This window comes from Plectropomus leopardus, chromosome 15, assembly GCF_008729295.1.
Source record: "Plectropomus leopardus isolate mb chromosome 15, YSFRI_Pleo_2.0, whole genome shotgun sequence".
In the NCBI taxonomy this organism is placed as follows: Eukaryota; Metazoa; Chordata; class Actinopteri; order Perciformes; family Serranidae; genus Plectropomus; species Plectropomus leopardus.
Genome location: NC_056477.1, coordinates 1,798,403 through 2,086,760, shown reverse-complemented (window position 1 = coordinate 2,086,760; position 288,358 = coordinate 1,798,403). Strand labels below are relative to the sequence as shown.

Genomic DNA, 288,358 nt, shown 5'->3' with positions numbered 1-288,358 from the left:
GCCTCTTTAGCAGAACTTTAAATGTCCCTGTGAACAGTGTTTGCATGATATAAAGTTTTCTAAAAATGTTCACATTCTCTATCACAGTACATTTTTGTTAAAATTTATATTTATATATTAAGAAATTCTGCTTGTTCTCTATGTGTATAGATCATCAACATCCAGCAGACACTTCTAGCGGCAGCAGCAGCAGCTTCTTCTATAATATCTGAGAAAGTTTGTTAGTTTTATAACTTTTGTGGCTGCTAATACTGAAGAGCGATAAGCCGCTTCATCATCTGCCTCACTGTGCCACAAGTGCTGGAACTGGACAAATCAAAACCGTTTGACTTTGTGCAGATAAACAGAGAAGACACAAATGTACTGTTGTTGACCTTATAATCTGAGGTCAAAGCATTAAATCCTCTGTGCCACGTCTCACTTTGCGAGCAGCACGCGGCTTCTTCAGCTCGTATTTGAAAAGTACTTTTTAATCATGTTCATAAAACCATGAATCTGTATCATCCATTTTAGGATGTTGATGGAAGGGTTGAAACCAGTCAGAACATGGCAGGAAAAAAATATTTTTTTCTTGGCCAGTGTTGATGTTATTCATCTTCAAACACTTTGCTGTGTGTAAAAATTGACAGTGAACTACTTGTGTTTGGTGGCACTGAGTGCAGCCTCTTAATTTTCTTTGACTCTAATTGCATCTGCATTTCTGTATCCGAGAAACTTAAGCAAACTCTCAGATTAAAAACAAAAGGATTGCTGCTTTTGCAGCTGTTAAACCTGTATGAATAAGACAAAGAGAAATTGCACAATTCTTAAAGCATCTGCAAAGGGTAAAATGCACCCCTAACTCCAATCACATTGCATCTGCTGCTTTCTTTGCTCTTTTTCTTCTTTTTTAAATTTCTGTCATTGTTCTGCCTGCTGTGTTGTTGACACAAAGGCAACAGTGATGGTAAACTTTGCCGTGCAGATAACTGCAACCATATACGAAAAAAAGACATATTGCACTCAGCTGCAAAACTTTATGGGTATTTTTGTGCTGATATATCATGAGCACAATATATTTTTCATATAATATATTTTGAGATGAGACAGATAGCTATTGCAAGTGATGAACCTTACGTGGTGCAAACTATTCTTTGTGAATTCACTCATTTAAATCACTCCTCAACCTACTTTTATTTATTTTTTTCTTTTATGTATCTTATTTATTCATTTATTACAGTAAAACTCTTTGTTGAGTTTCTGTCCATCTTTATCTATTGCAGTTTTTATTAGGTCAGGATATTTTTCTTTTCCCTTTTTTTTGAATATGTTTTTAAAGTTTTTATTTTGATTGTTTATACCAGCTTGTTCCCAACCAGTTCAGTGTTCAGTCACGAGGTCCAGATGTCTCTTTAATCATTATTTCAGGTTCCACACATTAGATAAATTAGCACATATTCAATTAAATTTTTTAATTAAAAAAACCTTGCTTTTAATATAACATATTAAAAGCATTTAGAAAAATATGGCGCTTCAGAATAAAAGCTCTGTGCTGGAATTTCACTTTACTTCAAAACAAAATGTGTTTTTTACAAACTCGATGCATTTATTAGTGACTTGTGGTTCATCTGAAATGGAGGCACAACCCACTTTTGGACCTCTGCCTACCAGTTTGGGAACCACTGGGGTACACTTCTTTTTTTATCTCTTTATGTAAAACCACTGTGTCATTTTGTATTTAAATCTTTGTAGAAATAAAGATTATTATTATTATTATCACTTTGATGTCATCTGTTGGCTTTGTTTTGGACTCTCTGTGTGAGATTTGGGTATGCAGAGTCGAGATGCGCGTCTGTGCTCTGTTGTCTGTTGTTTCTTTCTCTCTAAATGAATAAACAATTGGTTTAAGATGCATCTTGCACCAATAATCACTCTCTACCATTTCTAAACACCTCCAGCCAGCTAAACAACATTTGATTGAGCACATTATGAATGCACTTGGAGAGGCAGTCTACTGACATGAAATAGAAAACAGTATTCTCTTTCACCCTTCACTCCCCCGTTTCCTTTTCATTCTGCCTCTCCTCTTGATCTGCACAGCAGTCCAAACAGACAAACAAATATTGACATTTGTACATTTTACTCAGCCAGCTCATCTGGAACTGATTTATAGCTGAACTGAATTAGTGAGTGCAGTATATACGGAGCTGATGTGCTATTTGTTATCTTGGCTCAGATCTTGTCACTCCCCCGCAAGCTAACACTTAAAGCCGAGCACAGTGGGAGAGCAGAGGGTGACAATAACAAACTTCCAACCCCCACAGGGACATTTTCACACTGGGTTCATTTGTTTGAGTCTAAACCTGAGGCTTATTGCTAACCTTATTTTATTCATTTTCTAAAGTTATTTATATATTTAAGGTCTGTTCTGATGTATAATATCTACCTCTGTTAAACACACAGTCTGTATGTTTTGCTGGGTCTCTCAGTTTAAACTATAACAGAAGATGGACTTTGATAATGTGTCGATGCAGTGTGGCTGTGATAATGAGAGTTGCTGTCTTCATTGTTCAAAAATAATATAGAAACGATTCTTAATGTCCGTAAATGATCAGCATTGTTGATGAAAACCAATCTGACGTGACTTGGACAGAATCCATGCTCTCGAATTAAAGTCATACTCACTTTACGTTTAGTCAAGTTTCTGTAATGTGAGCTCGCTCTCATTCAAAACTCATACGGATGGAAGCTGCAGCAGCGTCAGTCTGAATTCTTGCAGGTAACAATGTCATATAAGGAGCTTTAGAGTCCCTGTAGTGAAGATGAGAGTGGGGGTGGATAATACCAACATACCTTGGACTTTCTCTAAGCCTAACCATGTTCATTTGTTACCTAAAACAAATCACTGCATTGCACAGGAAATAAATGTAAATATGGTACAGACCAAACAACAATATTTGAGGAGTTGGGATAAGAATGTGTTGTCATATAACAATAACATTACATTGCTAATCTGCTATTAGCAACTACCCATTACACTTTTCAGCTACTTTAGGTAACATTATGTGGCAAAATCAAGCTCTGTGCTGTTTAAAGTGGTCAAAACATGTCAAAACAGTCACTCAAACAAACTAACTGATAAAGAAAGCAGGTACCATTTTCTAAGAACTAGTTAGTATTTCAGGTAACTGCTTTGAAGAAACATATATAATGGCCTTAATGGCAAAACATATTTAAGTTACATTAAAAAAAAAAAATCAATATCAGTTGAAGTATATGCTTTAGTTAGAACTGACTTGCCATTGTTATTAGTTTTTGTTTACAGTGTTGTGTTTTTCCTTGTTTCATGTATTCATCCATTTAGTTTATGTAATGTTTTACTTTGAAAATCAAGCTCCTCATGTGTCTTGTGCTACTTCCTGCCTTTTGCACCTGTTCTCTTGCACACCTGTCCTCAGTCAGTCTCGTTAGTCCTGCTCTGTCCCCATTCTTCCCTGCACACCTGCTCTGTATTAGTCTTATTTGCTCCATCTCCATGTTTCCTACCACACCTTTGTTGTAATCCAATCCCTGTGTGTGTCCTTTTGCTTGTGTCCTCCTTCTCCACCTGTGTCTTGTTCTACTGATTAGTCCCTGATTAGTGTATAAACACCAGTGTCTTTCTCTTTGTCCTCTGTCCTTTGTCTATGGTCGTTTTCACTGTTTGTCCTTGCCATATCTCCTTGCTTAGTCTCTTGTATTGTATTTTGCATTTTGTTTGAACATTGGGAATTAACTTTATCCCAAATGTTTCCAACAAATACCCAACAAAATATATACAATTTATCGACATTTTAATGTGGACATGTTGCACATTGTATCTTTAAAGGGTCAGTTCATCCAAATAGTGAGTGAAAAACTGTAAAAAACTTGAAGCTACTTTCCACAGATTTTGGGGGCATTTTAGGGGGAGAGAAGAATGCTTAAAACAAATAACATTTTATGACATTTTAAAGTTGATACTGCATAACAAAAAAAAAAAGTTGCCTTTGTAGACATCCTCTTCAACACGTCTCTCTCCTTCCTTTTTATTTTCTTTCTTATATGTCTTTACCCTTACTTTTCCTGTCTCTCTCCTCCTCTGTGTCCAATATTTTCCGCTTTATCTGCATCTTCTCTACTCTAGACAGTGTTTTGGGACTACAGACATTGTGGTGTCATTCAGGAATAACACAGTTTGTCTCTCAGTATAATTGTTGTTTCTTTAAAGTAACAATTCATTAGACTTGCATAAAGATTTCGTAATGCGTCCTTGAGGAATCTCGGGAGGGTTAACACTTGAAAAGTTGGCGTTGTGCGCCTGATGTAACTTGAGTGAAGACTTACAAGACGAAGCTGATGCAGCACGGCATGTCTGACAGTTGAGACTTTCCAAAAAAAATGTATGCAGACATCAGAGGCGGAGAAAAACAGATAATAATTGCAGATTCTTTAGTAACAGAATGAGAGAAAGTCATTGCTCCTATAGTTTTCTGTTACATTTTTTTAAGAATATGCTGGGACGGAGGTTTTAAGCAGAGATTGAGGGTGTAGTTACCCTTTAAAGCTGGAAAATCCGTTCATTTGAACCACCAAAATGAGCTGTCAGAGGTGCTCACTAAGCTCCCAAAAGCGCCTACAGACAAAGCAACAATTATCGTCGCCAAGAGTGGAGTCGCCATGGATACGAGTCTCTTACCGGCCATGCAGTTCACATTACTCCACTGGGTAATTTACACTTCAAACTTCTGTCTTAGAAACGGAGCAATTCTTGACTTTTTGAAACTTTTAAGCATGCAAGCTACAGTAGTTTTCTCAGGTGAAGGGCCATTATAATCTCCTTTCCACCAAACGTCTCTGAGGACTGAGGTTGTTGTAGCTACTTCAGTCAGCAGGGAGTCTGAGGGGCATCTCAGCATTGCTGTGTCAAGAAAAACTGAATTTCTTAATTCCTTGCATGTGTTTTTATTCCAACAAAACACTTTTACACAATATGTTTACATGCACATAAAGCAGGTTTCTGAAAAATATGAGTTTATGCAGGAAATGAAACCTGGTGTAGCCCAGATAGCCAGCAAAGAAGTAATAAGGTTTATTCTCTGGAGTTTTGAGGCATTGTTTCATTTTGAGTGTAGCACACCTTATGGTGAGGGAACAGCTCTTCCAGTATCCTAATTTTACAAATACTTCAATGATTGCTGGAAGAAAGCTGCTAGAGACAAATTTGTGTTTCCAGCTCAAGTCAGACTTTAAGTAAGTACATACAACAGAGAGTTTTATCTGCTGGCATCAAATATCAGTACAACAGAAACATGTTTATTTCTCACATCAAGTGGATGTTATGAAAATACGGGTTGACGATACTTGAAATGTTTCTGGAGGTAGAATTTCATATTGTGTGGATGTCAACATTATAAGGTGTTGCAGATGTTGGGTTTTGTTCCCCATACCTCACAACCGAGCCTGAACACACTAAGTTAGCCGCACGTGTACAGTATTCCTTTAGCGCTGTGTAGCCAAATGCAGGGTAACATACACAGCAAGTACCAGGCCATGCACTTCAGTGTAAATGAGCAGCCTAATGCAAAATATTGATTAAGTGATTTTTGTAGGGAGATGTGGATATACTCTTGGTATTGTTTTGCTAATTGTTCATACTCATTTAAACAAACATAAACAATAATTTGTGACCAGTGCATTGAGTTATTAGTTTGAGACACAAATATGTGCATACAAGTCAAAAATTACCTCTGATACTTGCTATTGCACAGCGATGAGGTGGGAATCTACGATTAGGCAAAATTCAGGACTCCACTATCTAATTCTAGTAATAAATCCACGGCTGCACCTCCTACTAACCATCAGCGAGCCAGGCAACAAGATGGCACCTGCTTGTCTGAAGATTAGAGTCATAGTTTTGTCAGAATGAGAGTAACAGGGACTGTGGGAGCATCATGACTCACAACGCTCACGTTCTTTATTTTTAAACCTCTAGAGCAGTAGTGGGTTTAATTTCCAGGCACTGTGACAGTTCAAATGCGAAACTGAGCTGATTGGAAGAGTTTTAGAGAGCAATTGAAATCCTAGTACAGTGTATTAGACTTATTCATTCAGAGGGACTCTACAGTATATTATCCAGTAAAGTAGATGGAACACAAGAGGCTATTGGGTTGAGAAATGTTGCTGGTATGACAGAACACATTTTGCAGAATTACTCCCCTGATGTGCAGGTTTGTAAGGAATCAATGAGGGATGGTGAGCTGAAATGTTTCAAAACTCCTAAATGGGGTCCATTTATTCCAGCCACTTTTATTTGGTGCTTGAACAGTATGACGCCTTTGCATGAGAAGGCAAATTTCATCGCCATCCTCCCTCTGTGAGTTTTGTATGGATTTTTTTTTTTTCAATAAATACTGTGGCCCTGACATCTCCGTCGGAGGTCCTGGATGATATAAAAGAGTGAGAGGAAGTTAGATAAGAGGTGTTTTCTCTAGTCAAAAGTATGAAAATGAAAATGGACTACAGCGCCCATTTATCAACGCTGGAATCTCTGCATTGTCTCATTGACCGGTGGAATCAGAAATACACAAACATACAAAAAGACACACCGGGCATATGAGGATGCAGGCCCCGAGATATCATTCAAGAGTTTTGAAAGATGTACTTGGATTCTTCTTGTACTTACACTCACCATGACAGGAACAATTTAAAACCTTGTGGGCGTGGTGGTATCCTTGCTTGACTTGACACTTGGAAATAAAGATAGAAAACAGGGGAAAGACTAAAGTGAATTTTAGCTGCTAAAACACTGGGCAGAAAATCCTAGAGGGAAAGCGCCTATGCTTGACTTGCTGCATCTGTGACCTTCGACTCGCCATCTGCTGACACCTCCAATGACACAATAGTTCTCTGAGGAACCGGTCACACAGACTGTGGCCTCTTTCATGTTTTAACTTGAGTTTTTATGAATTGCATGTGTATTTATATACATAATGAAAATCTGTTAGAAAACAAAAAAAATGAAACAGATACATTTAAATTAGGCATTTATGCAAAAATGCATCAATGCAGAACATGTCTATTTTTAGCCAACATAGATTTCCCACCAATCTGAATTTTTTTGCACATTTTTTAACATAGTAACTACTTTACTTGGGGAAGTAACTGACTCCCAATCTATTTCCTAGCAGAGAACCATGGCCTTAGACTTGGAGGTGCTGACTCTAAACCCAGCAGCCTCACACTTGGCTGAAAACCGCCCCAGTGCATGCTGGAGGTCACGGTGTGATGAAGCTAACAGAACCACATCATCTGCAAAGAAAAGAGATGCAATTCTGAGCCCTCCAAACCAAACACTCTCATTTAGCCTGCTCTGTGAGATCCTGTCCATGAATAACACAAACAGAGTATCAAGAGACAACCCCTTTGAAGATCAACAACATCTGAGGACATGTTTGACTTTATGCCATATATGCAGACAGTGCTCTTTCTCTGGCTATACAAGGACTGGATGGCTCATTGCAAAAGCCCCGGCACCACATACTCCAGTACTGGATGGGGAAACTCCCATGATTCCTCCAGACCTGCAAGGGTGAAGAGCTAGTCCCCTGTTCCAAGGCCAGGATGCAGTCTGCATAGCTCGATAACAGCTTGTAGCTTCCTTTCCAGTAACCTGGAATAAACTTTTTCCAGAGGAGGCATGAACTTTGCACAGCATAATAGTTTTCTGCCTGTAGGAGGCTTTGCAGCTTCATGATAACAGCTAAAGTGGCAATAACTCAGTGATCATGAGTCTGACTCTGCAGAAATTGCATTGACTCAGAGATTTACTATCTGGAGGATATGCAGTGAGTATTCTCCAAAAAGCATGCTGCATTTCATTCAGATCAAAAAACATTTTATATAAGGCTCTCCACACAGCCTGCTTTATTGCTGCTTTTTCATAAGCTTTGCATTAACTATGTATATTAATACAGTAAATAGAGGTATTTATTTGCTGAATTTTCTACTTTATTTTGGCACAGCTAAGCAGAGTTTGGCTTTAATTTTATTTACTCCACATGACACTTGTTTTATTCCTTAATAAAAAGGAAAAAATAAAACTACACCTTGATTATGATATGTTGTCCCTTCAAAAAGCTTTTTAGATAACTGAGAATAAATAGATTTTTAGTTGAGCAAACAGATTTTGTATCTGCTCCCCTCCAGTTCAACCACAAACACAAGTCATTTCTCCTGTTTTATAGGCTTTTATTATACAAACATGCGGTTACATGTGTCAATCATGCCCTGAGAGCTATAAACACACAAAATCACACGATAAAATGATCAATTCAATTCAGAAAATTCATAACAAATGGCACAAGCTCATGAGAATAAACAATCTGCTCAACATAAAGGGAGAAACTCTGTATCTCAGTGACCATGTTAACTTTAAGAAGAGAACATAAACGGCATTGAGCGTCTTTAAAACTCATTATTTTATTATCACAATTCATCTTCTGCAGCAATGCGACTGCTCAGCCTCCATTACCTTGCAGGTAAGGAGTTTGGCTCTAAAGGAAGGGGACCAGAATTTTTCAGTTCCAGAGACTTATAGTTTCATAATTCACCTTAAACTGTATTAACATTAATTAACAAAAGACACAAAACACTATTTAGTTCAACTCAAATATTAATAATGAAATTAAAGATGTAACTGCTACTTATGGCAGCTACAGGCTTCAAGATGTAAACATGAATACATTATCATTTTACCGCTAACTTCCAAGAATGTCATTTTATACAGGCCATAGCTGTATGATAGATGTAAAAAAATATATAATGATCCTTTCTGTGCATGATGGTTTCATTAATTCACTGTTACCAGGCAATTTATATACTTTAAAAGATGTCTCTAGAAGCTGGGACAGTAGAGAAAATCACCTTTGATGTTCCTCGGCAAGAAACCGTAGATTCGCTTCATATGAGGCTGTTTAAGCAGCTTGAAGAGGAGAAGTGAGCAAGGTCATTATCCAGACTCTTTCTTCAGGCAGACATTTTCTCATACTGTCGGAAACCAAGGTCTTGTTCAGTGAGAGCACAGTGTCTGAGACAAAAGTGAAGGTGTTGAGTGGAAACTGGCAGGCCCGAGAAAAGATTAGGGGCAGCAAAAGCCAAAGGTTGAATTGAGAATGAGTAGAAAGAAATGTGCGGAAGTGGTGCAGACAGGGAAAGAGTGAGGACGGAGCAATGGGCTGACATTGAAAGAAGAAAAGCTCTTGCTCTCCCTCTCCCGATTCTTTTTGCAGATATATTAAGAACTTTTTTTTCTTTTAAGTGCACATAATTTCACTCAGCACCTGCAAAATATTTATGGGCATGTGGTAATGAGGATTGGTAGAGGGTAGAGTTAAGGAATGGGGAGTGCATTTACTGTGTGGAATATTAAAAAAAAGCAGTGAGGAGAGATTAAATTGAAGTGACATGTGGAGAAATAGAGAAAGAGCGACGGTAATGAGAAACGAGAGCGTACTGTTTCCATAGAGGACAATGACTGTTTGATCACAGCAGCAGAAAATTGTTTCAAGGACAATAAAACAGCACTCAGACCACTACTGTGGTTAAGTCTATTCAAAATGTGTTTAGAGCAATGAGAGACAGATATAATCACTTTCATGTAAGCAATAACCCCTGTCATTTTCATATAGGTTATGTCAGTTCTGGCATTCTCAAGTTCTGATTTTTATATACGCCACTAAAAAAAGGACAAAAAAAGTTTACAATGCAGCTGTTGCTTTACTTTTTGGGGAAGGTTTTGTTGAGGAATAATGAACACCACAGCCACGACAGCTAAGCAAGAAAAATATTCAATAACACTAAAAAATAAAAAAATAACATAAAATAAAATACTAATACACCTTATTATCTAAATCTTCATGAGGACCCAATTTCATAAAAACAGATGTTGAATCTATCAAATCGTCACACCTGAGGAGTTCGTTGGCAACTTACTGAAAAATCTTTAGTAAAACTAATGTGCTATGACTGGCAAAATTAAATCTCTTTTAAAAACTAAATAGACCTTTTATGCCGCAGACACTTTGACTTGTCGAAGCAGTAAAAGCACAGGTGTGACTAATGACATTAATGATGGCTCAAATCCATCTAAGTGTTCCACTAAGCTGTGAGCAACGCAGAATACGAAGGCACCAGAACTGGCACACATACATGGATGCAATTATGATTTTACAGTATGACAGTGTGTCAGAATGTCTTCATGAAAACGGCCTATAAACACAGTCGACTGAGTTACAGCTTCACGCTGCTCCTCTGGCAAAAAACTTCTTTTATTCTTCTGTTCTTTGGATGAGATTCAGTGATGAGTGAAAAAAAAAGGTTTCTTTGATCTCCATGAAGTCTACCTTCTCATTTCTTATCCTACACTATTGTTACCAAACTGCAAATACACTTTTTTTTTTACCCAACTGACATTTTTGACTGATCTCAGGAAAAACACAGGTGTAATAAATGGCATCAGCTATGGCTCTATTCCATTTAAGTCAGTTTGTTATATAGCAGCAAATCACCAATTTGTCTCTTGACAAGTGGTGCAACTCTGCGTCTTGAGCTCAAAAGTTAAAAATATTTTAACATTTATGTGCGCCTAAAAACTGCCAGAAAAACATGCTGCAGCGGGAGAAGAGCGCCCGACAGGAGCGCTGTACCGCAGGGAAACAATGGTATTGTTGGCAACGCCAATACAGTGCACTTACATTTGTGTCTTTTAATAAAGAGTCACCATTCTCTAGACAAAAATTTAACATATCAGCCATTGAAATGAGTAAGAATATGAAATAGCAAAGAAAAAAGATTTTCAAACATGAAACCTGGATACCTCTGATTTGTCCATAACATTTTGTAAAAGAGAAGATAGCAACTGCTGTAATGGGAGAAAGTACGTCTCTTTCTCTGCAGACCTCATTTGGTACACATTACAGTATGCTAAAATGCACCAGAGGGAGATTTTTATGGAAATTACTCTGCAGAAATCTTTTAAGTATTACCTTCAAGTATGAAGTGCTTCTTGTTTCTGACATTTGAAACACAGAAATCTAATTTAAAATGTCAATTCACTTCAGCATTTTTTTTTAAATCTTAAAGACTTGTCTAGGGACTCCAGTAAATGTTTTTGTCTGCTATCTTAACAGATATTTGTATACTTGTTTTCCAAATTGTATTTTTCCCCTAATTTCATTACTGTATACTGTGTGCAATTCTACATAATCATAACAGTAATGGTAATTAACAGCTACCACATAAACTTCACACTCTGAAGGACAATTTGTATTTTTCAAGACGTTCTAAGTGGAGGATTTGGAAAAGTAAAGTAGAAGATTGATATTTGTACAATGTGTTGTTAATTATGTTTAATGTTTGGCTTTTGTGTTTTATTTCTACCTGAAAACCAGAATTTGCTACTTTTTTGTGGCTTTTATTGACTCATTTTAGTTTGAAACTTGAGGGAAAAAGTCAATCTTACCACCCATCACATTTTTTACTTGAGTCGAATCAAACAGACCACAACTTTGTCATTGTTTCAAGATTTACCAACAGCCTTGTTCCAATATAAAAACCATGAAAACTTCTAACAAAGAGACAAACAAAAGAAGAAAAGACCCGATCCTTCTTTTCTCTCACTTTATCTGTCACTCACACTCGTTCTCATCTCTTTGTTGGCCTGCAGAAAGCAATAACATTTCTATGTGTGTGTGCAATGTGCATCTGTGTGTAAGTGTGTGTTCATCCCACACAGTGTGTCAAAATTTTGAAGGTGGAGGGGGGGGCATTGTGACAAGTCTTAGTTTTTAACAGCATGCAGTCAGTGAGACAGTCAGCAGGATGCGACTGTGTCAAGTTTGGGGCACGTGAGCACACTACTCACTCTTCTGCTGTCTATGCTGTTACTTTTTCTAGAGCCCCACAAAACAGCTCTCATTATGAGGGGAAAACCTCCAGAGTAAGGATGTTTCAGATGTTTTTTTTAGAAAGACATGAGTAATACATCTACCTTGTACCTTTTTTTTGTTGGCCCTTACATTTAGCAACTTACCTTTGAGTGAGGGATTTGGTTCAGTGCCAGAAACCTTGCCGCTCTTTATATTATGTTATTACCAGCAGCATTTCTACCGTCCAGCGGCGTATCATACAGCCGTGACAAATTTGGCTGCATTATCAACTGACACCGCACATGTACAGGTCACACTGCCGTGCCAGGTGCTGTCCTGCTGACCAATGACATATCATAACACCACAAATGGTTTGGTTTGGCCACGTTACTAACTGACTCCGCCCGGCAGCATATCACGCTGCACAAAGAGACGACCGGCATCCAAATCTTCTTCTTCATGCCAAAAAAACACTTTGGATTGAGAACAGGCTCCACACAGACTAACTCTAACATGAAGGGAAAACGTTTTGATGGTCCTTACTTTGAAAAACACTTCTTTTTGAGTTTGAAGGGTTTGGTTAACGGTGGGGCTGGGTCTGTTAGTAGGATCACAACACGTATTTGATGAATAAATAAATGCTCTCTGGTCAGTTTCTGTTGATTTAAATGGATGTATATTATAACAAAGTTGGTATAAGCAGACTCAACTCACCCGGCAAAGTACAGAAAAGGGTCCACTGCTGCTGGCTGCTCAAAAATTATTGACTTGTTCAGTATCTTTCTTGTAAGTTTCCTCTCAAATAATGTCAATAAAAGTTGTCTCAATTCCAGCGAGAGACTCTGTGGGGAAACATTCAGGATGGAGGGATGATGAAATGAAAGAAGCAAGGTGTGATAGAAGAAAGAGAAGGAGGAATAAAAGAGGAAAGAGATAGAGTCATGTAGAGGGTACACAGAGCCAGCTGGTGACACACAGCAGTGACTCGAGCCTAATCTTAATTAAGATCTTCCTCCCCTCGCTCTTGCTTCCTTTCTTTTCTGCCCCCTCACTGGCTCTGTCGTTGTCTGTTCAGGTGTGTCTTTAGTATGTTGAGTAGGTAGAGATGCAGAGCAGGAGATATCATCAGACAATCTATGGAGAGAGCAATGAATGTGAGACGTGATTGCATGTACGCAAGCAGCAACCTCCAGGGCCAAAATCAAAAATGGAGCCAATGCAGAAGTGTAAAAAACTGTGGTCCCCACAGACCCCCTTGTTGAAATACCTGACTTTTCAGCAGAAGTAAACATGTTCATAGCCTTGTTCAAAAAATGGTTTTGGTCGCTGTCGCTAATTTTGACATTCATGACAACTCAACAAGTTTCTCTCCCATGCTGTCACATACCGCCACTTTGTCAGCAAACTTTGTGGTCTATATATTGCACTCTATGTGTCCTCTTGCCTTTGCTATTGACATTCTGGGAAGCCACAACCAACAATGAATGTCAACTTCAGACTCCCAGGTGAAAGTTCAGGGTTTTTTGGACGCATCCACAGCCCCTCCTGCCATCCCTAAAGGCACCTCCCAGCCGCGACAGGCTCCATCTGGTCTTATCAATCGGCGGTGTATCATAACATTGCCAAAAGCTCGATCTGGCCACATTACAAACTGACACCACCTGGCAGCGTATCATACTGCCGTAAAATTTGGCTATGGAGTCTGTATGTTTCGCCAAAATCACTGACAAAGCGGCAGTATGTGTTGACTTTGAAATGAGAACTAGCTGGACAAATGTACAGGAGATTATTTTTTAATATAACTCACCCATTTACATCATATTAAGGCTCAACACTATGCATATTTAAGAACAGGTTGCTTGAGTGACGGTTTGTCAGCGATGTGTTGCTACGAGTGAGTCAGACTCGCCCCTTGTTCCTCCAAAGCTCCACCCTCAGGCCCAAGTATGGTCACCTCTGGCTCCAAAAAAAAACAAGATGGCGATGACCAAAATAGCAAAATCTAGGCTTCAAAACAGCAGTCGACAAACCAACAGGTGATGTCATAGTAGCTACATCCATTATTTAAACAGTCTATAGTTGTAGCATGCAATACATTTAAAGCTTATTCTAGGTGCTCAAAGACTCATTTTCACACTTTACAATTTTGTTTTATTTCTTTTGACTTTTCTTCTCACTTTCTCCATCATAGAGCTTTTATCAGGTCCCAGAATTCAGCCACCAGACAGTTCAAGACCCACACTGGTCCAGGGCGCGTGTCTGAATCTGAGCATCATCTAAAAGTCAGTTATGAACGAGAGAAAAGAGATTTCAAGTCTGAACTCTTATCCTTATTTGCACATATTATGCATCAGCTACGTTGCGCAATGCATTCCAGTTTAATAAACCCAAAGCTGCTCTTTGTAACTGACAGTGTCAGCAGCCTGCGAGTAGGCAGGTTTTCACCTCCACGGGCTGAGCCGTCCATTTGTCCACATGAATCACAGAACTGCCCAATCAAGCCTTGTGAAATAACAAAATATCAGCCAAAGCCAGACTGGACCATTGAGGTACACCTGGGGCCCAGCAGGCACTCAGGCAGAAAGGACAAACCCGTGGGTGTGTCCCAGCTCAGTGATTCAATTTGTACCAGGATGTGGCCCACAAGGGTTGATCTTTCAGGGATCTTGTTCCTCCTCCACCTCAGATGTTGATCTAGCTTCCCAAAGACAAACATAATTTCGGGTGTATTCACGTGGATTAATCAATTTCCACAATCAAATACATTTATATAATAGGCTTAAAGGCTGAAAGTAAAGACTATTTCCATAACTGAATTATTTAACCAAATAACTGTCTAAACATTAAACATCTATAAGATAACAGAACAAGTGTGTATTCCAAATTCCCAAAGCCCAAGCTGACATCTTCAAATTGTGCATTCGGTCTGATACAGACTCAAAGTACATGAAAAACTGATGAATATTCACATTTGAGAAGCTTTTGTCATGGGTTTCTCTTAACCCTTTACAGTTTGGCTAGATTTCCTTGATAAACATGGAAAGAAGGCAATGAGCAGCTTAAAAAGAAATTGCCCTAAAAATAGCAATAAAATAATAAAAAGTTGAGAAAATGACCTGAATTTGAAAAAATATAAATAATAACAAACATATGTCTTATTTGTAGCCCATTTGTAACGTATAATTTAAAATGCTTATTTACTGATATTTTCCCCTGTTTTTGATATTTTATTTTCTGTTGATTTTTTCTTCTTTTTTTATATTTCATGCCAAGTCGCTCATTACGTTTTTTTCCCCATGTTTATGATAAAAATCAAGCCTAAACTTAATTTAGCAATTACATATTAAGTAAACATAAATTAAGATGCATGGTTATATCTACTTGCATTTTACAAGGTTAACAGTTTCCTAGATTTTTTTTTCAAGTAAAATAAAAAAATTCAGATTTACATGATGTTACCTAGCATATTCTGTGTTGTTAATAACAATATGATGTCTGCAAAGTACAAATAGATCTAACAGGATGTAAATATTTCTGACGTCCTGTATATTTCATAGACTCTTTTGTCACCGCCTCCTGCTGCTGCCTGATCTCACCCCAACGCCAGGCGCAGTTCATCTCAAACGAGCCTGCTGCTAGCAGTTGAACCTCTAGCTCTCCCACTGATTAGCTTATAGAAATCACCTGTGTGGACACCATAAAAACCAAGACACCTCTCCTGACTTTGCAAGTCTCCCTCTTGCTTGTCACCAGAATGGTCATTTTCTTTGGTTTTGCTTTGGCCAAGTTAGGTTGCATTTAATGTTGTCTTTTCTTTCTGACCCAACTAGCAGTGAACATTCACACAACACAACATTGGCCAATGTTACCTACAAGTTGCAATAATGTTTTACAGAAAATATTTCAATCTAATGTTCAAAGAGCCTTTTAAGGAAGTTTATCATTGCAAATAATGTCCCGATGAAGTTACGTGCTTTAACTGCAACATCCTGAGGATGTTTTGGTGATGTTGAGGGGTGACAGATTCTAAAATGTTCTTTTATAAAACATTCAAAGCAACATTAAGAACATGTTTTTGAGGACTGTAATTAGACCATTTTTTATTAAAGTGTAATGTAATATTTTAAGCCACAAAAAAAGTTTTAAAAACATCAATAACACATTACACTGGTTGCATTGTACCATTAAAAATCACTGTCTGCGGATCCATTACATACACTAATGGGTCAATTTGATCCTTGACTGGAAAATATTAACCCTATTCATGAGTTGCAGAGGATCACCTGAATGCTTCATGTATCGGTTGATTAGTGCACTGTGATGTGGGACACTGAGGGCTGCATAGAAAGGACAGGCTCCAATTCTAAAATAAATTTTGAAGGAGCCTTTGAAATGGGACAGGCCCCATCCTTTGTGGTGGTGCACTCAGCCAAGAAATGCAGACTTCCAAGGCTCCAGCCCCTGAATTAGGACACAATGTCCATCTCATCTCTCCTCCCTGTTTTCTGTCGCTTGCATGTGATATTCTGACTTATTTATTTTCTTTGTTCCTTATTTTCTTCTCAATTTTCACCCAAATTTTCTCTGCATTGCCCTCAGTCCCCTTTGTCATCCCACCACCATCACATCTCCCATGTTTTTCTCTTCTTCTTTCCATCCCAACTCTCCACTGCCTGTCACCATATTAGACATCCACACTAACTCCCCAGACTTCTCAGCCCACAACCTGACAGTAAATAGAAAATGACTCACATGGATATCAATCCTCCTCTATGAGCACAGAGCCCGAGCTGCTTTCGTCTATACAATTATACTGTTGAAAGCCTTCACGCTGACAAATTGCTTAAGGAGCAAAGAGGAAAAGAAGAAGAAAATCCAATTAAGTGTAATGTGAGAGAGGGAGGAGAAAAGGTGTTGCGCAAATTTGCTCCACAGACGGCATGTATTTGTTTAAATATCCGAGTGTTTCCCATAACTGTCACAGTGTGTTTGGTGATCTCCGGAAGCACAGAACAGACTCAGGACAACCGAGGAGGCTGACAGCCTAATCTTAGGCCACTATAAATAAACTGGCAATGGTAGTCCATTGATCCTGCTACACCTTATATTGACTGCTGGTGTCTGACCAGCAAACACAGTTGCTCAGAGATGGCAGTGGAGATGTCAGTGGTGGGTTTCAACAATACACCAACGGCCACATGCCGCTTATTGGCATCCAGTCAGAGTGCACTTAATGAGCTGAGAGCCACTGTGAGACAAAAAACACCATGGGCTAAGAGCAGTTCAACTCTAATTACAATTATTTTGCCATCTCTCTAAACAGCACTTGTAAATGTTGTTACATTGTATGTATTAAAAAAAGTATGGATGACATTTGGGACCAATATCAGAACTACAAAAGTCTAGGTTATCTCACAGCATCCCAATTCCCCGGACGTCATGCAAGCAATGATGCACTGATTATCCTATGAAAGATGATGAAAGTTTGTTAAAAGTTACAGATGTGATGCCCCAACCCATGCAAGAACATATACAAAGCACATGGTTAGGTTTAAAAACAAACAGCATGATTTGGTGCTACATTCATACAAGAGGTGAACAGAGAGCTCACGGGCAAAAGACCCGGTTTTGTTAGACCCATTCACCCCCCCCCCAATACACTGCGTAACTGTTTACCAAAGAGAACTCAAATTCACTCAAAGCATTTTGCTAGAACAAAAATAAAATAGTTCACAGTAGCTGACGCTATACAAAAACTTACCTCAGACAGACTGACAGATGCTCATATAACCTTCAGCACTTTTTGGTTTCATTGATTTACTGAATGAATGACAATTGAGAAGAAATCAAAAGACTGTTCAATTCAGTTGCATTCGTTTTACAGATGGGGTTCAAATCAAACACAACTGAGTATAAAGCCACTGAACAGGTGCTGTTGATAAGAAAGACAGCGGGTCACCACAGTGGAGCCAAAAACCTTAACCTAAAGCTGAACTCTGAGTGTGGCAAAGCTAAATGAGTGCGTGGTTTTTCTACCTGATTGTCTTTTACTCACCACCACCAGCTTGCTTTTTCTATTGCTTTCCTTTACAAGACTTAAGGACAACCCACCGCTTCACAATCAGCAGCATGCAGAAGTTGACCACCAGCAGCTTCACAGCGTGACTACTCCATCTATCTCTCGCCCCTCTACTACAGTTTTATTCTGTCTCTTGTTGGCCCTGTTCCAGCATCCACCCAAAAGGTTTCACAGACTTTGGCACACATTTCCAACATGTCCATGAGGGCTGCCCCACTGTGAAATCTGCATACAAACATACTTTGTGCCCTTTCTGAAACTTTCTGTGAGTCTACAGGGGGATTACCAACCTCAGAGGCTGGAAAATGAAGCAAATGCAGAAGAGCCCAAAACTGCAGTTTATCAAACAGCCACTTGAGGCTGGCTCCAAAGCAGAGTGAATCACCATAGACCAACATGTTCTCATTCCAAGTCGTCACTTTGTAGTGGACTTCTATGTCTACATATTAGACTCTAGGAGATGTCAGCATGAGCATGTGGGAAGATGCTTCACATGGTTTTGTTTAGCAAAAGCACATAGCAACCAATGCTGGGACATCAACAGAAGCACATGGTGGAACGGATGGTTCAGATTTGGGGGAAAAAGGGCACATGGCGAGATGTAGAAAAAAAACAAATCCGATGGAAAGTTAACACTGGACTCCTGCATGAAAGTCCAAGGTTTGTTCACGCTCCTTATATTACATTGTTTCAGGCAGCGTGTTGACCTGACGCCATCCAGTGGCATATCATACGGATGTGAAAGGTTCCATCCAGCTGCATTCACAACTGATGCCTCCCATCTGTGCATCAGCAGGTGCAGTCCACCCATTTGCCAGCATATAATAACACTGTGTCTGGCTCTGTCCAGCTGCATTCTCATTGATGCCTAGCTGTATATCATGCAGATCTGAAAGGTGGTTTTGGGGGTCAGGATCTTATGCCAAAAGTATAGCAAAAGTGGCTGTATTTGACAGCTAAGTAATGAGAATGGGCTGGTAATAAAACACTCGTGGCTTTAAAACAGCAGTCCACAAACCAGTGGTGACATCATGGGATCTGCGTCTATTATTTGTACAGGCTATGGGATTTACTAACAAGTTACAGCATCTGAATGTTAAAAATGTTTTGACCTCACCTGTTGTGCCTGCTGAATTTGCACAAGTGCAAAGCAATGAGCAACAGCCTGCAGTGTGGATTTACCCATTGAGGACGAGTTCGCTTATCACTGCTGCTGTACGGAAACTTGCCTGCAAAATGTAAACACCAACAGGCTATCTTTTTAACCCAACGTGCATTTATTTATTTATTATATTTATGTGTTGATCCACTGGGTTTTTAAAGGCTGGCCAAAGCCTGAGGGTCGCAGAATATCTAAAAAGCCTGTCATTCAGCTGAAGTTAAAGTTGACAAGAAATGGACAAAACTGAGGATGAAATATTTTTAATGCAGTCTGGTGCCCCCAAACCAATTTTGCATCATCTGTCTGGGGATTCTTTGGTGTTTCTGCTTAGATTTTTGGTGGAACTGTTTGTGCTTTACAATTTCAAGTTTCAACTCAGTATTTTACTTCATAAACAAAACACTTTGCACCCCTGGCGAGCTGATCAGCTGCTTGAACAAAATAATACGAGTAGGTTGCATACATGTCTAACATACTGTATACAACCCAATGCTTTAACAGCCCTTAAATGTTTAAAGAGGTATTTCACTGCTGAAAGGTGGCCTTTTAGTAAAACTAGTGTCTATGCAGTAGAAAGATGCAAATACTTTTGAAATTGATGCTACATGTCCAGAAAAAAACAGCTGACTTTTACTCATGTAGTAGAAAACCTACAACTACCAGAATGCACTGTGCTGCACCAGACCAATAAATGCTCCCGAACTTGTACTTGTGAGACAAAGATGGCCAGCTGGCAAGTAATGATCTCCGTTTTACAGTTAAACAGTACGCTTAAACATGTTTCTGAAAAAATTTGAGCAAAGAAATATGCAACTCAGTAACATAATCTTGGTTTATGTTTGAAAAGAGCTGCTTAGTTTCACCGTTTGATCTACATTTTTTTCCCCTTTTTTCAGATTCACTGTGCAGAAAGCTGTATGGTGCCCACTTCCTGTCACAAGCTCTCACTATTACAGTTTAACAGGGCATGAAAATAAAAAAAAGCAAGAAAAAGGCTGTGCAGTAACATAATCTTGATTTATATTCATTTTTTTTAATGTAAGTGGATTTTGGTTTCAGTTTGACAGAAGAAGAGGGGCAAGTGTGTCTCTTGTTGGACTGTTATCTGTGGCCACATTGTTGGCAGGTAATACAAAAATGCAGAAGTACAGCCTGTAGTTTGAACAAAAGCCTGGTGAAATTCTGGTGGTTGACGTGCTTTGCATCAATTTGCAAAACATTTTTTTGATGGAATGCTGGTAGAAAATAGGTGAAGTATCCCTTTAAGTGTGCTCCACCTGTTGCTTCAATGCTCACTTGGGTTTTCGAATGACATAACACCATAAATAGTCAACTGATATAATGGAGGAGTGAGGAGCAACACATGCTCATAAATTATTGTCTTTTTATGCAAAGTGGCATTAAAATAATAAAGATTTAAATTCAAGTCTGTCCAGCACGTTACTGTGTGATAAAAACGATCCAAACTCCGACTTGGATTGGTACATTTCCGCAGACTGCCACTGCCAAGTGTTGTTAATCCATCTGTGATTATTCCTACATGTAAGATAAATGTCCACATAAATGACTCACAAAACGGAGTGGTCTGCAGCCTTCACTGAGCTTAAATTTAGATTGTAGAATACAACAGTTTATCCTGAGGTAACAGCTATTGTGATAATCTTCTTGGCAAGTGCAACCTTGAGATGCCTGTTTTTCTATCTATGATGGAACAAGCAGTAGGCCTGGATAAACATTGCATGTATTGTGGTGGCACATATTGTGTCCTGTATCTCTATCCTGCTTTTGAATATAAATCTATATAATGAAAGATACTCATCACTGCATTCTGATGTAAACTTCCAGTCCATCACAAAGTTAATTTCTAAATCAGTTTGCAGACAGAAGCGTAATGAAGCCTTTTAAATACTGGGTACTAATCTTTTAAGAAAAATCACCTTGTGTGTGATAGACCCCCTGTGATGCTGAGCAGTGCTGTGATAAGTGATGCTTGGGGCTACAGCTCAGGCTGAGAGCCAAGTATGCACACACACACACTTTCACACACTTTCACACACTTTCACAAACACACACACACACACACACACACACACACACACACACACACACACACACAGATCTAAGGACATTTACACCTCCTTATTCATGGTATTTGTGTCTCTGTTGCCTGACAGGTCACCAGCCACCATTTCAAAATGTGGCACAATATAAAAGCGTGTATCTGCATGGACACATTGCATGTCAATAAAAGTTCAGAAAGACATTGGACTCTCATGTCTGACCAGCTAATTCTCATTCCCAAGTCATCAAATACTGCTTCTTTTTCAGTGATTTTGGCATCACACACTGATGCCGTGTAGCTCTACAATTACATGGGAAGCAAAGACCAGACTCCAGGGTATCAAGGGTAACAGTCTGGGGTTTGTTTGACCCATCCAGCAGCCCTTTGACCTGCTCTATAGGGACCATCATGCTCCTTATATTAGGTTATTTACAGCAGTGTATCATATAGCCACAACAGGCTCTGTCCAACCACATTATTAACTGATGCCAGCCGTCTGCGGATCATACTGCTGCACAGGGCCAACCAGCAGTGAATCACGATATTGCAACCCATGTGCTGCAACAACTAATATGTAATATAAAAAGCAAGAAAGTCCATGTAGGGAGCAGGTCAGAGTGGATTGGTCAAACAAGCACAGGACTCTCACCCAGGAAATGACTGTGTGTGACCCACATGAGCCAAAAGTCAACATAATTTTAACCCAATCCATATTTTTTTTCTTCAACCTTATTAAATGGTTTTGTTGCTGAAATCTATGTTTTCTTCAACAAGTAGACTTTTATTTTGAAAAGGCACTCTATGCATGTAACAAGCATCCAAAGTCGATGCTAGTGGGCTACCTGACCATTATAGTTTTAAGCTCAGCATTAGTGATCAGGCTGCTGTATTTGATAGCTTGATCAGTGTTGTTTAGGTGCTGTGGGAACTAATTCCAGATCTTTCTTCAGAACAGTGACGTAATTTGTGATTTGTTTCTATGTCATTTTGCCACTTGTGCTGTTTATTGCTGACACGTCTTCAAATTTGTTGCTGCAGCTGGTGAAAATGGGTTCAGCTGCTATCTGCAAACCAGCTGTTTGAAAGGCTCATTCCCTGTGTTTGCCGTTTCCATATAAAAGCTTTATATCGCTAAGAGTCGGGTTCACTTTGGGGCAAGCTGCTCCACAATTTCAGTGTGCTCTTTTCTCCTGTAGCAGTGGATATCTTTGTTGCTCTGCAGGTCAAGCTTTTCTCCGGGCATACAAAGTGCAGGATGCTTCTATGCCTTTAACATTAGTGTATCGTGTAGATATTGGTAATATTCAAACAAATGCATATGGACAAAATGTACAAACAAGGACACAAATACCTGCTCATGTGTACACAAATAGACTTTGGGAAATAATATGTGCTCTGCTGATTCTCTCTCTTTCTCTCTCACACACGAACACATTCACACACAAACACAAAGACACTCATAAATGTCTCCTCTCTTCTGGAGCTGTAGATAAGACGGCGAGGTGTGATCAGTGAAACGCTTGCTGTTGGACACCATTAAGCCAAGGTCTTATCGCACCGCCAAAAAAATCCTTGTGGGTGACGTCCTGTGGCTTTCTCTCTCTCTGCAACTTTCTTTCTTTCTTTCTTGTCACTATCTCCTATGTTCTCTCATCTTGAATTTGGGCTTGTTTTAATGTCTCTGTCATCTCTACTGTATCACTGATATGGCCTAGCAAAGACATGCCGTGGCTGCCTGTGGATATGAATTTTGAATTGAATAAAATTTTAATATTTCTGTTCAGTGTAACCACTGGGTTGTACTGCCTTGGTTTTGTTCTGAGTACTCGCATTTCTTCTGTTTTCAATAACATAACTTACCGTCAAATAGGATCTCAACAGTCTTGATCCTGTAGATCAGATTTGACAGCTCTCTAGATTCCATTTTGTACTTACAATCTTCCAGGAATCAGTTCATTGGAGCAGAGTTTTATCTTGCATCTATTTCACTTGCAAGTGCTAAAAATTGAATACAAATCCAAAACTAGAATAAAATTGAGAAGCCTGTAAAACAGTAAACTAAATCAAACATCAGTTCCTCCTGCAGTTTGCGGTCACATTTTTTAAAGCACAACAAAGTAGACTGTATTCATGCCACAATTTAAAAGTTTGTTTGTAGTAAATTTATGACATTTATTAGCCCATTAGGTATTTTCTGGTAAAATAGCATCATTGCTATGGTTACTTGCAGTTTGCACACAGATTTTTGTCATGTTTGTGTCATGTTGTACACACATTTCACTGTGCATGAGGTAGTAGAGTACTAGAGAGCAAAGTACCGAGGCAGCCATCCGCGGCGCCATCTTGGATCTATTATTACTAATTATAACCACAACGGATATTTAAGATAACACATGGCTTCTCATTCATTTTAGTGAAAGTTTCTTGCAGAGTGCACAAGCCAAAAAATATCAGGCCAAATGACAACCTCCCTGCACATATAAATGTCATGAAACAATCTACTCATACAACATGTTAAACAGTTTTTGAGCTTCAAATGGCAAAAAATATGTTGAACACTAAGAGAATAATTTAATAGCCCAACTTCCTGAGGATTTCATAGCTATTCCAATTCTCCCCATTGTGTCCACTGTGAATACAGCACTAAAACTTATAGTATTTCTCTGACCTTGTTTTCGTTTGAGATGTCCTGATATACAATTCTAAACAACACCTGACGCTGCTTTCTGTGGTCATGACACAATGTGGTCAAAACTCAGAAAAACTCAGGAGCAGTAAAGAAAAGTTTTCTTTGATCCCACGAGAGAGGGAGAGAGAGAGAGAGATTTTAGTCATCGTATTTTCTTAAAGCTGCAACTTTGTAAACAATTATATTGCGAAGGGAAACACTAACACACATCAAATCTATTATCAAAATCACCATAAAATCTATAATGTTTTAGATCTAGCGTAAACCCATTTATAGTAACCTTATTAAGACCTAATGAGATATATTGCCCCCATTAGCAGATTGTAAAACATAAACAACATAAATAAGCAGAAGTAAGTATAAATGGCAGCAGCGGCGTTTGGCCCTCACGAGCAGACCGTCTTTGTTTCACTCCCATGAACACAGCATATTATTGTGGCTGGCCGCTAATTAGACACTGTTAATACTCTCATTCATCACTATCAGAGCCGCTCGCCACATAGCCCATTACACCAAGGGTCGGTGTGTGCGTGTGTGTGTGTGTGTGGGGGGGTTTGTTCATATATGTCTGCAAAAAGCAAGATGAGGTTAATGACCCTTGTTAGTACACAGCTCATTTGTACCAGTATGGTTTACGCACCTTTCTCCAGACTGTGCACACACACACACACAAACTTCTACCAGTTAGAAATTATTATTCAAATGCTGAAACAAGACTGAATAAAACATGAGAGGTAGCTTATGTAATGTCTTTAGCTGTGATGCAGCAGACCAAAGTCAGCCCTTGATTACACTTCAAGGTTGTGCTGAAATACGCCCACTGGGCTGCGTTTGATATGACAATATAGAGAAGAGAGCAGGGTGAGATATTGATGGGAGAACAGTTGAGAGAAGTGAGGTGGAAAGCTACGCAGCTGATGATACACCCAAACGGCGAGCGGCAAGATTGGATGTGACCGAGGACTCAAAAGCGTCGACAGCTCTGGGGCAAGTAGATTGGAGGACTGTGCGAGTCTCTTCTCCAGATTTTTCATCATGAAGTCCAATTAGAGTTTCCACTCGGCTGAAGAGGTAGGCAAGGTAGGACCGGCAAAATATTTCACGTCAAAATTGATGTCATAACCAATTGGCTGAGGGCGGCTTTCATTTTCATTTAAGGGTCCAGTGGGCTTGTAACTAAAAAGGTCACCACTTGTAATCCCCAGCCGCTGCTGGAAAACTCAGAGTTACAGTGAATGAGTAATGATCTCTTCAGCCCTTTGGAAACTATTGCAAAGCTGCACGGAGAAAAGTGTTAACATTAATGCTGCGACAGAGTGGTAACAAGATACAAGATGTAGAAAGCAGCTGCAAGGTGGGAATAAGCTACAAGCACTGCTGACACAAGAGTGATGCTCTGGGAACTTTTTTTCTGTGTGGCAGTCCTCACAGTGACAATATGGATCATTTATTCAAAGTTTAAAATGACCCTTTCATGCTTATATTTATACCTGGAAGCATCCATCTTACAATTAAGAAAATAATGCTTGCCCTGCCCAATGAAAAGCCTGTTAGCCCGTTCTCATTGTTAACTCGTCAAATACGTCTGCTCTGTCAGTGCTATCGGGTACGATAGTATGGTCATACGAGTATGACGCTGTAAGCCACCTTTTGCATACAACTGGAGCACGGCTGGACAGCGTCATATGAGAATTCAGCCCGACAGAACCAGTGGTGTTGTTATTATATGCTGGCTGACAACTGGACGGCACCAGGTGCAACCAAATGCAGCTTTAATGTTTAGGCAACAAAAGCACATGCTGGCATGGATGGATAGGTTTAGGCAAAAGTGCACATGTTTAGGTCTAGAAAAAATACATAATTCCTTATATTACGTTGATACCAGCAGTGTTTCAACCTGATGCCATCCAGCGGCGTGTCATATGGACGCAACACGCTCCATCCGACTGCATTTTCAACTTAAACTGGACGCAAATCATGCTGCCACAGCATGTGCTGTTTGGCTATGAACGGTTCTGTCAAATCCCCATAGACACCCATGTTAAAATGCCCAACTTCACAGCAGAATTGAATGTTTAAAGCCTGGTAAAATAAAAAAAATAAAAAAAATAAAAAATTTGGTCTCTATAGATAATCACCACTTATGTCTCCAAGGGTTGATTTTTTTTATAGCTCCAGTGTTTACATTTCATTTAAGGCTCAAAGTTAGGCATATTTCAGAGTGTGGGCCTCTTTTGTTACATTCTGTTAGTGAGGCGTCGCTGCAGACAGCCTGTAATGCATCTGCTTAAAGCACTTTGATCAGTTCATTTAAAGAGAATATTGTTAGAAGGATATCGACAAATTGACCAAAGCAGCTCAATGACCAAATCAAGTATAATTCCAAGATGACGAATGATCGCAGTGACATATGGATTGCTCGGTTAGTTCAAAGGCACTAATGTATTGATTTTCTCACAGCTACATTACCTGTGAGCTGCTCTCGATTTGGCAGCTTTAATTATATTTTGATACTTTCAATGCATTTATTATCCTGAGAGTAGAGAAGATTTGGGGAGAGGTTACCTTATTTTCTGGAGGTAATAGTTGAGTAACAGTGTGTAATGGTCACACTCCTGTATTAACCTGTATATCTACTGATTAACCTGCAGGTCCATGTCCCTCCAGGATTTAATGTGACTGTTTTTGTGACCGAGACCTGAAATTATTTTTAAGAGGCTTCTCTTTTCCTTTTTTCCCCCCCTTCAGACTTGTACTGTAATTGTACCAATTTTCTAAACTAGAAAATAAAATGGGTTTTACATTAAAGTTAATGAAAATAATGTGCTTTCTTTCCAAAGCTGTCTCCCATTTTTTATGTTTTTAAAATGTTTATGCCAACCAAATATTATGGATAATGAGAAAGCATAACTAAAGGAAAACACACACACACACACACACACACAATTCTGCTTATTTAGACTTACTTTTTTGTATCTCCAGTCAGGTGGGAAATATGTAACTTGTTTTTTGTAAAAAAAAATACACAAGAATAAAAACTTTCCTATAACTTTTGAACTTTTGAAGATAGATGAATGAAAAATGTCACTTGGCTGTCGTGTCAAACCTTCTCACCAGTGTTTTTGTGAGAGAAAAGTTTTAGTTGTTATTTGTGTGCCACTCAGCACAGCTTTATCACCTTTTTAAAGACAGGCATTTTCATTTTGTCTTTTGTGACCATGATGAAACCGTTGTGCAGTGAGTGGGGTTCAGGGTCGTGTTACTCTGTTGCATCTTCCTCCCAGTAGTTTCAGTCGTGAATATTAATAGATTTTTATGCCTCCGCGCCCCTAATAGCCGTGACCAGAGGCGTTATGTAAAATATCCATGCTGTCTTCCCATTCTTGCCAATGGAACATCTCAGGGATGCCTTGAGGGAATTTCCTCGAATGTGGCACAAACGTCCACTTAGACTCTAAAATAATTGGGTTTCGGTGGTCAAGGTCAAAGCTCAGAATGACCTCTCAAACATGTTTTTGGCCATGAAACAAAAAATAGTACACTAAATATGATGAAATTTCACACAAAACAAATGATGACATTTTATATTCAAAAGGTCAAGTTCACTGTGACATCACATTGTTCCACCAAAACATTTTGGCCTTTCTCAACATCATAACGCAATTATAACTAGATCTGCTGGTTGAAAATATGTGTGAAGCACCCGTGTTTCACCAAAAAATAGAATTTAGTAGTAGTACCAAAAAAAACCAACATTTACATTAGAGGACCGCATCAGAATTGGGAGTGAGTGGTCAGAAAAACTAAAATGTAATTTTGCTTCTTATTATCAACAGGTATGCATATCTTTAATAATACCACTGTCAAATAATGTGTTTTCCCTCCTTAAATCTATTGATGATCATCTATTGTGTGGACATATGTGGTCAGTGTGTTTGCAGGTGCACTCAGGAGCTGACACACACCCTTTGAGAACGGGTGAGAAGAGATAACACACACTGCAGGAGCGGCACTAATGGTCAGAAATCCAGTGGGAGCAGGCAGGAGCGTGATTCAGAAAACAGAACCATGCAAAGCTCTTTTTTTTTAAATGAAATAGATTATCATTATCTTGTATCCTGGAAATGTAATTTTCTTCATTGTAGCTTTCTGATGCTTAAATTCAAAATTTCATGCATCATCTTCCTGTGAGTCCTATATTTAATTTAAAGAAATCTGAAAGCAGAGTTCATTTTTTTTAAGAAGGAAATGCTCGAGTGCACAATGTTAAAGAAAAGGAAGAAAAAAAAGAAACACAGATTGAACTGCTGGTGGATCTGACAGGGTTTAGAAGTAAAGCCACTCTAAAGAAATGTGTCATAATTACATGATGGTGATAATATGGAATCTAATAAAATTGCACAATTTTATAGACCCCAGTTATTGCACAAAGAAAGGTAATTTCTTCCTCAGAAAAGCCGTTTGTACTAAGCACAATACAATGGTGAATTTCTTTATAAAAAGACCACCAGTAAAAAAGTGAAAGTATTGCTGAACATTGTGGTTGAAACTAAATAATGACCCAAATGAGGGTCGTTAACCCTTCTGTCATCCTTCAACTAGTTCAAAGCTGCAGAATTGACCAAATGAACCCACTCTCTTCACATTCGGATGACATCAGTTGCCAAGTTTCACTGTTCAAACCTCCTGCTCACATTTATTTCCATCAGAGCTCAGCAGAATGCAGTCCATCACATCTCCCGTGTGTGTGTGTGTGTGTGTGTGTGTGTGTGTGTGTGTGTTCACAGGAGAGGGAGAAATGGGGGTAATGGCCCTTGCTAATGCACTACTTGTTTGTAACAGTGTGTGTTATTCACCACCCATGCTTGACTGCTGCCACTGCCAGACTAGCATACACACAAACACACACATACACACACACCGGTCAGAAAAACTTTGATCACACAATTATTGATAGGGTCAGTGGAGCTTAATTTTAGAGAGGCAAGAAAGTCTGTGGATTGAGTCTTTTTCTCTTAAAACAACCTTTTACCTAAATCTGGTTTCAGGGTTAGATCTCATGTAGGCGACTGTCTAACAATTACCAATCCAGTCACCAGAAAAAAAAATGTTGGCATTGTACATTTTTAAACCACCAATAGTACTTCTGCATGTTCATATCTACCTAACGTTTAACTGACACAGTACATGAATGGAATTTTTCATCAGGAGGTGGAGGGGATGGTGGATGGTGGATGGTGTAACACCTCAGCGAGACACCCGACAAGCTGTAGACCGCTAAGCCAATGTTGCAGACCAGCAAATCACAAAACTGGGGGCTTTTTAGCATCCAAACATGGGTGTCTTTGAGCGACTTTTCCACTGTTTTTCTGGTGGGGATAGTGCAACAAAAAGTGGATGTTCTTTACTTTTTTAACTAAGACATCGCTGTTTTTCCAGAGTTTTTTTGTACGCAATTGTAGGTTATTCTTACACAGCCACTGCTATATTTCCTGCAGTTTTTAGCCCCAAGATGTGGGTGTTTTTTAGGGACCCATGATTGGGTTTTTTTAAGCAGAGGCAGTGCCACAAAAAGGCATTGTTTTTTATCCAGACATCAATGTGTTTCCTGTTGCTCTACTAGCACTCAGTGTGTGTTGTTTTTTTTTTTTTTTTATCTAGACATCATTGCTTTTTCAGCTGAAATGTGCCGACAAAATCAAGTATTTTAAGCCAAAATACTATTTAGGTCTAACCAAGCATAGTTTTGTGCCTAAAATGAACCACAAGATGACAAAAATGGTTTTGAAATGTAGTTTCAATGTGTCCACTACATTATAACATTCAAATGTAACATAACTGTGTTTGCAAAAACGGAGTGTCAGTTTTTCTGCCGATTAGTTCGCAATTACTGCGATTATCTGCAATTATTAGATATCTAATAATCCTACATAAATCTGCTGTTCTTGCTAGATGAAAAGTAAAGAGGATCACCAAAGGTATCAGGTTGCATCCTAGGGGACCACTTACTCGATACAAAATATGTGGCAATATTTGGATGTTTGGAAACTTAAGATGCTTTGACTACCATGACACTAGGATGTTGCATTAATAAACTGTAGCTAAAGCCTGTGAGATAAGGGTGTGCAGCATTTGGTACCAAACACCATTCGTTTTTGGCTGGCACCCGCTTCATGCAGACAGGCTACATCTATGTTATGTTTCCAGTACAGGAGATAATCCTTGTGAGTTGGTGGGTAAATTTGAGTGGAGCACAGACTTTGTTTACCCCTCACAAATGAGCCACACAAAGCAGATGGAAAACCCCCGCTGTAAATACACCTAAAGTCTCAACAAACCAACTGTATATGACCAAAATCTTTGACCAAAGTTTAGTGCATGTTTCTCAAACTACTGCCAAAGTGTCTTTCACTGCTGCTCAGATCTGCATTAACTGAGCAACTCATCATACTGAGATTAAACACCTCACAGAGCTGTAAGTCTAAATCAGGCTTTAACATACATGTTTAACTGACATGTGGATAAGTGGCTTCCTGTGAGATTTATATATAATGTGATGATTATGCAAAGACGCACCTCTTGCGTGTAACAGCTATGGATTATAACTTTAGACCTTAAGTACATACATTGTCTCACTTCATCACCTGTAATAGAGCTCCGATTGGTACAGGATGACAACTTGTTGAAAATGCCAAATGCACCAAATTGTAGGGCAATTTAATCCCTCTGCACATTTGAACTATCAAGTAATATCCTGCCATTTATGTTTTTAAGATTTCAAGGGCTGAACAAATGAGATAGTGCTGCTGGGCTGAACAGAAAGTGACGAGAAATAATTCAAATATACCAAAAGGACCTTGAACACGGAGCTGTGGGCTGGATGGTGATTTGTAGAGCTTGATTGCCAGCTGACATCTCTTCCATATTACTCCAGGTAACATGTGACCTTCGTGTCCTGACGGCCTTTGTTACACGACCCAGACAGTCTCTGAGGTAATGTGTTGGGCCTCTGGCTTTCTCTGCCAGGTGAAGGTCTTTATGAGAACTGGCCAGATATGATGGTATAAAAACAATCAAGGGCCATTTCCATTTCTGATATTTTTCATTATTAGTTATTAAAAATAGAGCAGCAAGTCTTGGTGCCAAATGAAACAGAAGGACTTTACCATTTAGTTTTGGAGTTTACTAAATCGATGCCCCCGGCTCCCAGACGTTAATGTCACACCAACCTTGCTATGGTGTTTTGTCAATAACACCTGATGTTCTTTTTTTTAATCAATTTTGCATTATATTCCAAAACCTATTCTGTGAAAATACAGAGGTCTGCAGGGGTGAGATTTAGCTTTTTCTCCTGTTCTTACAGTGCACATTAAATGAACCTAGAACCCTGGATATCCATTACTGACATGCATCACATATTCTTATATAACAAGACATATTTCCAAATGACCTTTCCATAGAATAAACAGCATGTTTATGTATTATATACAATATGTAGACGCAAGATGACATTTTGTGGTCCGGAGCTTCAGCAACGCACTGTGTGCAGTAGACAGATGGCAACATACTTTTGTTTTGTAAGCATTTCAGAGGACCTTTATACAATATTCAGAGCATTTTAGCAACAAACAACTTTTTGTTGACAAAGATATAGTGGAGTAATGGCATCCTGAGCAGAGGTTACGCTCATGGATGGCTTTACATTATGGCCATCACTCAAATTTGCAAAGGTCAACCAGGAAGAGAATCTAAATGACTTCAAAGAGACACAAAAAGACCACAAAGAGATGCAAAGGAACTACAACAGGACACATAATGACTACAAAGAGATACATAACAACTCAAAAAGACACAAATATACCTCAGAGATGCAAAGGAACAACAAAGAAACAGAAAATGAATACAAAGAGTCACAAAATGACTAAAAAAGAGATGTTAAGGACCACTAACAGACACAAAAAAACTACAAAGTGATACAAAAATGACCCAAAAGCATACAAATATGCCTTAAGAGAAAAAACATTACTTCAAAAAGATGCAACATGACGGCTCAACATGTTCTCATTCCAAGTCATCACATAATGCCTCTTTGTCAGTGACTTTCCAGGATACTGCAATCATGCCAGGATGTCAACAAATGCACATGGTTAGGATTAGGCAACAGAAACCTGTGGTTAGGTTCAGAAAAAACATAATGTTTTGGCTCTAAATTCATACAGGCAGTGAACTCCAGGCTCCCTGATGAATGTCGTGGGTTTGTTGGACCCATCCTACACTATTCCCAGCTGGCCTATACAAACCTTCCAAGTTCTTATAATGCGTCGCTACCGGCAACATTTCAGCAGTGTATAATTTGGCTTGACAGGTTCAGCCTTGCCACCTGATATACTCATACCACCACAAAAGCTGTCTTATAGCAAGACTATGTTATACGAAAATCACTGACAATACAGCAGTATTGGACGTTTTTAAAATGAGAATGGGTCTGCCAGCCCTACTATGATGGATCCTCTTCTAAATATGTTCTTAACATTTACATCTTCCCCAAAGAATCCCCAACACTTTAAAATAGCTTTGCAGTATGTCATCTGTTGGCAAACAATGTAATATCAGAGTCTTAAACATGTTACATTATTGAGAAAAAAATCAGGCTGTTAGGTTAAAAAAAATGTTTTCCCAGTGCAGTTTCTGGCTTGGGTAAAGAAGGACCTGCAGTATTTGTCAAATGGTAATCCCTGAGTTCATCCTGCCTCCACATTCATTCTGTCAGCCTCTGAAGAGGTTACCATGGAGACAGTAGAGAAAAGGGGGGGTGGAGGGGTGGGGGTCCTCCTGACACTGAGCAGAACTTGGTAATTGGCAGATTATCAGAAGACAGAGGTTACAGAAGCCCTTACAGAAGGTTCACGGCCGCACCATCACAAACAGCACACACTCACACTCATTACCCAGCACACCATCCCTCTATTTGGAGGGGGAGGAAAACAACAAAGGGAGGAAGATCTACAATAAATGTGCTAAATACTGTGAGGAGAAAATAGCTGGTCGTCAGCCTCTCAGCCATTCTCCCATAATAGCTTAACTGGACGGGGGCTGCAGATTGTTCGGGGACACATCCTGACAGGCAGCGGAGACAGTGACACTGTGAGGAGCTCTGACAGACTGAGGAGGCAGGATTGCTTTCCAAAGCTACTCTACAGGAAAGAGATGGGTGTCACTGTAGGTCAGAGATAAAATGTAATACATGGATGTCTAGCTGCTGCCTTTTTACTTGATAACTTGCTTTCTGTGTCTCTCCCTTTGAATCAAGAATGGAGATTTGCCAGAATGGTAAAATTCTCTAATCCCTGGATTTATACTGTATTCAATTTTGAGTGCATTTAACAGGTCATGTCTGACTAATGATATTCTGATATGTTATTGATCCCAATAGGATCTCCTTTGGTAGCTACCTCCCAGTTTAATTCAGGATCAGCTGCAGAGCAGCGCAGCAGGAGCAAATACTGAGTCACTGCCCTGCACTAATCCATTTTATGAAGGTGGATTCTTACTGGCACAGAAGCAAGAACCCTGCAAGCATCTTTCTCACTCCTGCTGTGTCTGATCTGTAGTTTTCCATCGTCAGAACAGGATGATATGATTTCAGTTATTCAGTAGATGTTGTTTGTTCATATTTTGCTTGTAACACTGATTGTAGATTGAATGCATAATTGCATAAGTAATTGTTCTGTGTTATTGACACCGTTGAGAGTGCAGCCCTCCTCCTATACATATGACAGGTGACATACCAAACCATTTGGCTATTCCACCATGATATCACAAGTTAAAATTATAGTTGAGTGGCATTGTTTTCCCCACTATTGCAACACGAACACTCAACCCCACCTAACTAGCATTGTTTGATTGCTACGTGGAAAAAGGGTGCAGGATGATCCAGTCTGTTCTCATTCCAAAGCTGTCAAATACTGCCACTTTTTCAGTGCTTTCAGTGTTAAGATCTAAACGGCAAAGCCATCTTTTGCATGTGCATGATATGCCGCTGGAGATCGTCATCTGAGAACATGGCCAGAACATGGTGTGATTATATTCTGCTGGATGGTTGGACAATACCTACCATGTCCACATGATCTGCAAATAGGCGGTGCACTTAAGAATGTGGCTGGATGGAACTGCTTGCGCCTGCATGATACACCATTGGATGCCATAAATGATGTGATAAAAATAATATGAATGCCCCTATAGGGCAGGTGGGGGTGGGGGTCGATGGATCTAACCCCGGACTTTCATGCTGGAGTCCAGGGATCACTTCCAATCTAAATGTGACGTTTTTTTCCTACACCTTCCCATGTGCCCCTTTTGCCTTATCCTAACCATCCATTTGTTGATGTCCTGGTGTCGGTTGCCATGTGCTTTTGTATCCTAAACATAACCACGTGCAGGGCAATCCCACCATGTGCCTGTGTTGATAAAACGTTAGTACCATCGTGGAATGTCAATAGCAGGCACAGAAGGATACTTAGAGCTTAATATGTAGATGTGAAAGTCTCAAGCAAAGTGTCAATATGTGATGACTTGGGATGAGAACATGTTGGTATCCCACAGGCGCAGTTGCAGAAGCATAACGCCCTCCCTCCAGTTCCCCATGCATTTAACACTGTGGGTTCAGTTAGCATTGTTAGCTGCTAACCACCAATCAGCAGACTTCATGTTGAGTGCTATGTGACCACTTCTGAATTATAGATGCCCTTTTGAGATTGTGTAGAGCTTCTTAGGAAATTATTGATCATTTTTTGCTACAGCATGTCAACCTTTGTTTAATGTCTCATTCCATCCAGGCTGTGATTGGCCAGTTCATGAAAGGTGACACTGAAGAGCACATCAGCTTTATAAAAATATTCAAGAGAAGTCCCCCAATATAGCTAAATATCCAGCTAGACAAACCCAAATCTCTCTTATCTCATCCTTATTCACTTCTGTCTAACCGCTTCAGCTGCAGAGCCTTGACTAACAGTTGAACTGGTATTGCTGGGCTCACTGGGTTGTACTCTCTGCTCTCTCCTTACTGCTGCCAGTGCTGACTCACCAGGCTGTGGGGATTTACTGGCAACAGCGCCAAATGAATAATTAGTTCTTTTAAAACATTTGGCCGCATCAGCCTCAAGGGACTTCAATCTCTTATCTCTCAGCTTTTCAGCACTACCTTGATGTTTCTTTTTTCTCTGCATTTGTCCATCTTGCTCCACTCCATGAGTTCTCCAAATGTCACCTCTTAGGAGAGATGGGGATGGGGGTAGGGTCCAAAAAGACTCAACCAAAAATAATTGGCTGGGAGAGAGAGGCTGACAGATGTATTACCCAACCACACTGGGCCAACAGCCCACTCGCCTGAGCCCCTCAGCCACACACCACTTGGTTATTTTTATATGTATATTTTGAGTTGCATCAGCCCATTTGTCAAGCGGCCTACTGGGAAAACTCATGGTGCTCCAGATGGCCAGTTTGACTATGGTGTCCATTTCCTGCTTCTAATGGGTAATGAGCTAAACTGGCAGCAGAGGGAGCAGAGATGTGTAATTCTGTCCTTAAATATTCCCCCATCAAACACTGACCATACTGTTGGAATCAGTGTGATTGCTCTTACCAGGGATTGCCCAATGTCTACCCATGAATATCCATGAATTATAGATTCATAAGTGCTCATAACTTCATCAAATGTACACCCTTACCTCACTGTGAGTTTTAACTCAGTTCATACATTTATATGATGTCAGAAAAAATCAAATTAACCCGCTATAACCCGAAAGTCAAATAGCATAAATCGAGAAGAACGGCGAAGAAATCAAAAGAAGGATAAGGTAAGACAAAGGTAAAAAAGAAAGTAAAGGGCAGAGCATGTATAAAATGTACAGTGCCGAAAAGTTCCCCATGTTTTCACCGTTCCACATGCAACCCATTTGCTGCTTGCTAACTTGTTTGGTATGTGACATAATAGGTCAACGAGCAGAAGGTCCAATAGCAACTAGCTAAAAGGGGACATAGCTCCACCTGCCGTAGTGGATTCAGACGTTTACCTCCGTCAATAAATCGATTCTCTCCCAGTGCAAGTTGATGGGACAAAGACAGTAGACCAGTCACCTAAATGGCCCAATCAAGCTAGAAACTGTATCTTGATTTAACTGTGCATGTAACTGTATGGACTGACTTTAACTATGGTTTTATGGACAACAAACATGGACTGATAGTTATTAATATATATAAGATTTTGCTTCTTTCTTTTTTTTCCATTTTACACCTAAATAAAGTTTTGCTCACAAATCTCACAGCATTGGTGAAGTCTCAACCGTCAGAAAGGTTCCCAGCTACTGAGTGCAGTGAGGGATTTTTGAAAAGATTTTCCCACACTGGTGCATCACTTTAAACTGGCCTCAAGAACTCTCCAGACACAAATACAAAGGTCTGTTAAAGTCCTTATAATCTACCAAACTCTGGGTTTGTAGAAGATTTTGCTTTGATAAAAGATGTCCTTTGAGAGTTTAGGAGCTTGTCTCTGCAAGGACTCCACAAGAGATGCAACTCTGTTTGTTGAACATGGAAAGTAGAAACCAGCAATCAAGTTACTGGCAGAAATAAAGGCTTAAGCGGGAAAGTTATTTAGAAAGAGTTGCGAAGTGTGATTAATCCAGGCTGGTCCAAGGCACACAGCTGATGGTGCCAGGGTTAGACAGACACCGCAAAGTTTTAGGATTCAGCTGGGGTCTACCTCACCGAACACTCGCCTGAGAGTAATCCAGATGCTAAAACTGCTGGACCAGCACTTTTGGCCAGATGACAGAGGGGCCTTGAATTGAAAACCTCACCAAATCACTGGGTTTGCCCACCTGTGAGGGCACACGGGAGAACACTTCAGGGATCGGAAAGGTGCCTCAGAGGGCAAAAAGTTTGGATTGCAGTGCACACTTATCTCTCAACGTCAGCTGAATGTAAACAGTCAATTTAATGTCAGTGATGGCCAGAAGAGATTACAGCAGGGCACTAACCTGCAGACATATTGCCATAGGTGCATGATATAATTTATTTATTAGGCTTGAGCCAGATACTTGGATGAAACAAGTATGGATAACGTACTTTTTAAGAGTAAAATTTTTTCGAAACTTGTGATGAAGGAAATTTTTTTTAAGCCAGTTTGCGTTCTTTCTCTCTCCTTTTGTTCTTTTCATTTGTCTTTTTTCTTTTTTTTTTGATCCCTGATTTTTCTGATCAAAGGCATGTTTTTTTACTTTAAGGTGTGAGAGGGACCATAGAGGGCTTCCACTATTATTATACAAAATTATTTAGAAATTGAAAAGTGCAAATAAAACCAAACTTTCCATCACACGCTTCCCAAGGGTTCCCTTACAATGGGCCCCTTGAAAATCCAATCCAATCCAATCCACCCCCCAATACAACACCCCTGCTAATGGCTGATGTTTGTCTATTCTGTTTTACTATACAACAATGACCTCCCTAATTGTCATGGTATTTTGAACACTGCCACTCAATATATGGTCATGCAGTGCACCATAAACCTGTAAATAATGTGAGTAAAACAACAAGCCTAGAGTTCAAGCGGTTAACTTCTGCTGTTGGTTTCATTTCTATTATGATTAAAATTGTATAGTGATATGACCATATGTGTTATTGGTGGACTCAATGAGTGTCCAAGCCACACAGCCATTAGGAGTGATAATATTACCCAGGTACTCAATGAGCTCCAAAGCACTGCAGCTACATTTGCTAACAACTTAACAATAAGTACTATGTGTGTAATGGTCGGCCTCTCCACCCTGTGATTTTGTTAAATGGGCTACGATACATTTCTCCAAATGTGTACTCTGTCGTGCTCTGCCAAACAAGCTGCTGGTTTTATCTACATGCACTCACTGCCATTCCTCTGCAATTGCAAAAAAACAAAAAAGCTAGCAGACATGGACGCAGGTGCACGTACACACACAGTGTTCGACTTCATAATCACAAGTGTAGACAATCAACATAAAAAGGAGATTATGTTCGGCGCTGAGAGTGGGTGGGAGTCACACACTCATGCAGATGGCATCATTTTCTGTCCATTGCAGCAGTTGCTTTGAAACGGCTAACGGGGGGGGGGGGGTTAGGCTGCTACACTCTGCGTTCAAAGGGAGCCGTCGTCGGCTGGGTGCCCCCAAGCCAACAGCACATCTCATGACAGGATAATGAGAGTTTAACATCAAGGCTGTTATTAATTTACTATTAACATCAGAAGTGTGTTGATGTTACTATCACGCGGAGAAAGCGGGGTGTACTTTCAGAGAGCGATGATGGTGTGTTTGGATTTCAAGGTCTTAGGAGGCATTAGATAACACTCAGTTCATTCAAGGGCGCAAATGCATGTTTGTTCACATCGATGAGTGCACGCCGGATAAAAAGACAGACACACAAATCTGAAAATCTCTAACATACAGAGCACAGTTTGGACTTCCATTTGGTCTTTTTCCCTCTCCAGTGGTTCAGACAGCGCAGCAGAGAGCAGGGGTCAGCTTTTATGGATGTGAGATAATTGAAAACGATAAATATGGCCTTTCAAAGCAAAGAAAATAAACTCAGCCCTTCACTAGATTTAATGTTCAGCCAAGCGGCAACATTGGCACAGAGTCAATGGAAGGGACAGCCAAAAACACACCTGAGTGTGTGTGTGTGCATGCAAGCTCTCTCACACACTGACACATGCACAAACGTACACAGGCTCATAGAACGGATAACAGCCCCTTCAAGGGTCATGTCTGTCTTTAGGAAGACATTCACCACATCCTTGTTAAAAAAGACAGTTCTGAAGATTACACAAGACTCAACACACTGGGGAGGAGAAAAACAGTCCGACCTTAAATATCTATTCTCAAATCCAATCTGTGTACAGCATGTTTGTAAAAACAAATGTTTTTTATTTTATTATTTCTCTGTTTCACTCTTTTGCATTTTGTAAATAGGTACAGACAGCCAGAAGCAGTTCCTGCTAAACAATATGCTGAAGAACTGAACCTTGGAAAATATATCATAGAATGTTGGATATAATCCTAAAAGTTTAATACAGGTCTATTAGTGTTTTTGTGTTTGTGGGTTTTTTTTTATATCATTACCACTTAGAGTATTACTGCTTGGAGCCAGACTAAAGCTCAGAGCTGACAGAGACTGTGTGAAGAAATGAACATGTTTTGTTGTTGTTGTTGTTGTTGTTTTTGCAAAATGCAATTAAACTAGACTAGATCTAGAACTAGATTATAATCACGCAATTCATCAGAAAATAACATGATGGAAACACAGAAGGACTGGAAGCATTTTAATCACTTATAGGTTGACATACAGAAAGAAAGAGTGCCAATCAAATATGACATATTTTACATATTACCTCTATAAAATACCATATTGATGAAACATGTTCAGCATGCACTCTGTGGATTCATAGTGCATGTCCAAAATAAGAAGACATTCCCAAAAGAGAACATACAACACAAATGTTGCAGGTGGCAGAAATGGCTTTAAGAAACAAAAAGAATGTCTGGATGTTAAACAGGATGGCTTTAAAAGTTACTAAATACTTCTGTACATGTTTTTGGAAAACAATTTGTGCGTCACCACCATTCAACAGCATCTGTTTCTGTCTGTGCTAAATAGTTTAATAAGGAATCATCAAACAGTGAGGATGCCACCAGAGAGTCTCCCTTTAGAACACCATGCAAAAACACATGAGAGAAAACCTCAGGCAGACCCTCAAGTCTGGGTGAGCTGGAGGGACTACATCTCCCATCTGGTCTGGGAGCACCTTCCTTGTTCCTGCACCTGGAGGAAACAGCAGGAGAAACGGACATCTGGGGATGTTTGCTTACCCAGCTGTGACTGCGGACCTGAACCTGCAGGAAGACAGATGGATGGATGGGTGGAAAACAAAGAAGTTAAAGCTTTTTGTCACGATTTCAGAACAAATTCTTGTTGAAAAACTTTTTTTCTATCAATCCCAATTAACTTTACATTTTGGCCTCTAAAAGTGGGCTGATTCCCACAGGAACGTTAGATTGTAAACAATCTATCCAGCTTTTGAGTCTTCAGTTACAAGTCTTATGGGACTCATCAAACATCCTCATGCAAGGTGGTTTGGAAAAAGGGTTTCATCGGGATAATTTTATTCGATCAACCATTAAAATCTGGAAGACATTATACCACATCTAAAATTTCTTCCTCCTGCTGCCTTGATATTCTCCCAACAGACTTTTTCAAAAATATTTCAAATTGCATGGCCTCAGATCTTTTACAAATTGTAAACAGGTTTTTTTCTAGCAGGTGTCCTCCCACAGGCCCTGAAAACGACAGTGATCAAGCCACTCTTAAAAAAGATCAATCTAGTCATGTCGCTAATTAACATTAAGCCTTTTTCAAACTTTCCAATTTTAAGTAAAACTGTTGAAAAACCTGAACCAGAATTTTTGAAGTTTTGAAGCCAGGAGGAATGATAAAAAATTGGCACTCAGCATCAGTCTGCAGTATTGAATATTATGGACCAAGCCAGAAATATTGATGTAGCTGTGTAGTCACCTTAAAAATAGATCAATTAAAGGACTTGTGTCCCAACAGAATTTGGAAAAATCTGCATTTATTTTCAGTAGACTTCACCACTATAAAGGTGTCTTTACAGGTCTCCTGAAAAAATTAGGCAGGATTTTTAAAAAGCTGCTTTTCAAGTCCTCACTAAGATATAGAAAGTGGTTCACATCACTCCAGTCCCGACGTCTTATCCTGGCTCCCTGTCCATAAGAGAAAAACTTTTTAAATACTACTGTTGTTTTATAAAGCACTGAATGATTTGGGCCAAAATACATGTTGGATCTTCTGCTGCATTCTGCGCTCTCATCTCGCTCTCAGGAAGTCTGGGACTCCTCTGCTTTGTGTCCGCAGAGTAAAATAAACATAAATAAGTAGTGCTCTGTTATGCACCACATATCTGAAACAAGCTCTGAAAACTGTAGGTCCGCCGCAGATCTTCATTCTTTTAAATCAAGGCTGAATTTTGCAATTTTCCGAACTATTACTGGATCTTTTTGAATTGTTCAGAGATGGAAAATCATACTTTGATTGAAGTCAGCCTGACTCATACACTGTGTTCAAAAGATTCATGCTCCAACAGGATGTGTTTACCCAGCAGCTGCCTAATGTTCTTCTCAAAGAAGATGTGATGTGCAGCTTTTTGAAGAAAAGAGACACATTCACACCTGTACACACGTCTAGATCAGGACGTGCTGACTTTTATTCTATTATCACTCAAAAAAGTAATTTAATAGTAACACCACCTACTGTACTCGGAAAATAGATTTTTTTTATGTTTAGTTTAAACAGTCTGAGTGACAAACAAGACTGTGTCATGTGTTAGATCAACTCATCGGAAAGGTTTTCTGACACCTAAACTATATGAATGATCCTGATTCTGAGGGGGTTATGTTTTCGGTTCTGTTTGTCAGCAGGTTTCTGGAAAAATTACTGGCCAAATTTTCGTGAAACTTGGTGAAGGAAATTTTGGAGCAGATCTTTATCACCGGGCAGACACACAAATGTTTTTATTTTACTTTTGTTAAACTTGCTACAGACAACATTCGAGGTCTGGGCTAAGATTGCTTGCACATGGCTCTCACCTCAAAACTTACAAGCAAATATGGCAATGGCTGACAGAAGTGGCATGGGCTATTAGCACACTGCTAACAATGCAAACAGTGCCTACAGATCTAGCCATTATGAGAGCGTAATCACACTAGACTAACACCAGTGCTAACAAGCATCTGCAGCCAGCCTGGCTACCAAGACGAAGAACACAGAAGCTCAGACTACAACATGAAGAAGAAGTGTGACTTCATTCTCTGCTTAGGATGCCATTACTCTACAATGTTTTTAAATAGCAAATAGTACTTTGCTGTTATATTAGTGTTCTGAATGTCAGCTATTGCAACTTTGGAATTGCAAGAAAGGGCATTTGTCCTTGGCGGAGGTCTGTGCTATCTAAGTGCCCTTCTAGTTAACCAATGAATTCATAATTTAATAGACTTGGAATTTAATTTAAATGAATGCTAATCATGTGGTGATAAGAAAAAAGTAACCTGGGCTGAAGAAATTTGCAACTCGTCACTAAGCATTTAACTGTGACTTCACTCATCAGCCAAAGGGTTAAAAGACTAGTTATGTGTCAAATCTGACAGTTGACATTTGTCATAATCTCAAAATTAAAGATACTGTGTGTATGTGTTTGTGTGTGTGTGTGTGTGTGTGTGTGTGTGTGTTCTGTTATATGACAGAACAGAGATATTTTTGTCTCCTCACCTCTTCGTCTTTCCTGTCACTTCTCTTATTGCTGGTGTCAAAACAAAGGTCAGCACTCTCTAATTCTGCAATGTGACAGGTCGTGAAGAGGTGAAGCGTGATGCCCGCAGACTCTAGAGGGATGTGACACCAGTGCTCTTTCCGTTCTTTATCCATTTTGTGTTTTTAGGTACAGCTACCTTGTGATATAAGGAAATACAATAAAGAGTTGCTTAAGTTCTTTTTATTAGAAATGTTGGACCAAAAATGTACATCTTACCCAGAAGCATGCACAGCCAAAATCCCAATAATTAAAAGAAATAAAATTAAAATAAAAAAATTCTCATTCCGAAACAAAAGGTTGCAACAGGTGGCAATAATGATAACATTAATTTAAAAAAAGAAAATAAATCCTTAATGATTGATAGTTGTTGTTTTTTGGCTCTAAGAAAGACAACTGTCAATCATAAATTAAGTAATTTTAATGGCCCCACAGTGCAGTGTGACATACTTCTCCTGCTCTCAGTTTCTCTTCCTCTAGCTGGTTGTTTGTGCACCATTCAGCATCCCTCTGCTGCCCCTGTCAGAGCAATTCCCCACAGGAGCACAGGAAAGTCATCTGCACCGTGCCTCGCAGGCACAGCCAGGTTGGCTGCCTCATAAATTTACCACACACACTCCCTTTGTTATGCATTGCTGTCCCCAAGGGAAGCGAACTGTGTATGGTGTATAGCGAGGAGAGCCCAACATCTTCTCACATATGAAGAAATACAGCACTTCTAAAAAAGCTTTCTTTCGGCTGAGCAGTTTAAAATCTAAGTCTGGTCATGAGGATCAGAGCTTTAAGTGTGATTAGCTGTGAAATACGTTTCTCCAGAGTGCATCTGTGCAGCTGGTAGTGTTCGTTTAAAGGTAAAACATAGATCAGAGCATGTTTTTTGGATGTTTAAATGGTCAAGTGAATGTCTCTCTTAAAGAATATGTAAGCATGCATGCACTCGCTCCCATGCATATACAGTCATGAAATATAATTTTCATGCATTAAAATATACTTTGATTTCATGTTAAGGGTGATAGAGCTGACAGAAGTAAAACTTGTTGTGAAATGACATTTTACATGCACACAAGTCCCAGCTCTGTCTTGGCCCCGCCCCGCCCCAGGTGCAGCAGGGACACACCTGCACTAAATCACCTCTGATTGAGAACCGCTGATCCTATAAGTTGCAGTTCACACAAAGCCAAGCTACCAGTCTTGTCTCTCCTGCTCTTTAAGGAAATTTCCTGGTCAGTATACGTGGAGAACCAAACTGTGCTGCCTCAGCTGCTCCTCAACAGCTGATCACTTTGAACCTATTATATTATATAAAAAGCTGCAGTCTCCTATACCTGCAACCTCAGTCTTAGTGTCTCTTTCTGCAACTCTTCCGGTCATCTGAATGTGACTGACAGTCAGTATTGCACACATCCTCCTCATCCTATCCAGTTACACACCAGAAGTCCACTAGTCTTGTTCAGTACATTTTGAATTTGCACATTATTTTGCAGCAGATATTTGAAACTTTACATTTCTCAGCAACACTGTGGGGAAGGTGTGGTCAGACTGAGTAACAAAAAGCACTTGGTTTTCGTGAGGAAAAAGATCATGGTTTGGCTTCAAATACCCATGTTTGGTGACACTTTAAAGTCTTAGTGAAAAACACCCAGGTTCAGTGTCACAAACACTGCTGGAAATGGCACAAAGGGTTGCCAAAAAACAACTGGTGGTGGTGTTTCGTTGGTCTGTCGGGGGTCTGCTCTGCAGCTTGGCAACTGTCTCACCTAGCTGGCACGCCATCCAACATCCTTTCCACCTGCCAAGGACAAGGTCATCTCAGATATTATGTCACTTTAAAACCACTGATATGCTAGATATAAAAAATGTAAATACATTGTGGTTTACAAAAAGGTACAATGCAAATTGCATATTTATGATTCTTCTTTAGCAATTATGAAAAATTATCCACATTGTTTCCTCATGTACCAACATTAAATACAAGAGCGAAAGTTTTGGAACTTACCACAGCTACAGTGCAACCTCCCTGAGGTCGTGTTCCTATAGTCCTCTTAAAAATTTGAAAAGTTTGAAAGTTTAAATGAGCATATTCTGAAACTTTGGAATTTAGGACTGTCTATATTGCTAACCCTCAGAGACATCTTGGCCTTTTTCATTCAGTGTGGTGTACCGAGGCTCTCTGGTGGTCCATGAAAGCTGGTTGTCACATCTTGCTACAATATTAACAAAGAAAGAGGAAAAAAAATAAAAAGGAACAGGAGAAGTTGTTGGGTATTAAAAAAAAAAAATCAGCCATGAAGAAACTCTTTAATAATTGCCCTTGGATTAAGGATTTTTCAGGATTTGCCAAAATCTACAAAGAAATAACATTTATTCATGTATTTATGCATTTCATTTATATTTTTTAATGTATAAAGTCAATTTTCTATGAGCCATACAAGGACTAAAGGACAAGAACTATCCTACTAAAATGATTTATTTGTATTGTAACTGACAGAAAATGCCTTAAATTCCCCAATACATGCATGTACAATATATGATGTACAACCTGACTTTACATATTTACACACAACACTAAACTTCAAACATATACATGTTGTTGATGTAAAATCTCTTGAACGTTAGACCAAATAAGATCTGACTATACAATAATAAAGCAGTGCCAACACAGCATGCCATCAAATAAAAAGGATTTCACCCAGCATAGCAAATACAGCTCCATTCCACTTGCAGGTTCCCTTTGTAGTGAAAATGTTCTCGCCTGAAGCCACAGCCGTGTTTGGGAGGCATGAGACCAGTTAATCACCTATGATTGGTGAGACGGTTCACTTGTGTAAAGGGAGCGCTTGATTTGATGCACTGGAACAGGCATGCCAAATGCAAAACATCAGCATCTAACTTGATCAAGCTTAATTGATTCTGAAAGGCAAAACCAGAGTTGCAATTAACGCATGATTAATTGTGCAGCGCGGAAACTCCACAACACGGATTTGGCAAAGAGCAGGTACTGAAGAATGTAATCCAACAGGTACAGCAGAGTAGACACAGGGGAGATGAGTCTGACTCGTTTCATGTGTCTTCACGGCAGCAATGGTTAGTTATTGGAACCGTATTTAGGATTAAACATATAATGCATGGACTGAATTTGTGTGTATGTGCTCAGCCCATCATGCTGAGATGTACTTGTTTTTTGGGTTTCGACTAAAACACGATTTCACACTTTAATGTTCACAAAAACTTTTTTTCTTCATGTTCTGTGCTGAAACCCCTGTATTCACCACCTGTCTAAGAGGGCACATTTGAGCACTTGTCTCTTTAAGCTCCTCATTCTGAAAAATCTCGCTCTGCTCTGATTGGTTAGTGTTTCTGGGTCTACCGAATCTTGGCATTTCTGCACTCATAGATGAATTAAGAGATCTGGATATAGCATTGACTGTGGGGTTTCATTTATTCCTAGCAGAATTCCTCCATTTTTTTTAAAAAAATGGCCACAATGAATATGAGCATCTAACAGTATATATATGAAAGGACATAAGAAAGAGGAAAATAGGTCCTTATATACCCTACCATCCCTATATTAGAACAGCATCTTCATGATTCCTCATCCACCACCTCTAGGTAAACCAGCAGAGTTCCAGTATGCAGGTTTGTAAGCGCCAGTTCTGAACAGCTCATTAGATATTCACACAAAGTTCAATTCTTAGAGCTGAGCACAGACCTGAGGAGGATCCCAGTGGACGAAGATTAGTTCAGAATGGACGACTCCCCTCACCCATCCCACCTGCGATGCAGACGGTGAAGAAGCAGCTCAGCGGCTCCTCGACACCACTGCTAATACATCCTCCTTACAAAGAGGCAGAATAGCCATCTGGACATTAAGAGGAAATATGATCTTATTATATCATTTTAAACTATGAGGCAATACTCAGCTACCTAAACCGGTTATTATACACTTGCGGCATATAATAAGAGCTGGATCAAATTATCCATACTTGCAAGGATGTAAAAAAAAAAAAAGAGTCACTAACTATTAGGAGAAGTCTTAATGAAAAAACAGCATAAAACAAAGAAAAACGTTACAACATCGTAACCTGCACAGGCAGAGCCCTCCACTGGAGTCTATGGGTAATATGCTCTTTCAATCACACGCATGCACCTTACTAAAACTTGCATCACTGTAGCCAGCTGATCAGAACAGGCCTTCCAGAATACAAGTTGAGCACAGGGTACATATAGGAGCTGTATGATGGTGCAGCCAATCAAATACTGTCACTTTTGCAGAGATTTCGACATAAGATCTGGATGCCAAAAGCTACCCCAAAGAGCACGGAAACATTCACGTGTGTCCCCACCAGAGGGGAGTCAGGGTCAACACTGCTGACTTATACCCGGTCCTTTTCACCTCTCCAGGGAGCACTAGCCCTAAAAAGGCATCCGACATGTCCTGAGGTGATTTTGTAAAATTGTTATTGGGTTTTTTGTATTTTTATTTGAAGGATCAATAGTGGCAATTTGCTCCTTGTGATGTTAACAGGTGAACATTTAAGATATACTTTCATCTTTCTTTGTGGAAATCAAGCTGCCGATTTAACATGGTTTTCATTTTCTAATCATTCAGACTAGACTGCAGAATATGTTATGTTAATGCGAAATATGATTTTTTTAATAATACCGTGGTTTAATATCAGGAGGCTTCCAAATGCTGAGAGATGAAACATTACACTTGCTGGAAGATTACTTTTAATAACATTAACTCAAGTTTAGTTGATGAAAACTTGCAAGACCATGGTGTAACCCAGGTTACTAGGCCTTATTAACAGTCCAGTTCACCAGTTGATTAATTAGACCAATAAATTAATAAATTCATATTTTTTTCCTGTGACAGATAAGTTACAGTCTTGCATAAAATGAAAAAAAAAATCATAAACATGTTAATAAATAGATTGAAAAGATCAACACACACAACTTCATTTATTTGTTTTTAAAAGAGTATTTTATTTCATTTTAAGTGTGGTGAATGTGCCTTTCTGAAAGTGTAAAAGATTCGGGTGACATGAGGAGATCGCGTGATAGTGTTAACCAATCAGACGCCACCAGGGCGTACGTGCCTGCGTGCTTCAGGCAGCGGTGTGTGCTAACTTCCTGCTGTGGACTATGCCGATTTTTGTCTGAGAGGGCCAGATATTTTGAGTCTAAGTCACTTTTGTTGTCAGAGCAGAGAGTGGAGCCTCCCCTTGTTGCCGTGGGTAGATGAGCGGACCGTGTGTTTCACAACAGAAGCGGAGGAGAAGGTGAGTTGTGTTGATTAGCATTCGGCGCTAACTCCAGTCATTAGCCACATCCATTGCTAAATTTTAGAGGTTACACATTACAGTACTCCCATGTCCCTGTCTCTTAAAAAGCGGGATCCTGTGTATTGTGACCTGTGCCTGGAGTGTGTGTGTGTGTATATGAACTGTGAGCCTCTGGTGAGTAACTTTTACTGAAGTTAGTCTGATAAATTGAGTGAAATGTGCTGCTTCTGCTAATGTTAATATGGATCAATGAGGCGTTATTTCCATGAATGTGGTGGTTGAAAAAATGTTTTATATTGCAGTGTTTTGTTTACATTTGCCCTCATTCTGTGTTTTTTTGAGTGAGCGGCAGTAGGAAAAAAAGATAAAAGAGGGAAAGAAATGTTCAGCTGTTTTGCTTCACGTTAATACTGAGAAATGTATTCAGTTCATTGAATTTACAGTAAAAAGTGGTTAAAGTAATTATTGCTGTGTTACAAAGTATATGCACAAAATTGTGTGTTTATATGTATTTATTTAAATTTAAACATATATTTTGTTTATGGGAACAACACAGTAACCCTGTTTGTGGCCTTTATAGGCCGGGTCTTTTTCTTTCCGTATCTTCTTCTGTTGGGGATTCTTCCTGTGTCCGTAAAGGTAGAACGGGACCTCAGTATTTGTGGCGAGCCACCCCAAAAAACAGAGACTGGAATTTACACAGGGACTGTGATTTATTTAAGAAAAAAGGACTGATTTATTGAGGACTGTGGTTGATACTTCATGTCTGAAGAGCTGAAAAGCTAAAAATTGTTTTTTTATTTTATTTATTTATTTATTTATTTATTTTGAATCGCCAAGATTATTTGAAATACCAACATGACTGAAAAATGAAAGAACAGCTGTATGTGTTCATATTGCATGCATCCCTTATCTTAACCAGCTATATCCAACTTTGAGATAAATAACTAAATGAACAGGAAAATGAATTCATTCTACATTATTACATTATTCATCTTTGTCCCATTTGCCACAAATTGGCTCTTCAGAGATGTTTGCGATGTTTTGCTGTAGGCGAGTGTTGTATGCATGAGCTGGGTTTAAGAAACACACTGATGTTAAATATGCAGCAGACAAGGCTCGTTCAGATACATAAAAACATAAGTGTGGATTTTAGTTTATTGCACACAGTCCGTGTTCGCCATCTGTTTTCTCTATGCCATGATGGTTGCCTTTGCCTCAGGCTAGATGCCGCGGTGAAGAAGGAAGCTCATCAAGATGACTGACAGTGTAATAGGGAGAGAGCTCGGTCTGATGTGCAGGAGGTGGCAGGACAAGTAAACAAATTGCCTCAAAGTCAAAAGCTTTCATGATTAGATTTTATTAATCTGTGCAGAGAAAGTCTGTATTTCTACAGCCTCTCCTCAGGTAGAAGAAAATACAAGGTCTCTGAGCTAGAAATGTGGCCAAAAGTATATGGACAACAACATATTTAGACACTCAAAATTCATAATTATCAAACGTGCCATTCTGATATCATTTGTTTTATTATGCCTGTCTTCCATGTTTCGATATTATGCTCTCGGTATCCTTCTGCATCTGCCAGTTTGTGTGTTCATGTGCAACTTTTGAGTCGAGATGCAGGCAACATGAGGCAATGCAGCAGAAGCTTCCAGCATCCCTAGTTTTTTTTAGGCTGGCTTTGTGTGTCTGGGTCTTTACAGTCAGCTTCCCAGTTCATCCCTGTGCAGGCCAGCCAAGTTCTTTCACATTAAACCGGGGATACATTTTCATTTTGGACTTGGTTTTGTGCATGGGGAAATTAGCATGATGAAACGGGACCTTCTCCAAACTTTTAGCACAAAATTGGCAGCCCACTACTGTCTGTGATATCATTGTATGCTATATAATTAAGAACTCCTTTAATTGAAATTAAAAGGTTTGGCCCAAACAATAAAAACCAACCCTAGAGAAGAGAGCCCAAACTTGAGGTATAGTGACACATACATTTGGCAAGATAATTGGGACTTGAGCCCATATCCTCACTTTGAACAGCACTATGCTACATCACTGCCAAAAGTTATAAAACCTAAGAAGCACATTTCATACAATCTATAACTATGCATTAGCAGGAAAATGAGGAGGTGTTTGAACACACAGGAGCCTCTGCCTCACGGTGTGGAGGATAATTTTCCCCCTTCCATCCATCAATGTTGATCATAGAGCCGCTCGTAATATTGGTTCATTTTTCAACAAATCCCAAAGGTAAGGAAGGATGGGAAAAGTGAAGGAAAGTGGGTGTAGAAAAAAAATCCAATCCTCTGCTAAATGAATGTAGTTGTCCCCATATTGTATTTCTAAAAGTGCATTTTAATAACTCAAGCACTGAATAATTAGATTAGGTAACAGTTCGATTAAAACATTCACATGGTTGGAAGAAGCTCAACTTCCCCGATAACAAACAATAAATAAATGAGAAAGAATAAGATTTCTTAAACTAATGCATTTAGTCTCCCCTGCTATGATAGAAACAAATGAATATCTGAGAGATAGAAAGCATCCAGAGATCTTTATGCATTACGTAATCCTGCTGATGTACAGTAAGAGCTCCAGGAGAGCACACATCAGCTTACACTCCTCTTTGCAGTGTCAGGCTCACCAGCCGCCTGCTGAAGATCCTGCAGCTTTGGGTTTCACCTGAATGATCAATGAGTGCTTTGAGTCGAGGAAGATGTCAGCCTGCTGCACTGAAAGCCAATATACTCTTTCCCACAGCTGTGAATTAACGGATAATACAAGGTTTGACCTGTAAGATGTCGCCGTCAAAAACCTCGCAGCTCGCTACTTTAAAACCAAACATCCTTTCTCTGTTTTCTTAAAAGGTACGTTAAAAGGTCCCTGCCAGATTTGACAAGAAAAGTCTCTAAAATGTCTCTTTACAAATTGAATTCAGGAGTGTTACCATGCCAGCAGCACTGCTCTAAAGAAGGCAATGTCTATTGGATGGATTGCCATGTAATTGGTTACAGTCATGCATGTTCTTTGGGTTAGGCACCCTGGTGACTTTTAGGTCCCCTGAACCACCAACAAGCCAAAATTTCCACTTTTTTGTGAAAATACTGGCAAATGCTGCCACTTTTGCAGTGCTTTAGGCATAACATCCTGATGCCAAAACCCACCTTTTCTGTCTAAATGACAGCCAGGTGGCACCCGCTGCAGCAGCATGATATGCTGACAATTGGTGTCCGATTGGAAAACTACAGGTGACATAATCTAAGGAATACAAAGATTCCTGGACTTTCACATAGGAGTCCGGTGTTTGCTTTCCATCTGAATGTGACTGTTTTGCATAAAACCATCTATGCCATCATGAGCTTTTGATGACATCCCGGCATTGGTTGCCTTGTATTGCCTGAACACAACCGTGCAGCGCAATTTTGTACATTTGTTGACATCACAGTAGCGGCATCCTGGAACGTCAACAGCAGACGCAGAAAGACGTGGATGATGACTGCAAAGCAACATTATGCGACGACCACTGGTACCAACAGCAATCCATTTTGCTCTAAGTTAAATATCCTATTTTAGCATGCTAACATGCTTAACTAAGATCTTGTTATTGTCATTGTTAGCATGTTAGCATACTTACATTAGCACTAAGCTTCATGCACAGCAGTGCCCAAGTACAACCACACAGAGCATGTTTGATCTTTTAAAAGACAACTCAACACACTGTATCATATCTGTGAGTTTACCACAGCTTGCTGAACATTAATATCTTTGCAAAGGTAGTGTTTACTGCCTGCCTATTGCAATGAATTGTATTATATTTTACAAGTGCTCACGCTGTCGTATCTGCAGCTTCTTGTGTCAGGTAATGCAGCAAAAAGCCTGTACAATCTCCTGCTTTCTGTTTGCTTGTCACGGTTATTCCCTCTGTAAAATTTCCACTTTCATGAAAAGGTGATTTTTTTTTTTCTGGCTCAGGCCCTGGAGTGCTACATAAAAGCTTGGTTTAGAAAACATCTTCCTGCCTGCCATGTGACACAGCGGTGATGCCCACTGCCCCGGGCCTGAAAGTGAGACAGAAAACTGCAAAAAAATGGGGTTGAACTTTTCCCCAGAGGGCAGGATGACCGCAGAAATGACAGCTGAAGGGTTTTTTGTTTTTTTTTTTACCAACATCCACAACAGGAGCTCATGACTCTGCACATATTTGGTGTAAATGTGAGTTTTAAGTTTCTTTGTGTCTTTGTGTGTGTCTGTCAGTAACACAGACCGCTACAGCTCAGATCATTCTTCCTCTTTTTGGGAATGTGAACAGCCAGTGTTCAGGTATTCAGAGCATTAGGTAACTGTCACAAGCCTGCTCAAATGTTATTCATCCTCATGCATTTCAGAGCAGTGGTTTACTCTATTTGGCCATAGCTGGGTGTTCATCACCCAGGAACCAGAAGAATCTGCAAGCTCATGTTTTTATCTGCTCTGGCAGATGTGTCTGGTCCCCCTCCTGTTCAGACAGATTCCAGCTGGTCTGACCGAGATCAGGTCGATCATAAACAAGTATCTAATGTGTTCGGTTTGATACAATTAATGACAACTTGCAGAGACTTCACACTTTACACAAAAAGCATCATGTCATTATTTTTGGCTCCTCACACTGGGGACACAGGCAGGGGCGTTTCGTTTCGATGATTTGAGGACATGCAGACATAGATCTCTGAAGGGGGTCTAAAGGGATCCTCATACAGGAATTTTTTTGATGAACAAGTTTATTTTAATGCTTTTTCATGCACTCTGGCATCTTATTTACTTTTAGAAACCCTAACACCCTAACCCTAAACCATTTTGATTCAAAAACCTACGTAGTTACAGCACATTCTCATTCCAAAGTCATCAAATAACTGTGTCCACTCTGTCAGTGATTTTGGCGTAACTAACGCGGAATCGGCGGTTTGCGGCAGTATGATATGCCACCGGGCTGCATCAGGTTGTAACACAGCTGGATGGAACCTTTAACTTTGTTATGATTCACTGCCGGTCGGTTGGACGGCCGTATGAAATGTCACATGGCATCAGGTTGAAATGTTGCTGTTAACAAAGTAATATAAAGAGTGTGAGGGTCCCTACAGGGTTAATGGGAACAGTGGTGGATGGCTCCAACTAAGCCCATGTAGAGCCAAACCATGATGTTTTTTTCCCCAACCTAATCACTGGATTTGTTGACCTTCCAGCGTTGGTTGCTGTGTGTTTTTGTTACCTAAACCACCGTATCCTTTTACTGACCTTCTGGTGTTAGTTGCCGGATCCCAAAACATCAACAACGGACACAAGAAGATACCTAGAGCATAATATGAAGACATGGCAGTCCACTGACAATATGTTACGACTTGAGATTAAAACATGTTGCATATTAGAATATGTTACAACTGCTATCATAAAAATATTACTGACTAAAGTTGAAAAAAAGTTTGCTATATCACTTTATGTAAACTTATATAAATAGTTGTGTAAATAGTTAGAGAGAGAGATCTGGGGATATTCTAAAAACTTTCAGGGCTGAGGCCTTGGACAAAGTGAGGGGAAACAACAATTATGTAAGATCCAATTATAATTTTAGAATAAGGTCGCTGGAGAGATGAATGAGGGGGCTGGGGTAGAAAAAAAATGAGCAAAAAGGGCTGTATGTAACTCTGAAGAAAAAAATAGTTGATCGTTAAGTCTCAGCATCGCTTTTGGTTGGTGATTCAGTTCAACCGCTGACTGAAAGCTTCACTACTTGACAATGTGGGAATGAACTCAACAATTATCTATCTTTCTCCAGAGACATGTGAATGTAAATTTATGCACATTTATAATGCATATATGATTACCTTTGTGAAAAGCTTTGGATGTGTTATGCAATGTGAACGCAATATTTCAGTTGCCTAATTTTCATATGTAAAGTCTGTTCCATAATGAATACAAAGAAAAGAAAAAAAAGATTAACTAATTAAAATGTCGTCACATAAAAAAAAAAAAAAGAAACTGAAAATGAACTGAGGTTCCAGATTAAAACTGTAATTTGCGTTTGGTCCGGTGATGCCAGACTGGGGCGTCTACAGCCACACTTTTGTTTTTTTTTCTCAAGACAAGAATCAGTATTAATTTAATTTGAATAAAACTCCATCTGTGATCTTCGTTCAAAATCTGCTTAGAGGCACCCTTCAACTGCAGGATATCAAAGCCGGCTTATCCCAGAACAGACTCGGCATGACAGAAAATCAGAATCCTGGCTCGGCTGGCATCTTCTCATTGATGTTTGCACAGCATGAAATGGTTAATGACCCACGATTCTGGCACTGATGATCACCCCAATGGTCAAATTGCTGCTGATTGAAATGCCAGTAATGTCTAAATGTTTTATCTTTGCTGGAGACACGAGCTTTGGAGAACTCTTTAATGTCAGAATGCAGGCATCTCAATTATGAGCCTGCCCACTGCCATAAATGACAAATAAAACCAGCCTCCTCCTTGGTTATTTGCGCAATGTACTCCCAGTAACAACATGATCTCATGATCTATTTCAGCAACTGTCCACAAGAAGAGAAGAAAATAATACCTATCTATATTAATATTTAGTTCATTGGAAACTCTCTAATGGAGTTTTTGGTTTTAAAACATATGAAGAGGGAGCCAACCTCCATTACAAAGTGGCATCTGGTAGATAAAGTGATTTCTATTCAGGAAGAATGCTCAAAGGAATGCTCGACTAAAGAGCTGTTTCAGGTATCAAACCCTCACCACAGGACTGAAAGGTGGCGCTGAAATGGTTGTAGTTTGCATTGTCTTCACAAGACGATATAAAATTGTCATTAAGATAAAAAAATAGTTTGGTTATCAATGTGCACATTTTTGCAAGTGTTTCACCTCTTGGCCTCTTTCATGCTCACAACAATTGAAATTGATTACTTTTTTAAAGATGTTTGTCTCAGCTAAAAGCTAAATACAAGTGACCTGACACGAGCAGTTGTGTGTGTGTGTGTGTGTGTGTGTGTGTGTTTGTGTGTTAGAGACCTGTGTAAATGTTCTGTGCCATTAATGTGCTAACGGCGACATTGATGGAACGCTCACATGGCATTGATATTGATCCCTTAAGCTCTGTAACCCGCTTATGATGAATGAGTCAGCGGCTAATGGATGGCCTGTCTTTATACTGTCTGCCACAGGTAGACCTATCTGCATGCAATTAGCATGTCGATGGCACCGCAGTGATGCCGCTGCTGCGTGGGGCGCGGGCACTGGACGGAGATGACAGAGCGAGAGAGAAGGAGCAGATTCGGCTCTGCATTATTCAGGATGATCGTGGATGCTGGCAGGGGAGCAGTGTTACCCTGGCACTGTGTGGCTGATGGGATGCCAAGGCGGCTCTCGACACATCATTTCAGCTCTAGTGTGCCATGGGAAGTAAAAGCATGTAGAAGTAAGTGAGGCAGCACCCACACCTTTATATGGTGCCCGAGGTAATTTTCTGGAGTCCGTCCCTCATCTGCTGTGGTGATGCATTTGCATGAGATAACATCTGTCAACCTGATGCATTGCTGTAGATCCCAGTGATAAGATGGATAGTGAGAATATAAGTAAGCAAGCATCATTCAGGTGGTTGACTGAGCTTAAAACAGGCGGCTGAGACTGATTTACTATGGGTAATCTGAGGCAAACAGAACCACTCAAATATTAAAGCTCCAACAAACAGAATATATCATCAAAACAACATTGAGTCACATAAACAGCTCAGGTCCCAAGGTTTTTGGTTTTTCACCCACTACCTGTGGTATTTAGCAGTACAGATTATTTTGTTTTAATGAGCTGCAATTCTGAGAAAATCATGTTTGAGATGCCAGTTTTGAATTGAATATTGCTTGCAGTGCTCAAAGTTCTGCAAAAAATAAATTCATTTAACCCTTAAACCCTGAAACCTGAGCAAATCGGATTGATTTCTCTCACAAACACTGGGAAGAAGGGGGTGAGCAAAATGGCCTTAACATTATCAAGAAAGTACTAAAAGGTTATGAGAAAATCAGCAAAAAGTAGACAAATTAAAAAAAAAAAAAAAAAAAAAAAAAACACGATACTGGACATCATCATCAGGTTGAAAGGCTGCCGGTAACGAGGTAAAGAGCATGAAGGCAGGCAGTGGATGGATCAAACAAACCCCGGACTTTCAGGCAGTGGTCCGCTGTTTGCTTCCCATCTGAATATGATGGGTTTGTTTGTTTGTTTTTTGTTGTTTTTTCTACACTTTACCATGTACCTCTTTTGTCTAATCCTAACCATCCATGCCAGCATGTGCATTTGTTGACATGTTGCTGTTGGTTGCCATGTGCTTTTATTGCCAAACATAACAATGTGCAATGTCATCCCACCATGTGCTGTTGTTGACATCATGGTAGCCACATCTTGGAAAGTCAACAGCAGAAGCAAAGGGATACATTGACGAACTGGGGTGAGAGCATGTTGACTTCACACACCAACTCATAATGTCTTAAGCCTGGTTTTCACTTTGCAATTTTGGGCTGTCCCAGGCTAAAGATCACCATCGTGAAAGACAAGTGGTGATATCTTTGGTGGTGACTTTAAAACTGTGGCATACGTTGCACAGTTAGAGAGGTTTAAGGATGAGTCTTGTCACTGATCAAAGACAGCCTGGGATAAAATTCTGATAGTGTCAGAAATTTGGGATTACCATCTCACCGTGTGAATGCTGTTATGACCTAAATCTACTAACCAACCAACAGAAATGCAGCATAAAATGATGCACTCATCAGTGCCACACTGCCAAATGCTAGTAGATGCTAATACTAACGTGAAGCTCACTTTGCAAAATTGGCTGGTCAAGTTGGCCTCTTTTCCCCAGCCACGACCGCATCCACATTCTCCTCCTCCTTTTCTTCAGACTTTTCCGACACGCATAAATGCCACTATAGCAAGGGCCCCACGGCATAGATTGATGACACGCACTGACAATATTTTGTTCATACGTATAATAATAATAATAATGATGATGATGATAATAACTTTAAATAGCACCTTTAAAAAAATAGAGTTTACAAAGTGCTTTGATAAACAAAGCAATGATGGCAACTCAACAATGAAAAGATAAACAGCCCTACTACTGAACACTGAAAATTAGATGAAATTAGGATAGACTTAGGGTAAAATGAATCATCGTACAGTCTACATACGTCACACTTGATGTTGTACCAGTTTATTAAGATCCATGTCGCAGAGTGTAGCTGCTTTAACATATAAGATTGCTAAAATCTCTGTCTGTAGGAGGCTTTAATCACTGAGCAAAAAACCAAAAGGCCAACACAAACTTACTAACACAAAACTCTTGTTTGGATAAATGTTTGATAGACTTGCAAAAAAAAAAAAAAGAAAAAAAGCTGCAAAGCAAAGTACATACCTATAGCCCAACAAACTGTAGTCCCCTAAGTGTGGTTGTCAGGGGGTCCTTATGGGTCACATAGGCCTTTTGAATTATTCATCAAAGACTTTGAAACAAACCGTATAGAATGCATCAGTTCACTTAGCAGCTGCCAAGTTGGCAACAACGCGAGGAGGAAGGAGAGCCAGCATTAGAGAGAGAGAGAGAGAGAGAGAGAAGACTGAGGCGTCATGGAAAGAGTAAAAAAATAAAGTAAGAGAGCCCACAAAGAGTGCAGAGTCAAGGCTATTATTGAATTTGATTATCTCTCAGTCGGGCAGGCTTTTGAGATGCATTGTCACTGATTTTCCATCGAACACCCCAGCTGATACACAGAGCAGCGAGGAAGGTTGGAGAAAATGGAAACGCTTTGTGTGTGTGTTTGTGTAGGGCAGAGGTTGTGTGTGTGGGTGCAGTGGATGTGATGTAGAGTGGATGAAGAGGAGGTCTCCCATTGAGAAACCTCCACCTCTTTTTTTTCTCTTTCCATTTTTCTACATGCCCAGACAAGCATCAATATAACGACAAATCAAGACTTTCTCCATGCAGCGTCTTTAATCAAAGGGGAAGAAAAGAGGGGCCGTTTCACTACACGACTGCAATCAATGGACGCGCGGCCCTTAATGAGCTGCAGGCTGACAGAGGCACTCGGATGTGTGCATACACACACAGAGCTTCACCGAAACACACACAAACACACCATTTTGAGCTGTAATAAGCCTCATCTGCATGTAAATCAGAGCTTTTTAGCGCTGAGATGAGATGCAGCACAGGAATAAGCTGCTCTCTTACACCATCACCTTGGTCTGAATGGCCACACACAACACAATTACAACACAAAATTTATGTTAACCGGTGTCACACAAAAAAAAAGTAGAAAGAGACAGAGGAAACACCATGCAATTACACGCGACAGCCTCTCTCTGTCTGGTCCCACATGCTCTGCTGCTCCCAGCTCCATGCAGCCGCAGCCAAGTTCACATTTTGTGGAAGCTACATTGTCAAAACATAGCCAGATAAAGGGCACATATTGTGTTGGCAGTTACAAATGCATGCATATTAGCATCATTATGTGGCTACTTTGATCAAATTATGGGTTATGTAAAAGCCTTGTGTATCATGGCATCCGAACTTGAAATACTATCCAAATCCCAGCTTTGCAGTGAATCATTTTAAAGGACTTATTACAGACTCTGAAATTCGTTGACTGAGCCTTTTGTGTCTGGAGTGAAAAGAGGGAATGAATGGCAGGACTAAAATATCATCAAAGACAGCCTGCAGGAATAGAAGAACTTAATCTTTGTCTCAGTTCACTGCATAATGCAAACTGTGATGCACTTGCTTGACAACATCCCCAAATCTGTGAAAACAATTGTGTTTTGGTTGCACATCCTTTGGCACCACAAGTGACAATTAATGAATAAAGCTTAAGTTCGGCATTTGATCTCCTCATAAGTGACAAAGCAAAAGAAAGATTACCTTAACGGCACAGTGCTTAAAGGGAAACTTTGGTATCTTTCAACATGGCCTCTATTATCCTATGTTTTGGGTTTTTTTCCCATCTAGTAAGCTTTTGAGGTGCTGGTAAGCAGTTTTTTGTCAACTGCCGACAGACCCAGGATAGCTCTTTCCCCTTGGTTCCCATCTTGATGGCTGCTGGTTGTAGCATCACGTTGGGTGGAGTTGTATTGATGTTGTCATTGAACTCTTGGAAGGAAAACAAACCACCCAAAGGTGTTTTTACATCTCAAAGGCCCTATCAACAGGATGACATCTGTGCTATCATTTTTGGAAAATGAATCGCTTTTATGATCTAATAACACCACTAAGGTTTGGTTTACAGAAAGATCATGGTTTGTATCCTGTCACGGTCCAGTCTTCTTCACATCGTTCTTTCACTGATTGATCAATGTGATGTCTCCGTTAATGAGCCGATGTGGGATTCTCCAGGCTCATTGACAACAAATCGAATGATTTATTCAACTGAAATCACATATGAGCAAGCAGGAAATGGCACTGACATGGTATTAAATGTTTTCTCTGCATATACTGAGGTAGTTTATGAGATTAACTAAAACTTTACTAATGCATTCAGATATTCGAATGAAGGCAGACGGCCAAATTAATCTTTAACACCGTGTACTTTGATTCCATCTAAGCGGAAGAGAAAGGGACAGGCTTGTGTTGCAGGTGTCGGTACCTGGATAGGACGAATGCCTCTCTTCTCTTTGTTGGAGCTCCGCACTGACAGCTTACCAACTAATCATGCCAGAGGGAAATCTCCCTGTTCCAATATGCAAATAGTCTCAATGTGACACATGAAAACTCAGCTCAGAATAGCAATTACACCGATCTTCTGCTGATGGCTTTCCAGTGTGAAGAGGTTTAATGAAAAAAAGAAAAAGAAAAACACCAAATTATATGAACCCAAACAATTAAACAGGACATCCAGCTCTTGTGGCAGATAATCATGTGGAATTTTTCAATTACTTTAATTACCTTAATTTATTAATGTAGCACTTTTCAAAATCTGGAAAAACAAAGGGCTTCACTAGAATAGCAGAGAATACATGCAGAAGAGAAGGAACTGACAGGATGCTTGAAAGAACAAATGAAATAAAGATAAGCATTTAGGAAAATGCCTACAGTGAAATTCGTTACCGCTAGCCCGCTGTCAACCCAAGCACATGGAGGGATTAAGCTACACGTGGTTTTCTTAAGGCATCAAAAGCATGTTGCAACCAACACTAGGACACCAGCAAAATCTCATGCTGGCATGGATGGTTAGGTTTAGGGGAAAAAGGCACATGCTAAGATGTAGATCTTATCTTTGGCACAGGGATTTCACACTGAAAGCACCGTAAAAGCACCGGTATTAAACGACTTAGGAATGAGAAACGGGCTGTGCTCATACGTGCAGTATGTCCCCAGCTAGCAGAACATTCCCACAACACTGGGGAACGTCAAAATGTTTCAACGAAAGTTGAAATAACATTTTCAAGAAAATATTTTAATCTAATGTTCAAACAGTACAGAACATTTTAAGGATGTTTATCATTTGAAGTACTGTTCCTATAAGGTTAGATGTTAACTAAGATGTAATGTTTTAATTGTAACACTCTGGGGATGGAAGAAGAACATTTTGGAAACTAAAAGAAAACATTACCAAAACCTCGCATTGTACCATTCTCAGAATGATTTTAGAACCAAAGATTGCTAGTTGGGTCCTCAGCATAAGGAGGAATCTGGACAATGTACCATTTGTAAAAACTGCTTTGTGCTTTTCTTTGCAAGGTGTTGCTGTGAGCAAACATACAGATGTTTTCAGAGAAAGAAAGGCATTGGTACGTTTGTTTGAAGGCTGGAAAGCATAAAGCAATGAATTAAGCAGAAACATTTAGGATGTGTCCTCAGCGCCTTAATTTATGTGTGTGAACACTCCAATAGGGAGTCAAAACAACTGAATGTTTCTAGACGGCTGAAATGCTCATCAATAATATGACTAACACACTAGTCTGCATGTTTTCTGCTTAGTGATGCATAATCACATGAACATTATCAGAGTGTGTCACTCACATGAGTTCAACCTCATTTGCATCATATTAAAGCTTTTTTGACAAACAGGCATGTAAACATCGCCAGTGTAAATGCATCAAATGCCAGGAAAGTGTCTTACAATAGAGGGCAAACAGTACAGTGTATTCTTGAAACAATCCTGTCTGCAGAAAAGTATTTTAAGCAAAAAGCAGTAGCAGGACAGATAAGGGAGTATTTTAATGTCAGCCTCCATTATGCCCAGTGAGCCTTAAAAGCTACCGGATAGATGGAAAGTGAAGAGAACTGGTAGAGAAATAGTGTTTGGCCAGCTGCCCGATCACCTGAGGGACAGCAAACAACAGGAGAGCTACAGGGGGATCAGAGGAAGAGCGTGAGGGATCAAGCGTAGAATAGACTGTCATGTAAACCCTCTTATTTACACAGATAGCCTTGATAGCCTATTTTGTGCTGCATTATACCAGAATTCAGGTAGCAATCCATAATAAATGTGTTCCAGTTCAAGATTGTACTTCAGCGACTTGGATGTTTTTGACCGTCGTTACACAGCTTCTGAGGAATGCGAGACAGGTGCTGCAGTCAACTGAACTCACCACGAATGTTCAAACAGAAAGACATGAAAGGCTTAGGAACAATGTTAAAGAAATACTGAGCATCAGATTCACCTTCCCTGTAGGTTTGACAGGTGGCTTTGAAAAGTTTGTAGCTTTCCTTTTTCAGAGAACAACAGCTGGTAAGCTTTGGTTTAAATAGTTATTTACGATGAATTTCAGTGGTGTGAAGATATGTGTCAATATCTATGGAAAAGTCTTGTAAATGTCTTGAAAAGGTACAGGTTTATTGATAAAGTTAAAGGGACAGTTAAATTACTTTCTGCAAGTCATTATTTTGATAGTCCCTTTCCTTTTTTGATCCTATAGGACTTTTGTTTTGAAGCCTTCTACTGGCAGAAACAGGATATTACAGCAAAAAAGGGTTGAATGCAGACAAGAACAGAAGAACTGGACGCGTTAGATGAGCACATGCTCAGACAAAAGTGATGGTGTTGTAATTATATGTTAGTGACTAGCGTGATGCACTATGGGGTTGGAGATGTGGCCCTGAAATAATCTGATAAAATGTCAGGGTATTGCAATAGTGATACTCTTGATGATATGACAAAATACTGAAAAAAAGAATACATTTCAGGACACACGACCATAACAAAACAAGCATTGTAGTTATATAAATCTGCATAAACATAACAGTTTGATTGATGTTCATTTTAAACATGTTTTTTTGACCTGGTGCCATGATTGTAATCAATTTTCGCTGAATTGTTGTCCAAACTTTAAAAGCCATATTTCAGAATTAGTGTGAAGTTTTCCTTTTAAGTACAATGAGTTGTTCTGGTATTGCTTAGTTGAAATAAGCAAGTCATTCAACCAAAAACCAAAGAAATTTGCAGGAAAGAAGGGGGAATTGTTCATGCTGTCTTGTTAAAAATCGAAATGAATGAACTAACAGCTCGTTCTGAAGCCACTTTGTATTTGCATGTTCCTCCATCCCCTGTCAACATTAAGCATGCAGTTAAACACAACATAGCAGGATACTGGAGTTCTGTTTGTCATTTATTCTACATTTAAAAGCTCTTCAACCAATTTCCTCACACAGATGGCACAGCAAATGCGATCAGGGATACCAGCACAATTGTCTCTATCACTCTGCAGCCATTTGTAACCCATATCAGCAATATTCTTGGCAAACAGAAAACACTCAACCAAAGCAGGGGCTTATTGCATCCTCTTAAAATTCAATAGCTGGTATGAAATTGAATATTCTTAAGAGTCAGATGAACACTTCAGTGCAGAGCTGATGAGCACATTCACCCGCTTTTTTGTTTGGTGACTGGAATTACCATTTGTAGAGTAAGAAAATCTATCATTAGCGCATTAGTGCGAGTGGAAATCAAATATTTATGTCACTTGGAAAGGGTTGTATAGGTGAATGTGGTGCACATTTGGATTACAGCAATTAAAAATGAAGGGGTAATTATTCATCTCATATCTTTTGTTTTTCTGCCACCTGCATGCTCTCGCGGCCGTCGTCAGCGAGCAGCCTGGAAACATTTCCCCGCGGCTTTTACATTGCTTATTTCCCGATAACCGCGCAGAGGCTTTTCAAAATGAGCCATTGATCACAGAGGTGGAAGAGAAAGTATTATAGATCAGGCTGCTCATTTGAATATGAATGAAGTGTCAGATCAATGAGTGACCCTGCAGCATGCCTTCACACATGAGTCAACAAAACCAATGCGGGGGATGAAAATGTGAAATGTTCTGTGTTGAAAGAATCAGCATTCCTTTTTTAAAATGGTGAAAACAAACATACATTCACACACACACACACACGCATTTTGATGACTTTCTCGCTTTTGTGCTATTGTATTTTTGTTCCAAAGTGGACAGGGAGTTCAGAGACTCTTTTCACGTCTGCTTCTTTTCTCTCCTTTCATGTCTTCATGTCCTTCTCAGCAGTAGTTGAAGGTTGCTTTTTTGTTTTCAGTACAAGTTTTAAAATTATTGGCTGTGGGCAAAGCACAACAGTCGTGAAGTGTTTGTAAAGTTTTGGTAGAATCTGCTTTTATTTGATAAAACCATAGACGGTGTGGAATAATGGACCCAGCTACCATCAAAAGTGGCTTGTTAAAAACTTCTGTTTTTAAAGCCTATAGTTTTGCATTTCGGCCGTCTTTTTTCTTTTTGGAACGATGACCATATTTGGATGACAACATGGAGCCACAGAGGAGTGAAGGCTGACCCCTTTTCCACCAAAACCAGCATGTGGATACATTTTTTGGCGTAAGATCGCAACACAAACAGCCTCATTTCGAGTCTGCATGAAACACTGCTGGATTGCGTCAGTTGAGAACGTGGCCAGACAAAACGTTCTCAATCCAAACTCTTCAAGTACGTCTGTCAGTGCTTTGGTGTTCAAGCGTGACACCAAAAGCCGCATTCTGCATGTTATCATGGCATCAGAAGAGAATATGCTCGCACAGAACCAGTGGCATCATGGTTATAGGCTGGTGGACGGCTAGACAGCATGTCAACATGTAACGCACACTTGCAGCATCACTTGAGAACATGGTTGGACAAAATCAGATGTGTGCGTACAAAACACTGAAGGACAATGTCAGGTAACGACACTGTCGGTAGAAACATAATATGGTTGTGAAAGTGCACTTATAGAGCAGGCGAGAGGGGAGTTTGATGGGTCCCCCAATAACTGACTTTTGTGCGGACGTTCGGAGTTGTCTGGATGTATGTGGAGGTTTTCTAGATCTTATCATGTGTCTCTTTGCCTGAAACTAACTATCAGTGACTTTGTTGCCTAATCCTGACCATCGTGAAAGTGTTTGCTGGTTACCATGTGCTGTTTAGTAAACATAAAGATCATGCTGCTTCTTGTTCATGTGCATTTATTGACATCACAGTAACGGCATCCTGCAGCGTAATCAGCTGACACAAAAGGAGTCTTTAAAATGTCATATATCAATACAGAAGATCAGCAGCACCATGTGAGAAGTTGGGATGTGAATGTGGCCAGACAGACCCACATACCATGCATGATTCGCACACAAATGCCGTCGGCTGAGAATCCGGACAGATGGAACCTGTCGCGTTCACGTGACACTCGGCAGGATGGTGTCTGGTTGGAATTCAGCCAGTAACAACGTAATATAAGGAGCACGAGGGAGCCAATGGGGAAGACAAAAGGGGCGTTGGATGGGTCCAACAAACCCTGGACTTTCATGTGGGAGTCCAGTATTTGCTTTCTGTCTTAATGTCATGTTTTTTCTACATTTGCCTCTTTTACATAAACCTAACCACCCGTGTCTTTGTCGTGTTATTCCACCATTCGTTGACACCATGGTAGTAGCATCCTAGAACATCGACTGCAGAAGGATATCTAGGGCTAATATGTAGACACCAAAAGACTACATACAGAGCAGCAACATGCGACAACTTGGGATGAGAGCATGTTGGCGTTGACTGTATTGGAGTCAGCCTCAAGTGGACACTAGAAAAACTGCAGTTCTTGTCACTTCTAGATTAGCTTCATTTTTCAGGCTTGGAGGCTGTTGCTTGGTTTAATCTGCGTCACTCCACTTCAACCACATCCTCCGCAGATTCTCTGAGAAAACCCATCAGTCAATCAGATTAGTATTATTACTATTTTACCTCCAATATCCACAGTGTCTATCAGGGTTAACAGAGACAACAAAGAAATAACACTTACATTCATAAATTGTAACCATTAAGAATATCCAAACCACCTGATATGCACATCTCAGAAACGTGGGAGAGAAGCTGTAGGTGTGATTATCCTGCTGTGTGATGACAGAGTGACTCACTGTCTACACCCGATAATAAACCAGAGGAATATCTTATCAAAATGATGCAAACTTACATCCAGCAAGCATCAAAACAGAAAATGTGCCGCCTCATTAAAATGACAGTAACAACAGACAAACAAAACTGACTCTAAAAACAAACCTACAACCAATTACTGACACATAAAAATGCCCAAAAAGGATGTTTTCAGTACAGTGTTGGGCTTTTAAACAAGTTTATTGGAAACAGTTTGTTCTAAATAGATTTCTGCCTGTATGATAGTGGGAACATCGCTGCAGTGTCCTAGAATGTCCTTTTTCTGACACCAAAACTAGCTCAATATTTCAAATTCATATCTTAGGTTTGAAAGGCGACAGAAATCCAGAACATATTGCTGATGTTGCTGTTTGGAACAAAGATATCTTTCATTAAAATCAAGTTTTAAACCAAAGCTTTTGTGCACAATGTAGAATATGCACATTCAAAGTTTCTCCAGCCTTTTAAAGCATCAGTAAAGTTTCGTCGAATTCACTTGTGCGACAGTGAACAAAACAGAAGATGAGCTCATTTCTCCTCCATCATAGATCACTGTCCCCGTGTGAAATTGCCTAAAATGTTAGAAGGCATTTCTTTGTGAGAAAATGTCATCTTGAATTTGTTCTCTGTCGCTGAAAATGTTCTTGTAACTACATTTCAGCAGCTGAAAGAAAAAAGATATTATCATGTCATCGCTTGTTTTTTTTCTTCTAGAAAATGACATATTTGTTGCAACGTTAGCCGCATAAAGTAAGAAATATCTGGGTTTCTTTTTTTGTCTGATAAAGGAGGTGAACTTTGTGAGACTTCATGGGATTCACAATAAAAGTCAGATCGTGTCATTTAGAGGGGACAAAGATAAGCACAAATGTTTTACTGCTGCAGAAGCTTTTTGTGCCATAACGGCTGGTGATCACCCCGTCTTTCTGTCTTTTGATGTATCTGATAGAAATCCATATGGCATACCCCTCGCCCTGTTCTTGATAATGAGCACGGGCTGCACAAGGATGCAGACGCCTTAAAGCAGTTCAGATAACAGCCAAAAAAATCTGTTATTTTTCCATCCTCCTCTGTGACGTTTTCCTCTGTGAAATGTAATTCTGTGAAAGCGCAGTGGCTCATGTCCACCACCTGACGATATTACCTTGTCTGCATCACACATTGACATGTTCCACTCAGCCTCCAGCACAGACGTAGTAAGTGATAGTGGACTGTTTCACTGACTGAGCCCCTACAGACTTGTGCTCTGCAGAATTCTCCTTAGTCCACACCGACTTTGTCTTTACAGCTGTCATGAACTAATTTCATGCTTGGCGTGGCTCTTTCTCTCAGCCTCCTGCTTGTGGGTACAATGCTGTGGAAATACAGCCAGGAAACAGAGTGTCTGATCATCTGATGCTGCTGAACCAGATGTTCCTGTAAAGTGTAGTTGTGCAATATAAAGGCATTGTGTCGAGATGTCTTTACATGGTTCCAACTTGCTTACAAATCTGCTTGATTGGCTGCACCTGCGTAATGTGTAACAGGTGTAATGAGCAATGACGATTTTTAAAATGCAATTTTAAAGGGATTAATTAATAGTAAGAACTTGCATAAATAATTATTTGATAGCAAAACCAAGGCAAGAACAGGCCTCAATAACCACCACAATAACATATAATTAATGGCTCAGTTTAATTGAATGATGTATTATACTTGAGTCTTTAGTTTTTAAAAAATATCATTTCAATTGAGTAATCAAATACTATCTGAAGCCAAAACTCTTATATGTATAGCAAACTGATAATCACAAAAACAGGGTAGTCTGGGGAGCTCCTCATGACTGCTAACATTAGTTCAGTTAATTGGCATTACAGTCTCAAGGGAAAGCCATCTGTCTCCTCACACATCAGTCCACAGCAGTTTTCCCAAAGTGCGTGCTACGAGGACTGAATTTATAAAAAAAAAAAAACTAATATGGATTTTAAGAGTTTTGGAACATCCCTGCCCTTCATTAGGAGGTTGAGGCACAAAATCGGGCTCCTGAATGCATAATTTGTCTTTTAGCCTATCTGTATTGTTAATGTAAATAACACTCATTAATTAAAAATGATTGATGATGATAATTTTTTATGTGTGATTGAAATAATTAATAGTTGTCTTCTTTATTGTTATTCAGCTCCCACATAACTCTGTTGGTGAGACAAGCATTCGTGTGACGTTGGAAGGTCGTAGTTTCCAAGTTGGAAAGTCGTTCTTCCAACTTCGTGATGTTCATGTGCTTTGTGGTCCTCATGTGGGATGTGCTACAGAGGTGGGTTGCATTTTAATGCTAAGAGAGGCTGTTTCCAGTTTATTCATATTTTCATATATTATCTTATTTTTTATATATTTTATATATGACATATTATATTTTTAGGTCACTCTTCATGGACAGCAGTTAACATTAATACCAGATATCAAAAAATGATATTTAACATTTGAATTAATTTGTTTCTTACCATGGACCAAACATTGACTTTTGCCCGCCATGTTTACGTATTTATGACGTCAACTCAGCAACCCGTGTTATAAAATAACGTTGATTTCAATGTTGCAGTTGTTTTTCAAATGTTTTCCAGTAGATTGCAGCAGATGTCCTTTGCAATTTAATCAGGAAAGTTATATGGACATCCACATAAGCTTATTGTCCTCGTCAACAGATGGCAGTGCATTTTCAAACCTTGCATTTGCTTCAGAGATGATTAACAGCAGATTAAAAAAAGGTCTTACAACTTTTTTATATTACAGCAGTTAATCATTCACACAGAGTTTCCAGCTGTCAGAGAACTCCTCACTTTGTGGGAAATGCAGCTAAATGAAGTGGTTTAAGTTATCTCACGTCCTACTGAAAGACATTTCACACGAGTTTTTTAAAAAATGCATCAGTTAATTTAGTGCGCAAAGACTAAGCACACCATGAGTGATGGTGTGATATCAGTCGTGGCAGCGAACCAAAAGCTGGAGAAGAGAGGCCACGAGTCTCATTTAAAGGAAGGAGCTAAACTGAAATCGACTGTGAAGCTGATGGGACCCATTAGAAGAAGTTTTCAAAGGCCTTTCCAAGTTAGTGAGGTGGTTAGTAGCCTAACGTCACATTTGATTCTACATGGTTGATTAAGAAGAAAATCTTAAATCAGTATTACTGTGAAGGGTTAAATTATCAACACAAGGCCTTTGTTCAAAATGTGCACTTTTACTTCAGATATGCAGGAACACTTCTGGTTTCCAAGCTGCTTTCAGTTGTCACCTCAGTCTTTGTCAGTTGCCTGAACTTGGGGCCAAGGGTTTTGTCAAAGGGACTCATTCAACCCGGGCGAAAGAGACAAAAAAGCATTCAAGCATTCAAAATCTTTCGCTTAAATAATAATAAAGTAATATAAAGTACTGGCACACAGTAACAGTATTCCAGTTACAGTTAACCTTTGTTTGAATATGTTAGTTACAATTTTCTACAATATTGCAAAAAAATAGAAATAAAACAAACAAAATAAAACAGCAATAAAGCAGTGTTCAAGCCTTCAGCATTTTTAGTTCAGTATAAAGTACAATAACAACAAGAATACCTTTATTGGTGTTTGTTTCAGTAACAATACTGAAATTGAAAACAAAATAAAACAATAAGAGCATCAGCTAAAGCCTTTATAAGGCTAGTCTAGAGGGTCTCTACACCACAGTCTATTTTCCTTTACAGGATTTCACATTACAGCAACTGTATTCTGCGCTTTTGGTGATTTCTGGCAAACCGATCAACAAATAAGTCAAGATTCAAAGCCTTTGCCCTCCTAGATTCAATGCTCAGTACACCCAGACTGCTTAATCTCTCATTGTTCATTGGTGGGTATGTTCAGTGTCACAGAGGCAGACGCTGTAGTTACACCCGTTGCGTCGCTTTTATTGCAGGAGGCCAGCATGCTTTATAGAACAACAAGTTCCCGTCCCAACGTGACACATGCACAGGCAAACACTTCCATCTGGCCGGGTGACGCTGCCCATACACGTTTTCTGTGGTCGGCTGGCTGCTGTCTGAGTGTGTTCTCACCTGACCTCACCCAGCCGCTTTCTGGTTGGACGTAGGAGGTCGTTTTTGGCGTCACACTTGTACGTCGAAAACACAGACAAAGCAGACATATTTGGCGAGTTTGGACGGGCTGTCTGTAAGCACACAATGGGGTGGAATAATGCCTGCGTCTTTTGGTCCTGTGTAAATGCAAAGTGGTATAAAGAAGTTAAAGTATCAAAAAGGATTTAAAATCCTTGTTTCAGCAGAGCTAAAATTATACTTAGTCATGGTGTTTTGCTTTTGAGATTCTTTTTTTTTCTGACTATGAGATTAATTCACTGTTGGTAATGTTTACTGCACAGGTAATTTTTTTTCATTTTAAGGCTTGGTTAGACACCAGTTAAAACGCCACTTAGCTGTATTACTGTATATATAAACACAGCCTTGAATAAGAGAATAAATCCATATACAAAAAACCCCACTGAGGTTTCAGGACAGACTCTCAGAGCAGAAAGTCCTTCGACACTTAGCTCCTCTGACTCAAACCTCTTTTCCAAAGCTGTTTTTCTGTCAAAGGTATTGCAGTCCGTTTATCCTCATTCGCTCTCTCCCTCACCGCTAGTTGCTGCCAAGGCCAACTATTTGCGGCAACCCTGCCTGGTGGGGCGGTGGTGATGGCGTGGATTGACCGCTGTAGGGCAGAGAGGTGGGGGGTCAAGGTTGGAGCAGTGCCGTGATGGGACTCCGGTGAGGGAGATGTGTAGCCCCGCGGACACGCACTACATGAAATGTTTATACCGATGGCAGCCTGGAGTGATGGATAGAGAAAGAGAGAGGTGGAGTGAGGAGGCAGCGGGGGGGAATATATAATGGGAGGAGCGAGGGAGGAGGGGGGTAGATGGACAGAGATGGAGAGAGAGAAAGGCAGAGGTCAATAGCCTTCGAGGCAGCAGATACAGTAGATGCAGCTGCTTCTGTGCCACATGTGTAAACAGTGTGAGGATGGATACCAAATTGAAAGCACAAACGAATAGGAGAAATCTGCATCAAGACAAAAAAAGATATCAAAAAGTAGTATTTTATAGTCCGATGGGCTAAAAGCACCGTTGCAGTGGTTTGTAATGCTTTAGCACATTTACTACAAACTGTGTTTCACATCACATCACAACAACAATGACCATCTGCAAACCAAATATGGAAAGTGAGTTTTCCACTGTCAACTGTATTCACTTTATTTCTGTTGAATGTGAAAATCAATCACCAGTTGTGAAACTTGCTTGAGATGTGTAATCCATCACATCCAGTTTGCATACATTATTGTCAAAGATATGAAGCTCAGCGTCAGTTTAGTTAGGAAGACTTTCTTTGGGATTTATTCAAGCGAGCAAAACTTTATTCTTATTGCACATTTTGTTTCAGGTGAAAGCACAATGTGCTGCACAAGTTGCAGCCACAAAACAAACCCATCAGCTGAGCATAAAAGCGAATCTAACCCATAAAAAATTACAATAAAAACTCATAAAATAATAACTAAGATGAAGAATAAACCAACTAAATACATAAAGACTTGAGTTAGAACTAATAAAAAATATTAAAATTACATTTGAAAAATAGCACTAAATGAAGACCATTAAAGAGGATAATACATATGAATTAAAATGAATAAATGAAAGAACTAAAAAAAAGACAAATAGACCAGTGAAAGATGAATTAAACCAACAAAACTGCTCCAAACATGCCCTGCAGTAACCCCTTTCCCTCCAGTCCCAGTCACCTGACCTCCCCCTCCCACCTGTTCTCCTCCTCACCTGTTTCCACTTTCCCTCATCAGCCCTGCAGCTGCGTGACTTTCCCCGTCCACTCGCTCACTCACCCACCTGCTACACATCTCCCCTAAATTAGCCGAGTTTACTTAAACTGCTTCATTTCCTCGTGTCACTGCCAGTTTGTCAAAGCTGCGCTGCCGTTTCATGCTTCTCTCTGCATTTCGGTTCTTCAGTTGTTTCCTTTCACACAACTGTGACATTTATTTAGATTTTATCAGCAAAAGTAGAACTTGAACAAAACTCAAAAATCATACTTCAGCTTTATTATCCTAAATTTGATCAACAGCAGGCATCAAGACACAAAAGCACAGCATCAGAAATACATACAGAAACACAGAAATCCCCCAGATCACGTGAAAACAATGATACAAACATTGCAATAAAAATGCAAGCAATGATAAATATGTACACTGTGTGGGAGCTTGATGCAACAAGTTTAACCCTTTGAAACCTGAGCAAACAAAAACATAGGAAGAAGGTGACAAGCAACATAAAAAGAAATTACCCAAAAATTACCATGAAAATTAGTTGAAAACAAATAAGTAAAAGGTTACAAAAAATTACCTGAAAATAATTATTTAACAGTAAAAAAAAAAGGAAAAAAAAGCAGACAAAAAATTAACTTAAGAAAGTGCTAGAAAAAATCAAATATCTATTTCTAAGACTTAAAAATGTACTTTTCTGAATATTTTCTCTATTGCATTTTGCAGAACATTTCTTACCAAGTTGCTCATGATTTTTTTTTTGTTTCCCATGTTTTCAAAAGAAATTTACAGACTTATTTCCCCGGGTTTCAAACATGTAAATGCTGAACACAGCACAAGAAAACTGATGTTGATCTCGGCGTTAATAGTTAAAGAGACTATGGCTGCATAAAACAGTCGGACCAAATTTCATGATCTACATGTGAATATAATAAAATAAATGTGAAGCACAGATGAGTTGTGAGGGAGATACTTGAAAGCACCTTGGTGTGCTCCTCCATTCACTGCAGTCCATGTAAAATTAAAGGAACCTGCACCTTCTTGAAGCCTTTCTTGTGGTTTAATGCCCTAACAGACTAATGCACAGGCTGCTTTTCCCCTCTGACGCCACTTTTGATCTGTCTGATGCTTTTGTCAACATGGATGGAGTATCAGACTTGTTTCTTCACACTTTCTAAGGGGTTACTGAGGGATACCAAGAGGAGGCAGTCATATTGACTCTCCCAAAACCACAGAAAACGCTCACAGATAAAAACATTCAGCACATTTTAAATTCGTAGCTAAGCAGCGCTGGAAAGAACACTGAAATATTTAACTCAAAGAGAAGTAAAGTTACTTTTGTCAGCAGCATGCTTTGTACTGCCAACATCAAACTTTTATCTTTCATAGCCAGAGGGCGGACTTTGAAAACAATATTAAGCTCTGAGGGCCATTCAGATGTTTCCCATAGGTAGTCGATACTCGGCTGCAAGGTTTAGTGTGTTTAGATGTTCACACTGTTTGGGGGAGAAGTTTGCAGACGAGACTGAAAAATCCAGAGGTTAAACCCAGGAGATAAAGTGTGTGCACAGTAATTAACCCACAGAAATGGTAGTGGCAACCTGAGTGGTCTCTCAGCATGAAACTTAATAACAGCTTGAGTTTTTGTCCAAATACCTGCCAGGAATATTAATACAGAGAAAAGTGGCTAGACCTTCAAAAACAGTCTGTTCCAGCCCAAATAAAAGTTACATTTTCCACTATTTACTTCAATTATTTACTGGTTGGATATCTTATTGAAATAAAAAAGTATGTCTCAAGTCTTGATAGTTAAAAAAGCATTTTTAATGTTGTTTCTGGTATATTCCCTTTTTGGAGTGGGGTATTACAGGTACTTCTAGTATTACTCTGGAGTACTACAAGGGGTATGCAAGATTTTTGTTTAAATGTTAATTTAAAAAAAAACGAAATCAGTCAATTCCTAAAGTAAATTTACTATAATAAGTCCAATGAAAAATGTAAATAAATTCAACTAATCTCATTTTATATTTATATTTTCAGTGCAGTCATTAACTGCTGTAAACTGTTGCAACATATGCAGTCACATTCATGTTGACATTAGTCCACCATCACTGGGAAATTAATTTCGATACTGAATACCAAGTGAAAATAAAAATAAAAAGAGAGAAAGAGCAAAAGCAAAAAGAAGAAAAAGTACACAAGAACAGAATTTTAAAATCCTCTTAGTATCAGGAAGAATATGATTGAACATGCTGAAAACAGAAATATTTCAAAGCGGGAACATAATTTTAAAAGCGTCAAGTAAGCTGCTTGATCCAACTCCTGCCAGGAGATTAGAAAATAATACCAGAAAACTGAAACTGAATCTGCCAAGTAGAATCCAGCCTTTTTTTATTTACACCTGTGCTTTTCCTTCTGTGTGAGGTCTTCTCATAGGTGTTTTTTCTTTTAGTGCTAATGACTGAAATATTTCACAGGCTTTTTTTGTTGCTGCATAAATTGCCTTAAAAACAGCAGCTCTGTTGGCTCTTTTTTGCAGTGAAGTAAATGAAATTTGCAAAAGTTTCAGTCAGAATAAAACAGTTTTGTTTTTTTTTGTTTTTTTTGTGATTCATACTACACTAATGTCATCACTAATAATGCATATTTAATTTATCTCACTGTTTCAGCTCATTCAATGAAACGTGGCGCTTTTTTTTGTGGTGAACTGTCTGTTGTCCAGACATTTCAGTGATCCTCTAAGTGTGCTTTGCATCAGAAAAGTTTGTTCTGGAAAGTTTGTTTAAAAATCGCTGGTGTTTGTGTTCAACTACAATGTTGCACAAAGTGTAAAACAGTTTACACCCACTTCTGTGCAAGACACCAGGGAATTTCTAGTGGTAAATCTAACATGGGAAAAAGGGGGGGGATACTTTTGTTTTTATTTTTGTTTTGTTTTTTAATCCTAGTAGTGTGTGGTGTTTTTTTTAAAGAATTGATAAACTTTCTATAATTGTCCAAAAGAGGTTATTAGTGGCCATTTGAGAAAAAGGCATCAAAATCGATTAAGTTACCACCATCAAATTTGGTTTGTCTCAGCAGAACAGGTAACACCATGTTATCAGCCTATTTATTTATCTGTGTTCTTTTCAGATTCAGTTGCAGCTGATATTCATTTTCTCTTCTATCTCTGGACAGAGTTTCGACTATGAAGGATGCAATAAATGTAAACACTCAAAATAAAATAGAGAAAAAAATAAAGATAAAAAAATATGTATTTAAAAATCCTTGTAGAGTGTGATATTTGGTAAGAGAACTGATAAACTCACTATAATGGATGTCCAACAGGGTTTGTTAATGGGCACTGAATAAAAAAGGCCACATAACATCTAAATGGATTCAGTGTGTCTCCGCAGAAAAGGTAACACAACATTATTGGCCTAATTAAATAACCCCACACACTGCAGAGATCATTTTGACATAACCTGCATTTATTATTTCAGCCCTTAACATGTTTTATTAAAAGCGCTTCTGTCGGTGTACAAATGTTGATACCGTACGATAACTGTTTTTGAAGTGTTTGTTTTTGAATGGCCTTTAGGGACCTTCCATTAGACTTCTATTTTGAAAAGTACTCTCAGCGCTTCCTTCACCTGTAGCACTAAACCTCACAGCAAAGCTCAGGAAGAGACACATTAATGCTGACCTTCTCAACCCTTCCCTCTCAACTTCATATTTCATGGTGAATTTGGTTTTCCCGTTTCATTTTTCTATTTCCGAAAGCAAAGAGAAAAAAATACAGTAAACAGAGTCTGCCTTCTCTGGTGTGGAGAGCAAGAAGACAGCGTCACTCCGATGGCTAAAAGCTCTTTTCTTTAAAGTAAAGCTGAGAGTTGAGAAGAGCCAAAACTGACTGAAGTAAAGGGAGAAGCAGTATCGCACGCGTGGATCCACTTCTTTTAGTTCCATCTGAGGCCACTTACTACTCAAAATTTCTTTTTTCCCAGCAACATCTTCCAGCTCCTCTTGCTAAATCATCTCGAAACTCATCACATCAGTGACTTGTATACCTGCTATAAGAGCGTTTGGTGCATGTTCCCAGATTCCCTTGGGGGACGCCAATGGCTGATATCAACAAATGCATTTATACTAGTGGATACAGTGCAGCCGTCACCCCTGCTGACAATTTGTCACAGTGACCAACTACAGAGCTGCAACTGAACAATTATGTGCGGCCCACAAAGCATTCTCTACTTACATTACATTATAAATAATAAATGTGTGAAAAAACACAAAATCTGGCATGAGAACCCTCGGGGGGGAGGAGCTGGAAAATGCTGCTGGTGAGAGGGATGTTTTTAATGCCAGCAGCCCCTTTGACCCAGCCCAAGACAAACCAGCTCATTGTCATTCCAAGTTCGCCAAATACTGACCCTTTTGTGGAGCCCATCAGCATGTGATGCCAACAACGAAGGCACCCTTCGTCATTTCTCTACGATGCACAGAGATTTGAACTAACTCCAATGCCATTCCATCAGCAAAATGATGCTCAGACCAACTGAAGTGATAAAAAGAGTAAGAAAGTAAAGGTATGACACCAATAACCATGTCTCATGTGAAAACAAAATTCAGTGCCATTTTACTGAAATGTTACACAAAGGTAGGGAGCTACACTGGAGCTGGGGGGACATATTCAGCCCCTCCAGCTGTCAGTTGGAATCGAACAGGGAAACAAAAATTCATAACTGTAAAGCAAGAAAACAGCTATAAAACAGCTGTAAAACTGATAAAAATGGCACAACAGAGTCAATTATTGCTCTTTGTATGACTTTTTAAACCACTGAGATGTAATATTTGTACAACTAAGGGTGGCCTAATCTCAGTGGAAAGTTTCAGGGATAAATCAGTCCAATTACATTCCAAAGTCAACAAATACTGCTTTGTCATTTCAGTGTAAAATACAGACGCATAAGGCCACCGAAGTGTTGTGATACGCCACCATTCGGTCAGACAGCACCTGTTGTGGCAGTATGTTATGCTGCTGGACAGTGTCAGGCGTTTCTGGCATAATCCCACCATGTGCTTTTGTTGACATCCTGGCATTTGGTTGAAGCATCCCAGAACCACAAAAGCAAACAGAGGAGGATACCTCGAGGGTTATATGTGATGTGATAATCCGTAGTCAATATGCGACAGCTTGGGATGAAAACGTGTTGGATGAGTCAGTGGTTTCAGAAAAAAAAGACATGAATGCACACGTGCAATGAGCCACAAAACACTGAGAAAAAGGAAAAGATGGTATTTTTTTACCGTATGTGCTGGATGAGCAATGTACCCAAAATGGACGGCATCTTGGAACAAAGTAGTTTCAATAATGCAGATGTTTAGGTGTCCTCATCAAGTGCCCAGTCCACCGAAATTGACTCTCTTTGACACAAAGAAGTTGTGTTTTCAGGTTTTCAGGACTTTTGGCTTGTCACCTTGTCACTCAAGACAGATTTAAAGACATTTAACATCACTCATGGTCAGACAGCTGCTGTCATCAACATCGTGGGCAAATATTTGGGGATAATGAGTAGGCACACATTGCAGATGGGAGAAAAAGGGGTGGAAGATGTGCATGTCTCTTTCACTGCAGCAAATTTTCATCCTTTGGAAGGGGCTTGAAGGAACTAATCATCACTCTTTTTTTATTGTTTTTCAGGATTTTTGGGGGGGATTTTGCTTTTATTGGACAATATGGAGGCAGATGGGAAAAAGACACATTTACAACTAAGTGTGTGTCATACATCATGTGACCACCAGCCACATAAAAACAAACATGTGTCATCTCACCCTTTGAGCTCTGACTACGCTCTGCAAGTTAATTCAGAAAACCAAAAGCTTAAAACTGCCCCATTAAAAGACGTAACATCGACTTTGTGTGTTGTGAGATCACTGCCTCTGAAATTCACCTTCATGTGTTGAGCCTGTTGAGACCGAGCTGTAAGGCCTTTCACTTCAAAAGGTCGTGAGCAGCATGAAATAAAGTAATTACAACAACATAATTGTGTTTATACAGGAGTCAGAACAAAGACCTCTTAAAGAGAATGTAGCCGAGTGTGTACATTTTGCTCGTAAGTGAAACATTCATTACGCCTGATCAAAGTACATCCAGCGGGGGAAAGAGTGGGAGGAGAGACGAAAGCATGATGCAAGAGCCGCATTTCATTTGCTTTAAGGGACGACAGCAAAGAAAAACGCAGCCTGCAGCCTCAGTGCCCCGTCCTAATGTCGTCATCATCATCACGGTGAGGGAGTCAGAACAGAACAACAGAGGGAAAGAGAGTTTACCACAGGAAAAGTATTTTTCATTCAGTGTACACTAAGGGATCTGTGACGAAGGCAGAAACAGAGGAACATGAGTTTGAGTGTTCCAGTGAGATAAATCCGACAGCCCGCAGCATCATTTGCATTATAGTCGAGTTTGGTCTCCGAAGTTTAAAAGGTGTTTTTTAACACTGACAGCAATTTGTTATGTTGTTTAGTATATAATTATATAATATATAACATATATATTTTTTTTTTTTGACGTCAAGTCCTCATGATGAAGACCCAGCCATATTTGCTTTCTTTATTATGTTAAATCGATGCACTTTTATCAAATCAGGCCCCAAAGCAGTGATCACAGCGTAAAAAAATCTTACTTCGAACTCATCACATGCCACTGCTCGTTCAGTGGACTTTTGACGTCCACACATGATTTGGCTGGGTACCCTGGGTTCATTTGTTGTTAACATCATGGGATGGCATGTCAATTTCCGCCTGTTAAATGCAAACACATTTTCATCCCAACTTGTCACATTGTGCCGCTCTACCTAATTTCTTTTAGGTGTCATTCTGCATCACTGTTTACACTTTGGGATGCTGCGACCGGGATGTCAACAAATCCACATGGTGGGATGAAGCTGCACAGTCCTCATGATTAGGATTAGGCAACAAAGCCACGGGTGGTTAGATTGAGGCAAAACGCAAGTGGTAAAGTTTAGGAAATAAAGAGAGAGCGGACTCCAGACTCCCACACACGACTGGTTCTGTCCGACTGTAGTCTTACGTGACGCTGCCCATGCATGCTGCTTGTGAATACGCCTTCTCTGTAATTGCTGATTTTGTGGACTGCTGTTGTTAGCACAAAAGCCATGTTAGCTCCTACATTTTATGTTTAAAACCTGCATTTTTTTATCCATCAGTTTCTATCAGCTTTCCTCTTCCTGCTTTTCACAAACGTGTTTTTTTGTGGGACTGAAAAGGTGTCTGATTTTCAGGTTTTAAGCCATTTACATAAAAAGGTATTAGAAATACTTTGTGACTCGTCACCCCATGTAACGATGAAAGTGAACATGTCTGCATAGAAACTTTAAATCTTAACATCAAGTGTGAGTGTGAGACTTTGCGAGTGTGTTGTCACGCTTGTGCTTAAAATAACCCAGGTGCAATTAATGTGTTCAGCAAGCTTGTTGAATGCAAAACAGTCTGCTGTGTGTGTGTGTGTGTGTGTAGTTTATTAACAGATATGAAGCTCTTCACACGCTGCTGAAACGCTGCTGCCTGTCTCATTAGAGCAACTTTTACAGTGTGAATGTTTTGCTTGTGTGCGTTTTTCTAGTTTTATGTGTGTTAGTTTGTCTCCTGGAGTGTTTGTCGAGGAGTGTGTGCATCTTTATTGGAGCTGAAAAACGTTCCAAATGCAAATCTGCGTGGAAACGGCGCCAATTGCTATAAAAACGCCAACATTTTCAACCCCCATTATTCATCTTCTCTTTATTTCTCTCCTCTGTCGATGAATGACTGCAACCCGTTTCATCTGTTCTGTAGGAGTCCTGGCAGGAGGGAGGGATGAAAAAGAGGAAAGCAAGAAAAGGGCATGCAGTGAGCCAACCACGGCCTGGAAAAGAGGGATGCTGGAGATGTTCAATTAAGCTTCCTTTTTTTTCCCGGGCACCCGGTGGTTCGTTAATCTGGTGGAGATAAATATTATACCGCATTAGCTTCATTTATCCTGCAAAATCAATTCTCTCTTCCCCCTCCTTTTCCCCGTTTCTCACTCACTTCTCTTTCACTTATTCAAGCTCACAGAGAAAAAGTGCCAGAGAAAATAAATTGCTGCCTTTATAATAAGTGGTCCTAATGCAGATGAATAGTGCTGGTTCTCAGAGCCGCGAAGCCTCTCACCCGTCTGCCACCTTCTTTCATTTAGCTCCATAATAAACAGCAAGCACAACTGGAAGCAAACTCCCAGTGCTTCAGTCTTTTACTCAAATTTTTTAGGATTTTTTTTTTTTTCACGGCTGCCTGGAGCCCAGTCCAGCCCCCACTGTAGAGCTGATAAGAAATAGTCTGTATTTTTGGTGATACACAAAAATAACTAAATTAATGCTAATTACAGAGCAAAACGAATTGACTCATTTTCTGTGGCTGTGGAGGAGCTTTGAGAAATCTGACAAATGAATCACGAGGCATCATTTGACTGATCTCAAGTCCAGTTTACAGTTTGAGCATTATGCATTTACCAGACAGGGAGGGGAATTATTTCTCAATGTCCTATGTGAGTCTGCAGCTTCATAGGAGTGCAATACTAAATTTTTGCTGCACTAAATATTAAGAATCCAAATACAGTCTATATGCCTGTGTCTAAAAAACATTAACTTGGTTTACTTTTATTCTGTCACAGCAATTCATACATTGCAAAACTTTAAACAATACAAAACAATTGCAGATAGCATGGAATGAAGTTTGAGTATGGGATGTGGACATGCAATGATAAAAATGAAATAATAAAAGCTATGTCACACAATATATAAAAAAACTGTAGAAAGTAAGAGCAACGGTAACTTCATGAATTATTTAAATCTTCTGAGGTTCGACCGAACAGAAACTTCGTAGGCTGACAAATGAAGCCAATGGGACCTTGCCAAAAACTGCAGTTCATTGAATGACCTGTATAGTTGTATAGTTGTGCATATTTAAGTGCAGGGCTGCTACATTCTGTCATTCAGATCCACCCTCCCTCCTCCACAGCGTGTGGCGAGGTGCCACAAGACGTAGTTGTCGAGTAGTGTATGAAATAAAAGCTAATGAAATGGACTACATGTGATTTAAATGCATGCGTAAATTTCACGTCACTTTGGGGGGGCTGCACAAAGGCTTCTTAGGGCAGCCGTTGGCCCAGGGGCCACATTTTCAACAACTATGACCTAAGTGCTTTTCTGCACAGCAAACATAACAAACGCTGTTTTGTTTTTGTAGCTCAAAGGCTTGCTTTACTTAAATGATTAAAATTAGTAGATACATTTGAAAAAAATGTTCTTGCCTGCCTCTGGTTGTGGCGAAGAAAAGGGGAAAAACTAAAAAAGAAAAATATCAGCTTTTCAGCTTTTCTCTTCACAAACAGTGCCATTTTTCTGAATAGTCCACATCCACAGAACTCACTGTCTGTAGTCTCCAGTGGAGCTTCTTTCCACTGAAGAAATAAAAACTGTTGACAGTCTACTTTGTAGAAAACACCCCATCATCCAAACTCATTAGACGAGACCTCCCCCTCCTCACAAATCCCAATTTAACCCCTGGTTTCAGCTACACTTTCAGGTCATTGTTTTGGTTTTCTGGCCCATTACTTTGCGTTCACTCAGTGCTCTTATCTGTGTTCCCAGCAGCAGCAGGCAGCTTGTTTCAGCGCTACAAACCCAATACGCTACCTGTCCAGCATCAAACAGCAGACAGACACACTCAGCAACTAGCTGGTGAAGAAAGTGGAGCATTTAGGCACTAATGAGCAAGAGATTTCCCTCAGGAGTCAGGAAGAGACCGAGAATAGAGCTAAAAAGAGTAAAAAGTGGACTCCAAATGAATCCTAATGTTTCTCCATTTCTGCTCGATGTCTAAATAAGCACTGTTTTGTGAAAAACTGTCATATCAAAGGAGATACACTGGTGTTGTGTTTACTGAATTAAAGTACATTTCTGCCCCTCTTTCAATCTTTGAATAAAGCTGAAACTACCTGTGTTTTTCCACAGAATATAGACGAGAGCTGGTCAAAGGCAAAGTGTAAAAGGCAAAGCTCAAAGAAGTTTTGGTCAAAAAGAAACCCAAAAAAGCTTGAATAAAGTGCTTTATATATGGATCCACAGTCCTTCACAAAGGCACACGTGTTGCATACGATCACAGACTGTGTACATAATGCAGAACACCTCTGATGGCCGGTTCAATATCCACGGAGTGAAAGTGAGGTGAGACGAGGGTGAGAAGATGATGCATTCAGAGAGAAATATAAAGCCGCGCTCACACTTTTGGAAAAGGTGGAAACACACCCCGTGTATTTCTCCCCACATTTGCATGAAGCACTTGTTTCTACACAGTGGAAAAGTAAGAGTCTGGAGTGTTTGTGTGTGTTGATGTCTTCTAGTGACAAAACAGATTCATGCTTGGGTGAAGAGTCAAGACCGCACAACGCACAAACACTAAAAAGAAAAAAAAGGGGGGGGGGGGGATTAAAATGTCTCACATTTTCAAGCTATTTTATCAAGATCTGAGCACTTGAAGATTCAAAAGCTTGTCCACTTCAAAAAAAAACATCCACACCTAGCTCGCTGCATTAGGTTGGGATGTGACAAATGGCGATTTTCTTCATCTCAAATAGATTTTACTCAGTTTGGCTTTTGCACACCTAAATTTTATGAAATTTCGCCACTGGAAATCTTTTGATAAAACTAGGCTGTCGATGCAGTAAATAACCAAATACTTTGAAATAGTGGCACATGGCCAGAGCAAACAGCCCGTTCTCTTTCCAAAGTCATAAAATCATGGCACTTGTGTAGTGATATCGCCATAAGATCCCAACGCCAAAAGCTGCCTTTTACAGAAAAAAAGAAAGAAAAAAATACATCATAAAACCACTCAATGTCTATATACCACTTTCTGAAGAAATGCAAACATCAGATGACCCCAACGTGCTACGTTCTTTTAAAAAAAACATCACTAGCAGCATGTTTTTATCCTTGTTGTAGCCTGAAGCTCCAAGTTTGGGAGCCACGTTCACGTATGCACACTTGCGCAGGACCAACAATAGCTTGCAATATCTGCACGCCTGAATTTTCATTTTTGGGCGTTTTGCATTTAAATACAGAAAATTACAAGACAGTCTGTTCCTTTACAATCTAATCTGTGCTTAGTCATTTATTAATAGTGTTCTCTAAGCAGCTAAACAGCAAGTGTAAGCTGTGAATTGTTGCACACCTGCATGCTAACACACACACACACACACACACACACACACACACACACACAGGAAATAATTATGTTTTTCACAGCTCACAAAGAAGTCTGTTCCAAGGCTGAGTGTAGGTCAAAACGACATTGCGAGCACATCGAGATGGAACAGAAACTGTAGCTGCACATCATGAATAACCCTCAAGGATTCAGGCGCCCCACCTCTCCTCTGCACCTTTGCCTACTTTTCCACTTCTATTTCAGTTCTTCTCTCCCTCCTTCAGTCACTTCTCCATCCTGTTTGCCTTCATCTTCTCTCTTTCTTTATCTTTTCCATTACACCTCTGTTTCTGTTCCCTCTCTCTAATGTACCTCTCCACCATTCCTCAACCACTTCTTAGCCTCTCTTTCCACCTTTTCACCCATTTCTCATTATCTTTCCTCCTCTCGTCCCCCCGCTTCATTTCTTTACTTCTTTCCTTCTCTCCTTACCGACACTCCTGCTCTCCTCTTATCTTTCCCTCTGTTTACCTGTTCTGCTCTTTTCTCTCAGTGGCGGCTGCACTCTGACTAATTACCCTTGTCAACACAACTTTCCATTATTGACAATCAGGCTCTGGCGAACCTTCAGTTGCTTCTGGCTACAATTCTCTCCTCCATTTGCTGGTGAGGGTCATCTGTACACATTACAGTTAAATCTATGCAGGTAGTTTCTGCTTTTGGGGTCATTTGCTCCAGAAATGTGTCCTTGTTTGTGCAAGGTTAAAGATGAGAAGGAGTTTTGCATAAAGCATGGTGAGCATTACCAAAACGGAGAGCATGCAAAAGAGAAATTTTACATTTTTTTATTATGACTACTCCTTGTTTCAACACAAAGCTTTGACATCGAATGAACTCATCTGCTGCAGGTTTTGTTGGATCAGTTGTAACTGTGGCCCCTGTTTGTACCTCTCAGATATTATCATTACATTCACGTCACATAGCGAAGCATCTCTTTCTCTGAAAGAGAAAATCCAATCTTTAAAGATCGAGGTCGTTTAACAACTCTGATCACAGTCTGAAAGAGACTCTTCCAGACACTTGTGTCCATCTGGATCCAAAAAACATGACATCCACTTAACAATAAAAATACTATCCCATGTGTCCAGTCTAGTTTTTGATTTTTAAAAGGTGACAAACATGAAATTATTATACATTTCCAAAAAAATGTAGCATGATACATGACTTTTTTTCGCGTTATATCCTAACCTGCAGCACTTTAGCGGGACACAATGCAGCGGCGTATCATATGGCCGCGACCGTTTCGGCCCGTGTGGTAATCTATCATCACACTGCAAAAGTTGGATGGTTGAATCAGTGTCTTCCGCTGAAATAACTGACAAAGCGCCGGTATTTGATGACTTCAGAACGAGGATGGGCTGGTACATAAAACTTCCACAAAAGCTGCCTCTGTGCATCTACGTCAGAGTCCGTGATCATTGAAGAAAATGGCTGTATATGATTGGTTGGGACTGAGAACAAGCTGGATATACATCGATTGAGACAAAATTTGCAAACAGGTTTAAATCTTTTTTCTTTTTTTTATCATAGTTGACAGAATATTTTTGATCCAGATGGACTGATGCATCCATGATTCTCTGTGAACACCTTCACACCTGTTGTGCTGGAAGTTAAAAGTTTGTAGGTTTTCCAGGTTGTTTGTCTTTCAGAGGAACAGATGCTGAGTTATGTGATTTCAATATAATGAAGTTAGGTGCAGACGTGCGACACCACATTTGTTTTTCATTGTATTTTTTTCTGTCCGGTGCTTAAATTGACTACCGAATAATTTGCCAAGATGTGGATGCCAAGTTAGTTTGTAGCTATTAATACCAGATTACTGTTTGGCATCTGACGACTGCAACCAGCCGCGTCCCGACGACCGCTTAGAGGAGAACAGATTTTCATTATCAGGACATAATTCAATTATAAGGTTGATTAAATTAACTTTGTTGTCTCATCCACTGTTCATACTGCACATACAGTATGTACGTGTGCAACATGAAATCAAAAGTACCCCCCCCCCCAAAAAAAAAACAAAGACCAAAAAGAGAATGGGAGAACAGAAGGAAAGTTTGACATTTGGAGAGGCGTAAATAATGATGAAAGGAGTGCTGGCTTTGATGTCTGCGGACCTCGAGAGACATCCACAAGAGGCGTTTATAATTTTCACTATTTTAAGCTATTCTGGGGAGACAACTCAGGTGAAGAGGGTAAAGTTCTGAACTAAGAGATACCATCATGAAACTTTCCCGGTTGATTACATTATTTTTTGTATTACAAGATTTCTGAAATGTTATCTTTAAATATACATATGAGGCATTATGTGATGAAATATGCTCTAATTTGCAGAATTTCCAGAACAAAAACCCGAACAAAGTTCTGTTCCATTTTGTTTTCATATTTGGGTCAAAGGTTTTTAATGAGGGAATTTTTTATATCTCTTTTCATTACTCCATAAATGAGAATAATAAACTGTTATATAAATCAGGCTATGACTGATATTTCAACAAACCACTCTCCTTTGGAAAAAATTAAAATTGAAAAGTCGGTGTGGAGAGTTTTGGCTCAGAGTATGAGAAAAAACGTATTTGGAGGAAACTTCCTTTAAAAAAGACTACAAGACCAGATTTTAATATCACCATTAAATTTACCCATCTGATTACGGACATTAACATATATACATATATACAAATGAGGATTTCTCAAATAAAATATGTGCTGATTTGCATACATTTCCAAAATAAACACTGGATAAAGCCACGTTCACTTTGTTCTTTTACAGGGCCAATTTTGGGCCAATCACTTTTTATCACACCATGATTCAGAAAATACTTTCAACAGCCATTAAAAAAATAATAATATTTTATTACATTCTATTATTTACATTCATAATTATGATGATATATGAACAAAAAAAGCATTAAAAAAATCAGAATATGGATAGGAATACAAATTGGAGGTTTGGTGTAATAAAGTCTCACTGAGGTTGATATTTTATTATTTATTTATTTTATTTTTTATTATTTTTAGCGGGAAGTATTTCCTGAGGCTTGGATATTCTCCAAAAGGTATCAGAAAACACCTATTCTAGTCTATCAAAATGCACTTAAACTTGAGTCAAAGCTTCATCCTGCAGGTAGTCCTGCACGCTGCCTCGGCTTACGTATAGAATCCATCTCTAAGTGTCTGTGCGGGGGGGTAACACCGGAGAGAGAACCAGCAGACCCTGGATCTGCACTCTCCATTAACATACTCAGCAGCTGTGAAAGGGCACACGCTCAGGCCGCCTGGAGATTTATCAGAATGTCACCGTACACCACATTAGCCCTGACACCACACACACACACACACACTTTAGTCGTCACGACACCAGCGACCCTGGTGAAGCCAGGGTCAAACTGATATGTCAGAAGCAGTCATCTCATTCCAACATGTCACACAGGTCGCCCTTAAGTGCCCGTGTGTGTGTTTGCGCGACTTCCCGTGCAAGTTATGCGAATCTTTGCGTTTAAAGTGTGTCTGCGTGTGCATGTTCTCATTTACATAACTGTCCAGACTTTGTTTTTCTACCCTGAGCTGATGTTTGCTTGAGTGAAAGACAAATAGAGGTCTAGCAGCACCTGCGTTTCCACTCTGAAAGCAACCTTCAGCACATCAAAGACGTCTGGCTTGTGCTCTGCAGCCTTCTTAAATCATTAAACACTCTCTTTAATCTCACACACAAACACACACACACACACACACACACACACACACACACACCTTTGGCTGCATCAGTGATATCTTCTGTATCAGGGCCGCGATCAAAAATGAAAGCATGTCAGAGAGATGCTGCAACATCCTCTTAAGACGCTTTAATTTCGACTTCACATTTAAGGATCACAAACAGCAACCTTTAAATGTTTTACATTAACACGGTGACAGATATGGCTTTTTGCATTAGTTTCATTGAGATTAAAGGCAAAAAAATAGCACAGAATACACACTTTTGATTGTATTCAATGCTTTTGTTTTGCTTTGACACGTTAAACCTTACGTGTCAGAGCATTAATGAGGGTGATACACACAGTGCAGGACAGCCGAGTGTGTCTGCAGGCGCCTTACAAATCAGCCCTAATTGCAGAGAGTGTTTTTCCCACAGGACTTAGAGGCTTTTTGTTTGTTTTATTCTGTTGATGTGATAAATGAGGCTGCTGTGGATCAAGAAAAACCTTTCAAATTTGGACTGCTCCTTAAAACGGCTTCATTTCATGTTTTTCACTTTAATGCAGCTGTCCGGATGCACTGCGAGATCTAGATTTTGACTCAAACATACAGAGTGAACATGCCTTCAGCAGCCGCTCCACTGAGCGCAGCTCCTCCGCTCACAGAGACACCATAAGATTGTAAATTTGCAGAACTCCTGGGTCATTAAGTCTGTGAATTAAAAATAAGAACAAGATTTGAACATATGTTTAAGAAAGTGTGGTGCAAAGTGAGCTCGACTGAGATGCTGCAGCCCGAGAGGCGGCTAAGTGGTGCTCTGTGTAAGTGCTCTGTATTAAACCTGTGTTAGTATGCACTCAGCACGTTCACACGCTGACACGTGCTGACCGGTGCAAGCTGTACGTAACGACCCGCAGCTGCTATACACTAATGCAAAGGACGCATACACACACTAGAAATATATTTCTCTTTTTTTTAGCACAATTTATTTTTAAGTATTTTTGTTTTTTAAGTATTTTTGTTTTCATCGTATCAGGTTCATTACTTTATCAAGAAACACATTAAAATATAACAAAAATTATTTTTCAATATTTTTGTTATATTTTATAACTTTACGTTTTTCATAATAACAGGTTTATTATGTTTTCTTCATGAAACACAATATTGCAGAGATCAGCAACCTTATTAATATGAAATTTTAAATTTCTTGTTAACCCTTTAAAACCTGAACCAATGGGCTTGAAAAAACACATGGAAAGAAGGCAAAATCGGACAAAAGAAACTGGATTGGACAAAAAAAAAAGATTTTAAAAAAGAAAAAAGAAAAGAAAGAAAAGCATGAAATTACCTGGCAAGGGTGCTAAATTTAAAAAAAAAAAATTTTTAAATGTGAATATACTCACACACACAACGTGTTCAGTTATCATCGGTACTAGGCGTGGACATTTTGGCTATCTGTGAACAAAATGTATTTCTCGAGATAAATATCAGTATCTCAAGAAATATATTCTGTTTTCTCTAATGAAGTAAGTATCTTCTTTTCTAACAAATAATTAAATCAACTAAATAAAACAGCTGATACCACTGTGATTCATGGCATCTTTATTTTCTGCACTCTCCTCCTGCTCCGAGCTTTATTTCCAGCTCCTCCTTTACTTCTGCTCTCCGTTTATTCAGAAACATCTCCCTCATCATCTCTTCACTCGGCTCTTCCTGCCTTCCATGAACACAAATCAATTGTTGGATGCTGCACTTATTTTTAGATGCCTTTCTTTGATCCCGAAACAACTTGATCTTGTGTTTCAGGGCAGATTGTACTGAGTGTCTCCGTCTTTCACCTGCTGGCTGTGTGCCGTGTTCATGTCACGTCAGTATGAGAGTGAAAAACAGCTTGTTAAAAGAGCTGTAACAGGTCGCTGCCAGTGTCAGCCCTGGAATCACATGACTGGAGATGTTATATATGTAGCAGTTTGTTAACAAGTTGCACCAGATTTAAATGAGCTAAAGGCTAAAGTTCTCTTTAAATGAGCTTCATTTGTTCGATTTGTGTGGATTTTTATTTTCATGGTGGAAAATTCTGCATTTCATGCTGTCAGGTGGGAAATATTATAGCTGTTTAATATATTCTCATCCCAACTCGTCAAATATTGCTGCTTGGTCAGTGCCGTTCATTTCTACATATGATGAGCCAGTTATCCTCCTGCGTATGTTGCTGATGTTTCGGAACAGCGTGTTCAATGCTGTTTTCAAAATATGCATAGTGTAAGAAATGTAGTGTTTCTGTGCATTAGAAGAGGTATTTCAATGATAAAGCAACAAAAGCAACAAAAATCGCTTGATTATCATTAGAAAAAATCATGTTTTGGCTTCAAAATACCCACTTATGGTGGTATAATCATAACAGGAAATGCAGTAAAGGGTCATTGAAACACACTCATGTTTGGTCCCTAAAAAGCAACTGAAATGCATGTTGTGTTGTTTAATGCTCTGCAGACGTCCCACCTAGTGTCACGTCATCCAACATTTTCTCCCGGTGACTGGACTGCTCAAGCCAAAGAGCCTTAACAAATCTGAAGTGGTTTCTACTGATTTGATTGTTTTAAAGTTATTTCCATGTCCATTTATGGTGAACTGTGAGTGAGGAAATGAGGCAGGTACTTGTGTGCCCAGTGCCACAGATTTATAAAACAAAAACCACACAGCTTTATAAATGTGATGAAAAGAATGTGTATGCATCTGTGCATGCACACAGTTTTAGTCATGAATCTAAACAGAGTCTTACGCATGGACTCTCTTCAGGCAAGGCTTTGTGTCAGGGCTGAGAAATTAGGTGTAACATTTTTTAATGGAGACAAATTTACTCAAGACAAATGCACTTTAGAATCTGTTCTGAATACTCCGACTGAAAGCATCGTCTGGTTTGTGATTCTGTGCACGGATATGAAGTGATGGACACGGTTGTGCAGCCCTGTGAAACAGAAAAACACTGAGCCTAAAGGTGTCATTCATAACTGCCCCGTACCTCCCACATGACTGTGGAGGAGAGAACAGCTGAGATATCTATGGATCATACCATGACAAATCCGCCAGCAGCCCACGCTGCTGTTGCCGTACCGACACTGTTGGCAGTGTGTACGCTCTGAGATTGATGAGTTCAGGCTAAACTGATCCATGGAGCTGACACAACGCGCGCTGACATAAAGCAGAGTCCTTTCACACCATCCAGCTCACTTAGCGTGAAATAGCATTCACTCTCATCTGTGCTGGGACAAATCATGTAGAGAAAATCTTTGCTTCACAGATACCAGCTTCATAGATAATAAGCATGACATTTCCCTGACAGCAATTAGTGCTTCCCTCATGTCAGAGCAGAGATTAATCTCGCCATTATTCTCTAGTTTCTACCACCGTCAAATAAACCTCTATTTGACTCCAAATAATCATGTCTCACTGTATACATCTCAATTTCACAGGTGTTCTGCTGAGTGTAAAGTCTGATATTTCTGCAGAATATCCAACAAAACTGTGATACAAGCACAGACGCTGCAGTCGTTTCCTGCATGATAATGAAGCATAAAGTATTAAGCAACATGTAAATCTTTTAATGATTCTTCTTTCTTTTTTTAAAATCTGCTTCAAATTGGCTTCATTCGAATATGCCGCTGATTTCTTTTGTGAGAGAACGGTTGATTAATCTGATTGGGATGTTTTGCAATTGTGTATATGATTTATTCCTTTCAGCTTTTAACAAAATACAGAAATCTGATGCTATTGTAACAATCAGTTTTTCAAATCTGAGCAACACATTTACTTCCAGCCTGTTGGACTGAGTGAAAGACCTGCACTCTCTAAAAAAAAACTGCATTAGCATATTATTTGAGACAGAATACATTTTTGAATTATGTTGGCTTCTTAGGGCACTGTTAGGAGCAATGGATTTAAATGTTGTATAGTACCATTAAATATATAATTTTGGCTGTGGTTCTGTTTCTGTTATCAAGGATGTCTGGATTACCCTGCTTATTGTGCCACCATCCCGACCCAAACCTCTAAGAAAAAAGGAAACAGACTTTCAGTGAGAAATGATTAATACCGTATGCCAGCCTACGCTTTATCTTCCCGTAAGGAAAAATCTGCTCAGGTTCAGATCTGGTAGGTAAAGAGAGATTGTCTGAAAATGTGAAACAGTGTTTTTTAGATGGAAGTCGGTGAAAAGTTTTGTTGATCAGACATCACTGTTGGCTCATAAAGATTGTACAGGATCCTCTGGAGTCTTACGGACCAATGCTGCACCCACATCCCGACATACAGACTGTAAATACAGCACGAAGAAACTTCATCAACCTCCATATTATATTTATGAGTGGAGATATCGGTCACTTATTACAGCTCAGCTGGTCTCACTCCGAAATTGTCAAATACTCCCGTTTGTTGAGAGATTTCGGCATCAGACATCAATGCAAAAAGCCATCTTTTGTGGTGGTACGATACGCCAACACGGTCTCATTTCAACTCGTCACATTGTGCTGTTCAGTCAGTGACCTTCTGTTTATTAGGGATGAGACTGGTTACCGATATTTGGAACCAATATGCATTTTCAATAAAAATAACTCCAACACAAAAACTTTGTTTAAATGCCTTTAGCAAATGTTTAATCAAAACCAAAACTTACAAAATCATATACAGAAAGTTCCCTGCAACTTTTTTCTTTAATAAAGTTCAGTGAAAATTGAAATGAAAAACGAATAAGTGAAAATAGCTCCCTGAGGCTTTACAAAGTAAAGGTTTCTCCCATCCTGACGCTTGCTTTGCATGTATTGCAGATCGCCTTTCCTGGTGTTGGTTGAGTGTATTATGTTCACTTTTCCATTCATTAATTTTATCAGTAATCATTAAAATAAATTGCCAATACAGCCAGATCTCTACAATGAGGGTAAATAAGGAATTAGGGGCATTTTTTAAAATTTAAAACCATGAAGAACAAGCAGGCTAAATGATCTCTGTCTATATGTAATGCCATCCTGTTTCAGCACCACGGACAGCGCTGCACCATCACTCAACCTTTAACACAGTCACAGGCATACGTAATCGTTTCGCCATCTAACAGCAAAAATGTTCACTTGCTTGTGAGGCTTACAGTAATAAGATGCCAAAAATATGTAGACACCAAAATAACATGACAGCATACATCGCATTAATTTTATTATCGCCAACCTCCAGAGTAATACAGACACAAGGGGAGAATAACAATGAAAATTCCTTACAGTGACAGAGCGCTGTGCTTTGTATCTGGCCTGAATGGCAAATGTCAGCAACTTCTTTTGAAATAAGGTTAAATGCATCATACGCTATGCAGTCTCCTTCTTTAAGCTTTAACCCAAAGAAACTGCAGCTATAGTGCTGATGTAAACCCGTGCTGCACTTTGCCCCTGTACGTGTGTGCATTATGCTCTGCACCGTATCACTGTGTGAGCAAAGAGCAAATTTCTTAGGGCAGCTGTTCTGTGTGAGGTTTTGTATGTGATGGTGTGTAGCTTTCAAAATCATGCATGATGTAAATTTGGCAACGTCTGCCTTTAATAATCCTGCTCTTCAGCACTGACTCTTGTGGTTTTGCCATCAGTCAACACAGAAAACTCAAATTGTCTTATTTTACATTCTGTTTGTGTGCAGATTAAATAAACAGGATGCAACGTGTACTGAGCTTTAGAGGTACTTGCTGGTGTATTTTTGATAAGTATGTCCTGTATGCTAATGGCCTCCAGCTCCACACTTAACACACAGCACTCACAAACAAACATGAGAGTGGTATTGATCTGCTCATCTCGCTCTTGGACTGAAAAACGATTAAGTGCATAGTTCAAAACTTTTTTTCTTTAATTTGTACTAACAAGGACATTCTAAATAAATGAAGCCCATGAATACAAAACACTGATAGAGAGTAGACTGTGACCCCTTGTACACGGCATGAATTAAAATGCCCTGCACACTCTGCATTTTAATTAAAAAGCTCTGCAACAGATAGGACTTTGGGGAAAGTATTTTAATGACTCATGGCCAACTGCCCCAGGGCCCAAGACCTCCAGAGTTCCTGCAAGATCCATGTTCACGGGGTGTTAAGTTGCTTGTGGTAATGTAATTAAATGCAGATTTAATTTGGAATATACGTCATAATAACACCTAAAATTATGAGTGATTAACAGTCGGCATTATTACCTGCAGTGTATTTTAATCTGTATTGTAGATCAGGGTTTGCACTGTCATGAAAAACCTGGAAAGTAATCAAATTTGCAAAAGCAATTTCCAGGCCTGGAAAAGTTAAAAATATATCCTGAAAAGTGTTGAGAAAGTCATAAAAAACACAAGTTTGGAAGGCATGTTTTAAATAAATATTTTATTCATAACCAAAAATGTTTCTTTTAAAACTGCCAACAAGAAATCATCAAAATTATTTATTGCACACAAAAAATGTTTTTAAGACAAATATTTATTTAAAATATTTTTTTTAATTTCATACCAAAATTTAAAAATATAATATATGTAAAAAAAGAAATTTAAGAAAAACATGCAGTGTAGAGGAATGACTTCTTAATAAAATAAATCAATAAAATAAGCTTAAAAATTAATAGAAAATAAAGCCACTTAAAGTTGTATCCCCTCACCTATGCCAAAATTAAAAATAAACTCCCTCTCCAGTGGTTAAAAAATGATTTGACATTCCCCTTTTTGCACCTCCTCTCTAATAAATAATGAGCAGACCCTTAGTTATATTTAAATCTTCAGTTCTAATCCTTTTCTGAATTCATTACTTTTAAAATAATATATATTTTTAAAAAGCCTTCACATAGTTTTTAATAAGAACCGATAAAGAGTGTCCACGATTGTTTCAGAGAATGTATGGTCTCAAAGTCATGGAAATATATTGGTAAAAATGTGCATAAATCCTAGTAAAGGTGCATTCAAGAGCAAAAGAGCTGCAGGTTCAGTCTGCTGTTGGTTGTGCTTGTTGAAAACTTGAGGGTGGCAGGTTAAGGCGCCGTTGGCGTATTGATCCTGCCGAGCAGCGACTTTAAGAAGTGAAAGGTAGGCCATTCCTCACTTCAAAGTTTTCCTGTACAGCAGTGAGCTTAACAAGGTAGGATTCTGTTAGCGGCTCTGAAGAGACGAACAAAGGCAGAGCGAGACCTGGAAAATGTGTATTTCAACAGGTTATGAACCTGTGAACGTGCTGCCTGAGCGGGAGTAATGCGAGTATCGGCACCTATACTGTGGATGAGGAAAATTATTCCGCGTCTCTGTGGGTTGTTGCTGCTGGGCATCGGTTGAAAGGAGTTGCTCATGCCTCTGCAAAAGGGTTCGAGATCCAAGCACTTTGAAATGCGTCAAATGGCCCCGGGCTACTGGACATCGGGGGGTGTTTGATTTGTCTCGGTTAGGATATCGACCACCGGGTTGGGTCAACGCAGCAACACAAGCGCTGCCTTTCATCCATCTTCCAACCTACCGCGCCCCCACTCCTCCGCTGCAGAAATGTAAAGAGTAAAAAAAAAACAGAATAAATATGCTTTTGTGGAGAAGGTTAGCAAAACTGTTCCACATGCAACAGACTAGACCAAAGACCAGGTGAAAAACCTGAGGGGTTATCCCGGATTCAGTTTGGAATCACAAATGAGAAACTTCACCAAACTGTTATCAAATATCAAAAATGTTATCAAATTAGAAATATTGCAAAGGTTAAAGTGTTTCTCTCTCAGGTTGACACAGGAAAAACAAATCCATGCCTTCATAACGTCTAGGCTTGACTACAGTAATGCCTACTTGTTTGGTCTGCCTAAAAAAGCTTCCTGCTGCCTACAACTTGTTCAGAACAGCAGCCAGAATACTAACAAAGACCAGACAGAACACAGAAAATTCCTGTTTTTACATCATAGCATTGGCTTCCTCTCAGTTTTAAAATGGATTTTAAGATCCTCTTGTTAGTTTCTAAATCATTGAATCTCTCAGACATGCCTTAGATATGTACCTTCAGATTCTCTACACCAGGCCTGCTGAGCGACCCAAGGATTCCTACAAAAACCCATGGAGAACCAGTAGGCGGGTTTCGTTTGGATTTGCCCAAAACTTAAGCAATATTTTCAAAATGACGAATGTGAATGTTATGCAACTTCTCCTCTGGCGATACCATTGGATGTTCAAAACATCAGCAGCTTTTTTTCCTTTTGCAGCCACTTCCCTAGCCGCCCAAGGCCACGTAGGCGTGTTATGGAGCCCCTTATATGTGGGAGCGGCCGTGTATGAGGGATTTCTGGAAGATGATAGTCCACAATTTCACAGAGAAATTGTGGATTCAAAACTTCCAGATGATCAGCTCAACTTTTGAAGAGTTATGCGATGCAGTAACACCTCCTCTAACAGACCCAAAGGGGCTAGTTCAACACTCTTTGTACCATGTGACCTATAGAAGCCAAAAAAAGTGTTTCCATTGTAGTTTTGCAAAATATGACTTTTTCAAATCACCTGCAATACCACCTCATGAGAGTGAATGCTTTTGCGATAAGTGGGATTTTTTTGCGAAACCGACATGTTCCCATTAGGCTTATTTTATTTTTGTAATTTAAATTTTTGAAACCCGCCTCGTGTTTTTAGCCACCGCGGCCCAAGTCTATGCCACCTCGAAACAAAGAAGCCACAAAGTTTATTTCGACTGCAGCTTGCAGCACACTGTGATTTATGTGAGATGGAGAACTGTTTTCATCTTTTTTACTCATCTACTGCGTTACTCTCTGTGCAAAATCTATATCAGATAAGCTACCTTTTTATTTTCAAATGTGCTTGGTGTGAGGGGGTAGCTTCTGTTGGCTTAGCTCTCTGTCTTGTTTTGCTTAATTTCTTTGCCTCTATAGTCATACACAGCTAACACGACTGCTCTACCTTTTATACAGAATGTCAAGGTGGCATAATGGTGCATTTTTTCAGCTTTGAACAGGCAGTGCAAAAGTGGCTCCTTTTTTGCAGGGGGCAGGGATTTGGTTTTGTTAAACCTCTGCTTAAGAAACCACACTGTGATCCAGGGTCTTTGAATAATAGACCGGTCGCTTTTCAAAAGTTAAAGAAAAAGTCGTGTCTCAGCAACTTTGCAACTGTGGTGGAGTTTAATTTTATCTTTTTGCAGCTTCTGTGTGGTGGCAGAGACAGAACAGAACTCACACCAACTGGATTCAGCCAAAAGAAGTGAAATAAGTGTTTGTTAGTCCATATTGTTCACAATGCTGTTGTTACAAGTGGTATTTTGTCAACTTGCCAGACGAGCCGTCAAGTTGGCATTTAATTTGCCAACATGTGTGCCAAGCTGAGATAGTGCGCACACCAGCACTGCTGCAGTCACATTTTGGAAAACACTCAAACATTTGCTGTAGGTGAAAAAAATACATAACTAAAATACTAAAATAAAATGCTCGTAGACATGCTGTCGGGGGCACAGGTCTGCTGCCACACTTCTCTCTCCAAAATTGCAGGGAAAGAGATGTTGAACACCGAAGTGGAGTCAAATAAAACTGACCCACCATTTTACTCTTGACTGTAGTTTTTTTTTTGTTTTTTTTTTTTTTGCAATAAGAGTTGTTCATGAACTTTCCCCTTAAACACCTCAGTATTTTGCAGCCTAATTTTTTTGCCAATACCTGTCGCAAGGGGGGTAAAACCTGCACCAAAGGAGAAAAGGATAACATATGATGGAACGTATGGATGGGGAAATGGGGGACGGGGTAATCCTGTTAGCCAGCTAATCGCCATGGATATAAGGTCCACAGACGCCGTATGTTAGACACAGGAATCTGCACCCTCAGCATCACCACCGAGTGTGTTTGTGTGTGTGTGTGTGTGTGTGTGTGTGTGTGTGTGTGTGTGTGTGTGTGTGTGTGTGTGTGTGTGTGTGTGTGTGTGGGGAGGGAGGGGTCTGGATATCCATTACCCATTATCATCCGGGGCTCTTGGGGATTACTGTGGATAAAGTGAGAAAGAGGGAGAGAAAGGGAGAGAATAGGGACTTAGTTTTATATCCTGCAGCTTTTTGCTCTGCTGTCCAGCTCCCCACAAAATCATTTGGCTGGCGGCAGGCTCAGAAGGCAAGAGTGCTGTAGGAGACATTGCACCCAAAAAAAAAAAAAAAAAAAACAGTAATTGAAAACCTAATTTAAAATGCTTAATAAGTCTGCAGTATGCTTGCAGTCAGAAAAGCTATATATGTGTTCTGCATCTTATCCAGTCTGTCAAATTGCAACTGCGAGAAGTTTCTGCTGTTATGATATTTGTCAGCACTTGTGGAAATACTGTATTTTAATTTTCAATATTTTTCATAAAGCACAGTAACAACTGTCTTTTTTTGTGTAGCATAGGTCTTTTTTGCTGATCTGTTAACAGTGGGAAAAACATGCATCAGCATAACTTTTTTCAAGTTTAGGTGTCCTATACTACATAAAACTGTCATTATAACACTGGAGCTTTTCTGTATGTTTTGCTGCTTTCAGGTGTTTTTCACACAGTTACCAATATGCACAGTGTTGGTTTGTGGTTTGAGTATTATCCCGAGTGAAGCCTGGACACAAGCAAGCACTTACTGGTAGCCATATTTAGAGTTCAGACTGAAAGTATTTCTTCAGTGACATGTATGTTTGATTCCTCTCTACCACAAGAGAAACCAGTCTGAGCTCAAACCATTGGGCCTTTCTTACTGTAAAGAATAAAGAAGATAAATAATTTAAAACTTAAAAAAAAATACATGGGCACAACTTAACAAGAAATTACCCCAAAATTAGCAACTGATAAACTATTTTTTACACAATTACACAAAAATTTGCAAAAAAAAAAAAAGAAAAGGTAAGTAAAAAAAAACAAAACAAACAAGGACATGACCTGGAAAAAAGTGCAAAAATATTCATTTAAAAAATATATATTACATATTCTGTAATATATTTTGAATACAATTATATATAATTTTAATGATAATAAATATAATTTCTTGACATTTTTACCTTTTTTTTTGGAAAGTTATGTTTTTTCTATCCCTCTCCTTTTTTAACGATAATGTTTTCTTGTCACCTTTTACGAATTTCTTGCAATTTGGTCTTTGCCTTTTCCCATATTTTTTTAAGAGACTTAAAACTTATTTTCTCAGATTCAAAGGTTTAAAGGCTTGTGAAAGGCATCTGAATGCAGCACAAGAAAAACTATGATATCTCCGCCTGTCTCAGAATGTCCACTCGGCTCTCATTCTCGCCATATAACTAACACTCATTTAAGTCATTTTTCATTGGTGTTACAGGTGAAAGGCAGGTTTGACTTTTTTTTGTGCCTGTTTCGTGTTTTTTGTGCTTTCCCAGGTGCCACCCTCCCCTCCTCCTCACCATGCAGAGAGTTGTGCACACTTGTGCCTAATCTGCTGATTAGCAGCATGCAGTATATAAGGACTGAAGGAGAACGCTGTCAGAGCCAGTGTGTCAGTGTGGGTGCTGTGTGTCTGACTGCAGACTGAAGAAACTAGTTGTAGTGTGCTGGTGTCTGTGACCTTTCACGCCTGTGTGGAGGGATTGTGGTTGACTCTTGGTTAACTTTTAGGCCTGGAACACTCTGAATAGTAGTAGAGTAGTGTTTGACAACAGCCATGCCAAACTGCAGCGGGTTGCATGCTGACGGTGTTTACACTGGCAGCATTGCTGCTGCAACATTTTCTGCAGGGCTGCCTGCTTTGAGAACATTATTTCCACACATAAACAAAGATTCCACACAATCAAGAAGTCATGCAACTCCTGCATTGTTAAAAAACATGTTCGTCAAATATCTGAAGGAAAGTTTGAGTAAAACAGATAAATTTGTATTCTTCATCTCTGTGACAGATAAAGACATTAAAGTTGTAGTGAAAGGTGACCATAAAGAGTCCATATAATCATCAAAGCACCATTTCCACTTGTCTATTTTTGCTGACAACTGTGCGCCACAACATTTTGTCATTTTCACTTTTAGGCAACTTCTGGGTTCCTCCATTGGAATGAAAAACAAAACAAACAAAAATCTTTTCCTTTTTTTGCTAATGATTACTGAGAAAATTATAATATATTAATGTGGTTGGAACATAATTGGGTCATGAGCAGGTTAATTTAGTCATTTAATTGCAAATGTCAGCATGCTAACATGCTAACAAAGATAATGAACATAATGAATATTCTATCAGAAAAAAAAATCTTAACAAGATGCACACAGCTAAACAGTTATCTATTTTTCAATGCATGGTGTAATTAAGGACTTTTGGTTTTGCATATCCATTAAGGACAGATAGTACATATGGTGCAGTCAAGCAGGAACAAAAGGGTTCAGCACTTTACTCAAGGACACGCTAACGCAAATTAATACCTGCTGTGACCTGACAGTTCACCTCACCAGTCTAATGGTGACAACGCAGTTTGTTTTATCGGAAATAACACTATCTGTTCTGTTTTAAAAACCTGTCCGCATCATCATTCCTCAGACACAGTCCTCAGTGAGTGACGTCCTGCATCTGTTCCAGCTGGACACATCAAGGACACACACACAGCGGACAGTGACTCTTAAACAGTGTTTACATCAGACCTTAGGTTATTTCAAAAATGGGAATACCATTTGAATAAATGAATAAAGTTGCAGACTGCTCTTCTGCACGGCAGTACAGTACATGCACATAAACAAAATTGCATTCATATTTAATGTGTTTGAGCTGCTGCCGTGTGCTCAGCGTATCATATTGCTGTTTTCGGGGCTTTTAGCAAGTCAAAATAGAGAGTGAACTCAAAAAATGTCTTGACCTTCTGAGCTGCAAAGGAGCTGCAAAGGTAATGCAGTGAAATGGTTAAAGTCGTAGAAACTACAAAAATGATAATTTCTTGCACATAAAAAAGTGACTGGAAAAGTGTCACGGGTCATTTGAGTTCCCAGCATGTGGCCTGAGGTTTCTGGAGCATAACTGAGCCATCAATTGGTTTTCCTTGTGTTTTAGTTTTGAATCAAGGCAGCAAAGGAACCCATCTGTCGTGCATCTGTAATGGCTTACAATTATGCATTATGAAGTGAATTATTACCGCATATAAGCTTGTTCCACGTCTCCTGGTTGTCTCACAAATTGCCTGACCTGTTGTGCATTCACAATCCTGGTTTTGTTTCATGAAAAATCTGGACTGGATTGGCAGGACAAGAGACAGACAAACAGAGAAGAGGGGTGTCAGTCAATATAGCCGACAGAACATTGTCAACAAAAATGCATCAGAACTCCTCCATCTAAACTTAGCTAGACATTAAGCCCAGCACTATTGAAATGTAGATTTTAAATGTATCCGGGGCATAAAAGAGAGCAGGAGGAGAGCCGGCATCAGGGCGAGGCTGAAATGACTTGGTCCGAAAGCTGTTTCTCTTCCAAACCTTCTTCTGGCTAATGTCCGGTCGCAGCAGAATAAAGTGGATGAGATGCGATTGAGGCTCCCTCAATAACGGGATCTCAGAGACTGCTCTGCACACATCTTCACAGAGAAAGCTTAGACGAGCTGAAAAATTCTCCATATGAACGAAACAAAGCCATATTGATGTCTATTCAGAAATGAATGGAAAGGCCACAGAATTTTTGAAACCCAAAACGTATCAGCGGTTTCAATCTTGTAGCAGTTAGATGTCACATGTTCTTGGGTGAGACTGCAAGTTAAATTTAGAGAACCCTCTAAAATGCCGACAGACAAGGCTGTAAGCCACAGGAAAGAGTGTGAAAATAACAGCGGTGTATCCCTGCGAAGCTTAAATGTGGGTTTTGATTGGCCTGTTCTGACTAAGAATGTGAAGCTGAGCAGAGGAGACAAAGACACCTGTAAGTGCAGGTAGGATGGAGAGCTGGACTGTAAAAATAGTCTTTAAGTAGCTTCACTTTGCAGATAATCTACTGTCTTCCAGCTCCTCTCCCTCCACCTTCCTCTCACCTCCACTTGGGCCTTTTCTTTCTGTGTGCCCTCGTATCTTTCAGCAGAAATTACTCATCCGCAAGCCACCTACATTGAGAAAAGAAGCGAGTTATGAAATTATTGTCTTCTTTTGATAGCACTGCTCATCCGGAGTTTCTCCTCACAATAAAGACTCCCCGGCGTTTTCATTGATTGAGCCAGGTTGAGGTAGTTCATCTGACAGCCATTTTTAATTGCCTTTTTTCAATCCTCGTTCGACTATCGCCAATTTCCCTTTAATTATGATATACTAACTGCTAACTTTGACTGCCCCGAGAGAAGAGGGAGGTATAAAAATTACACGAGATTGCTGCAGAAAATCGAACTGACTCACTTCCCCGTCTTGTGTAAGATGGCGCCATCAATAACATTAGCTGTGAGACAGGCGAGGGACGGCGAAGCCAATTGGTGGGAAGATGTGATGAGCTGAAGTTACTGTTAGACTGCCAGTCAGTGGGGAACTGGGTCGTCCTCTTCATTACAGAGACTTGAGTTATGTTTAACATTATAATTTAGCGTCTTAAATAAAGATAAATGGTCGGCGCCATACTGAAGAGAGAAAAAAAACACAAGATAGAAGAGAGGTGGTGAAATAAATACATGATACCCTTCAAAAAAAACATGAGGACAAAGCAGCTTTTGTTTGAGTTTAAAGATCCACAGCTCTGCTGATCTGCTTTATCAAGACTTTGAGGTTATAATTTGATTGTGTTTGATTGACAGCGGCCCATAATGACAGATATTATAAGCAGAGTTGTGGACTGAAGTGACGTGACTTTGACACGAGTCAGACTGAGTCACAACTTTAATGACTTTTAATTGGACTAAAGACCTGCCACTGGAGCTGGACTGTAGCGATGCATTGTGACTTCACTTGGACTTGACGACAGCAGAGGAGGACTTGCACACAGAGAAAAAAAAAAAGAATCAGACTGAGGTCTGTATTTCATAAATCTGTATTTCTCATGTCGCAGTGCTGCACAGACAGTGAAAAAATGTGCAAAAGTGCAAACGTTTCAGTACACATGTAGATTACTCTATTTATTTATTTATTCTTTTTAATGGTCTCTCTGCATCAGTTGCCCCATTTCCAGTTTGTGTTCCACCATTCAATAACATTACACCAGCATTTGCTTGAGACTGTGTTTCTGAGTGTACAGTGCAGCCTGCAATCAATCAATCAATCAATCAGATTTATTTATAAAGCACTTTTAAAACAACCAGAGCCGACCAAGGTGCTGTACAAAGGAGGCATGATGGGTGCGATGGGCGTGGCGTTTACAAGCGTCCGCCTCTAACATGACACAAAACACATGCATCAGCAGCACTGATAAACAATAACAAAATCATAAAACAACAATCACAATTGTTTCCCTTGACAGCATGGCAGCTGATCTCGTCCTCTGTTCGGAGAGTAAGGAGCTCCTGAATCTAATCCTCCTGAATCCATTTTTTTTTAAGACTTCTTTAAATTAGCTGCTGTGCTAACAGCTGCTATTCAAATCTCCCACAGTGGGCTGCGCGAATAAACATGTCATCAAACGTCACACTCCAGCCCATAGTCTCAAAGACGTGACCATGGGTGGCACGAGTCTCTGTTGCTACTTCCTGTCCTGGCTCACAGGCGAGACCACTCTGTCCCCCCTTTCCTCAACTGGATGTTTCATACAGACCAAGAGGAGGCATAACGGCGTGATATTTCCATCTTGAACAGCTCTGTAAATAATAATACCAATAATAATAATAATAATAGTAATACTAATAACTTTATTTGTATAGCACTTATCGAAAAAAAAGTTACAGTGCTTCAGAAACTGCATACAAATAAAACAAAGAAATATTCAGTTACAATAAAAAATAAGAAATAAATAAATAAATAAATAAATAAATACAATAAAAATCACCAATAAAAATAGCAAAAGTGCAGACAAGAGGTGAAAAGACAAAAAGATACAAGCCCCTAAACCTCTGCGCCGTGAATCCACATCGCCTGTCCTGCATTCTCACAAAATGTGAAACGGCAGCCTGTTGTTTCATGGTAGCAACATTAAACATTATCTGTACCGTTTGTGCAAACTGGTGCCGACACAGTGCAGATCAAAGCAGGAGGTAACAGACGGAGAGGGTGACCTGATGGTGATTAACAACATTATATTGTGTGGGATGTCTGTGCACCAATCATCAGGTGTTGATATCAAAACGTTTGTCAAAGCTAAACATACATTATTTCATATCAGTTAGCTCTAACTCATCATTGAGACGCAGAAACTCGCCGACAAAATAAATCACATCTTCCACAGCGTGCCGCCTGATCTCAGAGGACACTCTGGGATATTATATAGGATTTCATCCAGCGTCTTTAATGCACCTTTAAATTGGCTCATTTGCAGTATTTTGTTTCTAAAGTGGCTTATTTAACAAATTACATTTCCTCCTGCCTAAGAAATAATTAAGTGTGAAATTTGATATTATATCACTGTTAGGAGGACGGGAGAGATTCACTCTATAATACAGAGAGATGAAAAGTCTGAAATAACTTTTGTTCACCATAAGTCACATAAGCACATACCTGCTGCTCATTATTTGGGCTCCAAAGGTTTCACAGTCACATATGGACTGTGCTTAACCCTTTAAAACCTGCGCAAATTGGGTCTATTTCTTTCAAACACATAGGAAGAAGGCAATAAGCAATGAAACAGGGAACAACTTGAAAGTTGCATTTTTTTTAACATGGAAATGACCTGGAAAAAGTGCTTAGAGTAATTTAAATATGCCTATGTAATTATGAGAAATGTAAATATAGGTTTTCCCTTAAAAATCATTTACAATTTGTGAAAAAATGTTATCAAGTTGCTCATTGCCTCTTTCCCTTTTTTTAAGAAATTACGCTAATTTCCTCAGGGATCCATGATTTAAATACTTTTGAAAGGCATCTAGAGAAATGGGAAAAGCTCACTGACTATGTTTGCATTCACAGCACATTACATTTTTTTTTTATTTTGAGTGTTTATTATTCTTATTATTATTATATTATCATTTTAACATTTATGTTCTTTCTTTTTTTGAAAATGCTATATTTAGAATTAGTCTCAATTAAGAATATCCAACAGAGTATTCACATATCTCATTTTGGAATATTGAAAGATGAGTGTGCATGTAAACATACTCACCGTTCCATCAGTGGTGTCAGGCGGGCTAAACAAACCTGCAGAGCCACAATAAACCCTCAGCAGATCGTCCGTGCCGAGCATCTCCTCTCGAGTGCATGATCATAAATGCGTGCGAATACCATTTATCCAGCTCTCCACATCTGAAGTAGCGTTTACACAGACTCACTGGGGTATTTGTGCAGACTTTACATGGGCTCGATGCTTTTCGATACTCTCCGCCAGGACATGCAACAAGTCCTCAAACCTGAAGGACTAAATAGGTTTGTAGCATCTTCCAAAACAACCAGTCAGTAATTTGGTGACCGCTCTGACCTCTGAGGTTATAGATTGAAGCTGGAAGTCTGAAGGCAACGATTGAAGCCATGGCTAAAAGAAAATTGTATTGATAGTTGCCCCGAGATAAGATGTAAACAGCAGTTTCAATGTCAGACAGGTATTTTGTAACCTGATATCAAGATATTAACCTTTTGAACTCTGCAAAAGAAATGGTCTACCAGCGTCTACATTGGTATTTTTGCTCATTATGATGTAATTTCTTCAAGTATCTTCAAATGCCTCATTACTCTAAAAGGCTATGTGAGTCGATAAGTTGGGCAATTTTTTTCATTGGATCTGGCAATATTAAGACACAAAACATATTGAGGACTTTTCATGTAGAAACATATATTTCTTAACACTCTAGAAATACTATGTGCATTGTTTAGTTATATGTTCATTTTTAAGAACAGAGTACAAAGGCGTGATAGATTCATCTATCACTCCTCTCATGCCACCATGTATTTTTGCACCGCAGGTAACATGGCATAATGACGTCATTATGAGCATATGGAATAATGAAATGGAAGACAGATTTCTTAGCTTTCTGCTGCCAAATAAATGAATGTTCCTCCTATCTTGGTTTTTGCTTAAGATCAATATGTACAAGATTATGCAAACAATGATCTCTGGCAGCTGTCCACAGGCAAATTCCTGAGCATATTGCAGTGAAATACCACGTTTGCATCGCACATAAGGTGCAATGACTTAAAAGGAATAAATGCTCCAGGTATTATGATTTTTTATTGTAAGTTAATATATACAGAATTATGCAACAGTGATCTCCAAGGGCCATAGTAAACGGTTTGAGCTCAAAGTGTTGGCCATCACCGCCCAAAATCACTACAAAAGTTACACTATTTTGATGACTTTGGAATGGAAAAAGTGGGCTGAAAATGCTGGCATAATTGTGACGAAATTTGACGGCGCAGAAAGTAAGGTGATGTAAGGTAACGCTGTGGTGATGGGGGAGACAGATGCCTTACCTTTCTGCTGCAAAAAGAAGAAATGCTCCAACTGTTATTGTTCCTATTTCAAATCTATTTAAACAGAACCATGCAAACAACGACAGCTGCAGGTCTGTTTTTATAGGGTCAAAGCACTTACAACCAGTGCTTTTGCACTGCTGAGCCCTTTCTGATATCACCTTTACACCAGCACAGAGATTAACCCATTCATAAATGTCTGAGGAGAAAGCAGAGGCAGTGTAGGGGCTAACATGCCAGCTGTATGTTAACCTGAACCTTCTCTCTCAAGCAGCAGACTGGACGGTGATGGCCGACACTTTGAGCTCAAACCGTCTATCCCACACTGCCATCTGTGGGTCAAATACTGAACACCATCCCTAAAAAAGAAAACACCCAAAGACTGCACTTACATAAGTGATCCATAAACCAGTAGTGTGAGCGGCTGCCTTACAATAAGCAAGCTGAGATGATGCTCAGCTGTGGGATCCCAGCGGGGAGGCGATGCCAGCTCGACCCACTGCGCTGATTTACATGTGACCCACATCAGCGCACCAGTTCCGAGCCTCCGACGGATCGAGGAGGAGTGAAACGGATGGAGAGAAAAAAGAGACACAGAGGCTGCCATTTTATGCATCCTCCACTCGCTTTTCAGCCTCCAAACAAGCACACGCACGTACAGTAATTCAGCCTCTCTCTGATGCAGTGAACCCAATCCCATCTGTTCAAGGAGAATACATTCTGGCAGAGGGAATTTATTCTGCAGCCAAGATTTATTTACTGGAAACAACTTTGGGTTTTCTTTCTTTGCAGTCTGTCTCTTTCCTCTCCCTCGTTCCCTCGCTCCCTCCCTCCCTCCTGCTGTTTTTTCGCCTCCCGCTGTGTGTGCTGTCCCGCAGGTCTCTGCACCGGCTCGGACAGGTCGATAGCCGCTAATGAAAGGCGCCTTTATGAAGGTGTCAGCTGCTTTCCCTCAGCGGAGCGAGCAGCTCTAATTTGAAGTAATGGTTATTGGCTGAGCCATTGATTTATTGAGCTGGTGATTAGTGCACTGTATCAGCACCCGCGGAGGAGGGGAGGGAGGCGCAGAGGGTGGGAGGGAGAGAAAAGTGCAAAAGATGGCAGGCAGGAGGAGGGGAGGATGTGGGGAGGTGTGTCTGATGTGGGTGGGTGGTAACGTGGGAGATGGAGGGAAGATGCAGCCTGTTTCTATGAGACAGAAAGACCTCATGCTGCGTCAGTGTCAGTCCTTATCATCAGTGTCCTGTTTCTGCTCTCCTGATCCAGCTTCTGTGTCATAATGAAATACAATTAGAAGAATCTTATGTCTGCTCTGCAAGGCTTCTCAGTCGAGCAGGGGTAAAAAAGAAAAATAAATAAATAAATCAGAAATGCATGTGAAAGCTGATTTAACAGCACTGGGGATTAGCCAGCTTGCGTTTTATATCAATTAATTAACCCCTGGAAACCTAGGCAGTTTGGCTTGATTTATTTAAAAATAAATAAATAAATAAATCAAAACATGGGAAGAAGGCAATAAGCAACTAACTAATCAAAATAAGCAAAAAATGAATGAATACTACAAGAAAATTTGTGGAAAATTAGCCAAAAAGCAAACAAACAAACAAATAAAAACAAAAAAAGGGTGTAAGCAAATAAATAAATACATAGATAAATAACAAAATAGACGACACGACCTGGAAAAGCTATCTAAAAATTGTTATAATTTTGTAAAATAATTTAAACTAATTCAATTATGATCATTGTAAATAAATCCTAGCTTTTTTTTTTCTAATTTAAAATTTAAAAACATGAATTTCAGGCTTCTCTCCTTGACAGTGAACCGGAGAACAAAACTCTGTCTTTGGATTTGACTCGTGTTTGATTGATGAGCATCATTAATTTTTCCTTCCTGTCAAAATTTCTCCATCTTGTGCTTTACGTGTTGTTGCAGCCAAAATAAATCCTGCTAACCTGCCCGGATACCACTGTGTTGTTTATTTTCCCTCATGAATCAAGGCGAGTCAGTTTTATTTACATTGCCCAAGTTAAATCACCTCAAATCTGCTTAGCTTTACAATCTGTACAACACGATGTCCTTATTTTTAGACTTTAGGAAGAGCAACAGAGCTTTTCCAGGACATGCAACAGAAACATCAGTTATACTCTCCTTGTTCCAGGGAATTAAGTGCATATTGGATGATTCCACACCTCAAGAATAACGCCCGCATGAGGTGGTAATTCAGACAATTTGAAAAAGCCATATTTCACAAAACTGCAATGGAAACACTTTTTTGTCTTTTCTAGGTCACATGGTGCTATGGCTATGTGCTTGTCAGTAGGAACTGGCTCCCTCATGATGCAGCAGGAGCTACAAGAGCTGTTATTGCATCACATAACTCTGAGAAAGTTGAGCAGATCATCCGGAAGATTTGAATCCACAATTCCTCTATGAAATCGTGGACTATCAGCTCCCAGAAATCCCTCATACGTGGCCGCTCCCACAAAAAAGGGGCTCGCCTTTTTCATTATCGCTCACATAACACACCGCCATGGATCAGAAATAATGACAGCTGTTGTGGTGGCTGCAATAGAAATAAACCTGCTGATGTATTCAAAATCCATCACCACACAGTCATCTCGCATTTGTTTTATCATCATTTCAAAAATTTCGCTTAAGTTTTGGGCAAATCTGTAATGGAAACCTGCCCAATGGAGGGACGTAAAGCAGAAGTATCCTGCAGATAATCGGTCATAAATATCATAATTTGGTCATCAATATCTGAGTCTCTTGCTGTTCCTTGAATTTGTTTTGGTGTCAGCTGGACCTTCTCGTCGTCTCTCCAGTTAGATATTTTTATTGGATTGTTTGTGTAAATTAATTGTGCTGTATTAATTGTTTGTGTTATCAGTTATTCATTTGGGGCTAGGTGCATGATAAAGATATCATCAATACTCAATTCTCAGGACAATGACCTGCTTTATTAACACACCAGCTCAATCGGACATTAATGTGCCAGCACCCTGTTAAAGAATCCATGTAATGTCCGATTGAATCAGGCATTTGTGTTCTTGCGTAGAGCTTCTGTGTGTAATTTGCATAAAGCGTCTTGCCGAAATGTGTAAGTTCAGAGCTGCAGTGCATGTGTGAAAGGGGCTAAATATAGCATTTACACAGACAAAAGTGCTAAAAGTGGATGAAAGTAAATTGGAGACAAAACTCCACTATGAACAAAAACTGGATAAAGAGAAAAGGAGATTTCCTGTTCAATCCAGAGAAAAAGATGAGTGAGAAAGAAAAGCGAAGGTCGAGGGACAGACGGTGCTCCACCTCAGAGGAACTCCAGCACTGAAAAAAATTCATTTAAAGCTCTGCTCCACATTTTTTCTCTATTCTGTAACAACACGCCCTAAAAAGGCTCTTCAACCACCCAAGGGGCCCAACATCACCGTTTAAGAACAAGTGGTTTATTCCGTGTCCACACTAATGTAATAACGTTTTTAAAATCGTTATTTTTCTCACAGTTTTCTCCTTCAGTGCACATTGTATTTCCAACCGCACACAAATGCTCTTGTGATACTGCTCTCAACGGTGGATCCATTGGAAAATTGCATTCTGATATTGCAGCATCGGTGGGGGAAATAAATTCATGAGCGGATTACCAAATGTCTCTTCTGGCTCAAACCCAGGAGTGTCAGGGGGCCCCTGAGTCAGAGCCTTTTGTGCAAAGTGGCTGTTTCAGATTCCACTATACAGAGTAATGGGGCAAAAGCCCCTCTGAAAAACTAGAGGATTAGCCTAAACTTCAGGAGATAACCACTTTCCCACAAGCAATTCCCGAAAGCGCTTTTGACTGAAATCGTAACATTTGTTGGAATAACCATTGTTCCTTTCAATGGCGGTTTGGACACATTTGTAATAAAGTCGTGTGGCTGGGACCAAAGCTCCAGAGCTGCACTTAGAAGAACAGTTTGTCATTAATTATTGAAGTCCTCCCGATCACAGCTCCAAAGGAACAAGGAAGTAATGATACAGCTGGGAGGACAAGTTTCAAGCAAATAAACGGTTTTACAGACTTACTAGGACTACAGTCGGCACTGAATATGAATTTAGAGATAAAAATCAACCATAACTGCATATTTAATACATTTTAAGCATGTTTACATGCACAATAAAATTCCCCTAATCTGGTTGTTCTTATCTGTACGTCCACTGTTGCAGGTGAGAGGTTGGTGAGCCTTTTTACCTGACGTAAAATAACACTGCAACGTATTCTCTCTGGCTGCAGAACGAACCAGTTAGATCTCACCTGATGTTGTCCAGCAGTGTTTCATTTGCATTGTTTAACACATACCAGTCCACATTACGATGCCCACCAGTGGGAGTGTTTATCGGTCTGGTTTGGCGTGCTGCATACCTATAGCTGCAGGTTTTCTACCTCTTAAGGAAAAGCGTCCTTTTTCTCCATTTTCTCTGGTCCTGTCGCACCAATTTGAAAAGTATTTGCATCTTTCTGCTGCAGAGGCAGCCTAGTTTTATGTGACAACCCGCTTTACATCAGGAACAATCTTGTGCAAAAATGGCACAATTTCGTTTACATCAGAGGACTCATGGAGCTTCACAGTCTAGTGCTGGCAAAAAACTGATCCAACAAAACTTTTGCAAATGTTTTTTTTTTTGAGTTCAGTATAAATTTGGTTCCAGGAAGCCTCTAACACTGACAAAAGCTCTCACCTTTACCTGCCTACACAGCTTTTATACAAACCAAACGAGCTGCAAGTGATCAAAGCTGAAGCATTACAATCTGCAACAATGTTACAAACTAACTAATAACGCCCTTAACCCTAAAAAAAACAAGAAAGAAAAAACCCAAAAATTAGAGAATAAGCACAAAAAACAGGAGGCAAAAAGAAAAGTGCACAAAAAAGGTAATTTTCAGATCATTTCCCTGTCATCTTCTACTTTTTTTCTTTTTTTTTTTACGCTATCTGCGGGACATGTCTTGAGAAGTTGCTCTTAATGTTGATTCCTGTGTTTTTGAAAGATATCAAACCAATTTTCTCAGGTTTCAGGGGTTTATATGTGGCACTGCACACGAAAACTGATGTGGATTCAGGTGTTAAAGGGTTAAAAAAAAAAACTTTAGCATGACATTTTACAAAGTCAGATTTTGTTATTCTCCATCTTGTCATCCACCCACTTCAGCAGTGGATCTGCAGCTGTCGAGATCAAAATCTGCAGGCCTCTGCATGTTGTGTTGAGCTGATGCTGCAATCCCACCATGAGGAACAAACTCCCGGAAAATATTACAGCACAAACTCAAAGAAAAACTGCAGCAAAACAACCTAATGGCACCTGTTTCAGCCACTATTCCAGCCTTCTGCTCTGTGTGAGCCTCCGAGGAGCCATAACAGCTCATATCAAATTGAATAAGGACGAGAAGTGACATTTTCCATCACCGAGCCGTTGTGATGTCTCGAGCTTTAGATGGGCCGAGAGGGAGACTGAGGCCGGGCCGCAGATAGGGGTCACGCTTTCATTAAAGAGGCTAATGGCGTACAGAGACAAGGAGCTGATATTAGCCACAGGGAAACCTATTAAGAGCGGGCTGGAGACAGTCGTGATGAGGACCTGATTACAAAATCAGTGAAAGGAAAATGACTTGGCAGATAAGGAGAAGAGGAGCTCAGAAGCTGTAAAAAGACTGAAGCAGAGCACGCACAGGTCGGGCGGCTGAGAGAGGGACGCTCTGATGGTGAGATAAGAACAAAAATGAACTAATGTGAAATTGGGGTTGCTTTTTTTAATTTAAGATTACACTTACGAAAAAGAAATCAGCTGACTATTTTTGCGTCACACTTTTTAATGTTATTTTTTTCTTTCGTTCTCCAAAATAAGTCCCAGGTTGCTCCACCTGAGGAGGAGGAGGGGCCTCTTCTGGTGGAGCTTGTCTTACCTCTCTATTGATTTCAGCTCAGTTTAAAGCCGGTACAAGCTTTAAGAAATATCAAACCTTGTTACTGCCTCCTCTAGAGGACATTGTCACCTCCCGTTGCCTCTGCAGAGCTAATAAAATCACCAGAGACTCCTCCCACCCCGGTCACAAACTGTTCACTCTCCTGCCCTCTGGTAGGAGATACACGAGTCTGAAATCACACACAAACAGACAGAAAAACAGTTTCTACCCGTGGGCCATCAGGCTGATGAATCTCAACTCACGCTAGCCCAACCCCATGTGATACAGTCTATTCTTTTAAAAATATTTATACGAATCTATGACTGAGTGTGTCTGCTGGTCACATATTTTATAAGTGCTTTTTTGATTGCATGTCCTCTATTCTATTCTATTCTATTCTATTCTATTCTACATGACTTTCCAGCACTGTTGTCACGCTGATGTTGTGGAGCGCCTGAGATCAGATCGGAGGTGTATTGATTCCAACATTATTCCAGCTGAAGAGATTAAATGTTTGTATAACAGTCAAGCACACGCAGGTCCAGCTGTGTGTCTGTCAGATTCTCTCTGCCGTCTCTCAAATGATATTAATGTCTGTGCGGTCGGAGAATCACATTCCAGTCTGTGTGTGTGTGTGTGTGTGTGTGTGTGTGTGTGTGTGTGTGTGTGTTTTATTGTGTGCACATCTGTGACACAGAGAATCTGTTTGTGTTTGTTTTGCAGCAGGCTGATGTGGAAAGCTTCCAGTTTTCCTCTCTATCTGTCTGTCTGTCTGTCTGTCTGTCTGCCCGTGGGGCCCTGGGGCCAGTAAATATGTTAGGCCATCTGGCCATCTGCCTGTCTGTCTGGACAGATGGTCCACCTGAGGGCCAGTCGCAGGCTGTCCACTGGATCTGCAACATGATTCAATGATAGGACTCAATGCCATTTATTTCCAGTTAAACAGAAATTCCTCTATTCTGTTATCAGCCGAAAATCAAAGCATTTAAAACTGATATTAAACTTAAATAACCACACTGACAACAAAGTTCTCTTCAGTTTTTATAAATCACCTTCAGCTTTGTGCAATTCACTTAATAATATTGTCTTTCCGACTGTTATTCCCAAAATAAATCCTTTAAAAATTTGTCAATTTTCCTCGGATTTGCAATTATGCTGCCTTCATGTGCTCCTTAGAAATGAAACGTATTTACGAGTTACGAGTACATAAAAGGCCTTTTGTCTGATAACTGGCTGCTGACGGCAAATACTGTATCATTAAAACCTAAAGAAATATCACGTCTAACATTTCTGCTAATAACATACAAATGTAACATATTTGTGGTTTGCAGAAACATGCGATGCCAGCTTTTTTTTCACTGACTGAGTTGTACTTTTACACAGTTTTACTCAAACTTTTTTAAATGGCGCATATTATTTTAATAGTGAGCCGAATATCAGCTATTCAAACGTGACACGTAAAAGTCCTGAACCTGCCGGAGAAGCTCTGCTGCCACGCGCTCAGCGAGTCGAGCTGTGCAGAACAAAACGATGCATAAAACAAGCAGCTCTGAAGTGAAACACACCTTTAACACTGGAGTGGAGGCTGTTTAGCAGCACCCATCACAACGTTCTGCACCATTTCACTGCAACAACCTTTCAGCTGCAAACAGTTCACTCTTAATTGCAAACAATTTAAAAAGACTTTACGTCATTTATGTTGAGCTATCATCAGAGCTGCAGAGCCGACAGTGAGCTGCTGGCTCGCAGAGAGACAGCCCAAAAACAGGATGGGAAGCAAAATGTCGACACTGAAATAAACTTTTAATTTGTAACCGTGTTTCGCCTGAGGTCAAATAATGTCCCTTCTCCAGCCCGTCATTTCCAGTTTGCATAATGAGTTGTTGAAATTCATACAAATACAATTTTAAATCATTTGTCAGTTTTAAGAATAAATCTAAAATTAACAAAACCTCCCAAACATTTCAGTGCTGTGTATCAGTGCTGTCCAAATTGCTGCAGTCTCAGTGCTTTCAAGAAGATAAAGAATAATTTAAATAATTGTTCAGTTTCATGCTGAATAAATGCACAGGGAGACTCCTTCACAAACGTGTCCCGTGAGGTAATAAAACTGTCTCACATGAGGAGCATCTAGTGCCATAAAGTGGTAAATGACTCTGACAGCGGCTCGTGATTTATGTTTCATGTCATCAAACCTCTCATGCTCATCTCACCGTTTCTCTAAGAAGTCCAATAAAGCAGTGAAGCTGTAAAAAATAATCTGAAAACTGTCCTGGAACTTTTGTTTTGCCACTTTTCCTCTCAAGTTCTCAACTGGGACGCACTTGTAGTCAAACTGAAGGAAAAACGTCTACAAAAATGGGCAAGATATTCTCTCAGTTACACCAAAATAACTATCTCAGCCTGCTCCGCAGTCACTTTACTTTTGTCATGGACACAATTGGAGCTTGTTATCAAAGAGATAGACATAATAGTTCTGAAAAGAATAATTAATTAGGACAAATTGTCCCACCCCAAATATGTATGTTCATCCAGCAATCTATTTTCAGCTAATAATTAGTAAGTGACTGACGCAGCCTGATGCATGAGTCAGGAACGCTCACTCACAAAGCCACGTTTGCTCCGCTGGTTGTGCACTGAAAAGCAGCAGTGAGGAAAGATGAAGAAGAAACAAATTAAATACCATTTTTGAAATAAATTAAATGCATTGTGTGTTGTAACTTAATGCAAGATTAAGGAAAAACTCACAGCTTTCATTTTACATTATATTTTATTTTTTTACATGCTCTTATTTATGAGTTTGATTAAGCAAGAAATATGTTTAAAAAAAAAGTTGCAAGAAAATGACTTAAAAATAATTTTTAAAAAAATTTATTTATTTATTTATTTACCAAAAACGAGAAAATTAACTCAATGTGTCTTTTTTTCTTTTGCTGGAACAATTATAAATATATAATTAAACGAATTATAAATATGGTTTTTGGCAATATTTATTTAATTTTTTCATCATATCTAATATCCCAGCCACCAACAATTTTCAATTTTCATTTTTTTTTTTTTTTTTTGGAGTTGCTTGTTGTAATTGATTTCAGAGCTTTAAAAAAAAAAGTAATGTCAATACAGGTGTTAAACGCTTAAACCAGCAAGTTTCCAACCAAACTGAAAGTCACACATTTCCATGACAAAATTCGGTTTTGTGCCCCTTGAACTTGATGACAGCTGCTGTTGCTTGCAGACAAACATTCAATCAATTAGTCAAAAAGCTTCAGGAGGTGCAATCATCTGCGCTTGAGCTCACATGCTGCTGATTTGCTCGTGTCACACATTCACTCTGCACTGGTTATAATAAGCACGACACAACATGCCCTTTAGGGCACTAACAGAGCGCTGCACATGACACACACATACCGCAGTGATTGGCAGGAGACTTGTGAACGTGTGTGATGAAACCAAACGCAGCTGCAACTGTCTGTTCAAAAAATCTGGTGTGTGGAGAAAAAAAACAGAGCACCTTAAAATGTGTAATCCTTTGAAACCTGAATCCACATCATTTGTCTTGTGATATACGCAAATTGGTTTCATTTATTTTCCACAAAAATGAAACAAGTTGTTAACATATAATGTCCTGCCTATTAGAAAAATATATGAAGTAATATGAAATGACCTGAAAATCAGCTTTAAAAAAGGAGAGAGAGAATCACTGGAATTTTTTTTAAACTAGGGGAAAAAACACTATGCCCTATTTTTGACTCATTTTTTGGCTAATTTCTGGTAATTTTCTTGTAATTTCTTTCTAATTTTTTGAAAATTATTGGGCCTTTTCTTGTTAATTTGTGCTTTGCTCTCTTTGCATGTTTTTGATAGCACTGGTTTTCAAAGGGTTAAAATACATTTTTTTGTATTGGTTATGGTTTGTTATAACCTTTTTACCCAGAAGAGGTTAAGTGAGGATGAATGCTTGTTTTAGCAGCACTGCACATCACATTCCTGTGGTTTAACAGCTGTGAGCTGCTCACTTCACTCCCACTTTTCTGTCAGCTTAGAGGAAAAATTAGGGCTCGACTTCCACAGCTAGAGGCACCTCCTTCATACCTGCTCAGGGACACAGGCTCCTTTTTGCTCCCCCGTCTGATTTTTTAAAGTATTGATTTGTGTGTTAAAACAATAAAAGGAAAAACAGAAAACAGACACGGGGCTGAGACTGTGGCATTTGCAGTGGACAGGGTTGAGTACAGAGAAAAACAACCACAACTGTGACATTTATAAATAATGAAGGAAGGAGCACCTCTCTGATGTGTTTAGTGAAGCATCTGCTTAGGTGCTGTGGTGTTAAACACAGACACACACACAAACTTCACCTGTCGCTCACACACTCACACAGAGCAGGTTTTGAGGCAAATAACACCTGACGACTAAGTCGGCCGTCTTTCGCTGCTCTGCACATTCAGCGTGGAGACTAAACGTTGGAGTGTGTGTCGCCCTCTGGTGCTCTGACTCATATGCTAATGCTGCTGCGCTACGATAGAGGAAAGTTTGAGGGCAGGAAGGTAAAAATAGCTGATGACCCGAGAGACACTTTATGAAATGATTAAGGTGGAAAAAAGGATCTGTGCTCATAAACTAATACTCTTGTCAATCACCTGGAAATTACATTTTTTTAAACTAATAATCACAAGAAATCCTACATTTGATAGGTCACCTTCTCATCCCAAGTTAGCACGTATTGCCGCTTTGCAGTGGATTTCTGCGTCTACATATTACGCTCTATATATCCTTCTGTGTCTGCTGTTTACACTCCAGGACGTACACGGTGGGATAATGCTGCACGTGGTTAAGTCGAGGCAACAAAAGCACATGGAAACCATCGCTGAGATGTCAACAAAAACACATGCTGGCACAGATGGTTAAGATTAGGCAAAAGAGGCACATGTCAATGTCAATGTCAATGTCAGCTTTATTTATATAGCACATTTAAAAACAGCCAGTGGCCAACCAAAGTGCTTTATGTGCTCACATGGTGAGGTGTAGAAATAAAAACATCACAGTAAGACAGGAAGCAAATACCAGACTCCCACACGACAGTCTGGGGTTTGTTGGATCCATCCACTGACTCTTAACGGTCAGGCTCCTTATATTATATCATTACTGGCAGCGTTTCAACCTCACGCCGTCCTGTGGCGTATCATGCAGACGCGACAGGTTTCGTCCAGCCGCGCTCTCTCAGAAACTCAACAAGGTCTCACGTCCAGCCTGCCAAACACGGCAGCTTGGTCAGTCGCCCTTTGCTTCGAACTATGACGCTCCTGGTATCCGACACGCATCAATTTTGAACGCTTAGGAATGACATGTCAGTGTTTGCCTGTTACATGCATAGTGACCTTTCAAAATAAACTTAAGTTTGGGCAACAACACTACTTTTAAATAAAAATATTATGGTTTGGGATAAAATAAATAGCTCGCTTTTGTTACATGTATTGTTTGTTTTATTTGAAGTTGTCTTTGTCAATGAATTCAAGTCTTTAAGCTTTTCCTTTTTTTTCTGGAGTGAATAGTGACACTTCAGCAAACCAGTTTGCACTGTGGACATTGCTTACCACTGAGGGCCAAAAAAGGTCCAGAGTCCAAAATAGAGACAGCTAATTCTCTTTATAAGTAATGTTTAACTCGATGTTGAAGATTTGAATAGATGTTACACGAGGAGTGAATCCATTGAAAGAAATTGGAAAGAAAGGCATTTTTAAGTGCTCATGTAACTGGGCCTTTAGAGACACTGTAGGGATTCTAATCTCTCTTTTATCACATTTCTTTTGCATAAACCAACTCCACATAATTATAACCCAGTTTTCTAAAGCACTAAATAAGTCACTGATGCTTCATTATACAGTATTCTAACCAACCCCACCTTTGCACCTTCCCGCAATGATCCCCAGAGGTAACATGCTCAAATCTTATCAGCTGTAATCTATGATTCGTGAAAGTTATGAAACCAAGTTTAAAGAAAGTAAAAGGAATATGTTCTGGCAATTGATCAAACAATTAATACTGTGGAAAATTAAATGTGTATAATATCCCACATGCATGTTGGAAAACGGTTCACAGCTTCATTAAGGTTGTAGGAAATGGTGGAAAAACAATGTGGCTGAAACATGGGAATCATATCGGTGAAGTGCACAGCAAAGACAGTCATGATTTATTCATGTTCTGTACTAAAACATGCAAATTTAATGTCTCATCCCGATGTAAACAGTTGCGTCCTCGTTTTTATATGGTAAGTCTTGTGACCTTATTATATTGTCTCTCATTCAATTAAAATGTTACAATCGTTCAAGGCGTTCATGTTGCTCATCCCTGCAGGCACCACAACACGGGGTTATATGAGCACTTTATATGTGCCATAAAGCTTTTTTCTTTTTTGTTGTTGTCTTCATAAAAATTAGAGCATTTACAATCCAAAATGAGGCTTTATGAATAAATCAATACATAATGCATTAATGATAAGTGCTCTGAAGACTTACGGTTCAGTCATTTTTAAAGACATTTCCTCATAAATTGGTTCAATTTCAGGTTTATATTTCAGGTTTATAATCACCTGTGTTTGAGAGAGATTGTCTTGTGAATGTCAGACAGTGGAGTCACTGCAAAATTGATATATTAGTATGAATATATCATTTTGGAATGAATCCCTTTTTATATCTTTTTTCCACAATAGTCTGAAAATGAAGTGAAATGAGAAATAGGAATAAATTTGCTGCAGGGCCGGCTGCAGTGGAAATGGAGATGAGTGTGTTTGACTGCATCCCCACACACACTATACTTGACTTTATATATTGCTCCTTTTTTCTGATCTTTAACTGCAATGTCACATACACACACAAAAAATGCCCGAAAGATTTGTAATTGTCTGGATCAGACGTTAAAGATATCAGAAATACTTTTATTGTGCCGCAGGGGGAAATTGTGGTCCATTACAGTTACACTGATGCCAGCATATTATATATATAGTAGCAAGAATAAATAAGTACCAGCAAAAGTATGTAAAATATAAAATAAAAAATAGAAATGCAGTAATAGTGAACTTTTTTTTAAATGAAATAAAATATATATGTAAATAATAAAGAATAAAATAAAATATAAATGTAAAGAATACAGTAATAGACAATGAGCACTAATATGTGAATATTTAAATTAGAGATAACGTGCTGAGGGTGTAAAATATTAAATTTTGCCCCATGATGCAATGCAATGAATAAGAATAACAATAAAAAATACATACAATATGTGTCACATGATCATTATATACATTCAAGAGTGGGAAGAATATTGAACGTTTGAATTACTGCACAGAGGATTGCTGTAGCTGAAATATTGCACTAAATATCGCAGTTAAGACATAGATATTAAGAATTATGCAACTAAAAAACCCCTTTGCACATTTGTAGTATAATTAATAAATTATGGAATTTTAATTGTAGATGTGCGTATTAAGTCCAAGTGCCGGTCTATTAACTCCTATCTATTGTCAGACTCTCTGGGGGAGGAGTTACTTCCTGTGGTGCATCTCGTGGGGGTGAGTCTGGCAGTGAATGTGCTCCTGAGACTGACCACAAACCACAGAGCCGGTGGGAGACATTGTCCAAAAAAATGCATCATCACAACTGATGTGAAAAGCAAACTCTCTTTTCAGCTGCTGTCTGTGTCGCTGCCCATCAGCTCATTTTGAGTGCGAGAGGAAACTTAACTAGATCCACTATCTCAACACGGGCACTTTTATGAGCCTCAGTTCGCCTCATTCAAATAGCGTTCATTTACAGTCACATAAAGGGGGGAAATTAAACCAATAACTCACACTCAGACAGACTGCATGCACATCTCATATGGAAAACACACACAAATGCATACACCAAAGCACTTTACACACACTCCTTTTCTGCCAGCACACGTAACATTAAAATTCAACCTTCAAAGTCTTCATACAGACTGAGTTTTCTTCCTGGAATAACCAAATGTTTTGTCGAGCCAAACTCCCCAACAAGGGAGGGTCCCACAGCTGGGACCAGAAAGAATCCTAAAGCTGCTTTTGGAGCGCTAATCTGAAAAGCCTTTTATCGTCCCAGGGCCCATTAGCAGCATCAGTGTCTCTGAGAAACAGCAAATGACTGAGTGAGCGAGCGACAAACACAGCTGAGGGGAAAAGGTTGCCAGCTGCTTTTTTTCTGTTTCTTTTTAATGTTTTTACACATTAAAAGATGTTTGGTGGCACTGTATACGATTTGGCGTCTCTGGGTCTCAGGTGGTTAAAGTCCCACTTATCTGACAGAATACAGTGTCTCAAATTATGACACCACATTAAACATTTTGATGTGAAGTATTGAGTACCGCAGGGAACTTTTCTTGGCCCTCTACTTTTCTCTATTTATACTTCACCTCTTGGCCAAATTATATGCTATAATAGCATTAATTTCCACCGCTACGCTGATGACACTCAGCTGTACGCGCCCGCAAGTCGATGATTATTCCCATATTATTAAATCAGAGCTCTGCTTGTCTGCTGTGAAAACTTAATTCCCTCCTCCTAAATTAAGATAAAAGTGATTTACTGCTCCACTTTGATGAAGTAACAATAGACGAGTTTCCATTAACCCTCAAATTGCACAAACTGAGATTGTGAATATAAAATAATCCTAATGGAAACAGGTCAAATTCAGGGGGAAAAAAGCAAAGTTTTTATGCTTGCATTAGATAATATTTCAGGTTATTCGAAAAAGCCATTTTTCACAAAACTGCATTAGATTTTTTAAAAATAAACGCCAATTTCTGGGTAAAGTAATACTGCCATTCTTGGCACAATCCCGGCTGGAAATGCAGTCATGTCTTAAAGAATTGCTTTTCATGGCACTATCCCAGTAGGAAACATGTTGTATCTCAGTAAAAAAATAAAAACTATTCTTAAAAAAAATCCTGGTTGGAAAAGCAGCGGTGTCTTGGTAAATAAAGGAGCCATCTTTCTTTGCACAATCCTAACTGTAAACTTAGTGATGTCTCTAAGATGCAACCACTTTGTGGCATTTTCTGGCGAAAGCACTGACAGAGCGGACGTATTTGATGGGTTCGTTGTGAGAACCGGCTGGTTTGTGTCTCCTGTCTCGTGTGCTTTAGCTGTGCCTCTTGAGCCTTTGTAGTCTGTCCTTGTTCCAGGTCTCCCGGTGGAACGAAAGTCCTGTGGCTCGGGTTCTAAGTGTTTGGCGACACCTGAAGTTGTCATTTTCCTGTTGCTTGGTGTGAAAGATAAACTTCCAGCTGAGATCCTACAGGCCGTTTTGGAAACTCTCCAGCAGGCTGTGCCAAACATCCCCAGCAGGAGCCAGCTTGGACCGTCTGCATTTGTCATCCACTTCAGTAAAGAGTCATGTGAAATCCAGTCCACAAAAAGCAGAAGAAAATGTGTTTTTTTTCCCCCCCTGGGAGCTGGAACCCTTAAAGTCCTCTTTCCTGGCCAGTTTTAAAAAGAAGCAAAGCTTTTTCATCAAACATGAGCATTTTAAACTGTTTTATAGTCCTTGTCTCTGTGCTTTGATGTGTTATCTACAGTATGCCTCCTCTTAGATTTACATCTCTTTGAAAATGTCTTATTTGTGTTACATTAATGCCAAAAACTAATTCCTATCAAAATCGTAAATGTAATTGTATATATTTTTTTGATGTTTCCAAGAATATTAAGATATCAAGGCAATCACTTCATCACAGGCTTAATCTTAATCTCTCAAAGTTAGCCCGTGTATCCAACAAAGAAAACCATCATTGTGCACTTAGTAAAGAACATTTTGATGCTTATTCATCCTTTCAAAACAAACAAGTCATTAAAAGCAAAACTTCTTTTTAGTAAATACTCTATCGATCGCTAACAAAGCCTCCTCGCACCATTTTAAAAAAAGCTTTCATGCTGGTGGTTTTGTTCTTAAAAGAAAGGAGAAAAAAATAAACTGGCAGATGTTTTTTGGCCTCCTGTCAGCTTTTGGCAGCAGTTCTGAACCTTTAAACACATGAACAATGAACTCTTGCTCTTTGTGTGCCCTTCTGTCATGAAGCTACAGAGCGTATCCCCAAAACATAGATCCATTCTGGATGATGCACCGGGCTTTATTTTATGTTGTATGAGTGCTGTTTCAAGTCTTCTGCACATGGCAAACAGCCAGGAGGCCAAACAAGTACAATGCTCACATGCACCAGTCTTGCAATGGAAAACTACTTTTTTTTGTCTTTTGTTTGTTTTTTACTTGCATGAATCACACTGAGATCTCATTGTGTGTCTGCAAAACCAATGCTAATGTTTTCCAATAAGCTATTCCTACAACAGGAGGACACCTAGAGCTACTAGATTAAATGCAGATGGATTTGCTTTTTGATTATTAAAATGATAAAATCATCAGGGTGATGAGAACTACCTTCAGTTACAGAAACCATATTTGGGGAAAATTTATTTGGCGTGTACCTTGAGTTTTTAGTTTGGCCTATGTCCCATTTTCCAAAATACTGCAGCCAAACACCAGGAGGTGATGGACATTGAAATGTTACACTTTGAGAGAACTGTCATGTCGTCCATCTTTATATACAGTCAATGATCAGTACTGATAATGGCCGCTGGTGCACAAAAGTTTTGTATGAACATAAGTTGTAGATGAAGGATAATCAACAGGTGAGCAGCCTCTTTTAAAGATCAGGTAACAGCCAAAATACACACAGTCACTAACAAGTTTGTGCATCGGCAGTCATTAGCATACTAACAGCCAATTAGGTGGTAACCTTTGATAGTAGTTTAAGCTGGGAAAGAAAACAGGAGGCGAGCAAAGAGACAGGAAACAAGGTTCAGGGCGGTAAATATACTAAGTGGCAGGCAAAAAGCAATAAAAACAGAAAGGTAAAGATTAAAATAATTTTGTAATGTGCAAAAAAAGCTAACCAATGAGCTGTAGAGGCACGAAGACACGAGGTAAACTCGCAGGACTGCTGGTGTTCGGGAAGGCAGGAAGTGTGTAAGAGGACAGGTGGTAAACAAGAGCTGGGTAAAGCCGGCAGGGAAACAGGTGTTCGGGGACAGCATCGTCGTTTTTTATTCACATTTGCATCTTATAAATATTTGATAAAATAATAGTTTCCTCCATCTGGTGTGTGTTCTGGGGCCGTTGCTTCGGTACGAGGATGTTCTCCTCATTCCTGTAGGTGATGAGCAATCTGCATGTTAATTTGACCGACTGGCGAGCTGGATGACTAAGTGTCGGTTTAAATCCTTCGTCCCCCCGTTGAGAAGGCAGAGTGACGTCGCTCTTTCATTCAACATGTTCTTTGCCTGTTCGTTAAACGCCGCCTCTGTGACATTCGACTAATTTGTGTTCGCGAAACAATGGAGACAAAAAAGGGGGTGGGAGAAGACTTATGAGTGGAGCTGTCAGTCACACTTTTCATACAATATCCTCATCCCACCAGCAGACATTTCTGTCACTATAATAGTGTGTTAATTAGCGTTCGCGGTTCCTCGAGACAGGGAGAAGAAAGCGTCTTTTTTGGTGGCCTCCTGCTGCGCTTCAAATGTCTGATATGGCTCAGCTGGAGTTATCAGGCCCACTTTTAACTGCCCTGTTCCCTGCTCGTCTCTTCCTACCCATCACTTTGATTCTTGTTTAGACAGAAAAGCCTTTCTCAACTGACAAGATCAGTTTGGTTGTATCCTTACAAGCTCCGAGCTGAATATCCGTGTTAAACCTCTGCTTCCGAAGGCATTTGCGCATTAATCTTACAAAATCTCTCACAGGCCTGGGTGCTGCACCTCTTAAAGGATCTGCAACCGTCACGGCTCTTCTGTGTTAAGAAAATAAATCAGCCTCGTGATAAAAGTAAAGGGGTAATTAAAATGAGCTAATAGACGTTATTAGCTATTCATCAGCTGCAATTGCGCTCAAACTTTCCCTGGAGGCGAAGTGATCCTCCCAAACAGGAAAAGTCTTTGAAACAGGTAGCGCAGCGTCTTCCTGAATACCAATTAGCTCGGCTTTCTGAGGCTCATCCATGTGAATCATTTGACAACAGAGTAGCAGTTTTCCACGGCTGGCTAATTCGGCACAATGCCTCGAAGGGAGGTAGACAAGGAGCGCCGTGGGGAGAATGTCACGAGTATTTGAGAAAGGTTAGACAGAGAGGAGAGCTTGTTGCTATCACACACGCCATTCATCATCATTTTCATGCCGCACAGTCACAGAGGGCTTCTGTGGGTGTGTGTCTGGCTCCGTATTGATGTGTGCAGTGCAGGTATCAGGGTAGATTGGCTCTGTGAATGCATTGTGACTTTGTGTGCTTTGAGACTGTCCTCTCCAGAGAACCACTGCATGAAATTTTAATGCTGAGACTTTCTGAATCTAATAGACTAGATATACTCGACTTTCACACCGCAGGCCAAATTTTCTAATTCACAATAAAAATAAAGAGATTCACACTGGGAATTATTCTTGTACTTTTAGTGTATATAAGGTGCCAGAGTGCATAATGAAGCAAAATAGAGCTTGGTTATAAAAAATAACCCCCCATAAGAGGTCTTAGTTAAGCCCCTAATGTCCTAAAATCCTAAAAATATCATAAAATCCTGGAGCGGTCCCGGTCCTAGAAGTGTCGTAAATCCTAGAAATGTCCTAAAATCTGAAAACATCCTAAAATTCCCTAAAATCCAAGAAATATTCGAAATCCCAGAAATGTCATAATATCACAGAAATGTCCAAAAATCCTAGAAAAAAAAATCATAATTTCTAGAAATGTCTTACAATCATTGAAATGTTTTAAGATCCTAGAAGTGTCCTACAATCTGAGAAACATCCTAAAATCCAAGACAAATCCTAAAATTCAAGACATGTCCTAAATCCCTAGAAATGTCCTGAAGTCCTTGAAACGTCCTAAAATCAGAGAAATATCCTACCATCTGAGAAATGTCCTAAAAATGTCCCAAAATCCTAGGAACATGTTTGAAGCTCCTGCAATTGCCCCCAAAGCAAAGCAAGTTGAGTATCTCAAAAAACATTTGATGGTGATATAAAGAGGAGAGAGTATAAAATCTGCTTTTATTCAGCTCAGTAATGTGATACAGAAACAGCAGTGTTGAAGTGTGCTCTGTGGATGTTTATGTTAAAAAAATCAAATCATTTTGTCTCAATACACTAAGCAGTTGCCTTGAAGTTAAAACCCTTCTGGAGTGACCTTGTCTGGCTGATGGAAACAAACATGCACATATTCTTTGGGAATACACCATTAATTTAAGTACGGGGACTTGTGTACATATAACATTTAACAGCCTAATGTGGCCCATATGTTGGTGAATTAATAACTGCTGCTGCCAACAGAGAAGCACTTGGGGTCAGTTAATTTTAACTCCAAAGGCCAGGAGCTGCAGCGTGCACTGTCATGCATTTGGGAACAATGTGGAGCCCATTTGGACGCCACTGGGATCCCAGTCTTACACTGATACAGGTGCCACATGTTTGGGTACGTTTTGAGACTACCCCACGAAAAACGAGGGGATTAGTCATTTCAGCAGACACTCCATAACGCCATATGTTCACGGCCGAGTGCCAAAGCCCTCTAGTGGTGGCAGTAATTAAGACTCTTTCCTTTCGGGAGCAAAGGAGGAAGCAGTGTGACTTTGCTGCAGAGTGGTGCAGGAATGAGTCCTAAAACCTGGAAATGACTTAAGCAATCCCGGTTCCCTCAACTTAAAGTCTTTTTGATTTTTGTTTTGGTTTGACACTTGGTAAAAGGTCTGTGGTTTCTTGGAGGTGATAGTCCACGATTTCACTGAGGAATTGTGGATTCAAAACTTCCGAGTGATTGGCTCAACTTTTGAAGAGTTATTTGATGCAATAACACCTTTCGTAGCGCCTGCTGCATCATGAGGGAGCCAGCTCTTACCGAAAAAAAAGCCCATAGCCATAACTACGACTCTTTGTCGTACATCAGGTGACCTAAAAAAGCAAGAAAAGTGTTTCCATTGCAGTTTTGCAAAGAGGTTTATTGGAAATCTGCCTATTGATATCATGCCAAGGGGCGAGACAAAGTGAGAGTATTCGATGCCCTTTGATTGAGACTAGGCCGATTAAAAAACGATATGACAGCAATTCTTGTTTTTCCAGCACCTTTTTCCTCCTTTCCAAAACGCCTACATTTTATTACAAGTGACATCACTTGAGGCACGTTATTAGACTTCACACAACTCCTTCTGGAGCCACAAAAGGCTTTATGCAACTTTAACATATGCAGTAGCAGCACTCCTCGAGACATGTAAACATACTTTGAAATGTAAAATCGGTGAAGCTCCCCTTTAACCACAGCGGTGTGAGATCAGTAAAACTGTTTTTTTCTTTTGAAACTATGACAAAAACGTACAGCCAGCGATCACAGAGGAAGTCAACAGACGGCGTCTTGTACTTTTATATTCCATGTCAGAGGTTTTCACATCATGACTTCATGCTGAAAAAATAACTGTAAGCATGATGTGATGGTTTCACACTGATGCAAACAAACAGCAGGCATCTCTAATCCTCTGAACCAATGCAACACGCCGAACATTATAGATGTAAGCTCTAATTAATTCATTATTGTTTGTTTTCCACTCATTAATTTAATATAATCATCCAATCAACAGCGGATTCTGTATGCCGCATGGATTTAATAGATAACATATCATTAACACATTAAAGAAAAAACTTGCTTTCTGTTATATATTTGAGCACATGAGAGGACTAAAAGGCAGTGAAGTGTGTGTGAGCAGACGCACTGCTGAGATAATGACAACTTTCGAGGTCCATTTGGAGGACTAATCTTTGTTCCTCAAATCAAACATAAAAAAGGCAATTCTCTGTGTTAATGAGCTCGATCACTCTTCCTAAAAGTCTCAATAATTCATCCGCTGCCAGATCGTCACACATCCATAATGAATAACATCCACAGTGAATTATTTACACAGTCATCCTTCGCGCCACAACTTACTGACTGACACTGAGTCACCCAGTGTGTCTGTTTTGTTATTCATTTATATGTGTGTGTGGATTTCATGATGCGTTAAGAAGTAGTGGCTTTCTGTGTGAAGACGAGCTGCACAAAAGCTACAGTTAGTGTGTGCTACCAGCTCCCCCATCTGCACAAAGCAGGGACATACAGAGTGCAAAAAATATGTACTTTTAGACACAACAATAACTTGTAAAAATATTTTTGTGTCAGTTTCAAATGGAAATGGACACAAAAGCTGATAATATCTGCCTCTGCAGTTCCAAAGTTCACGTTGCACCGGGGGTTAGAAATGGAAGATTGTGAAATGTGGGCAATCCAGTGACTCCAATCTTGGCTGCAAATAACAATATTGGCCAATTCTGTAAACTTTGCTCCTGCAGACAGAGTCAATAATCCACCTGGCCCCACTTTTTGTGTTCACTTCTGGGTTTTTACGAGTGTAATTCAGTGGCCATGGCATTACAGGGAGCACTTATCTGTTTTTGCTCACTAGCAGGTAATCTCAGGGTGTTAAATGTTGTCTGAAATGTAGAAATTAATGAAAGAGTGCATTTAATGTGTATGTGGTTAAAATCATTCATGCAAAGGTAAAATGTTGTTTTTTTTTAAGTTTGTTTGTGTGTGTTTGCAGTCTTGTCCTCCTCTGCAGCTCAAGATGACACCTTACCTCCGAAATGTGACTTGCAAAAAACTCTATTAAATCATCTCAAGGTAAACTATTAACCCTTTTGAAACATGAGCAAGTTAGTTTGATTTCTTTTTAAATTAAAAAAAAACATTGAAAGAGGGCAACAAGAAATGACCCAAAAATGTGCAAGAAATTTGTAAAATGTTACAGGAAAACTACCTATATTTGGCAACAAAAAAGTTTTATAAAAAAGAAAAAATAAACAGGAAATGATAAAATAAAATGAATGTAATAGCTATATATTTACAATTATTATTATTTATTTACAATTAAAATAATCTTAATATTTCTCCTTAGTAATTCTATAATGATCGTCTCTCTCTCCCTGTTTTTAAAAGCTGATTTTCAGATCACCTTGTACTATTTTTGGCAGTTTTGGGAAATTTGATTCCAAGTTGTTAAATCCCTTTTTCACCATGTTTTGAAAGAAATCAAAACAATTTGTTCTGATATTTTGAAGCTGTCAGAGGAAGAAAACAAGCGTTATGTCTAAAATGAACCAACAGGAGGCGGAAGAGTGTGGAGAAGACCTGCCGTCCGAATGGAGCACAGAGGCGACGGCTAAAGTGCTGCTGACCATGAAGAATCTGACTGAAACGCTGCACAAACACCAGCTGAAAGGTAGAAGAGCGAGACAGAGACGTGTGTGTGTTTTCACTGGGTGACCAGTTAGACTAGACTGTGATTAGATTATGATAAAATACAATAGGAGACAAGATGAGATGGGATAAAATTAAGATTAAGATTACGATACGATACGATACGATACGATACGATACGATACGATACGATACGATACGATACGATACGATACGATACGATACGATAATACAGGGGACAAGATAGGGGATCAGGAGACAATTTCATTTCACACATTTCATGTTACAGCAGCTCAAGAGTCAGAAGAAAAGGAAAAAGAATAAAAATTATTGAAAGATAAATTAAATGAGAAAAGATAAAAACAAACTAGAAATATAAATAATATATAAAATAATGTAATATAAAATCTATATATACTTTAATTATCACTTTTTCAGGTAGTGTATGTCTGTGACTGATAGTTAAACAGAATAATAACATACACACATGTTGTTATAGTGAGTGCAAAAGTATATAAAATAAAGTAAAATATTGCACAATTTGGAAATAGTATGTGTAATGTGTATATAACATATAAACTGTACTATGCATATGTTAATTGCATATTCTGTAACATATTTGCACCAAATGTGACTAATAATTACAAAATATTTTTGTGATTTATGCTTCAGTTTTTTACAAGCAAAACACAATAAAAATAACAACCAAAATACAACACATAAAACAAAATGAAACGAACCGATAGTGGCAGATAACTTTAATATTACAATGAAGTTCAGATTATAAGGCAGTTCGAACAACCAAAGGGTGGAGGAGAGAAGGGTTTGGTGGTGAAAAATCCAAATTACATTCCTTTCTTAATATTACCCGATATTTTTATATTTTTATATTCTGTATATTCATGATGATCTGTTAATTCTGGCTATTTCCGATGGGTGTGTTGGACCAATTTTCCACCTCAGTCACAATAATGTCTTGAGCTGGAGAGTATAAAGTACACTGCACTGAATACAGAGATCATTTTCAGAGAGTCGGGATGGTCACAGAGAGGAGCGCCACATTCATCACATTTGTCAGAGTTCTTGAAGTCGAACACGGGATAAAGTGAACTCTGCCTGGCAAACAGACGGATCACTATCTGCTGAAGATGCTCTCATCTCTGATTAAGATTAAATGTTGTGGTGTAAATTCTGCAAATGAACTCCTGCAGGTAGTTCATTTCTGTGGGATTTTTATGTGAGTCTGAAATTAACTGAATAAAGAGCATGCTCTTTGTGCAGGAAGCTCCACATTTCATCAAGTCTTTAGAGCTGAGACATGAAGGATAAATAATCAGAATCAGAAATAATTTATTGATCCCCGACGGGACTTTGCGAGTCATGCAGTCACTTTGAAACCAAGCATAGAAAATAATATAAGTAGAAAATAATAGGTATTAAGATAAGAATTCATTTTAAAAATATGTAAAATGAAATAAATATTTAAATAAATATCTAAAGGAAAAATGTTATGTGCATTAGTAAAAATATAAAATAAAAATGTGTGCATTATGTTTCAATTTCAGTACTGCAAAAATGTAAAGATGTACGATGTGTTTCACCCTTTAATACCTGGACTGTCATCAGTTTTATTTCAGTTTTATTTTATTTATTACAATGTCAAGGAAAAAAGAATGTGAAAGGTGGCCAGAAAATGACCTCAAAATTATCTGGTGGTGATTATAAAAAATGATCAAAATACTAAGGAAAATTATCCAGAAAACTATATTTAAAATTATTATAATGATAGATAGAAAATGATGCTATATTTTTTTTAGCAATTTCTTAAGATTAATTTCTTTTTTTTTTCTTTTTTGTTGCTTATTTTCAGGTAATTTTCTTGTCGTTTTACCAATTTTGAGCTACTTTTTGAGTCTCTTCAGTTGGTCACTGCCTTCTTCAGAAAGAAAGAAAGAAATGCAGAGGAAAAAAACAGTAAATTCAAAATGTATATCTCACAGGTTCAATACTATTTTCCTCATTTATTAAATAATCTCTGATTTACAGGATGTCAAGGTGCAGAGCCACAGAAATGCCCCGCAGCTGAAGTTCCCAAAAATGGAGGGCTGGCATGTGTAACAGTCGCCAACACGAGCTACTGCAAACCACTCTGCAGCCATGTAAGTGAAACATTCATTTTGACATATTTATAAAAAACAACGCTGTCAAATGTGCAAACACATTTTCTGGATAGTTCTGACAGAATTTGTTCTTAGTTAAATATTTGAGTTTTCTTTCACAGGGTTATGACTTTGCTTTCCTGAGGAGAAGTCGTTTGTACGAGAAATGCGGCGAGCAGACCGGATATAAATGGGAAACTCAGTACATCGGAGGAAACACGCTGGCTGTGTGCAACGGTAAAACTGTTATGAATTCATATCTTTTTGCTGATTACAGAGTTCAAGCGGGAAGACTTCCTGCCCTCTCCACATGCACTTTTGATTCCTGCAGCGCACTTTAGTTTGATTACTTTTTTATGTCCTAAACTGTCTGTACAAGGAAGCTCACATTATTTATTTATTCTGTGGCTCTGACCTAAACTTTACCTCCGCTCTGTCTCTAGAAGCACCATTTCAAATTTCAGGAGCAAATACAGCGTATTTTCCCAAAGATCAGGGCTGCCTGACAACCAAGAGCAACAGCCAACTGCAGAGAGACGTCATCAGCGTTTTTACCGCTGAGCTGAAGAGTCATAACGTGCAGGGAGAGCCTCAGTCCTCGTGTCTTGTTTGTGGATGACCACGAGGCAGATACGCTCCCTTTAAGTTTCACTGAGAAATAAAGCTTTGCAAGTAGTTAAAAACTTGTAAATGTTAGAGTTTGGTGAATAAAAGTTTTCTTGAACTTTTCCGTTGTTGTCATTTGTGCACACTCAGTTAAAAGCGTCAGTACGTGCAGCTTCACATTTTTAGGAGGCAGTGCGTTTTCTGCAGTGATTGTCTGTCGTTCTGCTTTTTACTGCATGCTGTGGCCATGTTTGCAGATCTGTGAGGTCCTCACTCATAAAAAACAAACTGTAATTGGATAAAATATGTTTGCTATTCCTCGGTCTGCTATTAATGGAACAAATACAACAAAATTTTATCAGATTGTAGTGTCAGAGGAGAGGCCATGTTATTATCTAAGCCAAAACACAGTGTGCTCTGTGGCTATTTTAGGATATTAGCCTTTATTACATAGAGATCAATCTATAGAAAAAACAAAGTCAAGACCTACCTTTATAGTCAGGCTTTTAGCTGATTTTTTTTTTTTTTTTTTTTTTATCTTTGTCTTGTTTTATTGATTTATATATTATCTTATTCTATTTTAGTTTTAGAAAGGTAGCATGTTACTATCTGATTTTATCATATTTTACTGTTTTATCTTGTAATGTTTTATTATCTAATTTTATCATATTTAATGATTTATCTTTTTGTGTTTTATTACCTCTGAGCATATTTTACTGGGTTATTTTTTTTTATTTTATTTTAAAATTTTAACCTTAAATGCAGAGTTTCCTCATTAGGAATTTAAGATAGCGTTTCCTCAGCACTTTCTCTCAAACCCTCAGCATGGATTGGTGGGTCGAGGTCATATATTCTTTTTTTAAATTATTTGGCTCTGGTGTGTGATTTTAGAAAGTGACATTAATCTAAACAAAATTCTGGTAAATCTTTGCTTATTGTGCAGATTTTTTTTTTTTTTTACTCCACACTTGCTTTGGAAATGTAGATAAACCTTTTCCTACAACCTTTCCTTTCAACCCTTTTCTTTCTGTTTAAATGAACAGTTTGCAACGTTTTGTCAGGGCTGAACGCAGCCCAGGTGTGCTGGTGCACACAGGTGAAGGGGGCGTGGCCTATCTTAAAAAAAAGAGAGGGAAATGTTGGGGGCTGGATTTTTGTCTTTTAGTTTGCAGAGGAGGAAACAGGAGAGCGAAGTGGAAGTAGGGCAGACTGCTGTGGAAAAACTCCTTTTTGACTCCTTTTCCTGGTGTTTTTTGATCGTCTGAAGGCAGAAGTTTAACCAAAATGTGTGTGTGTGTGTGTGTGTGTGTGTGTGTGTGTGCATGTGTGCATGTGTGTGTGTCTGTGTGGAGGCCCAAAAACACAGACCAGCACAACAAGGTAAGACTGGATTCTTTCTTTTCCTGATTCTGATTTTTCTTTCTTTTGCAGTGCATTGCTTTTTCCGGCTTTCTGTGTAACTTTAAACATTTTCTTTTCTCAGCTAGAATATTTCCTTCAGGGAGGAATGATTTAAGTTTGACAAAGAGGAAAACTATTAAAGTATTGCTCGTTACATTTTTAAACATGTATTGTCATTTCGAAGGGAGGTTTATTTCCTAAAATAATTGTGTTGTAGCATCATTTAAGTTTCCTTTCAGCTACTTGATGTTGCTTTTCTTTTGCTGTTGTCAGTAGGGGGTTAACTCTTGGAAAATAGCTTTCAAAAGCATTTCAAACTTTGAGCAAATTGGTTTGATTTCTTTCAAAAACTTGAAGACAAAAACTGGGTATGGGAGCACCGCAAAACATAAAATACAATGAAAGGGTGACAAGAAAATTAGTTTAAACTCAGAATAAAATTAGTTTAAAGAGAGACAGAGAGAGAATTATTAGAAAATTACTTTTTAAAAATGCAGAAAAATCTCCAGAAAACTCTGTTTGTATTTATTAAAGTTGTATATTTCAAATTACGTATTATTAATAATAATAATAATAATAATAAGATTTTTGAACCTGTTGCGTATTTTAGGTCATGTTAGTGATTCCCTTGTAATTTCTTGCTTTTTCAGGAAATTTCCCATTCATTTTCTTTTTTTTCCATGTTTTTGAAGAAATCAGGCCAATTCGTTAAGGTTTCACCGGATTAAAGGCAGCCCCCCATTATTGTTGCTCACCCTCCTTTGACCAAGATATATTTCCCAAAGCAATTTTTGTAAATCAAGCTGATACAAGAGGAAGTAAAAATTGTGGACATGGTGCCAAAAAAAAAAAAAAGCAAATCTACTGAGGTGAAATGCCAAGCAGACAAAGCTGGGGCTTTCACTGTTGCTTTTGCTGGTGATTCTGTTTCCGACAGTAAATTACAGTTTCTGCATAGTAAACTTTGCAAGAATACACTTTAGCTGACAACAAGTCAGTTAGGTACAGACCTGTGTTTTGGTAGAAAATTGGTTAAATCTAGACAAGGCAAACAAACAAAGTTTATCTTTTCAGTGAACACTGAAGTATAAAAGGCAATTTAAACACTGGAAAACCTGGGCAAATGTTTGATGAACAACAAAAAAAGAATAAGACAATAAGCAAATTCAGAAAAAAAGTTCTAGAAAAATTACCTGAAAATTAATAAAAATATAAATATATATATAAAGGAAATTACATGACATTTTTTAAGAGATTTAAAAAAAAAAAAAAAAAAAAGGTTAGACTAATTCTATACAATAACCTGAAATATATTATTATGAGAAATATGAATATAAAGTTCTCTGAAAATTGTCCCTGAGCTTTTTCAAAGAAACAATTCTTTATTGTTTTTTGTGAGATATTTCTTGCAGAGGTGCTCTTGTCTTTTTTCTCCATTATTTCTGAAAGAAATAAAACCAATTTGCTTTGTGTTCAAAGTTTAAATACTTGAGAAAAGCATCTGAAAGCAGCACACGAAAGGTTATGTCGCTCCAGGTATCTAAGGGTTAAAAGTGACATTCTGCAGATAAACGGCTTCGTAGTGGCATTTAATAAAAAAATGGATACACCTGCAAGTATGTGATTGCCATCTGACTTCAATTGACTGATAGCCGCTCATTATGTGTGCGCTTGGTTGTGAGATGTGGACGAGAGCAGCGATTAAATGAGGTAACCTCAGGTGTCTGCTCTTCTGTCTGACCTCAGTTTGTGCGAACACATCCAGACGCAGCTCACACAGGTGAAGGTTAAAGAGTCAGAATGAGATTGCAGGATGTCATTAGGAAAACATTGAATTTCCACTTTATTCTGTCAGGAATCACTCTAATCAGAGAGAAAAGGACCCGCACAGTGACCGTCAGGTGTCTAATCTAATCATCAATGACTGAAATAACTGTGTGGGGACTGAGGACAAACTGCTGTAAACTGTAATGTCACATATGTACCATTAGGTGGCACGTTAGCAGCTGAATCATCCCCAAAAAAACCTCTGTTAACATTTGCTTTGGGGCTGCCTCTCACCATTTAGGCTCCTCACAGCAGGAGTCTTACACATTTTTTAACAGTAAACTTCCATGACTTTGAGGAAAGTTTTCAAGACCAAACGTTCTCTGAAATGACCACTGATACACCTCATTGGTTCTTGTCATTACTTTGCAATGGTGATATTAAATATATGTCATTAAAAAACAAACAAACAATGATGTCACTACAGGATCATAACTGAGTATCCCGCTCTCAGTGTGTGGCCACGTATTTATCTGCAGAGACTCTGCTCTTTGCCTGTAGCTTTGGGTTTTTTTTTTTTGTGTGTGTGTGTGTGTGTGTGTGTGTGTGTGTGTGTGTGTGTGTGTGTGTGTGTGTGTGTGTGTGTGTGTGTGTGTGTGTGTGTGTGTGTGTGTGTGTGTGTTTGGGACGTTCCTGGGCTCAGTTTGAAAGTGATCTCTTGACTTTTTTTTCAACTTGATTTATTGGTTTAAAAGGTAGTGACTTGATGACAGACTGTAATTAGTACACATGCAAGATATAGCTTTGAAAATCATGTACACATTGCTGAAAAATGTGAAATGTCAAGTGGACAAAGCTGGCTTTCATTTTCAGCATTTTTGCTGGTGTTATTGCTCACAAACAGTCGTGGACATGTGCATACTCTACCTGAGACTCCGATTGATGATTTAATAATTATCTAATTAGATTTTTGACAGTAGTGTGCTTCTGTGTGTGTGTAAGCTTTCTTGTTCAAACATGACTATGCCGGGTCAGTTTTGTTGTTTCGTTGTTTTTCTGTCTGTTTGTTTTTTCCTGGTTTTGTGCAGAAGAACTGCACAGAGCCTTGATGTCAACTCCATCTAAAACCTTTGTGACCAAATGAAACCCTGACTGAGAGCCAGGCCTTATCTTATTTTACTGTTTTTCTCTAAAACATCGACAATACACAATTTTTGACATGCATTTCTATTTTCTGTATTTTCATTATCATGGATTGTGTGTAAAATTAGGCTATTGTTAATGTAGGATTTATGCATGAAGGTGATTTATAACTAATACACCTTAATGCCATAATCAGCAAAGCGTAATGGTGCAATATCATTATCAAATCATATCATAATCATTCATTCACAAAGATCAATAACAAACTTTAATGTATCAGTGCAGACAAAAGCAAGTAGGCCTTCATACTTACAGCTGTTACATTAGCATATTACTGGCCATTGTTTTGCAATAACATGTACAAGAACACACAGTATACAACATATGGGTGTCCACATACTTTTGACCAGCCAGACAATTTGCCACTTTAACTGTGAAAATTAGTTTTTCCTTTTATTGTCTTGCTTTTGCTTTTTTTCCTCTAAATTCAGTGTCATTTTTGAATTATTCATTATGATTGAATTATAATTAGGCAGAAGCTGAATTACTTTTTGCCTTTAACTATCATGCAGCATTGAAACAAATTATTTTGAAGTTATGTTTGCATCTTGTTCCTCGAGTCTGTCTCAACTCAACCATCTCCCTATTTTAGAAATGTTACTCTTTGTACACTAGAGGGCAGCATAGCATCACTTTTTGAATTCCTCCTTTATTTGCTGGCAATGCAGCACACAGGTGACTCTGTGTTTAGTTATCAGTCTTCTGCAAACAAAAGTAAAAAAGCAAATATTTCTCTTAAAAGAACAAAGTAAAAGCAGAAACAGACCTGCACCGTTTTGGGGCTTTAAAGTAAAACAGGAAAAACAAAAAGACGGATGTTTCATCAGTTTTAATAGTGTATGTCTGTGTTTTAATGTGGATCTTTTACAACATACAGAAATCACTACAGCAACATTTATGAGGACAAAGACCTTAAACATTTTCACTTACAGAACAGAATTTGCTCTATTTAAATAACTTTAAAGTAAATATTACAGGAGCTGTGTGTAAGATTTAAGGGGATTTGGTGGTGTCTAGCAGAGAGGATGGCAGACTGCAACCAGCTAAAACTTCTGCTTAAACTCCTAACTACAGTGGCCGACACGAAAACATGAATGTCCCTATCTGGAGTCAGTGTCCGGTTTGTCTGCTCTGGGCTACTGTAGCAACATGGTGATGTCCATTAACAAGGACCCACTCCCTATGTCGATAAAAACGGCTCATTGTAAGGTACAAAAACACAACAAATCTTATTTTCAGGTCAATATACACTAAAGAAAAAAGATTTCTTATATTATACTCCATTTCTGCTTAAATATCCCCCTAAAACCTGCACAGTGAACCTGTAAAGAACGCACTGTTAACCCTTTCCAACATAGATTGACACCAGTTTTCTTGTGCTGCGTTCAAACATCTTGTACAAGCTAAATAACACTTGCAAATAGTCTGACTTATTTTATAACCACAGGGAGAAAAAAGGCAATGACCAACTTGGCAAGAAATGTTTCACAAACTGCAAAAAAAACAAACAAAAAACTAAAATTATGTTTTAAAAAAGAGGAAAGGATCATTAAAGAATAGTCCACAAATTAGGAAAACATGTAAAAAACTGTATTTATAATTATAATACTTTTATATTTAAATTTAAATAAATAAAATAAATATATACACTTGTTTTTATTTCCAGCACTTTTTTCAAGGTCTATTATCTTGTAACTTTTTAAACTAATTTTTAATCATTTTATTTCTTTTTTTTTTAAGTTTTATTTTTTTGTACGTTTTTAAACTATTTTTAATCATTTTAATATTTTCTTATGTTTTAATCTTTTTTAAGTTTTAAAACTATTTTTCTTACTAAATTCTGTCTTTGTTTGATTATTTTTCTTTCTTTTTTTAAAATAAGTTTTCAGGCCATGTCTTGTTATGTTTTTAACAAGTGTTAACTATCTTTCTGTCTGTTCCATCCCGTCTTCTTTCTTCTCTTCCTCTTTTATCTTTTCACATCCATGTTTGTTTTTTAACACAGAAGACAATCAGTGAACCAATATAACCTTTTGCTGTTCCTGTATCATCAAACTAATGCTGCTCATTTCCCTGGCTGCTGTTCAGCTTCTGCTAATAGAAAAAGAAAGAAAAATCTAAATGGAAGCCTACAAAGAACCCACGAAAGAATAAGGATGAATCTGAATGAACTTCTTTATCTCGTGGAAACGTTTTGAAAATGAATCCACGTCTAGGTATTATTTTCCTGCCCCGGTCTGACATGCAAACAGTGCTGTCTGAATATGAATAACTGTGTCTCAATCTGAAATACTTTCTTATTAGCCTGAATAGAAGCCTTGCTCGCGACACAATAACTCACCGACTTGAGGAGTTGTATTTCTGAGCTGAGCGCCTCTCGCAGCCGCTCCAGCTCTCCTTCTTTATGCATCTCCAGCTCCTTTCTCAGCCTGGTAAACAAATGAAAGCCGTGTCAGTAAGTGAAGGAGCGGCAAAGAAAAGAGCAGAAAAAAACTCATGAAAAGGAGCAACTTGTAAAAGAAAAGCGTCAGCATTTTTGCTTCTACATATTGAGTTTAAACCCACTGATGCTTTTTCTTTGTATGTCTACACTCTGTTTTATCACTGAGAAAATAAACAAAACCAAATAACCTAAAACTGAAACCTATCTTCCACAATGGTTTTCATGCAGACAGTAGATGGGTTTCCATTAACCCTAAAACTGTGCAAATTGAATTTGCAAATACAAGGTACAAGGTAGATTTACTAGTACTTTTTTAAACAAAAAAGTAAGTAAAAAAAAAAAAAAAAAAAAAAAAAGGATTACAATTTGTCCTTGATCCTGCTACATCTTTGGAGTTGAAGGATGAGTTGATTAATAAGAAAAAAATAATAATAATAATAATAAATAAAAATAAAAATAAAAATGAAAATAAAAATAAAATAATAATAGTAACTAACTAATTGAAACAAGTCTATTTTAAAAAAAAATCCCAAGTTTTCATGCTCACAAGAGGTGCTTTTTCAGGTGATTCAAAAAAAGGTAATATTTTGCAAAGCTGCAATGGAAACACTTTTTTTTGTTTTTCTAGGTCACATGATGCTATGTCTATGTGCTTGTCAGTAGGAACTGACTCCCATGATGCAGCAGGAGCTACAAAAGCTGTTATTGCATCACATAACTCTGAGAAAGTTGAGCGGATCATCTGGAAGCTTTGAATCCACAATTCTTCTGTGAACTCGTGGACTATCAGCTCCCAGAAATCCCTCATACGTGGTCAATCCCACATACAAGGGGCTCGCCTTTCCATTATTGCTCCATAACACGCCTGCGTGGCCTTTGATTGGAAATAATGACGGCTAGTGCGATGGCTGCAATAGAAATAAGCATAACATCACTCAATCGAAACGTCGTCTCGCAATTGTGTTTAATCGATATTTTGAAAATATCGCTTAAGTTTTGCGTGAATCTGTAATGGAAACCTGCCTTGTGACTCACGCACAATATATCCCAACTTAAAAGTTGATTTTTATATAAACAGATTTGAGAGTACATGGCTGGTTTGATGCAACTGTAATTTCCAAAACAACTTCATTAAATACTCTGGATTGGTGCAATTTACAGTTTTGACATCAGCCCGGCCTCCACAGCAGGAGACGATGTTTGACAGTCGAGTTAATATTCAGAATGATACAAGTTACTGCGAGCTTACAGGAGACAGTGACTGTGTGATGTTTGCTGAACACCTGACATGTGGATCTGTCTTAGATCATGTAGCTTTCCACGCCTTGCATCATTATTTAACTATTGTGATGCACCTGCTGACTCCAAACAGCAAAAGAAACCTGGCTGAAGCAGCTACTGTACTGATCAAGGTAGCTGAGGAGTCGCAGGGTGACGACAAAGCTGAAGAGTGAGGAGCATTAAAGGTGCCATCAGCTATGTTCTCAAGACTGATTTAACTGCAGTCCTGCTCTAACCAGCTGCGGTCAGTGTCGTCAGGTCCCTGTTATTGTGTCGGTTTGTTTATTAAGATCCCCATTAGCTTCTGTGTTTAACAGTAGCGACTCTTACTGGGGTCTCCATTATTTTCTTTTTTCATTATTTCTTGTTTCTCATCATTGATCTGCTGACGAGCCTGCACCGTGAGCACTGACGGCACTGCGGACTGAAAGAGAAAGTCAAGTTACTGATGCTGGCTGATCCGCTCTTGTTCTCTGCCGGAGTCTCCAAATGTACGCCCCGCTCTCCTTTTTCGCCGATGTCTCCGCCGGTGTCCGCTCCGCTCTGATTCTCCACCAGTGTCTCCGAATGTCCGCTCTGCTCTCGTTTTTCGCCGGTGTCTCCTCCACTGTCCGCTCCATTCTCATCCTCTGCCCGGTGTCTCTGAATGTCTGCTCTATGCTCTTTCCCGACCTATGTCCGCTCCACCGGAGTCCGCTCTGCTCTCATTCCCCGCCGGTGTCACAGATGCATCAATCAGTTGCTCTTTTAGAAAATGTAGCCATTATAATGTTTATTCGATACATAACTGAACTTTTGAATCTTTGTTCAGTGAACATTTATATACAGTATCGGACAACTCCATAAGAAAGAAGCTGTAGAAGAAGAAGGATGTAGAACTTCATGGCAGCACCACGAAGCTTTGTTATTGACTCAACAATCAGCTTCCTTTAAAAAAAAGTTTGCTTGAGTAGTAGCAAAGTAAATATTTCACTACAATTTCATAAACATACATTAAACTGTATTATCAGATCAGTCTGCGTCTAGAAAAAGCATTAGTATTTGGGTGAGTGGCTGTTGTATCTGGTGTTTGAAGGATCTATACTGAGTTACACTTGAATTTGAGAAAACATACTTTTATATTTCTTTTATTGGAAGTTAATGAAACAACAAAACAACTGATCAAAAATTGCATCTTCACAGTGTGAAAAATAACGTTTTAAACTTTACACCTATCTGTGGAGCAAATCAGATTTTTTCAGGTGTGCAGGATGATGTTTCCAGCAGCAGGATATGGCTTTATAGATATCTGTAGTTTCTGCAGTTTAATATTAGATTTCTGCAGCGCAATGACATCCTCAAATGAGCCTTCACAAATAATGCAGCAGTAATATATCAATGAAGAAAATCCGACACATCAAAAAATACATACAACTCCTTCATCATCAGTCCCGGGCACATTGAGTATTTCAGGTATCTTTCTGTAGGGTTGTGTGACAGAACGATCTGCACCCGCAGCCACCCTGTTTTGCACACTGAACACTTTTTAAATGACTGTAGCACTCATTCAAATTGACGTGCATTCAATTTCCAACAATCAATAAGCGCAGAGTTAAATATGCGTTTTAAAGAGACGCCGCAGCGGCCGAGGACACGATTGATGCTTTCAGTTCAGAACGGATGATCATAAGAATGACTGAGAGGAGGCCGCTCTCCCCTCCAAAGCCACTTCCTCAGCACTTCCTGAGGCTAATAAGCGCAGGGGTAATGAAGGACCTGGTATGTTTAATGAGGCTGATGGATGAACAGGACATGCTACCCACATGCATGATTTAAGGCATAGCTGGAAGAGGGAGGGGGCGCGGATCAAGACGACAGAGAAAATAAATAAGGATGCGGCTGATGAGAGTGAAGGAGACAATTATGAGCTGCCTCATTCGTCCTAATAGCAGGAATGGTCAAAATACATTTAATTTAATACTGGCAGAAAAATTTAAGTTACGGTGGATAAATAAAATGATGTATTTTCAAATTTTTATTGAAAAATGACAAGTGAATTGACAATGAATGGATTGAGGCTGCTGAAAGCACCATGTTTTTGGCATCACTTGCAACCTCTTTCTGTAGGGCTGGAAGAAAAAATCAATATAGTGCAGTACTGCAATATTTTAAATGGCAATATTGAACTGATACAGGGATGCCCAGTGTCACTTTTTATACCAATATACATTATTATAATTCAGTGTCATACACATTTTTTTCACTTTTCCATGATTGTGAGGCAAATTTTCAAGACCAAACTTTCTGTAAAACTTGCATCTATACTCCATATCAGTTATTTTTAATAGTTGTTCATTAAAGAAAAACATTTGGCACTTTCTTTAAAAAAATTTTTGGCTTTTTTTTCTTTAAAATTTTTTTGGGATTTGTAAGGGAGAAAAATTGTGATTTTATTTCCTTTAAACATTTTATGGCTTTTTTTCTTTCCTTTTTAAATTTTGACTATTTTTTGCCAATTTTGTGATATTTAAGGAAAAAAGTTTTTGGATGATTTTTCAAGAAAAGGGTTTTTTTCACTCTTCAAAACCTTTTGGCGTATTTTAAGGAAAACATTTTTGGTTAATTTTTTTCCTTGAACATTTTTGAAAACTTTTATAGAAACAAAAATTGGTGATCTCTATTTCTTAAGTACTTTTGGGGATTTTTAAAGAAAACAAGCCTTTCAAACCTATGAGCTATCAAGTTTTCTGAAACGCTAGGTTTTTCCAAAAGATATGAAGCTGAAGTTGCAATTGTATTTTTTTTAGTTTTATTTTTATTTTGCTTCACATTGCAATTATTCATGTGGCAAAGTATATGTTGTCTTTGCGCCAAGAACACAGTAGGCAGAGCAATGGCAGAGAGAAAAAGAGGTGAAACAAAAGTGATATTTTTCTTCAAAATGTCACGAGTTTGCCAGGCACTGCCATGATCAGTGGAAAATCTGGACATTGCACCACTTATAAACGCGCTTCAGTTCCCACCAACTATCATAATTTCACATAACTGCGTGTGGCTGTTATTACTGATCTTTGTGAATTGGACTGTTTTTGCAATGAGGCTCATTTGCATAGAAAAGGGCCAATTTTGCACCACATGTATGCATATTGCCTTATTTAAATATGTGCAAATAGCACAGGTGCAGTGAGACGCTGTTTGCTTGGCAGGTGCAGTTATGGGTCATTTCACCTTTTGTGAAGTGATTTGAGGCATGCAGAGTTTCCTTTTGTCTTATTTTTGCAGGTGTAGCAGCCGAAAAAAAGCCCTGCAAACCGTTTTTGAATTCAGCCCTGAAAGTGTAAACCTCATTGTCTGAATGATTTTGGGGATTTGTTAATCACTTCACATCAGTGGTATTGTAGAGAATACATTATCCAAAGTAGTGGCATCAGCAATAACAATGACCCATCCTTCCTGGAACACTATTGATCTCCAGTCTTTAATTAAATAAAGGAAGTCTCTTTGTGGAGAAACACAGTGGACTGGCGCTCAGCTACCAGTCGTGTTTCAATAGGAGACCTTCAATTCATATTCTACAACTAGTTCATATTCTGTGATGAGCCGACACACCTTTCACACTTCTAATTAGCACTGTCCACTTGTCATTGATCACCAAAGATGCATGTTAATAGCAGGTGACAACAGGGCCTGTGTTCTCATTTTTGAGCTGATTCCTTATGTGCGACACTCACACAGCTGCCTCTTATGATTAGTATTATTCATATTTTTGATGCGAATTCCACATGCTGTGTATTTAATTTTGTATAAAAACAGTACTCCTGACTGCATGTTTCTATTTAACCTTTTGAGAACTGGATCAACATTCCTTTTTTTTTTTCTTCTGTGCTAGGTCTTGCACAAGTATTTAAACATTTTAACCCTCAGCAAAGTGTTTAGATTCATTCAAAACATGGGAGAGATGCAAAGAGCAACTTGGAAATTAATGCTCCACAAACTGCAAGGTGAAGTTAGTAGCATAAAAAATAATTTAAAAAAAGGCAGGTAAAATTATTCACAAAACTATATACATCTTTCTGTCTGTCATTTGTAATTTTAAAATATATTTTTTGTAACTTTTTACTAATTTCTTTCCATTTTTTGAGTCATTCATTGCCTGCCTCCCATGTTTTTGAAAGAAAACGAGCAAATTTGCTCAGATTTATTTTAAACTAGGTTAAATTGTCCACACAACTAGCCTTGATAAACATATTCATATTTATTTGTAATATATACTTTAATTGATTTATTTTCTTTCTTTTTCGTCTAATTTTCAGGTAATTTTTGTAACTTTTTACTCATTTCTTGCCATTTTTAGAGTTATTTCCTCTGGTTATTCATTGCCTGCCTCCCATGTTTTTGAAAAAGAAATCATGCCAAATTGCTGAGATTTCCAGGGATTAATATTGTACAAATATCAGCTCAGTTAAAAGTAAGAATGTTCAGTTTGCTCCATATACTCACTTTTTTATATAAAAGTTCAGTTTTAGTGGAATCATGCTTTAACTGTGAAAATCAAACTGCACTTTTGTTGGTAATCTGCTGTATGAGCGTAAAAGCTTGACTCTGCGCCCCTTATTCATTCTCCCCAACAAACCTCCCTGCATCAATCACATCAGCCTCCGTTTCTTTTTACTTGTTGACTGAATAAAATACACTGCAGATCAAAGCCTTAATTAAGCCAAATGCTCTTAATGCTCTGTTATTTACACTTCTAGATTTGGAGTTGAGCCAGCAGGATAGAGGGAGGGAAACAGAGACGGGAGCTGGACTCACTACTCTATTCAGCACTTCTCACAGTATGATTCAGTTCTGCTCCACATAAATAACACCTTCTGTCTGACGGGCCTGCAGGATGCTGCGTCATATTGTATTTTTAACACTGTGATTCACTTCTTGTCCTTTTCTAGGTGCATTTAGCAAAAAAAGAGGGACTGCAGCTAATAGTGCTGCTGCTGATTTTTTATTTGTTAGACTATACTATAGAACAGTGATACTCAGTTTATGGCCCGCGGGCTAAATGTGGCCCCGACAGGGTGCCAAGTGGCCCCCAACCATTTTCACATTCAAAATAAAAATGAAGTGATAAAATAATAGTATACATAAGTTGACAGAGTGCACAGAACAGCATCAAAATAGAGCTTGTTTATAAAAAAAGGAGGATCTGCGTATCCCCTGACAGAGGTCCTAATAAAGCCCCTAATGTCCTAAAACCCTAGAGATGTCCTAAATTCTTAGAAATGTTCTCAAATACTAGAAACAATCTAAAATACTAGAAATGTCCTCAAATACCAGAAAGTCCCAGAATCCTAGAGACAGTCTAAAATCCCAAAAACAATCTAAAATCATAAAAATGCATCCTAAAATACAAGGTCCTGGAGATGGCCTATTATCCTAGAAACGTTTAAAATTCTACAAATGTTTTAAGAACTGAGAAACATCCTAAAATCTTTGAAATGTCCTAAAATCCTAGATATGTCCAAAAATCCTAGATATGTCCAAAAATCCTAGAAATGTCCTACAATCATAGAGATGTCCTTAGTCCTACAAACATTCTAAAATCCTGGAAATGTCCTGAAATCCAAGTACTAAAGTACTAGAGATGTGCTAAAATCCTAGAAATGTCCTAAAATTCTACAAATGTCTTAAAAACTGAGAAACATCCGAAATCTCTGAAATATCCTAAAATCCTAGAAACATCCTAAAATCTAGCAATTTCCTACGATTTTGAAGATATCCTACAATCGTGGAGACGTCCTAAAGTCCTAGAAACATCCTAAAATCCTAGAAACCTCCTAAAATCTAGCAATTTCCTACCATTTTAAAGATGTCCTACAACCCTGGAGATATCCTAAAGTCCTAGAAACATCCTAAAATCCTGGAAATGTCCTAAAATCTTAGAAACATGTATGGGGCCGTCATATTGCAAAGCAGGCTGAGTATCCCTCCCATAGAAAAAAACCTCAGAGCTTTGATGAGGAGACGACAGTGATTGCACCACACAAAGCCCTCTGACAGGCCTCACCAGACAAAAAAAATGCTCAACTAATTAAACATCACAGCTGCTCAGTCAGGAATATTTAAAATATCAGGAGGCTCTAAGGAAAGCTTCTGTGAATTAACGTTTTTTATGAGCTGCTAAAAAGCTTACTGCTGTGTTTACACTTTGTTTTGTTCTCTTTCGCTCCTTTGTGTTTTATTTGCTTTGATTCCCTTGCAGCATTTACTGTTTACTCTTTAGTGTCTCATAAGGATTATATAATGTGACATAATTTAATTGAAAGTAAATCAGGAAACTGTATTCTGCGTCTGTGTGTCCAAATATATGAATCTCTCTGAGCATGCAGACAGCTGATGAGACTCACCTCAGACAGGTGCTGTCAGTGAGAGGTTTCTGACTGACAAACAGCCTCTCGGCTCGCAGAGATTCTGTCACGGCTTCAGCCTCAATCAGCTGCTGATCCAGCTCTGCAGTCAAGAACAATAAATCACACACAAAATTACTTTCCTCGCAGAGGACAGACACGGGTGCATTGATGAAGCTGTTGCTGAGGTGGCTGAGACCAACACTTTCTTAGCACAAGTTGTCACATGATGCCGCTTTGCAGTGGACTTTCACGTCTATATATCACGCTAAAGGTATCCTTCTATGTCTGTAGACTGTTGCCACTAAGTGATGTCAAAACAAGCACATGTTTCGATTATGCTGCACGTGGTTATGTTAAGGCAACAAAAGCACATAGCAACAAACGCCAGGACGTCAACTAATGCACATGCTGGCACCGATGATTAGGTTTGGGCAAATGAGGCACATGGTAAGGTGTAGAAAAAAAACATTAAATGTGCATCTGTCGCCACAGATTTTGGTGTGTGTCCGGCACCGTTGGCACAAGTGGCCAAGAAGAGAAACAGAAATGAGAAAAGCAAACAAATGCCTGCACAAGCATGAATAAAACCTAGAAACCCTAAAATCCTGGAACTGTCCAAAAATTCTAGACAATCTAAAATCCTTCAAACATCATAAAATTCTTGAAATGTCCTAAAATCCTTGAAAAGTTTTGAAATCCTTGAAACGTTCTAATATCTGAGAAATGTCCTAAAATCCTAGAAATGTCCCAAAATCGTAGACACCTCGTAAAATCTGAACATTTCCTCAAATCCTTGAAATGTACTAAAATCTTAGAGATGTCCTAAAATTTGAGAAATGTCCTAAAAATGTCTTAAAATCCTGAAAACGTCCTCAGATCCCAACATACTTTATGTTCAACATCTGAGCTCGAGACTGTTCAGCTGCCTGAGCAGCTCTTAATTTTGATGCAGTTATAATTTCTACACTTTCCTTTTGGACTTTGATTTCTGTCAAACGGAAGATGAAAATGAGCTGAAAAACTGATGGTCTGCTGTTGGCAGTGTGACTGAAACAACAAAGGAGCTTGTCAAGCGCGTTGCAGAAAAAGGAAAACTGTCGCTGGTGAGAGAAGTGAAGCCGTTTTTTTTTTACATGTGCTCTCTCAGAAACACATCTAACAGAAACTGAATATTTGGTGTTCACCTTTCCGGATGTTATCCAGGCCCTGCAGTTTGAGCCGCAGCGCTCTCTTCTCCTCCTGCACGGAGCTCATGTGACTGCTCCTGCTGCTCATCAGCTCCATCTCTGATTGTGGAGGGAGAAAAAAAAACTCGAGGACTCGAGAATGACTGAGTAAAAATCACCAGGAGGGCTGAACTTTACGTTAAATTTATGCTGCTCAATGAAAGAAAACTTTTTATTTTCAAGGGGATGCAAAATCGCCATTTTTAAGTCACTTTAACTGTTTTACATATTTTTTTAATAATAATAATAAATAATAATAATAATAATAATAATAATAATAATAATAATAATAATAATAATAATAATAATAATTAAATAATAATAATTTCCCTATCTTTTTAAAAATAATTTTACAGATCTACTAATATCTTATTTGTGTAACAGTACTTGCCAAGTTGCTCATTGCATTTTTTTCCCATGTTTGACAAACCAATTTCCACTGATTTTGATTTTGTATTTATATTTTTTGTTGCATTTTATTTAAAGTGACTTTGAGTTCTTAGAAAAGCACTATATAAGTCCTATCAATTCTTCTTCTTATTATCTTTATTATTGTTGAATATCACTATTATTATTTCATCATCACCTGTGGTCATATCTTGCTTGAGCTACTCTACACTGCCTCGGGTATCTCCAGTGGTACTGCTCCGTCTTATTCTGTATCCATAAGCTTTCAGAAAATCTCCACAAATACAGACAAAATGAATGCAGACGACATGAATGCAGAGTACAGACAGAGGGCTCTGTGTGTAACGCTGAGCATAAATGAGCCCATAGAGTCCAGATGGTCAGATTTTCAGACACTGAAGAATTTAGTTTTGCCTTTTTGAATTACAACAAACTGTTATCTCTCCAAAGCCTTCCAGCTTCTCTTATTCTGTGATCTATATGCCTCTTTATTATTCTACAACAACAAATTTTCACTCAGCTCGGTAATGACTCTAAATGCTGATACTTGATATCAGTTTTTTTTGTCATTCTCCAACCACCATAAACCACCTCTATAAATTTAAACCTAAAATCACACTGACTCATTCTTCACTGTGTCAGCAATATGCTGTCAACACATAGGAGCCATTTAATATAATTCATCTACTTTCTACCACTTATTCATCTGCTTATACTATTCTATACAGCACAACATAAATAATAGCTCTGAAATGAGCAGTGGGGGCCACATCTGTGGTAAATAACATCTGTCTCCATGACAACAGCACAGCTGACAGTCTTTTGTGACCTTTGTGTAGTGAGTCCACCTCCCTCTCCAGGTCCAGGATCTCAGTGTGTGTTTGGCTCTCGAACACTACGTCTCTGTTCTCCCGAAGACTGAAGTCACTGTTGAACTTCGAGATCTCTTGGAGGAAGTTTTTTCTCTTCTTCTTTAGACTCCCACTTTATCTTGGCCTGGTATGAAAAGACGGATCATGGGAAACGCTTCCAACAATAACACAAATACAGCTGCTTGTAGAGCTACAACAACCTCTGCTGCTGCTACGACTCGTGACATTACCGATCCAGTTTTGATTAAATCTGTGTCTCACAGTTAAAAGCTTGCAGTATTATTTGACTTTTGGGCAATTTTATAGACTATATTATGAACTGATTATTCAAATTAGAATTACCATGTCGTGGTTGAATGCCTTCATGAAAACCTCAAGTTAAAACTACTTAAAACTACAGATTACATCCATGTCTGTGAAAACATGCACCCTTCTGTGTCTGAGTTACGATGCTGAATAATGACCAGAAAAATGTTTTTGCAGAACGCTATGAGGTCACAGTGAAGCTGACCTTTGACCACCAAATTCTAATCAATTCATGCTTGAGTCCAAGCGGACGTTTGTGCCAAATTTGAACATTGTCACAGTGAAGCTGAAATTTTGATGTAATATTTCATCATTTTATCCTATACACTTTTGTGTGGAATTTTCTCTTAACTAGCAGCTGAAATCTTGAGTAACGGCCAAAAACACGTTTTGTGAGGTCAAGGGCCAAGTGGATGTTTGTACCAAATATTAAAGAAAAAAGTCACTTGAGGCCTTCTCGAGAAATTGCGTTCATGAGAATGAAACGAATGAAAGGTCTCAGTGACCTTTGACTACCAAAATTCAATCAGTCCATCCTTGAGTGCAAATGGATGTTTCTGCCAAATTTGAAGAGATTCCCTCAAGACTTTCTTGAGATATCATGTTCATGAGAACAGGACGGACAACCCAAAAAGTCCTCCGGCCACAGCCATCACCGGTGTGGCGGCATGAAAAGTAGCAGACTCAGTCATTGCACGATTTGGATACATCTACGTAGTTTACACTATAAAAGCTGACCAGGTATTCATATTACATACAACCAATATGATCCAAGATGTAAATATTGATTCGGGCTTTGACCCACCAGACGTTCCCTGAGTTGTCTGTTCTGGCAGAGCAGCTCCTCATTTTGCTTCAACATCTGGTCTTCACATTTCCTCATCAGGTCGTGCTGCAGCCTCACCGCAGACAACCGCTGAGCCTGGAGCACACCGAGACGAGTGGGCAGTGAAGACACGCAATCTGACAGACAGAAGTACTGAGACGGACATACATTAATGACACTTTATAACAGTGATACTCAACTTACAGCTTACTGGCCAAATCTGCCCCCCGATAAAAATAAAGTGAGTCACGTTGGGAATTTTATTCTACTTTCAGTGGCTTTAAGTGTTTTTCTACTTGTAATATACAAAAGGTGCCATAGTGCATAAAACAGCATCAAAAAAGAGCTTGTTTAAGCCCCACTGGAGGATCCCCCGCATCCCCCGACAGAGACCTTAATGTCCTAAAATCCTAGAAACCTTCTAAAATCCTAGAAATGTCCCTAAATCCCAGAAATGACCTACATCTCCCAAACATCCTAAAAGCTGAGAAATATCCTAAAATCCCAGAAACTTCAGAAAAAAACAGAATAATCCTAAAATCATTGAAATATCCAGAAATCCTAGAAATGTTCTTAAACCTGTGAAATTTTCTAAAATTCTAGAAACATCCTACAGTCCTATAAATGTCCTAAAATCCTAAAAATGTATTAGAATTCTAATACATCTAATTCTGTCCAAAGATCCTAGAAATATCCTAAAATCTTAGATGTGTCCCAAAATCGTAGAAACATGTATGGAGCTGCTGCGACTGCCCCCTGGCCTCCTGTCATTTTGCAAAAGTGGCCCCTTAAGCAACACAGGTTGAATATCCCAGCTTTTGCATGATGTGTCAGTGATGCCAAAAATGAGGAGAAATGATATGAAATGAAAATTGTAGGACTCTCAGCTTGCATACAAGGTGACATGTTTGTGATTGTTTCTGGGAAATGGTGGACAAAAACAACTCTTTTTCAACAAAATTATATAGACCTTATAGGCACTCTTAAACTTCTTGTTTATTCCCTGTTTTCTCTTCATCCTGTGTGATTATACGGTAACTTAAAAGAAAACTGCCAAATGATGTAGGAGGGTTAATTTGTGGCTTTTTAAAGATGCCTTTCAGTACAGTTTTCAGTTTGGTACTCGAGCTGTCAGGGAGGAGGTGAGTTTATTGTTTCTTATACGGCAGTGGAGGAGCACAGTCAGCGAGCACAATCAGCTTCCAAGTTTTCTAAACACTGTAATTATCTAAAGACAGCTCTCATAAACTGTAAAACGTTACATCATGAGAGCTGTAAACACACTGTGCTGTAAACACGCCCTGCATATCTGTATGATGTAAACAGTTTCAATATTCGGCTCGCTCAGAGGGGGTCAGAAAAGGTGTCCGCGTGCTGTGTTCTCAGGCTCCAACAGATCTGGCGTTGTGTTCAATAACCTTTTTAATTCGACTGAGTAATTTGCTCTTTTGATCAGACGTCCACTTTTACAAGCATAGGAGGAAGTTGGCCTTATTTCTGAGAGGTCAACAGGCCCGCCTTTTGACATCATATCTCACACATGCTGAAAGGTTTCGCTAATGTTATCCGGTGGAAATTAGCCATTGATTTCACAGTGGCATTTGCAATGTGCGCTGCTGATGGAACGAATGGGAGTGATTAAGTGTTTTAAATCATAAGGCAGATCAGCTCATCAATATGCCAATATGCACTTCTTTACCTCATGTGTCAATGCCACGAATACAGTATGTAAAGGTCACCATACTTGACTATATTTTGTCTTTCTCTTTACATTTTACAAAAATAATATGTAAAATATATAAGAACAGAATAATAAAAAATAAGCAGCAGTGCACCAGTCAAGTTGCAGTTACAGTTGACATTCATGTCTGTGAAAACATGGATATTTCACAATAAATCTGCCCCCCAGCAGCACAGAGGATCTATACGATCAGCACGTTTTCAAAGTGGACACCCAAGATTAGTGTCACCAATTCAGTATCTGAACAAATGTCTCCTGCTGTTTCTGAGATATGAATAATGGCAAAAAATGTTTTTTTGCAGGACATTACAATGTCCCAGTGATGCTGACCCTATATAAAATGTCAACAATTCATCATTTTAGCCTGTGCAGTGGTATGTAGAGGTGAGTTGATCCACATTTCAAAGTCAGTAGTAAGTTTAAAGACTTGTAACATCAGACATGTGGACTTTCACGCAGATGAACATGACTCATTTTGACAAAAAATAAATTAAAAGATCTATATATTACATTAAAGAATAATTTTAACAGCAAATAAGATATCTAAAATTTAAAATTTAACACTATTTTATGACCTTTGAGCGCTAAATTGTATAAAAATTGATTTTAGGATGTTTTATTAAAGCTTTAAGGTCCTGCAGACATTCTAATAATTCACTAATTAGCAACAAGTAAAAGAGAAAACACAATCTGCATTGTGCTCACCTTCATATCCAGTTCCTCATTGGTCTTTTTATACTTTTCAGTGGCACTCTTGATCTTCTCATTGCATCTAATGATGGCCACTTTGACTGAAATACAGAGAAATGATTAGCTAATAACTTGCAAAACAAAAATATCATGCACAATTTAGTAATCCAGGGTGTAAGATGATGTTAGGTGGATTGAATCAGACAAAAATACACCTTAGATCACGTAAACTTGCATGTTGGTGTATAAAGAGCCAATGTTTATGTTACTAACCCACCAAAGTAGCTAAAAACTAGTCTACTAATGTTAGCTTTTGGCTTATTTTGCTGGCTGAAATGCAAAATAAAGTTAGCAAACAAACATAAAGTTACCTTCTTTGAGTTTTTGTGTCTGTTCAGTTAACTGTTGTTCAGTCAGAAGAATTTGTTGAAAGAGTGTATCTAAACTCATTTTAGTAAGTAAAAAGCTGACTTGAAATATTAAAATAAATAGATCTTATGGTATACAGTAAACTAGCTAGCGCCTGGTTAATAAGTACTGTAAACTGTACTGTAAATACGCTACTAAGCCCCGCCCACCATCATTAGCCGCGCCCCGTGATTGGATAGCGAAGATTTGACCCGCCTTACTCTGCCTCTGATTGGCTTATCCTGACATTCTTACCCTAACTCTAACCAATCATACTCCTCTTTCCAAACAAAACGGTGATACAGGGAGTAGGGCGGTTCACAAAACATGAAATTATTATCTCTTTCTCTTTTTTGCATTTTAATGAAGCAAAATCAATTATTGTATAATCTGTGAAATGCTACCTTTATATATATATATATATATATATATATATATACATATATATATATATATATATATATACCTGTGTGTGTGTGTGTATGTATGTGTATATATAAACATCCAAAATTATCCCCCCCAAAAAATGAAGCCTTGCATATTTTAAGCCTTGAATGATGTCAGTTGTGCTGCGTTCAGGTGCCTTTCACAAACATTTGAACCTCTTTAAGTTTAAATGAAACAAAGAGTGGCTTGAAGAAATATCCTGCAAGTTGCAAAAAAATCAGGATAGCATGATAGAGGGACCTAAAAATAAGTTTAAAAAGAAATAATAAATATAAGTTTAAAAAAAAATATTAGAAAATTAACACAAAAAAAGCCAAAACAAAACATGGTGTGTCCAGAAAACTTCATTAATGTGCTTTCATTTAATGATATTACGGGGGGGGAAAGATGCATGGGGATCTTCTCCCCATGTTTTTAATTTTAATGTTTTATTTCTTTTTTTTTTTTTAAGAAATCAGGCCATTTTGTTTAGATTTCAAAAAGTTAAGTGACAGGCCTGCCCCTTGTACGAAATAGTTTTGTTTTGTTTTGTTTTGTTTTGTAAACTTGAAAAAGTGTCAATAAAGTTGATTTAAAAAAAACCTCAAAAAACAAACGTCTCGCAGCAGAGTGCTGCCCAGCCTTTGTCGCTCGCCATTGGCGTCAAAAATGCCCATTTTTTAAGCATTTATTCAACAAAAGGTAAATATTTATCAACTTGTGATAACATAAATGATCATTTCGTACAGACTACAGCTCTGTGAGGAGCCGAAATTAAGCCGACTGTCAAGCTGCGGGCGCACCTAGCAAACTTTAGCGACATTTTACAGGAACAAACGGCGTTAACGTCTCTTACTTGATATGAAGTTAACGAGGGGGAGCTGAATATAAAACGCATACAAGTTGTTTTTCAATGTCTGGAAGTATTTCTGCTGTCTGAAGCATTGGTAATGTACAGAGTATTGCTAAAAACAAACAAACAAAACCGGCTAACGGCTAACTTTGCTACGGTAACGTAGCTAATTAGCACTGTCTAGCAGGCACTTTCCTAGTAACTTTTATTTTGTAACTTCTTCCCATGGTTAGAGAAATAAAGCCAATTTGTTAATTTTTTCAAAGGATGAAACTACTAATATAGTTAGCACGGTCTACCTTGACATTACTTTTTCTTTTTTTGTGGTGGTGCAAAAGCTTTTGAGATGCTAACTGTGACAGCTGACAGGACATCACAGCAACATAACGTGACTCTACTGAGAAACTGCAGGAAGCTGTCAAACATGAAAACATAAATACAAAAAACACCTCACCAGTCTGTTGATTAAGAAATAAAGTAGTTGGATAATTATTTTAAATTATTTAATAAGATTATTTTAATTTTTCAATCACCTTTTTTTCTGGTAATTTCTTTGTTTTTATTTATTTATTTAATTTTTTAAAAATGTATTTTACTTTTCACGAATTTTCAGGAATTTGGGAATTTTTTTGGGGTAATTTCTTCTTTCTGCTCACTGCCTTCTTCCCATGTTTTTGAAATAAATGTGGCCAGTTTTCTTAGATTTCAAAGGGTTAATGGCTGCACTGCAGTAGGTAATTTTTTTTTTTTTTTACGTGGAGGGCAAAGGGTTGACCTATTGTACTCTGCTAGGAGAATCATAGTATCCTCGGAGGGAAAAGAAATTTGGCCCTCAGTAGGCCTACATTGGCATTGATCTGTCAGTCCCCACTCGATTGAGTGTTGGACCGTGAACGTTATGAAGTGCTGTATCGGCACAGTCAGCTCTCTCAACAGTAATCCATTGAGACTCGCTGTCTAACATTTGTCACACAATTTCTGACTTTGACCAATTTTCTCGTTTCACCATCACGGACGGGAAAAAGCCTCTGATCCGGTGCCATGAAGCACATTACCGCGTGAAACGTTTAAATGACCTGAGGAGTACATCATTCTGACATTCATTTGCAAAATTAATATCACATATTGATTGAGGCTTTTCATAAATCACCAGACTGAGCCTTCCTCTGACTGGCAAGGCTCCCTTTGGAGACTTAAGAACAGCAAAGTCATCAAATTGTAAGCAGACAATTATCCTGGATAGCAGCCGGAGCCTGTCTTTCATTTGTACCCATTTTCTGTCTCTTTTCCTGTCATGTTCACTATAAAAATAGCCGTGGACATTGGCCTGTGGCATATATTTAACAAAATGGAAAGTCATTTTGAAAAGTGACTGTACCTTGCAGGATTGATTCATCATACCTGCTTAATCACAGCGTCCTTTTTTTCAGGGATTATTCACTGACGTTTGAGTAAGATCGTTTCATCCCATCTCTGAATGAAGCTGCTCTCCCTCTCTGGGTTTGATTTACTGTGGTGGACGCCAGCATCCATTGATTTCAACCCAGTCTTTAATGCAGAGAGGGGCTCATTGACATAGTCTGGTCCCATGTATTTAGCCAAGTGGATTAGCCTCTGAATAGACCCTATAGGCGATCAATGAGCTATAGGAGCAGTTTACAGGTCGCATGATGCCTCATCCCTGTTATTCTAATCAAGCATTGTTACATTTTTATTCATTAAAGTGATCAGACAGAGGTATTCAAAATGTGATGGTCATATTTTTATGTATACTACAATGAAAAATGAAGTGTGAAACATACAGCCTACACGGTTAATTACAACCAGGATTTTACAGGATGTACCTGTAATATTTCACAATAAATTACTATAAAAATGATACTGTAACTTAATATGAAAGTAATGCAACTTGTAAATGTACAGTCAAATATTTTACATTTCATTATTTTTGTCTATAGGTTCTTTTTGTGTTTGTAAACAGTGATGATGCATTTTGTTCGCAGAGCCAAACTGGTGGCTGAATGGACATTAGTGATAGTTGGCGCTCATTAAATGTGCTCTGTTTATTTTTCTTAATAAAGATGGTAATTGGTTTTTTACTTTTTTTTTTACTTTATTTTATTTTTTCTTTCAAATTTTGGGTGATTTTTAAGGAACTGAAACTTACCCTGTTTCAAACCCAGTTATATTACTATAATTTTTTGTGACATATTACTGGTACATCCTGTAAAACCCTGGGGAAAAAAACATATCTTCAAATTTATATTGCTATCACCTTTACCTCAAGTTATTGTGAAATATTATAGTTACATCTAGTAAAATCCTGGGAGTAATCACAGTATCTGTCTTTATCACTATATCATTTTTACAGCAATTTATATTAAAATATCACAGTTACATCTTGTTGAACTCATAGCTTCTCATAATTATATCACTGTATCATTTTCCAGTATTTTTTTGCAAAATATTACAGTCAAATCCTGGAAATAATTAGAGTATCTTCATATGTGTATCACTATATCATTTTTTGTGTGTAAAAAAACTTCATTTACACCTTGCAAAACCCTGTAAATAACCATAGCATTGTCATACTGTATTATATCAGTAATTTATTGTGACATGTTACAGTCACATCCTGTTAAACCCTGGAAATAATCATAGCATCCATATCGCTGTATCATTTTAACAGTAATTGATTGTAAAGTATTACAATTACATCCTGTTAAACCCTGACAATAATGACAGCATCTTTGTTTAATATCACCACTTTTAACATTGACCTTTACTTTAAAACCACCGACAGATGGCGACAGTCACACAGTGTCCACTCCTCTGTGTGTGGACTGAGTGCAGCTTCCCCTCCGCGCAGCGCTGTCAGGCTGCTTCACCTGGCAAACATCAAAAACATGTTTTTTTTCAGAGGCTGTATTTTATATCACCATCTGAAGTGTCATCATGAAATACTTCTCTGCCCACTCTCCTCACAGTTTGCAGCTGTGTTGCATAACATTTTTTGGCATTTTGCAAACTGGATTAACGTTATAGACAACTGGGAGGAGCCACACACGCCTGAAATATCATGTGGCTGAAATATTCATTTTGTCACTTAAGTGGCACCCTTTTAAAAAGGGCTTCATATGAGCTGCTCCACATGTTGCTATTAATCACGTCTTAAACATGCACTTGCTCTTTGCCCTCTATCTGTCAGCACACTTTGACTGGAATGTAAAACCCACCCGTCAAGAGTTGATGTTTCATCTCATAAAAACCGCAAACACATACCCTCTGTGGTTAGAAAGCGCGACCTGTGTGCATTTTAATGGACTGGAAAGTGATTTTTTTCCTCTTAGTGAGCTGGAAAGTTATTAAAAGTAAACACTATAAAAAAAAAAAACTATAATAACCCCAAAGAGATTTGTAGTGAGTGTGCAACTCGGTAACCTTTTCAGAAATCATCATCACTGCTCTTATGCATCCTTTGGGACTTGAGTCTCCGGTGCTCATTAGTGAGTCAAGCGAGCTTAAAGCTAATTATTTGTTTTCTGTGCTGCCATTGTGATACTGTCATAATAAGGGAGTGCGTTTGCTGTGATTGGGGAGGTATATCTTTGTACATTTATTATAAGATTACAGTAGTTGAGCGCGAGGGGGGAAGCTGGCACTCTCCTCCTGCTGAATGCGCTAGACAGCAGTGGGGCTCCAGTTGGCTGTGTGCGCTCAGACGCACAGACGCAAGCATCCCACTGGCTGGAGTTGGAGGACACTCGCCCGTTTCGCTTCCACCGCTGCTCTGATCCCCACGTCTTTGTCTCCCGGCGGTGAGAAGACCACCCGCACGGGAGGAAAAAGAAACAAAGAATCACTTCTTTTTTTGCTGAGAGTCATAGAAACTGTGCCGAATCCGGACTGGACACTTTTTTTTTTTTTGAAGAGAGGGATATTTCTCGCACTACGCGAGCTGGATCTTGTTTTGCATAGCGGAGCGTCTTTTCAATGGATTTCAATACAGTGGAAGTACCCTGGGAATTAAACTGCTGTTAAGTCGCTTTTAGGTCGCAATTTTCGCTCCAATAAGGGTTTATGTTTCACATGGAGAGGAAGACAATGATCCTCCCGGTATTGTATGTCCTTCTGCCTCTTTTAGGTAAGTTTATTTGTCTGCACCGACAGCTTAATTTATAGGTACGTGTGATATTTAAGGGCGAAATTATGAGCTTTATTCATAAGAGGGAGCGTGGCAGAGACAGCTGCGCACAGGGAGTCCGTGTGGAGGCTACTGGGGTCCAAACTGCTCCAAAACGACCATCAGGGGCTTTCACTGCTTCATCAAACAATAATAAATGTGGAAGCAGCTGTGCGTTTTCATCGGAAACTGTCAAAGTCGCTGCGTGGATCACGGAGTTGTCAAGTTGTATGCTTTCAAATAGTTCATGCAATCATGCTTTTGTGGCGATGTGGATGCATGTGCATCACATCTGCAAGCTTTCAGGGGTTAAAATACTCCAAAAGTGCTAAATCCTCGAATATTTATTGTGGAAAAGCAATGAGAACACATCGACAGAGGCATTATTGTTTTTACCCATTATAATAAATGCAATTTGTGTTTACAGATGTGTTGTCTTATGCCGAGGAGAACCTGCGCGCTGGGGCCACCCGGCTGGACTGTGTGAGGGCCAGCGAGCAGTGCCTGAAGGAGCAGGCGTGCAGCACCAAGTACCGCACGATGAGGCAGTGCGTGGCCGGCGGCAAGGAGAGCAACTTCAGCATGGTGGCCGGCCTGGAGGCCAAGGACGAGTGCCGGAGCGCCATGGACGCGCTCAAACAGAGCCCGCTGTACAACTGCCGGTGTAAACGAGGCATGAAGAAAGAGAAGAACTGCCTGCGCATTTACTGGGGGATCTATCAGACATTACAAGGTTGGTTTGGTGATTCTGGTGGATCTTTTTTCTCAAGAGATAAATCCTCACCCATTTTTGATTGCAGATTTGTGTTGCGTTGCTCAGGGGTGTTTGCTCAGGATCCTTGTATCTGGGGCTTTTTTCCTTAAATCAATATTAGGGACCGTTCCCTATATATGAGAGGGGTGGTGCAAAAGGAGGAGGCATATCAAATGATCATCATTTTGACTTAGGAAAGGCCATACAACTTTCCATGGCTGTATCTTGTCGTAATTTCACTGATCATTTTTAATGATGGCATGTTTTATTTTGTTTTAATGATTTTTTTTCTTTTATAATTTTTGTAGTTTATTCTAAAATTCTTGCATATTTCTATTTTTTCTTGATTTTTTAAGTTTATTTATTTATTTTGAAATTTCTGGTGATTTTTAAATTATTTTTTTTCCTAATTTTTTTTTGGAGTGATTTCTTTCTTAAAATTTTGACCGATTTAAAAAAAAAAAACAAAAAAAAACCAAAGTGCCACTTTTTTCCTGAAAATTTTTGGTGATTTTTGTTTTTCTTTAGATTTTTTATTGCAATTATTGTTTTAATTTTTTGATGATTCAAAAAATAAAGACATTTTTTAAATTTAAAGTTTTTGTTGTTTTTTAATTCCAGGCAATTTCCTTTCTTTTAAAGTTGTTGGTGACATTTAAAGTAAACATGCCTTCCAAACCCTGGTCAGCCAAAGTAAAAATAGCCAAAACTTGACCATGTAACAGATAGTCCCTCACCTTCAGTTTGCAGATGTGGATTTATGCACATCTGATCAGAGTAAAATCTTATTTCCTGTGTTTCTTTTGTTCAAAGATCTACCAGAGAATGGAACAAAAGCACGACTGTTTGTTATTTTGGAGGGGGAAGCCATTAAACCTCCACAGAGTCCCTCAGGGTTCCTTGTTTGGGTGGACGGCTACATTTAGAGAACACCCTGCAGCTTTGGTTAATGTGAAATGGACAGTCGCTCCCCATAGGTTTTCTAATCTGCTCAGTAAAGGGGGTGAGAGGATTAGTGGCCCCAGCTCCTCCCACTCTTATATGGAGCCTCCCTCCGCCTCCTGACCCCCTCCCATCCTTGCTTCCAAAAACACACACCAAAAAAACCCCTCAAAAAGTAGCACACTGCTATTAATCATGCACAATCACTCAACTTTCATTCAAATTTGGCCCCCCGACTCGCTTTTCAGCCACAGTCCTGCAGAGCCAAGACACTTTTTGACCTCCTAAATCACTTTCCTCGAGGGTAATGGAGCGTGACGCCCCTCAGCGCTGGCTGGCAGTGCCATCTTTAAGTGTTGATCATAGCAGGGGGGCCTTTTAAGTCCCGAAACTGCCGTCCAGCCCCATTGCCACTGAGTTGACTTCCAGTTGCGCAACACAGCTGACCAACCTGCCTAATCAAGCGTGGGGCTGTGTGCCAGCGTGGATATCGACTGACCCAAATAACCCGTGTCACATGCAGGCCAATGTGAAGGGTGAAGGATGATAAACAAAACAGGAGGGGGGTTAAAAACACATCCATCTATCTGTCTGTAACATCTCATCTTCCTCACAGGTAATGATTTCTTGGAGGATTCTCCGTATGAACCAGTGAACAGCCGCCTCTCTGACATCTTCCGCCTTGCTCCGATCATAGGTAAGAATAAAAATCTTCTCTGAGGAGGCTTTCATACGACAGAGGTTCATGGCCACACTGAGGAAAAAAAGTCTTTTGAGACTTCGAAAATAAGGTAATATTATGAGGAAAAAAACACAATTTTACGAGAATGAAGTTGTAGTTTTACAAGAAAAAAGTAGTAATTCTATGAGAATAAACACGTAATATTATGAGAATAAAGTCGTAATATTATGAGAAAAATAGTTGTAATTTTCAAAAAAAAAAAAGTCGCAATTTTATAACAATTAAGTCGTTTTATTATGAGAATAAAGTTGTAATTTTACAAGAGGGGATATTATACGGAGGGCATCCTCCTTGGCATCTGGGGACAATGGCCAAGGCAGCTGCCTGTGCTCTCGCCTGTTGTATAATTTGCTTTGTTCGTGCTTTGTTTCCTTTTATATCATTTGACTTTGTTCTCCTGAAATTCCTACCTTTTCTTGTAAATTTCAGACCTTTTTTTGTAATATTCCAACTTTATTCTCATAATATTACTCCTTTTTTCTCAAAATATTACTTTTTTTAGCATAATACTACAACTTAATTCTTAAAATTCCAACTTTACTCACGTGATATTATAACTTCATTCCCAAAATCTAACCTTTTTGTCTTTAACATGGCCCTAATCCTCTGTTGTACGTTCACTCCATCCCTTTGTGATTATTTTCATTGTTTCGTTGGTCACTTGTCTCCGTCGAGATATCTCCAAGCTGTGCATGCTCTCTCTCCGAAGGTTATCTGTGTCTCAGGTATTTATCCTCCCCCATCCTCTCTGTCTGTCTCTCTCTCCGCTCGTTCTCGCCCCGGCAATATTGCATGCTGGCTTGAAGTGACCTTGCACAGGGAGCTATAGTTCTGAGTCTCATCAAGCAGTGGATTAATGCTTCAGATGTAGAGGGAGGGCTGTTGGACAGCTTCCTCTTGTGGTTGTTTGAATCCACTTGTTGAAAAGAGTGAGTGTGAATAATGTGGGAGAGCATGATAGGCATATTTTTCTGCTCTGTGTGGGAGCGAGGCTGGTGAAAGCCTCTAGATGGCGATGTTATTCCCTTGTTTGCAGCCGCTCAGGTACGCCGTGGTCCCACAGTTGTCACTGTTGTAGGTATTTGAGAGGCTGATCTATGAATGTTGGCGCAATCACATTTTCATTATCACACTGCAGGTGATGAGTGCTGTGTCAAATCAAACAGGCATGCTCTGCCTCCACATCTTCAAAGGCTGATATTTTGACCCTCTTTTCACAGAGAGGAGCCTTTTTCTTTCTGTTTCCTCTCTCGTTTTTATCTCACAATAGGCTGATTTGTCCTGAACTGATGCTTCTCCTATAGGGTGAGATCATAACGTGGGTGGTGAGATACATGGAAAAGAAATCTTGGCCCTGGAGCCGATTTCATGACCAATTTGCCTCTAAAGAAACACCCGCTGGGAAGACAGCTTGTTTTGTAAAGCCTATTCTCTCCTCTTAGGACTAAATATACAGGGTTCGTACGGTCATGAAGTACATGGAAAAGTCATGGATTTGTAAATAGCTATCTCCAGGCCTGGAAAGGTATTGGAAAACTAAATATACCCTGAAAGTTTCAAGTTCAAGGACTGTTGGAAATTTGAAAAATCCAACAATAATTTCTGTTTTTACAGTTTCTGGCTGTGATAAATGATGTAATATTTGGTGATTTTTTGATTAAAGGCATGAAAGAAAAATCACTTTCATTAAAATGTGCAAAAGGTTTTTTAAGAAAACATGCCTTTGCAGGTTGGGAAGTAATGTTTTCTTTAAAATCACATTTTTTTTTTAACAAATCGCCAAATTTTTTTCATCAAAATACAGCCATTTAAATTTAGATGTCCCTCCCCTAAAGTCCCTCCGTGATCCTTAAAAAAAATCCTTAAAAATCCTTAAATATATTGTTTGTTATATTTAAATAATCGGTCCTAATCCTATCCTGAAGATTTTATTTATTTAAATAATATATATTTTTAAATAAAGCTATTGTATAGTAATGAAAAAGAACCAATAAGGAGCATTGATGAATGTACAGTCCTTAAAATTTGCCTCAGAGTCATGGAAAAAACATGGAAATTTGTCGATAAAATTGTGCATGAACCCAGTCAATAGAAAAAGATGATGACTTACACCACGTCATGCTATATCTGTCTCTGGCCCTTTATATGGGAGCCGGTCCCAGGAGGGACGAGACACCCTCAGGCCATCAGCGCTGAAGCATGTGCAGCACAGGATCGTAGTTCACATCACAGGCAGGTGACATCTATCGACAGTCTGAGCTGCAGGTTCCTGGAGCGCCAACAGACAGATTTATGGTGTCATTCTTATGGCGAAGGCAGGCACTCCTTATTTCATGTCCAAACGCCTCTTTATGTCGATTGATGGCTTTGCATATACAGTATATCTCTCTTTGTAAGCAGCAGGGATCAGACATCAGATCAGCCTGAGTTGTTATCAAAGCGCCGTTATGGAGAGCAGAGTTGCGAGTAATGATGGTTTTCATTACTGGTTAGTTTGTGGGTTATTTTTGCAATTACTTGATTGATTGTTTAGCATGTAAAATGTCCAGAAACAGTGCTGGCATGCAGTCAGTAGTCTGACCATGGTAGTAGTCCATGGTAGTCTGACCAACAGTTCAATGGTATAAAATAGGGAATCCTCACATTTAAGAAGTTGGAACTGGAAAGTATTTTTCTTTTTTTCCTTTCTAAATGTGTTGAACAATTTTCAAAAATGTTCCTGTTTCATTTTCGATGAATTCTCACTGCTTTCACAGGGTTGGAAATTACCTTTTTTAAAGCGTGAATAATTCTAGATTCACTTGCACATGTTACTAGCATTAGGTGGTGGCTGGTTTTGATTTCCACATGTGCTTTACTGCCCTTTCAGTTTCCTGCCTTTTTGGCTTGTGACACCCTAAAATGAAGAAATAACTCCATGAACTCTCATCACAAGCTTTGAGATGAGTGACTTCTCTTGCTTTGATTGTTAATTTCAAAAGATTTTCATAGGTGAAAGAACTTATGTGTTTAGCAAGACAAAAGTCAAACATTTGAGTGAGAAAGTTAGAAGAATAGACATACTTTTGTGTAACGTTGAATCTTTATTACTTATTTTTTGTTTCTTAATGATCTTGTGACCCCTTGGGGGAGGTCCTGACCTGTATTTTGGGATCCAGTGGACTAAATGACCAGTTGTTTCGGTGCTTGTCCATCACTCTTTCATGTTGACTGACAGCTTTACATATCTTTGATATAACATTGGATCAGCATGTCTGTCATTGAAGCGCAGATATGGAGAGCATGACTTTTTCTATCTGTCAGTTTTATCCTGTTCATGTATGAGGAGTGAAACGTTAAAAATGGGAATGTACACATTCACTGGGAGAAACAAGAAAGCTTTTTTTTCTCCGAGGTTACATGTAAGACATGCTATGTCATTTTTATGTAACAAATATTAAACAAAACTGTAAAATGTCTCCCACTTCGAAAGACTTGAATGATGCTCTCCTTGAGACAATCCTGACAAGAGCCAAAACCAGGGACAGTTTGACCTATTTTAACTTACATAATTAAAGCGCCACCTTATCCGCCTGTCATATCCCCAGAAAAGTTTATGACAGACTAATACTGATATTTAATTTTGAAGCTGTTATCTGCAGATATGGATGACGTGCCGATATTACTGCGCATCAACCCATTGCCAGAAAAACGTTTGCACCATGCAATTCTGCAAACCACGGTTACATAGTACATGTATGCTATCATGTGGTGAATATGTTGAAACTTTGCACTGAAACTTAAACTTAATGTTGAAATTTTATGTTGCAACAACACACTGCGGGTAATGTATTGTTAGGTTTATGCATAAAAACTACTTGAATATTACTACTTGAATCATGTTTTGGCGTAAAATATGCAGTTTTAAGGGCACAATCTCAGCTGGAAACACAGTGATGTCTCTAAAAAAAACCAGCACTTTTCGTGCCACCATACTGGAAAAACAGTGACAGGTCCCTTAAAAACACCCACTTTAGCACATATAAAGCTGCTGGAGACACAGCAATGAGTCATTGAAAAAAACAAACCATTTTATGTTGTTTGTTGGTCTTGAACAGTGGTCTGCAGCTCAGCAGACGTCTAACCAGGGTGTCAAGCTATCCACCTCCTGATAACTAAGATGGCTCATACTACGGCACTTTAGAAATGTTGATATGATACATATGAAATGTCAAATGCATCATGGTTTGCAGAAACTGCCAACATTTTCTCGTGGCGAATGTTCTGGGATAAAGCTAGAAGGAGAACAGCACCTGATCATTAGAGGAGACTTGTGGAGCAGGAGGTGGGGATGAAGGGGTGAGAGAGAGGAGAAGGCTGCAGGGGTGAGGGTTAATCAGTGAATAGCAGGGTAAGACGAAGCAGACGGGCAGCATAGAAACAGAAAGCATAAGATCACTCTCCCTGCTCTGCTCTTTCTGAGGAAATTAAAGGGCAAGGTGACAGGAGAAGGATCGAGGCAGAAATGATTAGAGCTTAGAGCGTGTTTTTGATCACTCACTCAGACGGCCTCGTATGTGTCAGCTCTACGACGCAGTGCGCTGAACTCAGCAGAGGACAGGGACTTTACACCAAACAACCCAAAAATATACATAGTGTGAAAGCGGACCAGAATCAAGAGTGCTGTCTGGGGATACTCATTGTTAGATAAATCTTCTTTTTTTTTGAAGATTTGTTTTTGGCTTCTCTTTTCGTCTTATTTTCAGGCAATTTTCTTTCCACTAATTTCTAAAAAAATATTTTACTTTACAATGTTTGCAAAACTTGCTAGGGCTCATGCTTCTAGGATTTGAGGACATTTCTCAGATTTTAGGACGTTTCTAGGATTTTAGGACGGTTTTTGGACATGTCTCACATTTGTAGACGTTTCTAGGATCTGAAGACATTTCAAGGATATTAAGACATTTCTCAGATTATAGGACATTTCAGGTATTTTAGGACATTTCTGTGATTTTAGGATGTTCCTTGGATTTGAGGAAATTTTTCAGATTTGAGGACTTTTCTAGGATTTAGGACATTTCTGAGATTTTAGAGCATTTCCAGGATTTTATGACATACAGGATTTAAGAATGTTTTTAGGATTTAAGGATATTTCTTGGATTTTTGTACATTTTTAGGATTTTAGGATGTTCTGTTTTTAAGACATTTCTAGTATTGTAGTACTTTTTTTGGTTATTTTGTCATCATTTGACAGGACAGAGCTAGCATGAAAGGAGGAAGGGGGGGGGGGGGGTGACATGCAGCAAAGGGCTGCAGGCTAAAAGCGAAACTGCGGCTGCTTTGGCAAAGACATTGCCTTTGCACATGGGCTGCCCCCACTACCCCCAAACCACCAGCGACCCCAAATTAAGGTCTTTTTTGCACTTTAAATTGGAGTTAAGGTTCATATCAGAGCACGGTGTTGCCAATTTGATTGCTTTTCTCATTGTCTTTCTATAGGAGGTCTCCTATATCATGTTTTTGTCTCTTTTACATACCTTCATTGTCACGCTGAAAGATAAAATATTATTGAAAACTTTATCCTAGCTCATAGTGAAACAGCTTTACTTTTGCGGCACGCTCTCAAGTCCTCAGACAACAGTTTGTGAAGCACTTATGATCCGAGTCAGCGGTCTGTGGTCAGCCCCCTATTTCAGGAGGCTCTGTGGACGTGTCTCAGTGAGGCAGTGATCCCAGGCTATAGGAACAATAGGCACCCACCACGATCCTGTAATTCCATAATCGACCTCGTGTCACTGACTGAAGGAACTAATCTCTAGTGACACCCATACATACAGTGCACAGATGCACAGACACCCAAACACTCTCACTGCTGTGCCTGAACACCTGTTCCCCATGAAACACCTATAGGCGTCAGTCTGATTTCATTAGAGAGACATGAAGGGTGTTGTCTTGGCCACACAAAATACACTGCATGTGCAGCTGAAGTGGATATATGGACTATCTTTGGTGATTCACACCAAACCTTTAACCCTTTGAAACCTGGATTGACATTATTTTTCTTGTGCTGTGTTCAGACACTTTCTACAAGCTATTTAACGGTTTGAAACATTAAGAAATGTCCAGCAAATTGCAAGAAATTAGTTAAAGGTGAGAAAACAAAATATTAATAGAAATCCACACTGCCATATTCCACTAAATCCCCCTAAATCTTAACTAATGGAACAGTCTAGCTGATAGATGCACACACACGCACACGGCAGCTCCACTAGGTTGATTTAGCTAATTATTTTCAGATCTTTACCGGGGGCAGAGTGCCTTTACCTCTGGGGTTGAGTCCAGTGAGTCACAGTTAAGTATGAGCAACTCACTTCTCTGCATCAAAAAAAAGAGCTGTTGCAGTCTGCAGTGACTAATTCCTCAGTGGTGCTTCTAGAGAAGTAAAATATGGGCAATATTTTGTCTAAGTAACTTGAAATGAGAGAGCTGGATGCAAAATCCTTTAAACCATTTAAAGCCAAAGCAAACTGGCTTGATTTCTTTCAAAAACACGGGAAAAAGGCAACTTGAGAGGAAATTAGCCCCAAATTGGCAAGAAATTAGGAAAAAAAGTGCAACAAAAACAATAGCAACAAAAAGAAAAGGTAAAATAAAACAAAAAAAATGAAGTAACTTGAAAAAAAAGGGTTAAAAATAAGAAAAAAAATCTGTATAATAATAATAATCATAATAATAAATGGACATTTTGGACATTTTTCCCTGCTTATTTTATTGATTTTCTAAATTACTAATTTCTTGCAATATGCAGGACGTTTTGTTGCTCACTCATCCGCAGCAGGGCTTTCATGTCAGACTCCAGCCTGCTTCTCCAAACTGGGGGCGTGCTGATAAGTACCCCATACAACCCCACTTAAAAAAATCTGAACTATCAGATTGAAAGCCATTGATCAGCCACCATGTCTTATCAGCACATCTGTCATGTTTTCAAGTTGATATAGGTAATAGCTTTCAGTGAAGAATGAAATATGTTGTTTTTCTTATAATGCAGACACATTGTTTACAACGTCTCTGTCTCCATCATATATTCATGTGACAAAGTGATGACGGCTTTAAATCTGGAAGCTGTGAGTGTGAACTCATTTAAGACATCAGCTGTGACGGCAGTAAAGTCTCACAGTGTGTGAGAATATATAATAATAATATATAATAACGAAGCACACGTTCTTTCATGTGTTTCACTCCATTTTTAATCCAGGCTGTTGGTTGCTCCTTTCTAACATTTCCTTGTGTTCACTCCCTTTATCTTTTCCTGTCTATCTCTCTTTAGCATCTCTACCTGTTGTGATGTCTCAGTGTCAGTTCATTAAAGGGCTTTTTTGAGTTTTTGTCTGTCTTTGGAACCATTGAGACCACTGCTTCTCTATTAGTTATAAAAAAAAAGTGCTGGTTTTACTTTACATTTAGCTTGTACTGTTCAAAAGGGATACTCAGCTTGCTTTGCTTTGGGGCCACTTTTGCAAAAAGGTCAGAGGCCAGTCGCAGCAGTCCCATACATGTTTCAAAGAGTTTAGGACATCTCTAGGATTTTTGGACATTTCTCAGATTTTGGGACATTTCTTATATTTGGGGGCATTTGTAGGATTTTAAGATGCTTCATGGATATAAGTACTTTTCTCAGATTTTAGGCCATTACCAGGATTTTGACACTTTTCTTGGATTTTAGGACGGTTCTCAGATTTTAGGATATTTTTTTAAAACTTTTAAACTGTAGGATTGTGGGAAATTTCTAGGATTTTAAGAAGCCTCTAGGATTTAAGGACGAATCTAGGACTTTAGGATGTTTCTTGGATTTGAGGGGGTTACTTGGATTTTAGAACATTTCTAGTTTTTTTTAGGATGTGTCTGGGATTTCAGGACATTCCTTGATTGAAAGATGTTTCGAGGATTTTAGGATATTCCTAGGATTATATGACCTTTTTTTTTTTTAGGATTTTACGATGTTTCTACAATTTTAGGACTTTTTTACAAATATCAGGGGCCAGATTTTGCCCGCAGGCCAAAAGTTGGGTATCACTGCTGTACAGCATGCCCAGATTTTAGGTAGATATCTCTACAGGTTGGTTTGAACCTGACTTAGAGAGAGACTAGGGTTTGTAAATCAGTTAAAAATAAGGTAGACACACGGTGCAGACAAACAATAATTTCTATATGGCACTGCATGAGTTCACATAATCATAGAGGAAGCAGAAAGCGGAGTTTAGATGAAATGGCGGCCTTGCTTTCCGCCAGTTACCCATGTTTATGAGTCAGTGATCCATGCACGAGGGAGCAACGCAGAAACAGAAAGCATTATTCTGAGATTCAAGTGGACTTAAAATTACTGCCACACCATTTGACCCACGCGGCTGGAAAATCAAACTGGTGGAAGAAAATGAATGAATACACAGCCTGGATGGTTATACTCATGAACACTGGCAACTCCAGGTACCTTTCATCCCTGCCAAAATATATTTTTTCTTTGTCTGTGGCTTCCTGCACTTGTCCTTCTTGTCCTTCGTCATCTTGTTATCCTGCACTTTGAATATTTAACAGGATATCACAAGCCATGCTCTCCCTATTTTCTTAACCTTACATTTTTAGAGCCAAAGCCCAACTGACAGGTTCACACAGTCATGAAAAACCTGGAAAAGCCATTGAATTTCATTTCACAAACCTGTATAATAACATATGATGTGCTTAAAGACCATCAGAAATTTGAAGATTTGATTGGTGATTGATTGGAGGCATGTTTTTTTAAAAACTCAACAAAAAATTCTGAAGAGCAGAGAAATTGTTGATTTTTTCTTTTCAAAATTGCATAAAAACCTAAAAACATGTTTTTAACTTTAAAATGTTTTAAAGGAAACATGCTCTCCAAACATGCAGGGTTTTTTAAATCTTTTTTTTTCTTAAAAATTCACCAAAACATTTTGAAGGAAAAACATCCATTATTATTTTTATTTTTTAAATTATATATATTATAAAAAGCTATTGTATAGTAATGAAAAACAATCAATAAAGAGTATTTATGTTTTTTTCAGAGAATGTATGGTTTTTGAAATTTTTTGTCATGCAATTTATTGGTAAAATGTGTGTGAACCCTGAACCAAGGAATGCGTGACTTAAAAATCATCCCTAAATTTGACAAATGGGGCTATTTGAACTTGTTTCATACATTTTTGGCACATTGCCACAGAGATTACGGAGGATTTTTGCACTGCTTCCAGACAAGAGACCATTTTTGTGTGTAAGCCAGTTGTCATTTAGCACAAGTATGACAAGGGGCGAGGGAAATATAACACGGCACAAGAAGCGGACTGTAATCGACAGCCTGGGCAGCAGCCAAAAGTGACTGAAGGTAAATACAGCAGCTGCGGGTAAATGACGGGGCGGCAGCGGGTGAAAACGGATAAGAACATCACAGATTCCAGGAGGTGCGACCTATGAATAAAGATGAGTTTATACAACGTATCATTTTCACTCTGGCCCGTGGACTGACCTTTTACAGTTGTTTGGCAGTTTTGAAGTGATAATATAGCATTTAGGTCGGCAGCACTTATCTTAAACTGAGTCTGTACTTTAAAACTTTTGAGTAAACAGGACAATGTTTGAGATTTACAGCACAGAACGACGCAGGAGACTTTTTAAATGTATCTAAACCCTCCCTGTCCTCACACGTCAAGGGCATTTACTTAAACTCAGCTCAATCTACACGCTTAGTAAATAAAGGTTCCTAAAAGGTTAATACTGAAGGGCTGAGGTTCTACCAAGAACCATTTGCCTCTGAACAACCCCTTTTTGAATAAAGAGATCTTCTTCTTTAAGAGTTCCATTAAGAACTAAAACCAGTGTTCGTGGGAGAGAGATGTATGGGTAATGTAGTAAATTGCCATTTTTAGAGCCCCTCTCAGTGGAGAAATCCTTGAATTATAAAAGGATTCTCCCTCGGTGGGTTCTAGATAATAAAAAAAACCTTGGAATATGAATGGGTTCTTGACACAATACCCTGGCTTGGTCCTAGATCAGACACTCAAAATATAAAAGAGTTCTCGGTAGACTCCCCTGGGTGAGTTCTATGTGTATACCCTTGGGGTATAAAAAGGTTCTTGATAGAATGCCCTGGTTTGGTTCTAGATCAAACTCTCAGAAGATGGAACGGTTCTCAGTGGAGCACCCAGAGAGGATTCTGGGTGGAACCACTACACCATAGATGGTTGTCTGTAGAACTTCTAATAGGGGTTATGGGTGGAACCTTTGACGGATGGTTCTAGGTACTACCCTTTATGTCTGGTTCTGGGTAGATCTCTCTGAAAGTGTTCCAGTTGGATCCTTAATGAAAAAATCTACGGGGAACCAAAATGGGTTCTCCTACGGGAACAAGCAGTAGATGATTCTAGTTGGCACCTTTATTTCTGAGAGTGCAGGCAGGTTTTGAGTGTTTCTCTTAAACTTGTTGATGTTTCAGATGTTCTCCGGGCAGCTCGGCAGTAATCAGAGAGTGTTCCCTGGCTTGTAATGAATTTTTCCCGTCGGTGTGTGTTGATGTCTGTTTGGCTTAAACTCTCTCCTTAAGCTGCGTCCTCCTCTCAGCTGGCTGCCGCCGCCGCCGCGCTCTCTGTATCACCCACTCACCACTCATAAGCCCCAATACACCAAAGCTCAATGTTGTGTCTTTTCCATGTGTCAAGACTTCAAACACATCTTGTCCTCTTCCCTCCTACAACTCAAGTCAACCTTGAAGCGCAGTAGCGGCGCTGTGTGTGCATATATGTGCGTGTGTTGCGAGTGTGAAAACATCTGTAAGTGCGTGGCCCCGGCTGTCAAGCCAAGGCAGTGCTTCAAATCCCCCCGTGCTGACACGCAGCGCTGAGAGGCTGTCAGCACCACTCAACCACTGGCTGCAGAGGAAGTCACTCTCATTATGAGCTGCCAATGTTTAGAGATAAGAGTGTCTGCTGCTATCTCCGTGTTTGTGTGCGTGTGTGTGCTTGCATGTGTGTGTTTATGTGAGTGTGAGATAGTCGGGGAGGGAATGCAGAGGAGTTGCAGAGGTAGAAACATAATTTATTGTGCTGTATCGTTTGGAGAGAGAGAGAGAGTATCCCGCCTGTTCTCTTAACTTTACTTTCCTGCCTTTATTTATCCAGAGCTGGTTGACTGAGCACACTAGCTCCTTTTTGTGCCGTCTCCTGCTTCACGCTTGTTCAGTCAAATGCATTTATAGCTGGGAGTTTCTCTGGATATAAACAGTCCTGCACTGTTTACCACCGAGCAGATTTAAGGTTTACTTTATGAAAGTTGTCGAAGGAGTGGGCGTTTCCTCACTTTATCGGCCTTCAGCCTGGTGATGCACCAATCCGATACACTGCATCGGGACTGATCCTTATTAAACGGATCAGGCATCGACCAACGGTGATCGCTCCCTCCAGACCTTAAAGGAATACTTAACCCTCCAAATGACAGTGCGATGTTAAATCCAGTATAGCACTGGGGGGAAATCAGTTTATTGATGAAGTATGCCTGACTCTGCCACGATTGGTGGCGATATAGACAGAAATATCATCAGTTAAGGTGTGCGCCACATTGAGAATATTTTCACCACTTTAGCTTGCCATATACAGGTATTTGAAGCCATTATATCACCAGACTCCACTGTGAAAAACTGTTATTTTAAGGGCTGCTTACATGGCGACAGTTCTCCCATGAAACGTTAAACTTCTGTTAAGGTTTAGCCTTTTAATCACATGACAATGGTGTTTTGGGGGCCTGAAACTTTTGAAACGGGGTTTTCAAAACGCAACATCTTCTGTCGCCATATAAACTGGTAACGCGCGGATCCTGTGAGAACTGTGAGATCGTGGCCACACTTTGCGCATGCGCCTGGTGTTCTATGGTTTTTATGACGAAGTTCTGTGTACACAAGGATCAATTTCACATTTTAATCATAGGAATGGTGATTTAAAAAAAATGCAAAGGACTCTTCCATCTTTATTCGTTCTCGTCTTAACGTGGCCTAAATTCACTGAATGGCAAAGCTGCTGCTCTACCGCTGGCTCCATCAGCTCTTGTTTAAGGTAAAGTGGAGTAAATATTTAAATAAAGAGTACACTTAAAATGATAATGTTTTTTAGGTGGCTAGAATATGTTTCACTTAGCTTCCTTGCTGGTGTTGTAGGACTCTTCTTTAGTTGTATGTCCTTCACCTAAGCCAAAATTTAAAAACGTCCCTCCTCGGTGCTTTTTTTTCTTCTTTTTTAACAAGTAGTAAGAGCACGAAAAAAGTGGACATGCCAACACGTTTTAGTGATGCTAGCAGTCTGAAGAATATCTGTCTGTCGGTCCATCACTTTAGTCCAGTTTGGCCATTGGCACTACTTTATGTGCAGACATTCACAGTCCACAGAGGATTTATCATGTTTTCTTTGGGTATCTCCTGATTTTTTACTGTGCAGTACGACCAATATTTAATTTATTATTTTTAGTTTTTGAGGTATAATAGTTTCATCTAAATTTTGAGTTAATGTTAAACAATATTATGCTAACAAGCTAAACTTTTTAGTTGTCATGTTAACATTTTAATTGGAGATGCACGATAATATTGGCGCGTCAGCGGTGATTTTGACTTTGAAATAACAAATCAAGTTGTGCAGTTAACAAGACATCCACAAACCAGCACTTACATTAGTGAAAAATCTTAATTTTGAGAATTCATCCCTGCTGTCTTCTCCCACTAAAACAGCGCAGCTAACCAATGGAGGCTGGCGATGAGCTGAGGGGACAAAATCCAAAATTAAAAGTCTGTACGCAGATATAGTTTATCTTAATGGATTATATTAATACCAAATTAACAAGAATGCTGTTGACTTATGAGGCCTTCTCTCTTGTGTTGCTAGAGTTATGTGTTTTTGAGGACATGTAAGGAATTGTGAATTAGTCATGTTTATAAAGGGGGTTTTGCGTAATGTTTTCAACCAGGTGCAGGATGGGAGATGTAGTCTTGCAAATAGTGATCCTGCAAGTAACCCAGTCTTTGCAAAATCTGTACTGTACTTTTACTGTATCCATCATGTTAGTCCTCATCTCCATGTGTGTCATCTGTTTGCAGTGCTGTCCCAGTAGACCTCATTGTCCCGTCCCCTGCACTGGAGTTTGTTTTGTTAAAGACTCCCAAATCCACTGCTGACGTTACTGTCCCTGCGCCTTGTCTCATATGAAGCCTAATCAATACAGAGCTGTGTTAGATTGGAAACTCGAGGCTGTGTCTACAAGAATCTATTGATTTCTCTCCTTTTCCCCTGTTCCCTCCTTCTTTTCCGACCGAGCTCTTCCATTCAGGCCAGGATCAAAAGCTTTATCCTTCAGCGAGGTTTGAGGTGTACAGTTCCAGACGCAGCTTTGCTCTCGTGTTCGCAGAGAAAGACACGGCCCTGCTGGGGATTTGTGTTTTCACTGACCTTGTCTCATCTCCGTACAGTTGATTTTTTAGCATAATGCGTGCGGTAATGTGAACTCTTCAGAGATCCTAAGAGCTGTGTGAGTGTGTTTGTGGTTAAATATAGATGGATTGAAGTTGTTGTTAGTTTTTGGAGGAGAGGCGAGGCTTAAGGAAAATTCCTCTACGTTGTGGGAGAAAGATTATTCTGATTCAGTGGTAGCTGTCAGCTTGCATTGTAAAATGTATTGTATTATGCAGCAAGGACTGGTTCAGATTTAATCCAAATCCTCAAGGCAAGGTCAAAAGAACACCTTTATATTCCATGTCTCACTGACTGTACAACTCTTTTTTTTAAAATACATTTCCTTTTTTTCCAACCGGGTCTTTTAAAAGTCTCCTTTCTCATGCAGTTACATGTCAGCTGGCCAATTAATTCACCACACTGTTACAGAAATGACTGATCCAGCTGTGAGCCATTGGCAGAATAATTCTAACAGCAGCCATATCATCAGGTTGCCAGTCCAATCACTGGCTGGCGCACCATGGGCCAAGAAAATCATTTAGTTAAAGGTGACCAGATTTGAGTCCCTCTGAGAGGCCTTTGATTGGATGTGAAGTGGAGGGGTGATTCATCATAGTTAATAAATGCGGTTGACAGCTCGAATCAGCGGGAGGGAGCATGTGCCAGGTCTGCCTCCCGCTGCTGCTTTATACTGCATGCAAATACGGACAATTAACTTTTCACATACACAGTTTCAGACACCTACGCAGACAGAGTTATACACAAATACGTGCGCGAGCGTGCAGTCAGGTGAGACTCGCAGGCAGAGGATGGATCGTGTTAATATACACAGTTATGACTCTATGTTTGAGGAATAACAGTCAAAATCCTAAGTGGAAGGTGTGATTTAGATGTGCAGTTTGCCCAAAACTTTTCATGGTGTAATAAAAAGAGTTTATTTTATGCAGTGTGACATGCTGATATTATGTTAACAACATAAACCGGGGCGGGTGTTGCATGATGGAAGCGGAGAGGCACTTAATATTTTATCAGTAAAAGTGTGGTTCTTTGTAATGTAGACATCTAAAACAGCCCCTCGGGTTCAAACAGATTTAGCTCAGTTTTACCCGAGATGTCTTGGTTTAAGTAGCTTTGTTAAAATTGGTAATTTTTTTTTTTTTTTTGGCCTGACATCTTGACTGCAATGGATTTATTTTATTTTTTAATTTTTTTTTCCAATTTTTATAGATTATTATAGATTATAGGTGGTTATGCACTTGTAGGTGGCTCCTCAAAAGTTGAGCGGATCGTTTGGAAGTTTTGAATCCACAATTCCTCTATGAAATCGTGGACTATCACCTCCCAGAAATACTTCATACATGGCCGCTGCCATGTATAAAGGGCCGCATTTAATCATTCTCATAACTTCATTTGAATCAACAATAAAGAGGGGATTGTTTTAGTCCAGTGTAGTTAATTATGACGTGCTATAATCACATCCTCCTTTCCTCCGCCGCCTGAGACATGACTGACCACTGGCAGGTGCGCCAAAGCCGCAGCCTTGTGTTAAGCCGCTGCTCTAAGCCCTCAGCTGCACCCAGTCAACTCGCAGGATTAACTTGCCTCGGCTCCGGCCGTCTGGGCTTTCACTTGTGCTGTTGTGTCTTAATAGAATTTCATACTCTACCAAGTTAACGGGACTGGACTGAGGTATTCTGTTTCAGTCTTTTACAGAAGTGGATTTGTAAAGTTATGCTTCTTCCAATGCGGAAAATTGTTGGAATGTCTTTTTCTCAGCTGGTTTCACTCTTTGACCTCTTTTGCTCTCGTTGTATTGTGCCTTAGATATTGTTTCAATCCACAAGAGACAACTTTCATTGTCAGATATAAACGGGGCCAGTATTACAGTACATAAGTAGTAGCCGATCTGCAATAATTGCGATGTTATTTTACCTCTTTTTTTGTCTCTATGAAGGGAGTGTGTCATCACCTTCTATTGTGCAAGCTTCCTCTGTTAATTCAGCACGTGGCAGTAATTATGATATTGACAAAAGTATAAATAAATAATTAAAAAAAGCTATGCTGTGATAGTACAACTGATGGACCTCAGTCCAAAATAATCATTAACAAATGTAATCATAATCATGAATAATAAAGGCTTGATTTAAAAAAAATAAAAGAAAAGAAAAATGGGTTGAAGGCAATGAGCAGAAAATAACTGGAAAATTAGCAAAAAACAAACCAAAAAAAGGAATGCAAAAAGCAGACAAACTAAAACAATGACCTGAAAAAAGTCTTTGGAGATGGGAGGTGGGGGTACAGATTTGGACCCCCACCCCCAGTGTTGTATCCATGGCTACGGCCTTGTTCAACGATGCAGTGAAGCCACAGTTAATTATAATGTCTTATTTATGACGCCACATCTGTTTCACTTTATTTACAGACTCATAAGAGCTTGGTTTATGACCTTACAGACTAAATAAATAAATAAAAACAGAAGTGTTATTGTGATATTACTTTTCATACTTGCTCCACTGGGTGTTAGTGCAACCACAAGATTCTTGATTATTCAGTGAGACTGTATCCAGTGTATCTGTCATTAATTACTGTTGGTTCTTGATGCATGAAAAGGTTATTTGGGGAAGCTTGTGGTCGTCATGCACAGCTTCTCCGCGGTCTGGCTCGGTTACATCTTCATATGTTTTTGGCAAACTGTGAGCACCTCTTTTAAAGGGTATTTAAAGCCTGTGTTGCAGTTTCTGTAGTTTGCTTCTGAGTGGCACAGCAGTATACGTTTTACTTTCCTGCTTAGCACACTTTTACAGGTCCCCACTGGTTGATTGGAATTTACACCCTGTCCCCTGTGATCATGTTTGTCAAAAGTCACAGTGCGCCTGATTAAAGCGGTGTCTCTAACTAACAAACGCCCCCCCTTTGAGAATAATAGCTTCCCCCTTTTTCTCTCCCTTCTCCCTTTGTGCCACTTCTTTTGATCACGGAACAGCAGCATCCCTGAAAAGCAAACATGGCCTTAAACAGACACACGCGAGAGCCGAGAGTGTACACGCACCCACACATGTGTGAGCACGCATGCACCCGCTGGCACCCGAGAACACACACACAAACAGCATCCAGCTGAGCTCTTGTTCTGTCTTTGCTCTCAGAGATGTTAAATGAGGGCATTGATACATAAATTTGCATTTGTTTCATCCACAACCGGCCTCCTAACTAAAAATCTATAACTGCATGCCCCCAATTTGCCAAGCAGCGTCAGATGCTCCTATTCTGGGCTTGTTTCATGTGAGGCTAGCATGACTGTTCATCGATTTGGTTGTGTGTGAGTGTGTGTACAGTCTCTTCACACATAAGTGAGCTAAACAGCGATCTGTCACTACACAGATTGTGCAGTTTGTCGATGTGTAATCTAGGTAAACACATCCCAGATTGTTATTTTGTTGCGCTCGGGCTTTTTATTTGTACTCGCAGCTTTGATTTGAGTGTTACAGAATTCACTGATGTGAGAAGAAGTCAGTGGTGGAGGTCGCTACAGAGCGACATTTTGACCAGCTGTGGTTGCCTTAATTGATACTGACTACAAATTAAGGTCCTTCGAGCAGGGGTGCTAAACTTGCTTTGTTTGGGGACCAATTTGGCAAAATGACGACAGGCCATGGGCCAGTTTTAGGACTTCGCTAAATTTTTAGTAAGTTCCTCAGATTTTAAGACATTTCTGGGATTATAGGATTTTAGGATTTTGCTGTGTTTATAGTACATTTCTCTGATTTGGGGACATTTCTAGGATTTTAGGACATTCTGTTGGGGGTCTGGGGAATCCTCACTGGCACTTTTTGATAAACAAGCACTAAAACATAAAACAGCATCTTGATGCTGTTTTATGCACTCTGGCAGCTTATGTATACTTAAGGTATTCCCAGTGTGAATCACTTAATTTACATTGTCAATTAGAAAATGGTTGGGGGGCCACCTGGCACCTAATTGTTGGAAGATTTCGCCCGCGGGCCGTAAATTGAGTATCACTGCCTTAGAGCTTCTTCTCACCGTGTCTGCTGCAGATAAGAACTATACTCCCTCAGCGATGTTACAGGCAACAGTTCCTCTTTCCTCGTTGTTTTCCTCAGCATACTGAACTGGTCTTACAATTCTTCCTTCTCTGAAACTCAGGAATCGTTACAAACAACCTTGCTCCTGTGTGCCCCTTGTGCTTTTACCTTTGCCCACCTGGACAACACCCAGAATGCGACTCTTGCCCGTCAGCTGAATGATCTGAATGCTCTCTTTCCGGTCCTTGTTTGACCTTTTTCCCCTTTGACCTGTGAGTATCCCCTTTTTATCATTTGGAGTCTTGACCTCCCTGTGACCTTTGTGAACCCTGATGACCCCTGATGGCTGTTGGTTGGTGGTCCTGAACGAAGCGCATCTTTTGCAGAGGGTGGGGAACCTTGGAGCAGCTCCGCCACTTCGGCTCCAGGCAGGGGGGGCGCCCAGGGCAGGGTATCCCAGGGCAGAGAGCCCGCTCTGGGCAGAGACAGCCCCTCCTCCACCGAACTTCAAGATCCCAGTAGAAACAGGAGAGCTCATCCCAATTGGGCCATACTGGGTAACGAAATAGAGCTGTGTGTGTATGTGTGTGTGTGTGTTTGATTGTGCGTTTGATCGTGCATTGTTGTTTCCTTGAGATAAAGTCACACAGAGTTCTGATATCATGTCAGATTGTTTCTGCAGCTGAACTTGTAATGTGCCGGTCACCTGCAGCTGGTTTTCTTTGGTATGAACAGTGCTAGAAACGTAGATTGAACATATTCTGTTATTGTGTTGCACAGCACAATTACTGCACATATTTCTGAAGTAGCTTGTTGGGAGTTTATTTGTCATTTGGAGAAGCTTAAGATAATATAACAAAAAAATGTTGGCATTGCATGTTTCTGCAAACCACCAATATATTACTTTAACAGTTTGCTTTCTCGGGGTGTCAATGGTTAACCACTGAACTGCCAAGGGAATTCAAAAAGACACGCACATCCTGTAGTGGGTGCTAGATCCAAGATAATCCGAAACGTGAAAAAATAGAGCTCCCTTAAAAGATTTTATTCTGCAAAAATAAGTGATGTTTTGAGCTAAAAAACACTCTTCCTCAGACTCATAAGTTTTCTAGTGAGTCGCCATCTTAAACACATCAACAGTCATGTGACTCAAAAAACAGCTGGAGTCACTCAATCATGGGTGAGGTAGTAAATACAAATATACAAATCACATAAAAGATAGTGAGAATAAATAATATATATAGTGTGTAAAAATGTGTGTATGTGTGTAGCCATTGAACTGCAAAAACTATTTATTGGGACAGTGACACATGTTGATCTATAGATTAATTTTTCTACTCTTTAAAATTACAGTAGTTCTTTAAAAAATAATGTTAAATATATATGAGTTAAATTAAAAAAAATCTAAGTCTACATTTGTCTCACCATTTGTAAAACAAAAAAGAAATTACCCAAAATTTAGCTATTAAAGAAAGGTTTTTTAAAAAACAAAAACTACAACAAACAAGAAGATAACCTGTAAATAATGAAAAATTAAAGATAAAAAAGAAAATTACTTGCAAAAAAGTTGCTAAAAATTAAATTAAATAATAATAATTAATATTTAATTAATTCATAATAATAAACTCTAATAAATACAATTCTTACCAAGTTCTTTATTGGGTTTTTTTCTCCCCCAATTTTATGAAGAAATCAAAGTAATTTGCTCAAGGTTCAAAGGTTTATATACACACTGAAAGATGCCTGAATGCAGCACAAGAAAGGTAACGTCAGTCTAGGTTTCAAAGGGTTAAAGGTAACCATGTTAACCACAGCAATGCTGAAAGTTTCAATGTAAAGTTTGAATGTATTCACTTGTAAAATCACTCAAATGTAATGCATCCATGGTTTGCAGAAGTGAACGGTGCCAGCATTATTCTCGGGATTGGGTTGATCATAGATGCACTGTATCAGCACTCTTTTTCATAATGAGTTTTGGCATTCTGAATAGCTTATAACACTTGAACAAACAGCTGAATTTGAGCATGAGTGCACGCTGTGGTTTGCTTTTGGCTAGTTTTGTTTATGCAGGACTTTCCAAGCGTGAAAATCTGCTGGTTATCAAATATTATCTGCCTGTTTGTACCCAGAAAACCACTTTTTTTTTTCATTTTTGAATTTAGTTTAGATGAAGCCGACCAATTTTGAATCAGATCAACAGAATACTGAGGTGGTCTTGTAGTTTACAGCAACATTTCAAAAATGAGGGTGTGACGGCTCAAGAGTTTTGAGACCGGTAATGTCAGTTTTGCTCGTATCTGTTTGTGTTTTCACTGTGATTTCAGTCTCCTTGTTATCAGATTAAGCCAGTTATAGATTTTGGATCCCTTCAGACCGTCTGAGAGAGGTGTCAGGCCGCTGTCCTGGCGGTCCATCCGTCTGTCTGCCTAGTCAGCTGTGTCAGGGAGGGTTGACATGTCCTTCAGAAGAGTTTCTACAGCAGATGTGCTCTCTGTTGAAAAACTCTGCAGAAGAGAGGGAGGGATGGACGGGGGAGAGACAGTGAGAAGCGGGGAGGGTAGAAGAAGCAGAGGATATGTCATATTTTGATATTCCCACTGTGCCATTTTGGCTTATGAATTTCCATTTTAGAGGGCAGTCAATGTCTGTGACTGCTACATTAGTTTTATGGCCAAAAACAGCTTATTGCAGGCTGTGTTGGTGTGACAGAAATATTTCATTTTGCATCACGGCCTGCTGAAAAGTTGTCTTTGTGAATGAATTTGGTCGTTATTTTGCAATTCGCTGCATTCTTTCAATTTTGGTGTACATATGCGCCTAGAGGACGCAGCCATGTGGCATACTAATAGATTCCTTTGCCGGACTGCAAAGACACAAGCATTTTTCACTGACAAATGCATGCACACGCATAGACACTCACCATCTTTTTGCACGCACAACTGACCAAAGGAGCAAACGCAGACGTGCACACACACTGGCAAACACACATTTTCTGCTGGGAGTCTAGCTGGAGGGAGGATTACATCAATAGGGTTGTGAGGTTGAATCATGCTGAATTGTGTGTTCTGACTAAAAGCTGAGGGGCAGCATACACCGTCTCCCTGCCTCTTTCTCCCTCCATTCCACTGGGGGCGTTTCCATCCACCTGTTTTAATGCATATTTTCAATTTGCGTATTAAACACTCAAGTCCAAATGTCAGGAATTATGAAAAAAGAGTGAAAAGATCAGACAGTTTTAACATTTGGCTGAGATGAAAAAAAAGCATGTTGGTTAAGAAAATAGATTTTTTTTAAAAAAAAAAACCTAATAGATTTATTATATTTTATTTTTTTCATAATAAAATATGTGGTACCTGATTGTGCTTCACCAATAGCAAAGCACCCCGTGTCTTGCTGCGGTTCACTGTTACATGCTCCCACTGTGCAGAAAGACCAAAACAAACAGAAAAAAAAAGCAGCAGCATCAGATAACCTGGTGCCCCAGGATGCTATGCAACTGCAGCATCCCCTGATTTAGTCTGGCATGTAACCCTTGTTACTTAAAAAAAAGTATACATAGTATCCATAGTGGACCAGAGTGTACTCTGATGAATATATAACAAATGTGTTCACATTTAGGTGATGTAAAAACACCAGTTCACATTTTCTTCACTTTTTCTTCACATTATAATTTGTGCAACATTAACAGAGAAAAATACTTTTTTCAGCACTGTTTAAAGTGTCTTTATTTTTCTCTCTGGACCTTTCTCTCTTTCGGTTGGCAACCTTCCAAAACATCCTACAAGCGGAAAACACAATCAAAATCAATTTTATTGTCCAGGTATGCTGACACATAGTCCTTAGTAAGGTTGGGGGATATGTAATATTTCACACCTTCATTTTCACGAGGTTGTACAGTATATGACAGTATAAGTGTGCACCCCCCTCCCCCAGTGAGTGAGTGCGCTATTTACTTTCAGCTTTTCAGACTAATAAATACACAATAGAAACCCAAAAATGTTCAAAGTTTTGATTGCCACATTAACCAAAACCATCCAGGTTACTCCAGCTCGTAATTCAATTCAATTTGCTTTATTGATATGAATGTTTGTAAAACAATATTGCCATAATCTAGTTAGTAAGTCCACCTGTTCCGACAATAACCAGCGCTGGTTTGGTCCAAATTTATCATTAAGTCACCATTAGATGTAAAAAACATTCTGTTATTCCCCAAAGTCTCTCTCTGCCTGCTGGCCGCTGGCTGTTTACAGTCCTGTAACTTCTCCCTCCACCACTAGGTGTCTCTGTGTCTTTCAGCTCAGCTGCCTGTTCCACCAGTAGAGACCGGAGACTGAGCTCTGGTGGTGCGTGCTGTGCACTGCATACAATGACTTTAATAAAAAAGGAGTGCCTGTATTTATGACGGGACTGGAAAACATATCTTAAGGATTTCTAAATACCCTGGTATAGCATAATACCACTAAAGAATATTAACAAGCGTAAACTGAGTACCTTGAGCACATAGTTTGAAGCGTAGGGCTAAGCTGCTGTTTTTTGGTGTTGAGAATGTGTTTGGTTCAAGTCACTGGTGCTTGAGATGGGATGTTGGTGTTAAGGATAATGTAAATGTATGATCCTTTATTGTTTAGTACATCTCTGTAGTGCTTTGCGATGAATACAGAAGCTCCAGTCTGCTCTTCAGACGCTTTTAGTTCAACAAAGAGTCTCAGAGAGACGTTTATGCAAAGGTTGATATGTCGCTCTGCCACTCTCTGCCTGTCAAGTGTTAATGCTTCAGTCTGCACTGTGTGGGTTTGTGTCTGGCTGGGTGTGTCTGTCTGTTTATGTGTGTGTGTGTGTGTGTGTGTGTGTGTGTGTGTGTGTGTGTGTGTGTGTGTGTGTGTGTGTGTGTGTGTGTGTCCTCGGGGATGCTGGCGTTCAGATTAATTAAAAACTTCAATCCCTCTGTTCTCAGACAGGAATATGGATGCTGCCGAGGGCTTAACTGTAAATACTGTTTCTCCAAAATTGTCATTTAAAAAAAAGATTCAACGTCCCAGGTAATAATTGCCGTATAAGGCGGCGTGGTGAGATTTGAAGGAGAGTAAATGGACTTCATGAACTGCCTTTTAAACACTTTTATGAGCATCACTTGTTTCAAGTTAACAGTGAAACTAAATGGTTATCTGTCTCAGATCAGATTTCAACCTATTCTTGTTATTGTAATCATCCTCTGACCTTCTCCGTTTACTTCAACACAGAAAACACAAACCACTGCGGCTTGCTGCTAAACTGTGTAAACTGATCTCCCATAAACAAATTGCACATTATCAAAGTAACTTTTTGGTGGAGGCTTCATGTTTTCAATCAAAAACTATGTTGATAGGGACAAAAAATGCAAAAAGGCAAAGCATCAGAGTAGTTCATTTTCTTAAGAAGAAAGAGTAAACATAAATGTCGCCGCAGGAAAACCAGATGCCCGCCAAGCTGCAGACCAACAAACAACAAAACTGGTTGTTTTTTTACCCAGACGTCACTGTGTTTTTAGCAGAGCAGTGCCACCAAAACTGGGGATTTTAAAGGAATAGTCTGGACTTTTTGAAGAGGGGGTGTAAGGGGTACTTATGCAGACAGCATACTGAAAACAGTGGATGTCATTCAGCCGTCCCCCAGTTTGGAGAGGCAGACAGGACTTAACTGTTTTATTAACAGTTTTTTCCTCCTGTTTTTCTCATTTTCCTGTAATTTTCTTGTGACTTTTTGCTAATTTCCTACTAATTTTTGAGCCTTTTCTTTTTAGACTGCTTGTCACCCTCCCATATTTTTAAATGTAATCAACCTAATTTGCTCAAGTTTCAAAGGGTTAAGTTCAAAACATGCTCTTTTCCTAACAAAACTAAGTGTTTTTTGTGCCTAAACCTAACCACACGTTATTCACAGTATTGTTTAAAATGAGAGCTTCAATGTATCTTTCAAAAACATACAAATGTAAAAAGTCTGTGGTTTGCAAAAACGTAATACCAACATTTATACTCTGGCAATTGGGCTGTTTTTACATATTAACTCTTAAAATGACAGCGTTGTACTGTATAAGAAAATCATGTTTTTCTTTGTAAACGCTTTGCATTCCCAGAGTCTGTCATGTGGAGAACAGCTCCGTGTCAGATTAAAAGCAGACTCATTGGAGAGCAGCTTCACCCTGGGGTTTTTTGTTTTGTTTTTCAGTTAAGTCAGAACGCTTCCTTAAGCCAAGAAGTTGAACTTCTCAGTGAGAGGATGTGAAATAGTTTCTTTTGTAAGAGAGCGCATCATAAGAGGAGGCTGAGTTTTGCACTTCACAGGCAGCTGACAGTTTGAGACAACAACCCGAATGAAAGTGAAGAAGGTAGAAAAGTCTTTTCACAGCAATCACAAAGATTCAGTGTAAAGCAAGATGTCTCTGCTTTTAATAATTCTGACATACGAAAGTTGTTTTACAATATTTAAGTACCTATTTTTTCTTAAAGCTCTTTAACCCCTTAACACCTAGATAGTTTTCTTGTGCTGTATTCAGATGCATTTTATAGCATTTAAACCTCGGAAACTTGAGAAAACTGGTTTGATGTCTTACAAAAACATGGGAAAATAACATAATGAGCAATGTGACAGGAAATTTCCCACTCACTAAAAAAAAGTAGTAAAAGATTACAGGGACAAAATATAAAAAATGAGCGGGGAGGAATTAGATATTTTATTATTATTTTTATTATTTATTTTTATTTTTAATTATGTATTTAAAATTATGTTAGGCACCAAAAAGTAATGATAATTAGCATGTTTTTATCAGCCCTTTTTCAAAAAAAATGTTCTGATTATTTTCTGGGGTTTCTTTTTTTTTTTTTTGCTTTTATACGGACAGGACAGCTTAAATGTGAAAGGGGGGAGAGAGAGGGGGGATGACATGCAGCAATGGGCTGAGGCCGGAATCGAACCCGCCGCTGCTGTGACGGAGACGTAGCCTCTGTACATGGGGCGCCCGCTCTACCAACTGAGCCACTGGGTGCCCCTTATCAACACTGTTCATTTTCTTGCAACTTTTTACTAATTTCTTGATATATTTTGGGCCATTTCTTGTCAAGTTGGTCTTCGCCCATTTCCTTTTTTTTTTTTTTTTTTTACAGAGAAATCAAGCCAGTTTGCTTAGGCATAAAAAGGTTAGCTCAGACTTGGTAGGTAAATAAGTACATCAAAGGACATTTTTTGAGGAAATAGTCAAATATGTCAATTTTTGGAGACTTCTACTACATTTTAGAAATAAATATTCTAGTTTTTAGTAATCTAAATTTTTCTGATATCCAGTTAGTAAATCTCATAATAATTCATAAATAATACAAACAGTTCAAATGTACACTTGTAGATTAAGATTTTAGATTCAGTATAAGATAATGTTAAACGAAAAACAGACCAATCTGTGCGCACTATGATTTATGATTTCTGTGGCATGGATCAGACCTGTGATATTCCCCGTGATTATGTCTCCCGCCCAGAAACACGCTGTCATCATCTTGTAGCCTCGTCAGCTCCAGAGATTTGGCCACCGGCCCGCTGTCTTTTAGATGAAGCGTTATTAAATGAGGAGGACTAAAATCTCCTCCCGAACCAAATGAGTCATGACTGTCTGAAAGAGAGAGAGCTTATTTTAAATCAGCATTCTTAGTCAGAGGAGCTTACGGCGGGGCCACGCCCAGAGCGGTTATCCCCTCTTTCCATTCTTAGAAACTTTGCACTATTCTCACAGCCTTAATATAAAAATACTGATGATTAATTAGAAACAGGGCTGTAAGGTAAATATATTATTTAGCTCCGTGGCAGTGTTAAATGTTTTGAATTTGCATTTTTAGAGGGAACCTATTGCACCTCGTAAGGCAAATATAACTAATCTGCATAAAATAAGCGAAAAATACAGGGAGGGGAAGAAGGGAGAGCTGTGGCAATGAGGAAATAAATCATGCATACGCAGATATACATGAGAAATATTTCAGTGTGTTAAACAGCTGCTGTAATGTAAAGGTCGTTGAGCATCATTCACACAGTGACAGTCACACTGGGATCATCATCCAGCAGCACTGGTCACTGGTGATGAGTCATAAAGCACAAAACCATTTGACTGTATTGATGCAGTTGGTGCATAATTCATGAGACAGACATATGTGTCTCCACTGAGGACGTACTGCAACATCAAGCTGTCTGACTGCGCCAGTTAGAATCCATATAACCATGTGTATTTTTGTGTTACATCAATCTGTGAACCCGTCAGCAATGTGGCTGTGGACGATAAGCGTCGGGGGGTTATGGCCAATATTTCTGAAAAGGTATAGATTCGGTTGGAGCAGCTAGATGATCCGAGCTCGATAGCTACACGTCAATCCACGATCAGCCCCCTTTACTGTTGAGACCCGATTTGAGTCCCTACGCAATACGAGGTGCGCAAGTGCACAAAGGTCTGCCGTCTTTGACAGCGAGCTACGGCTACATCCCATAGTAACCAACGTGATGTGAGGTCCTGTTAAAAAAAAAAATACAAAATGTATGTTAGAGATGTGGACTTTGAAGAGTTAAATTCAATCATGGGGTGGATCTAATCAGCTCTAAAATATTTGATATTTATGATTAGAATTGACTTTGGTTTTAAATATATTAAAACAAATGAATATATATAATAATATAATGAAATAAAATATGAATGCAGTGAAAGTAGAAAATAATATTAATGTATGATTTTTTAAAGCTTGATTTTGAAAAGCACATTTTGTGTGCAGAACAGTACCAGTGTGTAATATTATAGCGGGCCTTGATGGTTAAAAAAGGAAACAAACTTTGTAAAATATAACAAATAATGACAATTTACCTAATTCCAATGTAATTCAAAACACAGATTAACCAATTATTTTATTCACAAAATCCACAAGTCACCCATTTGCCTGACAGTCCTTTAAAATCCGCACGGCACATCTGTAAAATAAACATGATTGTATTTAGATCTCGTGTTGCATTTTCACCTGAGCACCTGCCCACTTAAAGTAAAGCAAAGAAAGCAATTTAATTACAACGCTGCACAGTTAAGTTGATCTGAGACGGTAACGAGCGATTCATCAGGCGGGATCTGGAGCTACAGGAAGAGAAATAAGACTAATGAACTGTTGGAAGAATACATATTTAAGAAAACCAACAACCACTTCATTAGGCAAATTTACACAACAGAGCAGGGTCAACGACATGACATTATAATTCTTATTTACTCCAGACACTTCAGCTCCTCCGCCCGCTCATTTCCTCCTGCATTACTTGTTCGAGCAGAGCGGCACAGGTCAGCGAACGTGGCGTGAGCCCAAAGCGAAACCGCATCAGTCGACTAAAGCAGGCGGGAGCGAGATACCCACAACTACCCCCACAGGTTACTGGCACCGAGCCGCAAACACCTCGCAAAACATCACACCCACTGCTCGTCCGTTTGCATTTCGGATTCAGATTTTCCACACATGTACTTTGCACACATGCACGCTGAAATAATGATGGAGGGAGCATTCCAGGAGAGAGCTCAAAATAACGCATAGAAAGAGTATTATGAGAATTGGAGCTGGCATGACCATTCCACCTTAAGGGGATGCAGAGAGCTCTGTGTGTGTGTGTGTGTGTGTGTGTGTGTGTGTGTGTGTGTGTGTCAGTGCTGCTATTATTAATAGATTGAGACAGACACGGTGTGAGTGGTTTTAAGGTCAAAGAAGACAGTAAACAGTGCAGCTGGTCGACCCAGGGTCAGATCACTCGAGGCTGTCGGAGTAGACAACTTGCAGAGCAAAATGAGTTTTTCAGAAGTCTGAATCGTGCTATTTTGGAATAAAAAAAGAGACTAAAGTACGATCCCGCTGATTTGTTATGATAGAGTTGGAGATATAGACAGAGCCAAGCAGAGATGGGAGAAAAGAGGCAGAGACAGATGCCTGCTGTCCCTGCCGTGTCTTCCTTTGTGTCCATCATGTGCTGTGGTCGCTCACAACTTGTACTTCATCCATTATTCACAGCTTCGCATTGACTGAGAGCAGGGGACTTATCGCCATCTAGCCAGAGGGAGGGAGAGGTGAAAGGGACGTAATGTGGGATTGGACTAGCGAGAGGGCTGCAAGGCCAAACGCGCTAATGTGCATCGTGTGTGTGTGTTTGTGTGTGTGTGCAGGTGTTTACGTGTGTGAGCATGAAGTCGGCCTGCGTGCAGAGAGAGCCAGGTGTCCTGATGTATGATTCACAATACTCTGCTGTCCTGCCTGTGGAGCATATCCGTTTAAATCACCGATGTTGACACACACACACACACACACACACACACACACACACACACACACACACACACACACGTGTACTCTCACCAAAGTGCTGCCTCCGCTCCATTCTGTAGACTGAAAAATGAGCAGGAGCACTTCCTCCCCACTGTTCCCAGTATGCAGTGATAGTGGAAAGCCTGTGGTAGCTCAGAGCCCAGCGGGCAGTTTGACGTGGCACCACGGAGCTGTTTTGACTCGGTGCATTACACTCCTGAGGACAAGCTGGAGGACTTGGAAAGGAAGTGAGAACTTTTGGCAGAAAGTGACGACATTTTGACATATGGCAGCTGTTTTGAAGTGTTTGTACTTTGGGTGTAAGACGTGAAATGCACAGTTACAGAGGAGGAACAACACTAATTACACAAAACAGTGACACTCAACTTACAACCTGTGGGTCAAATCTGGCCCCTGATAGGGTGCCGGGTGGCCCCCCAACCAGTTTATAATTCACAATTAAAATAAAGTGATTCACACTGGGGAGTACTTTTGTATTTTCAGTATACATAAGATGCCACAGTGCACAAGATAGCATCAAAATAGAGCTTGTTTATCCAAAAAAAACAAACAAAAAAAACAGCCAATGAAGGATCCCCCAGACAGATGTCCTAGCTAAGTTCCTAATATCCTAAAATCCTAGAAATGTATTAATATCCTTATAACATCATATAATTGTAGAATTGTGCTAAAATCTTACAAACACCCTAAAATCCTAGAAAAATCTTAAAATCCTGGAAACAGCCAAAAATCCCAGAAATGTCCTAAAATCCTTGAAATTTCCTGAAATCATAGGAATGCCCTAAAATCCTAATAATGCCCTGCAATCCTAGAAACGTCCAAAAACCCAAGAAATGCCCTAAAATCTTAGAAACATGTATGGGGCTGCTGCGACTGCCCCCTTGGCTTCATGCCATTTTGCAAGTTAAGCAGGTTGACTATCTTTGATTTAAAACATTACTTTTATTCAGATGACAGCAGGGATGAAACTCACTTAAACACATAGCCCTTAAATCATCATTAATGAGCAACAACACATACAGTGGAGTTTGCCTCCAGTTTCTTCTAAATCACATTACAAACAAACCTTTCCTCTTCAGGGAGACCATTAACGCCACCCAGTGCTAATGCTGCTGTACCAGAACGTTACTGTGCTCACAGAAATCTCTGACTTTTGGTTATATTCTGCTTCACAGAGGGTTATATGCAGTGATTGGTTTTAATGAGACAATGTGTTCCCAATTTAGGCTCAAACCAACGATATTCTTTCTTATAATTAGGATTACCATGGAAGCAACCTTCGAAAGACTGTATACAATTTTCGAAAGTAAGTAAATTGATCATACAAAAGAAAAAAACAGATAAATACAAATAACATTTAAAAAACCCCATCTTATATTTTCCCAATTATAGACCTTCCTAGTCTCCAGTTTAAACTTGAACTGGTAACATAATATGTAATATTACACTGTTTTGGAAGTTCACCTCACTTGCAGCTGTCTCATTATAATCCACAATTTGTTGCAGCCATGAACATTTCCTGTATGTCCTTCATGCATCGTAGGACAATAGACAACATTACAGTCAAAACCAAACACATTTTGCGTGTCTGCCGGGGTTTTTGAGTAGACTTTATACTTAAGTTTGTCACTTTTTCAGCACACAGCAAGCTCATATCTGCCCTGTGTGGTCCAAAGTAGGCCTGTCTTTGGGTATGGGGTTGAAATACGGGTTGGATTTTTGTAAAAGCAGCAGCAGTGGTTAAATGCAAATTTTATCACCAACCGCTGGCCTCCATGTCAGTCAAAACAGCAGGGATTTTTTTTATATCAGAAACAAACACACAGCGACGTCCCTGGCCAGCTTTGCTCCAGCCATTCAAAAAACAGCAGCAGGTCCTAGGTCTTAGGAGCTGCAGTGTTTGAGCTTTAAAAACCGCCAGCGTAGATACAACCATACAATTACTAATCAAGTGTTTTCACTTATCAACAAACACATGACGGCAGCAGGCTCTGGTTCCAGATTGCCGTGGGGCAGGGAAAACTGAGGATATAATGATGTAAATATTGGACATTTGGTCCCTCAGTGCGGTCGTTCAGCTGCAGGGCACTTAAAATATGCAACATACGGTGTTTAGAGTCATTTTCTGGTTTGGTTTGGAATTTAAGTGCCGGCTATATAGTGACATGTAAATATAATAGTGGAATATGTTTGATATGGCTGTATGTGGCGTGTGTGGTCCTGCAGCCTAAATCAAATCCAGGTTTTCATGCTGTCATACCTGATCCTGTTGAGACTCAAGCCAGTAGTCAAGTTTGTAATTTGTGGCAGCGTTGAGGTTTCCATGGTGAGATTTCAACAGAACCACATTACATCAACAAACAACACTCTGGAGCAGACGTTTCCTGAGATAAGTGTGGGAAAGGACTTTGTTTTGGTTCTCATTTTTCAACATTTTTTGCTTCTGCACCAGCATTGAGTTTCAGCATTGTCCGTCTGCCCATTCTCGTCAACGCAAAATCTCTAGAACACCTTGAGGGAATTTATTTAAATTTGACACAAACGTTCACTTTGATTTAAGCACGAACTGACTAGATTTTGTGGCCAAAGGTCAAGGTCACGGTGACCTTGCATTTGTCTAATTCTTGTAAACGCGTTAAATCAAGAAAACCTTTAGGTAACGCCCTTAAATTTGTCACACACAATCACTAGGACTCACTAATAAACTGATCATAGGTCAGAGATCAAGGTTACACTGATCTTGTCTGTCTCATTCTGCGAATGCAATATCTCAAATTTTGGCACAAATGTTTGAGTAGACTCGAAGATGAACAGATTAAGTTTTGGTTGTCAAAGGTTAAGGTCACAGTGACCTTTCATTCATCTCATTCTTTTGAAAGGAATATATCAAGAACACCTTAGGGGAAATTATCAAATTTGGCACAATCATTTTAGTTGACTCAAGGATGAATTGATTAAATTTTGGTCATCAAAGGTCAAGGTCATGGTGACCTTGCATTTGTCTTATTCATAAGGCATAAGAACACCTTGAAGAAATTCCTTTAAAATTCACAAACATTCACTTTGACTCAGTGGTGAGTTGAATAAACTTTGATATTCAAAGGTCAAGGTCACTGCGATCTTGCATCTGCCTCATCGTCGTGAACGTAATGTTTGAAGATGGCCTTGAGGGAATTTCCTCAAATTTGGCACAAACGTCCACCTGAACTCAAGAATGAACTGATTATAATCTGGTTGTCAAAGACCACAGTGATCTCATAAAACGTGTCTTAGGCCATAACCAAAAAAATCCTACAAATATTTAACAGTATATCAGGATGAAGTGATGAAATTTTATATCCAAGAGGTCAAAGGTCAGCTGTGACATTATAATGTTATGTAAAAACACTTTTCTGGCCATTTCTCAATGTCATAACTCAAGAACAGAGGGGGAGACTTTTAATCAGATTCTGAATTTTTGACACGAATCTTGAACCTCTGCTCTGTAGAGATCTTCCGTGCTGCGGGGGCGAAGACGTGTGTTTAGATCCATGTTTTCACAGACATGGATGTAAACTATAAGTGCAACTTGACTTCTGCACGGAGGCATACAACTGCAAGGCGGTAATTCTAGTTCAGCAAACATTTTTTTCCCTGTTTTCTCAATGAGTTTTTGAATGCAATATATTTGCATTTTCCTTCAGAGGGTTTAAAATGGGGGACACACAGCAAGCCAAAAAAAAAATCTGTGTTTTGGTCAATTTTTTAATTAACCCCCAATGCAAAAGGGCTTCCTGTAGTTAATTTAAGTTTTCCAATATACTCTGTGAAAAAATAAGCAAGCACCTCTGTTTTACCTCCTTTTGCATGTCAGACGGGATGTTTAGTTGGAAGCAGAAAAAAAAAGATATTGGCACGTTTACTTGTTGAGATGACTGGAGAATACTGATTTGTGCATGTAGGTGTGTGTGTGCGCATGCCAGACACTTTGTTAGCAGCTGTGTTAATGAGTGTAAGTCCAAGCTGCGTGTACGAAGGTACGCACGCACTTGACTTCTGCCAGCGACTCGTTTTGGAATTGCCCTACAGTGTATTTCACAGGAAATACAAGTTATAGAGTTTTAGAGAGTTAAAGTCAGAGTTGGATTTGCTGTGCAGCTTTGTGTGTGGGGGTGAGAGAGAGAGAGAGTGTATGTGTATGCGTGTGTGTGTATGCGTGTGTGTATGCGTGTGTTACAGCAAGAAAGAGACAGACAGAGCAAGCCAGCGAGCGTAGGCTGTGTGCTTAAACTTGAGAGATTTACATGCAAAGCGCTGGTGCTCCTGCATCTTAACTTGGGGAAGTGAAGGTTGAAATGTACTCAGTGCAAATGCGCTTACGACTGGCGAGGAAACCAATTTCATTTACAAGTGGGAACTCAAAGTAATGTATTCCTACACTCAACCACACTCCATCTTAAGATGTTTGACTTGTTTTCTTGACTAGAGATTTACACCCTGGAATAACCCAAGCCGCGATATGATAAGTTCATTCATCCGCAGCTGTTTGGCTGATGCACTTTCAGACAGAATTAGCAGCCCATGTGCACACTCACCAATGAATTAAACAGTGAAGTCACGCTGTGATGACTCCGCTGATAAAACTGTTTTTTTTTTCACTGAGTTAAACCACTTCAGTTAGAAATGTATCAGCGGTCTTGAGCATGTGAAGCACACTTGTCCTCGGGGTTATAGTGGAGTTATGGAGATAAGAGGAGTGGAAAGTGCTCCTGCAGTGAGTAAATGAATGTGAAAGTATATATTAACGTGCCAGTTCATTTGTTGGACAAGAGCGAGTTTGATCCCGATGGAGGCTGAGGTCATTTTTTGCAATTTGGCTTCACTTTCACAAGGGAACCGAACTCTTTAATATTATAACTTTCAAGCCCCTTCAACTCTTCAGATTAAGGTGAAATGTGCGTGGAAGCAGCAACGTTAAGGGGGAGAACAAGTGGATTTGAAAGTTGGAATAGCAAAGTGGCGTATAAATGCTGCCTGTACTCCTCAGCCTGCTCTGACATTATTGTATTAAGTAGTTTAATAACTCAATTTAAGAGCGATTGAAGCAGACTGCTGCCGAATATTGCAAATTAGGGGAATGAGAGGCATTAAATTCACATATTTTAAGGAGTCTGAGATGATATTTAAGTGTGTGTAAGATTATATGAGGATAAAGAGGGTTTTTTTTATCAGTAATGCAGGACGTTTATGTCATTTATATTTCGTTTCATTCTCACAGAGAGTCTGCAGCCTTCTGCTTCTTTGGAAGTGTATTTTGTACATAACATTTACACAATTAGAATCTGCACTTGTGGCAGGTTTTGTGAAATTTTCTGAATGATAAGAGTAATGAGTCATTCATAAAAATTAAGAAAAAACTGAGAATAAAAAGGTTATTCAAAGCTGAGATCTCAGAGGAAATGTCCAGCTGTTCCAGGAATACAAAGCCTTCAAGCTGACAAAACTGGAAGCATTCAGTGTTAGTGCAGCATTAACCCTTTCAAACTTGAGCGAATGATTTCTATCAAAACATGGGAAGGAGGCGCCAAGCAAATTATTAAAAAGAGATTTCCCCTAACTTAGCAAGAAATAAGTAAAAAATTTAAAGAAAATGACCTTAAAATAAGCAAAAAAACACCAACAAGAAAATTGTAAAAACAAACAAAAAAAAAAAATTTACAAATTAGCTGAAAATAGGTTAAAAATGTTTAGAAAAAATAGAATAAAAATGACTTGGCTCAGAATAATCTATAAAAAAAATCTAATATCTTATTATAGGAGTTATAAGTATAAGTTTTGGGTTGTTTTACTCCTGTTTTTTTATGTCAGTTTTTAGGTCACTCCCCCGTTTCAGAGGTTTAAATGCTCGTTAAAGGTGTCTTTAACACAAGACTGATGTCGATCCAGGTGTACAAAGGATTAAGGTGCTCTATATGACATTAAGAGTATTAATATAGCAGCAAACCACTATTTGCTATACAAAGATATAGCAGAGTGATATCGTCCAGAGCAGAGAATGAAGTCGAGCTAACTGTGTGTTTTAATCTGAGCTTCTCTGTTTTTTGTTGGGGTGTATGGTCCGGCTCTGTGTGTATGTTAGTAAAGCCTACAGAAACCGTGCCTGGCTTTGAAACCAATTGACACTATGACCAGAGTGTCAAAAGTGTGAGTGTGAAATCACAATTTAGGAGTCCATCACATGATGCCACAGGGCCCAAAAAATTTTTGAGTGTCACAAAAATACTTGTCTTAAAGGAATTTGATCCAATCAGCCCGATAACAATTTAAAGGTCTAGAAGAGCTGCACGATTAAATATTTTGTCTAAATTCAAGGTAATGGAGGGCTCAACTGCAAGTGAGCTGCTTGGCTAGTGGAGGTTAGGCTTGGGCGGTATCACAGTATGACGGTATTTGTAATATTTAGTAATCCTGAAAGTATTTTTTTCAATACCATCTGGTCTCTACTGGAGAAACAGGCAGCTAGTAACAGGACAGGACTGTAAACAGCTGGCAGCCAGCAGGCAGAGAGGGACCTTGGGGTATAATGGCATGTTTTTTTTGGGTTTTTTTACATTTAACTTGGTAAATTAAGGATTTATTTCAACCACACCAGAGCTGGTGACTGTTGGAACAGTGGATTTAACTAGATTACGAGTAAGAGTAACCAAGACGGTTTGAGAAAGTTTTATTTTATTTTAGTTTTGTTCATTATGCGCGCAATTAAAAAGAAAGCATAAAATCCAGATTAATTTTTGGATTTAAGTGTCAGGAGAGGCCAAGAAGCCAGAGGCTTATAATATAGTCCCCCCCCCCCCCAGCAAAGAAAAACAAACAAAAAAAACAAACTAACAAAGGCCTTTAAATCAACATTTTACAGAAAAATAAAAAGAAAAGATAAATGACAACAAAGAGCAGTAAAAGTAATCAGTCAGTGAACATTAATCCAATAATAACAAACAAGCACATATCCAGAAATAATTAAACATCATGAATAAATGTGATCATTTCCTTTTAATTTTTTTTAAAGATGATGAGCTCCTGATAACATGTACTTTATTTTGTTTCGGTCGAGGTTGAATGAAGTGTGTTTTATAATCATTTAATGAGATAATTAAGCCTCGTCAGTCTTCTGTGACTGTAAGAAAGTTGAATTTAAAAGGTATGAAATTGCATTTCTCTGTTTAATAAGGAAAATAGGTGTGAGAATATTATTTTCTTTCACATTTTCATGATCTCTATTGTGTATTTGTTGTCTGAAAAGCTGAAAGTAAGTCGCGCACTCACTGTCGTGGGCTGTTAGTGCCACACATATACCATCATATACCGTGTACCTTACTTCCTTTCAGGAAGTTATTAAGGTATATAAATATTATACACCACCCAAGCTTAGTGGAAGCAGTGCATTCTGGTAGTTATAGGTTTTCTACCTCTTGAGCATAAGCAAATGCCACAGTCCTTTTTCTCTGTTTTTTTCTGATCATGTAGCACTAATTTAAAAGTATTTGCATCTTTCTACTGCAGAGACAGCCTAGTTTTATGAAAAGACTGTATTTCCAGCAGTGAAATTCTTAAAGAGTTCATGCTGCAGTTTGCGTATATTTCAGGGCAGCTGCTTCAGTCTAATTAAGCAGCTCTGTTTTGGTTTTGTTTAAAATGTGTGAAGTTGTAATGTTAATTTTAAAAGGGACCATATTTCATTGTGAAGCCGATTTGAAGTGGCTGCAAAAGTCTAACAAATGAGCAGCACACTTTTACATCACCATCCAGTTTAACAGCGAGCTAATTTGCCAGTTTAATGATGGCTTTGTCAATTACACACCCTAAAACTTGTCTCCCATTTCATGTTTTATTTCCTGTCACCTCTTAATTATCTGCTCTCCGCCACATTCGCTCCTTCCTTGTTTTCTCCTCTTACCTATGCTGTCTCTGCTTGCTCTTTATTTTATCCCCTTTCCTCTGTTTCCTCCTCTCTCCTCTGAATCCTCCTCTCTCCTCCTCCCTGCTTTGTGCCATGTTGTAGTTGGGATTATGTGCTCAGGCTGCCAGTTATGCTAGGCTTGCTCACACTCCGCTCCCTGGCCTGTGGTGTATTTACACGAAGAATTGAATAAGTTGGAGGAAGGTCTGAAACTATTTCTCATTACCATTAGGCTCCGGGAGGGTAATGAATATGGGGATTTGGTTGTCAAATAGGTGTTAGCGGGGCCTGTGTTGATTCATGGTGTGCAAACTGTGTTAAAAGGAAATACATTTTCTTATAAATCACATATGTGAAACACCATGTTAAAATTCCAGCAGGCGGGAAAAATATATTTATTGAGTTGTTCACTTTCAGGGAAGTGTTTTAATTTCAGTCCAGCTCACCTCATGTTTTAGCCAAAGCCTAAATGAACTGTAATCAGAAACCAGTTGATGAAGCTGAATAAAGGCTTTACTTTATTCTGCACATAGAAATAGACCCTCAAACTCTCTCCAGTGTGTCTTGAGGGCAGTGATACTTAACTTAGGGCTCACGAGCCATATCTGGCTCCCAAAAGGGTCCTGGATGGACCCTAAACATTTTCTAATTCATAATAAAATTAACTTTTAGTGTACATAACGTGCCAGAGTGCATAACAGAGCATTAAAATAAAACTTGCTTATCAAAAAAAGTGCCAGTGGAGGATTCCCAGCACCCCCGATAAAGGCTCCTAATGTCCTAAAATCCTAGAAATGTCTTAAAATCCAAGCAATATGTTAAAATCCTTAAAATGACCTACAATCTAGAAACATCCCAAAATCCTAGAAATGTCCAAAAATCATAGAGATGTCCTAAACTTAGACAAATGTCCTAAAATCCAAGAAATGTCCTAAAACCTTTAAAATGTCCTAAAATCCTAGAAGTGTTCTAAAATCTTAGAAATGTCCTAAAATCATTTGACCTTAAAACCTAGAAATGTCCTACAATCTAGAAACATTCTGAAATCCTAGAAATTCTTAAAATCGAGAAATGTCCAAAACTCCTAGAAATGTCCTAACCTTAGACAAATGTCCCACAATCCAAGAAATGTACTGAAATTTTTGAAATATCCTAAAATCCTTAAAATGTCCTAAAATCTGAGAAATGTTTAAAATCCTTAAATATCCTTGAATCCCAATAATGTCCTAAAATTCAAGACATGTCCTAAAATCCTAGAAATGTCCTAAACTTAGACAAATGTCCCAAAATCCTTAAAATGTCCTAAAATCTTAGAAATGTCCTAAACTTAGACAAATATCCTAAAATCCTTAAAATGTCCTAAAACCTTTAAAATGTCCTAAAATCCGAGAAGTGTTCTAAAATCTGACAAATGTTCGAAAATCCTTAAATATCCTTGAATCCCAATAATGTCCTAAAATGCGAGAAATATCCTAAACTCCTAGAAATGTTCTAAAATCCCATAAACATGTTTGGGAATGTTTTGAAATGTCGTGGAAGTGGCTGCTTTCGGTGTTTTCGTATGGACAGCCTTCATCTCTGAAGCAGAACTCAGGATGTGCAGAGCAGATGTGACTCGGCCTGCTGACCCGACTGTGACTGCAGCTAATCTTATTGTCTACAGCCCAGATCATATAGCAGCTCAAGTAGCACCCAGACGTAGGTGAAGTTAATTGCAGAAAGCCAGCGTGAAGTCTCACAAGAGCAATTAATTTGTGTGCCCTGCCTCTGTCAGAGCATCACGGGGCCGCGTCCTTCAACTCAGAGAGAGTTTGTTAGTTTTGTGAAGGCCTGCATTGTCCTCTCATCAGCCAGCTGTTGATGATGGCGGGTTTTTATTGTCCATGTTCGTGAGAGATGTCACTGCTGGTTTCCTTAGCTTGATCATAATTTAAGTGCTCTCTGAAAAACCTCTTACATGCAACGCCATTTATGACTGTTGAAAAGTGATATCCACAAAATTGAATAGCAGCTGCAATTTAAAGAGATCTCTTTCACATGCATTAAACCTCTGAAACATGAGCAAATTTAAAAATGGCTACAAAGGCACTGAGCAACTTGGTGTACAAATTGAAAGCGATTTGGATAAAGTGACAAGAAAATGATTTGAAAATTAGTATTAAGGAGAGAGGGAGGGAGGAATTATTAGAGGTAATAATTATTATAGTAATTAAAAATAAAATAATAAAAATGATTGGAAAAAAGAGAATTAGTATTATTAATTTTTTTATATAACTGAACCTGCATGAGGACATAGTTGAGCGCAGTATTGCAGGGGAGGCAGGTTATGAGGAAACAGAGGAGGACTTGGCAGACAACAGGTCGACTGAATGCCTGATGTGTGTGTGTGTGTGTGTGCGTGATTGGTGTGAGAGAGAGAGAGAGAGAGCACAAGTAGAAAAAAATGAATAACAAAAAAATCCCATGAAGCAAAGCACTGTCCGGCTTGACCTCCCGCCCACCCCCTGCTGGTCCAATTATCAGCCGTTTTGATTTGTCTGGGAGAGAGGGAAGCCAATTAGAGAAGCTCTCTGCAGGAAGGCTTTGACACCATCAGCGAGTCTCCGTGCATCTGTTTAATGCGCTTGTCTTTGAATTTTCACCAAAAAAAGCAAAAGAAGAATGTCGATGTATTGCCATAATGTTTTTAATGCAGCTGAGGTGGAAAGTCGTGTATTGATGAAGGCTGGATGCAATAAGGACAGAAAACAAGTTTTTTAATCGATAATGACTTAATGAGAAATTGTCTTGACTCACAAATTACCACAAGCCAACTAAATTAGCTCCTGCTGCTTCTTCTTCTTCATCTCCTCCTCTTCTTGTGTTTTTGGCAGGTGCATGTAGAAAACTCTTCCATCGCTCACTTCTCCAGAAAGGAAAAAAGTGGCCGTGGTCACTGCGTACCATATGGTGCTTTAGATGTGGGCAGGAGGGGAAACAAATTAATTAATTAAACTAACTCATGAACCATATTGCAAAGGAAGCAGAAACAAAATGCTGTCATGCTGCATATTATTAAGGACTTTTTTTCATATTCTGGTGTTTGGATCTCTTTTGTTTTCTCCCCTTTCTCTCGACAAACAACATTATTTATTTATTTATTTATTCATTCATTTATTTATTTCACATTCCCTTTAAGGATATTTATGACAAATCTCCCATCCCATTTTGTAGACATACTGATATTTGATTACTGATTGATATTAGATGCCTTTCATAACTTTAAATAGATGTTCAGACCCCCCGACCATTCTCATAAACATAGCTTTTTTGGGATGTCTAGATCTATGATTAGCGTCATCTGACTTCACCGAAGTGCACAAACTTATTGGATTGGTGTTCCACATCATTTTAGGTGGACTGTACTTGAGCCACGCCGGCTGTGAGGCAAGGAGGAAGTGAAAGGCATGTTTAGATCAATTTATTATGTAGTTAAAGTACATACTTTGTGTTTAAACTATTTCAAGTAAATATGAGATGTCATATTACTTATACATATCAAAAAATTATATTAAAGATTTCTAGCTTTTACTCAGGATCTTTCCAAAAAAAAGTCTATTAGTATCTGAAAACGAATAAAGTATTAATGCAGTATGCCAAAAATACTAGGATGTACTACATCCAGTCACAGTATGTCGCATCAGCCAGTTCTCACTTCGAGCAAATCAAATTCGTTAGCTCTGTCGGTGCTTTCTGCATACGAGCGTGACGCCTAAAGTCATGTTCTGCGTCCAACTAGAACGCAGCCTGACAGCAGCTCGGACAAAACCGGTGGCGTTGTTACATGCAACGCACATGGCTGGAAACCGGCTGGAAAGAACCGGTCAGGTGCACATAAAGAGCTGAAGGACAGCGTCAGGTAGTAACGCTGCCTGTAACTATGTAGTGTAAGGAGGGGGGGGGCGCTTAGGGGGGGGGGGGGGGGGGGGGGTGGAGGTGCAGGAGAGTTTCACCTCCTTGTTCACCTTACCATGTGCCTTTTTTTTTGCCTAAACTTAACCATCCGTGACATTGTTGTTGGTGACGCTTTGTAAACATAAGGACCGTGCTGCTTCATCCCACCATGTGCATTTGTTGACATCTTGTTTACAGCATCTCAGAGCGTAAACAGCTGATGCAGATACCTAAAATGTCACACGTAGATGCAGAAGGTCACTGACAGAGCGGCACCATGTGACATGTTGGGATGAGCACGTGTTGGCAGTGTGCGAGCCAGCATGCTTTTGTGGTTATTCTGACCCACAATCATGGATGCGTCACATCGACTAAGCCACAGACATTTGGCCGTTGATTGACAGCTGACAGGAGCCACGATGATGGACGACAGCAGAATCAAGTGACTGATGACCAGTAAAATCGTAATAATAGGAATATTACTTGTTTAAGTGAACAGAACAGAAGTGTTATGAAGGAGTAGTACGTATTTCACAGTTGTGCGATACTCTATGCAACAGTACTTACTTTGTACCTGCTGCTTCTAGTGCCTACTAGAAATAAAATAAAAGTATATGATTTGGATCACACTCTTAGAGTAAAAATCCATCATTACAGTATTTTCTGTGTGTTTGGACCATAATTGGGTGAACACTTTGTCAGTCGGATTATTATGGCTGCCTTTTATCCTGAAGAAAATTCAATGTTTCACAATGCTTATTCACAGAAATCCATATCCATAGTTATGAGTGTACAGTTTTTCTCGTCTTTCTTTGAAACGTAAACATCTTTTGGTAAAGATTTTTCTGAATGTGGCCCTCAGGAGTGAGCTGTTGTGAAGCTCCTGTTGCTTTTCAGCCGAATTGTGATGCTCGTACAGATATTGAAAGTGAGCGGAGTGTGTCTTTGAAACGAAGTTAAAAGCAACAGATTGAGGCTTGGAGTGTGTTATTGCTGTGTTGCCTGCCTCTCGCCAGAGTAATCAGTTTAGGCACTGACACATGATCTAATCAGCTGCCTGACGGATGGACGGAGAGGAGCGCATTCGCGTCTGCGTCGGGAGAGCGGCGTGAATCAAGAAAATGTATGCAATCTGAGAGGTAGATACAAACACATAAAACAAACAAACACGGATTCGCAGACACATAAATGTGCACAGAGACGCTCGCATGCACAGTCACGCACTCCTGCCACCATTCAAAATGTCAATTGAAGTCGGAATTGCTGTGGATCTCCCCACGGGCGCTGTGGCAGGAATCATTTGTGTACATTATATCTGCTGCTCCCAGGTAAGGAGAGGGTCTAATGCAGCGTTTGTTTAGCGCTGTTTGTCCTCTCCTGTCAGGCAAAATACCTCACAGTCATTTCCGTGTGGGTGACTCTCCTTAAAGGAAAGAGAGGGAACACATCTGGGACGTGGTTGCTGTGGTGACACAAGCTAAGCTCCACATTTCATTAGCATTTGCGTGTGAGAGGTGGAGCAGAATGATGTGGCATTTTAAAACAAGTTGGAACTAAATGTCCTGGGCGACAGGAAGGATTTTAACGGGACGCAGGAAGTTTGCTTACAGATCTGCTAAGCCCCTCAGAGAGCCGATAATAACTATGGCAACCTCTCGAATATAAAGGTACGCTGCTGGAGGTTACGTAATTTCATCTGCTGCAATTATTTGACTCAGTGTTTGAGCCACTGTGACTCACAGAGAATTACAGCATAATGGCTTTTCTAAACCTGCATTGTGTTTAAGTAACGATAAGAGCTGCCACACAGAGATCATGCCAGCTCACGATCATCACCACTGGTTTCAAGGCAAAGGCCCTCATGATGTGTAGAGACCTGAGTAGTTTCATCTAAAGTCTAAGTTCTCTTAATTATGCCACATACCAGGAAAGGAATTAGTTTAAAGCTGATTTGATTGGCTTGCAGTGATTCCAGGCCGTATGCGCACTTTAATAATGTACTTTTCGTCTTGACTTGATATTATTTTTCCTTCTGAAAAGCTCCAGTTTGACTTAGGAAAAGCAGTTTTCAACTCTAGTTTCTCTTCAGTGTGTCTAGGACCTGCTGCTCTTTAAAGTATCAACGCAGTAGCCAGAATCATTTTTGGCATTGTATATATCTGCAAAGCAGGAAGATGTTTGCATTTGCATGTTACTAGTCAAGTCAGTTTTATTCATAAAGCACATGATCGCAAATCATTTGCTTCAGAGGGCTCTACAGCATGTAGCAGATGGGTTAAACATTTATGTGTCTTTATGTTTCAACAGGCACACAATCACTTGGTTATAGTTAGCAAAAGATCATGTTTTTCATGGCACTTTCCCACTCAGAAAGGCAGTGATTTCTTGGTAAACCACATCCACCTTTCATAACATGTTCCCGGCTGAAAATGCATTGGGGTCTCCATAAAAAATTGCCTTTCATGGAACTGTTCCAAAAGGAAATTAAGCAATTTCGTGCTAAAAACATCCACTCTTTGTAGCACTTGAAACCATGGCTTCATGAGGCACCTGAAAGACTAACGTTTATCGTGGTGCTTTGTGAAGGTGCTAAGTGGGATTACAGCGGCTATGTGTCACACAATACGCACTGATGCAGTGAGGACCTTCCCCACATTAAAATATTGTAATTTAAATGCTGTATAGATGCAGAGTTAGCTTAACATTTTGACATATTGCCCAGTTTTGATTTATATGTTTAAACATATTTTGATCTGCAAATCAACAGTCGAAATATTTCACCTCCCTGTTGGACTATTGGTTACTTTTCCTAACCTACTGAGATCTCAGTTGTCCGGTTTGTGCGACCACCTGATAAGTAACATCTCCTCTCTTGAAAGATTTGGCCTCAACATAGAGTTATTACTCATCATTAAGGTGAGCCAGACCGTTCTTCGGTATGGAAACGGTATTCCTATATTCTCCGCCTCTTCTGAATCCAGTCATTAATCATTCATTGATAATGTAGTGAAATCCTGCCAGAATTAGCATTTGTCCTTCTTCCTGTAGGGCCGAGCTTTATTCCCCCCACACATCCCGATGACTGATGTCATTGACATCACGATGTCAGCACTTCTGGATGTTGCCTCGATGAAAAAAAAAATAATTAACTGCAGCGTTATATGTTTGATATTCTGTTGTCTGCTGCTGTTTTAAATTCGATCTTCTTAAGGTGGATTTCTGTAAAGATTTTGTCATTGAGTTGTAATGTGCAGGTTTAGAGGATGACAGAACAAGATAAATGAAGGAATCCGAACACAGTAATGAAATTGTTCTGCTGGATTTGAAGAAAATAACAGTTGAATAAGACAGACGCCTCCTGTTTGAAGACAAGTTGAGGTAAATTTTTAATAATTTCAGTCAGCTGAAAAATTTAAAGCAGTCTGGAAACTAACTTTTTTATAGTTTATTTTAAAATGTAAATTGACATCAACTATCACAACTTGAAACGCATTTTACCACCAGTAATCGCCACATTTGATGACAGCTCTGAGGTGCTAAATCCAGATTTTATTTTACTTTTTGTTTTATTGACATACAACAATAGTCCTGCTCTCAGTTTGAGGCTGAGCACCTTTTACATTCAGCGTGGCCCTCAGTTCAAACCTTCAGGTCTTACATCTGTCTTCTGAAACAATAACAGCTTTCTAGTCTTCTCTATATTTCCACCAATTTGTTTCCAAATATTTGCTCTGCTGGCAGCTTGTTCTGTTGTGTTTCTACAGAAACAGCTGGCTTTGGCTGGATCTGCACTGACCAGTCACTTCATATCAAACATGTTCCAGGAATTGAGGCCATATCTAAGATTTCATCAGGTTTCTAGGGTTTCAGCACTTTTCTAGGATATCAGCACATTGCTAGAATTTGAGGACATATCTAAGATTTAAGGACATTGCGACATTTTTAGGATCTTTCTAAGATTGTAGGACATTAGGAGCTTAACTAGGACTTCTGTCGGAGGGTGTAGGGGATCCTCCACTGGCCCTGTTTTTTGATAAACAAGCTCTATTTTGATGCCGTTTTATGCACTCTGTCACCTTATGTATACTAAAACAATTCCCAGTGTGAATAACTTTATTTTTATTGTGAATTAGAAAATGGTTGGAGGGCCAGATTTGGCCTGCGGGCCATAAGTTGACTATCACTGCAGCACGCTGTCCACACTACCACTGCTCACTGCTCTAATAAGCAGGTTTAAAAGCTGTAGTTTACAGGCAAGAGCTTTTGTTTTTCACTTAGGCAGCTGTGGTTCAGTGGAGGTTTTGTCTCTCTTTTATTTACCAAAATATAGTTAAAATTCAAATTGAATTGATGCATTTGATAACAGAGGGAGGCACTTTGTATTATAAAGGCCAGATCACAGCAGTGCATTTTCTGTTTTGTCATTCTTCTCTTCTCTTCTCTTCTCTTCTCTTCTCTTCTCTTCTCTTCTCTTCTCTTCTCTTCTCTTCTCTTCTCTTCTCTTCTCTTCTCTTCTGCATTTTCCTTTTTTGCTCCCCCAACATCTTCATTCATCTCCTCCCCCATCTGTCTCTCTTCTCACTTCCTTTTCTTCCAAAACTTCACTTAGCCCTTATCCCTGCCTTTCGCCCTCCAGCTCCGATTCAGTCCTATCTGAGCATTGATTTTCCAAAGAGCTATCAAAGTTGTCAAGGCCGGGCAGAAGTGCTCTCGCCAGGCACAACTTATGAACGTTATTAAGAAGATGCTTCTGGAAGGAGGGCGCCAAGAATAAGACGGATGCTGCACCACAAACACTTCTTATGTGTGTGTTTTGCTTGTATGTTTGGCATCATAAGCTGAAACCATGTTACATAGCTGCTGCATCTTATTTTTTGCTTGTATGTTTGGTGTTAAAGGCAGAAAGTCGTGGTACATAGTTGCTGCAAGTTATTTTTTTCTTGTATGTTTGACGTTATAAGCAGAATCAGTGTTACATTGTCCCTTTGCTTAAGTTGTTTGGCATTGTTTGCAGAATCCATGTTTCATAGTTGCTGCAACGTATTTGTCAATCGCAAAATAACTTTTCCTCGACTGAAATATGAGACGGAGTCTATAGAAAGTCAATGGAACGCATTCTAGTCATGTTTTGAGGAGAGGTATGTCTATTATCAGCACAATGTGCTTTTAATTTTTATATAATGCTGGAAAGTTTAAGAAAAAATAATAAGTCATATGTTTATTACACTCCAACACACCATGGTCACATGGAAATGTGTCAGTGAATTATGAGGGCAGAAAACAAACCACATAAAAAAAGAGCAAAAAGCAAAATAATCATTCATTAATCGTAATTGAAGTAAAATGTTCAATTAATCATGGTATTGATTTTAGGTATGAGGTTCAGACCTTTGCTGGGAGGAAATTTTAGTAACTGGACCTCTTTGAATTTTAGTAGAATAATTCTCCAGTTGGTGATGCCTGTACAGTATATTTGTCATGTTCAACGTCTGACAGAAAATAGATATTTAAACCAAAATTAACCTTATGATATCTTCATATCTCAGTTAGGAGTAAAAGGGAACCTTTAATCTTGACAGAAATAGTGATCTGATGTGTATTGTGATATATATCAATATCGACTGATATGACAAAAAAAAAATCGTGGTAAGACTTATATGTCCAGCCCTGTGTGCAGGTTACTTGAGTTGTTTTCCACTTGTTGATTGACAAATCATTCCAGGTCTAATTTGTGCATTGATTTTCCTCTCCTCATGTATGTTTTTGGATGTCTCTCTGGTGTTTTTTCTGTCAGAGGTGCATTTTTGCGTTTTCCTCTGGAGGCGGAGGCAGGGTTGACGGATTTAATGTCGTTGCTACTAGCGAGCAGTTTTGGGCGTCTCTGTGTATTCTGGAGAGCAGAACTGAGCAGAATTGAACTTCCTCGAGATGGAGCGCTTCAGTCACAGGAATGGTGGCAGTTATTTGTGATTTGTGTGATGTGTGTGAAGGTATGTTGATGGAGGCCGTAGCTAAGCTGTGCAGTCATCTATCCTTCCTGCCTGCCTGCTAAGCCCCCGTATTCATCTGGAGCTGTTTACATCCAGCTGGGTCAGACCGTCTTTGCTCAGCACCACCAGCGACAATCTCACTCAACAACGTGCCAGATAAACCGCTGTGGAGACCTGAACATGTAAACACGTTTAGTACATACATACATGAGCTTGGCACAGATTACGCAGGAGGAGCTGTCTAACAATAATATCTGCAACCGCTTTGGTAATAGTTTGCCAAAAATGTACTGGTTCCAGCTGTATAGCTGAATATTTGCTGTTTACTCTGTTAAGAAAATCTGTCAGTTTTTGACCATTTTTTGGACAAAATAAGCAAATTTAATGGCCATCATTTCATAGTAAATTAATTGACAAGAACAAGAAGAAATTTAGGAATTTTAGGGATTATCACACCAAAACAGATGTTTTTGACTTTGAGGTGAACTGTCTCTTTAAATAATTTGAATAAGAAGTTAAACTATGCTTTCAAACACCTGCTATAAGTTTTGATTCAAACTTTGAACAAGTGCAAATGAGCAGCACTTTGTGAGTGAAAATATAATCAGTTATATTTACTTTAGTTAAAGTAAGAGGTGGATGCTTCTTTAGAAAGAAAAATCTCAAGTTATCCTCCCTTCCTGACAAAGAAGAGGAACTAAAATGATAAATTCAGCAGGCTTAACTGTCAGTAGGCTAATTTTTGTTCCTAAAGGCAAACAAAAGGCACGCTTTCATCGCACCAGCTGGAAATATACGTGGTACCATTCAAAAGACGAACCATGAAAAGTTCAGTTTGCTCAACGTTAACTCCATTTAAGAGAAACAATAGAAGTTAAAGACAGTGCAAACAGCTCGCTGTAGACAATGTAATCTTCTGTTTGTCTTCTTGCAGCGGTACCATCGTTCATTGGTCGTAAGAATCAAAGTCTGAAATAGACGCTTCTTCACAAAAACCAAGAAAGCTCCAAAAACTTCAGCTGAAAGGAGCAGACAGCAGTAAGAGGCACCTTTTGAAGCAGCTGCATGGTCTTTGTTCTTGCTTGAATGAAGACTACCGCTGTGACGATGCTTAATAGAGGAGTGGAATATTTTGTAAAATGCGTTAATAATATCTGTGTCCCGGGTATTAGGATTTATTTCAAAGTGGCACGCAGGCTCTGTATTTAAAGAGCAAAGCATTAGCACGCTGCTGCTGCTGATGATGATGAGTGATAGCTTTCTGTTTTCTCCTCCATCTCATGCACATGTAAACACACATATTCTCCCTCGAAAGCACAACATAGCTATGAGTAAGTGTCAGAAAGGGAGGAAGAGGAACAAAAACAAAAGTAGAAGAAAGGGGGGATAAGGAATAGCAAAAGGAACAAGAGGAGAAAGACTAAGAACAAATCCATGATGATCCATTAGTTCAACTTTTATGGGCCTAAAAATATTAAATCCTTGAAATATCTTTGAAAGCACGTGTTTTGAACTCACATGGCACAATGTCCAAGGAGGCAAAAACATGTTAGATATGCGTCATGTTGCACTTGAACTCACAGCCTTTAGGCACCAAGGCCAGCTGTTACCAAGATGAGCTACCTCACCAGTGTAGAATACCACCAGGGTGCAGCATAACAGGTATACACGTATATATATGATTTTTACAAGATTTATTGATCGATAAGTGAAAAAAAATGCTTAAAGATGCTCTTTTTCCCTTAACTGCTATAGGCTACAAGATGACAGAATTTAAAATTCTTTTTTCATGAACATTGGACCCTTATTTAGAGAGAATCTACAGTAGCTTTTTACAGTACCGTTTATCGTGACGCAAAATCTGCACGACATTTGTGCAGGACAGTCTGAAGATATTTGATGTTTAGTTTGGATTGAGTAAAGGTATAGCTAGTTATAACCTTTGATTAAAAACAGATCGTTAACTTCATAATTTGCACTATTTGTGCCTACAGTTTAGCAGAAGGAGACGGAGAATATTGGCAAATATAAGAGGGGCCGGCAGCAGAGCTGGGCGGCCCCTTTAAGCTCTCTCACACCTTAAGCTGCTCCCCGTCTCTTCCACTTAGCTCCAGCGTTCAGTATCAGATGAAACTTCAGCCCGTTCCTGTGTTTTTTTTCTAAGTGCTAATGCAGGCGTATTTATAGCCTGATGCCCAGGGGACTCAGACGAGGCTTCTGGCAATGTAAAACAGCAAATGTACATTTTCATAGGTTATTAGGCATTGATTTTCCCGGATTAAGAGGCGTCATAATGCTAAGCAGGAGAAATTGGAAATGTGTCCCAATATGCTATAATCAGCTGACTGGAGGAAGCTGGAGGGAGTCGAGGCCCCGGACATATATAAGACACACACACACACACACACACACACACACACACACACACACTCACACACACACTTTACAGTCTGCTGTCATAGAGGCAAACATCCCCTGAAAACTCACGCTGTCAGAAATAATGTTGCTAACTAGAACCATATGAAGGGCTTTTTCCCATGAGAGAACACTTTTGGGTCCCTGTAGAGCCTTTTTTTTTTAGAAAAAAGATCTAACTGGAGCTCTTTCAGAGAGATCCGCCTTGAACCCAACATGAAGGGTGACATGTAGAACCATTTGTCAAAGGTTCCACCCAGAACCTCCTATGAGAGGTTCTTCAGAGAAGCCTGTTGTGGTTCCACCCACAAACCTCTCTGGATGCTCTACCCAGAACTTTTCCACCCTCCCTTTCTTGAAAAAAAGGGTTCTTCAGAGGCAAATGGTTCTGGGTAGAACCTCAGCCTTTCAGGATGAACCCTTTTGGATCTTTAATTTGTAAGCGTGCAGGAAACATGCGTGGAATCAGAAAGGAATCGGAGAGGAGTTTATATATATATATATCGAGAGAAAGAAAGAGGTGGATGCTTCTTCAGAAAAAGAAAATCTCATCTAATCAGCATACAAGCAGCCTCTCCAATTAGCTCTCCTTATTATTCCAATCTGTCAGATGGAAGGGAGCACAGCAGAGAGAAATCAAACATCCCCAGGCCAAGCACATTTAACATATCCTCTGAGGATGGCAGGCAGGCAGGCGAGCAGGGCAGACTGGGAAATTAAACAGGAAGATTTCCAGAGAGAAACACGCTGGCTGTGTTGTACACCTGCAGCTATCATACGGCGTGATGGAAATTTGACGCAAACAGTTTGGTGTGTGCTTGTTTTATCTCCCCTTGCTAAATGCTGAAAAATATCCACACGCTGGAAGACGGCCAAGAAAATAATGGAGTCTGAGAGGCTTTTTTTTTTTTTTTTTAACAACAGTCCACTCAGAGTGCACTTGGGTGGGATGACTTGCATTTGTCTGCAGGAAACTATCAAAAATGATAAGGATTGCACTTTACTTATAGCCGGTGCTGAGGTCCACTTTTTACGCTCTGCTCCGAGTCTTCCTTTACCTCCCAGTAACACTTTGATTTAAGCCTCTTCAGCCATTAAAAAGGTGCAAGAAATGTTCTGTCAGGTTCTCCTGTAGCTTGAGAGATTACCATTTTCTGTTACAATATACGAATTCAGCTCTATCAGAAGAGTGAAAAATGGCTTGCAGGGGCGGTTTCGGTGCTGGTGGAGGATAATTGCAGCTTAGATGCAGGATAGGGATTTTTTTTCAATGGCTTCCACTGTGATTATACCGCTCTCTCTCTCTCTCTTTTTCTGCTTTTGAAAGCCCTCAAAACATTTTCTGTAAATTAAATGTAATGTTTGGGTATAAAAAACCTGATTGCAGCCATTTATGCCTTTCAGAATATACTTAATAGTGTGTTTTATGGTATAAAATAGATGACAGTAATGTGGTTTTCTTATCAGATAAGCATTCAAGAGTAGTACTCAATATTTTGAACTTACATGTTGATGCAGAGACAGTAGAGTGCTTCATAATGTACTTAAAGTACAGGCCTGTTGAGAGGAAAATAAGTTGTTTTGTACATATTTGGGATTTTCCCAGGAAACGGTACATTTGAAATAGTAATATTTACATCAACAACAGACACACTCATTAAATATAAACATATATTTAAGTTCTGGGTGTAGTAGCACACCTGGTTATATACCTCAAAGGTTAATGCTTTGTTTTATTATTATGTTTTACGAGGTAAGCAGAATTTGTCTTTCGTCAAGGTGTCGTAGCCCTATTTGTTTTCCTTGAATAATTTACAGAAAAAGAGATCTTTCTGTCTCTTAAATGTTATTTGGCAGAGTCATCTGCCAAAGAGTGTGCCGCAATTAGTGTTTTGTGTTTACATGGGATTATTCCTGTGTAGTTCTGGAGTGTAATGTGTTTTCTAAGCACACAATAACTTCTTAGGCGGGTTTCCGTTACAGATGTGTGTAAAACTTTAGTGATATTTTTTAAATGTCCACTACACACAATTGCGAGATGACTGTGTTTCTGTGGAGTGATGTTCTGCAACTTCCTCTCCCGATAACATCCCAGTAACCATGGCGATGGATGTTCAAACCATTAGCAGGTTTATTTCTATTGCAGCCACCAAACTAGCTGTCATTGTTTCCAATCCAAGCCCACGAAGGTGTGTTATGTGAGGGATAATTTAAAGGCGGGTCCATTATACGTGGGAGCGACCACGTATGAGGGATTTCTGCGAGGTGATAGTCCACGATTTCACAGAGGAATTGTGGATTCAAAACTACTGGATAATAATAATACATTTTATTTATAGGCGCCTTTCTCGACACTCAAGGTCACCTCACTTTCAATGATAAAACAAACAGCAATAAAATTGATGTTAATAAAAAACAATACATTAAACAGTTCCATGTGGTCAGTGGGAACATGTGAGTGTGAACAGGTGAGCTTTTAGTTTGGATTTGAAGTGCGAGAGGGAGTCAGGGTTCGGCTGTATGCTGTGCTCCCCATGGTGACAGGACAGGCAGAAGAGACTGTGAGGAGGGTGGAAGAGGAGGATCAGCAGGAGGTGTCAATGTGGAGGAGATCTGAAAGATATGGACATGTGAGGTTGTGGATGGCTTTAAAAGTGAGGAGCAGTATTTTGTTAATGATATGTTGTGGAGCTGCTGTACGACGGGTGTGATGTGATGAATGTGGGGGCTTCGTGAAATAATACGGGCAGCTGAGTTCTGAACCAGTTGGAGTTTATGGAGTGTTTTTCGAGGGAGACCAAATATAAGTGAGTTGCAGTAATCTGGATGATCTGCTCAACTTTCTCAGAGTTATGTGATGCAGTAACAGCTCTTGTAGCTCCTGCTGCATCATGAGGGAGCCAGTTCCTACTGACGAGCACATAGACATAGCACCATGTGACCTAGAAAAGACTAAAGTGTTTCCATTGCAGTTTTGCCAAATATGGCTTTTTCAAATCGTCTGAAATACCACCTCGTGGGAGCGTAAAAACTTTTTTTGCGATAAGTGACTTTTTTTTTCAGATATTGACTTGTTTCCATTAGGTGTATTCTATATTTGCAATTTCAATTTGCACAGTTTGAGGGTTTATGTATACCCACCTACGGTGAGAGAAGGAAGTCTGATACATGGATTTACAGCAGTGTTGTTATACCGTTATTTGAACAACATATGCAAATGAAGTTTCAATGCTATACGTGACAATGTATGACTGAGGAGTGAGGTGACAACACATGATGGTGTCATCTGTTGTGTTAGAAAAGTTAAGGTTTGTACATCACATATGAACTGGGTAAAATAACATGTTTGGGTATTTGCAGATGATGCAGACTGCGCAACGGGCAGGTCACATTTGGCCTCAGGGAGAGGGAGGGGTGTGTTCTGGGGGACTCCACTACTCTGTGTGTAAATGCTCTATGTGTAGCATGTGTAGCTGTTTGACCCAAATCTGAGCGTGTCTTTCAAGGTCAAATCGTGTCCACCAAATGAGACAATCAATAACTTTTGATAGTGGTAAGTTTAAGCCCGGAGGCTGAACATCTCATCGTTGTTAGGAATGTTTGCTGGCATGCAGAGGAGACAAAAAAAGTTACTATGCTTTAAATCACTAAATCCAACATTTGTTACTATCTCATAGCAAAGTTCTCTCTTTTTCTCCGTCTTCCTCACCGTTTCTCAGTCCTTTAACCAAAGATTTATTTCACGTTTGTCTCAAATAAATATTGTTTCCGAGTGTCTGCACTGCAATATCAACCTTATTGAATAATAAATGACCCTCTCTGTGAAATGGCTTCAGGTTAATAGACATTCAATGAATAAATAACAGGAAAACTCAACACTGAGTTAGGGAGCAGGATATGCAGCTTTTTAATGATTATTTTAGGCCAAATGAATGAATTCTTTTGTGTGCTCAAATTGCAGCTGAGTGCACTGGTTGCTTCAGATTTTAATTAATGCACTAGGGTCTTTAATATGGATGTCGGTTGAGCCATATTGTGCTGGCAGCAGTTAAAAGAGAATTAATTCTGCGCTCCGACATTGTCTCTTTTAATTGAATAAATAAAGTCGTTTCTTGCTCAAACAGATTTTTTTTTTTCTAAAAGTGATTATTTGAGCCAACCTCGATAATAAAAGGTAAGCTTGATTAACATTCTGGCATAAATAGCTTGAAGAGAAATGGATATGATAGAGCGCCTGTTTCCACTGAATGCATTTTCTTATCCAGAGTCACAATGAATCTGCTCCCATTCTGGAAACACAACTGATTCATAACTGCTTCATTTATTTGTGTTTTTTGTTTATTGTCTTTCTTGTTTTGCTTTATGTGTTCTTCCCCTCTTCTTTCCTTTGCTTCCCTCAGGGTTCGTAGGGTCATGAAAAACCATGAAAAGTCATGGAATTTGCAAATAGCAACTGCAGGCCAGGGAAAGTTTTGGAAAGGTCAAGGAAATCACTTCAACAAACCTGCATAACACATGATGTGGTATCAGGCCGTCAGAAAATTGAAAATTTAGCTTTAATTCTGTTTTTACAGTTTCTGGCCATGATAAATGTTATCTTATGAGTCTTTTTAAATCACCAAAAATTAAAAAATGAAGTAAAAAAGATAAAGATAAAAAGGGCCAAATTAGACATATCTTCTTGTTTAAAATCAACCAAAAAAAAAAAAGAAAGGAAATTGCCAAAATTAGGCAAGTTTTTTTTTTTTTTGAAAATCACCGAAACATTAAAAAAAAATGTTTTTCTTTAAAAATCACCAAAATAATAATAACAATAATAATAAATAAAGTCCAACATTTTTGAAGAAAACATGCCCACGCCTTTAGAGGCCAAGTTTTCTTTAAAAATCACGTTGTTTTTTTTTTAAAATAAAAATAAAATGCCTTTTTTTTACCCTTAAAAAACACTGAAACATTTTTAAAGGGCAAAAACGTAGGCATGTTTTCTTTAAGCAAAATAAATACAAAATAAAGCTATTTTAAATTGTATGCTCCTTCCCTAATGCCAAAATAAAAAAAAAAAACATAACTTTTTTTTTTCACCACTCCCTCCCCTCTCATAAATAACAGTCCCTAAGTTATATTTAAATATAAGAAGTATCGATGATTGTTTCAGTGAATCTACAATTTGCCTCAAAATCATGGAAAAGTCATGGAAATGTTTTAGTAAAAGTGTGTATGAACCCTGATCCCTGTCTTTGGTCAGTCTTTCACTGCAGCTCACTTGTGAAAAGTGAAAAGTCCTTCACCTGTTCTTTAATCGCCGGCCTCCTTCTGTACCAAAGTTCACCAGAGAACGCCTCTGTTGTTCCCCTTTAGCCATCATGTTCACACATCAAAAGCCCAGCAGGTGATCGTGAAACCTTCACCCACTACCTCAATTTCCTCTTCCTCCATCACGGCCCCCCCGACACCGCTATTTGTCTGTGAGGCACGGCACTGTACGCAGAGAGAGAGAGCAGGGAGAGTAAATCCAGTTCCATTTGGATTGATTGAAATCATATTTCACAGCTGGAAACCATGTCACGAAATGTTAGACCTGAGAAACAAGAGCAGCCCTCACTTTACAAATGGTCAGGGGAAACATACAGTTAAAGTGCTTCCCAGTGCTGCAGGAGTGCAGCCATAAGTCAGCCGTTTCAGCAGCGATCCAGAGCAGCATCGCTGGTCACATTTCAGTCTGACCGTCACTTCTGATGGCACTCTTCCTCTCGTGTATCAGCGTGGTGCCTTGACATATTCAATCTGAGTCTGTAGTTTTTTAGTTAACGCTGAAGGCTCGAATCTCAGCTTGATCATAGAGGCAAACATGCATGGTTTGATTTCCAAGATGTTTATGTGGCTGTTTTCTATGTACTTAGGATCTACCTGTCATACATAGTAGTGCAACAAGTCTTCATACAGATGTTTTTTTTTTTTTTTTTTTTTTTTTTTTTCGCTTTGCAAAAAAGCCCCTTTTAATGGCTCCAAAAAATGAAACATCCGCCGTGATCAAGGTTTGGTTGAGTTCAAGCAACAAAAACTATGTTGCTCAGGTTAAAAACAGCCTGTTCTCAATGCCAAGTTGTGAATTACCCCCGCTTGGTCATTGATTTCTGCTTTATACACTAACGGCAGAATCCGCTTCTCACGGCGGTATGATGCGTTGCCAGGCAACACCAGTTTATACGTACAGTATACGAGCTGACTTTGTCATCAGGATGTGGAGGAGATGGAGGATGGTGGATGGCGTGACGTGTAGGTGAGGCACGTGCCAAGTTGCAGACAGCTGTTGAAGAAAAAAACTGTTGTTTTTTAGTGAGTCAGCTGTTTCTTTCACCAGCTTTTTAGCTACCAAGCATGAATGTGTTTAAGCAACCTTTTTTTTTCACGGGGGATAGTGCCATGAAAGACTTTATTTTGTTTGTTTTCATTTTAGACATGGCTTCACTGGGTTCATCACGTTGTTGTAGAACGTGATGAATCGTAAAGTTTGAATGTATTTAATAACTTACTAATGTAACTTTCTGTGGTTTACATGGTCATGCATAGACAGTTTTAAACATTAACCATTGTAGCATTTTTTCAGGTGAGGACATATTTGCTGAATGCACAGATCTTCCTCTCTGAACTCACTGAACCACCGTGCGGCCCGATGCTTAGCTTGGGTAAAACACTGAGCTAAATCAATGATTGTTTGGCCCATCCTGTCCTGTTCTAGCAGAGGCCGTAGGATTTGGTAGGATCCTCTCTGAGCTCCCCACTAAACAAAATAAATCCAGTTCCCCCGAGGAAACAGACAGACAGCCCATTTCCTTTGCCCACCGGCCCGCCAGGCCATAGCTCAACGACATGGCTGAAGGGGTAGAGAAATAGATTGGCCAACAACTTGAGCACCTGATGAATGACCGCTCAAGCGAAACAACAGGGGACCCCACTCTCTCCTGCTGCCTCTCTGGTCCCCCTCCCAGTGCTGTTTATCTTCTCCATCATCTTTACAACCTGGGAACATCCACACTTTTTCACGGGAGCGGAGTCTGGCATCTGGACTGTGTCCAGAAGATGGACGGGACGCGTCGAAACGCTGACAGAGAAGAGTGGGTTGTTCCACTGATAATTCGGATAACAAGTAAACATGTAGTGGAGGCAGCAGTGTGGCTGACTGCGACGGTTTGGAAGTTGTTGGATGTAGCTGTAAATCGGGAACATACTTTATCGTGTGCTCATTTCTGTGCTTCATTTATGTTTATTTGAGCAAGAACGGCGCCATTACTCATGCTCACTCTAAGTCATCTGTTTGCTGCTTTAGTCAGTAAATAACTTTGTGGGACTCCACGAGAGCAGCTGGAGTTCGGATAACTTTCTCTAAACCTGGTACGACACCATTTTTCTTGTGCTGCGTTCGGGCACCTCTCACAAGCTATTTAACCCTTTGAAGTGTGAGCAAAATAGTTTGATTGCTTTTAAAAACATGGGGAGAAAGGCAAAGACCAACAAGAATTGTCCTACAAATACAAAGAAATCTGTAAAAGGTGACAAAGAAAATGACCTGAAAATAAGTTTTAAAAAACTTAATAGAAAATAATAAAAAACTAGAGAAAACTTTCTATAAATGTTTTTGTATTTAAATGTATGTTATAGAAAAAAATAAATTATACAAGTTTGTTAATTTTTTTATTTTCTGCACTTTTTGTGATAATTTTCTTGTTTGTTTTTGCTTTCGCTTTTCTTTTTTTTCTTATTTACAGATAGTTTACTTGTAGCTTTTTTACTTATTTCTTGCTTTTTTTCCCCTTCTTTGCTCAGCAATAAAGGGGTTTATTAAGGTTTTGTGCCAGTTGTAAGAGAGCTGTAAGTCATTTTATTCACCTCGATTTTGACTTTGCTATTGATCTGCATCGCTTTTCATGAAGAACTTGCAAGGTTCCACTTGGGAAATGAAATATATTTAAAAAATAAAATAAAATTTGCATGTTTGGTAATCAGTAATGATCAAATACAAAAAAAAGTCTCTGAAAGTAATGTTAAAAATAATGTTAAAATAAAGTACTTTAAGGTGAGCTTTATGTTTGTTTCTTTCTGTGACTTTTGGACGACTGTATTGTGAGGCATTTGATTTCAGCAAAGAGGTCGAAAAATTTCAGCTTAAGGTACTCAAATATAAACTGCAGTATAAATGTAGATGGATGTCTCTTTGCTGCTGGCAGAGATGCATACCATGAGGGCAATCACTGCTATCTGGAGCGTTTGTGGGAGGTCAAAGGTCACAGGAGGGTTCACGGTGCGGTCGCTCCTCCATCTTCACAGGTTTGTGCAGACAGTGTTATTCAAACACTGTCAGAGGTGAAGCCGTGTTAACGCGGCTGATGGATGAGATAACAGGTTTTACAAGCTGGTGTGTGTGTGTGTGTGTGTGTGTGTGTGTGTGTGTGTGTGTGTGTGAGTGATAAGGATCTATAGTGTGACAGCGTCCGGGTGTATGCAGAGACCTGCGGAGCGTCACTTGTGTCTCTACGGTCTCCTACATCATAACAGTAGTCCACCTAATGGACAGGAGACATTTTTCACTCAGACAAGAACCTGATGAGAGGCGTTTGTAGTTCATACAGGTGACTGTGCTTACTTTTTCTACATAATTCAAGTGCAGGACAGAGAAAACCACATTTATGACCTGTTTCTCTCCACAGTAGCTCCTGTTAAAGCTGGGATTCTTCAAGTTTTGATGGCTGAAGGAAAATGCACACTAGCTCTGATGACAGAGCGTAATTCCTGCGACTCTCACAGTTCGTGAGTTGCCTTAAGTTTCCATTCAACCAGCAGCTTTATAAGATTTGTGATTTGTAACGTTGTGAAATGGACCCTGCATGATTAAAATATCATGCATGCAACTCATACCACGTTCAGGGGTTGACAAAAACCTATTTTTTAAAGTATCATGCTACTTCATCACAACCCAGGTTTCATTTTCACTGTAATGAAACACACTGAGACTGATGGAAAATCGCTCCTCAGGTAAATGCAATCTGAAATCATCACCGCTAGATTCCACCAGATCCCCTGAAATCTTACACACCGGACCTTTAAAATGTGAGTTTACCCCTGCATTGGTGTTCTGGGAGTGTTAGTGTGTTAGTGAATCCTGACAGTGTTTGTGTCGCTCTCTACCTGTTGAGACACAGAAAAGCATCATGATGGGGAAATGGCTCCTTCACACTGTGGACTGCTGTTGTTTTTTATTACATTTCCAAGCAGTTTGAAGTGATTTAGTAGAATAAAGAACCATCAGTTCCTTTAAGACTTTTACCTGCTACAGCTCTTTGCTTGTATTGTGTCTAAGAACCAAAAAAGCAGCAATTTACAACATTAAGAAAAATGTAATGCCTCTGTGGCTGCTGCGTGATGAACGGAGGACAGATGCAGGATAGCAGGGCTGCTTCGGGATTGCGGCCGTAACTGTGTGAGCTGCTGTCTCGTAGTTATAGATGTCTTTTCATCAGCCATAAGATACTTTCACTTCTTACGGTCTTGGTTCATGTGATTGTGTTGGAGTCATATGTGTAGATAGCAGAGTCGGAGCAGTTATGTGGTTGCACACACATCTAAACACTCCCAGATCTGTCATTTTGAAGATGTTTAGCTGTTCAGGGGGTCCATGAGAGTCAGATATGAGGCTCTTCATCACCTCCACAACCCACTGATGGTTTGTGAAGCTCCTACCATCTGGAGCGGTCAGTCTCTCTGCAATCTGCTCTCCTGGAGGTTCTTTTGAGATGAGCACAGCGTCTTAAAATGCAAATAACAAAGCGCCGGAGCCAAGGTGTGCATGATTTAGTTAGAAAAATATGAGAAATATCCATGAAAGGACTTCACAGAGCAGACAGAAGCAGGAAAACAAAACTGTAATTTGTCAGGGAGATAATGCAGTGGAAAGTGAAGGTGTTGTGTCAGGGTGGTGGGTGGGTGACTGCGGTACATCTGTCTTCAGTTCTGCTGACGGAAGTTCGGTTCTAAGACATGCAAAGAAATGCTCCACTGTGAGGGAAGTTTTAATTGTTTTTGTTCTCATTTAGTCGATTTTTTAAATTCATGGCCAAAAACTGTATTTAAATAGTTTTACTTAGTGAGTTTCAAGCAGAGTTACATAAACCTCAAACTTTTTTATGATATTCAACATTAGCAGTTAGCTTAAAGCTCTTTGTGATTACATTTTTTGAACTATAAAGGGCACCTCCACCAATTTTTCAATTCAAAATGACATGACTCAGCAGTCGGGATGACTGTAAAAACAGTTCTGCTGTGCAGTTCTGGAGAAGCTCTTTGACGCCTGAGAAAGTCATCGCGGTTATCTCTTGGAAATCTTTAACAATAAAACAACTTTATAAACACAAACACTGCTGCTCCCCGGCTGCAAAATGGGAACTTTGGGAACATTTGGTATTAAGATTTGGGTGATCTGAACGCAACTGTGTCACAGCAATGTTGACACAAACGCTAACACGACTTGCACGTATGCTTGCTGGACCCAAACAATCCCTCCCACCCCTGAAGGACCTTCCAGCTCCTTCTAGCACATTGTTACTGGCAGCGTTTCAACCTGACGCTGTCCAGCCGTGTATCGTACGGCAACTGCAGGTTCAGCTGCGTTACAGTCTGATGCCGCCTGGCGGCATATTCAAGAGGTGGCTTTTGGCACTGGTATGTTAACTCGAAATCACTGACAAAGTGGCAGAATTTCACATCGGCACGAGAACAAACTGAGATTATACACCCTCGGTTTGTAACGCAGGTATTTCTATAAACCCTTTTAAACTTATACAAATTGGCTTGTTTTCTTACAAAGAACAACAAAAGAAGCAAGTCATTTTGTTTGAAGGTATCTGAATGCAGCACAGGAAAAGTCATGTCAATCCAGGTGTTAAAGGGTTAAAGATGTGTCATTTCCCCATAGATTATCCAAATGATGTTGGTCAGATTAACTTCTCAGACATAGTTTCTCCAGAGCTGCAGGAGACATAATACAACTGTTTTTAAAGGCTGAGTTGTACTTCACATGGCAAGTTCTGCAAAGTGTCTTAAAGGAGGCTCTTATGACCTGCTGTTACTCGAGCCACCGCGATCTGCAGACAGCAGACTGCAGTTCAAACTGTCACACAGATCCTCCACCATTCTTATGACAAACAGGTGAAAATGTTGCACTTTCAAGTCATTTAATGCGGACGTTTGTTAGTTTTCTTGTTAGTTGTTTCAGCTGCTTGTCCGATCAATGACAAAGATGCACTGCGGTGCTGACAAAGTTTGACATGCAGTTTGTCTGTGAGTGCACAAGTTTGTGTGTGTGTGTGTGTCTGTGTGTGTGTGTGTGTGTGTGTGTGTGCGTATGAGCTTATGTGTGTCTGAGTAACTCGATCAATTATTAATTGTTTCAGTAATGGGCCCAGAGCCTCTGGAATGGCTCCATGTGTCCCTGATTAATACAGCCACAGCACTCGATACAGTTCATCAACATACGGATGCAAAGAGGTGGGGGGGCAGGAGGAAAGGAGATCAGCCCTAAAAAATTCAGAGGGACCGAGGGGGGAAAGTTCATGAGAAACAGAATTGGAAGGAGTCGCCGAGGAGCAGTTATCAAGAGGGAGACAGGAAGACAAACAGAAAGAGAGACTTAGAGCGAGACAGGGAGCGACAGCGTGAAAAATAGAGAATTAACAACCAGCAGAGGTGATGGCTCCATCGGTGCCTCTCCAGGCGTGCTTTCGGAAATGGAGTGGGCTCCACTGCATCGAGTCCTGCTTAATAGTCTCCAGTGCTGTTCTGAAGGTCCTGATTAGCGCGCGCCGCGGAGATTGACTCTGGGTAAAGTGTGCGTTGATGAATACAAATCTGCGACGTGGCCTCGGCCTCAGCGGGATCTGTTGAGTGAGTGAATCTGGCGGGCAGGTAATCAGGCTGTTGCAGGTTTATCAGCCATCTCTCCGCTCGCTGCGTGATGCACGCGGAGATGCTCTGACATTACGTTTCCTTCCAGGGAAACATGCTAAATCACTGCAGAGCATGTTTCTGCGGTGAAAGAGGCTGCCGCTTCATTGTGCCGTCCACTCTTCTGGATTTATTTTGTGTGTTCAGTGCACAGCAGCATTTACACACATGCACATTAACACACAAGGCTGCAGGGATTTGTTAAACACCTCAGACAGAGTTGTTGGAAGTGTAAGACTTAAAATATACATCAGTGGCTGCTGCAGCCGCTTAGCTCTAAGTACAAATCAAAGATCTCTTTGTCCTGCAGGGAAAAGCTAATGAAAGCTTCTCTCTCATGCACGCCATTATCTCTTTTTCTATCAGGGTTCATATTGTCATAAAAAACCTGAAAAGGCATGGGCTTTCCAAACACCCCTCTAAAAAGGCCATGGGCAGTGGGTTTGAAAGGTGTGTTTACTTTAAAATCACTCAAAAATTCTAAAGAAAAAAAAGCGTTTTTTTCTTATAAAAATGCCCATAAAGGCAAAAAAGCAATTATTAAGGGGTGTAGAGATTCAGATTTTTTAAACTGAATCTCTACACCCCTTAATAAATATCTGAGCAGAATCGACCAGATCTAGAATCAGATTGGACACTGAAGCCGTGCGGTTTTCGGCTCTGTTTTTCAGGATCTGTATTGACAGTTTTCGGTCAGTAATGAGTATTGAGGTTTGAATCAGAGCTGTATTTGTTATTGAGCTTCATTGTTGTTTCAATAACTCGGCCACGAGGTTTTCAGCTTTTACCTGCCAAGAGTTTCATACTCAAAGTGAGAGTGTTAAGCTGTTGTCAAGGTTAGGTTGTAAAAATTGTGATAGTCTACTCCTCTGAAGAGTTATTTCAGAAACAAAAAAGGATTATGAAACATCGCTGATCATAATCTGCTGCCTTTGCCGGGGGGTTAACTTGTACTCTTATTTGCTTCCCTCCCTCCAATCATTTCTTTAACTCATGCTCAGTGTCTTTGCTTGAACAATGATGAAGTGACCGGCGCGGAGCGCTCGGGGCGTAATGAGTGAATATGTGCTGTATATTAGAGCAGATTAGTTGGTGTAGCCCCGGAGGCTCATCCAGCCTGGAGCTAATGTCCTGTGTTTATCTCTCGAACATGACCGCAGGCACACAGGGAGCTCACTTTCTCTAACATCCTAACAAACCTCAGCCTCATTTGTAAGCTTATCCAAACAAAGAGCCTAAAAATAATAATAGTAAAAAAAGCAAAATGCAAAACAACAAGAATGGTGAACCTTAAAATTTTTATTTTTTATTTTGAAGGACCTACTTTTTGAGAAACTGTGTCTCTGTACCCATAATTAATGTGCTTGGCTTGTTTGGGCTTCAGCTAAAACCCATGTTGTTGTTTTTTAGTTTTTTTTATGCCATGTGTGGCAGGGTTGGACTTTTTGGAAGAGCATTTAAGACACACAATTCTGCATTATTCATTTCCTGACACCATTTTATTCTCACTTTTGAAGGGATCCTTCAATACTGATTTTCAACTGACTTTGAATCAAAGCAGTGTGTGTGTGTGTAGATGAACTATGGTAACTGCCCTCCATCTAACCAGTGTTTAGATCGGATTAAATGGTAAAACTAGAATTAGGAATCAAGATTGACCTTAAAGCGAGTCTCTGGCTGCTGTTTGATATCTGACGATGGCAAAAAATACCGTTGCATGCATCGTTGGCACTTTAGCTTGTTTATTATTTTACATAAATGCTGCTGTCACACTGAATGTCCTGCTAAGTTTGTTCAAACTTCTGAACTTTACATGAAAAAAAAGATATTTGTTTTTAACGGCTGAATCTGATTCAACTGACACAATTCTGAGTCGTGTCCAGCTCGACTTTCTACTGTAGAAACACCCGATGTTTTATTAGAAGGTCATCTTTCCAGCAGTTAACCCTCTGAAACCTGAGCAGGTTGGATTAATATCTTTCAAAAACATGGGAGGAAGGCAATAAGCAGCTTAACAAGAAATGACCCAGACATTTGCAACAAATTAGTAAAAAAAGACATATTTTGAATTTATAATTTTCGCATTTATACATGTCGTTTCTGAAGATTTGCCCTCTTTTTAAGGTAATTTCCTAATATTTTTCTCTCTTTTTTAAAAATATTCATTTTCACGTAGTTTTCTCATCACCTTTTACCCATTTCTTGCAATTTGCTCATTGTCTTTTCCCATGTTTTTGAAGAGAATTAAACATTTTTACTCGAGTTTTAAAGTTTTAAATACTTGTGAAGGGCGTCAGAATACAGCACAAGAAAAACTGTCCAGGTTTCAAAGGGTGAAATTCTTCTTTAAAGAAAGACAAATCTTGCCTCCAGAAGCTGTATTCACACTTTGTTGAACGTCATCTTGCAATAATAATGAAAATTGCCAATTTCCACTTGATTTATGTGGCCCCCTAATTCAATACCTCATCATATTGACATTCCCATAAGTGCTGTAACATGCTGCTTTTCAATGATCGCCATCAAAGCCAAACGTATGAGTTAGACCTATATTCTGTTGTATTTTTTATGGCGTAAGTAAATAAAAACAGCCATAGTTTCAACTGACAGAGCCTGAGGCGGGGCGTCAGCCAGCAGTTACCGTCACATGAGGCAATCAGCTATGCTGATCGATGCTATTGATCATGTGAGGGATATGCGATTGATCCTGCATCGAGGGGAAACCAGGCGGAATGGCTGCTGAACGTAATGAAAGTTTGCTTCGTGTAAACTCGGACTGTTACTGCGATCCATCCGCCGCTGACACGCTCCCATTTTAATAAAGCTCAATTACAAGCGAGTCTTCTTTACTAATGGCGTGCCTGCGAGGCCGTGATTTGCTGCCGCGTCTTCCAGTGATTCAATTGTCCGGGAAGTCGCAGATAGGAATGTGTTTGGGTGATTTGTTTCTCATCATCTCGCTACACAGCGCCGCCGCCGCTCGGGTCGATCTGCCACGCAGGATGATAGATGCTTTCATTCCTGAGATGTCAAGAGATATGGACATGTGCGTGTGTGTGTGTATGTGTGTGTGTGTGTGTGTGTGTGTGTGAGACTGTGTTTTATGCATTAGCAGATAAAACATCTCTCCTGTCCTGTGTAACCTCTGCTGTAATGGTTCTGTAATGAATATCCATAAACCACAGGCAGGCATCTGGACAACTGCACACACACACACACCTATATGCACACACACGTAGGTAAACCCACACATTTATGTGACTGCACTCACATACAGGTGGGCAAACATGCACAGCTGTAAACACACACAGGTTTGGGTGCACACACACACACAAAGATACATTTAAAAGAGCACATAAACAAAGCTACAGTTTAATTCTACTATCAACACACACACACACACACACACACCTCTATCCCCTTTCAATCACAAAGAAAACACACAGTGGATTTAGATAACAAACACTGGATTAAGCAAAGAGGATGAACAAACTGTGATGACTTACTCTGTAGCAGCTAATACTAGCCGTCACTAAAAACGGGTGAATATGTGAGCAAACGGTCTTATATTTAGGAGTCTGAAATCAAATTTTGAGCGTTATTTTTAGTGACCTAATGTGACATTGAATGGCACATTTTAGCTAGAAATCGCTGTCTAAGCACAGATCTAATTCAATCAAATCAATCAAATTTTATTTATGTAGCACCATTCAAACAAATTGAATGCATTTCAAAGTGCTTCACCGTTTGACTGAAAAGAACAATATAGGAAATAAGCAAAAATGGATCTCAAAAAATTGATCTTAACACATAGAATTAGTAGAAATGATTATATTGTGATAGTAAGACTACACGCTACTACGTAACAGGAATACTTTTGTCACAGAAGGTAAACAAACACCAAACCTCACTGAAAGACACATACGTTATTTCCTGCTTTAAATCTGCCTTCTGTCCCATTTTTGTGAACGTGATATCTCACCTTGACAGAATTCCTGCAAATTTGGCACAAACGTCCACTTGGACTTCGCGATGAGCGGATTAGATTTTGGTGGTTGAAGTTTAAGTTCATTGTGAGCTCGCATTCGTCTCATTCTTGTGAATGTGATATCTCAAGAAGGCCTTGGGGGAGTTTCCTCAAATTTGGCACAAACGTCCACTTGGATGTTGAGCAGATTAGATTTTCATAGTCAAAAGTAAAGGTCATTGTGAACTTTTGTCCGTCTCATTCTCATGACCACAATATCTAAAGAACAACTTGAGGGAATTTCCTCAGATTAGGCACAGAGGTCCACTTGGACTCAACCATGTACTGATTACATTATGGTGGTCAAAGGTCAAGGTCACCATGACTTTGCATCCATCTGATTCTTGCTAAGGTGATATCTCAAATATGCCTTGAGGGAGTTTCCTTAAATTTGGCACAAACGTCCACTTGGATTCAAGGTCAGACGAAACTGCAAACAGTTTCATTATTCAGTGTCATAACTCCGATCATGATCAGTAATCAATAATTTTGTGTGCAGTAGACCATTTTGGCATCACTGTGCAACTTTTATTGAGTTGATCCCTTCTTCAAGTGCTGTATCCAGTTCTGTTTATACATCCTTGGTCGTGTTGTGTCAGTTTTATTTGTGTTTTTCATAATGGCAGTTTATGGGGGACTGTGGTTGGTCACTGGGACAAAAAGGCAGCGTTGTATACAGCTCTGTTATCACATTTGTGCATCCAACTCACATTTGACAGACTCAAGAGAATCTAAGAAAGAAAGAAAGAGAAGTTTACGGGATTGTGCCTTAATCTTTCATTTTATATGGGACATAGAAATATCTGCAGTTCAACAATAGTTCAGAGGCAGTGGGACAGCTGTGGTTCAAGTAGAGCATGGTTGTCAGTTTGAAGAAAATATCAAGGTGTCTTTGTGCAAAACACCAAACCCCAAATTGCTCTCCTCGCTGCTGCATGGTAGCTCTCTGTTATCAGTGTGCGATGTGGTGAATTAGAGGTAAAGCGCTTTGAATAAAAGTGCTCTATGAATGCAGTCGTGAAGAAACGAAACAAGTTTTTAAAGTTTTTGAAGCCACGACAGATAAGCAAGAAACTTACACAGTGATGCATCATCCAACTTAAAACTATAACATGGAAGAAATAGCTTTAAAGTAAAAAAATCCCACCTCTAGACGTCTAGACATCCAGCAGCAATTTAGAAAAGGCCAAACAACTGTATCAGCATGGTCAGAGTAAAGAGCAACGCCCACTCAGCGCATCTCTGCAGAGCCTTTCTTCTTCACTATCTGTCAATTTCACTCTCACCTTGTTGCGATGGATAGAAAAAAAAGCCCAGAGATCCTGATTCACTCAGCAGGCTGCCTTATAAAATAACTGGGGGCAGTGTGTTTCAGCTGCTGCAGTGGGGCCAAATGGATGGCCGAGGCACCGGAGGCCACTGTTTATTTCCTCTGAGTGCTTTCTGTTTGGTTTTATTTTATTGAAAGGTACAGGATGGAGTTGTTGAAGGAAATGTGGACAGTAGGAGAAACTGAGAGAGTCACAGAGAGACAGAAAGAAAGAGTATAGAGAAGTGATACTCAACTCACGGCCCGGGGGCCAAATCTGGCCCCCAATAGCGTGCCGGGTTTAAGAATTTGATTGTATGGTGCAAACTGCTGTGTTTTTACTGTACATATAACAATAAGATTCTTGAATTTTAAATTTTGGGTGGTACTCAAACCATTTTCTAATTCAGAATAAAAATAAAGTGATTCACACATTGAATTGTTTTTGTACTTGTAGTATGCATAAGGTGCCAGAGTGCATAAAACAGCATCAAAATCGAGCTTGTTTATCAAAAAAAATATCAGTGGAGGATCCCCCACACCCCCCGACAGAGGTCCTAGCTAAGCCCCTTATGTCCTTAAGTCCTAGCAATGTCCTATAATCCTAGAAACTTACTAAGATTCAAGAAACATCCTAAAATCCCAGAAATGTCCTTGAGTCCTAGAAATGTTCTAAAATCTGAGAAACATAAAATTTTAAAGCAAGGTGAGTATACCTGCTGTAGAGGGCGGCAAACACAGAAAAAAGACAAGGAGGCACACTCACATGCAAAGCTGGAAATATACCTGAAAATGTAAAAATCTCTTTAGCAGTAAAACTAACAACAGAAATGATGAAACTATTTCAAACTCGAGTCAAACTTAACCACAAACACTAAAAAACAACAAAAAAAACCAAAACCAGCCCAGTCAAAAACACACTCATCGTAGTTTCTTTTTTTCTTTTTAACTCTTTTGCAGACAGCTTCCACGGTCAGCGCAATTAGAGCACGTCTGAGCACACTGACCCGTTGTTCTCATGTTGCCAAATAATGAGCATGCAGGGGAAGTCATTGGTCAGTAAATGAGCCTGGGGTCGCCTGTCAAGTCATTAAGTAATGACTAACTAATCTCATTTAATCATGACCTCATCACCCACCCACCCCCCTCCATGCACAGAGCCAGCGCTGCGGAGAAATCGCTTCACTGACATTACAGATAATGACTGTCTGCACGGTGGGGGGTTTTAGCTCGGTATGAAACACGCAGCTTCATATAACAGTTGAGATGTTGTGACTCCTTTATTGATTTTGGCAGTAGAAATAGTTCAGTGGCAAAGATGATGTGCAGCAGATGATATGATTTTCATTTTCTTTTGCCTGTGGTATCTTAGCTCCGTTTTGATGAAAGATGGTTTGCATAGGAGGAATTTGATGTAGCTGCAAGTGCAAAAAATATACCGTCCTATCACTGAGCGGTTTTAAGGCCACAACTAAACGTATTTTCAGTATCAAGTTAATCTGTTCATTAACTTTTGGATTAAGTGCTTAATCAAAAACAGTAATTAAAGCCCAAAGGGACGTCTTCAGATTACCTTTTCTGGCTGACCAACTGTCCAAAACAACCAGAAAGATACTTAATTTTCAATGATAAAACATAAAAAAGCACCAAATAATGACATTTCAGAGAAGCTGAAGAAAAATATTTTTACTTTTTTAAACTATTGATCATTAATAAAAATAGTCATGGTTGGATTTTCTGCATAAAGCATTTAGCTGAGTAATCATTAAACTTGCAGCAGGTACTTCTTGCCATTGATGCAAACTCAAACATGGTTTTTCTTCCCTTGATTGGCTCATTTTCAATTTATCATGTATCCAACTATGACAGATTCATTATTTATTTATCAGTCTGACCTCTAAAAGTCAAAGATGTGAATCCTCAAACAAAACTCCCCAGTCTACCAAGATTCCTTCAAGTAGAGCCGTCGTTTGTGTTTGTCAGTCAGCGGACTACTGGTACTCATTTCAGTGCTCAGATTTAGTTACAGAGTGAGCGATCCTTGCTTTCATGCTACTCTCTGATACAGGCAGCTGCAGACCCAGACCCACGGTGAGTCTGAATGAGGCAGAGGCATAGAGGAAAGAAAGCTTTACCCGCTCAGGCTCTGAGATAACGTTATCTTCTGCCTTCTGCATAGACGTGGTGAACTTACAGCTCACAGCTATTTAATTCAATATAATCTCTGGATTTTGTTTGATATTAAGCAAACGTTCTTGTACATTTCCAATCCATCATTAGCATAGATAGCACACGTTGGTTTGGAGGGCCAACTATCAGAGAAACGTCCTAAAACCCCCCAAAAACATCCTACAATCTCAGAAATATCCTTAAAGCCTAGTAAATGTCCCAAAATCCAAGAATCGACCTAAAATCCTAGAAATATCCAAAAATGCTTGAAAATCCTTGAGTTTTCTGAAATCCTTGAAATGTCCAAAACCTCTAGAAACATCCTAAAATCCTAGAAACTTCCTAAAATCATAGAAATGTACTAAAATGGTACAAGTACCTTAAAATCCTAGAAACCATTGCTTGTATAACATTAATGTTGCTGTCACTCTGTTAACATTCCCCTGAACCCCATTCAATCTCTCAAACGCTTTATTTAAAAAAACAAATTGTTGAATATTTGAATTAAAACACCAGATCTTATTCAACTTACCTTATTTTGATAGGTACAGCCTTATTTATTTATCTTTTTTTTTTTGGGATGGGGTGTTCGTGCCGCATTTGAAATCACTGATTGATTTGTAACACCTTGAGTAGATGAATTACTGACCGGTGATAATCAGACAGGGTACCTATTTTAGGAGTGTTCCTAAATGTCAGTTTTCTGAAAGCAAATTAAATGTGCAGGTGGCGATCTGAAAAGGGAGTAAAACAAAACATGTAAGAGTTTGCTTTGTAACATGGCTTTTAAATACCACATATGTGTGTGTAGTAGAATAGACAAAAAAGCATTCAAAATTGTGATTGTTGATGTGAACTAGGTGTTTGAAAGTGTTGACTGAAATTGTAAATTATAACCTGGTAATAATCCATTTCCCCATAAATAAGAGTGAAACTTCTCGTGCTGTGAAGATGAATTTGACAGCAGCTTTGCCCTGAGCTAAGATTCACTGTGAGAGAAAGATAGTCGCTTTTCCTCTTTCTTGTCTACCTCTCTTTGTTTCCAGTTTTACAATCACATTGTTCTCCCTTCTCCCATCACATCACTTTCTCTTCCCCTAACGCTTTTTTCCCCTCTGTTTCAATTCCTCCCGTCTCTCCCTCATGCTCTTGGCCTTTCTTTCTCTTTCTTGCTCCCTCCTTTTCTCACATCTCCTCTGCCTTTGTCAGCAGTCTGGACGGTGTCTGCAGTGCACACTTCTCTTTCTTTTCCCTTATATGGCTGCTTTCATACACTCTCTATCTTGCTACCCCCCCCTCCTCGCCGGCCCCTCCCACCGTGTTTTCCGCTTTCAACCTGCCAGCAGAGGTAGAGGAGTTCTCATCCATCTTCAAGCCAGACTTTGACACGCCTGGATGTTAAATTAAAAACATATAGCCCCAAAAGAAGTGGGTCGTATGCACCTAAAGTGTCCAAGACACAGCTTAGAAAATGAATATCATCCATCAAAAGCTTCCTGCATCTCCGCTAAAGCTCGGAGAGGAGAGAGCGCCTTCTGACACTGGGCCATATCCATAGCCAATTATAGGGGATGGGGGGATGGCTGGGGAGGGGGGGGGCGGGGGGGGGAGTTGTTTTCTCCTCAGAAAACAAACTTGCAAGTGTGTACAACCATGCATGTGTGTGCATACACAAGAGACAGTTAAAACAGCAGTCAGAGAGACAGAGACAAAGACATAAGACTGGTTTGATGTGGTATTCAGATTGTCTGAGTGACAAGGCAAGACTCTGTCTCTCCAGAGATAAAACATCGAAGAAGTGATGATGACACTCTCAGACTTGTAGAGAAACACTGGGTGTGTTTTGCCCGTTCATTAGTCCATACATCAGAACAGATGTGATAGATAGACTTGGTTTCCATACAGGCAGTAATTGAAAATATATAGTTTTCCCTACAAAAGAAAAAAAGACCCTGAAAAACAACACAATAAAGATAACAATTGACCTTAAAAATGCTTAAGAAATAATGCTAATTCTTTTACATTGATTTAAAGCTAAAGTAAAATGCAAGGAACACTTTATTTATATTAGATATTTATGTTCAATTTTTAGATAATAGCACCTGAGAAATTATGTGTTATATAGTCTCATGGTGTTTTTATTTCTCGATGTGCAGTAGGTGTTTCTTTTATTACTAGGTGAGTGCAAAAGGTGTTATGTGCAAAGTGTGCACAATATTCTGTTGGGTGGAACTGGGACTATGTGCAATGTTGTGTTGTTGTGTTGTGTTTTTGAGGTAATGGTGTGATTGTTGTTTTATTGTAAGTGTGGAGGCATTACCTGTGCAGCACAAGAGTCCAAGACTAATTTCCCACCACAGGAACAATAAACTTTATTGTATCGTATTGTACCGTATCGTACAATATCGTATCGTACAATATCGTATCGTATCGTATCGTATCGTATAATATCGTATCGTATCGTATCGTATCGTATCGTATCGTACAGTATCGTATCGTACAGTATCGTATCGTACAGTATCGTATTGTACCGTATCGTATCGTGTCGTATCGTATCGTGTCGTATCGTATCGTATTGTATCGTATCGTATCGTATGTTACATAATTAAAATAATTTCTAAGCACTTTTTCAGGTTATGTCCTTGTTTGTGTTTTTGACTTACATTTTTTTGTTAATTCATTTTTATTTGTATTTTCTGTCTTTCTTTCTTTTAACTATTTTTTAGATCATTTTCACATATGTTTTACTTTGTATTATATATTTTTAAAAATGTTCTTATACTTTTTTTAATTTTATTTTTTAAAGCTCCTTTTTGGATTATTTCTTTTTAAGCTGCATCCCAGGAGCATCTTGTAGCTTAAAGCCACTTCATTAGCAGCTTATTCATCTGATGAACACAATGTTCTGGTTATTATAGGTTTATTCATGATTCTGCAAATGTTTCCTGGAGCCTAGACTTGATCTAAGGTGATATGATGATGTCCACAATCAGGTGATATCAATTTGTCAACCAGTAGATCTTTTGCCATGCCTCTATTTTTGAGCTGTAACTAGTCAGAGCTGTGTTGAGTCTCCGCTCTGACGTACCCTCTGACCCTGCCAGCCATCATCAAATCCTGTCTGCATATGAAGAGTGACAGAGGCTGGGGGAGATGATTGATGGCTGGCAGGTGAAAAAAAAAATCCACATGCAACTTGTCAAAGAAGTCTGGATAACAGATAACTCCTGAGGGCGACATGCTGATTTTACAAGGATGAGCGCACTGAATGGTGCTACGTTGAATAAAATCCTTGATATTGCATTTACTTATGATTAATTAAATATTAGTGTTGACCGGTTTTTACTCAACTTATGGCCTGCAGGCCAAATCTGGCCCTATTTTCTAATTCAAAATAAAAATTAAGTGATTCAAAGTGGGATTTTTTTGTACTTTTAGTATACATAAGGTGTCAGAGTGCATAAAACAGCATCAAAAGAGAGCTTGTTTATCAAAATAAAGTGCCAGTGGAGGATCCTCCACACCCCCAGACAGAGGTCCGAGGTCCTAAAATCTTAGAAATGTTCTAAAATCAGAGAAACGTCTTAAAATCTGAAAAACATCTGAAAATCCTAGAAACACCCTTAAATTCTAGAAATATCCTAAAAGCTAAGAAATGTGCTAAAATCCCAGAAAGTGTGGGGCTGCTGCGACTGTCCCCTGGCCTATTGTCATTTTGCAAAAGTGGCCCCCAAGAAGCAAAGCTGCAGATTATGTGTCTTGCTCCAGGGCACTTAGGCAGGCCGAGTATTTTAAGACTAGACCCAAAGTCCTGTGGATGTCCTGTAACGGCTCAGACGTCCTGTCACTCAGGTGAATTTTATCTTTGAGTGTATCATCTGTGTCAGAGTCAAATCTTCGTCTAGATCCTCCGAGACAGATCCATAAATTATTACCTATTTCTCATTCAGGTTAAGGAAGTCCCGTCAGGCGGGATGATTAAAAAGAGTTCGCTGTTAGTCGTCAAATCTGACTGCTGGTAATCCCGATGATCTATCCATTCAGACTCCACGCTGACAGTCTCTCTCTCTGTCTGTCTGTCTGCGTTCGCTGACTGCACTGTCGTCCTTCAGTATCGATCTGAAAGTACTGCTCTGCCAGATTACTTTCAGCAGCCGTCACCTCCTTCTGTCATGAAGGAAAAGCCGCGCAGATTTCACTCAGTTTTAGTGGTGAAAAAAGAAAGATGGCTGATGGAAGCGAGGCTGGGGCGCTCCTAAACTGAGAGGACATGACCTGGAGTGATGGCGGATGTGTTGGAGTTTTTATTGATGAGCTTTAAAGACAGGATGAGGAAATAATATCACTCTATTTCTCTGTCTTTTCTCAATTTCTGTGCTCGACTTAACTCTTTGAAACTTGAGCAAATTGGCCAGATTTCTTTCAAAAAACACAAGCTGAAGGCAATGAGCATCGTAACAAGACGTGTCCAAAACATTAGAAAGAAATTAATAAAGTTGAATGAAATTAAATTAAATTACCTGAAAAACAGCACAATAAAGGGAGTAAACGACCTTAAAAATGCTTAAAAAATAGCTCTAATTCTGTAATATGATCTTAAATATATAATTTTAAGGACTTTTTCAGGTAATTTGCTTTATTGTTTTTGCATTGATTTTGATCCTTTTTTATATATATTTTATTTTTTTGTTTTGTTTTTTTTTGTTGCTGTTGTTAGGTCATTTTCTTGCATTTTTTTTAGTTTAGTTTAGTTTAGTTTAGATTGTTTTGCTTTCAAAGTTGCTCATTGCCTTCTTTTCATGTTTGTTGTTTTTTAAATAAAAATAAAACCAGTTTGCTTTGGTTTCAAAGACACGATTAGGAATCAGTCTCCCTCTCTTTCTTTGTCTTTTCCCATTTTCTGTGCTCAACTGAAGTGTCAATAGTAAACAGTTTATTAGGAACTATGTCCTCCTTCTGTCTCTCTCCTACTGACCTTTTCTTCCTCTCGCTATCTCTTTCTCTTTCTCTATCTTTTCCCGACTCTCTCACCTGAAAGGGCACCAGCAGGACTAATTATGGACCAACAATAACTCCCCCCCAGCTCCTCTCTGCTCCCGGCTGCGTAACAAATTCATTGGCACATCGCTGCCACTGTTGTAAATCAATCTGACAGACTCGGAGGTGAGCCGCTGAATACAATTATGCGCCATGTGCTTGTGCCGCAACTTGTACTCACACCGGAGTAAACAGGCTATCCAGTTGTTAGATGTCCACATCCATCTCCACAGTGGACTGTTTGATGTTCAGAGAGGGACCGCAGGTGGGGCAGACGGGCCGGGAGATATTTGAGGCTGGGGAGCAGGGACAGGCGATTTGAGCTGGGGACCGTCGGTAAGAGACGGTGTCGACAGAACGGCTGGATATATTAAACAGACGGAAATGGGCACTGAGGGTATTATCCAGATATGAGGGAGGCAGCTGCTGAGATGATGCATGAGCTTTGAGGTGCGGAGAGCTAGAAGCCACATCAAGACAATGGTTTGGATCTGGTCTGTTGAGAGTAAAAATCTTAGTTGTGGTGTTTGTTGTATAGTTATGGTCGCTCACTATGGTCTCACTGGTAACGGCACTCACAGTTGGGATAATGGCTGTTTTGCAGGGACTGTGTGTTGTAGTCAAAGGCGACAAACGCAGCATCTGGGACGTCTCACACTCCAGCTCCAACAAAATCACTAATGTGTCAGAAATGTTTTGTCTTTTTTCACCTAGTCTGACAATTTCTGTGTGTTTGTGTTTGGTGACAAATTAGAGCCAACACTTCCACCTTCTTACTTACTCAACCGTAAACACAGCAAACAGTGTTGAATAGTGTCAGTGGTGCTGCCATGTCTATGGTGAAGTGGGTCCCTGGCACCTTGGCAGGACGTCCAGCTGTGATTGGTCAGGGTCCAGTGTTTCCCACTGAACTAGAATCTATCATTCTGGGTCCCCTCTCTAAGTTCGGACCTCTTTACAGGTCAGTGGAATATTAAGTTTCATTTTTACTGCGCCGGACGTTCTGCTGCTCCCGCCCGTTCTTCGGGCGTCAAATACCTCCACTGTGCTCCATAAATTTAAAATGAGTATGTGACGGCAAATGTTTTCATGATGGTTGGACTCCACAAATAAATAAGTGCAGGTCTGAAAAGGTTAATTTAGTCTCCACTGAAACTTAATTATTTTCTTATCGACAGGCTAGTAATTTGAGGTGTTTTTTTACCTGGACATGTTTTGACTGTTGTCTTCCTGCAGTCTTTCTCAGTCACGAGAAAGTCACGAGATGTTGTGACGTGTCATGTCAGCTATTTCTTTACATTTTTGGTCATCCTGTCTGAAACCAGAATAAACGTGTATAACACAGCTGACAGGACACGTCACAACAACACCAAGCGACTCTTCTGAGAAAGACTAAATTAAAAAACTGACTACAAATAGAAAGATAACCCAGAGATGTCAATGTGATGCGGCTCCACTCTGACGTAACCTTTGACCCTGCCAGCCATAATCAAATCCTGTCTGCGTCTGAAGAGTGACAGAAGCTGCGACAGATGATTGACAGCTGGCAGGTGTGGAAAAAAAACAACCATATGCACCGTGTCAAATGAATCTGGACCACAGATAAGGCTCTTGAGGGCGACCTGCTTTCATACAAAAACAGGCACTAGTTTCTGCTTTTTCCAGACGGAGACTGGGGGATCCTGCTCTAGTGCACTTCAGGAGTTCTCCTTGTTTGGTCGGAAATGTTATATTTGAGTTTATTATCTGATCCTCTGAGACAGATCCTAAAATTCTTACCTATTTCTCAGGTTAAGAGACATTTGTCAGGCAGGAAGAGAGTTAAAAGAGTGTGCTGTTTGTTTGTCAGATGTGACTGCTGGTAATCTCCCTGATCTATTCATTCACCCTCGACAGAAACAGTCTCTCTCTCTGCTGCTGGAGTGCCACTCGAGCTGACTGCGCTGCCGTCCGCCAGTATCGATCTGAATTTTAGTCATTGTGCTCTCTGTGCCTGAAGCGGCACGGATTATATAATATAGGCTAAAGAGCAATTAGGATTCAATTCAAATATAAAGCGGAAAATGTATGCATAGAGCATAAAACAGATAACAGAGGATGGCAGTGTTCCCAGAAAGCACTCTAAGAGGACAGAATAAGAGCTCCTTTTGTATTTGTTCCCAAATTTCTTTATTTAAAAGAAATCAGCGTTTGACCCTTCTGCAGATATTTAGAATCAGGGCAAACATATTGTTGATTATGTTGTGATCTTTGGATGCTTTTGATATTCAGTGACATTTAAATGATACTACAGAAGCAGTAGTTATATTTTTAGCATGTATCAACAGGTAAAGCAACAGGTTTTGTCTGTTTTTGGCGTACTACCGCCTGCTCTCACTCACAGCTAGTGAAATACTGCCACACAGAAGCAACTTGTGCAGATATGCACAATATTTACAATATGCAGCCCAACTTGTCAAATACCGCTGATGTGTTGTCAGTGGACATCGGCGTCAGAAACAGACCCACAGACGCACCTGTTGTAGCAGTATGATCCAGCAACCAATGTAAAGAGCAAACATGTCCAAATGAGGAGGGCGAGAGGGGAGGTGAATGGGTCAAACAAACTCTAGACTTTCACCCAGAAACCCACTGTTTGTTTCCTTAGTAAACTCAGTGTTTCCCACAGAATTTCAATTTATAGCCACATTTACATTGCCTGTTCAAGGTGGGAAAATCACGCCATTACACCGCTTCGCCAATCAGTGTATGACATCCGATCGGAGAATAGGGGGGCAGAGTGGTCTTGCCTCTGAGCTGGAAACAGATGTAGTAAAAGCCTCAAAACAAGCTGGACAGATGTGACCATGGGCGGCATGAGTGTGATGACGTGTTTATGTGTGTGACGAAGCGCGGGAGATCTAAAAAGTGTCACACCTGTCATGCCTCCTTTGATTGCGATGCGTTGTATAATCACACACTGGAGAGGAATGATGCCGGCACCGTTTGGTTTGTGTAAAAATGCAGGGGCGGTACAAAGGGCACTATAGCTCTGGGTAAAAGCATCTTATGTGTGGTGGTAGCTGATGAAAAGAAGGGGAGCAAACTTGCAAAGTATTAGTTTTACACATGAAAATAAACGTTGTTTGCTGCAGACTTGAAGTCAGCGGCCCCTCTGTAGGAGTGTGTGCAGGGAGCGGGCTCCGGACAGCCGGAGAGCAGTGTGGGGGCGGTGCACCGTACAATACTGTACTGGAATGTGTTTGTGGAGATTATTAAAGAGCCATATATTTCTGCTGCAGCCCCACAGGGCCTGCTCTTACCGGCTGATCTCCACACTGGCAGACGGGTAATGAAACAGGCCTCGCTGGAGATTCATCACTGTGGAGAGCCAAAGTGCTTCTCTCCCTCTCTTCCCCCACACACTCTTCACTCCTTTTTCTAATTTTTTTCCTCCCTCTCTGTTTCAGTTTTGGTCTGTTGAATGTGCTACAGTATATCTGGTTCAGACACAGCATATATGAGCTCATGAGAAAGTTTACTTTTACTCTCAGAAAGTTGGTCCCAGCGAATGTCAGCATACTCGCTAATATCACAAACTACACAAACCATAATGAGCCACATGTGGCCGGTAAAACAGTCTTTAAAAGGGCTACAGAAAAAAAGCTTGATATACCCCTCTGCTTCTAAAATTAGCAAGTGCATTTGGGTTTAAACCCACTAATCTCTCCCTCTCTCTTTCTCTTTTGTCATCTACTGTAATTTATTTTATTTTATTTTTTTACGACATCTATTGCACATCTGTCCCTCCTGAAAGAGGGATCCCTCCTCAGTCGCTCTTCCTGAGGTTTCTGCCATTTTTTTCCCATTATAGGGTTTTTGTGGGGGGAGTTTTTCCTTAGTCGATGTGTAGGTCAGAGGGATGTCGTACGTTGTAAAGCTCTCTGAGGCAAACTGCGATAATGGAGTTTATAAATAAAATTGACTCTACTAAATATAGGCGACAGACTCCATTCCCACTGCCACTGAACACACTGCATGAGTTTGCCTTTCTGTCAGCTTTTGTATGTGTGCGTGGGTTGTCTTGTTGGTCTGTCTGTGTGATGTCATGGACAGGCAGGAGACCAGGTCAACAGCAGAAAGCAGCAGGAACAGAGATTTTTGAAAATTTTTCAGTGCTTTCTTCTCTTTTATAAATCTCTTACTTATTCAGTCTCTGTTTAAAACTCGGTGCAGACGTATTTGGATCAGTGTTTTAGCTGCTTGGGAGTAGACGGACAGTAATTTGTGTTGGTGTGTCATTGCATCTCGCTGGTTAAGGAGCTGAAATTGCTGCGTTCACCCGGGTGTTGTGCTTCTATCAATGCCAATCAGAGCCAGAGGTGATAAAAACTTGTCTACTGCAGTCATTTGACACAGCTGTGAATGTCGATTGTACACAACCTAATCGTATTAAAAAGCCAGATGTAAGCAGGTTTTTTGTGCAGTGGGATTGAGGCTCTAGTTTGCCTGACAGCATAACTATAGATGTGTAAAATCTGCATACCAGACCCCAAGATGCTGCCTATTCATACCAAAGATAATTGCTTGCTATGCCAAAAATGTTCCCAGCTTCTGGACTTACTTCAGAGGTATGCTGTACATTAAATGTCGCCCCCCCCCCCCCCCATGTGATTTTTAAATGACTTTCCTCAGTTTGAGGAAGGTTTTATAGAAAACATCTTCTGGTCAACATTCATAAGAGAAAGAGTCATAATTGATCTTATTTGCAGTTTGAGGTGTCCTCTTAACTATTTTACAGATGTCTCTTTTGTAATGGTTTTCTGTGGGAAAAGTGCTTTTTGGGCCAAACAGGATTTGTTTTATCTATACCTTTATCTATATTATTCATGGCTTTGTTTCATGAGGTTGTTGGAAATAGTGATTGCAACTAGGGTTGTAAAAAGTAAGCATTTTTCTTATAATTCCTAAAATTAACGATCATTTAATCTATTAATTGTCACTTGACAAATTAAATGTAGAAACTTTGCTAATTTTAAACAAAAGCAATTGTATTTTGTCCTCAATCAAAGCTAACATCAAAGCTATTTGATTAAATTCTGAATGATTGAATAATTGGTCATTTAATAATAATTATCATCCATAATTGCAACCCGTTCTCATTCTGAAGTTTTCCCAAACCGTCATTCTCGCAGTGATTTCAGTGCAAAATTCAGACACCAAAATGTATGGAGATAAAAATCACAGCTCAGTACGGCGGGAGTAGACGAAACACGGATGGAGAAAAAAAATGGCGCTACACCACGCTTTGTGAATCATCAAAGTGTATGATGATAACCTAATCATTTAAATCCAACATTGACATGTTTCTTTTTAGTGCAACACCTAAAAAACAACAAAAACTGACTTTTAGCATTTTAGTATTCAGTCTTTAGCACTCAGTTTGAAAGCTGCAGAATCACAGGAGAGAAACTCAGCTGGGAGCCAGCGGGGGAACATCTACAGGTGTGGTAGGTAACAGCTCAACTGTGAGAGGAGCTCAGCTAATAGCTTGTTGATATTACAAGGCAGACCGGAGGGGATCATAGGGAGTAAGTTTGGGATTGGATAGAGGCGCAACATAAAGCGGAGAGGAGGGGAAACTATTTTTTTTTTGCGAGCACACAGGATTTGCCCGCGGTTTGTATTCCTGCTTCTCCATCAGTTCCAGCTCTCATAATTTGGACCAAAACTGAAATTCCAGGTGAAAAAATAACAAGTTTGGTGTATGAAATTGGAAAAGCTGATGAGGTAGTGAGAGCATGTGATGAATTCAGGTGAGCACTTATGAGGACACCTGGCTCGAAATGTTAGTCAAAGAGAACAGATGGAGTGTTTATTTTAGTTAGTTTTATTCCAAGGGTTTCACCTAGAACCAAATTAGATGGGTTGTACCAAGAACCATTTTATATCCCAAGGGTTTTCTGCAAAACCCATTCGGAAATTCTACCAAGAACCCTTTTTTATCATAAGGGTTTCATCTTAATCCCAACCAGGGGGTTCTTCTGAGAATCCTTTAATATTTCAAGGGTTTCATTTAGAACCCAACCGGGGGTTGTACGGAAAACCTTTTTTTTTTTTTTTTTTTTCACAAGGGTTTAAGCTAGAACCAAACCAGGGGTTTCCACCAAGAACCCTATTTTATTCCAAATGGTTTCTTCTTGATCCAAACCAGGGATTTCCACCAAGAATCATTTTATATTTCAGTGGTTGTATCTAGAATACAAATAAGGGGTTGTACCAACAACCCTTTTTTTTAATTCCAAGGGTTTCATCTACACCTAAAATAGGAGGTTTTGCCAAGAACCCCTTTTTTAAATGGGAGTTTCATGTAGATACCAATCAAAGAACCAAACCAGGTGGTTGTGCCAAGAACCATCATTTTATCTAGAACCATATAATCTCATTCCACTGCATCTTAACATACTTAAAAATGGGTTCTTTAGAAGAAAAACGTCCTTAACAAAACTCTTAGTTTTACAAAAAAAACATTTATTTATTTCTTTCTTGGAAGCAAATGGTTCTGGGTGGAACCTCTGTCTTTCAGGAAGAACCCATTTGAAACCTTCATTTCTGAGAGTGCAGAGATGGCGAGAGGTGATGGAAGGGGGAGAGATGTACTTGTGGATAGAAGAGTGGAAAAGGAAAAGAGAGAAAGAGACTGTTGCACTACAGGGATCAATTACTGGGAACTGTGAGTTATGGAATTTGCTGTTCCGAGTGCCATGTGGCTTTATTGCACTGGGACAGTGTTTGGAGGAAGAGGGAGATTATTAAACACACAGAACGAGAGAGAGAGAGCGGGCAGAGAGTCAGAATCGAAAGAAAGAGAGAGGTGGAGAGTTTGGAAAGAGAGGCGAAGAAAGATGAGTAAACCTTGAGGCTCTCTCTTCACTCGTCCTCTCGCAGCCCTCCACTCTCTCCATTTCTGCTTGTCTTGCACTTTCAAGCGTGGAGCCCATTAAAGCGGATGACAGTGTAACTCACCACTGATAATCAACAGAGAGAGCGGATTCACAGAGAGAGGAGACCCCAGGCCTCGTTTATTATGTTGGATTTTTCTATTGAATCTGACTCTGCTATAATTTTTCAAAGTGGGAAGGAGGTGCGAGGCAAGTAATTTACACAATGAATAATCAAGACGTGCGCAGACAAGGAGGGGAAGAAATTTAGTTTGCAAGAAAAACAGACTTAAAATATGCATAATAATGCCCATGCTGAGACAATAAACGTACGTATACTTTGGATTTAATACAATCCTGGTTGTTATTTACCAATCATAAATGTTTTGTCTTACTAGTTAAATTAAATATGACAATAAATATTATTGTCTTATTGACAACAAACAGCTATCTATCCACTGAACCCGTACTTTAATATTGCACACACTTGTATTGCTCTATGCACAAAATGCATTATATGATTTTCTGCTGTAATTATTATTACTTATTTTTTTAACCAGTCAGAGTCCTAATCATGAAATTCAAATATTCATTAATTTTCAGAATGTTAACCCTTTAAATACCAGGTTTTTGTCATAATGCCACTATGTTTTTAGATGAAAAAAAAAACACAAAAAAATGTTGTTTTTTTTTGTTTGTTTGTTTGTCAAATGTTGTTAACAAATGTTGTTAAATGATCACAGCCTGGGATATGTCCCTGATTCTGACAGGGAAAAGATGTATGTATATGTACATATGCATGTATTTTCTCCATATGCCAAATATGGTAAATATGATGTCATGAATGTCGAATGACACCCAGAAATATTGCAATGCATGTTTATATGCTTTGGTCGCTGTGGCATCGGAAATTGCAGTTTGATTTGGTTTCAGCGGCACATTTTTAGCAGTAAACTGCATGAAAGTATCGATTTCTGTTTACACAGTGTCATTTGGACTTTTTGTAAGAGCTGGAAATTCCAAGATCAAACAAAAACACACAATCATGCCAAAATGTATGTCATATGCATGAACATAGCCAAAATTAACTAAAAAAAGTTACCTAAATGACTTATCTTCTGTGTAGCTGCAGCTTGAAAGCACAGCCTGGTAGCACATACCACCACTCACTGCTGAAAGTTAATTTATAGCCATTTAATAGCTCAATTTCTACAGTGCGTCTCCCTTCACTTGATATGACGTCTAGTTGCCCCAGGGTGTCAGCGTGTTTGTTCTGTAATCCCCTGCAGCCGCCCCCAGGACAAATCCCTGCACATTTATTGTACTTAGCAAACAAAGAGGCTGTGAATTATAGTCCGTCGCCCAGCGGCGCAGCACGCAGCCACTCCTGTTTCCACTGCTGCAGAGCCGTGGCGAGTGGAAACAAACACACCTGTCAAGTGCTTCCAGTCCCCCTCAATGACCCTCGACTGGCTCGCATGAAGTGCAGTAATGTGTTCCGTTGGACTAAGACAGTGACAAACTGCTGGGACGGTGGTATGGCATATTTAAAATAGCTATAACAGGGACAGTTGCATGCTGTAACAATAGAGAGGCTCATGGCAAGGACAATAGTCAATGACAAGAACATAACGACTGTGAATACTTACAGGAGGCTTTACAGGGACTGACATGTACACGTTATTGGCTATTCATGGTTTCCAGAGGATGACTCTTAATAATCTCTGTGCCCTCTTGACCTTTTCTGCTTCCATCAGTTTATAACTTAACTTGAAGCCTTTGGTCCGATTTGTTGCATCCCCAAAACTGACAGTTTGGATTCCAGACATTTTTTCTGGATATTCAGACCAGAAGCATTATACATTTCTGCCAACCACATACACGCTGAAGTTCAACATTTATAAAGGGCTGGGCCTTATGGCTAAAAGTGTTAGCACGATAAAAAGTTTCCTATCAGTCAAAAATGACAATTATCTAAAAAAGATTCAAACTCATTTTTTCTTTTAACTCTTTGAAACCTGAACAAGTTGGTTTGATTGGTTAAGGCAATGAGCAGCTTGGCAAAAAATTCCTGAAAGTAATGTCTAATAATAATAATAATAAAATGGCCAAAAATGCAAAGAAATTGCACAGTAAAGTAAACATGGCTGATTTCCTCTTGGGTTTAGGGTATGGCTCTGAGAGACTTTTTTGTTGTTTTTTTTCAGCCTGGTGTGTTACACTCGCTTCCCAGTTTTCATACATGCAGGTGAAACCTGGAGCGGTGGCTATTTGTTGAAGTTTTGTAGGAGCCACCACTGAGTCGTTTTTTGACACATGAGCAGCAGACCCAGAAAATCTAAAATTTTTCACCAGTTCTGCTGTGTGAGGCAGCCATTGTGCTGGAGTTTTTGTTCTGTTTTTGTCAAACCTACAAAACTTTTAAGTGTGTGAACCTAAGCAAAGGTAGACTTCAGACGGTGACTCTTTGACGCACATGGGAGTTGATGGGAGTTTTTAACAGGCTTGGAAAGGCCACTGAGGGCCATTAAATGACTCCGCTTTGCTTCAAAGGAAAAGTAAAGGACAGATGGCAGAGGGGAGGAGAGACACAGGAAGAAACAAGAGCGATGGGAGCCACAAGAGAGAAGTTGAGAGATGGATAATGATGATGGAGAAAGAGGAAGGGAGCTAATGATTGGAGTACACACAGAGCAGCATGGATAAAGACATGAAAGAGGAGCAGAAAGGGAGAAACACGCAAAAAAGGGGGGAGGAAGGAGGAGGAGGAAGGAGAGTCCAGAGGAGAGGGGAGGAAAAGATAAAGGGGGGGAGACTGGAGGAGCGGTCCAGCGGGGTACAGAGGTGGGTGAGGTCAGGATTCGACCCTGCGGCGTCCCTTGGTAATTGAAATTAGGTGGGGGGGGCAGGGGGCGGCGGGACTGGAGGAAACAGGCGACATGATAATCAATTTGAGGCTGAATCGGAAACATGAGCCACTGGGGGGGCCTCGTTCCCCCCTACCAGGCCTCCAGATGGCCCCGGCCCCAACCCTGTGTGGGCCCTGTCAGAAAACTCGGTGTGTGTCAGTGTGTGTGTGTATGTGTGTGTGTGTGTGTGTGTGTGTTTGAGAGACAATACCATCTGCCAGGAGTGCAAGGGGAGTTCAGCAGATGTACTTGCTGACACTAGGGGCACAGGAGGGTTTAGACAATATACTGTGTGCATGTTCGAGTGTCGGTGTGCGTTGGGACTCTCATCATGTTGCCGGAGAAAATAAATGGCTAAAACAGCACAAAAACACAAGAATATGCACTAATTTTTACAAGAAAGACAGATATCATTCAAATTGGACCTCCTGTGGACGGCGGCAGGAGGTCATTGTTTTGTCTGAATAGATCTAAAGTGAGAGCTGTAATAGCTGGAGCAGGGATACTCAGCCTGCTTTGGTTTTTATTTTTTTGATGTTCTCAGGATTGTATTACTTTTCTAGGATTTTAATGTTTCTAGAATTTTGGGATGTTTCTAGGGTTTTAGGACATTGATAGGATTTTGGGAAATGTATAGGACTTAAGGACATTTCTAGGATTTCAGGACATTAGGGGCTTAGATAGGACCTCTGTCGACTCTGTCTACTGGCACTTTTTTTGATAAGCAAGCTCTATTTTGATGCTGTTTTATGCACTCTGTCACCTTATTTAGTTTGTATACTAAAAGTACAATCACTTTTTTTCATGTGAATTAGAAAATGGTTTGTGTTGTTAGCTGACTGACTGAGCTGGAGCATTTATTCTTTTCTCAGCTGAAAGCATGTGGTGCAAACAGTATTTTGCTGGAATAACCTGTAATGTCCCTGTAATGCTATGGAAGATCATTTTTGCATAATCCTGGATATATCAATCTAAAATAAATACCATAACGGCTAGAGCATTCATTGTTTTTGCAGCAATATCTGATGGGAAAACATGTCTAGTTTTTGAAAAAAATTGTTCACATTTTCAATGCTTTTGTTAATGATAGTGTATTGATGTATAAAAAATTATATCTTCGGTTGCGCAGATTTTATCTAAATTTTATCTAAATATTTAAAAATACTCCCAAGAAATGAAATCACAATGAGCTAAAATACCATTACAGGCACTGGCGGACCATTTCTATTGAGTTCAAATAGTTAAAAGGCGTCCAATCTCCACACGCCTTTTGCTCATGCCGTGATGGAGCCCAAAAACACACACGCACACAGCCACTGACAGTTTGTTGAGATACTAATGCGCCCTCAGGGTAGAGGCTTGTGTCGTGGCACTGGATGTTTGTCCGTCACGCAAAGACTGGAAGAGGGTCAGCTCATAAAATATACATCATCATTGTTATTTAGGCGACGCTGACAGTTACATTGTTATCAGCGTTATCTGTAGAATGCTTTTTTTATGGGAGTTCATCTCCAAATATGTACTGCATATCCACAGAGGTGGAGGAGGGATTCATGCTGTTGGATGAGAGAGGCAGACTGTCAGTCAGCCGTCTGGAGCTGGTGCTGGCTCCGACCAGAGAATATATATCAGAGCAAAACTATGGATACAAGCTGAATGCAGAGGCCAAGTGCTCAGTCAGCTTCACACACTGTACATGACGTCCAGGAATCCTTTTAAGGTGCGCCTTAAGATGAAAAACAAAATAGTCTCAGTAAAGAGGATGCTCTTCTGGCACTCATACAGGATCAAAAGTACATTAAAAGCCTTTATTTAATCAGACATAATTGTTTACAATGCTGACTAGCTTTGATACTAAAAGGGGCTCCAAAACTCTTGATATACATTAATCTTTAAACACGAGCTCAAGCAGTGGCTGAGTGCCTTCAAAGTTTTACTCTTTTCTGTTTTTCCTCCCCTTTTTATGCCTCTGTGCTTGTGATAGCTGTAGATGGAGACACTATGTTTCCAGGTTATCCATCCGCCCATTCGTCCCATGATATCTCAAGAACTCGTAAAGGGAATTTCTTAAAATTTGGCACAAATGTCCTCTTGGTCTTAAGGATAAACTGATTAGCATTTGGTGGTCAAAAGTCAAAGTCACACTTTGCATCTGACTTTGACTTTGCATCTGTCCCATTCTTGTGAATGCGATATCTCAAGAACACCTTGAGGGAATTTCCTTGAATTTGGCACAAATATTCACTCGGACTCAATGATAACATGATAAGATTTTATTCAAATTTGGTAAAAACTGCCACCTGGAATCAACAATGAACTGATTAGATTTTGGTGGTCAAAGATTCCTGAGAGCTTGTCTGTTTCATTTTCCTAAACATCCACACATACATCTCATGTTCATGCATGCATCAAGAACATCTGGAATTTGGCACAAATGTCCACTTGGACTCAAGGATGAACTGATTAGAATTTCGTGGTTAAAGACTAAGGTCGCTGTGACCTCGTGTCAGTCTCATTCTCATTAATGCTGTATATCAAGAACACCTTTAGAAAATGTCCTCAAATTTGGACGCAAAGATGATGAACAATTTAGAATTTGGTTGTCAGAGGATAACGTCACTGTGACTTTGCGTTCATCCCATTTTTGTGGATGCAAAATATTAAGAAAGTCTTGAGGGAATTTCCTAAAATTTGGCACAAACGATCAGGTGGACTCAAAAATGAACTGATTAGAATTTGGTTATCAAGATTAAAGGTCAAAGTGACCTTTAACTCCTCATTAACTTAAGACTTCATAGGTTACTTATGACTAAATTTCACTCAAATCTTTATAATGATGAAGCAATGACATTTTATATCCTAAAGGTCAAAGGTCAGCTTCACTTCATCCATGTTTCCACAAACAGGAATGTAAACTTTTACTGGACTGGTTCATGGCATATAACAGTAATTCTAGTAAACTCTCCATCCTTCATGAATAGTGGCTCCTTTAAAATGTAGTTGCTCTGTCATTTGGAGGTTGGAAGAAAAAGAAGCAGTATTTTCTTTCTTTTTTTAATACATTTTGCTCACATTTTAAAAGTCATCCGCAGTAAAAAATAAAATAAATAAATAAATTTATGCTCATGCACAGTTCCTGGATCCCTCCGTATGATAACGGCAGATTTCGGGTGAGCCTCCCAAGCTTCATAACCCAGGGGGTCCTGCGCCCGCCAACATAAAACATGGATGCGCTATTGATCAAGTCCTTTCAAACGAGGCAAATGATGCGAGGAGAGTCAAACATAAACACACGAAAACACAAACCTCGCTCAGCTACCCGGGGGACAACTGCAGGGTTAACAGATGAGAGTCAGCGAGTCGATCTGAGGCAGCTGAAAGAGAAAAAAAATGTATGAAGTTCATGTGTCTGATCCCAGAGCGCACTGATCCAAAGAGGAGAGACAGACGGAGGAAAGGAGGAAACTGAAGGCGGACGTGAGGGCTGGAGAGCGGGAGAGCAGTGGAGGTGTCTGAGAGGGTTTTGAAGTGATGGAGAAATGAGAAAGATTTTTGGGGGTAGAGTAGTGGGATAGAGAGAAAAGCAGAAACGTCTCCTCCATCACCTCACCTCATTAATCGCATCACTATGATGCAGCTGTCACTGCTGATATTACTAATTCAGTAATTAGAGGGGTTTATTTGTTTGAGCTGCAGCACTTCTTTTTCTAACATGATGGCAGTTTAAAGAACTGTTGGGTGACAAAATATGTTATGAATGAAATGCAAAATCTCAGCGGGTGGCTTCATAACATGCTGAATGTAGGCTTCTGTTTGCAAATCACAATGCAGAGCAGCATTCAACAGGTGAAGCACCGAGTGCAGAGTGACGAGACATTCAAAAATACTAACAGGCTGCATGTGACAGGTTTTTGTTTTCCTGCCGCTGCATTCAGTATCAACCGAGATCAGCCCCACTGAGATGACCATCTGCTTTAGCACATTTCAAAGAATTTAGGACATTTGTAGGATTTTAGCACGTTTCTAGGATTTTGAGACATTTCATGGATTTTAGGACATTTCACGGATTTCGGGACACTTTAGCATGTTTTCTAGGATTTTAGGATATTAGGAACTTAGCAAGGACCTCTGTTGTGGGTGCGGGGGATCCTTTATTGTCACTTTTTTGATAAACAAGCTCTGTTTTTATGCTGCATTATCACTCTGGCACCTTATGTATACTAAAAGTGCAAAAACAATTCCCTGTCCGAATGACTTTATTTTTATTGTGAATTAAAAAGTGGTTTTCAGGGTTGTGAGTTGAATGTCACTGCTATGGACTGTTTGCTCAAGAGATGTGGTGCCAACTGAGCCTGTAAACTGACAAAGGCGGGACATACACAGGAGGGAGAGGGGACAGATGAAGGGAAAGGGGGACAATTGGAAGGAAAAGGTGAAAGTAAGGTAGTAAACAGAGGAAATAATGGAATATATTTGCAGTGAGTGAAACAGCAGTGACTTTCTTTGAGCTGCTGAATATTTTGGAAAGCATTCATCCTAAGGGTCTCCTCGTTTCTAGCAGAAGTAACAGCGTCCTCTCTGCTGACAATTAATACATCAGGGGACCATCAGCTCACACCCCCATCATGTCTCGTGTCACTTTCAACCTCCCTTCCTTTTTTTCCTCCTCCCTCTCCTCGATGTGTTGAATCTTATTAACACCATTAACCATCACATCACGACACACACTCCATCAGCCGGTCGCTTCATTGACTCGCTTAAACAGCTCCTGCTGTTTGCCTCTGCTGCCCCCTCCACCCCTCCCACCAGCACACACCGCCTCTGTACGTTTGTCACGCCGGCCTCCCCCCCGTTTTAATTGGTGCTCATTAGAGAAAAAAAAAATGCTGTTTTTGCTCCATTTTCACCCAAATAAGCAGGAGGGGGAGAAGTCTATGAAAATGTTAATTGATAGCGGATCAAGGAGAACACTGGCAATTAGTGCGGGCTGATAGATGAGCAAGGCGCTGCACCGCAGACTTTGATGACTACAAGGAGTCCACACACACACGCACACACACACACGCTGTGCACATACATAAATACATGCCTGGTTTAGCGGGCAGGGCCAAGCAGGAAGTGAGACTGTTATTGGGGTCGTGTGCTCGCAGTTTGCACACAAACACACTCACACACACTTAAAAACAAAATAAACATTCATATCAGCCGACGCACACAGGTACGGACTGAAATATGCATTGCTGGGGTTATCTACTAGTTTTGAGAAAACATCGTGCTGCTGTCTCTCTGCCTCTCTCTTTATTTCCGCACACTGTCGTGAAAACGCTGCAGCCGGACAGCTGAGTTGCTTTGTTTTGTGACGATTTGATCTGAAGGTGTTTACGAGTAGATTTTCAAGGGCAATATAGATGGATATTTGAGAGTGAAACTGATCTGATGTAGATATAGAGTGTGCATGATGTTAATTCCCTACAGAGGACTCAATGATCACTAAAATTAGGTGGAAAAATGTTGGTATGGTTATCAGTCAAGCTGTGATATATCAGATATTGGCAAAAAATCCAATATCCTGCATCCTTAGCGTGAATCCAGGAAAATTGTCACTGTAAAGATGACATTTTCTTAATCTTTTTACAAGTGTTGCTCTTGTTTAACCCTGTCCCGACCCATGGTGGCAGGACGCCATTGTCACCCAAAAAATTAGCAAGAAACTTTTGAAAAGTTACAAGAAAATTACCTGAAAATAAGTTTTGAAAAAAAGGAAAAAGAAAGTAAAAATGGAAATAGACACAGAAATGATCGCAAGAATTGGAAAAAAAAAAAAAACCATTAACATTATTTTAAATATAATATTAAAAGGGTAATCAATACAGTTTTCTAGATTTTTTTTCCATGATTTTTTGATAATATCTAAAGAAAAGCCACAGCTGTTCATTTTTTTCTCACCTTTTACTTTTTTTGTGCAGTTTATGGAACATTTTTGCCAAGTTGTTTTTTTTCCCGTGTTTGAAAGAAATCAAATACATTTTCCCAGATATCAGAGGTTGAAATGCTAATGAAAGGTGTCTGAACTCAGTTCGCAAAAATGTCTATCCAAGTGTAAAAGAGTTAATTAACTATGAAAAAACTGTGTGGTGTCGCTGTCCTGCAGTTGTCAGTCTTTTTGTTTGTGATGCACATTTGATATTTTCATAGTTTTTTCTGTTAGATAAAACACTGACACTTTTCTTTGACTATCTGTTCTTTAAAAACAAGATAAGCAGCTGTTACGTGATATTCTTAATAACATCTGTTTAAGTCTCACCCTTTGTTCTCTTTTTTCTTCTCTTCTCCTCTGCTCCCTCTCCTCCATCCCTGTGCCTCCTCTCGTCGTCTCCAGGCGAGCCTGCAGTGGCCAGAGAGAATAACTGTCTGAACGCTGCCAAGGCGTGCAACCTGAATGACACGTGCAAGAAGTACCGCTCTGCCTACATCAGCCCGTGCACCAGCCGCGTCTCCACCGCTGAAGTCTGCAACAAGAGGAAGTGCCACAAGGCCCTGCGGCAGTTCTTTGACAAGGCAAGGCGCTTCTGACACAAGCTTATCAAAAAAAGAACGAAAAAAAAACACTAAAGCTCGCACACACTGGAGGTTTTCCAAACGACTGATATCTGATAAAAGCTGAATGTCCACCACAAAGGACGTGCTTCAAAAGGAGGAATGATTTTGAAGTGCATAAGTTAGACGGGTTGTCAGAAATCACAATAAATAATCACGCGGGCCTTTTTGTTCAGGGTTTGCTTTTCCAATGCCGACATCGATTCAGTCATCAGACACAAAAGATGTTTTGGCTGTCTGCGCCATATTGTAAAAAATGATGTGAAACATTGTAATTACAACCCAGCTCCCATGATGTCCCTCTGGAATAACTTAACAGGGATCGCTTCAAGTCAGCGACATGAATAAATAGAAAACCCACAAAGATTGCATGACATTTTTAATCTTGTTGTGTATAATTTTGTTTTTTCACAGCAGAGAACTTTGTGCGAACAGCCTTGAGCATCAAGTTTTCTTTGTGTTGGAGATAAAACTGTGATGCCATTCTCCTATTGTAGCCTGACTGTGTTGTTACAGCGTCATTAAACTCTTAACATCAGAATTTATTGATGTTTTTGTGCCATTGAAGCAATGTTAAGAGGCAGAGACAATTTTGACATCTTTTGCATAATAATTTATAAAATTCTCTGTATTGTGTCTTTAAAAAAAAGGTTTACATTTGCAGAACCACTTGGCTGTTTTTTTAGTTTTTAGCTTTAGTTTATAATGCATGCCTTCACCTCAATATTTCAGGATTAAACCAAAAGGTTGTCAAAGTTTTGTACTTCAGAATTCTCCGGCTCACATAAAGTGATGAGTTTTGAATTTCTAGCAATGGCAGGATCAGTTTGTTTGGAATTAACAGAAGAAGTAGGTCGAGACACTCAAAAAACAGCCTTACATGAAAAAAAAAAAAAAAACAACAACCTGCTAGTGGTGTAAGTTGTGATTGTAAAGTCATAATTCAGGATTTATATTAGAAAAAGAAACTTAAAAGAATACTAAATTTAGGTTTTATTCCCAAAAACTCACAAGACTGAATTTAGGATTATTATTATTGATGAGAAAGCTTACAAGTTAAGTAAATCTAATCAAAAAGCACCCACAACTAAGTGACTGTGTCTTAAATTAAGGTACCAGAAGCATTCTCATTTTAAGCTTGTTAGCTGCAACAGTAACTGTAGACAGTCACCAATGAAAAGAACATTAACACAACTTTAGACCTCATCAACAAAAACTCAACAAAAAGTCTTTAAAAAGACAGAAAGGGCGACGTCTGTCACAGGAAATCTGACCGAAATAATAATACAGTCAAAGCTCTTGTGTATGACTTTACTTCTATACTTCATGTTGTGATTCTTGTGCCACACAGGTTCCTCCGAAGCACAGTTACGGCATGCTGTACTGCTCATGTCCGCTCAGCGACCAGACGGCGTGTTCTGAACGCAGGCGTCAGACCATCGTCCCGGTGTGCTCGTACGACGAAAAACAGAAACCCAACTGTCTTGAACTGCAGGCTTCCTGCAAGACCAACTACATCTGCAGGTAGGAAACAGTACCTTCGAAATGGATTTTCTTCATAAATATACATTTTAAGGGCATTTTCTTCTGCATATATTAGACAGCTGATAATGAAAATGTGACTGGAAATTAGCAGATTGAGCACAGATACTCAGCTTACTCTACTTGGGGGTCACTTCTGCAAAATGACCAGAACTAGGAGCCAGTTGGACCGCCTCATACACATTTCTAGGATTTGAGGACATTTCTAGGATTTAAGGACATTTGGAAGATTTCGGCACATTTCTCAGATTTTTGATGTTTCTAGCACACATAACACATCATCTAAACGTTGCACTCTTCTGACCCATGACTCCATCCTGCTGGCTGTCTCTTTTACATTGACCTTGAGACAACTCTGCCCCACCACTCCACAAATGTCAATTTAAACAGAACACAGATGTAAAAATGAAGCAAAATCCCCACCTTGAAAAGGCAGTGTAAAAGGAGCTTGTTACTTCACTTTCTGATCACTACTCTGCAGAATCTGGTTCTAAATTATGTCACCAGTGCAAGATGGGAGCACCTGTATCCAGGATATTTGCCTTCATTTTTGTATAGAAAGAGGAAGTAGAGACACGTCATCCATCTTTATACACAGTCTATGGCTCAGACCATCATTAGTTCTGCATCAACGCGTAGAATTCAGCCCAAAGAAGTGCAGGTTTTCTTGGGTCAGGTATTACCACAGTGTAGTTTGTCATCTGTCTTCATCATCTTAATAGTTTCCCTCACTGGAAGAAGTATTGTGTCCCCAGATATGAGGAAAGTTCACACTGGCACTAACATGCCCCTTAGACACCTCTTCATAGGGCTGGGCGATAAAACGATAACAATATCAATCACAAAATAACTTTTCCATCGATTGAAATATGAGACATAGTCAATAGAATGTCGATAGAGCGCATTCTAGTCTTGTTTTGACAGAAAACACAAACAGCCAGTGATAATAGCAACATCACCGCAACAAACCAAATGCAGTCATCGTGGATCAAACAGCTGATGGTCTGAAAAAAGCGCAGTGAGACAGACAAACAGAGCGCAGCTTCTCCTCAAAGCGCCAAAGTGTCTGAAACAGACACATCTGCAGAGGTGAAAGTGACTTCTTTAGACTTCTACAGACTACTTTGTGTTAGTTTCAGCTTTAATCAGACTTTGGATGAATTATTTAGATATGTAATGTTTTGGGGGCCCGGGGCCACAAGCACATGACCTTATTTTCACCCTTTCAATAATTGGGAATGTTGGCAGCTATAGGAGAAGTAGGCCTACTCAAAAGTTTTTAACTCCTGAGTAAAATGATTAATAGCACAGAAGCTTCACACAAGTTGAAGTCAGAGTCCTGCAGTCAGGAGAGGTTTCTATTATCAGCACAATGTGCTTAAATTTACCTGAAGTTTGTTTAAGATGGAGCTTTTCATTTTTATATTATTCTGGAAATTTTAATAAATAATAATAATAAATATGTTTATTACACTCCAACACACCGTGGTCACATAAAACTGTCAGTGAACTATGAGGGCAAAAAACAAAACTAAAAAAAAAAGAGCAAAAAGCAAAATAATAGTTTATTAATCGTAATCAAAGTAAAACGTTCAATTAACTGAGATATTTATTTTAGGTATGAGGTTCAGACCTTTGCTGGGAGGAAATTTTAGTAACTGGACCTCTTTGAATTTTAGTAGAATAATTCTCCAGTTGGTGACGCCTGTTCTACAGTATATTTGTCATGTTCAAGGTCTGACAGAAAATAAATATTTAAAACAAAATGAACCTTATGATATCTTCATATCTCACTTAGGAGTAAAGGGAACCTTTAAGATTGACAGAAATAGTGATTTGATGTATATTATGATATATATTGTGATATACATCAATATCGACTGATATGAAAAAAAAAAACACTGTGGTAAGACTTTATTGTGTGTCACCCAGCCCTACCTCTTTACAATGCATAGTCACTGTAGTCATAAACACCAGCAGAAATACAATGTCTACCTTCAAGTCTCAGATACACACACACACACACACACACACACACACACACACACAAAGAGCAATTCATTGATGGACATCTGACATCATCCTCATTGGAGTATGTGTGTGTGTACATGCAGTCTCTGGAGCCCACAGCCAGCCGTCTTGTGGCTCCCTGGGATTAAATGGAAGCATTAGGCTTCATAAATGAGCTCCATTTGGACCGTGGCCTCAGGTCCTCCTCCCTCTCTCCTCACCCTCTGTCTCTACTTAACAGCAAGCAGCATGACAACAGTAAATTCATACCGCAAGTTTCTATCCTCCTCTCCGTCTCTGTCTTTTTTTCTCTGCACGGCGCTGTCTATAAGTCAGACATACGCTCAGGGCTGAACAACAGGTCTCACTGCAGCACAGCTTCCTCCCAGTCCATTTGTCAGGCAGCACGGATAGATTAAAGCCATGCATTTCCACAAGCTCCCTCACCAGATGTCAGGTGTTAGTATACTGGCTGCCGCTGACAACTCTCACTACGCACCGCTCTGCTCGGCTCTGCACCAGATTGACGTGATTAGATGGATCACACTGTGAGTGCAGATATGTGAGTTTGTGTTTGTTTTATGCTTACAACTGTTCAGGTTTGCACAGAAATATGCTCCCCTTCTCAAACTTTGTTTATGAATTTCAAAACAAAAACTTCATACGTTTGTTTGTGGAGTTTTTAATCACTAGGAGTTTCTAAGAGAAACTATGGAAGCACTGAAGGGCAAGTTTTTAGTTTTAAATTATTTATGAGCACCATTGGCTAAAACATAGGTTTATCTCCTATGTTGAAGCGACATTATTGCCTATGTAGGAGAAAACATTCATTAGCATTTTGCTCACTATCTCCTTTCATTTTGCTCCCCTATCTGATCAGCTTCATAGAAACATTTTGCTCGATATCTCCTAACATTTTGCTCACCCAATCTATTACGATGTAGGAGATATTGTTTCCTACGTAGGAGACATATTTTATTTGTATATCTTGTTTGTCTTGTGTCTCATGTTAACATGCCAACGTCTCCCTGAAAAGTAATTTACTTAAAAGTATCATTTATTTATTTAGTATCATTACTGTTTCTCGATTTTAATAATTTGATAAATAACTAAAACTTTTTCTTTTATTGTGCTTTGGCCTTTTTTTTGTAGCGCAAGTCTTTTTTTATATTTGACTCATTTTGACAACTTATTTTGATTTTCTTTTTTTTCTGGGATCATCCATTATTGTTTGCAGACTGACTTCTTGAATCAGCTTTGGTCTGTCTTTATCTTTGCTGTGAAGTGAGATATTTTAGAAGGAATTTGAAGTACACTTAATTTTACTGCCAAATACTTGATTAAGATAAACCACTAAACAAGGGCTTGAATACAACCTGTGATCACAGACTTTTTGTGATCCTGCCCTGTTAGAAAATACCTTAACAATAAGTATCCCAAGTAAAATTTTAAAATTCCTAAAAGGAATGATGCAACAAATCCCGTTTCCATAAAGATGTCGCAGTCCAAAAGTGACGTTGGAAGGTTTTGTTTTGTGTCAAAGTTCCTGTATATCACACTCAATCTCATTTCAAATGGTAAATTTCTTGGGAATCCAAACTCCATTTCAATTTCACGTGCCACTGCACCTGTGGCAAAAGTGTAAACAAACATTTGTGAAGGCAGTAAATGAAACAGAACAGACTTGGTGGAGAATTGCCTTCGGCCTCATTCATTCCAGGATATAAAGCAGCCGCAGCATACGTAAGAGGGTCATCTTACTCCACTGAAGGCAGACGTTAAGAAGGCTAATTGCATTGAGAGAGATGACTTTCGGCGTATGCTCATTTGGACCGGGCATTTTGCTGCACATTCCAATCACATTGGCCATCTGAACTTCTCATATGAAATCTATTGGAGCTATAATCATGTTTGGCTCTGAAATATTTTTGGATGTGTGTGTGTATGTGTGTTGCAGGTCACGACTGGCTGACTTCTTTGTCAACTGCCAGCCGGAGCCTCGCTCACTGTCAGGCTGTCTGAAGGAGAACTACGCAGACTGTCTCCTCTCATACTCGGGTCTGATTGGTGAGTCCTCAACTTCAACTTCAGTTCTTCAAAGTGGACATCACCCCGAGTCTCTGTACGCTTTACAAGTCAGGATGAATGTATTCTTAACAACTAAAACACAGTCTTTGGATTTAGGGGGATATATTGGTAGAAAAGTTTTATTATACAATATGATTGTTGTTTTAGTGTATAATCACCTTAAAGAGAAACTTTAAGTGTGAAAAAGTGTGCAGTAGAGGGGTGAGCAGAACACAATTTAGCGAAAAACTCAAACCTGCAAAAATTATTATTTTAATGCAACGTTTCGGTACTAGAGCGAACAGTTGTTTGCATCTGTTTGTAACAGCTGTTGAACTGAAACATCACATTAAAAAACATATTTTTGCAACTAGGACAGTATGCAGGAGGTTTCTCTATGGTAAAATCACATGAAAATAAGAATTGTATTTCTGATACCTTAGATTGAGCCGTTTATACTTACACAGGTAATGGGTCCTTGTCTATGTGGCAACGCCATATTTCTACAGTAGCCCAGAATGGCCAAACCAAGCTCTGGTTCTACACAGGGCCATTCATGTTTTCGCATTTTTGCATCAGTCACTGTGGTTACAAGCTCCTTTATAGCGTCCAAAAAATTCAAAATGGCAATTTTTATCTCGGAAATGCTTTAGACACTGTTTTTACTTTAGACACAGTTTGTTTTGGGGTTTTTTTTTGAGATCTCTGCAGATAATTTGGCTCCTGGTGAAAATGTCCTAATTGTCTGGATCTTATGAAGCTAAAAATAAATAAATAAATAAATAACTACTAAATGAGCTGGAAGAATGGATGGAAAGAGAGTTGTTTCTATGCAGACGATACACTGTTTTATCTAGTTGCATTTGTGTAAATAGGCAGGATTTCCGAGCATAACAGACTCGCACATTTCAAGTATTTGCAGGTTTCTTCCATCACATCAAAATCTTTGGCCTGAAATGGATTTTAGGCTTCTTTTACAATCTAATCATGTCGTCAATAGTCCACAATTTAAGAACCACCTGAAATGTTGAGCAAAACTATGAAAAAAGGACCTAAAATGTATTTCCTTTCTTCTAACTCCAGTCTCAATCCCTGAATGGACCAGCCAAATTGTCCTCACACCTCACTATGTCCTCAACACAACAGCAGGTTGTCAAAAATCGGTTCTCCCAAGTCACTAAACCAGACCACACATACACACACACACCGTCCACACGGCGCCAATTCATTCTGCCTACTGCAAAAAGAAAAGGCCTGTTTTGGAGTGCAGCCAGCACAAGGGAACAATCCATTGGGGGAGTGAGAAATCACTGACTGAAGCTATTTACTTTCCCTCGCAGAGAGAAAGCCTATTCTTCATTCCAGCTTCTCTGCATTCTGCTTCCTGCAGAAACTCCACCACACTACGTTAACTCCTGTACGTGGGGGAGGAGGGAAAGAGAAAAAAATGTGACAATGATTTCGCTTTGCTATTATGGCATTCATCATTTAACACAGAAGGAGGATGATAACTGAGTCTGAAAGGGTTTAAATATTCTTTTTTTTTTTCTTGACAGTCAGCAGCATATTTGGGCTGTCGACACTAACCAGGGTTTCTACGTTCATCAAACCTCGAAAGGTCATGGAAATTGTAATTAGCAATTTCCAGGCCTGGAAAAGTTTATGAATACTAACTATACCCTGAAAGTTTTAGGAAATTCATAGAAATGTGTTTCACAAACCTCGATAATAACACATGATGTGTCCAAGGACCGTCTGGATAATTGAAATTTTAATGATAATTTATGTTTTCACAGTGTCGAGCTATGATAAATAGTGAAATTTTAAGGGAAAAAAGTTCATAAAAATAAAGGGAAAAAAAATAAGTCAAATTCAAAAGTTAAAAAATCACAAAAAAATGTTTTTTTTGATTCACATAAATTAATAAATAAAAAATCATTTCACACAAAAGGAAAAAAAAGACAAAATAATTTCCTTAAAACGACAAAAAAAATGTTTAAGAAAAACTGACCAAAATTTTCAATACAGTATGCCTTCAAAACACATTGACATGTTATCCTCAAATAACAGTGGTAAAATAAAATACAGCCATTTAAAGTTTACTACGGAAGTGTATTGCTGCCACTCACGTTATACCGTGAAAAGTTTCACGTTATAACGTGAAACTGATCTGGATTTTTCACTATACAGAGAATCCATGTTTATGGATCAAATTTCTTGGTCAAACAAAGACACATGAATGCATGAATGAATTGCTTCTTCCACCCTGCAGGCACCGTGATGACACCCAACTACCTGCGCTCACCCAAAATCAGCGTGTCTCCCTACTGCGACTGCAGCAACAGTGGCAACAACAAGGACGAGTGCGACAAGTTCACCGAGTTTTTCACAGAGAACACCTGCCTCCGTGAGTTATCCCTCTGCCCAGCTGTTATCTGACCAGCTGTTTACTACTCTACTCTACTGTTTTCTATTGTACTTTATCTGCTCTGCTGAATTCTGCAGTCTTACTTTCTATTTTCACCCACTCTTCACCGCTGCTCTTTTTTCCCCGTATTGCTCTTTTATCCTCTTTTCTTTTCTTGTCTCTCCTCCTCTCGCTCTCTCCTTCTAACCAAATATATCCCATTGCCATGCTTGCATTGTTATCCCCCTGCATTATAGAGAAACCAGTCATATTGCAGCACGGTGTATGAATGTGTGTGAGTGTGTGAGTGTGTGTGTGTGTGTGTGTGTGTGTGTGTGTGTGTGTGTGTGTGTGTGTGTGTGTGTTGTGTGTGTGTGTTCATTTGTGTGTATGTGCCTAAAAGCTGCAGCGGAACTCCTGCTCCAGATCTTTGACAGAAAGCAGCTTTTTCATCCAGCCCTCTTACACAACCACTTTAATTAACAACCCCCCTCAAAACACACATACACACTGACCCCCCCCCCCCCCCCTTAAACACACACACACACACACACACACACACACACACACACACAACACACACGTATAAACACACCCATTACCAGCCAGGATTCATGAGTTGCAGGACGTTCTTTCTGCGCTGTGCAGATAAAAGCCAGATTCATTGTGTGTTTGTCTGTAATCAGAGCTAATTCAGCCTCTTTTCGCCCTGATAGTGTGCTCACTGCCAGTCAGCCGACTGCTGTTCAGTTTAAGTGTAATGTGACTCTTCATTGATTCCTGTACGGAGGTCAGAACGCAGGGTCATGGAGGGGGTATCTCGCCCAAAGGCACCTGAGTGAGATGAATGTTGGTAATCACCAACGCTTGTTAAAAGCCATTACACTAGTTCATAAGATAGATAATTATTTCAAACATTTTAAACAAACAGAGATCAAAATGAAATGAAATGAATAAATTGTCAACAAATAGTTAATTGGCTATGATTGCACAGGAGTGATGCCTGAAAGTGCAGCTGTTGTCTGCAGTTAAATAACATTTTGTGACAGTCAGAGCTGGGTCTCAATTTTTGCTGTCAGGTTCAACATAAAGCTGGATTTGTTATGCACTTATGCACACGTAAGATACTATACGATATGGTACATTAAAAAAATATAAGATACAGTACAGATACGAAACAATATTGTACGATATAAAAAGATAAGATACAGTAAAGTAAAGAAAAAAAGTAGTTAAGATAAGACAAGATAACAAAGGTAGGATAATATACGTTAGGATAAGAAAAGAAAAAAATAAGATTTAGGTATTTTTGACCAAAAAAATGTACAAAACATTCAATACACTATGTTAACTTTATAAATAGCAGTGAGCAGACAGTTTGTTTTTGCAGTTCAGACCAGCACAGTAACGATTCTTCTCTCGAGAAACAATCTATCCAGTTGCTTTATGTTAGTCTCTGAATCTCCACGCTCAAGTTATCCTTAACTTTTGTGGCTTGCAATGTTGAAAGTTGAACCTAAAGACATGCAATAAGGGATTTGAAGGGATTTGGATTGTGTAAGGGGATTTGATATTTGATCGAGGTTTTATAAAATGATTGAACTCCAATCCGAGTGTAATCTCAAATTTGCAATCGTTGGCTTGAATGAAATGATAATGAGTAGAGATACCACCTTTTCACACATGTAAATGGAAACTTATAGGAATACTCTGCTGAGTTTCAGACATCTTTGTATCATAACAAAGTACAGCAGCCAGATTTCCATTTTCAATGCCAGGGAAATGTGTCATTTGGGAGATTTATGCAGTAGATTTTCTCTGGCTCTCAGGCTGTTTTCAAATGCCCACCATCAAGGACACAGATAGTCCAGAAATAGGTTCAAAAAAAGAGAACAACTTTGTTTTTACGTCACCCTCCAGCTGGAGCTTGTATTGTTCTGTTGTGGTGCAGTGCATTCTGGTAGTTGTAGGTTTTCTCTCTTTTGAGCAAATGCAAATGCCATTATGCTTTTCTTCTGCTTATTTCTGGACATGTAGCACCATTTTCAAAATTATTTCCGCATTTTTACAGCATGGACAGTCCAGTTTTGTGAAAAGACCATCTTTCCAACAGTAAAATACTTGTGTGAGGGCAATGTAATAAACTGTATCCTAAGATACAGAGACACTAGACACCAGAGGATGTTTTCATCTCATTTTAGTCAGTTGTAAGTTTTATTTGAAGTGAAAGCATAACATCATATACATACAGGGCCGACTGTGGCTCAGGAGGTAAAACCACTAAAAGCAAGGTTGGCAGTTTGAACCCAGGCTACTCCAGTCTGCATGTGGACGTATCCTTGAGCAAGAAAAGCTGCATTTCCACCAGCAGGTTGGTTCAGTTCAGTTAAGTTTGAAATACATTTTTTACATTTTCATTGTGAAAGGTTGTGGATGGCACCTTTGGAACTGGTCCTGACTGTCTCCATTTTTGTCACCCCTCTTTTGGGGGACCCAGCACCCGATCCAGAACTAAAAGGTGGAGCTAGAGACACTTTAGTCTGTGATTGGTCAGTAGAGAACCACCACCATGTGCTCAGGGCAGAGTCATGGCTGGTTTAATCTCTGTTCATATGTGACAAGTTTTTCATACATTAGTAAACTATAACTATAAAATAAAAGTATGTTTGCAGCTGTAGACTGAGAAAAATCATTTGATTCAATGTGCTGACTGCCGGCAACTTTTAAAGAGGAACGTTGAGCTGATGACATGAATCCATGAGCACACCTTTAGTTTAAATATAACAGCTTTGACCGCTCAGTCTGTTTTTTATTGTCTCTCTTGGATAACACATTTAGTAATGAGTGGGTTTCAAATATATATATGAATTTCGACCAGATTATTTTAAGTTTGTATATTTTAATCCTCATTTGGAGAAAGAAACACGTGCACACTGGAAACACTGATCCCCTGCTGTTGCCTGACAAAGATTCAATGCACAAACCCACTACTTTTACATATCCCATCAAGAGAAACTCTCGCTGCAGCCTGCTCTTTTTTGCTCTGAAAATGTGGGCCTGCAGCCCCTATTTGTGGATGATAAACGAGGTGCAGACTTTACTCTGTATCACTGATGAATAAGAAAATACAGTGAGTCCTGCTTGATGGCGTAGTGAGTGACAACAAACACACCCACATGTGAGAGTACTGTCTGCGGTGGAAACGCTTCACAGATCGAGGGTCTTGATACGTGTTCGTAGGGGTTACTTTTGGTTCTAAAGTTACTATATTGAACGTTTTTGGTGGGAACGCGGCTATACTGAACCCCAAATTGCTTTCGATGGTTGTGCTGTCGGTGTGTGAGTGTGTACGGATGTTTAAAAACTGAGTAGCAGGTGGCACCTTATACGGTAGCCTTGGTCATCAGTATATGAATGTATGTGCATGAATGGGTGAATGTGTCTCGTAGAGCTTTGAGTGTTCAAAATGACTAGAGAAGCGCTACACAAGTGCTTCCCCTTTACCATTCACACTGACCACCATATGTTCAAGGTGCACAGTTGCCATTTAATGAATCAGTAAGGTAATCAATTGACAAAGTAATCAGCTGTAAGACAACCACGTCAATCAGTCAATTGGTCGATTTATTCCTAAGTGGCTGAAGAAAATGGTGTGCATTCAAAATAATGAGCCGTAGTCACAATTGGGGGGGGCGCTGCTGCTGGTGGATCAGCTCGACCTGAGCAAAGTGGGCGGTTAGATTTTCCTCCGTCAGAATGACAGTTACCAGATGAGAAAACACCAACAAGCTGCGGCCTCATTTTCACTCTCTCATTTGTCTTCTCCTCTTCTATTATCTTTTTTTTTGCCCTCCTTTTGCTTGTTTTCTCTGCTCTGTTGTCTTTTTATCAGTCGGGGTTAACGAGGTTGGTCTGCGGCAGATAATAAGGGCTGCGTGTGTGTGGTTGAGCCTGTGTATCTTTGTGTATTCCTCAGCAAGTGTGTGATGTCTTTGCTTCTTTGCATGATTTTAAGTTCATGTGTTCAAGTGTGTCAACGTGAGATTTGCAAGATCTTAGCGGGTTAATGTGGGTTAAAACAAGCTCTCTCTGTGTATCTCTTCTTTGCTTTTACTCTCTGCAGGGAGCCAAGCAAAGGGCAAAGTGGAGGAACACACTCTCTGAATTTTCATTATTACTCTCTAGTATTTCTCCCACTCTTCCTTTTGCCACTCACTTGTTTTATCATTACCGCCCCTATCTCTGCCTTGTTCTCCTGCTCATGCTTCACCTCATTTTTGCAGCTCATCCCGTCTCTGTGTCTCCGTCTCCTCCTTTCTTTCATGGCCTCCCTTCTTCCTGCTCTCATTAAGCTTGCTCAGCAGTAACTGGAACTGACAACTGAAGATCCTGACACACGCCGGTTACAGGGTCATGACTAGAGAGAAACTACGAGAGAGAAAGAAAGAAAGAGACAGAAAGGGAGAATATGGAAAGACTGAGAGAGAGGACTTTCTATTAAACTCCACTTTAGATGTATTGTCCAGAGAGGAGAGGCCTAGCAATGAATGCCTCGCAGTTTTATCTGTGAAAATCATGTATCTAAATATATATGCATCCTCTAGCACAATAGATACATTTTTTCAGCTGATTAAAATGAACTTAAAATGAAGCAAAGTCTACCTGCAAAAATAAGAAATGGGATCGATACAATAAGCGTGTGGTTGAGTATAATATTTTCCCCCTTTGTGAGAAATGCAAGAAGAAGCATCTCTATTTTTCTATCCTTGCGATCCTTTGGAGGGGTCTCCACCCTCAGTTTTAGAACCAACACATTAAAATTCTCAAGACAAACACTGGAGCCGTAATGTATTCAAAGCCTTTCCGATGTGATTCCTCCCCATTTCCGGAATATGCACTGAATATGCAAAGGTCACACCGTCGGACATGATCTTAATTCTAGTGTTACAGTCAAAGCTTGTACATGTAAAGTGAGATAAAGTGGTAATGTAGACATCTGTAAGAGCCAAACTCGTGCCTCCTACACAAATATCTGCTGCAGCGGGAAGACGATATCATGTTTGTTCAAATGTGCTGTGCGGTTTGCACTCGTGAAGGTTGAATGGATGTTTGGTTTAGTGCTTTAAAAAATGTCTGTGTGTGTGTGCGTGTGTGTGCGTGTGTGTGTGTTTTATAGACCAGTTGTTAGACCTTGAAAGTGGGGATATTTTTAGAAAAAACAGGGACATTTTCTTCTGGTCATCAGTTCTTTCTGTTAGGGTTTAGATTAAGAATAATCGGTGCACTAAACACTAACACTAAAGTGACTACAGTTGACTGATAGTTGGTAGAGCAATGTCAATTATGCTGTGACAAGAAGAAAAACGTTGTCCACCTCCATATCATACACGCTGAGCAAAGCCTGGACTTCACTGTCGGTCCATTTTTCCTTGTTTTTTGAACATTTTTTATGCCTCTGTGCTGGGGATAGCTGTGGCTAGAAGCAGTATGTTTTTGTGTTGTCCATCCATCCATTTTTTTAAAGCAATATCTCAACGTCTTTCGGGAAATTCTTCAAATTTGGCACAAACATCCAGGTGGACTCAACGATTAACTGATTAGATTTTTGTGATCAAAGGTCAGTGTCAGGGTGACCTTGCATTTGTCCCAGTCTCATGACATCTAAGGATCACCTCAAAGGAAGTTCATATAATTTGGCACAAACGTCGACTTGGACTCAGCACTAAACTGACCAGATCTTGGTTGGTTTTCGACCAATCAATTCAATTTTGTGTATATAGCCCATTTCATAAATATCAATTTGCCATGACATCCATTGCTCTTGAGCCCTAAGAGCAGATAAGGAAACCCTTTCCCCAAAAATCTCTTTAAGAAAATGAAAGAAACCTCACTGAGAGTAGCCAAGGAGTGAATTACTCTTTTAGGACAGATAGTTGTGTGTCTGAATAACGTCATAAGCTATATCTGGTGTAGAGAGAATAGCTACTCAGGAATGGGAGCTAGAAAATTCCCTCAAAATGGTGTTTTAAGAGATAGTTCCTGTGGTGCGGATACAATAAGTTTTTAGAACAACGAAAAAGTTCCTCCAGTCCTACAGTAATATGCCTAAGAATAGCTTCGAGTTGTTGTTACAGTGTGATACTTACCTAATGTGGTTTCGGGTCAACCGTGCTGATGTCATCCATTCCCAGAATAGGTGATTGGTTATAGAAGCAGCAGCTCCCTGAGGAGATTTCACTTAAAATAATGAGACCCAGTAACTCCGAGCTAATTTGGCGTCTTGCAAAGCTGGTGATCAAACACAGTGAAGGTATGGTACACACGAGGATAAAAAATGCGTGCGCCATATAATTGGATTGAAAGTCTACATGTTTTGAGAGAGGATTTGTTTGTAATTTGTTTTGTCGTTTTGATTGATTTTTAATCTCTGGACAGACTTGGAAGTGCTGTTTGAAGTGTTTCTGTAACAGCTGACTGAACTCACTGAGTCCTCACCAACACCTTACAATGGAAAGTCAATTGATTGGGAGATGACAATTAATATACAAACAGAAGTCAGATAGGCCCCAGATAGAAACATAGACAGCATTTTCTATTATATTTCATATCTACAAAACAAAACACATCAACTAAGCACACACACACACACACAACGCATCTGACACCCTGAGGCTTAATTTGAGATGCTAACGGTTTTTCACACACGGTCACTGTGCTGTGAGTGTAATTAGGCCTTAGGTGAGGAGGCAGAGGAGTTGGGGAGAGAGCCCATCAACACTTACAATATGCTCATCAGCCTTCTGCTGTCTCGGCACAAACTTACCAGCCACAAAATCACATAAGCAAAAATTAAATATGCACACTCATGAGCAAAGCCGCACATGTCAGGGCTGCAGGATATTGACGAAGCTCACTTATTTTGTGCTGATTATTGCATCTCAGATATGAATGCTGGCACATGTCGGCAGTTTTTTTAGACATAATTTCACTTTCAAGGAAATAAAAGTCGGCATTGGAAGTTGGCAGGAAACGTGGTAATACTTTATTTTGTTGGAAATGCTAGTTTGTATCACAGTTGAGCTTGTGTCATTAAATCGCTGCACTAATCCTCTTCCCCAGCATATTCCAAATATTATCACATTTGCTTACATACATTTACATGAAAACAAAAGTGTATGAATTGAGTTAACCCTTTGGAGCCTGGAACACACAACTTGGAAAGAAATGTTACACAAATTACTAGAAATTAAAATACTTGGGGGAAAAAAGGCCAAGGGTAAAAAAAAAAAAAAAAAAAAAGTAGGGAAAACTATAATTTTCTTAATTTCATATATAAAATTATGTTACAGAATTATTATAAATTAAAAGCACATTTCTCTAACTTGTTATTTTTTATTTTATTTTCCTTTTTTAAGACATATTTTCAGTAATTATTTTTGTATTATTTATACATTTTTCAATAATTCTGGTGTAATTTCTTCTTTAATTGCTTATTTTTTTCTACTTTTTTTAAGCCATTTTTCTCTATTCATTGTTTGTCTACGAGAGACACTGTGCATTTTTTGGGATGTCTGGTCTGAAATCCAGCAGATGAATTAAGAGAGTCTCTGAATCTACTTAGTTCAAGATTAATAGTCACGTTTATTAAATGCGCAGAGTGGAACTAACTCAAAGGTGCTTTCGTGGGTCAGGGAGAGTTTAAGCAGAAAAAATCTTCACAAGAGGGGATAGAAAACAAGAAGGAGAGGATGGTGACACCATGCTGCGTACAGTAACTCTGAACAATATATGTTTAAAGCCACATTTCCATCCAAAAAGATTTTTGTATGGCACCTTTGGAACCAAAAGTAACCTCTGTGGACGCTGGATCTGTTAAGTGTTTCCACTGCAGAGAAATGTGAGGGTTTGTTGTCCTCCTCTGCTCTGTCCAGCTCTCGCTGTATTTCCACATTACTGCTGATAACGAGAAACATCTGCACCTTGTTTATCATCCACAGAACGGGGTTGCATGCTAATATTTTCACAACAACAAAAAAAGGGGGGAGTCAGGGTCTCTCTGGATGAGATATTAAACTATTCGAAACCTGATTTGACATTACTTTTATTGTGCTGCACGCAGACATCTTTCAGTATTTAGATGTTTGAATTGGTTTGATTTTTCTTCTCGAAAACATGGGGGGGGCAACTTGACAAAAAATCCCCCACAAATTGCAAGAAATTAGTACATTTAGGGAATTATTTTTAGAAAGCTACAGAAAATGAAAAGGTCTTTTCTTCTACTTTTAAAAAGTTTTTTTTTTTTTTTACAATTTTCTTTACTTAAGTTGCTCATCACTTTCTTTCTGATGTTTTTGAATCAATCACAATTAAAGACAATTGCGCAGGTTTCAAAGAGTTAGAAATATTTGTTTTGTGCATTGACTCCTTTGCAAGAGCAGCGGTTTATTGCTGGTGGAGCTAGAGCTAAGTTAGAGAATAAAAACAAACTCAGTGGTAAAAGTTGTCATATTTATTTAAAGTGTGTTGATGGATTCACATCATCAACTCATGCAGTGAGTAACATTAAAAGTAAATGTCCCTCCTTAAAAGTTGCTGGCAGTCGTCACAGTGTGAAATGTATTTTTTCCAAGACTGCAGCTGCTGCTGCTAGAGGCTGCAAAACATCCTTTCTTCTTATAGTTTTAGTTTACTAATGTATGATAAATTTTGTCACAGTAGCAAGAGTGATTGTTCTCTGTTGATCAATCGAAGGACTGCAGTGTTTCTGGCTCTAGCTCAGTGTGCTAGAAACCCCAACAGAGGGGTGACCAAAAATGGGGACAGTAAGGAACGGTTCCATTGGTATTATCTCGAACTTTTTGCAATGGAAATGAAAAAAATGCATACCAAACTGAACTGGACTGAACCGGACTGCTTGGTGGAAACAGGGCGTCAGTGTGTGTAAACACAAATCCAGTCCAACAACCACATTTACATGCGCACTCAGATGTCTCGTCCTTGACAGGCTGTCAAAAAAATACTTAGTTGCATAAAATCCACTCCAAGGTAACCTTTAATTTACTCCTCCGCAGTATTTTAATCTGTCAGAGCTGCAATCACAAATTAACACTGAGGGTAACTATGGCCTGCTGAGATGCCAAGTACACCCTGAGAATCTCCCGCTTCCTGTCGCTTAAGGAAATATCTGGAAGTAGGTCAGCAGGAATGAGGGAACGCTGCCACGGGTGCATTCAGGAAAGACCATAAGGAGACCAGGGACGGTCACTGACTGGAGAAATACCTGCCATCAATCATCCTTCAACATCTGGAGGATGAATTTTGCCAGTTCTGCAGCAGGTGCTCCGCTGGCCCTGCAGGGAAACTTTAAGGCTGTATGATGCCACGATGTGGAGGCGTGGAATCGAGTCAGCACATTCGCTTTTCTCAGACTGATTACACCAAAAGAGACTCACAACTTAACTATTACTCAACTAGTCTGCAAAACAACAAAAATCATTTATATAAGGGTGTTCTTTGATCTGTATCTGATTGTGTTCAGACAACTTATTCTCCTTAGTAGTATTTCACTGTTGGATAGGATCGTCTTTTAATTAAACAAGGCCGTCTCTGCAGTAGAAGGACAAAAATACTTTTGAAATTGGTGTTACATGGCCAGAAAAACAGGAAGCAGAGAATAGTCGGCCAGACAACACCTGTCATGGCTATATGATACACGGACTTCAGGTGGCTTCAGTTGAAAACTGGACTGAATCTGCTGCAGCTGCTAGATGGCATCAGGTTGAAACGCTGACAGTAACGGCATAATATAAGGAGCTACGTGGTGGGTTGGAGGGGTGGTGGATGGGTCCAACAAACCTGGACTTTTGAATGAATGTAGAGCCAAACCATGATGTTTTTTTCCTAAACCTAAGAAACCTAACCACTTGTGTCTTCACTGCCTAATTCCAAAAAAATGCTTTTGTGACATCCCAGAACATCAGCAATGCAGGAGGACACCTAGAGTGTAATATGTAGATACAAAAGTCCACTGATAAAGCTGTGATATTTGACCACTTTAGATGAGAAAGTATTGCTGTACTAGACCAATCAACACTCTTGCTGGTGACATAATGCAAACTCGTCTATTTGACTCAGTGAAGGTGGGCAGGTAACAAACAATCTCATTTTCCAGTTAAACTGTGAGCTAAAACATGTCTCTGAAAACACCTGAGGCGAGAAATAGGCAACTTGGTAACAGAATCTTGTTTTAAATTTGATCAGCGCTGCTCAGTTTTATCATTTGATCTCAGTTTTTTCAGCCTCCTATATAGTGGCCCACCCTCTGTTCACAAACTCACGCTATTACAGCCAGACAGGGCACAGAGATGTGTTTCTTAGCTGAAAAACATGCAATGCAGTAATGCGATCTTAGTTTATTTGTGATCAGCACTGCCTCGTGTTGCTATTTTATTGGATATTGGTCTGAGGTTAAGAGGCAGAAATTCAGGTCTGTATCGTGATCCACTTCTTCATTATTTATGTCAGAAGTGGTAGCAACACGAAAATGCAGAAGTACAGCCTGTACTTGGAGCAACAGCCTGAAAGCCAGTGAAACCAGTAATTCATAGGATGACGGAGAAGGGAGATCTGGGCACCGGTTAGAGGAAGAAAATTCACCACAGTTCAGTGACACATACCACTCACATTGTTTTGATTCAAAGCTGAATGAAAATCTGCAAAGTATCCCTTTAAGTTTCAAAGAATGTTTACTTGAAAGACTTGGTAACCTCCAGTCGATGCCAACCTTATATTCAAAAAAGGAGCAGCAGGTATTCATATTATAAATAAAAGCCATCATCAGCTGCTGTAATTCACCTTTGAATGAATTCTTTGCTTCAGTAGCAGCAGTTGTTGAGGAGTATCTGCACAGAGAGAAAAGACGATGGGTTTTCTGCGTGAATGAAAGCCGGCTTTTATAAACTCTGGATGAAAAGATGTTTGATTTAGAGCGAGACAGATAAATTACACTTTGCGTTTGTACAGTTTTTTTTAGTGTTGAGTTGTTAATATGAGTTGCTTTTTTAAAAAAATCTATATATGTGGAATAGTAGTTTTTATTGTACACAAACACATCTCTGAATCCAGGTTTTTTGCATCTACAGTATTATTAATGTCCATTTGACATTCCATCTATTTTGTAGCTGTTTTTAATATATATTTGGCATGGAAAAGAATGAAAAACAATGGCTAGATCCAATATGCTGTTTGAATATATGCTGTAAATCATGTAGACATACCCATATGCCTGTGCATGTGTATGTATGAATATTTCAGTAAGGTTAAAGAGCAGCTATGCAGATCAGCTCTCCTTTCCTTTACCACGGTATCAGGGTCATAATTCACTGTTGGAGGGAAGAATATCATTACGTTCAAACAGCATCTCTGCTCAGCTTTCCTCTGATGTGTGTGTGTGTGTGTGTGTATGTGTGTATGTGTGTGTGTGTCTTTTACATCAAAGCCATAGAAAGCTATTAATAGGGCCACTAATGGACTGTAATGGTAAATAGCCACATCAGCACTCAGGTTTTTGACTGTGTGGTGAATTTATAATGGAGGAGAGTGATAACAAAACTTAAGTACCTTCTAACTCGCCTTTAATTGTGGTTTAGGCCGGCGCAATATAAAGCTTTATTTTAACGTGGGGACTAACAAGCATGTGATTCATGGTGAGATCCAGCTTTGTTCTAAAGTGACCTGCTCAGAATTACGATGTCGTATTTCTGGTGGGGCTAATAAAAGTTATTTTTTTATTTTTATTTTTTTACCAGCTCAGCACATCTCGAAGTCTTCACGAAATGTGTTTGGAGGCTTTAATCCAAGCGAAACGTTACTTAAAGTTTGTTTACATCGTAGTAAGGATAAAATTGCGTATTCTTAAAAATATTTCAGACTCGGGGCCAGATGCATAAACAATGTGTACACAAAAAAACCATGCATATGCCTTTTCCCAAACATAAACTGGTATTTATAACAGAGGAATATGCAGTGAGAATGTGTGCACCTCACGCATTTTTCAGAGCAGCGTTCACACAGTTTCAGCTGAACTAGCTGCAGGTGATTTGATAACAAGGAGATTAAATATTTAGTTGAGAGAGTGTTTTCCAACTTCAATAATTCATTATTATTATTTAATATTCGAGAAGCTTCCACAGTATTCTGTAAAATGTCAATCAAACGCACATTTATAAAGTTAATCGTGTTTATAAGGGATACATTTCAGCATTATTTTTATTTACATTCATCACTGTTTAATTTTATCATGCAGAGCATTTTGTGAAGTTAGTTTACACATGAGCGCTGTGAATGAAGTGATCATCCTTGATAATACTGATGATGTAGATTTTCCTGTGACAGTGACTTTCTTTCCCATAGTTCTCACAGGTATAATGAATAGTAGAGGCGCAGATATGTCAATATGCCAATAGATATTTAATCCTAAAAATCGGAGCAAATTGGCTTGAAATCTTTCATAAACATGAAAAGAAGGCGAGAAGCAATTTAACAAGAAATGGCCCAAAAATGAGCAAGGATAAGTAAAAAGTTACAAGAAAATTACCTGGAAAAAAATATGTAAAAAATGAAAGCAAACAAGAAAATGTCCTTAAGAGAGGGCTATTTTTTGTGACATAATGTTAATATATATTCATAAGAGCTATTAATGCAGATTTCTGGACATGTTTCGCTCATTTTTGAGTTATATCTGAAACACCTAACCCCCTAAGTAATTGTCAGGTCATTTTCTTGTCAGTTTACAGGACATAATTACCAAGAAGCTACTTAAGTTTTTGAACAATATCAAAACCAAGTTTTAAGGGTTAAGGGTGTCTTTATGTCCATTTATGGTGAATGTTGGGTGTGGAAATGAGGCTTGTGCCCATTCGCCATGATGACAAAACAGAATCAGGTGTACGCACGTCTTCATAAATCTGATTTTTAAAACAACGCCTCTGTGCGTACACACAGATTTAGTCATGGATCTACACATAGTTTTATAAATCTGGTCCCTAGCTGGTTGAAATCATTGCAGGTGACACAGATAGTCCACCTTCAGAGAGTTTCACGCCAAGAGTTGGTTTATTTGTTTTGTTTATTTACCGACCTCTTTTCTTTATGTCCACCACTCACCTCCAATCAACAGAAGTATTCCTGGTCAACAGCTAGTTAGTTTTTTTCTCTAACTGTCCATCTGTAGGTAATGCCATCCAGGCCTTTGGGAATGGGACAGATGTGGGAGTGTGGCAGCCGATGTCCCCCGTCCAGACCACCACCTCCACCACCACCCCCTACCAGAGGAACCGCGAACGCAACCCCAACACCATCGACAACAGCATCAACACAGACCCTGGCATTTACCACTTCTGTGGCAGCTTACAGGTTCGACACACACACATGCACACGCACACACTCACAGGCTGGTTTTGGATTCAGAGGGCGTCTGTGTTCGGAGCCTCAAGGGTCTCAGCCGGCCTGAGATAAATCTGATCCTATAACATGAAAACATTTCAAAACCTTCCTTTTTTCTGTGAAACTTTTTTACAGATGGTAAAGTTTCTGAGTCACAATCGCTCTTTATCTGACCTGCTGATCCTTCTATCCTTTTCTATCCGTCTCACTGTCCAAATGTCCACAGTGTCTGTTCATCTGCTGCCGCTATCTGTTTCTGTTGCATACCTCACTGCCTCTTCATCCTCCGCCTCAGTTTCTTTCCTTGTTTTCAATTTCAGGCCGGCTCCATTGGTTTATCGAGTATTGTCAAAATACCAAACATGTCAAATGAAATGCTACAAATAAAATGTGGATGGCAGGTCTTGTTCATAAAACGATGCAAAATAGTTGTAACAAGGTGGTGCTGGTGGACTAAGTGAAAAATTTAGCATCTAGAAAGACTTTTTTTCTCAGCTGTTTGTGAAGACCAAACCAGAGATAAAAGTAAAGTTAAAATTGGACTTAGGACTCCAGTTATAGCTGCTGCACTTTAATGGGTTGGGGCAAGGCATTTTTTAGTAGCAGACAAATTGGAATACAATGAGCAACTACAGATTTTCTTTCTGCATCTCGAGGTTTGAACTCACATCCTCAGACATCAAGAGTGAGTCACTATCCCAGTAAGCTACATGCAAAGAGAGAAACCAGAGATGGCTTCACACTGACTGAGCCAACCACCAGGGGGCAGGATATCAGCTGTCTGTGCATTGAAAGGCAGATTTCAAACTGCTGTCAAAAACAGAAATGCTGAGAATTTGCATCTAGATGGCATAGAGATGTTGATCATTTGCTTTCTTTTACAAAGATTGATTCACTCCAGAAGTGAAAAACTAATAAAAGATGCCATTTTCCCATACGCTGCAATAGTTCAAAATGCTGTCAAAAATTAAGTTTTTGAGATAAAATTCTAAAATGTTAAAAACTTAATCTACCATGACAGCAAAATGTTGCTATTTTTTACGAACCTTGAAGATTTATTTGGTATGAATTTGCAAGTATATGTTTACAGCACAGTTTACAGTCACACATGTCTATGCACTGCAGGCTCAGTCTGAAGACGCCCTATAGCAAGTTTGTTGTCGATTGAGCAAAACATGTGAGAGGACGTAGGTTTAATTACTTTAATCGTTTTTGATAAAAACAGCATGATGTACTTTATAATTTGTAACACAGTGAAGTGAGCACTATATCCTATCCCTCACTATATTTTGGTGTAAGTTGCAAAGCTGTAGCACAAACAAATGATTTGTTATGAATTTCCAAACATTTGAAATTTATACAGTTGCTGTAGCACCGACACCAGGGCAATTGTCTTGTGTTTGCAGCATGGGACTAGATTTATGTGCAGTTTTGTTTATTTTTATGCATGGGAAGGTGGATTTCATCAAAAAAGAATTTTAACATTATTTTGTGTCTCTATGAGTGCAGTCATAAAGCATTATGAATGCGTTATAATTCACTATAAATTCCTTCAAAATGCATCTTCATAGAAAATGTTATCCAACTTCGTAGTAACTTTCCCAGAGTACAACTTGCAATTTGTTTTATCATCACAACACGTTAAATATTTCCAGGAATAGAATTTCACTGCTGCTAATTATTAGTATAGTAGTAGAAGTTAATTTCAGTCAGCATTTTTCCTTAACAACTACTACTACAAATAATCAGTAAAAGTATTTATTTATGAAGTACTAGTTTGAACTCGTCTTTTGCTTGTGTTATAGCACCTAAATGTTAGTAACCAGAGCTCATTTATCTTCTACTCGTCTTTGTCCTGATGGGGCTGGTATTGACACGCTGGTGTGTATTGATCCATCTGTGTACCTGTATGTGCCAGCCCCACCGTGCCCAATAAGACTGTGAAAGTGTATTTCTCAGTTGGAGCAGACACTCCTGCTCTGCAGGAACAACAGTTATCTGGCTGATGAAACGGAGGGATCACAGGCAGCAATCCTGAACACCAGTGATGGCTCCTCCTGGGTCAGGGAGGAAGTGGGGATAATACTGTCATTACCAGCAGAGCGATGACAGGGACTCGCAGAGCTATTTCACATATAATAATACCGCAGCCCGATGAAGCGTCATAAAATCACTAAGGTTATTGTTTACCAGCGCTGACAGAAAAAATCCTCCAGCAATTTCAAACTGAAATCCACCATAATCATTTCTCTTTGCAAACAACAATCAAACTATAAACATCACTTTTTACCCTCAGCTGTTTTTGTTGTTATTGTTTATGATGCTCCACACTGTTTTAGTGATCATGCATTATGGTGCTGAGCTGCTGGATTGTTTCTGTTCGTCCATAGGAGAGTATTGTCTATGCAATGGTGTTAAAGTCCAAATCTGCAAATATTTAAGCATATAAACAACAAACTTTTGTGTTTCTTAACTAACATACTCAGAAATAATGATATCTTTATTCACATTAATTGATTTTTTATGCCACTTGAATGCTGCAGAAAAAGAGGTATATTATAAGATGTGTTTCTGGCTTCCTGACAAATAAGTTTAAACTCACTTTTTAGCTCTGTTTTGGTCTCCACTATCCCTGAAATGTAATACCTGCCTCTTAAGCTGTGCGGTAAGCAAATAGTATCATATTTTAAACGTGTTTATGATGCTTCATAGCAACGTATCTTCATACAATGGTTTGTATGATATCGGACAAATTAGCAAGAAGTTTAGGAAAAAAAATACGGCTGGGCGTTGCTACGTTATGTACTTAATGTAAATTTACATACTCAACTCAAAGTTTTGTTAGTTTTGATAAGTCATTTTTTAACCTAAGTTAGGTTTAGGAATAAAGCTTGGGTTCAACATTCCTCAAATAAGTCAAAATTTACTTGATTTCACACTGGACACAAACAATGGTCCACTAGGGGGAAGTCCTGGTTTTGTTTGACATATCCATCACCCCAACCTGCCTCCTGATGCAAAATTTTGCTCTTTATACTACTTCATTCTTTCACTCCCATCAGCCCATTGGTCATGTGATCGTAGCATTTCTGATTGTGTGGATTACATACAAATTCTGGTTCATCACTTTCCATTTGTAAACGTATGAACTTTGCATGAAAACAGCCTGATTACAGACATGCGCATCATTGAGAGTATTACCAAAATTTGCAGTTAGTTAATTGCTAAGATCAAATTAATTGGGCACTTAACTGAAACCACAAAATAAACAATACGTAATCACAGATGTCATTAAAAGACCAATATGAATTATAAGCCTCTAGATTTAGACCAAAGATCAGTGTACTGCTAAATCTTTCTAGTTTGTACCCTTTTGATGCTCTTTTTGCAATTAAAGTAGCAAATCGTTTTCTATTCCAGAGATGAACTCTACTGCTCGGTTATACTCGATACCGTGTAATATTAAAATGCAGGAAGTAGACATAGAGTTTGTAACAACTTAACAGTGTTTTTAACACTGACTTCTCCCCTCCTACACCTGAGAAAAAAGGGTGATAGCAGGCTGCAGTTATGTTTTGGTAATTTCAGTGACCTGGGTGTATTTTTAATGGGATTTTTAACCCAGTTTGTGACTTAAACTTTATATCCATGACTGTTTTCACACACACACACACACACACACACACACATACATATATGCAGGCATGCAGTCCTGCAAGTGCAGTTCACACAGACAGATATTGTAGACAGATGTAATTACACACAAATACACACAAATGAAAGTGGACTGACTCGCTGACACATTTACACACACACACACACACACGTACACAGTCTGTTCTGATAATGAGGAGTGGTGGTGTACTGGTGTGTGTGCACTGTTGGCACTCCTCTGATAACACGTCAAGTACAAGTTAATGAGAGAGTTGTGTTAAACCACTTTTCTAGTTTGTGTGTATACACTCTCCCAGTATATCTGAGTGTGGCTGCAAGCACTGTGTTTATGATTTTGTGTGTGTGTGTGTGTGTGTGTGTCTGCCTGCAGAAAGACAGGCTCTGCTGTTGTAACGACACACTCGAGGGACAGGCCTGTGAGAGGATTCACTCCGCTCTTGTCATTGATCTCTCTCTTTCACACACACATGCAGAATAATACCCATGAACCAGTGACTCAGAACCTCTCCAGCCTCAGCCAATGACAGCCCAGCAGCTCTTACAGCGCTGCCTTTACCTCGGCTTGAAAGACAGCAATCAAAGAGTGGAGAGAAAAAAGTGGAAGGTGTAGCCAGTTGAAAGCTCCACAGCTCCCAGTGAGATCTTTGTCTTTAGAAGAAGAGGAAAAACCACCATCCCTTTTGTCAATGCTCTCAAATGGAGTCTGGCTGCTTTGTGAAATGTTCAAACAGCACAAGGAAACAGCTTTTGATTGTAGGGTTCAAACTAAATTAGAGGAGATTCAGTTTACTTTTTTTTCTTCTTTACCTGTGTGAAAGAATGTAGTTCTTACCTTTTTTTTAGCCATGTTAGCAGCGAGAGGTCGGTCGGCTGACGGGTTCAGAGTGAAATCTCAGCAGCTATCGGATACACTGACAAGAAATTTTGTGCAGACCTTCATGGCCGCAGAGGATAAATCGGCTTGGCCTTGGTGATACCTGACTTTTCTTCTCACGCCACCAGGAATTTGACATTTTTCAGCCCAGTCGCCATAGGAAAATTTTGGCATTGCACATTTCTGCAGGCCATGAATATGTTATTAATATTTGTACATTTATGTATCATATAATAACTTGGAGACAAAGGAGGTGGTGGATGGCGGGGCTTTGAGGCGAGACGCCTGCCAAGCTGCAGACTTCTTTTCAAGCCCAACAAACAACAACACTGGGTGTGTTTTAGTGAGTGTTTGTAGACAGTAGCATGAACAGCAGTTATTTTAAGCCAAAACATAATCTTTTCCTTCCCATAAACACGCTGTGTTTGTGCTGAAACTTAATGACGTTAACCAAAGCGTTGTTAAAAAGTAAAGAAAGTTTCAAACCATGGGCAACATCATAATGCTCAAAAGGTACATAGCTGTTGTTTGCAGAAACATAAAATGCCAACATTTTTATAGCTTTTGGGTTGCATTTTTGACTTGTGGATTACCATAAAGTTTGGCGCAGATGTGGCAGAGAAAGGAATTAATCCTGGTGATTGTGAACTTTTTCATTGGTGCCACCAGCTGTTAAAAGTTTCTACTTATCCTGTGAAATCATACATCCACTCAACAGACTGTCACAACATTTCACATGTCCAAGATATTATATCCAATTGTCTGTGGTATTTCTCTGGCTTTTTGACTACATTTTTTTTTTTTTTTTTTTTTTTTTCCAGTTGTTTGGTTTATCAGCCCAAGCCGTAATTCCACCATTTCAGCAGAACAAATGTTGGCATTGTACGTTTCTGAAAACCATGGATATGTTACATCTGTACATTGTCATGTAGCAGATACATCGAAACTTGTGTTTAAACTTTACATTTAAACAGCGCTGTGATTAGGCTTGGTTGGCACAAAACCACTAGGTTATGGTTTGAAAAAGATAATGTTTTGGCTTAAAATATCGAGTTTATGGGGGCACAATCTTAGCAGGAAAAGTAGCAATGTCTCTACAAAAAAGCATCAATTTTTTGTGCCTAAAAAGACGTTGGAAACATAGCAATGACACATTAAATCACAACTGGTTTTGTTGTTTGTTGGTCCGAAAAGGTGATCTGCAGTGGACTGCAGATTGGCAGACAATCATGCTAAACTTACATTATGAAACACTGTAAACAGTAAATCTGCTTCTCAACAGCACTTCAGAGTTGCCATTGTGAGTGTGGCGATGGTAGCATTGAGCTCAAAGGACTGCATCACAGAGCTGTTAGCTATTCTGTGGCTTGAATATTTTTTCTCTGCATTGTCTTTGTGTGATGTGAACGTAAAACAAGTGAGAAGAAGCTTTCTTCTTCCCCTTGAGGTTTAGAGTAAATGAAAACCCAAGAAGGACTATTTTTCCTGTTTTTCATCACACAGCAGAGCTCGTTGTTCCCACAGCAAACCCACCACAGATAAAACAACATGTACACACACACGCCAGGGGAGGCATGCATACACACAGTTTGCAAGCCCCAGGGCTCCATCAGCCTCTTCTTATGAATATAGTTGACTTCCAAGAAGGCAGGAAGTGCCCCGGACAAATATGGAAATCTACCACATGCTAATGTGACTTTTCAGAACGACCAGATATTAGGCAAATCCAAAACACGTGGTCACGAGGCAGGAATATATATATATATTTGAATTTCTTGGCATCTTTTTGGAGTAGAAAGACAGACAGTCTTGGGTTTTGTGTGTTGGTGATTTTGGGAGTTGCTTGACCCTTTTGTTTACATTTGGATCACAGATTGTCCCATTAATTTTATCTCTTATTACATGAAGACATCCCTTATAAAAATCAGCCTCCAAACTGCTGAATGTGTTAGTTTTGAATCATGGTGGAGATATTATATCAGCATAAACATTTGCAGTGGCAGATGGAGTCCTGCTTCTAAATGGAGTCAACATTCGAAGATTCACTCGCGTGCAATTTAAATTTCCAAATGTTTTGTTGTGAAACACTCAACGTGCCCTCAGGATTTCAGACTTTAGCAACGAGCTGTAAAAGTTTATTATCATTATGATCTCTCAGTGTCTCTTATCTGTGATGTTTTAAACTTTTAATGCATCTAAACAATGACTCCTCACACAGATGGGACCTCATCATGAAACACAAACTGATGGAAGTGTTTTGTTATCGTGTTCCTCAGATCACATATTTTTTGCTGCCATGTTTGGTATTCTTGGCTTGCCCTTTGTTTGGGTCTTTAGACAGAGTCCTGCAAATACACCATTACACCCGAGGTTTTTTTTTTTGTTTGTTTGTTTTTTTAGTGCTGAAGCAAAGGTGTAATAACAGAATACAGTCTCTCACTTTCTGTATTATTATGCCGGCTACATCCTGTACATCCCTATTTTTGGTCTGAATTCACAATCCTGTATAGCGGAGCCATTTATTATTCTGTCATTCCTCCAGCCCGAGCACACATACACACACATAAATACCCAGAAACCAAAACTGGAGTTGCATTCACTTACAGCATCCACCCTGAGTGCAGAGATTCACTGTACAGGTCATTAGAAGCAAAAGGAGAAAAATCTTCTCTGAAGCCACAAACTCCTGCGCAAAGTGTCAAACTCTTAATCAGAGGCCTTATTTACCAAACGCAGAACATAAACATGAGATGTGAAGGCGCTGATTACAAGGCCGGCGCGGCAAATCAGCAAATCAACTCGTCGTGGGTTTGCAATCAACACAAGTGGTAATCACTTTTACCTTTTACCAAATTTACCTGGAGAGCGAGGACACAGAGGAGAATGAAGATTACCAATGTGATGTGTCATCACTGATCAAATGTCACGTTAATCTGTGCATTGGTCTTTTTTTTTTTCTTTTCATGACTTGATTGGACTTTTGTAAGGTCTCGGATGCTAGTTAGAGCTTCTTTTGTGTCTACTGGAGAGTAAACTCTTAAGTTGACATGCTGCACTATGCATAAAGCTCGAACTATAACCACGTGCTGCAACCCTCAAATCTCCAGATCCTGTCTCTGCTGTCATGTCCGCTGAGGCTCCGTTTGAGCTCTGACTTGGTTGACGTGTTGAGACTCCCTCATCCTTCTGATATTTTTGATGTAACATGAAATGCTGCACGATGTATGATTCCAGTTTTAGATACAGAAAATGTTGGAAATCAAATTTATCTCTGACCAACTCAATCGCCAGAATGAAGAACTGGCATGGTATGTTTCTGCAAACCACGGATATCTTACACTTGTATGTGACAAGAAAGCAAGAAGTTGAAATATTTGCATTTCAGCGATGATGTTGGTCAGGTGTAGGCAACAACAAACACTGGACAAGTCAGCTCATACACTGCATTGCTTTAGAAATGATGATATGATACAAATAAAACGTACGAATGTAACCAATCTGTGTTTTGCAGAAACTCACAAGCATTTTCTTCTGGTGACAGGACTGCAAATGTAAAAAAAAAAAAAAATACATATACAGAATTATACAGTTTTTCTTGTTGTTTTGTTAAATAGCCTTTCTTGAAGGAAATAAGTCACGAAAGTAGGGAAGTGAATATACAAACAAGCAGACAGACAAAAAATTAATATTTACAGACAATGAAAAACATCAAGCAAAAGAAAGATGTACTAACTTCTCATAAGTCACTGAATTTTAATTACCTGCTTTCTTATAAATTTAAATCCATACTCTAATAAATTAAACATATATGCATACACCCACACATCCAAAATCAAACTACAGTTTTACATGATTATTTACTGGAAAAAAAGAAGATAAACTAGGAAAATATGAATATTAAGTAGCCTACACAGTAACCTCTGTTAACACCTAGTGATTGTCAGCGCCCCTCTTCATCCCTGTACCTCGCAAAAATCATGTTTTTATACATTAATTTAAACCGGTTTATGGTTGGACACTGTTACAGCTCAACATTAAAAACTCCTCCGTAGTTTCACTCCACAGATTGATACACAAAAGCATTTCCTGGTAGTATGAAAACAAAGAGAAAACAAAAAGTTTTGACATTTAATTTCCCCCTAAAGAAATAAGAAATCACTCATATGAGTTATTTTGGACGAAAAATATTGACAAAAATTAAAACCCATGCTGTAATGTTAATATCCTTTTATAAATACACAGTAAATTACAGGAAAAAAGTGGTCAAATAGTCAAGTCAAGCCGTCACACATCACAGAGCGAGAACCTCTGACCTTCATTTACACACGTGGAAAATGTGAGTGTTTGAGAGACAGAATCAAAGACGGTGCGTCTGAGCGTGCGACAGCCATTGAATGATAAATCAGAGATGAAATCCGAGTCTGGGTTTGACTGTCCCTCTGCGCTCGTCCTCTCGTCCTCTCACTGAATCTATCAGAGGCTTTAAAAGTTTAACAGGCTCTCGGGGTAAACTGTCCAAGGTTACTGTCGTTTTTCCAATTTAGCTTTAGTCCCCCAATCTGTTTTTTAATGATCAGATCAGCTCCCAGCTTTCATAGACGAACACGCTGAATGTGATGGGTATTCAAAGTTTAGTCACAGTGTTTGAACACTGACGCCTGTGTGCTGTTTGTACCTCGTGTTGTGTAAACGTATTGATGGAATATTTTCAGTCTGATTACATTGCAGATTGTTCCATCGATTGTTGATCAAAGCAAATTAATTACTGCAGATCCTCTGTGCACTTTATTTCAGCCGCAGTGTGACGCTAAAAGTGCTTTTGTGTTGTGATGTAAAATGCAAAGTGTAAGAGGAGTTAACCCTTTTAAACCTGGAGCAGCTTTCATAATTTCTTTCAAAAAATCATGAAAAAAAAAGCAATGATCAACTTGTAAGAAATGTCACACAGCTTGCAAGAAATTAGTAGATTGTGAAAATTAATTTTTTAAAGCTAGCAAAAAGCGTCGAGGGAAACAGGAAAAAAATAAGGAAACATTATATTTCTAATTAATATAATTGCATATTTAAAATTATGTTACAGAATTATTGTAAATTTTAAAAACTTTTTCCAGGCCATTTACTTTTTTGTTTGTTTGTTTTTTTGTTCCACTTTCTACTTTTTTGTTGTATTTTATTTAATTTAGTTTTACTTTATTTTATTTTATTTTATTTTATTTTATTTTGTCTTTCCTTGTCTTGTAATCATCTTCAGGCAATTTTCTTATATGTTTTACTACTTTCTTGACAACTTTTGGGTCATTTACTTTTATATTAATCATTGCCTTATTCCCATGATTTGGATAGGCCAAATTGTGCAGATTTCAAAGGGTTAACCTCGAGGCTTCATTAGTGTTTTGGGATAACACTGTATTATGATTCTTTGCTTTTTTTGTCTGTTACAGGCTCAGAAGTTGAAGTCAAACTCGACTGTTGATGGCGTCTTCTGTGTGGTAAGTTTGTCATCAATAATGTATTGAAATTAATTTTGTGGAAATTATAACTAAAACACGAGAAAATGAATACCAAATGTATTTCAAGACAAAACAAAAGAAGACTCTACTTTCAACCAAACTCCTGGTGAAACAGCAGCAGCCACAGTACAGAGTGGGACGGGATAAAATACTTGAAGATATGTAATAACTAACTCAACTCCAGTTTCAAAAGAACGCACTTCGCTTTCTCACCGTGTTGCAGCCATTGTTGTTGATTTTACTGTTCCCTCCAAACTTTCTTGAAAGAGATACTCAGAGTAAAACTTTCTTCACCTTTTCACTTTTTTGTTACAGTGATGTTGCACTTAAAAAGGGCTTCTGTAAGGCACACAATCCAAATTTTCTGAGCATCCTTGAATGCACTGAATCTCCCTTCCCACTGGACAAAAATGCGCTAACAGCCACTAACGTCTGGCTTTTGCCTTAATAGAAAAGGTTACAATCAGCAGTCATTCTCAGCAGAGTTGCAGAAGTCGTGGTTATTTATCAACTCCAGCTGTGACTGGCGCTGATCAGCAGTGATGGAAATATGAGTGGAAACGCATTTTTTTTGCATCTTTTACAGCACAATGCAACAACGTGCCCCAAAAACTCTGACCATTTCTGCTCAAGCTGCACTCGCACAACAATCAACATCAGTCAGCACCGAGTTTGAAACAGAGTCTGAATAATGAACAGCCGTAAAAAAACATATTCGCTGGCCTCCATGCTGCTTTCTACTGTTTACTAACCCTTTAAAAACCTGGATCTACATCAGGTTTCTTGTCCTGCGTTTTCTTTCACAAGTATTTGAACCCTGAGCAAACTGGTTTGACTTTGTCTTCGAAAACAGGAGAAAAGGCAATGAGGACAAGAAATGTCCCAAAAATTGCATGATTTTTATATTTGGAAAATTATTTTCTTTAAAGACCAGGGGGAAAAATCTAAAAAACTATATTTACAATTATTATGATCACATTTTTAAAATTATGTTAAAGAATCATTATCATTTTAAGCACTTTGTCAGGTCATGTCGTTACTTTTTGTTTTTTCCTTTTCCTTTTTCCTTGCTAATTTTCGGGTAATGTTCATTAAACTTTTTAATGATAACTTGCTATTTTTTGCAGCATTTCTTCTTTAGTTGCTTGTTGCCTTCTCCCTGGGTTTTTGAAAGAAATCAAACCAATATGCTGAGGTTTCAAAGCGTTTCAAAACTGTTGTGCAGCATTTGCAACGTCAAACATGACTCACCAGAAAAAGAAAGAAAAACGCTTTATTTTAGCAAGTTTATCTGCATTTAAACAGCCTGCATATATACACACACTCCTTATGTAGACATAAACATCTCATTGTAAAGTAACAAAAACAAAATTATTTGTATTTTCAGCTGATTATAAGGAAGAAAATTATATTATATTTAACGTCAGCCAATATTTCCCCTAAATTCTTCACACTGGAGCTTTAACATGTTTGGTTTCTTGTCAAAATGATTATTTCAGTGCGGTTGATGGTAGAGTTACACTTGATCCAAAATACCATCAAAGAACTTTGTCTTTAATTTGTGAAAAAAAATATCTGTCATGATTTGATGAACTCCGGAGACCATTTTATCTCAGAAAACAATTTTAGTTAACACCGCAGGGCAATTGCCGGAGCTATCAAATAAACACAAAGTGTAACCCGACCCGGCTGTTGGAAGTCTCCCACCTCTCTCCGACTGTGGTTGCCGCGGCAATCCTTCCCGCCTCCTTTGTAAACTCTCGGTCTTTGTAGTTCCTTTGAGGCTGAAATGGGATTGTTGCTTATCTTTGTGGCTTTTAAAGTTCACTGTAAATGTCATTGTACAATAATAAGGCACTGTTATGCACTGGACTGACATTTAATGGAGGCAGGGACAGGTCTCGGGGAGATGACCCAGCCGTTAGCTTGCAGCTTTATTAGCAAGCCAAAGAGCGCTGAGGCTCGATATACACATGTAGCTACGCGTCAGGACACATGCAAATGCACACGCACACATGTACTTTTTAGATTTTGACATTTTAGTTATGAAAACAACCTTTTGGTGTTTTGCTGTGTCACCACGTGAATATGTTTAAGAGTTTTTGTGGGTGATATCATTGAATTAAACAGTTTTTAAGTGTGCTGCATTTTGCACGCGTGAATTAAAATGCAGCCTCTTCGTGTCCCAGTGGGTGCGAGACGCTGGTACCAGCAATCAAATCAAAATGCCGTTCTCCAGTGTGCGATGCATGAAGACATAAAACCCCTAAAAAGTTTGATGTTTGAAATGTTTGGCAGCTTTTTATGTTCTTGTTGTCAGAATTGTTTGCGCATCATTTATCAAGCTGTCATGGAAAAGATCCTCGAGCCGGCTCTGGATCCGATCCCGAGGCACCTGCCACGACTGATTCATGAAACTTTATCATGCCGCAATCTGGACATTTAGGACGACCAGTGCTGTCTGATTGGACACATCTTCTAAGACCATGCAAAGTTAATCTTACAGCTTTGAGAAAAAAAGTGAATTTGCACTCACTTACTTTTATATACTTACCAGACTGAGCGAAGTTTTAAGGCTGAATATTTTCCCCCATAAACTATACATGAGAATATTATGGTGTGTATTTTCACCATGAAAAGACATATATTACAGTAACTTTACTACACAATCAGAAGCTCAGGTGCAGAGCAAAGGGGCAGTTTGATTTCTCACCCACTCTGCCAGCTGTGGTTTATTTTCCCGCCAAAGTCTGTCAGCAGAAATAGACCATGAAAATGGAGTTTTGATAATTATATTGACTTTATACCACCTTTTTTAATTCAGTCTGTTTCACTCAAGACGTCCCTGCTTGTATTTCAAAATACAAGTCCTCTAACAATGCTGTTGACACAATCCCATCAGTTGTTAACACGCGTTTTATTTTGAAATATTTTGGGGCTCATGCTGTTGATAATGCAGGAGCTTGTGCAACTTCATAAACGAGTGAAATTTGTGCTTTTAGTATTCTTTTAAATACTTTCACAGTAAAATTTAATGTATGCGATTAATTTTGATTAATTAATCACAGAGCGTGTAATTAATTAGATTAATTTTTTAACCTCTTGACAGCCCTCGTAAAAACACCTGCTTGATAGCTAACATAAAACAACGGACCCATGTTTGAGATCAGATTGGGATATCTCTAATAAAAACTGAGAAATGAATGAGTCTATTGCAGCTCGGTGAGGCTGTTTTTCCCTGAACTCCTTGTCTCTTGTCCCTCTCTGTGTGTCTCCGTCAGGACCCTCAGATAGACGGTCCAAGTACGTCCAACGCCATCCTGAGAAACTCGGCTGTCTCCAGACGGCCCGCGGGCCTGGCCTCTCTGCTGCCCCCGCTGCTCTGGCTGTGCTCCTGCAGCGTGGCGGCGCTCTCCTCGCCGGGCGTCTTGTAGCCTCGCCGCTTCGCAGCAACAACGGACTGACAAACAACCATTTGTATAAAAGAAAAAGCAAAACAAGAAATTGTATCCTTTCTTCTCAGTAATACCTGTTGTACTTTTTTTTTCCCTCTGGATTCTCTTTTGATTCCTACTTTGTTTTTTGTTTTTTATGAATTTTGTTGTTTTATTGTTTCTTTTTCTGCATCGCAGCTGTGTGCTAAAACGGTGATCTACTATACGTGTTGACTCAGTTTGGCTGTGTGTTCCCTTTTGGGTTAGTTGAAAAAAAAAGGGATTTAAAGCTTCTGTGTTGCTCTCTTGGGCGGAAATGAGAAAATACTCGAGGACTACATTCCAATAAACCACAGCTGGTGGCTCTTGGAAAGGTACACACAATGTAAATTAGCATCGATTTTCACAGTCGTCAGATTTTTCACCCCCGTCTGTTTGTGTGTTGAGGCTATAGGTGGGATCTTTTGCTCAAAAGTCACAGTCAGTTCAGTAACTGCTACATTTTATCACTTTGGGCAGCCTTTTCGGTGTAATTCTCCTCTGTGGTTCGTGTATGTTTTGATAATGACGTGATCTGGTATCTTACATTTTTACGAAAGATGGATATTTTTTTTCTTGACAAAAAATGTCACTGGAGAGCCTTTTATTTCAGGGTGAACACCAACGACCTGAAACGTTAGAGAACATCTGCGCCCGAACCGTCTTTACTGTAGCTCATACTGAACATGTCGCCGCTGGCAAAAGCACACAAGCAAAGACCCACAAACACACACTGCACATTTTCACACATTCAGACAAAAATACAGACACACACACACACACACACACACACAGACAGCGCCAGGCTTTCTGCCCCCCCCCTCCCTTTTTTTTGTTTCCATCAACAGAGCGATACTCGGAGATCACAGGACAGTAGGTTATACGCTGCTGTGGATGGCTGAATCCGCTCCACTCATTAGTGATTGTACATACTTGTAACTGTTAGAAGTCCAAGCCATGTTCAGGGTTTCTCTATAGAAAGTGACAGAGAAGCTGCTGCAGTTTCACCTCAATGATTTCTTTTCCTTTTTTATATAGTTTTGATGTACTTTGCTGCACTGCGTCCACGAAAACAAGAGCTGAGGAAAAAAAAATATAGGCTTATTGTTGTAGAGTATATTCAGCGGTAACTCCATCGCACCAGAGCTCAAAGCATCCTTTTTCTGTCAGTTCAGTGTTACGACTTATTGCCTCAATTGTGAAACTGTCAACACGTGTTTGGGAAAGGAAGCGATCATTTGATATTGATTTGTTTGCTGAACGCCGCCACCCTTCCTAATGTCCTGCAAGTCCTTTAGCATAGCATGCAATGCAGTGTACTTTAATAAATGTGAAATCGTTGCTACTCGAAATGATTTCTCCAAAAATTGAGCTTTAATTTTCAAAGTACACAAAAGCACACTTTTAAATTTTAGCTGGTGGCTAAAATCATTTTTGACGGCCAAAAGAACAACCGTCACACAGCTAATAGATGGATATTTTTGTTGATCGGAAACCTTTTTATTCTTTACAGCTGGTTTGTTTACAAGAAATAAGAAGTATTTCTGGTACCTGTTTGATGTTTTTATATAATTTCGTCATACTGTTACTCCATTTAAATGTCTTTGTAGATGAAATACTTTAAATGGTTTTGAGGATCAGGACTAACAAATGATTTTGACAAACAAACCCACCAAATAACATAATTAGCTATGATCTGTCTCATGCCGACGTTTAGTCCGTGGCCTTACGTCATCAAACTATGACGCTCTAGGTAGCATCAGTTTTTGGATGTATCAGGGACGGCATGACAGTTTCCACTCTTAATAAAATCCTGTGTTTACAGGAAAGATACACTTTCCAGTCCTGTTTTCAAAATAAACTTCCAACATATTACTTATGTACTTTTTTAGCATTAGTTTCTGAGGTTTAGGGGAAAAAAGTACTTGGTTAGGTTCAGAAAAAAGACGTTGCTTTAGGTTAGGGTGCATTGTATTGGTACAGGTTATGCAGTTATGTAGTTAAAGTAACTCAACATTGAGTTTTGTTTTCACACGGGACACAAACAGCTGTCTCCTGGGTGAAAGTCCTACATTTGTTTGACTTATCTATCCACCTCCTCCATGCACAGACTTTCTCGCTCTTTATACTTCATACGTTATGTCTTCTGAGTGTCTAATTTTGCTACAGATGGGTTAAGTTTGGAGTCAGTTGAAAGCCTGATGCGTCTCATACAGACTCGATGTGTCAATTTTTGACGTGTGATAACAGGTTGAATCTGCTCTTTGGAGGTAATGCTGTGGTGCTTCTGTAGCTGAATGCTTATTAGCCAGGAGTGCTAACATTGCCACTGTGTGATCTGGTCTACTGGTTCCTTACTGGTCCATCCACAGGGTCCAGATTTGTCCAAAAAGGGTCCATTAGTCATTAGTTTAAGGGTCCACATATTTAAATAAAATACCACATATTTGATTTTATGTCATAAAATGTAAACAGCGAGTTTGCTTGCAACACAAATAACTGAAACATTTTGCAAGAATTAACAAAAATGGCACTTCAAATTAAAAGGTATGTGCTGGAAATACACCAAACTTCAAAATAAAATGTTTTTTTCTCTCCTTACTCATCAGTTCAAGGTCCACAAATTAGATCAAATACCACATATTCAGATTAATGTCACAAAATGTAAACAAATAATTGAAACGTATTGCAAAAATAAACAAACAATTCAAAATAAAAGCCATATGCTGGAAATTCACTGAACTTAAAAAAAAAGTGTATTTTTATTCTATATTTAACATATTTACAAGTCACTTGTAAGCTATTAAGAATGTGGACGCTTGGCCCAATTTTGGGCTGCAACTAACCAGTTGGGAACCACTGATCAAAATCTTGTAAATTTGCTTTAATTTGCTCTAATTTTCATTATTCTGAAAGGATGGGGAAAAAACAATCCCATCCTTCAAGCTCATTGGCTTTTTCCACTTCAACATGTTGATTATAGAAACCTTATGTGCTTTGGAGTAGTTGCTTCATTTCGTGAGAAGAATCAGTTTTTGGGGGACGGGTTCAGCAAACGGTCAATTCCTTCTTGTTCTAAAACCAACTGCAGCAAACACGTGACATGTGACTTATGTACTGTATGTAAATCGTTCAAGCATTTTGTATGTTGGGAAAACAAAACAGCCACAGCATTGCGATCACGTTCAGTCCTCAGACGCATCTGTCTTCATCAGCTTTTTCACACGGAGGCGTATGACACGGTTTCTCGATTCTCCTCAGAGTAAATCCACCTTCTGACAACACGAGACGTTTACATCCATCACTGTGGCATGTTCAGCAAGTTACTTTAGCCATTCGGACAGGAGCATTTACGACGCGCTGCTTGGGTTTATGTAGCTTCTCGAAACATGATTAATGTATAGTAGATCTTAAATGTTATTTACCGAGCATAAACATGGTATATGCACTGTATGTACTTGGCTGAAACTATAAATTGGACAAATAAATGTCTGATGATATTCTATTCCAGAGCATTGTGAGCTATTTTGACATTCAGATACAACATAGAGTACATTGACTAAAGCAGAATATTGTTTTTTATATGTGTATATTTCTCCCGGTATGTACATGATTATGAAATATTATTGCATCTGAGAAAGAGGACATCAATGTAACTCTCCTCCTGTAGTTATACACGACTGTATTTCCTAAGCATATTGTTTTGTACCATAGCCCCATTTATGATGTTGCTTAATCAAAGAATTGGGGTTTTTTGGCTGAGATTTGAACTTATTTTTCTATCTTTTACTATTTTTTTTTCTGTTTTGATGAGTTGAAGTGAATGAAGTGGATCTGGCATGGATACTTACATTGCTTAACTTTTTAAAGACTGTCCATTGCTGTTGCTGTTATTATTTTGGTATTAATGCTAAAATAACAAGAGTGACAAGTCCTAAAAGTTGAGCAGGGAAGAAAATTTCTGTTTCATGGTGATTGAGAAGGAAATGGATCAATGTTTAAAGATAAATATATTCTATAACAATTGAAGGATTTTTTTATGGTATGTTTGGCCAGATTTGGGCAGATTGAATTTGTAAAGTTTGGAGGGAAATTTGAAGATACAGGGTTTATACGGTCCTGAAAAATCAGGAAAAGTCATGGAATTTGCAAGTAGCAATTTCCTGTCCTGGAGAAGTTTTGGATAACTAGATATAACCTGAAAGTTTCACAAAAAAAGGCATGGAATTTGTGTTGATTTGTTCAAGCGCTGTCGGGATTAACGTTATAATATTTGGCGATTTTTAAAGAAAACGTGCATTCCAAACTTGCAGCTTGTTTTCTTTAAAAATCACCCAAAAACATTTAAAGAAATAAAAAACGCCTTTGAAAAAATTGGTAATTTCTTTTTCCTTTAAAATTGTTTGGTAATTTTTAAAGAAAAAAATAATGGCAATTTTTTTCAGAAAACATAGCTTTCCTTTAAGAACATTTTTTAAAGAAAAAAAAACTTTTTTTTCTTGAAAAACCACCCAAAAAATTTTAAAGAGAAAAAACATGATTTTTTTTCTTTAAAAATGTTCGATATTTTTCTTTATTTTTTAAATAATATGTTTTAAAAAGCGATTATTTGGTAATGAAAAAGTACAAATAAGGAGTATCGATGGTTGTTTCAGAGAATGTATGGTCTTTAAGATTTGCCTCAAAGTCATTGAAAAGTGAGAAAATTTGTTGGTTAAAAATGTTTAAAATGTTATGAGTTGCTACATGACTAAAACTCTAACTGGGACCGATTACATTTTGCAAAATTTTGTCTTCTGATTATTTTATATTTGATCTCAGAGTCATATCTTCATCGGGCCTGGAATATGAAAGTAAAGTTTACAGAGGTGCTTCAGTGCTTCACTTTTCTTTCCTCTGCGTTCAGAAGGCATCAGATTTGGGTTCATGGCCTCTTAATGTAAGGGTCCCACTTTTGGACAAAAAAAAAAGTTAAATATGTTTGCTGTCCATCTCAATCTCCGTCCCATCTGTTGTCTCAGAATACCAAAAAATGGCTTTTTTGGAGGCGCAGACTCCCTCAGCTATCTGGCATCATTAACTTCTTAGCTTGTGAAAAATGTAAAATCTATTGTACAAAAGTTATGATTAAAAACTTAAATCACCCAGACTGTTTGCGCGTGGTGTTATTTGGCTGAACAAAGATGAAAAGAAAAGCATCAGACGAACGCGGCAGACACCTGGAAAACACAGATAGGTGACATCAACCATTACAGAAAGTTTGAGGTGATGCCGAGAGTCTGATAAGAGCGCAGGAGGTAACGTGTTGACCTTGGGTTGCAGGGCCAAAGGAACCGTGAAGAGCAAAGAGATGAGAGCGGATAAAGAAAGAGACATCCGAGGTTTCTGACAACTCTTTTTAGCCTCGGCCAACTGGCAGTCAGGGGGGGGGGGGGGTCACATCAGGCCGTCTGATAATCCACTGCTGCAAGAAAGTAAACAAAAAGTCATCTGAAACAAAGACACAAAAGTTAACCCTGCACATTCTGTAAGAAACTTGACAGATAATCACCTTTATGTTCAATTACAGCTTACATTCATATCTGAAAATCGGACTGCTGCTTTATTTTTTCATATGATATATTTCAACTGAAGCATGCAAAACTTAATTTATGCATTGTGTTTTTATGTTTTATGTATTTTATGTTTTTCATTCGAGGTGCTACACAAAGAGCGAGGCACAAAGCAAAGCCAGCGACCAACCAAAAAAGTGAAACAAAGTGAAAACTGAAAAGCAAAAACCTTAAAAAAAAAATTAAGATCAAGAAAAAACAGGATAAGATTCAACTGATTAAAAAAATGTAAAAATAAAATAGTAATTCTAAAAGTAGACTATTGAAGGAGGATATTTAATGTGAGTTAAAATAAATAAAAATAATAAAGACATGAGTAAAACAAAAGAAAATAAGATAAAAGCACACCTGACTAATAACCACCATAAAACTTAAAGTATACAATTAAAAGAGGATTATATGCATGGATTTAAAAAACTAAAAAATAAAAAATATAAAAAAAAGAATTAAG

At 39.2% G+C, this 288,358-nt stretch overlaps 3 protein-coding genes across 3 annotated transcripts; 2 read left to right on the top strand and 1 right to left on the bottom strand.

The window, feature by feature from the left end:
* The first annotated feature begins 125,694 nt into the window (after nucleotides 1-125,694).
* Nucleotides 125,695-129,458, top strand: LOC121954908. Its single transcript, XM_042502650.1, has 6 exons — nucleotides 125,695-125,780; nucleotides 125,916-125,995; nucleotides 126,479-126,593; nucleotides 128,618-128,730; nucleotides 128,853-128,967; nucleotides 129,174-129,458. Exons 1-6 carry the CDS (start codon nucleotides 125,738-125,740, stop codon nucleotides 129,347-129,349), a joined length of 642 nt encoding a protein of 213 aa, XP_042358584.1. The 5' UTR covers nucleotides 125,695-125,737; the 3' UTR covers nucleotides 129,350-129,458.
* A 6,304-nt stretch (nucleotides 129,459-135,762) lies between these two features.
* Nucleotides 135,763-150,333, bottom strand: ccdc172 (coiled-coil domain containing 172). Its single transcript, XM_042501686.1, is given in 9 exon segments — nucleotides 135,763-135,798; nucleotides 136,049-136,136; nucleotides 143,812-143,914; nucleotides 144,999-145,100; nucleotides 146,278-146,410; nucleotides 146,412-146,444; nucleotides 147,432-147,548; nucleotides 149,899-149,984; nucleotides 150,255-150,333. Coding segments are annotated over 9 exon segments (777 nt in total).
* Nucleotides 150,334-155,543: 5,210 nt separating this feature from the next.
* Nucleotides 155,544-282,277, top strand: gfra1a (gdnf family receptor alpha 1a). The gene is made up of 10 exons (XM_042502425.1): nucleotides 155,544-155,714; nucleotides 156,181-156,486; nucleotides 158,066-158,146; nucleotides 247,077-247,255; nucleotides 248,646-248,818; nucleotides 252,804-252,913; nucleotides 255,186-255,320; nucleotides 268,552-268,733; nucleotides 278,754-278,801; nucleotides 282,104-282,277. Exons 1-10 carry the CDS (start codon nucleotides 155,651-155,653, stop codon nucleotides 282,254-282,256), a joined length of 1,431 nt encoding a protein of 476 aa, XP_042358359.1. The 5' UTR covers nucleotides 155,544-155,650; the 3' UTR covers nucleotides 282,257-282,277.
* The last annotated feature ends 6,081 nt before the right edge of the window (nucleotides 282,278-288,358 follow it).

Excerpts from the sequence above, each read along its gene's own strand:
- LOC121954908 (XM_042502650.1), top strand. The coding sequence starts at position 125,738 with ATGGCATTACAGGGAGCACTTATCTGTTTTTGCTCACTAGCAG. Across the intron at positions 125,996-126,478 it reads CTCTATTAAATCATCTCAAG|GAGGCGGAAGAGTGTGGAGA; the intron begins GTAAACTATTAA and ends ATGAACCAACAG. Across the intron at positions 128,968-129,173 it reads CACGCTGGCTGTGTGCAACG|AAGCACCATTTCAAATTTCA; the intron begins GTAAAACTGTTA and ends CTCTGTCTCTAG.
- gfra1a (XM_042502425.1), top strand. The coding sequence starts at position 155,651 with ATGTTTCACATGGAGAGGAAGACAATGATCCTCCCGGTATTGTATGTC. Across the intron at positions 155,715-156,180 it reads TGTCCTTCTGCCTCTTTTAG|ATGTGTTGTCTTATGCCGAG; the intron begins GTAAGTTTATTT and ends TTGTGTTTACAG. Across the intron at positions 278,802-282,103 it reads TTGATGGCGTCTTCTGTGTG|GACCCTCAGATAGACGGTCC; the intron begins GTAAGTTTGTCA and ends TGTCTCCGTCAG.